This window comes from Stegastes partitus, unplaced genomic scaffold (genome assembly GCF_000690725.1).
Source record: "Stegastes partitus isolate 25-593 unplaced genomic scaffold, Stegastes_partitus-1.0.2 Scaffold206, whole genome shotgun sequence".
Lineage (NCBI taxonomy): Eukaryota > Metazoa > Chordata > Actinopteri > Pomacentridae > Stegastes > Stegastes partitus.
In genome coordinates this window covers 1-215,443 of record NW_007577937.1, presented here as the reverse complement: position 1 = coordinate 215,443, position 215,443 = coordinate 1, and the positions used below count along the sequence as shown (strand labels likewise).

The following is a 215,443-nucleotide window of genomic DNA, read 5'->3' as shown; positions in this document are numbered from 1 at the left end:
CATCCTCAGATCTTCATTACTGAGAAATTCTGATCTTCAGCTGCAGGCAAAAAAACAGATGCATTGTAAAAGACTGGTGTTGTAATGGCAAACATATGTAAGAAAAGCATCTGGGGGAGAAACAGTGAAATATTTATCAACCCAGTTTCTCTCTTTGCATGTTTGATGTTGCTGAAAAGCATTAGCATCCTTCCGGTAGACCAGCAACTGAACTGACCGAGTCTTGCCCTATATTTCAATTAATGTCCTCCAGAAGTGCGTCCACCAGGCCAGCTCCAAGAAAGCAGGACAATTAAATTTACAGTAAGGGACACACCATGAATCTTTCATGAGAGCTGAAATGCACTTTAAATTACCTGAGTCTCTGATAAAAGTCTATTTTGATTCAATATCCATCTGAGAGCCTCTCCTGGCACTCTATCATAACAGATTGTTCGAGCAGACCTGTACGTGTTAATTTGATGGGTTTCAGCCGGTTTGCGGTTCACTGGGGCATGTCTGTGTAGACCCCTCCAAAATGTCCTCTTAAGTTGGCCAAAATACATTGCAGAGTCACTCCTTTTGTGGTGGAATGAATCAAGATAATGGGGAACTGCAGATCCAGGCTGTCAACTCCGTGGCCATATTTATGGCTTAAGAGCCATTAGACATTGGTTTGGTGTCAGTCCTGCCTGACAGACTGCCACCCCGGGGTCACAGGAGAAGGACATTCTTAGCTTCCCAAAAAAAAAAAAAGGAAAAAAAAGGGATCTTCAAAGAGACAACAAGGAGAACAGAATTTCCATAAATGACTTATCGCCACTAGCTTTGTAACCCCGGGCCCTGTAAATTCGTTGAATCTGCTTCGCTATTTTAATCTCCGTAAGCATTGTAGTAAATGAGGGCAGACGTCAGTGTGGATTGCCTCTCTAACAGTGCCGAGCTGATAGCTGCTGGTGTGGGTCATTTGGATGTGAAGTCATGCCCTTCATCATGCCTGAGTGCCAACCCATCATGCCCCTCTGTGATTACTGCTACTGCTGTTTGCCTGGGGTTCCTGGAGGGAGACAGTTGTCAACACTTTCTCTGTTTGTCATTGTCTGTAAAACACAGTACCTCAGTTTTTAGTGCGCTCATCCACATTGTTGGATTGGCTCAATTCCTGTGCTGAAAGTTTCCTTTTCTTGTCGATAAGGTGCTGGTATTTGCTGCCATCGGGGTCTGAGCATTCACTGCTCACTGACAGTTGTCTGGCAGAAAATGTAGAAGAGAATCTGAGCTTTTGCAGTGAGCTGTTCCTTAGTGTCGTCCATTTTGCAGGCTAAGGTAAAAAAAAAATTGTAGATTCAAAATGATAATAATGGATATTTTATTTTTTTTTTATAATTGTTGATAAAATTATGTCATAATGTGTAAGCTTGTGCATCAAGAAAAGCTTACACTGTAATTTTTTAAAGTTTTATTTAAGATTTTTGGGGGGTGTTTTTGAAATACAGGAAAATATTGATAAAAAACAAAACAAAATATATTGTAAATTTACATGTCTAATATAAAAAAACAAACAAAAAAACATCAACAACCTGTAACTACAAATACCCATGAAGTTTTGATCTTTTTGTTTTTTTTTTTTTTTTTACAAAAATGACTTTTTTCACATTTTGTAATTTGATAAATATTTCCTGTTTATTAAAATTGTTTGGTTAATGACACACACACACACAAGTACTGGTTCCATCGTTTTATATAATTTTTTTTGTGTATAATTAGAGACGTGAAGCTCAGTAAATATGTTTTCATCAGTGTTTAAAATCAATATGCACTGGTAATTGTAAAAAAGAACAGTTTTTATCCTAAACAGTAATGGTTACTGTAGCAGCTGAGGGAACAAAATCTCTAAAAACATTCACACAACGAGACAGAAAATAGTAGGAACCAAGTAATCACATTTAGCAGCTAAAGAGGTTGATGCTCAACAAAAAATGGAGGCCTACGGCACACCTTATAGACTATATTCACCAAGTAAAAGCTAATGATGTTTCTTAGTTCTCTAGCTGCTCAACCTTGTCTCCCAAAAATGACACTCCTATACAGCTAAAATGCATGCTTAGTCACATTTTGAACAAAGCATATTTTCTCCCCAAAAGGTGACAACATGATGAAGTAGGAAACGTTTCCAGTATTAAAGCGCCACAATGTCCTCGTTAAGCGGTTTGGATCCTGTGTGGAACAATTTTTCTTCGACTTTCATTTTCGCTCACTGTTTCCTTTTGTTTTCACTCACTGTTTGGCCAGGATTCTTGGTTAAGTTTCAGAAAATCTCCCGCTTTGGGGTGAAATTGACACTTGGAGCCTGCAGTGTTTTGCTATAGAGGACCAGAGCCATGCCACAACCAAACACCTTCTAATCCATCAGTAGCCTTGGTAAAGCACAGAGCTCTGGAACGGCCAAACTATGCTCGGGCGAATGAGATTTTAATTGTAAATTATTGCGACCACAAATCAGAGCTGATGTTTGTGCTTTTGTCCTTCTGTATTCTTGCCCCAGTACTGTAGTGAAAATACATCACAGCCAACACTCCTTAGACGCACAGGCTTATTGACAGCTAAAGCCAGTAAATAACTACCTGCGTTGATTGATTACCATTGTATCTCATCCATCTCTGCCAAGGGCCTATTGAGAAGAGATCGATACAGTTTTCAACATACATCACTCATATGCTATAATTATTAACTAGTCCAGTTACGGGAACAAAACAACAGATCTATCACCATGCAAAGTCATTTTCCTTGTTTCTTTTCCCCTTACTTATCCATTGTTTTTTTTTTAAATTCTCTTATTTGACCCTGGGTTCCCTTCCCCTTCAGCCAGCTCGAGGTCCGTGAACCCTCAGGACGAGAAGCAGTTTGAATTTGCAGTCCAGCGAGACAGTGCCAGGCAGCGTCCTGGGGTTAATGCACTGTGATGGCTCTGGGTGCATGGCATCGGCACGGCTGAGCGAACATCACGTTAAAACACAGTGATGCTAAACTCTGCCTCTCCGACGCACAGCCCACAGATTGGCCTTCTCGCATGATAACACAAAGGAAGATACAATCGGGAGTAAACAATGCAAAAAGACAGACGCGGAGATAAGCTATTATTGTTTCCGTTGCTCAGAACCACCTTCAAGCCTCGCGACTGCTACCTGAGCAAAGCGAACTCGTTTCTTCTTCAAGGGTAGTAAAGAGACGGAGAGTAGTTGGATGGTGAAAACGTCAGAGGGTGGTGGGTGTTAGCTGGCAGGAAACCTCCTGCAACAGAACTCTCCGTTTGATCCCTGTGGCTCAGCTCCATCTGGCTATACGCTGACCATGTTAGTGGACAACTGCCACTGCCTCATGGCAACACAACACTGGCTCATGTATGATAGCAGAGGATGTCTTATCCGTCCGTGAATCAGCTCTGTCTTATTAAACACATTGTGCATGATCATAACAGGAATAGCCTGCCAGGAGGGCATTAGCTGTTTAGCTCCACATACTCCACAGCAGATTAGGATTATTTAAAAGCCAAAAACAGCATGTGTACTTGAGTCATTGTGTTATAAAGATAATCAATGCAGTATGTGGAGATCAGAATGGTAACCTTCTGGATAATTTCCTAGTTTGCTGTTTCAGTGAGAGTTATTCGATGTCTAGTATCGGAGCATTAAATCTACTGTTATTGTTCACGAGGGACATTTATGGGATAAGAACTCAGTAATGTCAGCTACACAACACAATCAATTAGTTCAACCAAGCCATCATCTGGTCAAATCAGATGAAGTAAGATTGTATAGAAAAGAGCAAGGATACTTTTTATTATGAGTGAGTTTTTATTTGTAATATATTGTGTGGTAAAAGTCCGGGGTAGATTTTCTTGATGGTTACAATCGGATCAGTCAAATATGAGGCAGAGTCTTTAGTTTGCTGTTGAGGGTTATTGCGGCATACGCAGGGAGCACAACAAAACCGAGCTGTTCCCAGGAGCACCTGACAAAAAGCGTTTCATACACACATTATCTTCTCCTCATTGGTGTGAACAATCCCCTCGCATCGCACAGCAGCTGCTTTCCCACACCAGATGTTAGGCAGCTAATCTTTTCTGAATTCCTGTTATTTTCTTGCCCTGTACCCCGAAAGCAGAAAGGTTAGGTCGAGCTGACCCAGCCCGATCACCAGCCCGGTGTTTTTGGGACATCTGCTTGCCTCTCTTGGGAAGAGATATCCTCTGTTATGAACTCTTCCCATGCTGTTTATCAGACTTTGTGGCACCAAAATTCTCCATCTACTGTGGTCAGCAAATCTTATGTTCTGTTTTGGAGCTGCAGAGTTCCATCCAAAAACCCTCAGGGACGCTCGGTTACCCTTCCCTGTCTTCCAATATGTGTTTTCCTACTGTCACATAGAGCTACGGCTAACTGTGCTTTTCATTCAGCCTGTGTAATATCGTTAAATCAGCTATACAGATTAAATGGCAGTCAATATTATTTGCTGGGAAATTCTCCCTCAACTCTTGAGTGGATCTTTGTTTAAGGTGTCCTTTGAGATGATTTTAATGGACACTTTCCAGTCATTTAATGTGCCCATGGCACATACTGTAAATTTAGCTATTCCCCTCTGTAACTGTATTTGTACCCAACTTAAAGTGCCTGTATTATATTATCCAAGTGTACTTAAATCCTCGTTTGGTTTTTGTGTGTGCTTGGAGAAGACCATATGTTAACAAACCCTTGTTCCTGAACAAAAGTTATACAGTTGCTAAAGCTGTTAAGCGATCTTCTGTGCTGGAGGTATGCAACCTCCTGCATCCGTCCTGTTACAAATGGTGACGTGCCACGCTGATAGCCTTAATGAGCAGCGCCGTGTGCTCCCAGCCATCCCATAATGAAATTTGCTCAAGGCGGAACAGACCGGAGAGGCTTGGCAGAACGTTGAGGCATATGGCGGAAACAGCCGTGATTTCCATGGCAGGTGGCTTGATACTGCAAAAAGGTAAAAGGCTCAGTCACCCAGAGCTATGGCCCTGATGGAGAGTGCTGGAGAAACAATCTCCAGAAAGCAGCACAAAACATGATCTTTTCGCTGCTGTTTGTGCCAGAAAGCTGACTTATTTGCACTCTGCACGTTTGTTAGTATCACCAGGCGTTTATGTGGCGTAATGATACAGCGGAGCGGGCTGAATTACATGTCATCCTCTTTTTCATTTATGAGGAAAGTTGAATAGGCTTAACACTCGCAGTGATTCATTTGGACCACAGTGACTGTGTTTTATATGAAGCGGGGGAGTAACACAGTTTAAAAAGGGGAACTAAAATGATTAACAGTCTACGGTGTCCCTTGTCCCTCTTTGTCTCGTATGTATTTCTTAAAGAAGCATAAAGAAGCGCATGCAGGCTGGGGCCCTTGTTAAGGCTGTTTCACCAGTCTCTGGAGCACACTTCAGAGGAAGACAAAAAAGCAACCCTGTTCTTTTAATTAATTTGTAAATTTCCAGGCTTTTATTGTGCACTGCTGTGGAAATGGAGTCCTTCCCTCATGAGAAGTATCAGTAAAGGCGTGGGATCACACACGCAAATGTGCAGATTTTGAATTTTGTGCATTTTGTAGAGTGTGTATTTGGCATACTGTATGCATGTCAGCTTTTGTGTGTTTATTTGTTACAGAGGAAGGAATAAAATGGAATTAGGCTATGTATGTACGGAATCATTCCTTTGTCTTTAAACTGCTGAAACAAGGAAATCCCATTAAGTCCTGAGTCTCTTCCAGGATAACACTGTATGAGCACAAAGCAGACAAGTAAACAGAAAATACACATGCACAGACTGGAAACCGGGTATTCCTGTGACTTACGGTTTTTGGCTTGGATCAGCTGAAGATTTCTGAAGCATCCCCGACAGTCTTCCACCTTAACACAATAAATCACATGCAGAAATTATTTGTAACGGTTAAATGAAGCACAGGACTAATAGTACAAATGATTTAAATTATTTTTCCTTAAATCTACGCGGCCTGAATTCTATAGCTTACACCCACAACTAATACCCACAGTTATGCAAACCATTCTTTGAGGAATCAAAAAGCTAAACCGCAGACTTTTAATGAGTGGATTTAACACAATCATTATCTTTACATAAGCAGGAATGAGTTTTTCTTCAGAAACCGCACTACAACTTGGTGAAATCCTTAAATATATGTCTTCGCCGTACCTCTCATTATACTATAATGCAATGTTACACAAAGGAATCCTACAGTTTGCTGCCATTAAGCTTTTATCCGTGTACTTATTTGACTCATTACATAAAATCCCTTGAAAGCAATCTCTATGCTACCAAGCAAATTACTACTTGCTTGTTGAAGTTGCTGCCGTTATACTGCTGTATTTATGATGATGTGGACTGTTTAATAACTTTTGAAATACTGGAGTTATTTTAAGTTTTCATTTATTACCATTTAATTGGATTTTTTACGCCGTTTAATTTTTTATTTTTCTATGAGGAGCATCAAAGGAATTTATTAGCCATGGTAGCTCATGATATTTATAATACGATTTTAAAATAATAATAACGTTCGTGCAAATATGCTTTACGACTAAATACTGATACCGTTGTACTGCTGATATCATAGAAACAAGACAAAAGCAAAATCAGGTTAGAAATTCAAAGCAACAAAATAGAAATTCTGATATAAATTTTAATTAAAAATGGTTTGTTTATGTGTCTTTAAAAAAGCAAATGATGACTGTGATTTAGCCTTATATTCCCTGATAAGATGTTTCAACAGGCTGCAGTATGCAATTCAGGGTCAGACACAGGCACTGGCTGTAAAATCAAGTAAGCAACATACGGATAAAGATGTTAAAGATACGAGGGGGAAAAAAAAAAAAAAGAGTGAGAGGACTTACTTGAAAATAGGAAACAAACTGATAAAACTACAAACTCCTGTCTGCTTCAGTCCAGGGGATAGGACAAATTGGATTCTGAAACATCATATCTATGTTGGTTGAGTCACTCTGATGGATGTGAACCCCCGCTGATCAATTCTTAAGACTGACAGGATTGACAGCCACCAGAGAAAAGAGCGGTAATACAGTCAATACTTCTCAGGGTATTGCCGCATTGTGATGCCGGCTTTCGCAGATCACGTGAATTTATTCCTGTGACACGGCTATCGCGGTTTCTGGCACAATGCAAAATGGAACGGCGATGCAGACAACGAGCTAGCGAGCGGATCTATTTGTCACCGCTTCAAAGGCTCAGGGGGCGAAATGCAGGATCATCTTTTTTCTATCCCTCTTTCTTTGCTGTTTTCACTCCTGATGGAGGCTGATCTTTATCAAGCTCCCGTAGCCTTGACTCGTGTCACACCGTAACTGGCCACGCTCTCCTTCATCACTCAGGCCTGTTGACAGTGGAGTGGCAGCTGGACAACCCATTATGAAATGACCTTGGCCCGGTGTCAGTGGGGCCGTGGCGCTGCTGAAACAGTAACACCCCAAAGTGAGTAATTTCCCCTCCGTAGGTCAGCAACTTTGTCGGTGGATAATCTCCTCGTGTAGATAAAGGTGGGGAGGGGGTACTGCCACAAGCAACAGCTAAGGTGATGGAAAGGAGACGAAGAAGTGGCTGCATAGGACGACCTGCTGTGAGCAAACCTTAGCCGGGACATCGGCGTCAATGCAATTACAGAAATGGACCGATCTGATTAACTCCAGAACTGAGGAATAGATTAACAATAGCGCTATTGCAGTTTGCTTTGCAATCCCTTGCAGAGCTGTTTAATTAATCTATATATTTATTCATCCTCTTACCAGGCTGGATTTCATTAAAGCCTCGAGAGTGCTATTTGTTTGGAAGCTGAGCAGTAAAGAGGGACTGTGATTCCTGCTCACCTGTGAAGTGAAAGCAGCGTGCCATAGCCTTTGTTTTCGGTGCACCTTTAGTGAGGTGTTTTAGCTTTTGAAGTGGTGGGACAGTGTGAATGCTTCTCTCCTGGAATCAGGTATTCTGCCTTTTTTTTTTTTTTTTTTACCTGTGTTTCATCTCCACTGCCATGGAGTGTTTGGCTCAGTACAAACACTTGTGCCTCTGGTTCTCCACCACTAAGGATACCTCAGTGTGATCTTACTGTTAGCTGGGAGGCTCTATGTGGGACACAAAGAGGAATGTCTCGTCTTTCCTTGCTCAAATAGCCTTCAGTACAATGCTGGCATTGCAACAGGCAGCTTGGGAGAGAATATGTTGATGGTAATGCATACAGTAGGTCCTGAGGAAATTCCTCTGTGTATGCCTAAATGAAGCATCCCGCAAAACCTACGAAGCATCTGCATGGTGACTTTAAAACGGCTGTTACAGTACTGCAAGAATAATTGGGCAGCTGTTATTTTTTTTTCATCAGCTAGTTCATGTGACTGCATTAGATAACAAAGACAACTGAAAATGCTATAAATACAACAGTGGAAGTTGAAAACTGCCATTCTTCAACCGAGAACAAAAAAAATCCACACTGGTGTTGGTGACCTTGCCCAGCAGCTCGATGAGGTGATGCTGGGATTCTGTCAAGCTTCACTGTCCTGCAGCGATTTGTTCACTGGAGCACATTTTTAAACAGGCAATGATGCTGCTCGGCGTGCTGCGCCGTGTTCTTTCACCACCAGGGAGTTAGCACGCGGTATCGGCAAACCTCTGTGGAGTGACCGCTAAAAATCTGACCACAAAACACAATTAAACAAAAGCAAACAAATAAAAATAAAAAAACAAAAAAACCCCCACCTGTGCACAAAACCCAACTGCAGCGTTCTTTGTTCCCCTGTTATTGTCTGAGTAAGAAAGAGTGGAGGTGATGTAGCTGAGAAGATTTGGTTTAGATTCAGGATACATTTATCTCAAGTTCACCTCACTGAACCTGAAAGAACTGACAGACAGGCCACTTCGCCGGTGTCAGACTATGAAAGGCATGAATGAACAATCTGATCTCATTGTGTTGACTTTGGAGCTGAAAGAACAAAAGTATATACTGTGTGCCACTGGATGACATGATGCTTGGAAGTTGCTACCACAGAGACATCAAAGAAAAATGCACTTTCTTTAGATGTTGGGTCTCATTTTTACTTTGTCAGTAAAAATGTGAGTTAATTTCACATTTATTTCTAAGGAACACCCTTGCTGTCAATTATAAAAGTGCAAAGATAGTAATGACCTACTGCATTTACCACAGTTTTGGAATAAAATCAGTTGTGCTCAACTTAATTTGAACCTACATCCTAGTATTACTTTAATAATTGAGTCTAGTTGCAAGATATGTTCCTTTGAGGTGGTAATTGATTTGCTTACATTCATAATTTTTTTGCAAACATTTCAGTAATTGGCACTGCCTTTGGACCTCTCTAGCCATCCTCTTATTTTGTGAAAAATGAAGGTTATATCAGTGACCCAGATGATGACTTTCCAAATTATATGGTTTAATTATTTTTGGCAGCTCATGAAATTCACCAGTAAGTGTTTCTGCCAAGGCTGATTAAGTAGTTTTACTTTTATTGAGGTCTAAGTGCAACTGACATGTGATGCAGCACTAAATCTTTGGTATAAAACTTAACTCACTTTTGCATTTGCAGCAGAGCAGACGCCTTGGAGTTTGAGTCGAAGTCGTGGATCGTCTCAAACCCGTGTGAGGTTTCAGTTCTTTAAAGTGTAGACATAATTATTCCATGACGCAAACATTTGTTTTAATGCTGTTTTTTACATTTGCATCCGCACTCTCTGGCTTTGCCTTGTTTTCAAATATAATTAAATTGGTGAAAAACAATTAGAATATCCAAATAGCAGATAATGACATTGTAATTTCTTGCCTGTGTAGTAAACATCCCATTCAAGGACATACTGAAGCTTTGTAGCTTAACGCTTAAGTTGATGTGTGCATTGTCCTGGCAATGAGGGATGAGCACTGAGGATAAGGATAAGAGAGTGTCTTTGCTGATGTGTCTGGGTGTCTGCTCACTATCAAGGATTCATGGTGTGTCAGACAGAGAGTGGATCTCGGTGGTGAGAGCCGGCAAGACAAGAGCAGCTCTGTACAGAAATCATCCCGAGACTCGCTGGCGATGTAATTAGCACATGAATTATTTCTGTGCAATGACATGCTTCAGCGCCTCTTGACTTTGCTCTTGTCTGAGGAATGTCTCCATGTATATGGCCCAAATTAGACATCTGCCAAATGACAGTCCTTTACAGTCAGACCCTTCTTTCCCAGCTCCAGTAATCAAAAGTGGACAGTAACCTCTGCCGCACTCTCACAGCATGTGCTTTTGGTCTGTGCTGGCAACCTTGACAAGGTTACCATCCAAATTGAGCAGCTTGTTAAGGTGCGCAAGGCGGAGATTTATTGCCGCAAGCACATTTCAGCGATGGCCCATTCAGACAGAAATCTGCTATTAAATGTTACTACACACCTGTCCATGCAATTCATTGGTTTTTGCTAGTAAATAATCATTCAGATATATCACCGGGCATGGTAAAACATTGCTAATGGGTTCATTGCATTTCTTAAAAGGTAAAAATGTTTGTCGTCTCCTGGCTTTTAAATATATGTACAGTTAAATGAATTTCTAACTATACATTAATATCAAAATTCCTCCCTTTTGATGAGGATATTGATCCCCTCATCTCGCCGAGGCTTACATTATTATCCTGTGGATTTACACTGTAGAAATGGATTGGGCTTTGCAGCTTAGTATTCAGTGCGTTGCACTCCTTCTTCACTGTAATGCTGTTGTGATTCTGTAATGGGCCGAGAGCAAATGAGAGCCTTGCAGCTGGAAGTGTGCGGCTCGGTATGTGCGTCCGTCGAGTGTTTGTTTGCCGGAGCGCGCGGGTTTTCACATCGTGCGGGGCTGTCTGGGAGTGTTTGTGTTTCTCGCATATTTTAACGTCCTGTTGGATTTAGTTGCCTGTTGTTGGGTTTTGCTTTTTCTAAAGTTGAAAAATTGGAGAACCTTAGACTCTTTTGCCCTCTCCTTGCTCTTTGCACCGGACAAAAAAAAGGGACTCTATATATCGTCAAGAGATAGACTACCTCGTCTCCTGCCAGCACCATTAAGTCCTCAAGATGCTGCTTTTGGGGAAGTTATTTGTTAAACCCACTCAACAGAAATGTTCTTGTTGGTGGGAGAGTGCACCAGAAGATCTAGTTTAATGGTCCAGCTGCCACCTATAAATGTCTACCCATTTTTATCTCAGACATATATTTAATCCTGAGGATCTCCTGTAGCTTTAAATAAGAAGCCTTCTTCACTTCCCTTCGAAACCCTCTATTGAAGCTCTCTGAGCCTTTTCATCTAAGTATCCAAAGCCTGTATGCTTTCATGTCATCATTTATTCTATTTTGCTGAAAGAAAATATAGATTTGTGCTGCATATACTTGCATTTTTGTGTCTTAAAGGCATCATGAGGAAGAAAATGAGATGTAGCAGAGTGGTCAGTCTTAAATAAAATGAAATATCTTCTGACTCTGTCTGTCTGACATTCTGCCGTGAGGAAATTGCAGTTTGTTATGTGGGAGTTGCAGGAGTCAGTGTTATTAGAATTTAATACAATTTATGTGCCAAAGTTATTGAGGAGATAATTATTTCTGGGTGAAGTGTGTGTGTGTGTGGCTGCATCACTTCCACTGTCTATTGTATGTTTGTTTTCATGCCCGCATGAATGTGTGCACAGGTGTATGCATCACCAAAGCTGCAATGCCAAGCTTGTGGATGAGGTGGCTTTGTGTCCTCGTGGGAGCTGATCCCAGAGGAGGGCTGCCTGTGCACCTGACTGAGACACTGCCAATTAGAGTGAACAGACAGGGACTGTGTGTGATTTGGCTGACACGCACGAAAATGACTGCTTGAATCTTTGTTAGTGCTAAATTTTATTAGATTTAACCAGCTGATTCCCACTGCTTCCAACATCCACCAGTCCCTCATTTTAGAAAATGATAGCACACATCAGCATGAAGTCGTATTCTCTCTCCAGCGCTGTATGCATCCCGTTGTCGTGCTTTATTAGAGAGGCATGTTGATAAAGATAGGGGCTATAAATAACAGTGTAGCTTTGCCCTTCATTCTAGCTCCATGCCAGCAGTTGCTGTAAACACAATTCTGTTTGCTGTAAAGAACAGTTTAGCAAGCTAATGTTGAGCTCTGAGCTGCCCTCCTTGGCAAAATTTCAACAGTGATGTATTAATCATACCCAGTGTAAATGTCTCCAAAGACATTTGAAGAGACGTGAGCTATTTGTAATGTGATAATTAAGTCCACCTATTGTAAATTGTGTAGTGCAGTCGTGACTCGATGATCCGACCCTCAACAATCCCAAAACTTTGCTGTCCGACAGGCTTTTATGAAAAATGAACGGAACCCATTAAAAATAGCTGTAACATACCTGAGCTTAACAGCCTTGGATTCCGGCTCCGACATGACATTTTATGTCACAAATAAGGATAACGGCGTCTTATCTGACTTAACAATCCGACAGATTGGCTACATTCAGACTGCAGGACTTAATGCTCAATTCGGATTTTTTTCTGAAATCCGATTTTTTTTGTGAGTTTGTTCACATTTCCAGTTAAATACGACTTGTATGTGATCTGCTGTGTGAACTTCATGCGGTCCAAAAGAGTCTCGCATGCGCAGTAAAGGACACAATGACATCACACGCAGCGAGCGTGCTCAGTGTAAACACGTAACGGTGGAGCATATCTGCCACTCCCCCGCCGCCGCCACCGAAGGTGGAAACAGAGCTGTGACCGCTAACTAAGCTGGTATCAGCAGCCAAATACTGTCTGTGTGTTCCGGCCACTTCCACCCTGGGGGTGTGCTCTAACGGCGTGGAATTGGCTGGAACATGCACAATCACACCGGTCAGTTAGACTTAGACATGAAACCCAGTGATTCGTAGTGTTCTAACAATACACTAGTTATTATGACAACTATAAACAATAAATATTAACAACAAATTACCCTTTAAGCATCAAGCCCTCCTTGTATCTCGTCCAATGTCTTGATAGTCCGACAGCCTTGCTGTCCGACATAAAAGAAGGTTTTACATTTAGTGTCGGATTATCGAGTCACAACTGTATTTATGTAATTGCATATTTTGTATAAATGCAGCCAATAAGTTTGTCACTAATGACAATGCAGGTCCATTCAAGGACATGCTACTCTGGTATATCCAGACCTTTTTAAGGACATAGTGAAGCTCTGTATATCAACCCTTTGAACCCCAAACAGTTTCTGGGCATTTTTTTGCTGTCACATTTTTACTGTGTGCTCATTTTTCACTGCAATATATAATCTTGTACCTCAATGAAAACAGTACAGCCATGGGTACAGGTAGAAGGAGTTGAAACAAGTCTTTTGTTATAATGATTTTAATCATTTAAAGCAAAGACAATTAAAGTTGGATTCATGTAATTAGTATTTTATATAAATTGAAAAACCTGGATTCTTTTTTTCAGGTGTTACTGATACTATATAAATGTGATTTACATAGTATAAATATTTTGCTACTCATTTTTATTTTGTTTCCATACTTTTTTTTTTTCCAGAGTCTGGTAGAATCAATTTAATTTTAATTATTATTCTTTTTTAATGGAATATGTAGAATAACGTCATTTTGCCAAACTATCAAAATTGTTTCATCATATAAAAAATACAAAGAGAAACAAAGAAATAAAAATAAGAACAGTGTGCTTCAAAAATCCATCCTATCACACTAAGGAATATGTAATTGTCTCTATGCAAAGCTAATACATTTGGACCTGATTTCAAAGCTGATCATTATTGTGGCTCTCATGTTGAGAAGCTACAGTTTTAACTCTGAACCACCTGGACATTCAGAGGATGAACACAAATTTAATTTTTATGTCAGATAGGGACAGGCTAATGGACGAGCAACTGGCAGCTTTTCCCCTTTTCTTTTGTTTATTTGGGGGAATTATTCCAATAAATAATAAATATTTTTAAAAAATGAAATAAAACTCTGTCATTATTTGCGCTACTTGGGCCGTATCCACCTACAATGTTTGGCTCTATTTCAGAGGCTTTGAAACTGTGAGATAGTTGCAGAGGGACAGACATGAGGCATGCACGTAGGTGTTCTAATAACAGTGGAAGTTTATGAGGTAGTAATTTTTTTTCTTTCTTTTTCGTTTGTGAATGTAAAATACTAAACACGCTTTTCTGTTAAACAATTTAAAAAAAGAAAAAGAAGAAGAAAAAAAAGGCGTTGACCCCTGTGTATGCTTAAAAATGAAGAGATTGGGTGTTTTGGTAGCTCAGCCGGATAAGACGGCGTCCCATGAACAAGGGCTATAGTCCCCGATGTAGTTCAAATCCCGCTCATGGCACTTTGCTGCAGGTCCCTCCCCATTTTTCTCCCCTCCTTCCTGTCTCTCACCATTGCCCTACTAAAAATAATAAAGGCAAAAAGATTTAAAAGTAAACCAAGAAAGACCAAAAATCACACTTTAAGGTTCTGATTTCAAAAAATGTGAAAACTGTCTACAAAATCATATGATCAAATACTGACAAGCAGATTAATAGATAATGCAATCATTGGTTTCAGTATTAGAAAACAAAAAACAAACATATTTGACCGTCAGCCAAATGACGTACAGAATAAAAAGACTGAGCCAAAGCTAATGCCCTGATTCAGTCATAACGATAACACACTTAATTATCTATACATCCATCCATCCTTGAGAGCGCTGCAGGGGGCTACAGCTTATCCCAGCTGACACTGGGTGAGATGCGGCGTACATAGCTGTCCAGTCCGTTGCGGGGTTTGCACAAAGAGACGGGTAATCACACGTCCCCAGACCCCCTGCACTTAATTATGATTCATTCAAATGAAATATATTCAAGGAAGTTGCAGACAGTTAAAACTGTCCAAACAAGGAAAAATTCAAACTGGAAAGACTGACATCAGGGGAGAGGACTCTCTCTGAGCACAGCAGGATGTCCTTCATACTGTGAATCTAAATGGCACTAAACGTTAAGCTAGAACAGTGTGACGTCTGACTGAAATTAGTATGTGGAGGCTCGCAGACATCCACACAAGCTGCCTCTGTTGGTTTAATGCCTGGATACATTTAATTGAGCTAATTGAGGCTTTCTATCCTTTCCTGTCGACATGGACGCCAACAAAAACAGTCAGCTCCATCAAAATATAATCTTTATTTCTGATCAAAAATAAAAGAAAAGAAAAAAAAAGAAAAGACCAAGCAAGAACTCCCATGAAATACAAATATCAATGACTTGGGGATGCCTACCTTGCGAGCAGAGAGCAGTTTGAAACATTTTTATTAAGGCTTTTGAATGGTGTGTGGTAATCATGTAATAAAATATGTTCTCAAAGAATGTAGCACTTCAGAAAACTCTCCTCTCTGTCAGAACCTAAGAGGCTTAGGCCGGCTTCATGACGCTAACTTCCTATCATTTTAATGGGCTGCCAGACACTAACTTCTGTATCATTTTAATAAGCTGCCAATCAAACAAAGAAACAGCAAGAGAATGGGAGCAGAGTGAAATCCGGTGTCAGTCACCAAAGCTTTACCACAGACGATTAAACAACTTTGGTCTCCACGTTGCATGGCTTTGGCATCCAAATTTATTTATGGCTCAGCAAGAAGACCTTAAGAATCCACAGGTGCTTCTTCTGAAAGTGCACCTTTCTTTATTTTTTATATTTTTTTTCCCAAACCTGTGAACTTCCTTTGAACCTTAAAAATCTGAGCTTTGTACAACAAGCTCTATTTTTTATTTTTTTTTTTATTTTTACAACTACTGCTTGTTACTGGGAGCTGAAGAAGGGTATTTCTAGAGGTGCGAGGAAGGTGGGTGTTGGTGAAATCTCTGACAGGGAAGCAGTCATGTTGAGTCTCATGCTATAGTCACAGTTAATACAGGGGACTGTCATGAAGAAGACAACACCATTGGAGATGGGCAACATGATTACTGTCACCGCACGAAGCCAAAAAACACCCCCTGCTGCAGCGCCTTAAAGTTGCCACGGGTCCTGCTCGCTGTGTGTCAGCTTGCCTTCTGTTTTCTGCTGACTCTGGTGGATGATTTTAGACTTTTCATTTTTTAAAAAAATCATATTTTCTTTTAATGCAGTGAAGTGGTTTAAGCAACTTAAAACAGGAAAACAATATTGCATTTGAAGTGGTGGTGCATTTCTGCCGTAGCTTCACCTTTAGTGTAGTTTTTGACTAACTTTGACGGATTTATTACCCCCAGAATCAGGTCAAAAAAATGTCACAGATTGGAATAATGGCACTTAAAATCAAAGCTTCCCCTGACGTGCATTTCATCGGTAATTTTTTTCCTCATATCCTGCCAAGTCTGTTTCAAACTGTTGTGTCATGATTTGATGTTGACAGGCAGCGTGCTCCCTTGGGTGCAAGCTAATTTAAAAAGCAGCCATAGAGTAGCAGATGCCAGATTAGTGTCAGAGCAAAGTGACTGATGAGGAGCCTCCTGGTCGCTCGGTCACATGCTGGCTCTATTGTACATATGACGTGCTCCAGCTTGTAGCCCCTTGGTGCGTTGTAATGAATGAGTGACTTGTTCTTACATACTCAGCCTTCATTACCTGAGGGTTAAATGATACTTTAAAGCTGTTTATGCTGCCTCTACTGCTTTTTTTTTTTTTTTGCTATAAAGTATACCTAGCTGTTTGCTTCGTGCAGCGCTATACCTCTTTGACTCTTTGTGACACTAATTTAATTTGAGTGGCGAATAATTGTATTACTTCCATCAATATGGGTAGTTAGTTCTGCACCACCACCGCAAATGTGATGTGACCATAGAGAATGAGGTTCCTGCATGGCACAGTTAGATGCTGTGGAGTAACAATTATTTACAATGGAGAGGTTGGTCGTAAATTTGGAGTAAATGGGGAAAATGAGTGTGTCGGAGCACCGTTTTATTTGTCGTATCCCTTATGGATCTGAGAACACACGAGGCACATGGCATTTAAAGTATGTTCCGTTAATGGTAGATGTCACACTCTGTGAGTGCCCCGGTGTGAAGTGGGTTCTGACAAAGGCACAGATATGCCGTTGTTGCTCAAAAAGGGGTTGAATGACGCAGAACAACAGACTGTGACAAGTTTTTACCTGTGTGTCTATTTATGGCCTTTCCCTAGGAGCTACACTTTCACTCTGTTCTCCTCCGTGTCTCTGTCCTCTGTTCTGAAAAAAGACCAAAGGAGCTGGCTCTTATCCATGTTCTCATTCAGTGTCATGACTCAAGGGCATTAAGGTGCCAGCAGCTTGCTGTAGTTTGATTGACTGTAGACTGTAGGACAGGCCAGAGAGACAACTAGGACATGCCCAAATACCCAGGAGAGCACAATGACAAAATAGTACTCTTCTTCAAGATCAAGTAGCTTTTTTTTTTTTTCTCTCTCTGCAAGAAAATGACACATCTGAGTGACACATCGGCTGCTAAATATTAACACTGCAGGACAGATTACTTTGTCTGCTGTGATACCGTGTCTCTGACGGCGATGAGCACACAGATACTAGTTGCATTGCTTGAATATGGCCACTGATTGCACACATTGTTCAGTGTACTCTTTGCGTGTAATAGTAATGGGGTGAATTCAGTTGGAATGTATTATCCCTTTTGCTTATATGTGAAGGGGATAATCGTCAAAAGTGTCAAATTTTACTTTCAGAGTGTGCTTACTCCTCAGAGGGGTGGGATGTGTTTGACTCGTAGTCAGTACTTTACATGATCTTGCTTCAAAATATGGCATGTGTGTGTTTAGCCACACACCATGATGCAAACCAGCCTCGCCGTCTGTAGCTTGTTATTGCCGGTGTCTGTGTTTTGGTAGAGGGTGCTGCCAGTCACTGTCAGAAGTAATTTGAGTCAAAAAAAAAAAAAAGATGTTTCACTTTATACATGACATTAAAGCTGAAGTCTTAAAGTTTGAGAAGTATTTTACATATATATATATATTTAAATATAATATTTTACCTCTTCACTTTGCAGCTTACAGTTGCCTTTAGTTCACTCTTAACAAGCTCAGGCAGATTTGTGAACTACCAAACAGCTAAGAGCCAAAGCTACCGCGAAAGCAACATCTCAATCAGTGTTGTAAACTATTTGAACATCTCAGACACGTTTGACATGCGATTTTGAGGTGTTGTAACTTGGAAATGCAACCCGAGTAAAATTCGCATTTTTTCGAGCCAAACAATGAATACAAGTTTAATATTCACTCTGCTCTTAGCTGCATTTTTGTTTCCACCACCTCTCATTCGGCTCTGTAGCTGCTAGATGCTTCACTGTGTTTACCAGGTAGTTGCTAAATTTGTCTGTCCGCTGTTTGGCAGGTGCAACTTGAGAATTTGGTTTAAAAGGGCTTCCTGCTGAAAATTGCTGGTGTTATTGCTGGGAATGAAGTTGATGCATGCAGACAGATTGAAACAGTAGAATAAAAACATGTTTAATCTGACTCATCGGATGCAGAATGCAGGTATAAACCTGCCATTTGTTGCATTCGTCATTCTGATTCCCTTCCACTATCTGTGAGTTTGAGTTGTCAAAATCCCCTTTGCTATCAGACACAACAAGCATTTCCAAGCTGCTAAAAATTAAGAGTTTTGATTGAGACTTTGAGTGTGTCATAATGTAGGCCTGCTTCTTTCTTTTAGTGAATGATTGTAAAAATCTACAAAATAGGAGCTTAAAACATTTGCATCTAGCAGGTATGGTGATGGGGAAAGTGACATATTTCAAACATGTCCACCAAATTAAGTCCCTCCCAACACTCGGGTGCGAGGACACTTTCACTGTATCCTGGGCTCAGTGCTGCCCAGAACGATTATGAATGGCATAAGAAACACAAATGCTTCAATAAGGCTTGCAATTTGCTGGACTTGGTAAAAACCGATGCAGATTTTGTCTTCTGCTTTATTTTATTTTATTTTATTTTTTTACAATATAATTTTCATTTGGTAAAAAAAGAAAAAAAAAGTGACTTTGTATCCAAATAAAGAAAGCCAGTAATAAGGAGCTAGCTGTGTGCTTGTGAGCTGTCTACCATTAATGTCCAAATGGAAGCTTGAGTGGAACACTTAACTTGGCTGAGAGCTTAATGGTAAAATGCCTCCAAAAGCTAAAGGCTGATATATCAGGCTTTGGCAGAGCCAGTACCATTGTAAGAAATGTATTTATTGTGTTTTTAATATGGTTCTTTGTGAGTTAGGTATTGTAAAATTCTTAGCTACCTGTAGTTCTATTAGACCACTTATTTGATAGAGGCATAACAAAGTATTTTAGATTTTACACATTTTATTTTTAAAGCTCACTGCAGACTGATGCTCACATTTTTCTTCTTGATGTGAATCTAAATAAACAGTGAAACAGTTTTTGAATTATGGGAGATGTGCACCTCTCGGATCTGAAAATCTTTCTGGGCTGAGCCCCATATGGTCTAAGTTCCTAACAATGCTTCTGCTGTACACACACAATTCATTCTCCATTGGTTAGGGGAATTAACTGTGACTTGCAGGCATGGGGATGTGTGTAGAGAGAGATGAGAATGACCCTAAACTATTGGCTCTATTTGTTACGTGGTCACTGAGCTCGTGGACCAGGGATGGGTGGTTTTAGTGAAGAGGGTAGAGTTCTCTCATTTTCTCTGATAGGGGGCTCAGACATAGAGGGAATGACCAAAGAGTGGCGAGATCCAGTCAGCTTCAATTACAGGCCCCTTGTAGTTTTCCCAGAGGTGCACTATAGCACCTTTAAGGGGAAATCAATGAGGTGACAAATTGTTGTGGACAGCAACCCCTTTTATTTCTTACGTTGTTGTAGCCATGCCTGGATGCTACTCTGAGCATGTATGCCTGCATTCTTTTGTGTGTGTCTGTGTTTGTTTGGCAAGCATATATAAATGTGTAACCCCATTTATGATAATTGAATGCTTTGGTCCATTTGTGTTTTGGTGGTTTATTTTCTGCTAGTGGCTTTAATGGCTTGTTATCTGTCTAAACCTGTTTTTAAACGCTTTCTAATGGGTGTTCACATGCATCACCCACTGACGCTCAGTGCTGCTTTGTTTTGTCATAATAACAGTGTTGAGGCTTTTCTGAAGGTCGTTTGTGTTATGTCAAGTCACTGTCATATCTCAGAATGTCTAATGGCTGATGAGTGCTGACTTGCTCAAGTGTGCAGAGAAGCATATGTAGCTGAATTAAGTGTTTTTAGTGGTTCATATGAAGCTGTCACAGACAGGAATGCTTTCTGCTTGAATGGTTCAAATCTGGGAGCTGGTTGATCAGGAAACTGGAAAACTACTGGCGTTTGAAGAACGGAAGGGGTGGGCAGCACCATTTCTGGTATCGGGATGTCACATAAAATTAGATGCTGTAAATTGTTCTTAATAACTTGACAGTTGTTGACTTGTAAACATCTGTTTTTCAATCTGCACTCTACAATTCAAGCGCAGTAAAGTACAAATGCGGTTGGAACTTGGGGATATAAAATCAATGTGGGTGTAAACTGAATTCCCCTTAACTTGTTTATTTCTAATGTTTTCGATGCTACACATCAGATTTAATTCATTTTGCCAATATGCAGTCAACACCAGCATAAGTGTACCCTCTGATTATTATAGTGTTGCAAAGAAGACCAAAGCAGAAATAGATTTCAATTCGAGATGTATTGAACCTAACTGAGAAAATTTTAAAAGGTGTGTAGACTGTCTGCATGGAGAGGTTTGATATTGCTTGCCCGTGGTCATATTGCGGATTTTTTTTATTTTTTAAATTTCATTCCTCTGTTTTTTAGAAACCTGCATGCTTTTGCACATTTCTGTATGTGTATGGAGTCTTTAAGACCTGGTGACAATAATGCATTTGATATAATTGCTGTGGATGTTTACACAGCAGAATATATTTTTTATATAATATGATTTTAGAGTGCTTTCATGTCTTGTTGTTTTATACATGTGTGCCTATCCGTAGCTCTGTCAGCAGTCAGTATGAGACCATGTAAACAGTGTATGATTTATGTATGCACAAATGTCGTGTTGATGTAGCAGTGACAGGAGCTTTAGTCACCTGATCTTGATCACAGAGACACCATTGCTTTAGATAGAGACACAGTACATAATGAAGAACTCGTACTCTGTATGTCATGTGACGGCCAAAAATACCGCTTGCCTAGAAGTGTAATTACTCTACAAAGGTATGTGACAAGTGTGGCATACGTATAAGGTAAGACCTAATGCAGTACCTGAGCCTATGTGTCTGTGTTTCCCTGGCTAAGGTAGATACTAGCTGGCCACTGAAATGTAGCAAACATACCTTGTTGTTCAACTCCCTTTACATTTCAGCGCTCCAATTTCAGTGTGTTTATTATTAATCCAACATTTTGAGGTATTCTTTCTCTCTCTCTCTCTATCTCTTTTTTTTTTTTTTTCTGACAGCTTCCTCGCAGGCACCCAAGAGGCCATGATATTAATGCAACACATTTCTCTTTCTCTTGTCTCCGCAGGAAAAGAAGAGTATGTCGCAACCTTCAAAGGATCTGAGTTCTTCTGCTACGACTTGTCCTTGAACCCGATTCAAAGCAGCAGTGATGAAATCACATTGTCATTCAAAACCCTACAGAGGAATGGACTGATGCTGCACACGGGCAAATCAGCTGATTACGTCAACCTGGCACTGAAAAATGGGGCTGTCTCACTCGTCATTAATTTGGGGTCTGGAGCCTTTGAAGCTCTTGTGGAGCCAGTCAATGGGAAATTTAATGACAATGATTGGCATGATGTCAAAGTAACAAGGAATCTACGTCAGGTAACAGTACAGAGGGTGATGCGGAGACTCAGTAAATGAATTAAAACAAATGCACTTAAATCATTACCATCATACAATACATATTATTTCCAGACATTATGATTGGATTGCTAAATTGAATCATGGTGGTTTATGGTGGAGACTAAAACAGAACCACAAGCGAGCAGGGACATCTAGATTTGAATCAAGACCTCTATTAAGTTACAGTTTAAGGGAGAAAAGAAAGACAGCATTTTAAACAGCATTCAAAATGTTCAGGCTTGGTATTTATTTGTGTTTAATGGTTTCTTCCTTTCCCCAAGTTAACATATAGTGTATTACTATGACTTGTGTACCCTAACAAGCACTGTTTTTAGTACATTAGTACTCTTGATATTTCTATTAAGAATGATCCCACTGTTGAGGGGTTATTTCATGAGATAGTTCATTGGCTCTGGAGAATATAAAACTATTCAAATCAGCTAGAACGTTTTAACCTACACTGTTTTATAAATTGTCCAATTTTCAAACAAACTGAAAGAAAACATACTGGGTATGTAAAGCATGACTGAGTCTGAGGTTACGCTTTCATGCTTTTAAATTAAAGTTCTAGCACAGGCATATCTCTCCAACAGGATCTATAGACTCTAATGGACTCTCTCCCATGGCCTTGAAGACTCACCTCTACATTAATAACTCCTTGGAGAGAGTGTAGTGACAGTAAAAAGATTTTTTATTAATTAGACTTCTTCAGAAATCCCATTCAGCAGCTTGTGCTACTTACATTCCTTAACACCAGAGGGTGTTCTATCCACGGCATCCTACACTTATGCCATTTTCCAATGGCGATGATTTTCACAAATGGCAGATTGGTCGGGGTATTTGTCGACCTGGTTCTTGCCTAACTTTTATCAAAACCAGATGAGATGAAAGGAAGGTATAAAGCAGATCTTAGTAGATGTGTAGACCATCCATTTGCAAGAAAAGATCACCATGGAGGTTAGTGGATGCTTTTATGTTGTGTACAGATCTAACTACCACTGATTTGTACCAAAGCAGCATGGGGTCAGGATGCGTCCACTACTCTAAATGGCAGACCATCCTTGGATAGGATTGTAGTGCCAGTCAGTGACACTCGTGACAAATCTGAAGAGAGAGGCTTGTTGAGACACACATCATTGTATTGTGACTTGCAACGATTACAACTGGCTCCCACTATGTCAGCTGATGTACGCCACTACTGTTTCAGTTGTTGGTTGGAATTTTGCTTTCTGCACTACAGTTGCAAGACCTGATGACTACTTCCATGTGCAGTAGGTTGATATGTTATACCTAAGTCTACCCAGGGAGTCAATTACAGCAGAACCTGGGTTTTTTTTTTTTTCCAGGGCTGCAGGTCCTGATAGGATACAGGTGAAAGACTGAATTGGCAATGTGCTATTTGGGATCTAACCCAAGTGTACAAACTATTCCTACAAGTGTCTCATCAAGGAAACTCAAAGGAGCCAACGGGCTGAGCACTATCCTAGGGCAAAGGACCTGCATACCCATAAGCAATGACCTCTGACCCTCTAAATCCTAAATATTAATTTCCAGATTCGCTTTTCAGCTGGGTTCAGAAACTCTGCACCCAAAGTCCAGCTCCACTTCTGGGCACAGCACCTGTTTAACATGGGGGCAGGAACTTCTCTTTCAGGTGACTGAAGATTGTAATCTGATTAGGTGCTGACTCAACTGGATGATATGTAAACATTACCCACTCTGGAGACTAACCCCGGACATTATCTCGGTAGAAAAAATAGATATTTGCAGGAAATACTCCCAGCAAACAAAACTGGAGGAATTGTCTGTGTCAAGCAAAGATGAAAATATTGAATGGATCACTTAGGCTGAATAATAAACCGGTTGTATCACTTTACTTCAGCTATAACAGTTACAATTTGCAGTATGTATAGTATAGTATAAGTGGAATCCAAAAAAAGGTCTCATATTCCTGTATTGTTTCAGTATTCTGAATTATATATAAAGGGCTGCTTTGTTTGGCTTTCAGTAGCCTAGTGTGTAGACATAAGATTTCCAAGCCAATACTGGCCTTTGTCTCTTCCAGGCCAATACTGGCTAAGAAAAACCCATGTGCCTGCAAGTAGTTGAGGCCCACAGATTTTTTGCACTGTCTGGAGAACCACCCAGAAATGTGGCCTGTTTGTGGGAATAGCAGTACCAGACGAAAACTATGGCCGTCATTGGTGCCAACGCGGAGGTCCTTGAAACCATTCTGAGAGAAATTCCACTGCTACTGCTGCTACACAAAACTCTGTAGTAAAAAGGCAGTTTGGGTGCTCTTAGACACTACAGATTGTATGTTGATATGCATTTGCTGCAGATTACTTGCCAATGTAGTAAAGCTGCGAGATGTGCAGGAAGGGTCTTGATGTATAGAACCAAGGAAACCTGATGAAGACATCTGGGATATAAAGGTGATGTCAAGTAGCATCTTTGAGGCCTGCAATAACTTATAGCGTGTACAAGTTTCATGGCAAGTATATAGATCCTGTTAGACTGTTTACCCTGTGTGAAATAATATGCCGCAGACTTTATAAAGATGAAATTACAGTATCAAACAGGATATTGCTGGTTATTTTTAACCTCATACGATCTTTAGAAAAGTCTACAAGCACATCATTAAGTCAAAAATCTCTAGATGTGTTCCTGCTCATTTGGTGGGAAATGTTTTTCTTCACCTCAGTACCAAAGCTGCTTCTTTTGCATAATCAGCAAATTGATTATTGGCAAACCTAAGGATTTGGCCAGCTTGAACATTCACTGCATTCAAAGTGTGAACGAAAACCAAGCATATTGAGTGCATGCTCTGCGGGGGAATCAAAATTGCCATCCTCCTCATTCTGTGTCAGGGTCTTCTTTGCTTTGTCTCATTGCAGTAAAGTGATCCTAAAGTTCATCAATAAGACCAAACGGAGGTAAAGTATTGTATGAGCGTCGGGAAGTCTGATACCCTGGATTGGTCTCAAGCATTAAAACCAAGTACAAAAGAAGGCAAATATTAGTACCAATAAAAAAACAAAAAAATAAATAAAGCTTCAAAATGGTCTTGAACTTGGGACTTTGTTACGAGGGTCAACTGATGTGCTTTAGGCATTATTTCTTATGAACCATTTGATGTCTGTCAGTCATAACCTTTTGTCAGGACTTGGGTAAGGAAGTTATTTTCTGCTACTCAATGGTCTGGTCACATACAGAAAATGGTGCAAAAACGCCATGAGGAACTCAGGGAGTCACTGGTTGAGCTCTAGCACCTCTTGTGGAGCATTCTTGTTATTTCCTTGGTCTGCTTTTTTCTTGTTAAACTTATTTTGCCCTTTTTTCTCTATGTTACTAACATGCTTTGGAAACAAACTAACATCATTCATGGAATGTGTCATTCTACTAACCAGTATGGGTTTTGCCGTTTAACAATGTACTAACAGTATTGACCATCATATTATTTGAGTAACAATCGTTATTCTGTTCACAGTTTTTAATTTCCTTTCTCCCCCCTTTTCCACAAAGCACTCAGGCATTGGACACGCTATGGTAAACAAACTACATTGTTCGGTAGATATCATTCTAATTGTTTCTTAGTTTGGGTTTGCCGTGTGTTTCTTTTCTTTCTTTTTTTACTGTAGACGTCATTTACAAAAAAAGGGAAATTGCGGTTGGTACTCTTCTGCTTACTTTTCGAATCCTTTTTAATTTCTTGATTCATTCATTGGTTTCGCCCTCTTTATTTCACTTGTTTCCTGTCCAATTCTGTTTGATCCACCTTTTTAGGAGCATCATTTTGAGCCTTTTGCATCAAGCTGTGGTTAATAATGAGGACTCCTCTCCTGTCTGGCTGGCCTGATGCTCTTTGGCTCAGCCAGTTGTATCCCCATTCACTTTGCATGGCATGCACTTTGACTATGTGTTGCAAATGTCACACTGCCCATTTGTCAACATGGATGTGACAGTTGAGCTGTGTTTGTCATTTCTTCTCTGGTGCTTTCTTTTTTCTCTTTGTGGTTTTGCAGTGTCTTTGCGCTTTTGCATGCATCTGAGATCGTGGCAAGTGTCAAGTTACTGATTCTGGATCCCAGTTCAAAATCTGGGAAAGTTTTCTTTTTGTATGCTCGAAAACAAAAAGAAAAGACAAATGCATGCATGCTGTTGTTTCTCTAATACCCTCAGTCATTGTCCTATACTAAAAGGTGATTGTGCTTTTCACAGCATGTGCTCCCTCTCTAACCTAGTGGCACGTTCTGATTTCTTTTGTAGAACTGCTGGACGTACTAATATGGAATAATAGTTAAACTAACCTAGATAACATTTTACTAACACCATTTTTGTGTCTGCTAAACTATTTTTAAGTTGCAGTAGGGGCAATACTAACACTGTAGTATGGGCAGTTCACTAACTCTCTAACTAGAATAGCATTCCTTTGAAGGCTTGCAGTCTTCCAACTAATCAAACTGGACAAAATAATAATACAAAACAAGAAAAAAGACAATGAAAACAGACATGAAAATGGGTTTCCAAAATAAATAAACATATAGGGAAGTCTGTCATAGACGACAAAAAAAGAAAGGCAACAGCATTACAGTGTATAGGCTGTCTGAGTATAGCGTGTCCTTTCCCTGTGCTTTGTTGTCTAGGTTACAATATCCGTGGATGGGATTCTGACCACCACCGGATATACACAAGAAGACTACACCATGCTAGGCTCTGACGACTTTTTCTATGTTGGGGGCAGTCCTAGCACAGCGGACCTGCCTGGATCTCCAGTTAGCAACAACTTCATGGGCTGCCTCAAGGAGGTAAACAGCACTTCTGTGTGAACTCTGAGGCTGGTGGGTGTACAGGATATGACTGACTTCACCTTAGGACTCCAAAACAGACCCTTCCACCCACATGCTGACCGAGTCTCATCCTTAACACTTCGTCTAGTTTGTTTCTCCTCTTTTGCTCGCACACTCTGACACAAACTTTTTCTGACACAAATTTTTGCCTCGACTCCACATACAATGTTGTACACACATGCGCGCACACATGACTGGTGTGCCACACACCCACACATATAGAGCTCTGTCTTGGAGTGGAATTTACCACAGGCTTCATACAGCTCTGTCAGGTGCACTTCAAAGAGAAGCAGCGATCCTGAGATCAGGCAGTTGAATTTTCATGAGCAGTCAAGGCAACTGACACACTTCACCTCATCATTGTTGAGGAGTTTGCTATACCACACTGATATTACAATTGACCACTTGTCCAATGACTAACCTTATTGCTGCATGCCAGTAGTATGTGTGTTTGCACAATGGTAAAGTACTAGAAATGTGCAGTGTGAGGCATATGGGCCACGAGCCTCCCCTTGAAAGTTCAGAGCACAACGAGGTGAAGACATGCACATCAGTCTAAAAGACATGCTCTCAGATGATGTATTAAATTAAGTACATTCTGTATCCCAATGCTTCACAGTTTAATGAGCCATTTGAATCTGGCTCATGACTTCCAGTACATGTCATTTGTCACTAGCCCATTTACTTAAGTGTTGTAGCATTCAAGAAGTATGCATATAGTGTGAACTTTATCCCTAGAGAAGCAGAGGAAGAGGTAATTTCTCCACCAGAGGGTTCATAAGTTATACCTTTCACTGTAATCTGTACAGTAGTGATTTTTTTTCTGTTTAATAGGTGAATTCTGACCTAAAGCATTTGCTTCAGGAACCACCGGGGTTATACAAAGACATCTACCAGGCAAATCTGCAAAGTACTGTAAAACGATCCATTAATTTATCTTTTAATTTCAAAAGCCCCATTTTTCTCATTGCTCTCCCTTTTCTTTTTCTTTCTTTTTTTTGTGTGGAGCTTCTCTTGCTCCTTTAGTGTCCTACATATTGTATCTTACCTCAAGCACAGGCTGTCATCCTCCGTGAACCTCTTGGAGGGGTCTGAGGCAGCTCTGTTTAATGAGCAGACAGGGTGTGGACCACATGTCCACATGCCATGTACAGCTCATTAGAGGTCTGGTTGTTAAGGGGACTGTCTCGGTTAACTGCATGTCTCCGGGGTGTTGCAGATGTGGTGACAACAGGAATGGAATTGGTGCACCCCGAGCACGGTCATCCGCCCCACCGAGCTACCCTCTCGGCTCCTGGCCAGCCGCACTATAGCGGTTGCTCTCACTGTCCTGAGATCAATGTATTGAACTCCTCAAGAACTTTTAAATATGGTACAGAGCTGTGATAGCTCCCAGGGGAAGAGAGACAAACTTCATTCCTCTTTCGTTTATTTGCTCATGGGGTCATTTAATATTCTTTATTTAGTTTTACCAGACAAATGCAGATGTCAATAACAAATAAAAGAGACTAAGCCCATATACTGTAAAATCTATTGTTGGTTCAATCTACTTGATCCTTTAATTTATGCCTGGGAATTTTAAGACATTGACAAACACTATGCATCATTTCATTCAGCTCGCTGAATTAAACAGAAGTGCTGTCTGAGGTCACCTTCTAAATATGGTGTGATAGCATAGGAACGGTGGGTTAACAGCATGTGCTGTAGGCTCTGATTGATGGTACATTCCCAAGGGGCCTGTTGCAGTATTTGTGTGCAGATTCCAGTCTGTGTTGCCACGCCTGCCTGTTGGTTCTGATGGCAAAACAAACGGTGGTGCAGTAATAGCTCAGTTGTCAAAGCCCTAGTTTGATGACAAATTAGTGCAGCACTACTAGTGCAGCACCAGTCGTAGCTCAGACCAAAGCGCCTTTGACTCTGAAAGGTGCCCTTTGTCTTGACCATAAAAAATTGATTTGGGTTTATTGGCTGTATCTGTTGCACCTTTGTCTGCATGACTCAAGTCCAGCAAGCACAGATATCATCATTTATACCTTTACTACTTTTTAGATTCTTTCTTCAGACAGAACATTCTTGTTAAATTACATCTTCTATTCCACTTCCTATTTCTATAATCTCTAAAACATTCCATTTGGCTCTGTGTCATACTCAGGAATGTGCTGTACTGTACGTTTTCTTATGAAGCGAAGATAAAGATGCGGGAATAAAAGCTTGGCATTATCGGTTTCTTGATTTCTTTGCAGTTAAATGCAGCCTGATACAGTCAGTCACAAAGCATTTATAAGAAAGTAAGCCTGAGCTTACCTGATTCTGATGCACCGCTATGTGCTTCATCTACCTGAACAGTTAGACACAGTAGATCTGATTCAGTGATAAACATAATTCTCCATGCAAATGCAATCCCATCGGATGTGTCCCGGTTTTCAGGTGAACGCTAAGCATGACAGCAAATAAAAAACATAGCTTGTGTTTTCCACAGCTGTAACTCATTTGATTTGGCCCAATGAAAGCAATATAGAAATGCCATTACAAGTCTTTTGTTATGTTAATACAGCCGCATGCTGGAGTCATAATAGGGCTATCCATCACTTGATAACCTTATCTCCAATTAGTGGCACATGAAGCAGTGTGGAAGGGATCCTTGACTGTGCTTGTGCCCCCTGGGGGGAGTTGTTAAATATTAGTTACTCCTTTATCCCTTTGGCTGCCACACTATTGACATCTTTTTTGTTGTCTTTATAATATTTGCTTTAGCAAACCGATTGGCACCTCATATTTGAACACATCACAAGTGTATGTGATGAAAACGTGATGCCAGCAGTGATGTTCAAATAAAGAATTCTGACAATCACAAAAGTATTAATTAGCTGTTTGTAATGAAGGAAGTAAGTAGATAGAGGGATCCATGCTGTTTCAGCTGCACTACTAGATACTCTTTCATTAAGGAGATTGGATAATGACAGGGTTAAGAATGTCTCAATTTCTTATTTATTTATTTCTTTTTATACAAGACTGTTGCCAATTACAATAGCACGTCTGTTTGCTTCTAAACAATGTTCCATTCAGTGCCCACTTAAATAAACTGTAGCTGTGGCTTGGTCTGTAGAGGTGTATTGTGATCGATATTTTAGAGATTTATTTCATGACAACCCCTTCCTCTGTAGTTACAACAGAACTCAATATTCTTCTTGTGCTGCCTTTTTGAAACAGGAGATTGAAGATGAGCGTCATGTGCATGGATTTGACCAGTGAGACAGCAGTAAATTAAAAAAAAAAATTACCAAGTTAGTAGATTGGTCAGTTCATATGTGTGCTATACATGTGATAATGATCCTCATCTATATTCAATTGGTATTTTAATGACATGGTTCTTTTTTTTTTTTTGTAATGAGCTGCTGCTTCACACTTCTGAACATAATCTTTACAGCATCTCAAAGGTCACAGCACAAATGTTAAGCCCTGTTTGGTTGACAGTGTCTGAGAATATAAACTGCTATTGAGGTTTTCTGCATTCAAAAGATGTGGATTTTTGCATTTCATCATTTTTTTTAAATGATGTGCAGCATACTGAATGGTGCAGTGTGTATGTGTCAGCTCATGCACTAATTTTTCTTGCCTTCCTTTAGATAGGCATATCCATCATCTGCCTGCTTTTATTCCAATCACAGACTCCAACTGGGGCCTTAATCAGCATTTTACATCACACCTGCAATCAAGGCACTAGTTTAGATTTATCACCCCCCATCTCACTTTTCACGTAGAATCCCATGAGAATCTAACTGATGAAATTGTTTTCCGCAAACTGTTATCACAATTACTTTTTCGAAATCCAGGCTGTCTCTTTGTTTACTTGACACTGAAATCAAAATGCGTGTCTCACTTATTTACACTTCGCCCAGCCAGAGTACACGTTGGCTTGTTGTGAAGGCTTCAGATGGGGAGCAAAGAAAGCAGGGCGATGTGACTGACATTTGGTGCCACGTAGACACAGTTCCTCTCAGCATAGGTGCAGTGTGACAAAGATGACCAATGGTTGAGGCATGCAAACCCTGCTTATGACACACTGTCCTCAAGGATAAAATGCCACAGGGACAACTGCTGTTTATTTTTACAATATTAGATTCCCTTTAACATTTACAGCTTTTACTTTGCAGATGAAATATGCAACTGTATGTACGACTGACGGATAAACCTTCTTTCTCTACTCCCAATTCAGGTTGTGTACAAAAACAACGATGTCAGACTTGAGTTGTCTAGGCTGGCCAAGCAGGGTGATCCCAAGATGAAGATCCACGGTACTGTGGCCTTCAAGTGTGAGAATGTGGCCACCCTAGACCCCATCACATTTGAGACGCCCGAGTCTTTCATCATCCTCAACAAGTGGAACGCTAAGAAGACAGGCTCCATCTCCTTTGACTTCCGCACCACCGAGCCCAACGGCCTTCTCCTCTTCAGCCACGGCAAGCCCAAGCAGCAGCCAAAGGATTCCAAGAGTCCCCAAACGCTCAAGGTGGACTTTTTTGCCATTGAGATGCTGGATGGTCATCTGTACTTGCTGCTGGACATGGGCTCAGGAACCACAAAGACCAAGGCTGTCAATAAGAAAGTCAATGATGGCGAGTGGTACCATGTTGACTTCCAGCGAGATGGAAGATCAGGTAATTTTAAAGATCACTAACAATATCTTTAGAAGAAGAACATGCAGCAGGAACTTGTTGGCCCCTGTTGCTACATTTACAGTGGCCTTGAGACCTCATTACATCTAGGCGTAAAGAAAAAAAAACACATGCAAACTGACAAAACACAAGAAAAGGAAGAAAACGTCTTATCATTCTGGCAACATATATGCAGTATATCTGCATGTGTTTTCTTTAGTTGCAGCGTGTTAGTCTCCCAAGGCCTCTCCATACATGCATGTTTGCTTGTGTATGTAAGATCACAAAGTACTCTGTATTTAACTGCCTCGTACAGGCTCCTACATATAATACAGCATTCTGCAGAAACCTAGAGTGGGAGCTCTGCTGTGCACTATCGAGATAAATTATTTAACTGCAACAAAAGTACTAGTGTGGCATCACATTTATATTTTCTGTGAAAGAAAATATCAATTACTACACCAAGGATGATGTTACACCAACCTCTGGAAACTTCCAAATTTGGGCACACTGAATGCTTGTGCTACACATTGAATGTAAAAAGGTTTTGATAGCTGTGACCTATCTTCAGATAGCGGCCGTATGTCGTGCTTCCAGACACATATTTGCCACAAAATAACTTTGCCTCCTCTCACAATGTGTCCTCTAAGCCCCGGGTTGCCCTGCTCTGGTCCCTGTTGATTTGCTTATCTAAGCAGCAATTTGTTAGTGTGAGCTTAGAGCCAAGGCATTGCAATGTCATGCTGCAAATTAGATATACCCCTTGACCATGTTTTCCACTCCATCTCAAGAGGTGGAAATTAGATTAACTGTTTCATTACCCCCCAAGCAATACTGTGTTGCAGCTTTAAATTGAGCTGGGTACAGTGTTAAAATAGTGATAGGACCCATTCATTTTTACAATTCCATATTCAGCGTCAATAACCAGTGAGAGATTTCTTTCTTTTTTTTTTTTTGGTAAGATTAGGGAAACATTCAGGTCTAATACTCTGCTTGAGGTGACAGAATACAGTCGTATACAGTACTGAGCGGCTCTGATTGAACTCAAACAAGAAAGAAAACTGCGGTGACTTCTCAAAATGACATGTACCTCAAACATTTAGTTATGGTAGACCAAACTATAAGACACACTGTCTTGCTAAATTAGATTGTATTCATTATCCGTCTAGTAACCTCCTATCATCCACCCCCACATACTTACATACAGTACACACATGCACACACACTAACACATGCACACACAACCTCAAGCTCACTCGTCAAGCTCTCTCTACTCACTGTTCTTTCTGTCTACCCTGCCTAAGTTTCCATGGAAACAGGAGGTGGTCTCTCCCAGGACTGAGACAGTTACTGCACAGTGCTGTGCTGAGCTGTGCACTAATGACATTTCAGAATAACTTTTCTTCCTATCCTCAAGTCAAAGGCGTCAACACTTACGTAGTGGAGTGTAAAGGAGACATAAAAAGGTCCCTGCAATACGATGACTTCCAGAAAAGAACAAAATTAGAACAGCTAGACGCTGCTCTCACATGCAGTGCTTCAAATTACAAAGCAATTTTCAAATTTAGGCAGTGCCATTCTGTTTTGGCCGCCCCTTCCATTTAACTCAATTATACAGTCCTCTGAAATCTAAAATCTTGCATCTCTATATTCCTATGAACATTACAAAGCACTGTTGTTTACAGTGTGTAATGATGTGTGCCCTGCACCTCAAATGGAAGCACTGGAATTTTTGCACTTCCGTTGTACTGAATAGGCCTCGTGCGATTTCCATTCCCCCAGGATACATGTAACTTTAATGGTGCATTAAATAGCAGATTGTGCAAATAGAGTGACATAAAAACTTTCATAATAGCTTTTCTGAATGGAGATTTTTCCTGTGTATTTTTTTCCCCCATTAATTATTGACACATTGATATATGAATAAAAGCAGAACAGGAAGCCTCAATGAACATAACAAATCCCTGACAACATATTATGCAGCTCTAAAAGTCCACATGTGAAGCTCAATGTAAGTCCAGTCCCTCCTACGACATAATGCGAGCCTTTCTCTCCACACCCCAGTGCCCTTTTGTTATACTTGTTAATATTTGATAGAATTAAGGTAATTTTAAAGCATAAGTAAAGAATTCACTAGTCTCCTGAGAGCGGGAGTCACGAAACATATGGTACTCTCAGCTTTTCATCTGTGTGTCAGATGTTTTATTAATACACACCACCAAGCACATCACTCATAACAAAAGTGCAACACAACAGCCAGACATAATTATCTGCAGCCCGGTCCTCCATGTGCAACACTTCCTGCAGCCGTGACAATGGCAGATAATGATCCCTGCCCTATTTAGTTTAGGCGGCTCTTCCTGCAGGAAACAAGCCTGCAAATGGACTCTCGCTCTCAGACAGCATCTTTTAACCTCAATGCATTAGAGACGCTAAGAGACACTCTGCTTTTAAGTGAGGGCTTCTGGGCTGGGAGTGCTTTGGGTCACTCATCAGAGACATTACACGGACATTGCTGTGTTGCAGCCCCACTTCCTGCGAGGGCACACGCACCGCTACTTCGCACACAAGCAGCGAGCAAACAGACGCGCGCACACACATATAGACAACACACTCCCCATCCTCGCGGCCCCCCTTGCAAGCTTCTCTCTCTCTACAGAGAATCCAATCACATAGAGAGATTTGGCCGTATCGCGCTAACTGGATTGTGGTAATCCCCTGTCTAACATGTTTTGGGGATGTGTGAGTGGGGTTAGGGGACATCATGCCAAGTTGAGCCTCGCTGCTGATGTAGAAAGTGTGAGAGAGATCTGAGCTGTCATTTGGACCCCTACCTTCAGGTTTGATGATGGAGTACCACTTACAGCTCAGCCCGTAGAGAAGAGCAGAGGGAGAGACAGAAATGTGGTCACTGTTTCAAAGTTGGCTGCAAGTGCTGATCTTTGCCGTCGTCCTCATTTATTGCCCACATCATCATTTTGATCAACTTTCCTTTACTGTACATTTTGTACTTGCTTCTCAAAGATATTATTTGCTGCTGTGTTCTCTCATCTGATTTCTTATCTGTTATCATATACCCCTCCCTCATCTTCTTTCCAGACATCTTTATCTCCATGTTCTCATCTTGTTCAATATCTCCTCCTCTTTTATGCTCGGTAGCATTTGTGGAGACACATCCCCTGCCCCTTCTGGCTATGAATAATGTTCCAAGCATCGGTAGTCCTGCAATGCTCGTGTATGTATTGTGCTTCCCATGCTATAGGCATGGTGATGGCACATGTCCCCATGGGATTTTATATTGCCTTCTGACTTAACATAGCTTGACTATGTTTACACACATCCTTACAGGACTTTGACAAGTGAGCAGAGCGCTCTGAGCAGATGCCTGAGAGATGCTGACATCATTCTCTTGTCTCCCACTTGCATGAATGTAGACAGACATGCTTACTGCAGACTTGCAGCGACCTTGTTTGCTGTTTACGACTGTAATAACACTTAAGTATAGATACTTTAAGATTTAAAGAGGCCATCAGCTTGATGATGACTCCTTCAGTATTTACTTTGTGAATGCATTATTCACAAAGTAATTTTGCACACCGCCCGTGATAGAGGGGGATCTGACAAAATTTGAGTGCAGATACGTCCCTTACAGTTCACGCTGACCACGCTCGTGTTCATTCTTCAGCCGGGCACCTGCTCTACTCCGAGAAAAGTTTTCCTGCTAATGAGTTTGATGTAGTGAGCTCGTTAGCTATAACCTGAAGGGAGCTGTTCTGGCTGCGTGATGGGTGGTTCATGCCAAGTGTGCAAAGCTTGGAAGTCTCAACAGCTGTGGCTGGAGAGAGCAGGGGCAGTGGGTGGCGGCAGGAAAGTGCTGGAACAGATGCCTGGGGCCAAGGCCCTGAGAAAAGAGCTGGAACATGTTAGTGGGACCAGGTTAATCATTGTGCACTAGGTCCTTAGCTGTCTCTTTCAAGCATTTCTGCAAAAGGCCAGCTCACCTTGACCATAAAAAAAACATACATAACCAAGATCATTATTAGCATTTGGAGTGATTTCATCTTTATTTTTCGTTTTGCAGCAGCCTTTCTTTACATTGAATTATCAACAATAACAAAAAGTGCAACCCAAACAAAATGCATTTTAATTAAAAAATGAAATGCATATATTTATTATGTGAATAATTAATTGTGATATGTACATTCATGCATGCTAATGGTGGCAATAATGAAATGTGAAATGCCCCATTTAATGTCTAATGTGACTCTAAAATGTGCCAGGCAGTCCTGCTGAAAATTCATGTGTGGCTTAGGGCTTGTTTCCCATCATAAACACTTTGACTAGAAAAGTAACTTAAAAGCTATGCTCCCACATACAAGCAGTTAGGACTCTGCCATTTAGCCCAAGGCAATCAACTAATAGCTCCTTCATATCTGCCATGGCATGCATCTGCCACTCAAAATGCAAATTATGACTTTATGGCAATTTTATTTTTGAGCATCCTTAGCTCGCTATTTCTCTGCCACTCTCCCCAGGCAGTGGCCTGTGTAGATCCTCAGCAGCACGGTATATAGATTACTGGACGAGGATGCGGGCAGTGGAGGCAGCCGCCATTAATTAAAGTCCACAATGGCTCCTGCACTCAGAGTAACAGATCCATATACAAATTAATCACCCGGTCTGAGTCCCACAGTAAGGCCTTCCTTTTCCACAGCTTTACAGTCCAGTCATGTCCGCTGTTGTTTACCGTGCTCCAGATCGAGAATTAAACCTGAATGAGAGTGATAAATCATGGTGGGGAAACACACAAACTCTCATTGCAGGTTTATGTGTTGAAGAGGCAAACAGAAGGAGAGACAGGGTGAAAAAAAACAGCCTGCAGTCTGTTAATCAAGTTCAAAAAGATGGCTTCGATGTTTTTTCCTCTTTTTTTTTTTTGGGTGGCTAAAATGATAGAGGGTGCAACAATTTTTCTTCTCCTCTCTTTTCTTTTTTTTTTTATGACCACTGCTTTATAGATAAAGGAGATTTATTATGGGAAATCCAAGGAAAATGGAGAGGATACTCTTCGGGATCCCAGATTAGGCTACTAATAGACTAGCTGCCCTGTGATTAATGTGTCTTATCAACACTCATCAGTCATTCTAAATGAAGAAAATCCTGACTCTGTCCAGATGGATAACACTAATTAGGCTAATTTCTTCATCAAACCATATTTAAATGGGTCCTCTTTGTATGTTTGTTTCTGCAGGGCACGTAGTGTCTTCTGGCATCTATATTCATCAATAGGTGTCATATCTATCCATCTGGTAAATAACCTCAAAGTAGGTCAAAAAAAAAAAAAACTTATCCACTGTCTCTCTCTTTTTTTTTTTTTAGGTACCATATCTATCAATACCCTTCGTACTGCTTACACAGCCCCTGGAGAAAGTGAAATCCTGGACTTGGATGACAATCTGTACCTCGGGGGTCTGCCAGAGAACAAAATGGGGCTGGTGTTCCCCACTGAGGTGTGGACAGCACTGCTCAACTATGGCTACGTGGGCTGCATCAGAGATTTATTTATTGACGGACAGAGTAAGGATGTCCGACGCCTGGCCGAGATCCAGAAGGCTGCTGGGGTCAAACCGTCCTGCTCTAAAGAGCCTCCCAAACAGTGCTTGAGCAATCCATGCCAAAACAACGGGATCTGCAGAGAGGGCTGGAACCGCTACGTGTGCGACTGCTCTGGGACTGGATACCTGGGACGATCCTGCGAAAGAGGTAGAACTTTGTTTTTTGACACATTTTGTCTACCTAGCTGCTGATTTTTTGATGATGATTGATTGATGATGCCACATAGTGACACACTTCTTCCTCATTGTGTGCTGTCTTTAGAGGTAGGCATTACATTGTGAAAGTGTGAATATAATCAACATTCCAAAAAAAAAAAAAAAGTTAATCGTGTCTGCTATAGATATAGTATTCTGTGTCTGCAAGGGGCCTCCAGTTGGAACAGTGTCACCAGACAAAGCCTGCAGGTGGTCTTTTTATCTTGGCTGACGGTTGAACATCAGCAACTCTCAAACAGCAGACTGAAAGTAATACAAGGCTGAAAGAAAGAGTGCATGTGGAGATAGACAGCCACAGAGAGGCAGACAGAATGAGTCAGGATACGGCGGGCTGATGTTAGACTATGTTGAGTGGCAGGTGACTGATGCACCACTGAGACACTGCTGGTCACGTCCACCATGCACACTAGCCTGTAAATTGGCTGTCTTCTGCTAACCATTTGCCTCATCAAACCACTCGCTCATGACCAGACCTGGTGCAGAATACTTATTCGGGTCTCTCCTCCAGAGAAGAGAAATAGGAGAAGTGAGTGTCACACTGTGAAATCTTAGAGCTCAATGGCTCGGCTGTAGCAGCCTTTCCCCTGACTCTGCAGTAAATTTCAACATGGGAAGCACACATTTCATAGGTTCGCTTGTTAAAAATAAAACAATGATCCCGTATTGGTGGTGGTATGACTCATGGCATTATAGTCAATATTTGTTCATGTGTTTGCTGCTTTAGTTCACTCTCTTCAAAGTCATTTTTAGCCACACACCTGTCTGAGTTGTGTGCACTGTAGAGTGGGGAGACGTCTCTGGACACAGCAGCCTTCATGTCAGGCATTTAGGCAACCAGTAAACTGTAGTGTCCATCAATAAACATATATATTCAGCAACGCAAGGCATTTTGGGGTACAATTTTATTTATATTTCGCCTGGAGGTTTTGCACTGAAATCAGTTAAAGGGAACCTTATTTTAAGGACTTAAATAATAGACATGCAAAGATTTGTGCATTAGTAGGAATGTAGCTCAGCGGTGGAAGCATTGCTCTCTTTATTCCAATGTGGAAATGTAATGGTTTTGTCAAATCAGTGAATAATTCTGATAAGTGAATGTGATCTCAGGATAATGATGATTATCATTTTGGGCATAATCATGCGGTCTGTGTTTGTCCAGAGTAATAGCAGCTTTTGCTTGAAGTTAGCCCTGAGACCATCTTGATAAACTGGCCTCAACATTCCACTGCAGATCTTTTTTGCTGCATTTCTGTTTTGATGTTACCCTATCAGTAATCTAGCTGAAAGCAAGGAACAAAAAGGAATTTTCTGTCCTCATTAAATTAGACAGATTTATATGCCGGCTAAACTCAGCAGGGTTCTGCATTTCTGCATATTCAGCTTTAGCTTATGGGCCTTTTTGACCAGCGGATTGCCCTTTGACTTGTTTGATTGAAACCTAGTTCGATTACAACAACAACCAGCTGTGTGTGGAATGCAAATCCATTCGCCTGCTAATATGGTCTGCTTTCAGGCAATTATTCTAAAATACGAATTTCAGGCTTATTTACATAATCGGACTGAGTGAACAAATATGTTGGATGTATAGGTCATTCACTGAAGAGAACTGCAATATTAACTTGTATTAATAGCCTCCCATTTGGGAGTAATGAAAATCAACTGACTCCAAGAATAATATTTAACAGTATTTTTGTTCAACCATAGATGAGTGGCTCAGTGATATGCTTATTCTGTTTTCATGAATTAATGATGCCCATGTTCATCAGCCAAAGTGGATATTTTCTGTCTGTAAAACTACTATATATAGTGAATGTATAAGAATCTTCATATGGGCGTCACAAATTTTACCCTGGACCGATACAAAGCCAGCAGTATTTCCTCATATATACAGTACAGCACTCAGGCGGTAAACCTTTTATCTTTCAGCAGTATGTGCAGCATTCATCATGAAATCTCAACAGAGCAATAGTAGCAAATGAGCGGAAACAGTTAACATATGCACAATCAAGGCAAATGTCAAAAAGAGCCCAAGCATGTGACACCGTTATCACAGCGTGATACATCTGCGCAGGGACAACAGCAGGAACACACTCTCTCATCTGAAAAATTTAACTCCAGTTGGAATGTGTCACATCCCACGCAGTTACATGTGTCAGCTCTACATGTGCTCGTGCTATCCCTCCATGCTTTCACTTAAAAAAAAAATGTGTACTGCCTAAATACCTTGTATTTGGGATATAGGATATGTCTGCCTGAGATGCTAGTGTTCGACTGGATAGAAATCCACTGAATCAAATGAAAACAAGATTACACAAATGCACATGATGCTAGACAGATGATGCATTTCATTTTTAAATTTTTTTTTCTTAGGAATGCAGTTTATTCAGTCATGACAAGTTCTGTGAATGCAGACATGTAGTAAAATAGGACAAATGTGTGAACGAAAGAAAAAGAATTTCCATATGTGATGAATACGTCAGCTGGGGTTGTCTCTGTGCTGCTCTGATTTTTCCACATGTGTACTACCATTCTAACTAATGAGTTGACAGGAATTAGGGCATAGTACATGAGGGAGGTGGAGTGGGCAAGGGATACAGATCGTTTCTCTTCAGGAAGATAATTACTTATCCAGAGCGTGTTCTTGGATTCAGAAATATATAATCCACTCTGACTTCCATCTGAAAACAAAAAGCAGTTCTGTGTTTGCATCGGCTTCACGCGGAGAGCTGCTTGTTGGGAGGATTTCTTCGACCGCGACCTCCTGTCCTCCCTCCGAACTCTCAAGCGTCTTCTGGCGTCTCGACTCTGCTGTCGAAAGTTCCCTTGTTTTCTGACTGTCTCTGCTCTCGTGTGTGAGACTGGCATTAGCGGGAGTGTGAGTGGGAGCAGTGGTACGGACGATGGGCCTTGGCGTGCTGCCAGCTGTTTTGATGGCTCCAGATTGCCTCTGCACTGGTAGGATGAAGCAGGCACCAGCAGGCTGAGGAGCTGTCAAAAGAATTACCCCAGCTCTCACTTATCCATGCATGGTGTACCACCCGGTGGCAAAATACAGCTACTGCATATGGCAGAGGAGGAGGAGGACGACGGCGAGTGGAAGGAACAGGAGGTGGAGCTTCGGAACAGAACCATGGCGCTATTCGCCCTATTTTGAGACATTTTAATTAAGCAGACAAAGCAATTTTCCCCCTTGCATCCCAAATGTCTTCCCCTTCATTGTTCCTCCAGTTGCTAATTAGCCCAAATATTAGTCTTCCAGTGTGAGGCTAAAGCAGCCTCCCCAGATGGTGGAGAAGGTGCGTTGCTTCACATGCACATATTCCCTAATGAGATGTGACATGCTGAATTCTAACACTGACAGCATCTGCGTTATTTCACGTGGACAGGGCCTGCAGATGAGCACTTACTGACACACACCTCCAATGAATAAAGAAAGATGTTGAAGATCAATATACAGATCGATACGCAAGTATGCTCACTGTACAATACGCGCAGCAGACATTCAATGTGCTGACATATGCACATGTAAGCAGAGGCTTTGCACAGCGCTTTCACCTCCTCAGCAGTGATATTATTCGTTTAAAATCTCTGGCTTTACGTCGCTGTTGAAGAATATATCATTGAGTGGAGGCGTGAGCCCATAAAATTGCAATATTTTATCGCCATATGTACAATAGGTGTAGAGTGTCTGGCTTCAAAACAAAGCGTACGACAATAGAACACATGCAATCATTATGTAAATCGGTGTAGCTATAGAAAAACTGGTTCTTTGAGCACATTTATTGCTTTTCAGAGCATAAAGCCATTTGCCATTGGTCCGAAGCAAAAGCCAAGAGGTGCAGAATGTTATTGTATAATTGTGAAATGCCCTCAAAGGGGAATATGGCTGCGTTTTAGCATTAAAACACGTTTTAGCCATGCCCTTTGACAGCATACTGTGTGTTAGTCACTATTCACCACACTTGAATATAGTCACAAATTAGAGAGAACTGGTTGTCCCATGCCCTTAAGCGATGTACACAGATGCGTAGAAAATCGGTTGAAAAACATGGAAAATGTGACTGGGGGTTGATTTTATGGGGATATAAGCAAGTGTAGTGGAGTCGAGGTTTGGCTCTGGAAATGTATAAACAGTTAAATTTGTTTGAGTTGGAAAACCTGAAGGAAGCATTCAATTAGCGTCAAACTGGTTGTCGAGGTCTGTGTTTAAGCTGTGCATTAGGGCTTTGGATGTCTGATTTCTCCAGCTTCTGATAATAGGTCCTGCTGAAAAACCCTGACATCAAAGACCAAAGACTGAAGCTTAACTTGTAAATCATTAAACTAAGGGGTAATTCTTCTTTAATATCTTAAATGGGTTGAAAAACCTAATTCATGCATACTAAATACTCTGTATCTTGGCTGTTGCGTGCATTCCTGACAGCACTAGCTGAAGAGGCATATTCCGCCACTCTGAGCTGATCTATTTTCTATGTCTGCTCTCATTTTGTAGCTCTAATAAAGTTGCAGTTTGGTCACAGAGCAGCAGATGTGATGTTGGCCCATGATGCTGCTACCTCTTTCTGCATAGAGAAAAAATAGTCTCCCTGTCTCTAGAAATCCACTCAGCTGGCAGGTTGTCTTCACACTTTTAATAGCCAGTGAGTGTATTTCCTGGATTGTGTATCCTAAGATTCTCAAAGAAGGCTGCAGTGAAGAAGACATGAGCTGCCTTGAATTATTTATGATATCTCTAAGCCATTTCTTCCTGTTTATTATGGATGTTGAACATACATTTTCCAAAAGCCGTTGGCAGTTGTTTTCCGGCAAATTTTGAATTGGGTTGAGCCCGGTGCCCTGATACTGTGGGACATCACAATCCTGTGACATGCAGCTGACAGCTCTCCCTTCTTGCAGAGCCTGTTCTCCTTAGGGGAGAATGGAGGAAGAACTGTGTGCCTGTCTGCCATTGCTCCCCACCTCTCCACATCCGCCCTTGTTAGTAGCACAGCTTTATTTGTTACTTCTCTAAAAGTGCCCGCCCCCCCTCCATCGCGCCCCACAAATCGCTCCTTGTTTTCTTGTGAAAATCAGAAAACAATGTTGCATTGTGCTTTACAAGACAGAAAATGAATGCTTGGTTTAGTGTGGTATGCTCCATCTCCCCTCTGACAGCCTCCTGGTGGGTTGGCACAGACAGAAGCTCCGGCTTCAGTCCTCTCAATTTATTTTGATATTAAACATGGGAATGCCATTAAAAATGACTGGGCTGCCAGGATTGGATTTTTGACAGGTGCTCACTTTGCATTAGGTAATGATTCCCTCACATGTCATTCTCCATATTTTCATATCTGTATTCTGGAGATTTCATATTTATGGCATTTTAGACAATCTCATATGCATCTCAGCTGAGGTGACATTTTGGATGAAATGCAATATTTGCTCCAGTTGTGATTAATTTTATCCTTATATATTATTTATAAGAGGCGCTGCATCATATTGGTACTTTTTCTTTCACCTTAATGTAGGCGTTTGTTTCTCTATTCATGTCAGGCCTCTAAGCAAACTTGATGGAGTTTATTGTATACAGCTGGCAGGTAACAAACCGATGCTGGCACAATGCTATACCATTTCAAAGCATAGATGAACACATTTTCAGCAATATCAGTGCATGTGTTTTTCTCTTTCTTTTGGTTCCATTTTTAGCTAGAGCCTTTTTCTTTTTTTTTTGCAGCTGAAACAGATCTTGTTTCAGCCCGAGACACTTTAAAAGGTGTTAATGCTTGAGCAGGAGTTCTGTACAGAGAGGCACTTAGATCTGTCACTTATTGTTTGACAGAAATAATTCTCACATCCCGTCTTTACCATCAGAAACATAAACCTGAACAACAGACAGTTACGGTTTGTTTGCATTCAGTGTGACGCACAGTTACCTATTGACAATAACTAATATCTGCTCTTACTGGATATAGGTGCTAGCTAATAATACCGCGACAAACATTTTTCATGTATTAGGAGCTTGAACAGTTGCTCCATTTTTTCCTGGCATCTGCTAACAGTTTCCAAATGCAGCTCTTTGCTTTTGCTGCCTGGCAGGAAGCAGACAGTTTAGCAGTGAGAACTCGTTTGTCACACGCCCCTGTCATCTGCAGCATACCCCAGGAGGGCGTGGAGAAATTGGATTTGGGTGAGGAATGTGACGGAGTCATCCCAGGGGATGGATGTGACATTGGCTCTGTGTGACGAGGAAGTGGTGATGAGGTGGTGTGTGTACATTGGTACCCTATCACCCCCACCACTCTCCATCTCCCATCCCTCCAACTCGCCTTCTATCTGTCTCAGCACTGCAGCTGCAGTAATGGCTTTGTTATTGGGTTATGGTTTAGTTACACTACCGGAAATGTTGTTACAACCTCCTGCCAGCGTTAAACAATCTCCCCAGCATTTCTCCAGACGGGTGCTTAATGCTTTGAGTAAATGCAGTCACCCTGAGCAGAAGCTCAATATTCAAGGTCCACAGACTATTACAATTCTGTCACCGTTTGTATTTTTTTTTTCCTTCAGTCAATACCAATTTGTCCTTTTGTAGTTGTAGCTACTATGATATTGCAGGTATAAAAAATGTGGATTGAGTGGAGCCACTTGTTCTGTAGGAGGACATTAAATCTGTTGTCATGATGTGTTCATTGCCTTCAGAATGTTTTTTTTTTTTTTTCCTAACTACTGTTCCAGCATGTACCTGCTTTTCTGCTCTGTGTTGTCACAGAAGGAGTCCACCACCTAATTTGGCACAGAGAAGACAGGACTCAGACTTTGGAGGGAGTTTGGGTAGCTGTCAGCTGTAGTACACAGTGTAATGCGATGCCCGACTTGTGACAAGTCTTTACACACTGCTTTTGGATGACATATTTGGGTACATGCCATTTAGCGGCTGCTTACTCAGTGAGTTTTGAATTGACCCACTGCATTTGTATTGTATTTGTAATTCTAGTAGGCTAGCTGTAGGATTCATCAGCAGTCATAATGACTCGAGGTGTCATTCGAGTCATTTGGACGCAACATCCTGTCTTAAAAAAACACACATGCAAAGCACTTGTCTGGTGAACACATCCAGAGATGCTCCCTGAAGACTGTAGCTGCCCCTGTGTTCCTACTCTTTAAGGGTTTACTATTTCCTCTATCTTTCATCAAGATTTAAAAGAGTGAAAGTCACAACATTAAATTATATCCACAAACAGGACGTTATTTTCAGTAGAGCTGACAGCCCAGGTCATTGGCTTACCATAAAACTGCTACAGTCCATTTTGCCAATCCCTCATCTTGTTTTCTTCCCTATTCTCTCTGCAGAGGCGACTGTCCTCAGCTATGACGGCAGTAAGTTTATGAAGGTCCAGCTACCCGTGGTGATGCACACAGAGGCTGAGGATGTGTCTCTGCGGTTCCGCTCCCAGCGAGCCTATGGCATCCTAATAGCCACCACGTCTCGGGACTCTGCTGATACCCTGCGTCTGGAGCTGGAGAGTGGCCGCGTCCGCCTCACTGTCAATTTAGGTAACGCCTCGGATGTACACAGACTGCAGCAGCAAAGTCAAATTAAGCTTGATAACATATGCACTCTGTCTCCCACACACACATGCACAGACACCAATTATCCTTATTTTTTTTCTTTATACATATATTTTGAATAGACAGAGATGGTGTAAAGACTTTCAATGGCAAGAGTCTGCGGCTCTCTGCTCACTGCCAGTTGAGCACACAGCTACTGTTGCCCAGCAGGGAATGCTCGCTGCCCACTCCATCAGCGAACTCAGATCAGCAGCTATAGATGTGCACTGCTCTAAAGGGAATTGTTGGTAAAGCGCACACAATGCTGTAATCTTTCTAGCTGCTGTTTCATTTCAAAAACACACCAAGTTATCATTCGTATGAGAAAGGTAATAGTTCTTCTATAGATGGAATGTGTTTGTAATATTGCAATTACTCTCAGCTAGCTGTTACCTAATAAGATGAATCCCTTAGTTGTGCCCAATCAACGCTCTGCACACATGTTTCTAATAATTTTATCCACCTATGCACCATAATCATTGTAGGAGGAATGCATGATTGCACATAAATCAGCAACTGCGTCTTAAATGAGCACGTGGAAAGACATGCTTCCTTTGCCTACAGCAAAAAAAAAAAACTGAATATGGAGGATGAAATGAAAGACACACAGACATTCTTGTGTATGTGTGCTTATTTGCTCAGGAAAGAATCCAATGATGGCTGTGAAAAGGTTGATATCTCTCAAACAGAGCAATGCCACACAAATCATAGCCATCTATTTCGTCTTTCCACTGGCTAAACAGAAATGGGCTCCCTAAGCGGAGCCGTTTAGTGGTGCATGCAAAGTAGACAGTCTGTGTCTGCTGTCAACCACAAGGAATCATGTGTCCCACCACGGAAGACAACAGCGCCACACACTGACAGAGCTGACAAGTCAGATCATTGGGACCACAAAAAAAGATGCCCTCTGATGAAAACAACAGTGTTTTTGCTTTCTTTTGAATTGTCTTTGACACATTTTAGAGCTTTTTGTTTTTTTTCTTGTTTGAGTTTGTCTTTGGCCATCAGCCCTTGAAGAATGTCTTCCTTCACAAAGCAGAGCATTCCCTGTAAGGGTAGGCTAGTGTTGGTCTCTGGCTGTTTGCGACCACTTTTCTGCTGTGGTTGACAACACATGACAAGCGGGGCCAAATGGGAAGGAAGGGGGAGGGAGTTCGATCTGGGTCACCTTTCTCAGAGCACGACATGAGCTCAGCCTCAGGAAACGGAGAGGTGAAGTAAGATACAGAAATAGTATAGCTTGGATTAGCTGTAGTAGAAATCAAGTAGAATCAACACAATCGTTAGCTTTTTTCCAGGAAAAAAAATACAAAGTGTAGTGCCACATGTGCTGGTCGTCAGTAGTTAAACTTAGCAAAGCCACAGTTTAGTATAATAGATTACAAATCCTTCACATACAGTAGTTTAAATTAAAAATCAGTCAGGGGTAGTGGTGGAACAAAAATACTGCATATAGGCAGGTAAGATTTTATAAGTGAAAGTAAAAAGTGAATGTACTTATTATGCATATTGGCTTCTACCGAATTATTTTTTTGTAATCTATTATCACAGCTGCAATAGCATGCGCCATTATAATGCTGACTTGGATGAAGCTAATTTGACCTATTTTTAGATGGTAGTGCAATCTATAATAGTATCACGTTTCATAAGTGAATCATAGGTGTTGCCTGTACAGTTGTAACTTAGTAACAAGTTGTCAGAACAGGTAGTAGAGTAAAAGGTACATCATTTAGAAATGGTTGAAGAAGCATAAAATGTAAACACACAAATAAAATATAGTACATGTGGCAAAATGTGTTTCTTAAGTACAGTACTGGGTTTAACTGAATTAATTATCTTTGAGGGGTTTTTTTTGCTACGACTACATTTGTACAAATAGTGCTTTATTTCAATGCAAATTACAATTTGCATTACACTCTGAACATTTTGGTTTTAGTGAGGCTGTAACGTCGTTTAGTAACAGTGACAGAGATGGAAAAGTATCATGACAATATGTTTGTCGCCCTGCAAGTGCAGATAGATGGACATATAGTTAGATGTACAGAAAGAGGATAACAGAGGGGGGGAGTTGAACTACCTTCCAGTTGGCCCTGTCTGACCCTGACCAAAATCTGATGCTCTCATTATGAAGATATCTTCCTTAAAACATTAATCCTTCAGCTTACAATATGTGGAAAAAATGGCCCCATGAAAAAAACAGAAACAAAGCAATGCAAACAACATCATGTAACTAATCCTCAGCTCTTCAGTGTACATTTCTGTAACATGTATTCCAATAAGCTTCTCTGGCATGACTACGCTGCATTGCTTTTAGCAGCTCACTGCAGCTCGGGGCCATGGGTGAAAGCATCAGAGGACGGACAGTGTCCGTGTGTGTGTCCCCAGAGGGGTGGACTGTATGCTTTAATGATGTCTGCAGCTGTAACGTTGAAAGATGAATTTATCTCTCATCTATTCTTCCCCATCTAGATTGTATCAGGATTAACTGTACCTCCAGTAAGTCACTGTTCACCTTTCTTCTTCTTCTACCTCTTCTTCTTCTTCTTCTGCTTCTTCTTCTCTAAGTCTTGTTGCTTTTTAGTCGCTAGAAGTGTTGTTTCATAGCCATGTTTGCTTTTTATTTTCTTGTTATTATATGACCCTGAGATGAAAATATTCTCAAGCCATGTTAAATGGAGTTCAGTCAATGCACTGAAATATATCTGACATGCCCTTTGCTTTGACATTGACATTACATGTTGTCACACCAAATTCTAACAGCGACAAGAACATGAGGAATTCCTGGTGATGTCCAGGAGAGTAATAATCAGAGGGGAGGAAATGGAGGGAGGCTTTAATTAATGACGAACCCAAACTTGGCAGTCAGCTGTGATTTCACACACGTAGTTGTTTTTAATTAATGAACCTTTTCACTCATGAATTCAGGCTGATGTAAAACGCATGCTATAGAAGCGCCGGTATTTTAGGCATGCATGATTTCTCTGTCCTTCCCCTTGCTTTCTTTTTTGTTTAGTTTTTTTGTGTTTTTTTGTTTCCTTTCTTCTTCAGTATTTCACGCCGTTTGTAAATTGATGAGGCCATTCAAAGCACAGAGGAAATACAGAGTGTGATTTTATTATTCTCATTAACCTGTCTCACAGAGCGGAAAGAAAGGGATGAAGAGGGAGGGAGAAAGAATAGATCTTGTTGTGGGATTCACAGTGGACGCGCGTGTTTGTGTGTGTGTGCGTTTGAACAAAGAGGTTACATTGCAGTATTTTGGAAGGTAAATATCCTTGACATTTATTATTCAGGAACAGTGATGAATTAATAATTACTTTGGAATCATAACACATGAGCCTTTTCCCCCTGTTTAAAGATTCTGAGGAGACAGACACTCTCAGTATCAGTAAGTACCGACAGAAATGAGACAGTTTACGCTGCGTAATCGTGCGCCAGACTGTGTCACATACTGTATATAAGGACAAACTGTTGTCTGAAAACACAAGTGTTGGATGTCTTTGTGTGTAAAGCGTTACAGTACTTGAAGGTCACTGCCTGATGAGATGTGGAAACTTACACAACAGAACGCCCCCGTACAGAATCACATGATGTGACCTCTAGACTTGCTCCTCTGAGCCAGCCCTTCTTAACACCTTTCTAAATGCTAAATAGCATTGTTCATGCATCTTGGATTGCATCCCTTGTTTGTGTATGCAAATAAAAAGCTCTAAGCTCTAATTCCCCTCCATTCCACTGCTTTAAAAGGTCATTCTTGGTTTATGAGGATAGTGTGAAGGCATAATCTGTGCACACATAGACATCAGTAGTTGTTATACTAATATTTGCTATTCTGATTACTCTATTTCTACAGTCTTTCATTCTGCAAATACTCTCCAAATCTGCCTCGTTTTACACAGCACTTTGCTGATGTAGGTGCAGGCAGGTAGTCCGGTTTTTAATGTAGAACTGGTGGAATAGGTGCTGAAAGAAGCTCTGCAGAATAAGCAGATCATTTAGCCACTATGGTTAAATGATGTGATGTAAAGCATTATGTGGATTTTCACTTAGATGTAGGAATAATGCAAACCAAAAAAAAAAAAAAAGATCATTCAGCACTGTTCTGTTTTTGTGTTGAAGTAATATACAAACATGGTAAACTGTATGTGTCTGGATCCTGTCCCTTTCTTTTGTTGTTTTTTGATTCTCCAGAACAACACTGCTTTCAAATGACTATTTATCATATTTGCAGAATCAACTGATGTTTGATTCATATCTGCATGTTCTATAGATGTTTAACCACGCAGTGTATTTCAGAGAGAATTGTTTAGATTCTGTCCACGTTTAAAGCAAATGTATAAGTAAAATAGAGAGCAAGACTGGAATCAGCAGGTATTCCTTTAATAGATCCAGACCTAATTGTGTCACAGGAAAATGTTTAATTGAAGTTCTTGGAAAGAACTGTGTTAAGCCAGTGCATTTCCACTTATGAGGAGTTAGCGTTTAATTCCTCCCCCCCCCCTCTCCTTTTTTTTTTTCTAGGTTATTTTTGTCCTCTTTTTTTCTATGTTAATTAATGTGTCTTGTCAGGCGCTGCAGCTCCGGTCAGCTTGGTGGATGAAGAATTTTAGCACCGACTCAAAGAACACATCACTGTCAATTAGGTACCTAGGCTCCCTGGGGCTGCCCAGAGCTGTCTGAAGAAAACACTGCCACTTCGACTTAAATATTGTTAACATGCACTGAGTGACAACAAACCGAAAGTATGAACTAAAAATATCTTGTGACAGATTGCCTTTTTTTCTGCAGTTCTGGTCCTCTATTATTCATTAACTTGAACTGCAGGATAATCACAATTTACAGTGTAGCCGTGATGCAGTGATGAAGCCAGCTTAATGTGATTATTCCCTCCATGACCTTCTTGAGCAGCATCTGAAGGTGTTTTTTTTTTTTCCTCTCTCTGTATCTCTCTCTTGTAGCAAATCTTATCTGAACATCAATCTTTAGTTTTTTGACTTATTTAGAGTGAAAGAGCTGCAGGAGATTTTTTTTGTTTGTTTTTTTTGCATGGATGTTACACCTGTGTGCATGTCAGGAATGATAGATCAGAGAGCGATTTAAGGGGAGTATGCATAAGGAGGTGCATGTTGTCTTGTCAGGCAAAACACTTGAATGTGTTTACTTGGAAATTTTGTGATTTAAACATGTGACAAATATATATATTTGGGCACTACTGTGTTTGTGATTTTAAACATTTGAGCTAAGTAGTTCAAATCATGCGACAATATATACATTCAGAATAGCACTGCCTCATTAAAAACACTAAACATCCTCGGCTTTGGTATAATACAGTTTCGTAGTAGTCAGATTTAAGCTTGGAAATGTAAAAGTTAAACTATGTGGACAGATCGATGCCTTAAAAAGGAGCAAAAAGACTTAAAATAAATGAAATGATCTTCTCTCCTGACAACGTAAAGCATCGTCAAAGAACTGTACAAAAATTACTGGAGGGTAGAGGGATGTCAAACTTTATGTGTTCTCAAAAGTAAGATGGTCTGTATGGTTGTTATTATCGCCCTTACTCCTAAAACCTCCACAATAATTGTGTATTTAATGTTTCTATTTTATATAGGAAATTTTACAAGGGGTATCTGAAATACGCTATAAATATGGGACCAGAAGAGCATAAAATATCCTCCCTGCAGCAAAATAACATTAACCATAAGCCTTTTTTTTATCTTTCTGTACCTCTGCACCACTGACCTGTTTTAAAATAAGCAGCAATTATGGTGATGTTCTTTTACGGCTGCAACGGCTTCATAAAGAGGCTAACAGGTTGGCTCAGGGTTCCCTTTAATATTAGCTGCTTAAAACACGTGAATAAATGCTAGCAATCACCCAAAGTTACAACATAATCAGGGACTTTCCTGTCATGCCAGCAGGTAGTTAACGCGGTATGATTATGCTGTTGTGTTAACAATTCAGCCCTTTGATCACGCCGGCTTTGAGTGCGTTCACTGTTGAGCAGTCTAGAACAAGCAAACATGAATGCAAATAGCTATAAACAGCAGATAAGTATTGATTGTCATAACTTATTGTATTTAACCTCTGCTTGTGCAAACATTTTAACAATAGCTTTTTTTTTTCTCTTAGCAAGGCATTGGTTAGACAAGCAGGTACCGTAGCGTGGCAGCCTGCTAAAGCTTCCCTTTCTGTGTTGCTCTGGCTTTGATGTCTGTGTTGACGGTAATCCAGTGCAGTGGCCTGCTGCTTGGTCAGTGTGTTCCTGTTCCCTCCACCTGTGTGAGTCACAGTGTCAGGGCAGGCGGCACCAGTATCTGACATGTCATCCAGCCAGCCAGAGCTGATTGACTGGATAATCACATCTTCTCATGCGGCCCCGTGCCACACTTCTCCACCGTTCCCTTGGGCCCGGAGTCGGCGAGGCAGGGAGAGCTCACTGTAGATCCATCACAGCAGATAGATCACCATCAGTGAGGGCACTAGAGAGGCTTGGACACAACAGGCAGTGGACTAAAGGGCCTTAATGTCTCGCCAGCAGCTGGTTGTTTTGGATCGCAGACTGCACTACAGGCATAAAAACCGGGACACACAGAAGTGGATGTTGTGCAGGAATGTGCTTCTTCATACAATTGACCTCTTTTTCCCTTTCCCTTTCTTCCCTCCTTGGAGAGCAACAAGGACAGAATGATGGAAGGCAAAGATCAAGCATGCTTTCAAGTCCAACTCCATCCCATTATTTCATATCTCTCCTCCTTAATCCCTCGCCAGTCGTCTGGTTTCAATCCTGCCCCGGTGTTTAGTGCTTACAAAGCAGAACTGTGCCTCTGAGATTGAGTGTGTCCCAGTACTTTGGCACCCTCAGATTTGCATACACATTGCACCGGAGCTTTGAAGATTGCAGAAAAGCAGGAAATAAATAGCCATAAATGGGTTCGGGCGAATGAACCTGGCACCCATCTGAAATGCTCCCCACAGTGGGCAAGGTATCCAGAGCCTGGGGATTTTAATACTGTCACAGTGGCACATCCTCATTGGCCTGTTTGCTTATGTGTACCCAGTAGGTAGGGAAACATCAGAGTTATAGGGCAATTTAAAGAGGCTCTTAGATGGAGGCTGTGCAAAAAATAAAAAATAAAATAAAATAATGTATTACCACGGTTGGACCAATGTGGAATTTGTTAGTGGAGAAATGTATCCTGGAGAGATTTTTTTTTTTTTTCCCTGCTCATGAGATCACAGAGATTTGGTGCAATTTGTCCGATTTATCAAGGATTCTAAATCTCTCCTTGAGGTTTTTTGGCACAGTGATTCTGTGTGACATCTCCATTAGAGCCTGCCAGCAGTGACACACTTCATACAATATTAATACACCGGTTTCAGTATTCAGTGAAGGAATGATTAAGAGATTGTTTTGTTATTAGTTAAAGGTTATTCAATTGAAAAGCAATTTGGTGCAATTTGTGGTTTTCATGAAGGTGCGTCAAACCTAATGAAAAAAATCAGTGCAGTTTCAACTAAATACTGCTGTTTCCAAAGCAGCCATTCATTTTCACGGGTGCTGATAAAGATCACATTCTGTATTTTCTGTTATTTTGTATGACTGGATTTCCAGGAACAATGGCTTGCTTGTTCTTTTTTTTTTCCTTATTTGTCTCCCACCACCGACCACACTGTTTTTATTATGCAAGTGTTTCTTTCTGCATCACTATTTCATTTCATGTGGTGGACATGAGAGAAATCATACACTGGGTTGCTCTGTCATAGGTAAACAAGATGGAGAGTGATGCTCAGTGGTTGCTCAGTCGTAGCCTTTTGGTAGTTGTTTGCTGCCACCATGTGGCCTGATAGGAATGTAAAAACCTAACTCAAAAAAGGAGATCAGCTCAACGGAAAAGTCTAATTTGTCTTTGTTTCTTAATTGAACTAAAAGTGCGGGCATTAATACATTTACAGAGAAACAGTTAGTTTGAATATTGTCTTATTGCCTCCCTCCTCCTGGTTCAAAGAAAATGGTGTTCAGTGAGAATTCAGAAATTTGATGCCCTATCTAATGGTGCGAACAGTACTGCAAATGCAAGTCAGAATGATGTGTTTTTATGGACCATTAACTATGTTTACCTTAATGTTTTCTGCTTCTGTCCAACTACTTCACTCATTCACTCTGTCCTCTTTCGATCTCCCCCCTCTCTGATTCTCTTTATATCTGCTGTTTTTATTTTTTTTTTACCTCTCTGTTATGAGTGTGTGTATGCATGTTAACCGTTGTTTGGACTGTCCTGCAGGCAAAGGTCCAGAGACTATTTTTGCGGGTCAGAACCTGAACGATAATGAGTGGCACACAGTTCGTGTGTTCAGGAGGGGCAAGAGTTTGAAACTGACTGTAGATGATCTCCTGCCTGTGGAAGGTACTTCTCACCCTCTTTTTTTCTGATAAGTAAACAAGCCATAACATTTGTTGGGCTGTAAGAATCTAGGTTAGATGGATGTTGTTACAAAATAAAGGACACCTTCAAGTGTATTCTTATGTACTGTAGAGTGTTCTGACAGACTCCTCAAGACTAAAATTAAAATTCAATAATAGGACCCAGTGTGCGGAATATTTCCTTGTAGGGAAATGTTACCCAGTTAAGCTACTGGTACTCTTTATTAAAAGACAAAACTGTTTATGTAGATAGACTGTCTGTGGGACTTTGTTGGCATTTAGTAGTGGGAAGTGTAACAAAAAATTGTAATTTTGAACTTATATATTGTACTTTTGTAAAGAGAAAACAAAAATGCTGTAATGTGTTTTCTAATGCACAAGTTCTGGAGATTTCATGACTGCTAGTCTACATTAAAAATCTTGTTTTTTTTTTATTTTTTTATTTTTTTTTAAATAGATTTGTACCATCCATGTGTTAACTGTTGCAATATGCTTGTACAGCTTAAAGGGAATCATTCTAAAGTGCTACTTTAATTTATTTTCAATCTGGAAATCAGATTAATGTCATGATGTTAATGTCATAACTGAGAAGATCTGCAGTGGATCCTTTATTTGCAAAGCAATGTCCCCTTTAACTGTCTTATACCCCCAATAACATCCTCTCTCCCTCTACTAATCAAAGGTCAAATGGCGGGTGACCACACCCAACTGGAGTTCCATAACATTGAGACGGGCATTGTGACAGAGAAGCGCTTCATGTCCATGGTGCCGTCCAACTTCATTGGCCACCTCCAGAGCCTCTCCTTCAATGGCATGGCCTACATAGACCTCTGTAAAAACGGTGACATTGATTACTGTGAGCTCAATGCAATGATTGGCTTCAAGAACATCATTGCAGACCCTGTCACCTTCAAGTCGCGCTCCAGCTATGTGACTCTCACTACTCTGCAGGCATACTACTCCATGCACCTTTTTTTTCAGTTCAAAACCACCTCCTCCGACGGCCTCATCCTGTATAACAGCGGGGATGGAAATGACTTCATTGTGGTGGAGCTGGTCAAAGGGTGAGTGGATGCTTTCCTGAGAGCAAGTGCAGAAACTTTGAATCTGATTTTTTTTTTTTTTTTTTTCTGACATGGATCTGATAGTTTTCAATTTTGTTACACCACCAAGCACCAAAAGATCTGTGACAAGCAGGATATGTTGTTCTCTTTGGAGTGTATTTAACTTTTCTGTGGTGTTTTTGCATTGCTTTGCTCAAATTTTGTAATATACCAAATAACCAATATGCAGACGTGCACTTGACCACTAAAACTGTAATAGCTGTAGTTGACCCTCAAGTTTTTGTTGTGCCGTTTTAGCTGGCAGTGCCACAGTGTCCTCTTTACACACATTACCAACTAGGGGAGACCTACTCACCGCCAGAAGTCCAGCAAATACCAAAAGCAAAAAAAAAAAAAAAAGGGTTTAAACTGTGCAGAATTACACTTATACTTAGTGTAGGTGATGTTTATTTATGTAAGAATCTCCATATAAATGGATTATGATTTTACAAATGCTGCTCTTCATAGTTTCCAAACATAATAGAATTTTTGACAGTTTTTTGTGTCACTGTGGGACTTCAAATTCTTTTCTTATCACCTCCATGCCAGAATATTTACTGAAAGAGCTGTCGGCTATTACTGTTCTTTTTCATCTTCATGAAGGCACAGCAAATACCCGACATAAAAGGGAATCAACTACACAAGGGTGTTTTTCTCATTGCTGAAATGCAGCTATAGAATAACCTTCTTTTAAGTAATGCCTGAAGTTAGGGTATTCAATGTGCTGAACATTGAAGTTGCACAGTTTAATTAAAATGAGCATGCAAATCATAAATTGCCTGTAAACCAAAGAATTTAAGGCCGATTCGTTCAGCGTAGCCCAGAGCCCTTTGTTAATTCTGCTACCTGCCAATTATTTGTCTTTTCAGACAGCTGCACTTTGTGATAGTCTTATATCTGCACATTTAAACACAGAAACACACTAGCACACACACACACACACATACACTTTTGCTCCAGTTTTCAGATATTTATTATACTTTTTCTACTTATTTATGTTAGTGTTTGCATTATATTCTAATACATTTTGTCGGCTAAGGTCAAAGACAATGTTTGTGAAGAATGCTGTAAATCAGGGGTCTCGAACTCCGGTCCTCGAGGGCCGCAATCCTGCAAGTTTTAGATGTTTCCTTCTTCCAACACACCTGATTCACATGATCAGGATCGTTATCAGGCTTCTGCAGAGCTTGATGATGAGCTGATCATTTGTGAAATCGTATTTTTTTCAGTCTTTCTGATAAGAAACTGCTGGTAAGTACTTTCATGATGCTAACTATCTGCTTCCAGTTACCTGCACTATGTGTCCGACCTTGGGAATGGAGCCCACTTGATCAAAGGCAACTCAAACAAACCCCTGAACGACAACCACTGGCACAATGTCATAATCTCCAGGGACACCAACAACCTCCACACCGTCAAGATCGACACCAAGATCACCACGCAGACAACCACGGGAGCCAAAAACCTGGACCTGAAGGGTGCGTATGCAGAATTTATAGATTTAGTTTTTTTTAAAGATTTCAGTAAATTGAGGCAGTGGCCTAGAGATGGAGAAGTTCTCTGATTAAAAGGTTCCACCAGAAGGACAACTTAGAGCTAAAAAGTAACAATGCTTCACTCCACTCATTACCAGCAGTTAAGTACCTGTGAGCCAGACTACAACATTCATCTGCTCCGTGGCCACCACTAGCAATGTCCAACGTAGCAGAGTGTTCGTGGAAAAGGGCTATTTGTGCTCAGCGGGCCGACCTTGAATTAAATTTCTTTGAAAGAATTATCAGCTAACACTATAAAAAACCTTTGCAACTGGAAGGATACCGGCATAATTACTGTTCTACCTTGAAGAATGTTGTAATTGTTCTTATCAGAAATTACTAATGAAACAGTAAAGGCAAATGTCTGTCAATGAGCGAAAGAAAAAAAGAAAGAGGTTCCTCGAGCAAGACTGACAATAATGAACCTCCTGCACTCGTCCACTCGCATAAAAAAACTTCAAATGCCTGTTTGACTTTTGGTCTTTAAATGCCGTTTGTACTGTTGTGCTTCGGATGTGCTTGTTACTTTACTGCCACGAGCATGATAAGGTGAGCTTGGTGCTGAGTTTTATTTCCACTAGGGGTCAGTGTTGCCATATTTCTTCTTCTTCTCTCTACAGGTAACCTTTATGTCGGCGGGGTGGCGAAGGAGATGTACAAGGAGCTGCCCAAACTGGTGCACGCTAAGGAGGGCTTTCAAGGTTGTCTGGCATCAGTGGATCTGAACGGGCGGCTCCCAGACTTGATGTCAGACGCTGTTGACTGTGTGGGACAGATAGAGAGGGGATGTGAAGGTGAGTCAGCCCAGTGAGGAAACTCTCAGCCCAGAAAGGATACTTTTGTTGGCGATAAGTTGCTGCCAACTTTTTTTTTTTGTCTGTGGAGTTTAGAACAAGTTTTAACTGAAGTTTGCATTTTATTCGTTTACGTCATTCACAAAAATGTTCAATTTAAATCTAATTTCACTGATTAAAAACAAAAGATGTCTTTATTTGGTTATTTTGTTTTTCCTTCATTTTCACAAAACTTTCTTAAGGGGTCATTGCCACACCGTGCAATTCAGCTCAGCTCTCCCATTCGTACGCTTGTCCGACAAGGACACAAACACACACACACACTGTGAAGCACACCCACCCAGGCACCCACACTGACAACCTGTGGCTCGTAGTTTAACATCCATAAAGTGTGTTAGTATTCTGTTAGAATGCATCAAGCTCTGACACTCCTCCACAGGCAATCATTTCTGTTTCACTTGGCCATAATCTGATTATTCTCTCTGCCATATTTGTACTGCCAGTGTTATTTCCCATTTTATCCCCATTCTGTTTTGCTCTATGCATGCTTGCTGGATCTGAGAGTTTGCCAGAAGCAATCCTTTTGAATTATGTATGAAGCCTTTGTTGCATGCATGAATATCATTTGCCCAGTCTAATGTGTGCACCATATCCAGAGACAATATTTGATTTATTTTTCAGCGTCAGTCACTTAGTTTAATTTCACAATTCATCCACTCTTTTTCTATTGAGTACGCAACTTCTGATCTTTTCATGTTCCCACATTACAAATGTAATCAAATTCGGCGCCCTGTGCAGGTCTGTCAAAGTTGCTGTTTTCATTTTTGCGCCACACAGACTCAACGGTGGCTCTCAACGGAATTGATAACACATTTATTGGATTGTGATGACTGACTGGCTAAGTAGCGTATAGTTGCTAATGGTATGTGAATAAAGCAGGGGCAGCAGATTTTCTATTTCTCTAAATGTAGCTTAACACAAAAAAGCAAAGCATATTCATTTCTATTATTCATGGCAATTGTTCGGTTTTGTATCGTAATGCTTCTGCCATTTTGAGACTCGCTGCTGTTGAAGTTTGGCTTAACCCAGCCTCCATTATACAATATAATTTCACCCCCTCTGGTTCTTTTCGGAGGACAAACATCCCTCCCTCCTGTCTCTCCTGCTTCGATAGTTTGTGTTTCTGTTACTCCATCTCTGACGTCTTGGTGCTTTTACTAACAGCTGGTATACTTTGCCTTTTCCTTTCCTATTATTTTGCTGACAAAAGTTGCATTGATGAAAGCTGACTTGCAAGGTAGATAGCTTTGTCTGTTTGATACAGAGTCTGATGTCCCTCCTCCACCTCCTCCCCCCCCGTTTGCATCTGCAATACCTCTGCCCTCCACGTCTCCAGTCTCTACCTCCACAATTTCCACATGTCCCCGAACAGGATGACTGCCTAATTTGCTATTCACCCACCAGCCATAAGGAATGGGCTTCGGTCCCATAGGAATACAAGTTCCATTACCATCTTGTATCACAGTCTATGGGGCTCAAATTTTGATTTGCGCTCACATATTGTATGTTGTTTTAATTTAACCTAACTGTGGCTATTATTTTCTTTTATTTTTGTCCACATACTGTATGTGTAAGAGTTTTTTCTGCATGCCTTATAATAGTGATAACACCAAAGTTTTATCCCGCATGGACCTCCTATGAAGCATACTCAGGTATTAACTCAAACATCAGTCGATTTTTCTGTTGTACATCATATTAATCATTCTAGGAGCACAATGCGTACCAATTACATGTTCCAGTTGTCATCTTTGGTGCCACTTTGTACATAGAAGGTAGGCTATTTCGAGCACCACTGGCCAGTAACTATAAAGTCAGTTCAAATGCATTTTGATATAGATTGCTACATTATTTGCAATGAGCATAATTTAAAATTTAATTATCTTTCTCTTAGTGTCTTGCATATAAATCAGAATAATAATAAAATCAATTAAATGTTGAAATATATGTATGGCTCGAAATCTTCATTGTTAAAATGATTATATATATATACATATTTATAACTATGCTGCTGTACATTTGTTATTTAAACGTTTATTTGAATCAGTCATAAGTCAGTTACTTAATATGATCCATCATATTTGTGCCACAACATACAAGATTTAGCAAGCAGTAGAATAATTTAGATATCCTGTAGTTGGATAAAATTGTGTCTTTTACATTTCCAGTTTTGTGTGGGCTACAGCCAATGCTTAAACTATGATCCAGTTACCATAGCTACTCTCATGTCTGAGCAGCAGCTACTGTGACTCCACTTTACTCAGACATATAGAGAATACATAAGGATTTGATTGTAATGTTATTGATTTTTTTCTGCATTTACCAGCTGAGCTACTGCTTTTAAGATCTTGTGAGAATACGAACATACACAATAGAAGGAATAAACACTGCCATCATGTGCTCCACGTGGGTTATTATGACTGTAAAGGGGAATCCTTTATGTAGTGCTATTTGTGCCTATTTTTTTTTTTTTGTCATAATATACTATAGATTCACATGGAGATAATAATAAATAATGACTGACAATGAACAGTGGTCATTATATAGTCAGCAGACCAGTTTCTTAGTAATTACAAAATTGATATATCTCATAAACTCATAAACATTAAAATAAATATCATCCGTTCACAACAATCCTTGTCATTCCACTAACATTTCCCCATTAACTGAACTCTGAGTGACACAAACAGACGATAGCAAGACGATCGTTTGTGTGGGTATTGCATATTGAGGCAGACTGACACAATGACTAAGTGCCTCCTAGAAGGATGGAAAAGACAGATGAACAAAAATGAAGATTAAACACTTTGACTGGAGGCAACATTACATTGATTTTTTAAAAGTAATGTGATAATTCAGACCCCTAATGATTATTGTTGTCCTACGACTGCATTCACATCTGCCAATATCATATATTTTCCGTGATCAGATTGCGATCCGACCGTGTTTAATCGAGTTGTGAAAGATACACTAAAGGATTGTTGTCTAGATTTAGGTTGTCATCTGATTCATCAGACATATTGTCACACGTGGGCAGGGACACGTGATAATCTGGGCAAAGAAAGGATTACAGTTAACACTGTCAACATGTTGTAGTCGTTGGTGTAAATATGGAAACATTACAGGAAATCAGTGTTTTCTGCAACCTTAAATTAGTGCACATTTTTGCATTTTAATGTTATGTATTGTCCTATTTGAATGTAAAAAGATTAAATTAATTTATATATGTTTTAAAATTAACAAGTTCATCTAAGCATTACCACTATATGGACGTATAAATATACCTTAAATCTTTTTTTAGGTGGGTTTTTTTAATCTATGAGGTCTCAGGTGTGTCTTTCTACTGACTGTATTTAAATTAATTGAGGGTTCAGGCAGGCACTTGGCTACAATTGGGAAATTTGTGACAGCATCTGTAGGAAGAGAGAAAAAAGGACATGAGTAAATACACAGCTAGTACTGTATGTTTGTTCTGTGTGTGCTTCCATTTGCAGAAGCCTATTGTCTGTATGTTTAACATGATATTTAATTTCACCATGAAGTCAAGCTGTAGACTGTGCTGCCTGGTGTTAGAAAAGTCTGCTCACCAAGTTGCTATTTGTCTCCGTATGCAGGCCCCAGCACTACGTGCCAAGAGGACTCGTGTGCCAACCAGGGTGTGTGTCTGCAGCAGTGGGAGGGCTTCAGCTGTGACTGCAGCATGACGACATTTGGAGGACCGCTGTGCAATGACGGTAGGATTTCCCTTACTGTCGTTTTTAAGTATCCAAAGTCCAAATAGTTCTTCTATTTGTTTTAGTTTTTTGAGCCACGTCATTTTTTGCATATATTTTCTGGGCCATCTTTTTTTATTTCAATGAAGAACTAATAAATCACACAGAATAACGTACCTTGCACATATCTCTCAGGATTAGATGCAGAGTTCATTCCTTTAGACAAGCTAAAAAGGCTGGCAGGAAAATCTTGGTATCATATATTTAAAGGTGGGAGTTATCACCAACAGCAGGACATCTTTTTTTTAATCTCTTGCTTTCACACTGCATTCAGTTTCAAGCTCATTATTGTTTCCTGTCTGTGTACTATTTTTGGTTTCCTCGTGACGCACAAAAGTTGCTAGAAATGCACTTGCATAGCAAACTCATCCACTCAATTTAAGCAAAGGTCCAAACTGTTGTTGCACAGGATAACTATGTTACAACTTGGTTAATTAGACTGAATCTTGACACAGTTTTTATGTTGGTAGTTTTGCTATGAATATATTGTCTCTCCACTGAGGGAGATGAAGCAGAACCCTCTGGGGTAGAAACTTTGACATATGTGACAATTCAGAGAAAGCTCATTAAAAAGGACTTGAGCCACTAGAGGGAGCAACACACATTGTGATCTGCTAAATAAAACATCAACAGCATGTCAAACAAACAAACAAATAAATCATTTTGACCAAAAAGTGCTCTTTATTTTTAGTGGAGTTTTACCAGAATGAATCCATACATCAGTATAGAATTACAACACACACACACAGATTACAACTTTTTTTTCTTGCCGCATAATGTAATTTAAAAGTTTGGTGATATTAATCTCTCTTAAAGACAGTTAAATAGGCGTTTTGTTTGATGGACTGTGTGCTCGTTAATGTTAAGCTTTGAGAGAACTAGGGCAATGTCTGCTCCACCTTTAGAAAATGGGCTACTTCCTTATGCAAAACATGCATAGGGGATTTTGTTTGGTCATTATTTTCTTCTGCAGCAGTTCACACAGTAAGGGGTGAATGGGCAAAGTGCTGAACTGCATTAAGGAGAAAGGAACAGAGTGGGCACTCCGGAGATGACACAAAAGCAGAGGAGAGAGCACCATAAATGTTAATGCATTCTGTGTCACTTCTACCAGCTTGATAAGACCCCATCTTTTGTTATCAACGGAAAGTGTTAATAGATTCTTGTGCAGCCTCGTAGCCTGAACATATCTGCAGCCAATGATAACGCTAAAAGGATTCTTCTGTCCGTGATATGTGAGCTTGAGTGTAGCCCGTCCCGATGCCGGCCCTCCTTTTGCTCGTTCTGCTCTACCTTTCATTCCTTAGACTTGTGTTTGGATCAGCAGAGGAGTGGGGCTGAGGCGGGGTNTCGCCTTTGTGGGGGCCATTGAGTTGTACGGCTGACTGAAACTTCCCAACCTCACAGCGCGCTGGCCGCTGAATGGGGCTCAGCGTGGGGCGGCTTCAGTCATGAGGAGGTGGGCAGGCCAGATGATACATGCTTGTTAGCAGAGTAAAGCATCTCAACTGTAATTTTTCCGGGGGGGGGGGTGGGGTGGGGGGGGATATTTTTGTAGGCGAACTCACCATGAACCTTCCTCGTGTGTTAAAGGGAGAAGAAATACAGTTTGGAACTTGTTTCTTCCCTTCTGTCATACATATTCATCCTATTCAGACCCATAGAGCTCATTGACAGCATTGGGAACAGAAAGGCTCACAGGGCATGTATGCATACATTATGTCTGAACAAAAGTGCTCTACCTGCTGAGTCTAGTTACTCTATCTAGTCTCATTATTCTGGCTGACCTGACAAAACAATAGCATAGATCAATGTGCAAGGCCAAAGAATGCAATATGTAACCAAAAAGAAAAACACAACACAAAACATACTTCCCGAGAAATCTGTTTCACTATAGATGAACTGAACTGCTTCTCAGAATAGTGATGCAAGACAGCCTGATGCTGCCAAGGAAAATCTGCAAGTAGGAAAAATGAAGCTGGAGATGGTTGGGCTTTATCTGTGTTGATGGATTGTCATGGGGATAGAAGGGGGGGAGAAGATGAGGGGGTAAAGAAGGAGAGGAGCATCGCTGAAGAAAATACCACTTTTTACCAGATGTATTTGCATAAGCTGAAATGCAGGCAATTTACAACAGAGCAATGGGTCTCTGAGAAAGCAACTTACATGGGAAGCTCAATGCATTTCCAGATATTTCTCCAGTGGGTAGTCTTGGCACCCTGCCTTATCACAAGGAGAAAAAATCCATTTCACAGCCCCTGGCCTCATAACATTTAGCCAGGATGAATTGTACAGCTGTCAGTCACAAATCATAAGGGAGCTAATATTATGTCTGATACTACAATGCTATTGCAGTGTTCGGCTTGTGTAAATTTCAAAATGTACATCATTTTGATCGCTGTGTACTGATACTCGTGTGCTGTTGCTGCAAATCAAGCCTTACTTTCTTCAAAGCTGAAATGTGGCGCACTTAGCGGTATGTGACAGTAGTTGACAGTGACCTACAATTAAATTAATTGCTTTACAGTCTCAGTTATTATACGAGAAAACGCTCGTCTTGTTTGTATTATTAAAATGATCTAGACTACAGAGTCTCTTGCACATGCTCAGTTCCTTGTGGAGAGGTGAGTAAATATCCATAGGAGAACAGAGAACTCCCACATGCTGTCCTTTTGTTAGGGATACAACAATTCAGTTCTTCATCAGGTAAAGCTGTGAGACAAAGAACACGCCAGGCAGATATACGCAACACTTCCTCAGGTGAAGACAATAAGTGTGATGAGCTGTCAGGTTTTCGGTCCCTCAGGCTGTATGCATTTAGTCATTTAAAAGGCACAATCCAACATCAACTATGGACACAAACTGAAACTACACCACTCTATCTGTTCCCTGGAAATAATAACATTTATCAACTTATCCAAAATCATATCTTCCAAAATGATAGTTGTATGGTAAATCTTGTGTGTGATATTGTCACTATGTTGAATAGGTTGCCATATTACAAAATCCCTGCATTCAGTCACAAAACAGTAGAAATAGGGGGAAAAATTTATTCGAAAAGAATTCATAGACTTCCCCAGCAGAAGTACATAAACACTGGGATGATTAAAAAAATGTATAAAACCATACAGACACCAATGTTTTCATCTATAACCAAACAGCCAACTACCCATTAACTCCAGCCAGCTGCTTGATTCTAATAACATAGTTAAGACAACAAGATTTGATTCATTTTGTGTGTATATGTATGACCATTAGCCTCAGCAAGCATTATGATTATGATCTTTCCTAAACTGTGTTCTCCATGACATTTCGAAGGACACTTACTTTCTTCCAGATTACTATCTAACCTAACCTTCTAAAATGTAGTTAACATTGTAAAATGTTCAATTTTTACCCAAAGCCAGATGTGTTTCCTAAGCCTCACCAAACAGTGAGTGAAAACAAAAGCAAAACTAATGTCTTCAAATCGCGTTTCCTACTATGTCATCGTCTCACCTTGCAGGGAGAAAACATGTTTCTATCAAAATGTATATGGTAATGCAGCTCCATTGTACAGGAATGTCATTTTTGTGAGACTGGGTCGACGTGTGTGTGATGAAAAGTTTGTCCTGCTGAGCATAGAGCGCAGATTTGATTTGGCGTTTTGATAAATATCAGCAAAATACCTGATGACAAAGCATATTAGGAACTGCGCTGATTGAACAGACAGGGTGCATCCTCTAGATAAGAGGCGGGATTAAAAACATGTTCACCCTTAAAACAACCTTGTTTTTACTGAATATGTTTGTTGTAAAGCAATACATTAACCTTCATGTGAGTTGCCTCGATAAACCTGCAAGTGTCAATAAATAGGAAATAGCTTATACCATAAGGTGTAATAATTCTTAATTACATAGGTTTTGGTCAGAAATAGCTGTTTACAGACTGTGTGGGCTACAACGCACGAGAAGCCTAATAACTCACTACATGTTTATAATCAGGAAGGCCAACTCAGGAGGCGATAATTACAATCAGTACGCATGATGGAAGAGAATGTGTCAGAGGGCCCCAAATGTGGGTTTTCACAGCCAATTTTTTTTTTTTTCTCCAGGAGTGCACGGCCCCAGGCTCCCACAGCTGGCTTTTTTCTTTTTTTTTCTTTCCTATTTGCTGGCTGCTCTGTATGCTTGTGGAGAGCCCTGAAACAAGGCTTAGATACATCTAAAGAAGCCACAGGTTACAGATTGTAGAGTTGTAGATTGGTGGATTTCCATTTTTTATGTTGGTGGTGCCTTCTAATTGGCTAATCCTTCTAATCCATCTGGCATGTTGTTTGTCAATCAGTTTTACCTGATGAAGGTCTAAAGGCTAAAACATTGGATTTCCAGTGAATTTTTTCCAAGTAAAAGTGGCACTGTGTAGGAGTTCTCTCTTCTTTTAATAATGGATGCAGTCAAATTAAAGTCAAATAGAAGTAGTAAGGACATGGTATCAGATCTATTGTGTAAATTATCCTCAGAGACAATAGGCCTTCTAAAAATGTACCCAAACTTTGCTTTTGGCTTTCTGAAAATCTCCTTTCCTCTGAGCTCTGCAACTGTACAGCAAGAATGGAGTATCAGTAACATGCCATCACTTTTATATAAAAAAAAGTGAAATAAATGTCTTATCTTAAGTTCCCATATCTAAAGGGTATCTATAGTAAAACACAGGGTGACATTGCGTTTTCAATTAGTGCGTAATTGATAAGAATCTCACCATCTAAACACCTTTACACAGGACTGCATGTGTTGCATGTATCCACATACACTGTCCTGCATTTAATTTTTCAGAGCCTTCCCTCGTTTCTTAGCTGTGCTTTGAATGTGTTATGATAAAAGTCTTTCAGATTCTCAGAACAGCGCTGCACCTTTCACTTCAGAATGATTGGCAAGATGATGACATAGATAAAAAATTAAAAAAAAAAGCTTCAGATCTTCTCTTCATCATCTCCCAAACACTTGTCTTCATCCCAGTTCCAGTGTTTTGCTTTTTATTTTTTTTGAATGAACCGTGGACATGGTCTCTTAAAGTTATATTTATAGAACCAATTATCCCTACTGGATACCTGCAGTCAGTCTGACCGAAAAATAAATAAATAAATAAACAAAATAGTCGTGCTGGCCAAGATGAAACAGATTTCTCTCGGATAATCATGCATATAAAATGAATGTAGATGGTTGTGAATGGTGTTAAGCTCGCGTTTAGTCTCATCACTACTGTACAAGCTGTTTTTGATGCCAGCAGGAATAAAACTGCATATGGAACACATTTTAGTTAGTGACCCTGACAGGAGAGGCAGACTGGATGTATCTGTGTGCGGTGAAGTCATCAGCGCTGTTCTGCAAGTACAAACTGATGCTGGTAATCAGCCAAAAGCAAAATACTGTGAGCGTCCTCCTCGAAGCGTGAGTTAATATTGCCATGTTGCATTTTGTCTTCTCTGTAAAGTCCACTGGGGTTTTTAAAAAGTGTTCCAGTTTTGTGTCAGGGGATGGCTTAGTCTGGTGAGTGTGTGTGTTGGTAGGACTTTAACTCCAGTGTAGACATCCTGAGGGACTTTGCCTGCAGTGGTCAAGCATCTGAGGGTAATGTACAGAGACAAACAGAATGGTGTTTGTGTTGAGTCGAAGTGGGTCGTGGAGAGGGGTGTGCCTGGCCTTCACGCAATTTTTGTCTCGCTCGATTGCTCCTCGGCCCCGTCTTATAGCTGGAGCTATTAGTGCCGTGTCAATATTGTATCAACAATGGAGGTTGTGTGCGGGTCTGGTCTCCATTGTCTCTGCCTTGGGGGCAAAGACGAGCCCCTCTCACTTTATTTCTAATGTGTCTAAGTCAATGCTCATTCTCGTGTCTTTGTACCTTGAGAATAGTCCGTCTCGGCCCCCAGGCTCAGGAGCTGCCGCGCTGTCTGCAGTAGACATGATTCTGATTTCGCTTAAGCACACGCAGAAGAAAAAGGATCCTCTTTTTGTTACGTGGATCCTTTTCATGTCGTCTAAAGGCAGCTACTGTGTAACACACATACTGACACTGATTTGTTGCATCAGTCTAAAAAAGTAAGATTTCTTTTGAAAAAAAAAAAGACTGGAAGCGTAGAATCTAAGAAATGTAAGAAAGTTCACGAGATGGAGACAAGTTATCTACAGAGTGCTGGATTTCACTGACACTTTTCATTTTACAATGCATCTGTTCCAGTTTTGCTCGGATTCTCCAGCATCTAAACATTTTTGTTGCCAGATTAATCAATAACAGCACGACGAATTGACATGAGCGATTATTTACCCCAGTTTAACCTCTTGTATATCTTCAGGAATGTTCCTAGAATTTCCTTTTCTTGTAACAAAAATAGGGCACTTTTGTTTCAGAACAGTTGTGTCTTTTCTTCAGATTTTACACACACACACACACACACACACAGCAGCAGTAAGGCGGTACTCGAGACAGTTTTGTCCCATTCCTCTGTGGTGGCATGCAAAGATTAGACCACTTAGTTTAGTTTCGATCGATACAAGGGGACACCCAGTCCAGTAGTGAGGCCAAGGGGATATGAGGCACTGGAGTAAACAGCCTGCTGTCACATGGAAGTAATGTTAACTTTGCCCTGGATGTGGCCCTCTTTTAATGCAGCTCAGTGAAACAAATCTATGGGTCTGAAAATATTTGGGCTTCGTGTGTATTGAACGCTTGGCCTAGCTTTGAACAGCCATTGTGCCCCGAGATATGAGAGAAGCAGTCTTAAGTGCTTCTGTGTATTCACTTCAGTAGCCTTTCCTGCAAATGTGCACGCATGCTTGCAAAGAATTAAAGCGCATCCAACATATAGTTTAACTGACCGGTTGTAAAGCAGCAGAAGTATTTCCAAATGTAATATGAAATGAGTATTCTGTGCTATCAATGGATAAAATGTTCCTTTTTTTACACACAGCCATCATTTTATAATCACGATAAATCAGAGTAGTTGTGGATGTACAGTAGTGTGCTCATATTAACTTGTTGTTTCCATATTATCCTTACTGTCAGACCGTAACAATACTGCCTAATATCCTACTAACACGAGCATCTGTGCAACCCAAAGCTTGATATAGCTTTTCCTCTGTGCCACAGCCTCCATTGTATAAAAACCTATTAAAACACATCACTGAGCCTCACTGCTGTACTGGGTGATATTTCTTCATTACACGAACACAGGCGCTGTAGTTTATCACTGCAGTCAATCTCAGACACACAATACTCGCTGGAGCACTAATGTTAATCCACAGCTGAAAATGCACTGTTTGCCACAACTAAGCCTTTTCTTTCCTCTACAGTACATATATTTGTGACCTGTTTTTTTGAAGATTTACATCGTCAGACTTACGGAACGGCACAGCTTTGCTCCTCTCTCCCACACAAGGCAGGAATTTAACTGAAAGCGGCCATTTATTTGAAGTTATGCTGCGTCTGGATCCGCTTTTGCAGTTATCAAACAGTATGTTTTAGTGCCTGCAGCTGTATAGTAGGTTGTGGATCTAAACCTACTTCTAAACATATCTGCTGTTTCCAGATGGATACTGAGGTGGTCTGCTACTCAAAATTGCTATCAGCAGCTGGGTGACATAAGGAGGCTTGATTGTTTTGTCCTATTTTTGTGCCTTTCTTTCTTTATTTTATTTTCACTCGTTCCCCACCTCCAGCTCAACATGAGTGGTCACTCTCTGGCCTAATTATTTTCAGTAATTTTCTATGCTGATTGAGTATCTGAATTTAAATGGGTTTCTGTGCCAGGAAGCAGTGGCCATATGTGGGTGAAGCCTGTTGGCATGGAAACGGGGTCTCTTTTCCTCTCACCCTGGATGCTGTAACACGTCTGTAACTTTGCCCGAGCAATGAGATCCCTGCAGGAAGTAGTGCAGAAGAATCGTTTAGCCGGCTTTGTAGAAAATTTCTATATTTTTTTTCCCACACATGTGCAAGACTTGATAGCTCACATGACTGATGCTAAAACATAGAATACAGCTGTGAGGACGCATGGCATTTAGTTATTATGGGATGTAGCTTCATGCTGGCACCGTGGCATTAGTATGGAGGAACAGCGGCGTCTGACACGTACGTCGGCCTGCTTCATAAGCTCACGCTGCTGTTCACGTGGTGTGACGGAGCTGTGGTGTGTGCGCTGGAGAGAACGCGTCTTGTGGCTGTCTATTACAAGAGTTCTTGAGCATTATTTTTGTGTCAGTGAACAGTATGTGGTCACATTATACTTGAGCACAAAGCATTGCACATTTCCAGTCGTCTTCATTGTAATCTCTGCCATAATCAGAATCTCATCGAGAACTCATTGCAGTTCACTGGTGAGAACCTAATCTTTGAGGTGTTTTTTATTAATTGGTAGCCCGGAGGGGCATGTTGACAGGAAATAAGAAGCCGTTGTTTCTCGACAACACAATACTAATTAAAGTGTTGATATAGAGTACTCGCTAAACTATCCTGCTGGGTGATACATTGACAATGTGAATATTCCCCTCTCTCATAAACTCAGGTTATTGAACATGATGCTTAGGAGGACTGTGGGAAGAATCTAAAAAAAAGTTTCCTCGCTTCTACTTAACTATTTAAAACTTTTGTTGGCTTCTGTTGGTATTTTGTAAATGATCTCACTGTCAGATGTTATTTGTTTGAAGGGGAGCGTGATCTCCAGTTGCAAACTAAGATGCTGATGGACATTTGCACACATGTATTTAAAAATTTACCTGATGGAGAAATATTTTTCCCGTGATATGAATTACCGTTTCACTCAAGCATTCTAACTTAAAAACATAGATTAATATTCATGCATATTAACTTTAATGTGAAATGAGCCAAAGTGCTCCTGGCTTCCTATCATTATTGGCTTAGTGGCAAACCGATTATGTCCTCAGCAACCTGTGGAGCAAGTGGTTGTGCATTAGAGAGCTCCAACTGTGACCACAGATCAAGAGTCAATAAGGAGAGGCACTGAGAACCTACCATATGATGAATTAATTGTTCAATTTCCTAAACTTGGTCAGCCTCTGTCTTGCGTGCTAAACGGCAGGAAGATGTGTATGTGGTTAGAAGTGAACCTCCATGTGTCAGGAGCGGATATTTCGTTTTGCTGCTTTTGATTTTTGATTTGCCATGACGAGCATTAAAAATATTGTCACCGCAGCAAGCGTCTTTTCAGGTTTAACTGTCGTTCTGCAGGGGATCATGTTGCAAACGCTCATCCAGTTTCCGGAAGGTAATGTAAAAATCTACAAAATTCCAATCTAAGTACAGACCCAGAGAAGAAAACAGGCTTCATTCAAATATATTCAGTACATGTATGCATAGTTATGAGCTATATGTAATATCAACTATATGCACAAAAGTGTTAGACAGAGCAGAAGCTTCTCTTTTTCTCTAGGGGGTGGTCAAAGGAACCAACTCATCTGAACTGTCCTTGAACTCAACTAACTTCCAAGGTTTAATGCATTAAGGACAGATTTTATGTGTGGCACTAATCAAATCCTGTCTTATCTGTAGACAGCAAGGGTGGAGAGCGCACACACACATCAGTCACTGCCTTAGCCAAAGTGAATACCAGCGATAGAGCTGTCTTGACTGAATGGTTTAGAGAGGAAACCTGCTTAATGGGCTTCAAATATATTTTAGACAGGATATTTGGTTGTGGGTGCTGCCGCCTCACTAGAAATGAGACACTCTAGTAAAGGTTGGTCAAAAATAATGGATTACAAGAGATCTTTGAGTGCTTTAGACTTTCTTGTAGCTTGTATATTTGTCTATTATTGTGAACTAGTTGTAGCTGATCCAGTACTAGTAGTATTTGCAATGTAGTGGACCATTTGCACTCCAGGTATTATGTGTACTCAGATTTAGAGGTGGCATGAGGCCAATTCTAAATCTCCATTTTTGTTGTAGGTACAAGGAAATAAATGAAGCCTGCAGTGCTACTGTATGCAGACACAAATGGAGTCACAGCCTCACACATTCTGTATGTGATGCTTTTTTTTCCCACGAATAAACATTGCATGCTCTGCTTTAAGCCATCGGCTATTCATACACCAATTCTTCGCTCAGACATGAATGGCTCTGCGTACCCTGGAAAGGTCAGCACTGGCTTCGCTTCCCACTGGATTTGTTGCTTGCATTTGGTGGCAAGCGTGCCCTGTCATTACAGCTTCTCTTGACTCAAGCTATGTATTTTTGCAAAATAATTAAAATTTAAATTATGTTACGAATGCTTACCAGACTTTTCTGGGTGAAGCAATGCATTTGGGTTTAATTTGGGCAACTACACTACTACAAGTTCAACTGCCATATAAAAGCTTTTCATCTAAAAACTGCATGCATTTACCTGCTCTGTCAACATGTGGAAATACGTCTCAGCTTGGGTGCCTGACATCTCTCTCACTAACACTGAAAATCATATCAGTTTATCATGGGAATTAAAGGATAGAGCAAAATGCTGAAGACCTCAGCTGTGTGGGAACACTTTAAATTAAGTGATGGCAAGACAAAAGCAATGTGCCCAATATGAAGTTTGAAACCAGCTTAACGTGGTGCCACAACAAGCGAAAACAAAAAGAAACTAACCTAAATGGTGTAAGTAGTAAAATATGTCTTGACATACTGACCATAGTAGCTGGCAAACTTAACTACTGTCTGTTGTTCAGTTGATGTGATGAAGCTACTTTTACTTGCCATTTAAACAGTAATGTTAAATTTATCTGAATAGTTCAATTTTTTTTTAAAAAAAGGGAGTAATATAACAACAGTCATTGGTATCTTTAACCACAACTACACAGCAGATCTGACAGTTTCGAAACTAATCGCAGTGAAAGAAAGACAGATAATAGATCGCACAGTTCATCTCTACAGACCTTTAAAAGGGCTGTATTATGCAAAATCCAGTTTCTGATAGTTTGTGAACATATTTTTGTTTCCCCAAGGTATTTAGAGTGTGTCCACAAATTTTCAGACCATCTCCTCATTTTTTTCTACCTTTCTCAATAGATCAGAAAGTGTGTCTCTGAACAACCTGTTCAGGTTGGCACCTTTTTGTGATGTCACAGCGGGATAAGCACTGCCCCTACTTGGCTCCACCTACTTTGTTTTAAACAGGGCTCAAGCCAGGAGCAGCACTAGAAATCTGTGCAGTATTTTGAGCTGAAACTTGAAAGACACGTTTAAGTACACGTGAGATTTACAATAACATGTTGAAGTTGGTATAATAGGGGACCTTTAAAGCCAACATCCCTGTACAGCCTGCTGCACATGCCTAATAGTTACAATAAGTCAATACACAATACGGCTTCTGGACTTTAAGCCTCTACTGACTGTTATGTCTCACATTCAGCTGCTCCTTTAAACTTTTCTCAGAAAGCTGTCTCAAGTATCAACCATTTTGAAACCTCCTCAGCTTTGTTTCTTCCATTTGAGTTTTACTGGAGTTGTTTCCTCAACTTCACCTTTAGTTTCAACACAGCAGCCCGATATTTCCTCAATCTCCATGGCCTACATTTCTAACAGAAGAGCTCTGAGCGTGGAGTTTGTGTGAAGTACACCTTCTGCACTGTGCGTGTCATAAAGGTGACTGCCACAAGAGACCATCCAGCTCCCCTTATTTGTCTTTAAGGGTTCATTTTATTCATGTGATTCATGTTTCTTATTTCATGTATTTTTAATAATTCAAAACCAAAGTGAAAAACACACATACAGCAGATACTTGAAATTCCTCATATGACCTTATATGTCATATTGTTGAAGTTCAATAGAGTTTAAAGAGCGATTTGAATAAAGAATACTGAAAAAGAACTGCAGCGCTAGTGGCGCTCATTTATTAAACTTTGTTTATGAAGGAGATGCTTTTAGAAAGCAGACATTCTCACTTGAGCTGCAGAATGCTTTTGTATTAAAGAGTATTTCTGATGATGCTGTCAAAACCACAACAGAAATCCATGCACTGCAGTATTCGACAAAGTGAGTAGGTCTTTGTTTCCTATATTGAGGTTTTACGATCAAAAAAAAAAAAAAAAAGTCATTCAAAAAAAAGGGCACATGCCATATGAGAAGAGCAGAAACAGTTGGTTTATAAATACTTTCATACTCAGGTAAATACATTTTGCCCACTTTCTTGGCCTAGTTAGCTGGCACACAGCTGAGTGGTTCATTAACAAAGAAGCTGTGGACTCTTGAAGGGAGACAAAGTCCGTCCTTGACCTGTTCAGAATGAAGCACTCTGAGAAGGGAACTGATCTACTTGGGACGGATTTCAGGGGAGACAGACAGACAGAGACAGACACAGTGCCCCGGTGGCCCACTGCATCTTGGGAACTGTCAGAGGAGATAGAAAGAAAGCCTCCGGAAAGCTGCCGACCTGTGACCCCTATCTCTCTCACTGACAGTTAGGATTTGGTTTATGCATTCTCAGACACATCATCATCACACATACACACACCCACTCACTGGCATGAGTGTGTACATACACACACACATGCACACACGCAACCTTTATTTGCACTTACGTACAAGGATTTTTGAATGTTATTTCCTCCGCGCTTGATCTTAATGTGTATTTAAATGGATTTATGGAAATGAATAACTCTGTTGTGGCATCGTTTATGCATTAGGAGGAAAAAAAAATGCCAGTTGGTCACATCAGGCAGATTCCAGAGCATCCCTTTGCCAACAGAATCCAATGAGTGAAAGGAGAAAAAGGAGGCTATTGGCTATACAAACAGCTCAGTGTGCAATGAAAAACAAAATTCCATCTGTTTATCTCTCATATATGTAGTTTGGGCCTGCTCCAGTTGTGGTAATGGAAAGGACACTCTGTGCAGTGGGTGCATGTGTGTATGGTGGTATCCGCTCCGTGTATATTTATATGTGTGTATTCTTAACAAGCGGAGAAAAAACTGTATCATTATTTGACTATAACCATGCCACTGTGCATTTATGATGATAAATTGTGGTGCAGAGCAATTTCTGCATTAGGTTGAATGTGCTTGAGCTACATATTTACTTGTACACCTCAAGATAGCGCAGCCGCCTTCGACCGACACATCCACACAAATATGCTGCAGTATGTAAACACAAAAAAATCAAGCCAAATAGCTTTCACTATTAGCGCTATCAAAAAGGGTTTTTAAATGAGCTATTTTAACTTCATTTAGTGGTTCCATTAAATTAATTATAACGTCTAAGTCAATTGAGACAGAATTAGTGTAAGGATGAATGAGAATTGATGCAGAGTTTTGTTTCTTTGTTTTGCTCTAAGTGAAAATGAAGTCATTCCATTACACCACCATGCACTGCCATTTGCAGATTTGATTTTACAACACTAAATGTGCATTATTTCCTATTAAGGGGCTGTTTTATCAGCTTGAGTGCTGTTATTTATGTTGCCTTCACAGCTTGCATAATGAACAGGGTTTTTTGCGGCGCATATCGCTATGCAGTGCATAAGTGCTGCTGCATTTTGCATAAACCTTGACATTTGCAGATTTCTCTGAGCTTACATATGCTCTATTTCTTTAATATAATAATCACAGAGTGTGCAACAACAGCACATGCATGAGAGATAGCTATTCATAGAAAGAGCTAATCACTTAATGATGAATAGTCATGGCCACAGTCATCGTTTAAACCTGACAGGGCTTTGCGGCACAGCAAGAGATGATGAGGTGCAGACGGATCGGAAACCAGCGAGTTGACGACTTTTCGGCCCGCGGAGGTCAGAGTTTATGTCACTCACGCTAACTGATATAGCAGAGTAATCTAAAAGACAGGCACCCTGATGCAACATCCTTTGCTAACACAAACAGTATTGACACTGTGGCCTCCCTCTGTGTTGAAACACTGTACAGCTTGTGTGTTTGTATTGAGTGTTTACTCCCTGTATCTGTCTGTTCTTATCATGTCACATCTCGGGATGACTAAGGCGGCACTGTTTTTCTATTTCCGTACACTTGCACGCATTATCGTCAGTGCATTGTGTGCTCCTCTGTCTTTCTCTCTGCAGTGTTTGTGATGCCTGTTTGGATGAGTAATGACACGTTTGATATTCACAGAAAAACCCTCAGTTGTGTAAAGAGCTCAGGTTTAATATTGCATGTCAGTGTTTGACGGGGAATATTAGTGCTGAATACCTATGTCTTTGTGAAGCAGGGATGATGTAGCTTTAACAGCTGTCTGCTACATCGGTTGTTCACTTGTATGCATCAAACTCGAAATCTGAATTGTAACCAAGTGTAATTGGTTGCTCTTATGGTAACTGCTGCTTTATATCACTGAGGTGATTGACTCCTGACTTTTACATTCCTCAGTTGATCAGATAAACACACCAGTTTTTTTTTTGTTTTGTTTTGTTTTTTTCACAGCCGTTAATACACTGTTCTCAATACATCCTCCATACCAGTGTACAGTATTCCCCAGAGATGCAGGCCTCCAAATGCTCTCATTCATAGGGACGCATATGCTGCTGAGCCTGACACAGATGTGTCACTCCAGCACACAACAGGTATACCTGGTTCACGCTCGACTTGGTCTGCATGCTTGATCTGCTCTGAGCCAACAATAGCATCTGAAGTGCACCTGTTTAGAAAACAGCAGCTCAGGTGTTGTGATCCTGCACCTTTAAATATTACACTGAATGTGGTAATTAGAATAATACACAGTTAGATTTAGGCTGGTTTCCTATATTGGCAACAGTAAACACAACAGTGGCACTTGAAGAGAGAAGCATCGCTGTCAAAGTGGCTCGAAGTGTCTGCCCCTCTCTAAAGAGTCTCTCCATGTGTGATAAAGTGTCGCCTGATGGCTCTTTAACTGATTTAAAGACCTTGCTCCAGTCGGGTCAGGTGCTCTTAGACCACCATCTGCTGTTCTCCCTCCAGTTTTCCACCAGTCCTCCAAAAATCATCTCATCAGCTCAGTCCACTGTGGTTGCAATCTTAAGTGAGTAACAGAAACTAGTCTTGTCCTTTTATAATTTTTTTTTTTTGCTCTCCAGATTATTACATCCGAGATAAATTTCTCATCCGCTCACTGATCACTCAGTTCCGGGGCAGAAAAAAGTCGGCCACACTTTCCAAAAGATTTCTCGAGATTTTTATTTATTTAATTTTTCCTGTTTGCTTTTTAGATAACTCTCTATGCCTTAAAAATAAACAAAGAAAACGAGAGAGATGTAGATCCAAAAGGGGAAATGTGCTCAAAGCATCACATGCATCAGAGACACAATCCTTTGGGTCTTAAATGGAAACAAAGACAAGCTGTTTTTGGCTCTCTGTCAAGAAGACATCTCACTAACAGGAACTGGAGTCACAACACAATGGGAAATCAACAAACGCTCTTTAATGGGGAAAGTTTACTTGTAGAAAAGGATTTTCTCATTTTGCGGCCAACGCTCTACAATCATCTGGTTAAAGCAGCTGAGATCTCTAACTGTGCTGAAATTAGTTTATATCGTGGTCCCAGGTGTTTGCTTTTGTGCAGGCAGAAGGAATTTAGTTGTGAATGTTTTCCCTGAAGCGATATGCACGGCCTCAGTTTCTCCCCCTTCTTATAGTTCAGTTATTCAATTTTTCAGGAAAACAATTAGAGCAAAGGGCATCATCCTAAATCTGTAGTGGTATCCTGTTTGACGTTATCTTATAGGAATCGATCAGACAAATTGCAGCACATTGTCTTCTTTTACAGCTTGAATATCTGGAATGATGATGCACTCATAAGGCTTTTAGCAACAGTTCTAATATTTAATCATGCTGAATACTAACATTCTTCTTCTGTCCTGGATATGCAAGGCATAAGCTGGTGGCTTTTTGATAAATGTGAACACCTTCTATGCACTTTAGATTTCTGCCACTTGGGGGCACAAATGAACAAGTAAGTAATGGTAAACCAGATAAAAGTATCACCTCACTGCTGATGTCATTAACTTTAGGTGTTGCAGTACGAACCACTAAACAACCAGTGAAAACTTTAAGAGAGCGTGATCACATGCACACGTTTATGTTTGCTGAAATGTAGCTTTGTCAATTAAAGTCCCCTTTGTCTGTAAAACTTTACAGTTGAGGACATACTAAGTCAGGTTGTTGTCCTTGGCAAGCAGCCCTGATAGATTGCCTTATTAGGTGTAATTATGCAGATTGCACTGCTGATAATTATAAAAGTGTAAACACATTCAACAGGAACATTCCTTTTCACCATTGCAAATGAGAACAGAGCAGTGGTTCCATGCTGCTGACTTTTTAGCACCAGGTGGCTGCACCAAATTATTGAGATTCTACAAGGTGAGAACAACACAGTTGCCTAATGTCTGCAGCATCTGGTTTGTACTTGCTTTTTACTGCAATATAGGAGCACAGTCCCACATACAAGAGAGAAATAATAGGCATCCTCATCTGTACTCCTGCCAGATGGCAGATTATAGTCATCTTACTGGTTATGTTCATTTTATAACAATAAAGTGTCAGCTCTCATCTTTCTTCCTACATTCAAATTCAGATTACAGCAAGCGTGCCTTTAGAACTGAGCTTTCAATTCTCTATTGGTATTTGTACTCAAAATAAATCATTTGAAATGTTCATCATTACTGTTCATTTGTTTGGTTCATGCTTTTCCTTGAGGCTTCTGTGAACAGTCAACTGAGAAAGAAAATGGAGAAGGACATATTATCCTCTGTGTCACGCCGGCTAAGTTGGCTTTCTTTGGGCATGAAATGCCTGTGTATTCCCTGTAAACCGTAAAGATCAGCTCAGCAGTGCTTACAGTTTTTTTTTTTTTTATTCCCTTCAGCTTAGAACACAGCGTTTCGAGGGGAGGATGTTGAATGGCCAGTGTGCAAACAGAAGCAGGCACACTGCAGCTGAGCCTTGTGCTCTCCAGTCCTGAACTCTGAACACTGAGCACACTTCCCAGCTGAACCGGATTGTGTTTATCAGCAGGGCTTTTATGTCCACATGTTCTCTACATTCCTGTAACCCCGCTGCACACTGAGTCTGCGATCAGCCTTCCCTCTCTTGTGAGAAATGGTCTTTTATTAGCAGGCGAGGCAGACTTGCCCAGATTCAGCACCCTCTCTGTGGACAGTTCTCAACTGCCAGCTCTGGCACTGTGCGTGCTTTGTTTACATATGTGTGTGTGTGTGTGTGTGTGTGTGTGTGTGTGTGTGTGCACATATACATGTGTGTGTTCATATGTTTGCGACAGAGAGAGCGAGCGAGTGAGAGAGTTGCCTACAGTATATGAGCTGCAGCATCATCACTCTTGTAAAATCTTGCTAACGATAGACTGCAGAGTCCAGGAGGTTGAGAACATAGAGGAAACAGTTCTGCCGGGCGATGGAGAGGCGAGGATTAAGTTGGACTGCTTGGCTTCAATTTTTCACATCCACAAGACTGTTATCAGTCAACTTCCCTAAAATTAAAGACAGTGAAAGAAAAGGAGGAAGACACAAAAGAAAGACAGGGAGAAGAGTGAGAGGAGGAATGCTGACAGATGAGATGATAAAAGTAGAAACGGGAATGAATCGAGCCTGTCCTTCAGTCTCGTCTCGTTTTTTTTTTTTTTTTTTTTTTTGTCTCTCTCTCCCTATCTCTCTCTGTCTCTCTCTTGCTCTCTCCTCTTTTCACTACTGAAGAATGTCCACACAGGAGAGTGGATTGAAAAAGACTGAACAGGGAGAGCAGAGAGAGACTGTGAAAGGAATCAGGGCTGGGGGACATAGCTTCAATTCCTGCTATTCTGCCTAAATAGGCTCTTCCTCTGCAATGCACTCAGGCTCCAGTGATTCGCTATGTGAATGCTGCCCATTTGCATAGCAGCTCTCCCTCCTGCTTCCTGGCTGGCTGTTGAGGCTCCCCCTCCCTCCGTCCTCCTCCTCCTCCTCCTTCTCCTCCTCCTCCTCCTCTCTCCCTTCTTCCTCTTGCGCACATCTTCTGGAACGGCGCTGTCGATGCTGCCTGTGTGTGAGTGTGTGTTTCTGCCCAGGGCTGCTCTCTCAGGTACTGTCGTTGCTATCGCTTGGTCTCACTGAGAGCAGATATCTCTAGATGGGGAACGGGTGCGCTACTTGGCACAACTTACAGGTGCAATCTCGCAGTCTACCGCACGCCGCTGCAGCTGTCCGACACATGCAAATGAGACTCGGATTTAACTATGGTCCCATTCCTCTGGACATCCTTTGAGACCACAGGAGGGGGAAAAGGAGGGAAACTCAGAATGTCTGGGTTGATTTTCTGAAGAAATCCACTTTGCAAAGGTGCTCTCAGTCTCTCCTTAAGTAGGCTTTCTTCTTTTCCTGGCAATTGAATTTTTTATTTTTTTGGAATACTAACAGTTTTTTTTTTATGGTGGGAAGATGTTTCTAATTTTGTGAGAGCTTAACAGAAGGATAAAGAGAGAAACAGAGAGAACAAGGGAACTAAGGGGAATTGGAGCAAGCTGGGATTTCTCCATTGCTGCTTGAGGTTGCCCTAATTTTCTTGAGTGAATGTTTTTGATTGTTTTCGTATGATGATTTATGATACTCCTTCATCTACCTGGGTGCTGCTACGGATTTCTTAACTCAGTGGAGAATAGCAAGAGGCTTTTTTTTTTTTTTTTCTCCCACAACCGACATTTTGTGTGGTGTCCCTTTTGCTTCTTCTTCTTTTTCTTTTCTGTTTTTTTTTATTTTTTTTAAACACTCTTCTTTCTCTGTGGATCTGTGCAAGTGTCTCTGGCCGCAGTGAGATTTGGCAAGGTGAGAAGTATGGGGCTGTAAGGCTCACTGAAGTTCCACCTTGATCTGAAGCCTCATCTGGCCACTCAGGGAAGATGTTCAGAGGCTGGAGGACACAGTTTGCTCCCCTGAGGCCCGTTGCAGAGCCCCTAAACCGGAATTCAGCTTCAATCACCCATCTGGCCTTGTGGATCATTGCCCTGGGCTTTGTGGCAGGGTCAGAACCAGGTGCTGTGGAGAGCCTCCACCACATTCACCTCTCCCATGGAAACAAGCGTCACCATATTGTGCCTATTGCTATCCACAGATCGCCTGCATCTCTAAGAGCAGGGCACAGTAAGTATTTTCTTGCGCTACTTTCGCTGTGACTTCTTAATCTTCTTGAGGTGTTAACTTTTGGTAATCTTTGTTCACTCTTTGATAACTTTTGATTCAAGCCTGAAATATTACTGAGCATCGTCTGTTTTTTTTTTTTGCGCTTAAGAATCCCCCAAGATCCACACACAGCTCTGTAAGACAGGGCGAGTCTAGCTTAGACCCATCCCCTTTTTTTTTCTGTCTCAGCAAAGTGCCCTCCATGTCTGAGATTAGCCATATCCCTATCTCCAGATGCTCCACTGTGTACAGATTAGACAGGATTAGAACGTTGTGGCGCTCCAAGTTGCCCCTGGGTGTTTGGAATAGACAAAGATGTGTTGCCTCCAGCTCTGCAGGGTATCGAGCCACTCCTGGCCCCTGCCCAGCGTGGAGTGTAGACGAGGCCCCTTTACCCTGTGTGGCAAGAGGGTTCATGACACAAGCATTAAGAGTGAAGAGGGAACAGAAATGAGAAAGAATCTATGAGGAATTATATAACTCTCACCCAAAGTATCTGTGGCAGACTGCAGTGTGCTTGCTTCAATACAGAATGTGTGATAATGGTTTTAGAAATACTGCAGGTTTTTTTTTCTTTTCTTTTTTTTTTTCCACTTCTTTGCTGTACTTGTCTGCGCTTGGACCGACTGTGTGGATTTCACCCAAAGTTCTGAGTGACGCTAATGCTTGAGGTTTAGTCACTTTGAAGACTAAAATACTCCTTTTCTGCTTTTATATACTGCCCAGGCATTTTTGAGTGACGTAATCACTGTCGGTGTAACACTGACGTAATGCTGAGATACTCTGGGTTTCACTGAGTAGACAGTGTTTAACAATGTACAACAAAGCTCAGCCGTAATGCTCCGGACTGTCTTATAATAAAGTTTAACGGTACAACGCATTAAAATTGCGAGTGACAACTACATTACAAGAGCAGCACTGGCATTTTCAGGATGTTTTTATTGGACGCGGGAGCAACTGGGAAACAAGGCTGGAGTCTGGATCAGCGAGCAGAGTTAAACCTGTTTGAACGAGGGAGTCGGTGCTTCTCAGTGATGATGAGGGAGATGGGAGGTTTGCCAGCCTACTGAGACAACAAGAGAGGCAATTAGGCCACTCTGCTGTGACCTGTCTGGGGCAGACAACACTGTGTTTGCCTCCTGCTCTCCCCGAGGACCTTGGGGGCATGTGGTGCTTTCAGGCAGATTCTATGACTTAATATCATAGCTGTTGTAGCTGCACCTTTGTGCTATGATTACGAGTGAGAGCTTGCGGGGGCCTGAAGTAAAAGCTTTCTCTGTAACGTGATTAAATTTTGGTTGATCAGCGCAGAGGGTGCAGAAATGCAAACTGGGAGACACGCTGTTCAACATGGTACCTGGCTCCAGGACAAAGCCTGCTGTTGTAAAGCCCCAGCATTGTTGTCTTAGCTGTGTTGCAATTGGTTTCATTTCCATGGGGCTTGTTCTTTACGAGGGCTGTCCATTCACTGCTGCAATTAAACATGCCAGGCTCAAGTTTTTCAGTCCAATTTGTGAATTCAAGACCCGATGGCCCTTTAGGTTTGATTTAGCACTCGAGCTGTATTGTTGTCAAGCTTTATATTTTTAAAACCTAAACATTAAAACAACAAAAAACTGGCCTGGTGTTGTCGTCGGTTCCTCTCTTTATCTCGGCCTCCACCCTCCTGTGTCTCTCATAGCTTCGGTGTCATCATCAATGTTAAAATCTAATCCTATTTGCAATACTTATGTAACTGTACCTGCCTTTCACTGTTATTGTCACAGTGCATTTAACATTGTCTCAAGTGATTAGACCAAACAAAGCTAATAGAGTGCTGACAGTTAGTTCTATATGCAAATTGTCTCTGTTTCCACTTCATGAAAATGCTCTTTTTCACTTAGTATGTAGCTAAATTTAGCATCTGGCCTGTGGTGGGCTGATCTACGGTGGGCTATCCATCCATTTCTCCCAAACCTTGTCAGGGTGTACACATTCTTGTAAGTGATTTCAGGATGTATACACACACGCATATATATGTCAGCATACTGTAAGAGAAAACATTCTTTGTTTCCTTCGTATTGAACTTGAATGTCTGTCTATGATTTATGTGGAAAGAAAAAGAAAATTACCATGGTCAGGATGTATGAAATTGAGTTGGAGTGTGATGCATTGTTTGTTTAGGGCTAGCAGTAATGAGGTTCAGACAATATCAACTCTGAGTAGCAGACCTACCATTCATCATAGATAGACTCCCAGAGGTGATACTCTTCTTTCTTTCAGAGATAGATACGGTACTCAATACACTGGATAACTAGGTTATCATATTTTCTTCTGTACCTGCTGTTCTTATTTATTGGGAGTGGATAGATGAAATGATCTGATCAATAGGATTTTTTTTATTTTTTTTTATATATAGCCTAAACTATGAATCAGTGGTTAATGAGAAAATTGATTCTCGAGGTATTTCTGTTTCTAACTTGTATTGGCAAATGCAGAAGTCAGTGATACAAAGTGATGTGACAATTTCTGCCGTGTGAGTAAAAACATACCAGCCACGTTCTCACTTGCTGCCGATGCTGCACACGTGTGAGAGCACCATCCTCTCAGAAATACCGCCCATATGTTTAACAGTCAACCTCCAGATATGTGATCATTATGCAATGCACTTCTGAGGGAAGACCCCCACATCGCACCTGCTCTGTCAACTTCTGCACAAATGCCTTTTGTATTTTAAAACTCGGCGGTTTTTGATCAAAGTCGGTGAAGCAATTTAAGTGATTATGATCAATTTGAATGCTCTCCAGCTTCAGAGCTAATGGTTGAACGGATTAGAGATGGTGAACGTTGGTGCTGGCGCTGCTGCAGAGAACAGATGAGTGGGGGAAGATAGGGGGAAGAAACAAAAGGAGATAGCGAGCGAAGACCAACAGAGACGAAGAGTGAAGAAAGAAAAGAAGAAGGGAAAGAAAGAAGAAGAAAAAAAAAGAGTGAGAAAGTTGATGGTCTCTGGTGTTGCCTTGCTGCCGGTGTGTTTTGGGCTTGTATAATATAATTACTCCCATGTCTCTGAGCTGATGTCATTCCGCGATAGTGTGGGGATGACAGTATCTTTGCTTCTGTGAGGCAGCGGAGATGATAGCTGCCCCGATACGGATCTGAGTACATGTTCCTCTGCTCTAGAGGGAGCATAGGCAGTTATTGACCCACGAATGAGAGAGTGAAGATTGCAGTCGTTTCATTCTCCTCTTCCTCTGATCTACGAGAACACCCCCTTTTTTATTTGCTTCAGGTCTTTAACCTACTTGCATCTCATGATACTTTCTCGTTCTTTTCCTCCACGATTTCCTTCCTTCCTTCCTTCCTACTTCCCTGCATTTCATCCCATCTTGACCACTCCGCCTAACCCACCCCCAGCTACCTCGCTGGTCCACAGAGCCCATCCAAGCAGACAGAGTGGGCAGCCTTTTGTGCCTGCAGTGGTCTGTGTGGTTTCAGTGGTGACCAGGCTATGGTTGGCATGAAGGGAAATGAGACCTGACTGTGCGTGCGGTGGGCAGGGAGAGGTCGGCTGAGTAATGTGTCTGGTTTCGGATTAGAGACTCAGAAGATGGGAAGGGAGAGAGAGAAAAAGTGCCCCCCTCCTTTGACTCAAGGGGATGTCTGGTCCCCTCACATGCATAGGTCCTGGATGAGTTTGAGTCAGGGAGCTCTTTACCCATGAGGCACTTAGTGATTCATCATTAACAGCATCTTCTTTCATCACATACCTCTTTTTCTTGTTCATCCTGTCTGTTTACTCCTCTGGCTTTCTTGCTCTGAAGGTATTTTTACAAAAAAATATATATACTTCAAATGAGTAGTTGTCTGGTTACTTGCTAGTGTTTAAAACATGTGGCATCTGCAAGTGTGATGCAGGAAACCAATCAGTTTTGCATTGAAATGAAAAGGACAAAGTATCTTTGTGCAGTGAAATCTTAAATATTCCAGAGTGCAGTGTTAATTTCACACTTCTGTTAATGCTGCAATCCGTAATGCTATGTCGCTGTAACACTGACAGGCTGCACCACATGCAGAAAAACGTGGGTATCGTTAGATGAACTGAAAAATGAGGGACTCTCATGGATAGATTTAAGGGCTGTGGAAGAATGATGCAGCCGTAGTGGAGGTCAAGTTGTTAAAGACGCTAATGAAACAACTTCTCCACTGTCCATTCTGATTCCCTCTATAAAGGGGAGTGACAAAAGAAAGGAATAAATAAATAAATAAATATAGATGAACTGAAATAAATAAAGTGAATATCAAGAATGAAAAAGCCCTTTTTTTTCTTTTTTCTTTTTTTATCCAATCTGAATTGAGTTCAGTCACCCCAGAGACGCCTCATTCTCTGTCATCATAATGAGGCAGCAGCCATCTCCATGCCAGTCAAACCTGTATGTACATCTCATGCGTGCTCAGTAAGAAACACACACAAGTTTTCTGCACACACAAAGAGACAAGACTCCACCAGATCGTCTTTGATCACTTTGAATCACCGTCAAATACCAAGTGTGAATGCGGGAACTGTAAGCGATATGCAGATCTGCACGTTGGGGAAGGTTTCATTGATATAGGATAACATATCATTGGTTCGAATTTAAAAGGGGTCATGGAGATAAGTGTGCACTTGGAAGGTATAAAAATGGAGTAAAGTACAGTAGTTTCAGCTGTACAGTGAAAACGCATGTAATAATGGGCTAATTGGTTCTGGGAAAGGTCATAGGAAGAAAAAAAAAAAAAAAAACACAGGATGAGGGTGGAATCTGTCAACCTGATAACCTCAACCACAGGGGAGGCCACAGAGTATGGGTTTCTGTGAAAGCCAGCTTGCAAAAGACGAAAATGTATGATTGCCATTGATCATCCGATCGATAACAAGCCTCTGCTTAAATTTCACACAACTGTTTTGGGAGGGAAAAAGGAAAAAAAAACTTCCATCCTCATCTTTCTGTGTGGGTGGTTTGATTGACAGCTTTATAATTATTCTTAGCTTACAAATCATTACCTAACAACTTTATTATCATGTATGTTGGCTTAATGATAGCCTCAAAAAATAAAAGGTTTAGAAAGAGAATGGCTGCCCTGTGTCACAATAGGAGGCCCCTGTAAGAACCAGCCATGTCATAACTATTCTTTCTTTGCAATTTACAATTGCTCACCTGCAGCAGAGTGGCAACAGAAAAAAAAAGCTGCCCCCTAATCCACTCTAATAGGATTGTGTGGGATTTCACCTTCCTCATTGCTCCTTCCATCTCTTAGAGCCTCAGGCCTGCTGGCAGGGGCTGATAAAAACACGCCTGCCTAACACCTAAGTGCAAGCTAATATTAGCATATATTTTGCAACACAGTGTGGAAATACAATGCATACCCACGCACATTCCTTTTTTTTCTGTGTTTATATATTTATTTGTTTGTAGATACGTGGTATTGGTGTGAGATAGAGGACAGCACAGCTCTCTTATGGTCTTCCTACATTGCCTGTTGATAAGGGGGAGGCAGAGCTGTATATAAATTGCAAAGGCAGTAGCTTTGCTGCACGACAAAAACTCCCTCTCACCTCGACAACACATGCAGTGTGTTTATTTCTGGGGATCTTTTTTTTTTTTCTTTTTTCTCCTCTTGATCTTCTCCAGATGAATTTTATTGTACAGTATCATTTCCATAAGATATGCAGCTAATTAAATAATATCTCACCACTTAGCGAGCTTACTTACAAAGTGAGGCTACTCAGCAATAGGCAAAGCAGATGTTTAATCCTGCAATTAAGGCCAAGGCCTGCCGTCTTGTTGTCTCGCGGGTACGGCTTACAAAAAGAATAAACAGTAAAAAAAAATGAAGCAGTGTCGTACAGAGACAACATGAAAATTAGCCTGTGTAATAGACATGTTTTGTCGTGTAATATAAGAGGTACAGGGCACATTTTATTTGCATTTGTTTTCTAATATATGTGATGTTATATTTTTCCTTTGCAAGATTTTGCCAGTGCAGTTTGTGCATCAACCTAAATGTGTTAAACAGTGACTGCTAGATTTAAAGTGTTGTTTGTGCTCTATTTTTAAGGGATCCACTGCACATTCACGCCACCTGAAGCAGTGACTTGAGAAATAAAAAGGACATTACAGAGTGCTTTAACGTGATATTTCCCCTTCAATGTATAGAGATGCAAAGTCTTAAATCTTTTTTTCTTTTTTCTTTTTTTAGATGCGACCTTGCAAGCATTTTATAAGTATTCAGCTAAAATACAGACTACTATATCATTTGCTTTTGCAAATAATGCTAATGTTGAATTGTGCTCAATAAAACACAGTATCTCTGTCTGTTCTTAAAGCAGGTTCTTTGTGAGAGCAGTATTTGTGCTGATGCAGTTTGGGCTGCATATGGTGATGGGCAGCGCGAGTTGTCTCTAGTCTCAGATCAGAGCTTTGGCCCCGGACTCTGTTTTCTGCCTCACTTCCACTGTGTAATTATCCCCCACACTTGTCTTTTTCAGTAATTAGAACTGCAGTCATACTCCACATCTGTTGGCTCTCTAATAGAGAAGACAACAGCTTCTAGAGACCATTTGGAGGCTGTGATGTTCGGCACATGCTAGCGCGCAGACACGCTGAAACTAAATAATGCACTGATGTCAGGATGGCATGTAATCAGTCAAACAGGCTTTTAATGAAAACACAGAGAATTGACTGATGCTTGATTTTTCCTTAAGTCTAACTTTGATACGTCGGTTGGCTGGCACGCAAATTAAACACTGGATGCAGAAAAAAAAATCTAATCAACAAATTGCTGGCAAACAAAATGGCTGACCTGAACCGAGAGAAAGAGAGCATTGTGTCTGAGGAGCAAATGAGGCAAGTGATGATGAGAGAGTAAATTAGAAGCTGTCGATACTGTGAGACACTTCTATGAGAGCCAAGGCTGTTGGCGGGGGAGGCAGATATGCAGCTGGTCAGGGTAACAAAGGGCCCGTTTGGTGTATTGCTCCATTAAGACACTGGGTCTTGTCAGCTCTGCCTGGATGGGCCATTCTGCTCCACAAGGCAGGGGCTCATGTATCACTTAGGACTTAGGGGAAGTGAGCGGGGCCGAGGAGGGGGCAAGAAGGGTGTGAGTGACACTGGTCGACTGAGCATTCATGGCATAATGTTACCAGCCCAGGGGGTAGAACTTTACCTCAACCATGAATTGATGGTCCCCTGCCATGAAGAGCGAGGGTGGTTGGTTTGGCTACCCCGGGGCGCCGTCATGATGAGGTGAAGGCTTATCTCTTCAGAGCAGTGTGAGGATGAAATATGGCGGAGTGCTGCAACAGTCTGTTACAGGAGGTAGATTTCTTGATTCGTAATTTCTGTCAGACTATGGATACTGTAGGGCTACTCAAGAGACGGGTCTTAATGCGTCATAGCGTATGCGTGTCGAAAGAGGTCTTGAAGCCTGTAAACAATATTCAGGAAGTTGAGTTAAAGCTAATATGAGGCTAGAATGAGTAAAGGAATCAAATCAAGTGAATATCTTGTAAAGTGTCAGTCTTTTTGTGTTGGATTCCCTTTTTTTGTTTGGTTTTTTTTTGCTTAATCAGAGCAAAGAGAAAAGTAAATGCTGAATTCTCACATCAGATCCAATAACCTCATAGAATTTCAGCCATAATGTCACATCGGATATTTTTTTTATGTACACTACCAAATTGTGCTCCAAGTATTGCCAGATGAGGTGTTGGCGCTCCACAGATAGACCCAGTTACCCTATAGCTATTATTGGGTTTCAATTTTGATTAACAGCATGAAAATTGAAATTGAAATTAACACGCACACAGCCTATAAAAAGCCCATAACACACAGTGTAGGATGAAAACATTTGCAGGCACAATGTAGCTGAAATTCCTAATCAGGTCACAGAATTTGCTGAAACACTTGCTAATTTAGATTGCAGATTATTAGCTTATTAGCTCACATATGGCATTTTAGTATTGTATTAGGAATAATTTGAACAAATCGAAGCCTTTAAATCTACCGTAAAGCTGGATACATTATTACATTTGTTTTTTCAGTTGTACCTTGCAGAAAGAAAAAAATATACATGAAACTGCTCCAATCAATGCGTCTTCTTTTTTTTTTTCTATTCCTCTGTTTCTCTCCCTCCTTCAGTCTTTGGTGCGGTCATTTTGTACTGTACTCGCCTTGAGGTCTGACTTAAGTGCTACTATGTTTTCCTCTCTCTCCCTGTGTTTATTAGGTTTCGTTGCTCCTATAATTTTGGAGCCTGTATCTTATACCCTCTAATAAGGATGACCAATCATGGGGGCAAGCAGCAATGCCCCACTTTTAGTCTCCACTTAATTTAATTACATCAAATTAGCAAAGCAGGGAGAGAAAGGGGGGAGAGAGGGAGAGGATTAATCCTTTGCAGCTTATGAAGGCAGGTTGGACACTGTCAGCTGTCCTATGCGGAATTGCTGCTTTGGGATTGTCTTCATTAGAAGGAGCTTAAGGCTTATAGGTCACTGGATATTGTTAAAACAATACTGTGGAAAGGGGCTAATTAGAATATTTGCCTAGTCCAGCCGAAAGAGTAAGGGTGACTGCATAAGGACTTTAAATTCTTTTTTCATATGCAGCTGTTTATTATTCATGTTTTCCTTAGGGTTATTCATTATTCTGCAAATCAGTTTTTATATAATTGCAGTTGTAATTGTCAGTCAAACATATTTCTTTTTGCTGTTGAAATACTCTTGCGCATCAAGGTAAAGTATGTTGTATTAGCATAGGTTTATATTATATCTCTATTCCAAACTGTAGATATAAGCGATCCACTATTGGCCAGTGGTGAAGATTAGTCTCCGAGCAATGAACTGTAAAAGTTTGTATCGACTGTGCTGTATATATGCCAATATGCCCAGACTTATTAAGCCAACACAAAATAAGCAGGCAGTCTGCACTCGGGGTTGATTTAGCACCTCTGTCCACTCTGCTTTCTGCTGACTGCAAAGAGAATAGCTTAGCTCGAGCCTTCTGATAAAGACTGAAGGGAGGATTTATCACTTAAAAAAGAGAGGGGGGGAAAAAAATGAGAGAGAAACGTGGCAAGAAGCGAAGCAGAATGTGGCAGTGTGCAGTAGTATGCAGTATTTTATGTTATGAGTTAGGTTCACGACAGAACTGCAGCAGTTATAGACTGGCTGGCAAAATTGCTTCGAGTTCCTACCCCATGCTCGCAACAATAAATGTTTTGGCTCTGCACTGTAGCAGAACTGAAATAATGTATAAAATGGACGGGATTCTCACACGATCCTGTGTTTTCATCTCTTTGAGGGAATCCTAGCTCCTCATGTTTAATTTAAATGATCACATCAAAAGTTAGTTCTGCTGTCATTTGAGTTGTGCGTTGCACAGGATTGTTCCAGCTTCAACCTGTGATGAAACCTTTTTCCATGCCTGCTGGTTCTGTTCTGACTGTCTATCCTATTATAAGGGAGGCAGTTGTTTGTGCTGAGAGAGGATTAAGACAAGTCAACAATCCATAGTCTTTTTAGTCTCCCAAAGGGCTGCTCACACACCAGTGAAGATGGAGAATGGCTTTTTTTTTTTTTTTCCAGGATCAACGTTTGAGAATGAGGTTTAAATTGTTGAAAGGACCTCGCTATACTGCAATGGAACAATGGACAGATATAGAAATAAAGATTGGGTTTGAGGGCAGGCCACAGGGATCGAGCTGCATCCACTGTACCTCGCTTTCCAGTTCTCATTGTCCAGCAGAATTTCTTTCATTCGTACCCGCAAGACGGACAACCAGAAGCTGTGCTGTAAAAGGCGACTCCTAACAACTAACAAGAACAACTGCTCTCATATTTTCAGAGCTGCTGTTGTTCTCTGTACTTAATTAATCCAACATACAGAGGCTGCCAGTCAAAGGTGACAGGCAATTAATCACCCAACACGTCAAAGCATTTGGTTATGTCAAACACAACTGTGGCACCTGACAGCAAGATCTGTTTGCCCTTTTTTCTGCAGGCATTGTTTTTGTTTTGTTTTTTTTCTTCTTTTAAAAAAGAACAATCTAATGCTATAATTACTAAAATGATTGTAATAAATTGCTTTCAAATAATTATTGTTGCTCCTTTTTAATTGTTTAGTGAAGACAAGGCAGTGAGTACAAGAGTAAACATGTTTTGTGAATTCTTGTAACTCCATTCAGATACTACAAATATACCGCAACAGTCACCTTCACACTGTGAAACCCTTTTCTAAGAGCAGCACAAACCCACCATGAAAGCTAAACATTAAAATAAAGGCAGGAGTCAACTAAGGACAAAAACTAGACTAAAAAGGGTATTTTAGTGTTCCAGATAAAGGTTAAGCAAAAGCTATAACAAGCCTGCATAAGTTACAAGCTTGAGACCAGACTGCATTTAACATTGCCATCTTGGAGCAACCACAGCATGCTCCCTTGACTTAAAAGTAATCATTTTTGACATTTTCATTTAAATAATTTGAATATTTTTCATCCTGAGTTGACCTCTTTAACCCAGTAGTCCTGTCCCAAATACTGAGGGCTCTATTTTCGTACATCACTGGACAAACAAAAGCTGTGGCAGAGGGCGTAGAAACTGACTTCTGTCATGACCAGACATTCACAGTGCACATGTGGCACTCTTGGCAAGAGGTCAGACTAATTTTTTCCATAGATGTGTTTTTCAGTGCCGGTCAAGTCGGTGTGCTCTGTGCTACAAAGCTCAGGCAAATCTGATGCACAGTACAAAAGGGATCTACCATGAAAAAAAAAATAAAAAAGCTCTCTCAAGAGGAAACCCGTGTCCTTGTGCAAAAGGTGCAAAATTGCCACAAGCGAATTTATGGCACTAAATTTAATTAGCTTGGGAGGAGATAACATATTAGGGCACTGAGCTGCTCTGGTGCTAAGAGCTTCATTGCGAAATGAAAGAAATGGTTCATTGACATTAGGTGAAGAGCCAAATGGAACCAGCAGCCAGCTCCAGGGACAGTGTGGCTTTGGGAAAGGTGCATCCACCAGCCTGTTCCTTATTCAGAGTACAGCCACATGTGGATTTGCTTGGAGTGAAAAAATTAAGCTATTTTTTACTGCTTGAGGGAATTACATCAAAGTCAAATTGGCCTACATATCCACAAAAGGACTTGGTAAGTCTATGAGTAGTATCCGTACATGCACACATGATTTGATAAAGTAGCACAGAAATGTGACTGCAGTGCAGCACACCGCGTTCAACGTGGATTCAGATGGTGAGCGAGACAAGCCAAAGCAGTTAATACAATGGCTCCTCTCCTCCTACTTTGGAGCAGTAAAGTTCACAGCATGTCGCCAGAACACCAAACAAGAAAAGCCTTGACAGAAATGTCACCTCGCCAACACAAAGCCTCACCATGCACCGACAGGAAAGTACAGTGCTTACAATGTAGGACTATCCAGGGACGCGTCCTCTGGTTTACAGAACAGATGTTTCACATTTACAATAGCAGCAGCGAACAAAAAAATTGGCAGAAGTGAAAAGAGACAAGATTGATGGGAAAGTCACTTTTGTGGCTGAACAGACACAGAAAATATCAATGCAGACATTTAAGTTTAACAGAAAATGTCACATTGTAGCTGTTACAGTAATGTAATTTTGTAAGACAACACCTTTGCTGTCACACAAAACTCGCAAACAAGAGTCTTACCGATTAGAAGTTGTTCACGTTTACTCTTGAGGTTGTACAAGATTTGAGAAAATCCCAAATAGACTTCCTTTCTCTGGTGAATTAAAACAAAATAGTGGTACATATTTAAGTCTCTTCTTCACTTAGACTCATTTCTGACTGCAGTATAAAGTCCTGAGCCTTTATGAAAACAGCACAGCTACAGCTTGAGACAGAGGAACTCAAAAATGTCCTTTGTGTAGGTATACATTGAATTTTTATATTTATTTTCCACGACAATCCACATGCACAACATTTTTCCAACTGTCCAAAGATGTTACCAATACTCAAAAATGGTGACTGTACAAACTATAGATATTATATTACTCATATGTTTCATTTGTTTCCTATCTGCTTTGTCTTAACACATCCTGCAGTTCAGCCCATTTCAGCTAATAAGTCCTTGAATTGTTGTCACTTCTGGCTGCCTAGTTGTCCATACGTGCACAGTTTGTTTCTTTTTTTCATTTTTTTGTTCAATTTTTATCAAATCTGACACTAAGGGGACTTGTAGAATAAAGTAATTTAAAGTATATATCACAAATTCAGGCTTTAATTCAATTCAGAACAGAATGGCATGTCACAGCGAAGTACTTCTCTCAGTTTTTCTATTCATGAAAGAATATATGCAATACTAATATTTCTAAAACTACAACTTATTTATAGATATTTTGGTTTATTTTTCAAATTTCCCCACTGTGGGATTAATATAGGCTTATTTTATCTTATCTTAAGTAGTTCAGGGGGTGTCAGAAAGTTAAAAAAAAAAAAAAAAAAGTCAGACAATTGTTTCTTTTTCTGCATTTTCTGGCTTTGATCAATTTTTGCAATTTTTTAATGATTGCATACCTTTAAAACCCACCGGTGAGTTTTGTGGGTTTAGGGACTGAGCTACAGTTTCTACAGTAAACAACTGTATTAATGATACTGTGCAAAGTTAATGACAATTTTACAGAATTTAGCGAGATGCTTCCAAACTAACCAACACACTTTGTTCTTGGTTGCGAAATGCGCAAAAAAAAATTGATCTGTGTGTATCATGAATCCACCTTTATTTAAAACAGCAAAAAGTTGTAGACATTTCCTTTTATAACCTCCACAGTCGGTCACAAACACAGGTAAAATACAAATGTGAAAGGTCCTTGACATCAATGCGCCGAGTTCCTGTCTCATGTATATTTCTGTCCTGCTCAAATAGCTACAAGACTGGCTAACGGGAAAACTATCATTGTAGCTCAGACGCATCATCCATTGACATTTAAATAATCAAATCATGTCTTTTTTTTCTTTCTTCCTGTTATTGCGGGTTCATGTCACAGAAGGTCTGAATAATATTTGATGCGTTTTGTCTGCCAGGAGAAGAATGATAATGTGAACCACATAAGAATTCCTGGTTCTTCTATTGTAGATTGATTGATATTAGTTTATTGGCATCATTATTTTGGATCACAGGGTGTGATGTACTGTTTAATTATACTTTGACGCTATACGAATGGTGCCCCTACTTGACTGTCTGTAATTCACAGCCTGGCAGTCGCTGCCAAGTTAGAACATGCAGCTCAAAAGACATTTAATTAGCTATGTGTTTGAATGGTTTAGCTCATAACCCCACATTCTATTTACCACTTCATCTCCTCAACTACTAGACCATTTAATTGTTCCAAAAGGTAAAATACAGTGCGAGAAAGGTAGTTCGGAGAGAGGTGGGGGGGGGGATTGATCATGTTGACTCACAATTTTCCCTCACGGCTCTAAATCTTGAGAAACATTGATTGGCGATAGCTTCTTTACCAGATACCGATAGTGTTGGATTGGACAATAGTGTCCTCATAAATCGTGGTAATGATTTCTCTGAAAACTGAAATGGTAATCCAATAGACATCATTAAGCTTCTTTTAATTGTACTCCTCCCAGGAGGACGCACAGACCCAAGACAAACCCAAATGATGATGCTTAATATAGTTTTGCCCTTTTACACGGTTTTGGGGATGTACAGCGTTATATCTGTTTATTTATAACTCTTACATACTTTTTTTTCCGCAGCAGTCGGATACAAGTGAGAATGTTTTAGTTCATTTCCATTCTAAAGATGTTCAATATTGGTTACATGTAATGCTAAAAAACTATTCGCTTTCAACATGAAAGAATTTGGGGGGAAAGGGAGGATCCTAATTTGAAATTCCATTGAAGACATTCATCGAAATGATCAAAAATGAATTTTAAAAAGCTATACTATACGCCGCAGCTCTGGTAATCTATTTTTGCACTCCAGTCATTACGGGAATCCATGGCAGCAAATAGAGAGAGAAACGCAAGTGCTAGGTGCTGACAGAAAGCAGATCTATAATGTCATCTCTCCTTTTCATATTTCCATCACAACTATGTAATTATGATTGGATTCCTCCCCAGTTTCTCGGCAGAGGTGGTAATACGAGGAGTGTTATGATGGCGGTGTTGGAGGTTAGAGGAAAGACAGTCTTCAGACCTGACCTTAGCTGAGGAGTATTGTCGAACGCCGTGCATGGTTTGTGTATCCTTTTCCTCCCACCACTGCTACACGGAGGCACCGAGCCAGTACGCTTCCCCTCGCTCACACCTGTCTGTTTCTTTATATGACACTGCATCATTTACTAAACATAGGCTTGTAAGCGCAGGCAAAGTGCTTGTAGGGTCAGTTTGCTATATGCTGCAGCTTCATTACAGCGGGAACAGATAGACACATTGAGAAGACAATGCCAAGAGGCCTCTAATGCACAGGCCATGTTTTCTATTCTGCAGTCTACTATCCCACACACCTCTTTGGCCAAATGCAGGAGAACTCCTGGGATGGTGCTACATTTTTAATGAAAGCAGAGTGTTTGATCTGCCAATGTTTATCTTCTTTGATGTTAACTGACACAGCAGAGAGCAGCCAGCTCTCAATGTAGTCCAACATGAGGACAGATTAATTCATTATCCTTTAACAGGGGAGGCTTGTGGTTGAGGAGTTCATCCTGGAGGTCTGCTCCAGGACCTGCAGTATTGTTGAATAAAAACACTTCCTACTCTTGATATTCTACACTGTGACCTCTCTGGGGAAAGTACACGTGAATGTGCTGCGATGCATGCACAAGTGCAGGTGTGAATACGTGAAGAAAGAAAACCTTAATTACATTGTGTGTCACAGGTCTTGTATTGTGTAGAGCCACACTTCCCGGCACTTTGTAACCCAAACCCCCCCCATTTTATTTATTTATTTATTTATTTTTATTAGATAGTGGGCGAATAGGGAATAAACTGAAACTCTTGTCAAATTAAGGAGACAACAAACAGGCAAGAATTTCCAGGACACTACTGTATCTAATGACTACAACAGATCCATATCAGACTCTGCGTCCCAGGAGGGAACATAAATAACAAATATGGAGCCAGTGCATAATTACTCTCCGGCACTGGAGTTACACGGGCACGTGTCTGCTGATTTCATGCCACTGCACAACTGTGTAGGTGTGCATTAGGCATGTTTCTCCGTGTATCTTAATCCTCAAACAGTCCCTCAAGGAGTTTTTTTTTTTTCCCACTAGTCTTACATGCTTGTATGGATTTCAGGCTGCTTTGCCACATATCGGCAACCTTATTATCTGCACTTGCTGAATCTGTTTTGGAACCAGTCGGTCTTGTTGACCGACCTTTGGTGCCTTGACACGAGTGTCTCGCTGTGTATCCATTTGGCTAAGAGTGTTATAGAGCTCTGAAATGAGCAATCTTTTTTATTAAAGGGTCTTTTTTTTAAATTATTTTTTTATTTTGGAGGTCACCAACAGTAAATAAGCTGTCAGTGGGATAACGTGGGTGTCAAATCGTATGAATAGACCGAAGAGGGGGGGAATAGACGCTTAAGGGCCCAGTGAGTTCCAGCACTGACATGGTTTAGAAGCACTTAATTATAATAAGCCAGAGCATGGAGCAAGTGTTAGGTGGCTTGGGGGGAAACTTAGAGACAGTGACAACAGTCCAGCGTGAGCTACATGAATTGGAGATCGCTCTGTGTCAGGGCAAGCATCAGATATGCATTAGTGAAATAAGAAGAGTTTTCAGTAGCCGCCAGACTTCATGAAAAAGAAATGATGCCTGCCTCGCAAATATATTACGCATAATGTCTTTTCCTTTGTAGAAGTCATCAAGCTTCATAACGTTTTATCCATTAGGAGAACAAAAATGCTTACAGTGTTACATCATTACAAATGCGAGTTATGGTTTATGAAAACAATAAATCCCGCCATAGATCGGGATGTCGCGACCTCATTTGTTAATCACATTATCGTTAATTAATGATGCAATTCTTTTTGGCTAATGGTTGACAGTCCGTATTGACTCGAACGAGGGAGCGAAATTGGAAAAGGAACTTGAGAGTGGAGGGACACACTTTAATCAACGCGCTATGAAAGGAAAGCCAGAGGGAAGAAAACAAGGGAATTATATAAATAAATGCAAAATTTATCGATAGTTTTATATCCTCGTGAACTGGTTTACAAGAAAATATCGGAATTACAGTCAGAATGATTTATAATCTATTGTTCAAGCTAAGGCTGTTTAACTCCCTGCCCCTATGAATATTAACGCACTCTGTCTCCCTCACACTCTCTCGCTGTTTCTCCTTCTCGCTCGCACTCACACATGTAAATGCATAACATACTAGCAGAGCTCCTTGTCTAATTTTTCATGAAGATAGCTGTTTTTATGCTAATCTGACAGCTGCATTCATTCTCAGCCTTTTCTCGCTGGCGTTTATTTCCCAATCACATGCTCATTCGTTCATAATTGTTAAGAGATATACACACACTCTGTTTTTTCTGTTATACTTTTTACGAAAATGGATTAAAACACTACAAAACACATGAGACATGAGACCGACTTTAAACATGTGCAGACTCCCACTTTTAATAGACCACTTCCATCATTAGCCAAGGAGGACTTATTTCCAGGCATCAATTTGACTAGGTCACTGACATAATGCTGCAAGGCTCCTTCTCGCTGAATAGCTAGGTAATTAGAACCACTCTCCCATCTAGCAGGCCGTGTTTGAGCCTTTCATACCGCTGCTAAAGACAACGAGGTAGCGCAGCAAGACAGGAAATAGCTGGTTTGGAGGTCACAAGAAGGGCATAATTGGACCAGTCAGTCAATAATGCTGCCGGCTGCGTCTGCCTTCGGGGCTGCTAATGAAGCACGAGCGATGAGGAGGTGCCCGATTGGCATGCTGGTTACCTGGGCGCTGGGGACATGACTGCAAATTCACTTGTATCTGTTCCTTCTGGAGGTGAAACAGGCCGCGGCAGTAAAACTGAGTAATTGTGCAGCATTATGAGCGAAGCGGCGCCAGTACCTGCCTCACTCATTTTCGCAGAATTTTCTCCTACTCATGAATTGACACGAGTGTGCTTAAACTCTCAGACGGGGCTGAGAGCTGTTCAAGAGTGATATGTTGCTCACTGCTTTGCAAAGTCATTACTCAGCACAATAAAACACTCCAGACTGACGGTGCTCTGTACACGCGGCATTGATGCCAGCTTTGCTGTGTTAATAATGTTTTTCTGTTGACAGTCAGTGATTCACGCCTGGTACACGGCTGCAAGGGGGAATACACTATTAACGTCTTCTATTTGTGCTTCTCTTTTCCCTTTTTTTTGTTTCCTCCCCTCTAGCTGGAACAACGTACATATTTGGACGAGATGGTGGACTGATCACATACACGTGGCCACCAAATGACCGTCCCAGCACGAGGGCAGACCGACTAGCCATCGGCTTCAGCACGCACCTGAAGGATGCTGTCCTGGTGAGGGTGGATAGCACCTCTGGTCTTGGAGACTTCTTGAAGCTCCACATTGTAAGTCCAATAAATTAATTTGCTCACTTTCAAACACAGCGGGACAAATTATATAGTACACGCGCAGGATATTAGCTTAAACCTAGTAACACATAATTTTTCAATCAGCTTCTTGAAGAGATGGGATGCTACATAAACATACTATAATTTACCAAAGTTAGAAGAGATATTGAGCTTTATTTTGTTTTCATTCTGCACAAGTGGGTGGGGCTCAGTTGATAAAAGATGATATCTCATATTTCCCTACAGCCTTCATAATCAACATTTGAATCACAGTGTGATGACAGTTGGTGTGTTGTTTGCTTGCTGTCAGTCAAATTTGATCAAACCGCACCAACACAGTTCTGATGAAGGAGCTGTCGAGTTTATAAATGCTGCATTTTGTAACTGTGGTTGTTGCTCATTTAGTCATGAATATTTCATATAATAGGGAAATACATATAATGTGAGGGCAAGTTTTGATTAAATCACCAATGCAACATGTACGACTAACAGCACTCTAATGAATATGGTAAGAGGGAGTCCATGTTTGCCCACCTCGTCTTGCCTGCGTGTTTTTGCTGTTTTGTGAATATAACAGGGACAGAGGGAAATGGTGCGGTAATAAGGGTTTGTTCCATACAGTGCATCTCTGACCTGGACATAATTCTGCTGGCTACCACATGACCTTCCTTTCGCAAGCACCCACTTACTGACAGCAACGCTGATGCTGGCCAGGAGCATACAGGAACTTTTCACAAATATACACACAGGGGAAAGCTACAGACTAGAACACGCACAAACATGAAATTGGTCTTGAAGTTTGCCTCAACCCCAGCTGCCCACACACTGAGATTTACACATACAGTAAGCACGCAGTGACATAAGCAGGCCTGTCCTGAGGACACAGAGCAGCTGTGATGTTGTTCTTATGAGACACCTCTGTATTCGCTTTGCGTGGAAGAGCTTTTTTTTTTTCCCCCAAATGTTTCTCCCCACGCCTGAGGGCCAAGTGATTTTTTAGCCCCTAGTTTTAATCCACGAGTAGCTGGCTAATCTAAAAGGATACAGTCTATTTCATGCAGTCCATTCATCACTAAATGCCACTGAGGGACACAAACAAGATGTTCAAAAGAACATAAATTGGAATATGTTGTGAAAGCACAGATGTGCTCACTCAGATGTGCAAATGCTCCACTACGATCATCATGCATTCTGCAGCTTTCTGGACTCCTTTCCACCTGCAGAAAAGCACCTGAACAGGGATAAAACAGGAGAGCTTCCCTTCACTGGTTTCATGTGAGTGAAACGTGCCTCGTCCAATGATTTACATAGACAAGGCTCCTTTTTAAATGAAATGGCACAACAGGGCTTTGCTCAGTAGCTGATCCCATTGCAGTATTGAATGAATATACATAAAAATGCCTTCACTTGTTTGTACAACACGCACTCTTGCTAACTTGTTTCTTAACAGCTCACACACTTTTGCAACTAATTTAAATATTAAGTAGTTAATTACCATTCAGGCCCTTGTGAGTACAGGTAAAGGTGAATTCTTTGAGATACTGCAGCTGGTGTTCCGCACACTTACTAGAAGCCTGTTGCATGTGAACACCTTGTAGCAGTTGTGTGTTACACTGCACCGTACAACATTTCTTCACCTTGTACTAGAGACAACACACAAAGAGGCATTTTCTGGGGAAGGACAAAGGTCATATCTTAGTGGAAACACAAGAAGACAGTCTCAGCCTGTGTGCCAGGTTTTGGATTCGCTGTGTGCTGGTGATGAATGCTGGAGGTTAGAGACCTGAGCCTTACAGACAAGAGAGGTGAGAGAGGGGAGTCTCGCTTGGTGTAACAAGACAGAGAGATCATGCGGCTTACAGCAGATGTATGCGTAGCCTCGTCGATGAAACGTGCAGCATTCCATTGACATTTTACAGGGAGAAAATGTTGATAAGGCATGTTCTTACAGCAGGGGCAGTGGGTTGTGAGAATCCCCTCTCCTCTCGCATCAGCAGTCACTCTGAATGCTCCCGCTTATTTATTTATTTCTGCACATTAATCTGGAGGCTTTGTGAAATGTTGCATTTCATTAGAAAATGAGAGACGCAAGCGGGAGAAAGCGTTTTAAAGCGAGGAAGGAGGCATGAACGGGGGCATGAAAGTCATGCTCTTGGTTTTTGTTCATCTAGTTATTTAAGATGAGCAACAAGGCTGTTAAATATGTACATAAATAACTCACGGTGTTAGCACATCACAAGTTTTGATATCACGCATTATAAAGTTGCAACAGGGTTTTGTCGAACGTTGGGTATAAATGGAGAAGAATTGGAAGAGTCTATAAAATAATGTTTTTAAAATGTCAGTTTAACCTACAAATTGGACATTAAATGGGTTTTCAAAGATTTGTTAAAATGTAATTGTTGAATGGGTATTGTGCTGCAGCCAAATGGAAGAATAGCATAAAATTAAATCACAATATATTATGAAAATGGAATACTTATGATACAAACCCTCTAGATATGTGTTCCGCGCTTCTGTCATCTCCTCATTAATTACACTGGAAAGGACGTGTTTTACAGCACTCCATTAAACACAATGAGCTGTGCAAAATTGCCACTTTGATGCGTTTTTTATGCAAGAATAGCTGCACTGAGCAAGTCACCTGCAAAAAAACCACGTCTAGTTGAACTGTAGCCTCGGTGAAAGAGGCTGTAGTGTAAAATGGTATTACAATATACTGACTGTGTGGCCTGGTTATTTGTGGCACTGCACTGGGAACTAGTTAATATCCCTCTGCTTGACCAAACTGTGTGTTTTTTTTTACTATATGCATTGAATAATTCTGAGATATGCTTGATTTTTACTACTGAATGTGTAAAAAACAAACCATTTCTGGAGTTATTAGTTCATTCATAGATACGCACTGGGCTGATTCCCAACGGTATTCCCCTCATTCCTTTCAGTTACCTCAGCTCTGAGCAGAAATGTCTTAGGAGGAGTGTATCTTCAGCTGTATGAGATGGGATTAGACCAGATTTCAGTATTTACCCCCCTCCTGCTCCATCCTCTACATCCCTCTCCCCCCTAATCTCCTGCTCCCATTTCATGATGACAGGAAACCCAGCGGGGCTTGAAGGACGCCATCTCAGCTCACATTCTCAAGAGGGAATTTTCTTAGTAATATGTGGAGACTATGATTTAAATGCACCTCAAAGGAGTTGTGATCCTTCCCCCGCCTCCCCTTTCCATTGCAGATAAAGACAATGACTGTGAAGTCAGCCAACCATCAAATGTACGACAATCACTTTCCTCAGGCTCATTACTGTAGTGCACATGGAAGAAGGACTAGACTCATAATAATGTTCTTGCCGTTTCTCCAATTATGATGATTCCCCACAAACCCTTTTACATTTTCTAAGGTGACACATATTCATGAGGCTACTAGAACATGTATCCCGTGTGTTTATAAGACTTGTCTGTACATGATAGTGTGCCCTGGCGAAGAATGTACATATATAATTAATTGCACTGTAGCTGAAAGTCAAATCCAGGGAAATATTCACAATGACATTATGCAAAACAGGGAATTATGGATGTAATGATCCTTGGTGGGTCTATGCAGCAGGGTAATCTGTACAAAAGAAGAATTGGAACAAAGTTTAGAAGATGTGGGTGTGCAGTACCTTCTCTGTTAAACATGCTAATACAGCTTACTGTGTAATGTCTGTAAAATTTCAGCAGAATATTAGAGGTAGATTTTACTTTTATGCTGTTAAGGCTTTTTATCCCCCACAAAGGAACTATCATTTATTTTTCCTCACAAACAAGGGAAGATGTCTGTTATTGGAAATCCATCTGTACATTTTTAGGAAGCCATTTACTCGGTGAAATGGAAGCTTTGCAGTTGTTTTCTTTCTTTTTTGTTGTCAATGAGCAGCGGTGACACTGACTATCAGAGGCTCTCCTCAGTCTCAGGCAGGGCCCCCAGGGGCCCACTGAGCTTGTTTTGTGCTGGCACTCGATCTCTGTGTGGGGGCTGGGTACTATTCCAAGCACTTTCTTCTTTCCCTTCTTCTAATTGCATGCATCCCTTTAAAAAAACAAGCAATGAAGGCACTCTAGCTAAGACAGCAACACTGTGAAGTTAATGTATTCCATAGAGCAGAGACGATGGTGGAGAAATAATGACTTCTCTGGTGGAGCATTGCTCCCCTCGGTCCTCCTTTAGCTGACTACCAGAAAGTGGGTTCTCCTTCTGATGGAAGACACCTTTAATTGCAGTTTCAACTCCTGCTCTCTACCCTATTAATCATGTAAAATGGCTTGAGAAAACAGACTACCAGCCCACTGTCTGAGTATCTCCATTTTCATGTGAGAAAAATGTCATCTTTTATGTTTTTGCAGTTCACCTTAGGTATAGAGTTCTGATTATTCACAATTGCATGCTTCATTAAGCGAATACAGAACAGTATGATTTGATGGTGCAGATGAGATTGTTACCTGGGATGGGAGAGGTTGCTGCAGGTCTCAGGAGAGAACCAGTATCACGCTATCCCCTATACTCCTATTAAAACACCTGCCCAGGGAAAGGGATCTTATTCTCATCCACTATACCTGTTAAGGCCTTAGACCCAGTAATTACCGCTCATGCTCGCTCTGCACAAAGACACTGAGCAGACCTGCATGCAATACCCCCAGGATTCGCTGGTATACAGCTTTCCTGTGTTGCTCGCTCAGTCAAGGCACATCAGTCAATTTTTAGCACACCTCTTGAGCAACTGACACGTAGACCACAATCTTAATACAATGCGGCATGCTCATCAACCAACGCAGCTAAAAACGTGATGATGTTAAATTGTGTGTGGGCACAGAATATGTGTTTGACTCCATCTCTACCTGAACGTTTGTTAAGTATTGCTGCGTCTGAACAGTTATCATCTCACTGTTTAGAAACTTTTTCTCAGCATTACTTTAACTACTGTTCCCATGGTAACCGTCCCGGTATAGGACTGGACTTTGTGCCTTGGTGATGATATGCATCTTAAACAGATTCAGAATTAAAGAGAGCACATTTTTAAAAAATTGCTGTATCGCCTCACTATTAAGTTTGTGCAGACTAGTAGGAGAAAATAGGAGGGAAATCGTGGTGGGATTCCTGTAAACATCACATACTGGAAAGATCAAACTAAGAAATGTTGCCTGTTTTTTTGAAAGTGCTGCAGGCCACTCGCACACTGCTTCTTTGCAACTTTATATAAAATATGAACAAATGAAGCTGTAAGGGAGTATTTTGGTATAGAAATAGTGTCCAAACATGGATTTGTTCCCCATGACATTATTCATCATCAGACTGTCACGCTCTAATGAACAAAGGGTAAGAGTAAACACATCCATCTCACAAGTGATTTGACTTTCCATGGTTTGTGCTGACACAAGTCACTCTTACTTCTGCAGTTTTCTTGCCTCTCTGGGACAATTTCTTAAGACAGCCAGAGCTGCCAACTGTCTCCACTTTCGTCAAAAAAAAAGAAAAAGGTCTGAACGCAACAGTGCATGTAATTTGAGGATCATCAGTAAAATACCATAGAGGAGCCAAAGTTCTATTTTTCTTCTGCTTTTGGCCACTTTGTTTTTCTAGTTCAGCCTTTCTGAAGAATTGTAGTGCTCTCTTTTCCCTGGACTCCTTTTCCGGGACCAGTTAATCAAAGACAGAGTCCTAGTATTGCCACAGAAACATTTGTGTCAAAGATAGATGCATATTAACAACCCCCTGCTGTTATAGCCAGCTCGGCTACATTTAAATTCACAACCAGATGCCTTTCCCTTTTTTCTCTGCTTTTCCCCCTTGTGTGTACGTGAGTGTCAGTGAATCCAGAACTGCCATTTGCTAGTCAGTATGTTTGGCAGTTTGCAATGCTGTTTGTGGCAAAGCTAGGCTAATGGCACTGTAATGGTGAGTTAATTGCTGACCATGATGAGGAGACAGCTCTGAAAGGAATGGATGGAGCTTCATTGACCTCATTTAGTCCCTCTATGTAGATCTCACAAACATGAATGGGGCGGAAACAGCAACGAGACAGGGTAGTACTTACGTCCACATGCTCCCCCCCGAATGGGAAACATACAGAATTCAAAGCTGTAATTGTTTAAGTGGTGATGAATAGTGGCGATAGTATGGTAATGTTGCAGGTAAATATAGCATTGATTTCATGTCGGCTGTGAGTTATTGTGGCAAAAGCCAGTATGTGAGAGCGAATGGCCTCCTATCTCTTTTAGTCACAGACGGGGCAGCCACTCTGCTCGGATGATGTACCTGACCTCAAAGAATCAAATCTCATCATCTCCATATTGAGAAGGGACAGCGCTAGAATCACCATTACTCATCTTTCAATTCCAATCATTTCTCAATTTGTTCAAGCTCTTTGCCACTACAAAGCCAAGTGGTCCATGAAGAGGGATGAGTGTGTGTGTGTGTGTGTGAGAGAGAGAGAGAGAGAGAGAGAGAATGGGAGAGAGGAAGATGTGTGTGTATGTGTATTTGAGAGGGCAGGACAATAATGTGTCTTCACTTTTATTAGTGTAACAAATCACAGTGAGTACAGCTTGTCATTCTCAAAGCTGTACATCAATACGTTATGGGCTTGCCTCATACAGAGCAATATTGCCATGGCTAACATGGGGTAAATTTGATTTCGTCGGCAATGTTACACTGCCAGACATGTTGGTTTTTTGGTGGGTTATAAGGTTAAGAGCATTCTATTTGTTGTTATCACAGTTGTATAGGTTATTTTATCTTGTGTCGTCTTGGCCATCCTCCAACATGCTAATTGGGCACGTTGCTGTGGACCATTCAGCCTGTTTTACTTCATTCACTATTTTAAGCTTTCGTTCAATCTTACGTGACGTAAAATTACTTTCAGATTCTAGTCAAATCTCCGTCCGTGGATGTGTAGTTATGTATGCGGCAGAAAGACTGTGTGCATTTGGGACTGGAGTGCCGCAGCATGGAGTCACCATAGTTGTTGACTTTTGACACAGCTGCCCCTGGCCTCAGGGTGGGATAAAAATAGTCTCACTTTTTCTCGCTCCAGTACAGTGAGCTGAAGTACAGCATCCCCCCAACTATCACATATGGAGCAATATATATATATATTCTGTATTTTTTTCTTGCCTCATTTAGAAAAAAAGGCATGACAGATAATAATCCAATCAGAAGTACAAAAAAACAAACCTGTTTAAAGAAATCGTGAGTGATAGTTTTGACTTGTGACAGTGATACATTAGTGTTAGTGCCCATTTCTGCAAGTTTTTCTATTTTCTTACACAAAACTAACATTAAATACATTTTAAGTAAAGGTGTGTTTCCTGTATTTGCTGAACAAGTACCCAGATGTTTGTACTTTCACACATGTCATCGTGTTTACACTGTAGGTTTGCTTGTTGCAGGGTGGAGCAAAGCACAAAGCCAGTCTGAACTGGACCGTGTCTCAAATTACTGGCACATTTACCTACACGCATCTTCCAGGTTGCTCCTCAGCTAAGTTTTGCATAAATGTTGATGCCCTGTTGTTACTGGTTTCCACAGTGCTTTGTGTGGGGCTGCATGAAATATTTAACAGAAGACTCCCCTTGTTTTCGTCAACTTAATTACCTTTTTCACTGCTGCACTGCTCTCATCTCCAGCCCCTTGTGCTTTCCGAACCCACAAGCAAGTATAATACACACATAAGCATGCTGTTTTAAAAATGTGTGCTGCTTTGGAAACTTTTTTTTTTCTTCTTCTTCTTCTTTTTGGTGTGTACTGTTGTGGGTCGAATTCAAATAAGGCATCGTATTCCATTTTCGTTCTTATTCATTTTATTTAGTTTTATTGCTCCGAAGACACTCTATTTTCATGCCTTCCAGGAACAAGAGAACGATGCTCCTTTGTTACAGTTTGCGCTCACCAATAAACCGCACGGACTCATAAAACATTAAGAGTAAATGAGCGGCAGGAAGCTGGAGATTGAGAGGCAAGACATATCATATGGACATATGGAAATCAGCTCAACTGAAACCAATCTTGACTGGGGTTGGTGAGGTGGGGAACTGTATCCGCTTTTAAAATGTCTTGGGCTTCTGAGAGAGCAACCACATTGTCAGCAGAAACACTCATCCTCCTCTTGTCCCCCGTTTTCATTTATGAATAATGGATTTAGTGGCCCTCCCTATATCCTGCATAGCTACCGGTCAATATTACTAAGGACAGAATGAGAAACACAGAGATTTTAACTCCAATTATATGCTGAGCAGCACTTGACATTCAAGTTAAATATTGCAGGACTGATATGTATTTTCTTCATTGTTATTGCTCTTAGGGCTAGACTGTCTGGCCAGTGTCTTGTCTTTCAGCTATAAGCGAGCTACACTGCAGCCAAGCACTCTGAGTGAGCCTCTGGTCATAGATAGTTTATTCCACAGCCTCATCAAAAGAAAAACCTGTGTGTGTGTGTATGAAAAGCACGTGTGCATGAAAATATTCCTCTGCCTCCCCTGCTATAATAAGAGCTATGCAGTCAAGGCCAGCAGTGCTGCCTGTGCAAGAGCAAACAATCCATGACGTGTCAGCAGCCTACATGTGCAGCGCGCTTCTTACGGGGAGATCAAACAGACAGGCACATGTTGTTCCTTTGTCCTCTTCCATCCCTAAGGTAAGCACATGAGGTGAGAAGGGCACCCCTGGATCTGCGGCCTCATTCTGCTCAGTTTATCAACCATGCAGCACGCCTTATCTCGGGAGAGAAGAGAGATGTTGCAGGGAGAAGGTTGAGTTTTGTTTATGTTGCAGTAAATGTAGCACCATAGAAGAGGCGTTAAACTTTATGGCTCATTCTGCGGGTCTTCTAAGTAGTTGGTATGAGTGATGATTGGGTTTGCTTTTCCCAGAAGGGCGAAGCAAACACCTTGACAACAGTAATTAAAAGTGCATGTGAGGCCGAATTCATTTTCTTCTCTTCGTCTCCTCCCTTCACTTGGCCTAATAAATCAGATATGCTTGAAGTATCTTCTTCTCCTTAACTCTTTGATTCACCAGTGCATTTGCGAAATAGCCTTGTGTCTGACAAGGAGCCGCTATAAAAGATGTAGAAAATTGTTGTGGGAATTCGCTGTCTCTGCTGGATCCAGACTGAGCTTAACACTTGGAGCCAGAGTTTTAATCTGCCTTTAGCACTGAAGCATTATAATGTCTGATCAGGTACAAAGCCAAAACATCCATAGTGTACTGTACACTTGAAAGCTAAGAGCTACTGCGGGTTATGCAGGTGTTGCACATTACTGCTCTACTGTATGGCTGAAAATCTGATGAGAAAAAAATTAAGAGACATTTTCAGATGAGTTTAAACCAAATGGGCTTGAGATGCCGACCTCTCTTTGCCCACTCTTTCATCCATGTGCTCATATCTGAGGCAATTACAGGCCAGAACAGTACTGTTATTTATATGAAAATGTAACTGCTATCGAGTGCCAGTGTCGCCCACCACCCTTCTTTAGTCAATAGCAGGACAAATCGATGGCCAGCCAGTCATCCAGTCTGTGTGTGTTTGTTTTTTAATCTATAAACATCCACTCAATAAACTCACAAACCCTAGTCGTCGCAGCCATTATTATGGTATTTCCAAGCTGGAAGTAATTATATAATCATTACCACTTCATGAAATCTTAATAGGTGCTGTAGATTAGAGACAAAGTAATGGCATGAGCCAGGAACTTGTGACTCCATCAGTATTAAACAGATGGCAGTGAAAAGTTTTTGTGTCCATCCGGAGCTCAGTTGTAGTCCCCTTTTTATTGTTTGCAGTCCTCCATTATGTCTGCGATGTTTGGTTTTATTTTAAGTGTGACTGCGGACATAACATTTTACATGGAAGTAATGACCATAGCCTTACAGTTTGTTTGATGAGAGGGTACACAACAGTGCAGTTTCAACAAATGTGGCAGCTAACAGTCCAGTAGTGGGCAGCTCTGCTCAAAATCTAATCATTATGAAAAATGTGGGTTGCAGAATTGAATAAATGAACGTGCAATTGTTTCAGAAGTGGAGACTCGATATTTTATCAAAGGTGGTACCTGACAGAAAGGTTTTGATATCTCTTGGCCCCACCGGGGACTTCCTCGCACGCCCTGGGAAGAGAAGGCAGCGGCGAGAGGAGAGAAGCAGCAGTGAACTAGTCACCCACAAGGCCTTATCAGCCTGTCATATTATTGCACCACAAAGAACCACAGAGGCCTTATCGCACGCCCATCTCCCTGATAAGGTCTGCTGCCACAAACAAAAATAAAAGACAAAAAAGGAGGGTGTGCGAGAGCAAAATAACAAAGCAGAGCAACGCTCCTTCGATGTGTTGGCCTTTTATTACCTTTCCCTGCAAGATGACTGATAAAAAGCCAAAGACAATGAAGGAGGGGAAAGACAGAAGATAAGTTGGAGGGAAGAGAAAGGATACAACTGAAAAGATAAAGAATAAGGACTGTGTAAGGATCCAAACATCCCATTAAAGGAAAGGCTGCTACGGAAGGGGATGAAGAGGATAAGATGAAATGAGGGAGGCGGCAGGATCGGGCCTGAAAATGGAGCCCGCATACACTACACTTCGACTCCATCGCATTCTACTCTTTCTGTGTTTTCTGAAAACTACTGACAGGTTGTCAGATAGCGGCTGGTCAAAACATATGTGATCATTTACTGCTGCCTCTGATATGCACCAGTATGCATGTAACAGTGTGCATGTTCTCCTCGCTGTTGGGAGTTATTTAAGATGTGTAACTGGATGATCTCTCTTTTTATGAGACAAGCAGGCATGCATGCAAGATCTAAGTCATGTGCAGACGCTCGCAACGGGAGGGAGATGAGGCATGTTGCTGGTCCACGGACATGACTTTTTCATAGCTCTTTATTAAACTAGATTATGTTGCAGTCGGCAGCATGAGTGATAAGATGATTTAAAAGGAAGTGCTCGGGAACGGAATGTTATACCTGCTTCCCGTTCCCTCCCTCTGCTCCACTAGGCGGAGTAGCAGGCCAGCTCGGACACAGAGATCCAGACAGTTCTAATGCACAGCATTTATCATCATGGCAGTAGTACTTGCCACCCTGGCCCGATCACTCCCCCTGTTATAAACCACAGCTCCGGAAGAATGCTGAGTCAGGAATGGCCTGAGATCGGATCAGTAATCTAGCATATGGCAAGAGCTATGTTGGCCCAATTGTTATGACACATTGTTGACCCATTTTGATTCACATTGTAGTATTGTGGACACAAACAATATGGTAAGATTTTACTATATTTTAGTGCCTGTTGTCCTTTTGTATGCCAAGCTAACTTTTGGATAATGGCGCACTTGTTCTCCCAACCTCAGAATTTTAGTGGCTCTTGCAACAAATATTGCAACATTTTTGGGTGGAAAATCACACCAAACATGATATTTGAACTGATAAAGTACACTGAGAACATTTTTCAAAGGAAGTCAGTGAACAAAAGTAGCATGCTGCATGAATGGCTGCATTTTTATGAATTATTTTTTTAGAAAAATGAGATACCCCATGTTGAAGGTAATTATTTTCTCAGCTCTCCCTGAACTAGAATTGAAATGAAAATGTACTAGTCATGCTTCCTGTTTCCTAGAAATTACAAAGATGTTTATATTTGTACCTGCTGCTGTGATTGATTTGATTCAGGGCTTCTCACAGCTTGTTCCTAAAACTATTAAATATGTGTTTGTGCAGTAAAACAATAGTAGCCCACTGACTATAGCACGCTGTATTTTCCAATAGCTATTTGACGTGGAGGCCTTAATTTGGAGTTTAAATTAAATCAGCTTGATTTATTCATGTGATGTGAATAAAATTCGGCCGGTAGAAATTGATGGGACACAACTGTGCTGACGGAACGACAGGTGACGACTTCTCACGGTTGAAACTGTGGCTGTGCAGAAACATCCATCCAATCTGGCTGTAACGCGTTGCTACAATTATACTTATTGTACGTCATAAACAGCGTCTGTCATCCAGACACTTGTGCCAGGTTGAAGCCTGTTTATTCGCTCAGCGTTAAAAGAGACAAAAGACACCTGACAAAAGCAATGTTTCATTGTGGCTTGTCATCAAGTTAAGTCACGGTGTAAATGTTAGTTCGTGACAGATGATACGACTTGCTGTTTGTCATTTTAACCTGCAACGGTGACAGACTGTACCAGCCAATTTGATGCACTTTTGCTAGGAAAGGTGTCAGAACTCGGTCGATCATACTGATGAGCTCTGGAATTACTATAGTTCATATGTAGTTCATTATTTATTTATTATGATTTATTTTAACTTGTTCTATGGCACTTATCCGTCCTGACTAGATCCTTGCTTCTGTTGTATCTACTCTCAGGTGTGTGTCGCTTTGGATAAAAGCGTCTGCAAAATGAAATTATAGAATTGTAAATTGTAGAATTTAACTAGGTGTAGTTTATTATTATTACTTTCATCTTTTTATATGGGGGGGATTTCTCAGGGGCTAGATTTAGGACGTTAAAAATAGGTATTACATGACAAAAAACAGCACTTGGTGTAGCCAGTTTACTCAAAGTCATGTAGAAATCTCAGTACCAATAAAACTCATGTTTACAAATGTAATGTTTTGGATTGTTGGGTGTTTCTGTTTCTGCCTTTGTGAAGCGCTATGAGATGACTTGTTGTTGTAAATATGCGCTATACAAATAAAATTGAATTGAATTGAATTAATGAAATTGACAAATACTGCAACTAAAGACACTTTATGTATATTTTTATTAAGCTTTAGTTGCATAGACTATAGTAATTTCAGTAAACTAAACTTTTTAGCCACAGTTGTAGTACTTGGTTTACTTGTAGTTAACAATAATAACTTTGGACCCACATTCACGTGCTATAAGTTTCACTCGCCATAACTTTGTACATGACAGTTACCTCATAGCCATGCAGTGCAATTTTAGTCGTGCAGAAAAAAAAAAGTTTGTGCAACCAAAATGGTCTCCGTCTGAAGGGCTGCAATCCAGTCGCCATGAAATCTAGATTTATTTGTGGTGATACGTTAAGAATTGTGGTCAGCTGCTCTCATGATGCCCGCCAGCTCTTGAACACCATGAATTTTCAGTACACAGCCAGAAATCAGAGTTATAGTTGAGTGTGAAGGACAGATCTCATGGCAGTAGGTGCATGCATGTGTAGTGTTAACATGTGTGTGTGTGTGTGTGTGTGTGTGTGTGTGTGTGTGGGTGCGTCTGTCCTTGTGTGTGCCAGTGAGTGTGAATTGTTCAATAAACTCATCACAGGCCTCATAAAGAAAGCTGACATTTACAGCAAAGCGCAAAGGTCAAGGAGTTGGGCCTGATGAGATCATGATGGAAGGAAAGCTGTTTTCCTGCTGCCACCTCAAGAAATGAAGGGAAGGGCTTGAAGAGGAAAACACGGGAAGGGGGGAAATGAAAACAACAGAAAATAAGAAGCAGCGTTAGGAGATTAGCTGCAGGAAGAAATGACATTTCAGTTTTTCAAATGCATAAATAGTAGACTTTGGTAGATGAAATGCTTTTCAAGCAGAACGAATAGAATTCAGATCTTTAGTGACCACTTAGACTGATGATTTATAATGCATCCAAACAGTAGCTGATAGGGCCAATGTGGTCAGGCAGTCTGATAATGTGGATCTAATTAAAACTCCCAGAGTGGGACCGAAGCGTATGTCTCTGCCGACCCACACACACCGGGCACAGCCATGTCCTCATTAGCACCAACAATGTCACTGGGCCTGGTCAACACGCAGCCTTAAAATGTGGTGGAGAGCAAAAAGTGCCACTGCTCTCTGTGTATCCTGGTGTTCTAAAGCTACCCTGATTTCTAAAGCCCAGGCCTGACTTTTAACATGAGCTGTGTCTAGAAATGAAGTTAATGAAGACAGTAGCACAGAGAGGAGGGAGCCATCGCGCTCCAGTCTTTGAAAGAACCTCGCTTCTGTGTTCGGGGACTGACAGAGTTGCCAGATTGGCAGCTGAACCTTATGGGCCTCTCATACCTTTGATGAAACACTGGAACTGGTGAGGAAGAGCTGACAGACACACTCCCTTTGGCCAAGTTCTGTCTTTTTTCTGCGTCTCTGTTGTCTGACTTTGTCAGATCTGTGAATTTTTGTGTTTGTCTGTATAAGAATGAGAGAGAAAGCGAGTAAAAGATGGTGAAAGAAATAGAGAGGGGCCATGTGTGTCTATGTGGCTGCTCCTGTGTGTGTTCTGGGTGAGCAGTCATCTGATGAACTGCCTTACTGCGACCGAGGTTTGTGCTTGCCCCAGCCAGTGAGATGCGGCTGTTGTTGTTGTGTTGGTTAACAATGCTCTCCCCCAGCACCACAACTCACAGAGCAGCAGTAAGAGGTTGGCAGACCCTAATGGAAACGTCATCTTCAAGATAAAAGATGGTCCGACTTTGATGAGAGGGGGAGTTATGGGAGGTGTATAATAAAAGAACCATTTCCAATCGGTTCTGAAGCCAATTTAAGAGTGCTGAATGAAGACAGACGCTGTCATAGACAAACTGAAAAGCCGACAGTCACTCAAAGCTGTTCTGCTGTTTGTCAGGCAGAGGGACCTTTCAATACAGGCAAGCAATAACTCAAACACAAAGCTTGATTTTGGGAATTAAAAGTCGAGTGTGCACTTTCATCCTTTTTCCTCCAAGTTTTCACTCAAACTCAGCTGTGATTCTGCTGTCATGCTGAGAATGTTTTGTGTCTGATGCCGTGCTTATAGAAAATAATGCACTCTGTTTATAATGTTTTTCTAAGCCAGGTGGTACCACTTACTGTGAGAGTTAGTGATAATTGGTTGGGAAAGTGAGCAGTGCTCAGAATTACAAAAATTGCCGTAAATAGAAAAATGATTCCACTGCATCAGCTGTACCAGGGCCTGTCACTGGATTCATAACAGTGTGTGTTAATTGTGTGGCTGGTATGGCCAAAAAGGTCCTGCTGACAGTGGATGCATTCACCAAATACTGAATTATCCCCAAAAGCTCTGACGTTGAAAGGCAAAAACATGTCTCCTCTGCCACCCGAAAAACACTGTCTGACAGTGAGAAGAAATAGAAACACAAGGAAAGCATAATGTGGCAACCAATAGAGTGGTGCTGTATGACAAATCAGCAGACTTACTTCTGACTGCAAAGAATGAATGCAGCACAGTTTGATCTGCTGAATGCAGTGTTAGGACAGGGTGCACAAGCTGCCATGTTTAAGGCAACACGTGTGACACTTGCAAACAACAAAACACACTTACAAAATCCGCTGCCTGCCACGCTTGTTGTTATGCTGTGTGTTTATTGCTCGGAAACTCCTACATCTGGTTATGTAATTGCTCGACTCTCAAGCTTTGGCTCGAAAAATGGAGGCGGTTTGTATAAAAACTCTGCCCGACACCAGGCCACGCACTAACACCGGCACCATTCAGAAAATAGCTACCCCTTGGCTGCTCCAGACTTTAATCTCAACCTATCCCATGCCTCACTTTTTTTTTTTTTTTAGATCTCAGCTCACAGGAAGCCAGAGGAAGAGTGTGATATCGAATCAAAGTATTCTCTGTCACATCTCCAGAGTATAATAATGGGTGACATCCAACACAAGCTGCAGAAATGATTATGGTAATGTGAGCTGTATAAACAAGCATAATGCCTATTTTCCCTGTGGCCAATATAATCATATTTATTAATATAAGTGCTACCATGATCTGCGTGATATGCAAGTATGTTTACGAAGCACTTACTTTCCATATCCTGCCGTTCATATGCCTCGTCTTTGCCCACGTTCGCTCCATAATGTTGTGAAGGTGCTTATACTATGTATGCATATTTGCATATTTATTGCTCAAAGCCTTTGCATAAATGATATTCCCTCAAGTGTGCAAGATGGACAGGAAGCGCTGGTGAAACACACTTTCTTTGATGGTTGTGAAATGAGTTTGGAAGTTTTTTACAAAAAAAGAAAAAAGATTCATTGCATTGTCAGATCAGCCATTTTTATCTAAAAGGATTAAAACATAAACTTATTTTGTGACTTGTTGGCATATTGCTGTCCTGTTGTGAGAAAGTCAAAAGGCGTATTTGACTCCACTCAGGTAAATGCAAAGGATTTAACATTCATCATGGCCGTTGTGTTGCGCTGAGGTGGTGGCTCAATCTTCCAGCAAATTGCGAAATCGTCTTTCTTAGCATGCTCTCCTATTCTTTCAATTTGTCTTGCTTCTGAATCCCCCCTACGTCTCAAACATGACATGACATGTCCCCTTTTCAAACAGGAATTGGCAGTAACTTCTCTTTTATCTAGTATTCTGATCTTTATTTCCCATATTTATGGAATCCTTTTGATAGTTATTATCATCTTGTCAAGCAGTCTGAGTTTGTCAGAGAGAGATGAGCGAGACAGGAGAGCAGGAGATGATGCTGCAGCGAGGCAGCAATCTTCCAGAGGAGCCTTATACTTTCAAAGTCTAAATGTGTAAGAGTCACAACAAAGACAAAACGTAGCCATTTTCATCAGCTTTCCCCCGTTGCTTGTCTTCTTTTCACTTTCCACTCCGGAACGTACAGTGTAATGCAATAACTGAGTTCCAACTTTGTTTCTCTTCCCTTTTCCATCTCTGCTTCCACAGTATCTGTCTTTATCTCTCTCCGGAACTATTAGAAGATTAATCAGGCTGTCTTGGCTCTTCTTAGACGCACACTGCTGATGGGGCTCTTCTACAGGAGAGGCTGGTGGGTGGGTGGGTGGCAGCCATTAGAACATGGTAGCACTTTGATCTGCTGGGCGGATTTACAAAATTGCACTTCTCGCTGGTTGTCAAAGGGTGAAGGAGTGGAAATGTGAAAGAGAGAGCTGTTAGGTGATGGTTTTTACATCCACTTTCAATGTAAAACAAGGCCCTGCAGCTCCTTTTGTTTTTATTGAGGAATTATTTGGTGGAACCACATAATTTTGAGGCTGGCATGAGACCAGGCACCATCGCTGTTTTGCTGTATATTTCAACATTAATCCACGTCTGTCCTTCATCTTTTCATGAATTTTTAAGATTCCTCTGTGAGACACAAATAGGATAAGTGACTCCTGTATGCCCTCCACATTGTCAGTGTAATGGCTACGGGGCAATATATCATCTGTAACTACCACCCCACCACACACACGTTGCTATGTCAACTCAGCTTAATTAGCAGCAACGATAACGACCTGTAGTGAATTATTGTTTTTAATTATACAATTTTACCACTTCTACAAATAAGATCGGTGTTTATGGGCTGGATGAGGGGCAGCCAGGAAGGAACCATTTACCATCAATTTTCCCCTCCAAGCTCAAGAGAGCGGGAATCAACGTGCAGCCGCTGAAAAGTGAAAATTAAATCCAATTTCCATTACCATGATAAAGTGATTACATCACATCAGAAAGTGCCCTATAGCAAAGTATGGAAATCTGAGCACATGCATGTGCCTTCAGCACCCACTGACAGCGATGCATGTCTGTGTGAAAATCATACATGCCACACACATACTCTCCCATTTTCCCCCCTCTCTCATCCACACACACACACACACACACACAGACACATAAAGAGTCTATTGAGCCATCACATGGATTAATGTTTGGTAGAGTGAGCTTGGATTTGCTCTCACCATAACAAGGCTGCAGCGCTTCCTCTGCTTGGATATCCAGCCTCCGTAGCCAAGTTACACCTGGATGGCTCTGCTAATAGAAGCATTTTATTAGACTTGCATGCAGGAGGACTGGCACGACCATCCCTTTTTATTATTCATATAGCCCTGCTTCCAGATTCCATGCTCATTTTAGCCCTGTGACCCTTCCATCAGGGCAGCACACCAACTCCGCTGCACACACACCAATACAAACTCTTCTGCATGCTTGAAGATGCACTCAGTAGGACATTTATATGTGCACAAAATGGCAATGGGGATGCAGATGCAGTCAGCGGTGTTCATTGCTACTCATTCTTGACTATCATTTCAAGTGAAAGTCAATGTAAAGCTATTGATATTCTGAGGTCTGTAATAGGTCAGAAAATTGTGTCGAAGATGATGTGTCTTCTCCCGTTTAGGTTACATTTTTTTTTTAATGGTAAATCAATGAAGTCCCCATCAGGAACCTTAGTTATAATATCATATTTGTATCACTGCATTTGTTTAGATATAAAAGAAAAATTGCATCTGTGCAGGCGATTGATGCACCGTTCGCTTGAAAGGACCTTCTGCTGAAATACTTCTAATTTGCTCAATAATTTCCAGTGCACAAAATGGATGAAATGTAATTGTGTCTCATCCTCACAGAGAAAACGAGCCTTTTTCCCTGAACAATGTGGCGATTTGGAAATCTCTCATATGTACTTTACGATTTGAATCGGCATCCTTGAAGCCCATGTTTTCACGGTAAAAACAGATCATTCCCTAATAGCTTCTGGCAGAACAGCCCATTGCTGTGACTAGCGTTGAGAAACAATTCCTGGCTGCACGGTAAATATTGTGGGGGCCATTCAGCCACATGCAATATCACAGAGGAGAGCAACAATGGAAGTATTCATTTGAAGAATTGATACAGTGGGATATTGGAACACAACAGTTTTAACAGTGTGTGCTTTCATGTGTGCGTGTACGTTGGCAGCGGAACATAGGTGAGTGGGAGAGGTTATATCAGGCGCGGCACAGATCATTACACATTAAAATGTAGCAGCTGTAAGTCATCCTACTTAGCCTATCAAAGCTACTGTGGTGACTACACCAAGCCCTACCCCATCCTCTATGTGTTTGCGAGTGTGTGTGTGTGTGTGCGTCTGGAACAGCTGGATGAAACGTCTGATGCTCCATTGCCAAATGTCACAAGTGGTCCATCCTTCTGGGGAAATAAATTGGCTCTCTCTTAGGCAGCAAGTAGTCGACAGGAGCCGCAGCATATGGTGAGAATCGGACAACTGAAGACGACAGTTTCTTCTCCGTTTTGGCTTTTCTCATTATGATCTGGACAGCACCTTGATGATAAATGTGTCTTTGTGCAGGAATCTGTTTGTGGATAAGAGAACTGTGGGCAACTCATGAATCTTTAATGAGCACGCAGAGCATAATCCTTGACATGTTTTGTTTCTCTTCAGGTGCTGCTAAATGTCATTTACCTGAGACTTGTTAACCGGAACTCTCATAAGGATCAAACGGTTAAAGTTTGTTGTGGGCACTCAGTAGGTCAGGATAGTGGCAGGTTTACAAAACAGTGGATGGAGCTAAATGCTAACCAGCATGCTGTCATGCTCACAGTGGCAATACTGAAATGTTAGAACTTTTATCGGGTGTCATTTTTATCATGTTGACCGTGTAGGTTTAACTGGATGAAAAGTGAGGAATTCACCAAAGTTATTACAATTCATCCTGAATAGAACATTTAATTTAAAGTCATTGCTGAGACATTTCACTCAAAACCGCAAATGTCAGCCTAAGAGTTGTGCTGAATGAAAGGGCATCAAAATTCATGTACCTTTTGTCTGTCAGGCTCAGTATTTCAAAAATCCAGACAAATATGCAATTTTAAGCAGAGGAACAGCGCTTCTTCTCAGGTGTCCTGCAATGTCTGCTTGCTATTACCGTGCTATTTTCATACTGCAAAATAGTGGCCATATTTCGATTATAATGTCAGGGTGCTTTTGTTTACAGTTTAACTGGCTGCATCATGAATTGGCAAAATGACTATACACATAATATGTAACGTGAAAAATCATTTCAGGGTTTGCATACATCAAAATGTACACTGTGGTCTTCGAAATCAGCCGGTTAACTATGACACATAAAGCACCGACATGCTCATGATTATTTTTGCTATTACATTTCGTTGGTCAGCATGTACAGAGAAAAATAATATTAAAATGTCGACCTTATTTGCCAATTACATCCCTCCTGTTGTCGCTGCACAAATAACAAATCTGTCACACAGTCCAACAAACAACACATGGTTGTTTCTTTTTCTTTCTGGATCACATTTTGCATCACGTACAGCGGATTTCTAGTTGTCTTGCTATAGGTTTACAGTACTGAATAATTCAGCGCCATGGCTAAAAACAGTAAACATACCAAGAGCACAGGCTTTGCTAGATATCTTTTCATCTCATACACTATGCAGTAAACAACATAACTTAGGCATGAGCACCGTACATTTTCTTCACTCGTAAAACTTTAGAATAACACCTTGGCTGGTTTGTCTCCCATTATCTTACTCACATTCTATCTTTTCATGATCCAATATGGGTTGAAGTTCCTCCATCAAAGATTTTCACGCTGAGATGGCTTTTGTGCCGTCACCTTGCTCGTGAAACTGCGGTCGGGTCCATTGCATCCACTTTTTTCCACTTTTGCTTTTTTTCTTAGCGCACGTTGCAGCCACGGTCAGTAAGCTCTACTAAAGTCATCACAGTGTTGGCTTCAAGGGCATATTCCTTTTTCTCATGGCGGGGAAGACTGTGACCAGGAAATTTGCCTTTCTTGCAGTGTCTGGGATAGTGCTTACACAGCCTAAGGAAAGGGCAAAAAAGACAGCACTAAAAATAAACCGGGTCTCAAATCTGGTAACTGTGTGAAGTTGGGTCCCTTATTCTATGTAATTCCCGTAAAAAACACATTAGAACTCGAGTGCATGTTTTAGACTTTAACTTACCAATTGTTTCTGTTCACATAAGTGACCTCATCCATGAAAGGGACAGTTTTCTTTTGTGCTATTTCATGCAAACTAAATTATGCCATTTTCTATCTATCTGTGTGTATCTTTAGAGTTCATAGCTTTTTCTAAATATACATTGTCTCAAGGAAATTTAATACCAAATTGTTACATTTCCAATCATATAAACAGCTGTATAACTAATATATATATATAGAGAGAGAAATAATGCACTCCCTTAATTAATTGACCCCGTTTTTCAGCCACAGATGTGAAATTGAAAAAGGCACAAATTCCAGATAAGTCTGAGTGCATGGTCAAAAAATTCATTTACATTTTAAAAGACAGGAATAATGGCTTTGTTAGTTAGTTATTCAGTACTGTTGGAGTGCAGTCTTGTTCCAAACACTAAAAAACCATGGTGTTCTCCGGTTCCCCTCAGTTTGCATAAAAGTTAAGAAGCATCCCTGCATCTGTTTTCTCTGTTCAGCATATTTTGTGCGGGAGGCCAGCTGGGCATGAGACGGTGTCAAAGCTAGACACAGCTGGGGAACAACACTTTGCCCAACAGGAAGATAAAGACCTGCTCGGACTGAAAGAAATGTCTCCATTTACTCAGCCTTCCCCAGTGTTGAATCTGTATACATGTGATCCAATAACAGTGTGCGCTTGTGTACGTGCGCTTATGAGCATCATGGGGAACTGGGTGGAGAGAGGTGTGCTGTATGGATGGAAATAGAGAGAAAAAGACTGATGGCACAGGGAAAGATGTATGCTTGGCTGGAGAAGTTAATAAAATTGAAGCTGTGTTATGATGAATAAGGAAAGGGCCATAAAAGAGAATGTATGTAGTGAATCTCCCTGGCGAGCAGTGCTGAACAGCCTGGTGAGCGCACCCAGGGGAAGGCTTTTTAATCTGCAGCCCTCCCCAGCACTCTGCACTGCACAGGGAAATGGGCCCACATTCTGTTTGAGCTTCAGTAAGACAGAGATATAGAAACCATGAGCTGGACGGAGACAGAAAGGAAACGGTAAAGCCACGCTAAAAATGACAGAGAATTAATAAGGTGAAATGATTGTAATTGTACAAAGAAAAAGAAGTGGTGTGTTGCTGCCTTGTGAAATAAACATTTCTCATTAACAGTGTTAAGTAACCATATGGGAATGCTAATTATTGTCTTACAAGGGAGGTCAATGGAAGCACTAGTGACATACATACACCCTTCTCCCCTGTGGTAATAGAATAGGCTTCTGGTTACTAACACCTGATTGATTACGAGAACACACATCTCCAGGGCGAAAGATCCAAGAGCAACCTCAGTGCAGGAGGCGCAGTGTGCCGTGTAAGTACAATACTATACATGCAGCTCTTATGATAATGAAAACCGCATCGAGAGAAAATTGCACTTAAGCACAGACTGCTGAAAGAAAACAGCATGACAATGAGAAGGGAAGAATGTCCCTATTTGTCATCTTAAAACCAGGAGAAATGGCTCAAACATTATCCAGTAAAAGTACAAATGCATCATAATGTTGGTGTTTTATATGCTGTTTATATATTTTGCTTTTTTCAACTATTTTAGCAGTTTTAGGGACATTGCAAAAAACTGTGGTGTGCATTACTCTTTCTGTTATGCTGCACACAGTCACTACACTGCAGACACTCCACATCCACTCAGAAAAGAAAGGGATTCGTAGACTGTTTCATATTATTTTTTCATCAAGCACTTGATTAATGTTTCTCCATCTGTATCTTTCCGATACTAAACTTTCATCTCCTGGAGTTTCTACTTCAATACATGTTTGCATTTAAAAGCTTGCTAGAAAGACTCTGCAGTACATTACTACAAAGAGTAGTACAGTCAGTTCTATCAACAGTCTAAGTAATTGGTGCCATATCATGGGTCGTGCATATCTTGAAGTGTATAGACATTAGATTAATCAGTAGAGGTCATTCAGCCTATTTGGCAGCATTTTCAGTTTTTATGTTTAAAACATTCTGTCAAAGGGACTGTAGGAATCATTGGTTTTAAATGCTTCTGTTTTGTTTCCTTCTTGCATCCAGTATGTACTTTAGAGGCCCTCAATTCCAATGTGCCATTTCTAGCCAGAAAATAGGACTATTTGTGAGTAGTTATGAATTTGAATGACAATGTGTCTGACTTGTTTCCTGTTGCTGGAAACTGAGGCCAGTGAAAGGCAGAAAGAATGGTGGGGTCTTTGTGAGTGCAGCCGTGGCAGCTGTTCATTTTTCGCCTGAGTTGCTTTCAGAGAAGCCAGTTACCTTGCTGATGATAAATGCCTCTGTACGCTGAGCTGTCTCAGAACTCCAGCAGCCTTTAAACCCTGACAGCCGGCACAGCCTCAACCCCACAACCTCAGGCTTCCAACCTCAGCCTGTCCTTCAGTGCAACAAATCAATGGCAGTCTTTACTCACGCTGGCCGGTGGATACTTCGGCCACAGCTGCCTACGCAAAAAGCCTACTTAGTGCTATGGGAGGCAATGCTCATGTGCGCTGACAGGTTAGACCTCCATGACAGCGTGATGTCCCAGGGATCATCACCAAGGCAACATGCGTCGCATGTGGCTGAGAGATAGAGTAATGGGTTGTGATGGGGGAGGTATTGGAATGACTGTGATTGCTATCTGTGTGTGGACAACCAGACATGTGGACACGATGTAATCTTTGATGGAGTGATGAGGCCGACTTTATACCTTCAGTCCAGCCGGTTCCTTTCAGACCAGCTCCTGCTGTTTGCCTTAATGCCTTGAATTCCTGTCCTCTTTAGCTACCAACTCTATACTTTTCCACCTCTCTCCTCAGTAATCGAGTTTTTCATCTTTCTGGCCTTGCTTTGATGTGCCTTCCTCTTTTACTCTCTAATTCACTCCTCTCATTCACCCCAGTTTCTCCTTCCTGCTCTATCTTCTGCTTCTCCTCCTCTCCATCGCCAGTCGCTCCCTGTGGGTCAGGCACTGGGGCAGGAGATTAATGATGGCCAAGAAGCTTTGGCAGTGTCTGATTTTCTATTATCAAAACTGAACTGTCTCAGCCTGGCTGTATTTTCTCTTTGGGTGTGGTAGCAATGGCATTTGGAACAATTGTCATTGGATGGAATGTGTTTATTCAGCAAATACAAACAATAAAAACATAAAGAGCCCATAGAAACATTGTTTTTGTTTGCAGCTCGTGCATCTAAAGTCACAGGTACGCATTTTTATGCACTGATTCTTAAAAGTGGTGAACTCATATTCATTTGGGAAAGGATATCTCTTAGCTGTTCGTTTCTATTTATTCCTGCAAGATAGCAGTATATATTTATTTATATGTTTAAAAACATAAGCCTGGTGACGTCACCAGAGTTGTTTTTCTTGGACCTGGCCTTGGAGACAACATATTTTTAACAGAAAGCCTCTGTTACAAAACTGTAGATTGTGTAGACATTTACCGATGGCAATGCTAGAGAGATACTTGTTTTTTTTTTTTTCATTGATTTGCATTATGGGAGTGCATTGCTTTTGAACCTTGAGCCATCCTGGGGACTAAAAGTCTGCATATCTCTTGACCCTGTTGCTTCAGTTTAGACTATGTTCAATGGCAAGGGCCCCTAGCTTTATGAAAGTACCGTACTATAAAATGCGTTTCCTTGGTGTAAACAAAAAGAACTACTTCATCTGTCATGGTAATACATCAACTCAGGCGAAAAAGTGTCCATGAAAGGAGGGAAATTGTAGGTAGACGAAAATGCTATAGCCAGCTTATTTATGACCTTGTCTTTTTGCATATTTATCAAGGTACACCACCTCTACGACATTCTTGCACAGAGTTGCACAGGTCATCTATTTGAGCAGATGAATTATGGAAGAGGGTGTTAAACAGGTGATATCAATATATTGCCATGGTAACTATTCATTGTAAAGTTTTTGCTTTTTCCGCCGCTGCACGAAATGTGTGTTCACGCATGTTAGCATGGTCGTCTTATTAGTGTTACAACTCTGGCATGATTACAGAGCCTTTTCTGTCCTTCAACAGACAACCAAGGCTTGCAAAGTTGTGTAGGTGGCTGCTTCAACATGAGAAGTGTGCGTCACATGTCTATCCCTCTCTGTTTTTGAAGTTCCAGATACCTTCAAGGTAAAGGAGACTGACAAGGAAAGGATAAGAAACATGGAAAATGAGATTGAAAAAGGGAGAGGGGACTTGAGTAGGAGGAAAAAAATCAGGAGAAAGCAAAGCGAGGAGTGGAAGAAATAGGACACAGTGAAAATCGAAGCAAAGTGATACAGCAAAGCACAGGGAAAAGAGTAAGAGCCTCAGGCTGAGAGGCACCAGCCCAAGTATCATAGTCAATTAACATCCCAGCCCAGCACTAATTCTCAGTCTATTTCAGACCATTAATTATGTGCACCATCAGTTCCAGCTCACTTGGCCTGACACAAGTCTTCATCACATTGCCTTGGCCCCTACGGATCATGTTTTACTAGAGAAATAGCTGCAGTTTACATATTCATGATGAAATGGAGATGAAAATTGTATGGATCAAGGCCCCTCTTATGACTCTCAGTTGAAAAGAGAAGTGATGATTTTACAAGACTCTCTATGTAAATGCTAGGAACTAACCACTATATTATAGGAGATGTTTGTACTTGGAATGTCAATATTGCTTAATACACACTCTGTCCCCAATTACCACGGAGCTCCGAGTGAGTTATTTTAAAGGTATCAGAGGTCTGATTAGTTTGCTTACATCAGCAAGGCTACAGTAGTTATTACCCAGATGTCTGTGTGGTACCTTGAAGTTAGAGGTGTCAGCAAGTCCAGAGAGGAGTCAAATCAAGCATGTTCTGTCAGCAGGCTGAACTGTGTTTCTCTCTCTTTGGACAGGCAATTTCTGTATTCAGTAATTAGGTTAACTGTGGATAACAAAAGGGTATCAGCAAATTACCTTTGCTTCATATCTCGGCTTCAACTTGCGGAGAGGCCAAATCAAAAGTGCCAGCCTTTCTGTCTGACAGGTTTTAAGGTGCACTGTAGTAACACATGACTGCCCTGTTCTAATTTCAACACCAGCAGGAGCAGCGCCTTTATGTGCCATTACCGGCAGCACAGAAAACAATCGACCACAGTCCAGAAAACAGGCCACCGATTGTAGTAACACTAGAAGGTGTGTGTCGAGTTGTAAATGGAAAAGAAAAGCTGATAACAAAACTAGAGGAGCCTGCAAAATGGCCCTTTCCAGTATTATACTGTTTGATTACATTGATGAGCCAGAAAATTAAAACTGCCTGCCTGCCTGTTGTGTAGGTCCCCCTTGTGCCACCAAAATCGCTTTGACCTGTCGAGGCATGGAGACAGGAACTCTTACAGTGTCCTGTGGTGTCTGACATCGGGATCCTGTGGGTTGGAGGGTGGAGCCTAGATGGATGATTAATTGGATTGGGATCTGGGGAGTTTGGAGGCCGAGTCAATGCCTTTGGCTATTGGTTATGTTCCTCAAGCTCTTCTTGAGCAGTTTTTGCAGTGTGGGAGGGCGTATTGTCCTGCTCGGGGCCGTGTGAGAGAGCTGTTGCCCTGGGGGGGGTGTTCTTGGTCTGCAACGATGTTTAAGAAGGTGGTACATGTCAAACTAACATCCACACGTTTCATCCATGGTTTCCCAGTCGAACATACATTGCTCAGAGGTGATCAATGATGTTAACCTCACATGTCAGTGGTTTTAAGGTTGTGGCTGTTTATTGTATACCTGCATGCATAGACAGTCCAGATAGGGGTTGCAAATGTAAGTAAATATCTCAGAAGTCACTTACAGAATTAAAAAACAACAAAGCCAGTGGTGAGGTGACATTGTCTCATTAGAAGATGCAAAAAAATCTAAAACAAAAACAGAGAAGCACACACTTTTCTTCCAACAGTTTCTTGTTGAAGCCACCCTCCAGCCTGCCTTAATCAATTTTCACTCATTTGAGCAAATGTAATTGGCTTCCTCATAGTACAACAATTAAAATGCGTCAATACCTCGTCTAGTTAACCATTCAATCACTACACAGTGCAGAGTTACAAAGCCCGGTCTCTCTATTGATAATCAATTGATGAATATCAAATGACCAACATGGACCGTGTGAAGACGAATGAGGCAGTTGCACCTACAGCCGCTTCCCAGGGGAGCAAGTTAGCCGTTCAGGGCCATTGTGTTGCCACCAGTAGCTCCCCTCTGTATACAGCATCAATTGATCATAGCTACAGATAATTTCACACAGACACAAGAGAAACAGTGAAAAGGTGATCATTTTGAACCCTTGTCCGCGCTGCACTCCAGACCTGTATATTTTACATGCTGTAGCATCTTAGTATGAGATGGGAAGGGAAGGGAAGCGGAGACAAAGCTGCATCAAAACACAGCGAACTAAGATGAAAGCGCCTGGTCAGCTCCGCAGAGATGACAAACATCCCAATATCTGTCACTTGGTCTCTACTTGTCATCACCTTCCTGAGTGGCTGTCAGCACCACTGTCACTGTGTTCATTGGCAGATTTTCACCACACACTATTTATCCCTGAGCAGGTGCTCCTTACGGCACTCAAAGTAAATGACAAGTGAGAATAATTGTACGCAATCCTGAAATTGAGTGGGCTGAATGAGTTTTTTTTTTTTTTGTGCCTCTTTCAATCTTTAGATGAAATTATATACAGTTTTGTCATCTTATTGTTGATTTACATGATTGAGATCAATTTAAATCAACGCTGATTGCAATGGGAGTGTGTTAATTGGGAGAAAAGAAAGCAAGAGGAAAGCACTGCCATTTTATGAAAATGTATTTGGGTTCAAAACTGGCTCCGTGTATAATGACGGCTCCTGGCTAGACTTGTCACCTTGCTCCGTGGCCCTAACAGGCATTTTCTTCGACACCATAATGTCAGTCTGCCATAGGACAGAGGAGGGAGATGAATTTTAAATCCTTGCAGTGTGTGCAGAGGAAGCTGGCAGGTGTTGACAGCTGTTCACTCAGCATGTGAAAACAAGAAAGCATCCAAAGTGAGACTGACTTACTTGGTTTTACTACCTATGAATATTAAAAATAATGAGGATTTTCATCTGAAAATACGTTGCATTTTGCGCTATCAATCCAGATCTAAGTGTACTGTACGTTTGTGTTAGTATTTTTTGGGGTTGAAGCTCAGTGATTACTGTCTGGCCTAGTAGATAAATCCCCATCTATAACAGCTTGTTAAAAGTATTGAACTAAAGTCCAGTGGCTGTGATGACCGGCCAACTGCAGCAGATCATTAATGTATGGTAGAACCGAAGAAAACCGCAGCTGTCTTTAGTGGTTGCTCAGCTGTAAATTAGGGATCAGTGCAGAAAGGCAGCGCAAAAAAACACATCAAAAAAAAGACTAAGACCCAATATATTTTTATAATACTCCCGTTTCTAGTAAGGTGTATCATTCCTAGCAATCCTCTGCAGTATATCGAAGCATCCATCAGCACAAAGATACTGGGTCAGTTTCGCTCAAAAATAGCTGCTGGACTTGGGGATAAAGACAATGATCCAATATCTCTTTAGGGCGCTCCGTGTAAGTATCGGACTCCCTTGTGTTTTGAAAAGATATGGCCAGCAGCAGACAGACATTTGGGGACTGTCTGAGAAAAACAGCACAAAAACAACTATTCAGTAAATATCCCATTTGCTGCAGAAATCACACATTTCCACGGTTATCCCCCATGATAATTTGACTGTGTTTTCTTTTTGGGTTGTATCAAATCCTTCTTTTTTTTCCCTAAATGTGAAGTAGGACAGCGCTGTTGTGTGCATCTCACTACTGCTGTTAATATTTATTTTTATTTATTTTTTTACTGTGGCCAAATAGTAAAAATGAGAGAGTATGGATTAGTGTTTTTGTGCTGTAATTTGGAATCAATATTAACATATTTTTCCCCGAGTCAAACGTTGCCTTTTGTGATTGTTCCGTCAAAGATACACTTTCTGCTCTCCTGCTACCAATTCATATCGTATCTGTTCATGTGCTCAGTTCTGATTGAACGGGATAAAATGATTAGATCTCACCTCACCTATTTGCTGTAAGGGATGCCCAGCTCGCAGGCAAAGAGGCTTGATTTTGCGTCATAAATACAACAACTGAATCTTCTGCCCTCACCCTCAAGCTTTCTCCTGATCAGCCAGCTATTGTTCAAAATGAAAACGGGGCCAGAGAGTCACTTTTTTTTTCCTTTCTTTTTTTTTTTTTTCAAAATGTTGTGAAAGCAGCCATAGCCCTCCATTATCTGAAATATCTAGGACGAGGTTCATTCCACAGAGGTTTAAGTAAAGCGTACTGCTTGTCATAAGTTAACACTTCTTGTTGCAGATGTTTTAATGCATTTCTCTTCTGAGATGAACTTGGCTTCAGAGTGGGAATAAAGGAAAATCAGTGTGAGCAATGTTAACATTAAAGAACCGAGGAGCCACTGGACATTAATAAGTGAGGGAGCACTGTGAGACTTTTTATCTGTGCAGTTAGAATCAAAGAGAAACAGGGGTGGGTTTGAGGGGGGGTAAAAAAAAAAAAAAAAAAGAATGCCACAATAATACATGGAGCTGATGGGGAATAATGTTGGAGAAGTTGAAAAAAGTCATCCATGAAATTGCTTGTTGCATCCTTTAAAACCTCTTGATTGATGGTGGCAATTTTAAAGCCTGGCAGTTTCCCAGTTCTGTGGAAGTATTAGAAACAAGTACTCCAGGGTTCTGTTAAAGGAAAAATGCGCCCTAAAACACTTTAACCCAGTTAAATAACAGCTATTGGCAATATACATTCCTGCTTCAACTTTAGTGTTTGGCAGTGTGTTTTTCTTATTGCCGCTGACAACTGGCCAGACATTGCAATTGCCCACTACGGCTGTGGGCAGTTTAAAAGGAAATAGTTTGATATTGGAAATTGCATATTGACTGAGCAGTTGATATTTATTCTCTGCCCACAACAAACCTCAGTATCCAAGAGAATATAAACCACAGCTGCATCTGTACCTTCCTTGCCATCACTATAGCAACAAGCTTAATGACCTCTTGCTTCTATACTGATCATTTTTGGAGCATTTTCAGATAGTTTACGAATATTTGTGCTGCACACATATTTGGAAATTTGCACATTGGGTGACTGCAACCCCTCCTCCTTACCTTTCATAGGCAATGTATTAACATTTAAGAAGAGGTTCAGAATTTGTAGGCTGAGTGTTGCATTTAAGTAGTTGGAACAGCATGTTCACGGACAAGTGGAGGCTGGTGTGTAAATGGATAATGACTCCTAATGTAGCAAAAATATAGTTGTGAAGTTGTAATGGAGGAGGTTCTAATTGTTGACAAGTTATGAATGATGCTGTTTTATAAATCATTTATTAGCACCATTTTAAGGTGCATTCTCATTGCAGCAACAATTGGCATTTGTGAATTAGGGGGAGGGTTTCAGAATCTTTTTAAAGAAAGTGACCTAAAACATTGATGTTAGGCCTAAATATCGAAGAAAAAAGGTTTACTATGCAGAATATCAACATTAATGTGGACAAGGCTAACTGTGTATAGTATATACTGCTTATAAAGGCTAATTATGGAGGATTTAAACAGGAAAATAAAAGATTACAAATTGCCCTTTCTAATTGTTTTAACAATTCCATGTTATGGCCCTCATAGGCAATAAGCATAAACAATTTAAACATTATTACAAAAGCAACAACCATAAAAACTTTTAAAACATTGGATTATTACGTGCATTCATCACAATAGTATTACAAAACAGTACATTCATGATAACAGCACCTCGTTTTTATCAATGTGGCCACCACTCAGTCTCAGCTCGCTTCTGTTTCTGATGTACTTTTCTAAAAGCAGTATGCTCGAAGATTAATTCGTGCTGTAGATGTAACAGGCAAGAGTTTCTAGCTCCCGGTGCCAAATGTAAGATAGCTTCAATGTACCAGTTAATGGTGGCGCCGAAGATTATTGGACTACATCCATTGCTCTAAATCCAACAACACGATAGTCTTATTTAGAAGTGTCTATAGTGGAAGGCAGCTCTGCAGTATGGAGGCTGTGGGTTTACTTCACAGGTCACAGTCTGTGCATCATTTATTTTTAGCTTACAGACCCTCGATTCAAAAATCTTTTCTTTTTTTTCTCCTTCACAAAAGCACAAGTGGCTATATTATTAACAGGGTTCTTCAAGAAATAAAATGAAGGATCTGAAGGACGCATCACTGTTGAAAAGACAAAACAAATGAAACTGTGGTTTTATAACTAAAATGAGTCAATTTGTATGAAATGCAAGTTAGGAATTAAATGTTTAAAGAACTTTTTTTTGTTGTTGTCCACTTCTCACGAGATATGGTGTCATCCTGAAGTTTTTTTGTTTTGTTTTCTTTTTTTTTATTTCTACTTCACTAACAGTGAATTGTTGCCATGCAATGTACTAAATTCAAGATTCTTCCTCAGGTCAGAGGCTCAAATCAATAGGCTATACAGTTTTCGATAATTAAATTCATTAATTACCATATGAAAGACAGAGCTTAAGAATAAATCATTGGACATTTTTAGATTTGGAGTTGGAGTTCCAAAAGGTCAGTTTTACAAAAGGCCAATCATTGTGCCAAATGTTCCTTCACAAGAAATGTTTTGAGCATGTCTTTATCTGGATGATTTGCAAGAATGCAAAACAGGCGATCAGGAAAGAAACACATCATAACCATTTGATTATAATTGCTTTTTTGTGTGTGTGTTATGCGTGCTGTTTGGAAAATGTGGTGCATTATCGCTTTCCCTGCTCTGCCTGTGGTAGAAACGCTACGAGGAATATACAGTTTATTGTATTTTTATATTGTTTTGCCATGTAAATGTCTCACAGTAACCACATCCAAGCAATATCTAAATTTCAAACTTCTGCTTTCAATTTTCTTTGCACTGTTGAAACCGTAACTAGGCCAGTTTCCCTTACGCAGTATTTTAAATGGATCCATCAACAACAACACGTGCAATATAGATTTAGGTCCGCACGTTTGTGTTCAGCATGTTAGCATTCCAGGCTAACTGAAATTCGCATGCATATGCAGTGAGTCTGAATATGCATAAGCCCTCCAGCTGCCTGTCTGATGAAAGCAAGGTGTAAGGGAAGAGCATGCAGGAGGTGCATGGATTTGTTTGAGTTCACGTGGAGTGTTAGCATATTGATCCCTTAATATTTAAATCTAAATTCTGACATTTTTCTGCATTTGATAGTGTCAGAACATATTGCCAGCAGAACAGCCCAACCGCACACAGCACTGAATATGTTCACTATCCTATTTGCTGGAAGTGTTCTCAGCTGTAACAACTAATAACTACTAACTTAAAGCAGAAAAAGTAAATATCATTTCAGCTTTCTACATTAGCTACAAAGTCAATTTTCTCTTTTTTTTGTGAGATGCAGCACAAGGGGGAAAAAAAGAGTCATTTTCAATAATGATATGATTTGTTTTGTTTTGTTTTTTTAATAAGATCACTTCTCAGTAAGAGAGAGTTCATGGAGGTGAGATACATTTTCAGATTTATGCATGTTCTTATTTGTAAGTAAGGAAAATTTAGAGGAAATGTGCCTCTCTTCTAAAGCCTTATTCTTCCCTTTAGCTGTGTAAAATTCAGCTTCTGTCATTTAGATGGGACAAGACACATAGTGACACAGTGGCCATAATTTGTTGTTCTTTTTTTTTTTTATCTACATTTGTATTACAGCCATGTTGTGTATGATTTTTGTGTTTTATAAACAACATGAGCTGTGAACAGTGGTCTACTGCGTTTGAATACTTTCTCACCACCATATATTTATATTTTACAATGATTGCAAGCTAATGTGCCCCTGATTGCAACCTCGTTAGTTCATACTGGGAGTCAAGTTATTTTAGTTCACCAGTAGGGGCCATTATAAGGAAAGACCCAAGCTGCTTGTATTAGTTCCACTTGGGTTTTCTGTCTCTAACTGAGCCAAAAGTAGAACTATGAGAAAACTGAGAGCCATTCTGAGAGTTTTATGGCAATTTATAGTCAGACTGAATGTCTCCTTTCCTGGAAAATAAATCACTGGCTGCTCCCCGTTGCAGCCTGTTATGCCACATACACAAATTTATGACCTCATATCTATGCATGTAAATCGTTTTTCTTTTCTTTTTTTTTTTCTTTTTTTGTCCGTCAAAGTGACACATGTGCTGTTAATAATTTCATGTCACATCAAGCGCCCAGATAATTATACAATTATAAACTGAAAACACAATGGCATAATTATGGAAATGTGGCATGATTTAGCTGAACTGTGTTGAGACTATGATTCTGGATTACTGAGGTGAAATGACACCTTTTTTGCAAGATTAGCAGACCTGTTACATAATTACAGGAAGAGCCCATACAGTGAGGAAAAAAACACAGTGGAATGGATTTCAGTAGGACAAGAGGTATTCCAGGTTTTGGAAATTTGTTCTCAATATTACAAAAAACACCCTTAAAAATAAAAAATGCACAAATGAATTAAACTTAAAAATAAAATACAAGCCACATGTTTGAAATTAGGCTGCAGTTGGTAGTACTGTTGCCTCGCAGCTAGAAGGTCGCTGGTTCGAGTCCTGTTGGGGACACCGGGATCTTTCTGCGTGGAGTTTGCATGTTCTCCCCGTGCAGCGTGGGTTCTCTCCAGATTCTCCAGCTTCCTCCCACACAGTCCAAAAACACGCTGAGGTTAATTGGTGATTCTAAATTGTCCGTAGTTGTGAATGTGAGTGTGCTTGGTTGTCTGTCTCTAAGTGTGGCCCTCTGATAGACTGGTGACCTGTCCAGGGTGTCCCCTGTCTTCACCCTAAGTCAGCTGGGATAGGCTCCAGCCCCCCACGACCCTAGTGAGGATTAAGCGGTGTATAGATAATGGATGGATGGATGGATGGATGTTTGAAATTCAGACATTACATGCAAACAGTTTAAATTCTGTGCATGACTTTCTCACTAGTTTTTTTTACATAGCGATAATATAGTATAGTAGCAGGTGAGACACACAAAATGTTTTTCATGATGGATATGTTTATCAGTACCTCAGATTTTGTTGTGGGGGTTAGTGGGCAATCATAACATATGTTCCCTTCCTTAAGACGTGTGTCCCCAGGTCTAGCTGAGCTCACTATTTTATTTTCTTTGCTAAGGATGCCCGTTCTCGACCAAATGTGCACTCGATTATATTAGATCTCGTTTAGCCAGAAAGCCGAGCAGTACGAATCGTATAGATGAAGTGAGCTGGACTCTGACTATGCTCAGGGGACACAGGAAGTCCTGACGGAGAGGACGGAGATGAAGGTCGTCTCACCCTGACTGCGCGCCAGCTGTCACAAGTGGACGGACAGGAGAATCACCTGAAACCTGAATTGATTTCTTTGAGTGAGAGAGAACGAAATTTCAGATATCTGTTGACCTCCCTTGATGGAATGTGTCACAGGCGGGCCAAAGATGGAGCAAGAGAAACAGTACAGACAGACAGCAAATGTCATTTCAGGGAAAAGACAAGCAGTGCCTTTTCAAAAGTGCCGCTGGCCGGCTCCCATTACCAACACTCCTGTCACTCCTGACTGAATGTAAATGTCTGAACTCCACCTCTGATGAGGAGAAAATGTATATTTTCATAGATATAATTACCCCACTTAAAACCTCCTGCATGCATGTTTTTTTTCAAGGACGCGCTGTTGGATTATACACAAGAATGAAGGAATGTTTCATATTATGTCCTTTTTAATGCTACAATAGCCTCATGTCTCCTGTTATTCTCTTAACGGCCTTCTTCAAACAACTACTGTGGCTGGCTTGATGATTTATTAACTTGGTTTTTGATGAAGCTCTCCTACAGAAAGCCACTTGATAGAGTCTCCTAGCAATGGAAACAATTTCAAGCCAACTTCACAGATAATTAGGCACTTTAGCCGGCGGACTTGATTTCGAAATAAGCAGAGCTCCCAGCAAATGCACTTATACCTCACCACACTGGAAATGCTTCAAGGCGGTGGTGAAGTGAAGGGGGGGGGGAGGGGGATCTGACAGAACAACTTTGTTTCATGTTTTCCAACATATTCCAGCGACTGACTTACATGTAACGTAGACTTTGCAGACGTAAGCTTCTAACTGCTGTCTCCTAGCTGTGTGTCCTCGGTTAATAAAGGCAGTAAATAGGGTGCATTTCTTCATCACCATCATATTTATAGAAGCAGTGCCATTATAAATATCTACTGTATATTGGTACGCCTGTGAGACAATGCAGGCCAGATGGGGTGCTGACTCTTTTCATTAGTTATGATCTTAGGCAGGGTGGTATACGATCTCCTTTTTGTTTAAAGAGTCTGCGCCTTCTCCAGGCAGTTAAATCTTTATAAAATAAGATTGTGCTGTTAGTAATCTCCAGATGAATCACGTTGTATAGACGCGGTTGATTTACTGGCATCAGATTACATAATACAATGTTAATTAGATGTAAGGAGGACAGCAAACTAATAAGAATCCTGCTTAGGGTTAGAAGCTCTCAAAGTAAACACTGACGTCAAACATCTTGGACACGTTTTTTGCAAATGCTTTAATGCGTGATGAAGGTGTATGATGCAAACGTTGAGAAGTGAGCACACGCCACACGCTCCTATATCAATTTGATGTTGTCAGTTGATGTCTAGAATTCACTGTTATAGGGGTTTATTGCTCTCCTGAGGGTACAATGCAATAAGAGCAACGTGATGAGACTTACAGTTATGTCAATATGCAGGCTAAGGTTGACGGGGTTAGTCGTATTTTCATCTGTTTGTTCAGATGGAAATGTATAAAGAATGACACATTGATGCATTATTAAGTTGCACACTATATATATATATAGTAATCATACATTTGATAGTTGACATTTGAGCTTTCATCTTTTACTACTGTCGGCCACGATGTAAAATAAAATTGAATATGCAGGCCCCACTGGTTTCAAACCCATAGAGACAATTGGTTTGCCGCAGTCCATAACATCATTAAATTGTTTTGGGGATATTAGGAAGTTAATGTATCATATGATGCTATGAGGCTAAAATTTCATTTTCTGCAGCACTATGGTTTGTGCTTTTACCCAGCCTTCAATTTATTATGACTTAACAATCCTCTAAATACGATGGCTGCGATTACACATGTTTGTCTGCGTGCGTTTGTACGTATACCCGTAATCGCAATTGTATAAATGAATTATCAACATAATGTACACTATATGGACCGCATGCTATAAAGGGGGGAGGGGGGTCAGAATCTATTTTTCCTCTCATAATTATTCCATTACTTCTGTAATTTCATTAACCAAGCTTTGCTAAAAAAAAAAAAATGGGGGGGGGGAGGCAGAAGACTGTCAGAGGTAATTAAATGATAAGGTGAACAGTACAGTCTGCCCGAGCTGCATTAAGATATTTAGCTTCTACAGTGAGAGCATAATATCTTCTCAACATGCGCACACACAGGGACACACACACACACACACACACACACACACAGAACGCAGCGAGGGGATGACGGAGGTGCTCTCCCACCTGCCAACAGACCCCTCACAGACATGTGCACTGGAGGGAGATGTGTTGCAGTCCCGTGGCGTCAGACTGGTGAGATATGAAATGTGACGGGTGCACAATGGTTGTCAACATGAATGACTCATAAACAAGCAAAACATTAGGACAGCCTACACCGTGGTGTTCATTTTTACAGAGATTGGAGAGGAGGCCCGACACCATCTCAAATACCACTTCTCACTTCCTTTCTTTTTTATGTTGCATTACGTGGGCTGGGTAAATAAGCTCGCTCCAGTAAACCATTACAAACGTCAATGGATCTCTCTGACTCGGTGTGCTTCTGTTTTTGTACTCGGTTTGTTTGAGCCTCAGGCAAATTGTGAACAACATGCTGAATCATTTTAGCAAAATCATTAATATAAAGATATTATATGTTTATTGATTCATTATTTATGGCTAATACCGTTAAGCAAGTTTCATCTAAGCTTGTCATTAAGGAGCATAAAACATTTAATGTGCGTTTGTTCAAATATGGTTCTGTTGACTTGATGGGGAGAAAAAAATGATCCTAATAATTTCGGAAAAACACTAGGTCTGCAGAGGCTGTTTTGCAGCTTTATTGCTACTAAAACAAGTGTCTCTATGGTTGTATAATGAGTGCAGATGGGGAGTTTTAACGAGAAACTGACACCCTGAGTATTGCTGCAGCTACTCCACCCTCCAGCTGCAAGGATGAGAAGCATAAAAAAAAGAGCAGATTAGAGGAGAATGGTGGATCAACTTCATCAGTTAATTAAACTCTATTGCAGCTTGATGAGCAATTAATCAAGGCAGCGTGCAGCGTGTCAGGCAGGACCGAGTTCTTCGGGTGCGGTATGTGCGCACCGTACAGTATGTTCCCAGGGGGAGCAGCCCTGTGGGGAGCAGCACTTACCAAGTGTGCAGCCCTAAAATTGTACAGGGTGTAATGGGCTGGGTTTATGTAAGCAGCTATCAATCACTCTCTGACATAAGCCTGCACCCTATTAGAGCTCCAGGATTAGGCTCCTCTCAGTGCCGAACTAACTGAGAAACTACTTGTCTAAGTCTATCAAATTTCAGGAAATGCCGAAATGTATTGGATTATCATTCAGAAAAAAAAAAATAATATTGGTGTTTAAAGTAAATGCCGGCTCAGAAGGCAGAGGCGATAACAGTGGAAGTTAATCACATTAAAATGGAAGAAATATGGGCTCTAAACATGTCAGAAACGAGACTGAAGATTTAGTGCTTATCTTTCATCTGACATCTGACTCCCTAAATCTGATAGTTTGGCTTCGGTCCTTTGTCTGTTACCCTCTTTCATCTACCTCTTCGTCTCTTCGTCAGTTAACTGGGCTTTTTTTTTTTTTTATGCTATGGAAATTCAACTTGGCAGTTTGTGACTAAATGCTGTAAATTTATTAACAAGACCATGGGGAACATTAAAAGTCAATTGAAGGAGGCTATTAAAAGCAGGATTTTAATTGGGTTGGTCCCTCCACTAAAAGTTTTTTTTTTTTCTTTTTTTTTCTTTCTCTCTTTTTCTAAGAGCAATGGCACTAAAAAAAAGTTCTGAATTAATGCGTTCCGTGTGAGGTAGCCCTTGAAAGAAAGTTCGCTTTTGAAATTACTAATGTTTCATGTAAAAAAAATGTGACTGTATATTTGAGTGCTTAAAATACAGAAAATTGCATGACAATCAGCCTCGGTGCAAGGTCTGATGACGGCAGATGCTCACGGTGTCTGCTCTCGCTCGCTGCGTTCAGTCCTGCTGAGGAGCTGCTGTCTCAGTATAGCTCTTGCTGAAGGGTTTCGAGAGGGGCAAATCTCTTGAAATGACACAGATTACAACTAACGCGTGATTTTACTACAACACAAGCATCTACAGATCATCCCCTCGCTCGTTCTACTCCGAAAAGTCCCTGACACGAGCCGCTTTCGCTGCAGCCATCTGCTTTTCAGTTTTCGTTGATTGGTGTTTAGGCCTGCGAGCAGTCAGCAAATTGTGTTTGTACTGTAGCTTTAATGCATCAGATTATATAATCTGTTGAAATTACATTACAAAGCATACAATTGTCCTAGTTTTGGTAATGTGGTGTGACACATTACAAATGGTTTTAATTGCACTTTAGCTTCTGGCTCTTGAGACAAGCGCGACTCATTCTGCACTTTAAGGGGACTGAGAGTTTGTGTATATTTAGTCGGGGGGGGGGGGGGGGGCTTGGAAAAGAGTCAGTTTATGCATATGGGAGAGAGGGAGGGAGACAGAGATGGAGATGCAGTGTAGTATTGGCTGTGCTGACTGGATAATGACATGCAGAGTGCTGCGCTGCTACCGAAGGTTGAGCTTCCAACCAGATGCTCCTTTCACTGCAGCTCATGAGCAGAGAGAGAGAGAGAGGCTGCACCAACATACGCACTCATCTTAGCTGGATTAAGAAGTAGGATTCAGGGACTTCGATCATGTACTGTAAGAGGAGCTTATTAGAGCAGATACCAATCATGTGGATCTGAGGAGACGGTGGCTAAGCTGGGTGCAAACTTCCTTTGAGACTTTTTTGCTTCATTTTTCCAAGCCTGTGTTTTTTGTTTTTGTTTTTTTTTTCCTCTGCTGTCCACGTAATGATGGCTGACGTTCACTGCAATTTGAAGATTCAGTCTGCCAAGCTGCTGAGATCAGTCTTATCTTATTCAGTCAGGGCCTCAGAGGAGTGGGTGTCCATGTGCTTGTGTGATAGATGAATGGCTAAAGCAGAACATTTTTTTACATTTATTTTTGTAAATGACATATATATAAATTTATGTATCTGTGTGTGTGTTCATGTGAATCCACAGAACCACGTGGCTAATGTTACATTCAGAATTTGGGGCACAGTGCACAGCGTGCATATTTGTGCTGTTAAAAGTTTTTTATGAAGACCACAAAACTTCCAGGATCAATGCCACATTTAAAAACAACACATATGCCGCTTTAATATGGCTGCCAGAGCAATAATCCATACAGTAATCTGCCTTATGCTCCTCCCAGCAGGTCTTGCAGTTTAATAAATAGACACTTAGAGTAACACTGCACAGTGTATATGCACAGCAAACAAAAGTTGTGGTAAACACTCCTCCAGGAGAGCGCATGCTGCTCTGTTTGATACTCTAGAAATCGAGGCAGGTAAACACAACCAAAAAAAAGGGGGTGTGCCAATGAATAAATGAGTAATTTCCATGTGTGTTCTCATTTCTTAATGATACAATGAAAATGTCCAATGCAAAAGCTTTTTCTGTATGTGTTTCTGGTTGGAATTATGAATGATTTTTTATTTGATAATAACAAAACAACTACCTGTTACAATGCAAATGCTGGTTCCCCTTTGCAATCACCTCTTTGACTGGAAAAGAATGATATGTTTAAAATGGCTTAGGGCCTAAAAGCAATGGCCACAAAATTCCTTTCATTAAGCCAGCGGCCCACTTATCATTCAATTATGGCTTTTCTATTAGGTCATCGATGCACTTATAGTGTTGTAACTCACCGTTGCCCTTTAAGCACTAAGTTGAGTGACTTGTCTTCCTGAAGTTACTGCGAATCAAAGTAAATGTTAAACCAGGGACACAGGAAACGCAAAGTGACTGTTAAATATATGTTTGCCCTATTTATATGTGAGTCTATAATTTCTGTAGGGACGCACTGTTTACACATTTACGACAACATTTAACCTTTCCAACACGTCACATTAAATAAATATTAATGTGTGGCTGTATGCAGGAACTATGAGGACAGCACTATGTTTCTCTTCATTTTGTACCAACACTGTACATAGCAATGCTTCTTGATTACTAAATCCTTCTTTGTTTTCTGTGCTCTTCTCTTTGCAGGAGAAAGGAAACATTGCCGTTGTATTTAATGTCGGAACAGATGACATTAACATTGAGGAGACGTCAAAGTTTGTAAATGACGGAAAGTACCATATAGTGAAGTTTACGAGGAGTGGGGGTAATGCCACTCTGCAGGTGGATGACCTGCCAGTCATTGAGCGCTACCCCACAGGTGAGTCACCCACTTCACCTTTAATTACATCTGCTGCTGCTTAAAGGCAATGTAATGAACAAGATATTATCAAGCCAACTATCAAAGCCTTATCTGTTAGGATGTTTTTATGTTGACTTGGCATGTGCTTTAATTGCTTTTTTATGTTTCTGTTTCCAGCAGCTGTTAAGAATAACACCAGTGTTGCTGAGTTTTTCATCCTCAAATGTCTGCTTTACATTAATCTATTAATGTAATGCTGTTAAACAGCTATCTATATTAATAGGCTGCACTTAAAGTGGCACAGATTAAAATACAAACCGTCGACGAAGGCAACACCCACCCTGTTTACAAGTCTGCATTTTACTCCCCATATACATAAATAATACACCTACAGTTTATGGTCACAGTAACCCAGATCAATAGGCTATTTACAGACAAATTACCTCTTTTATTGAGGCAAGTAATTGTGTGCCATTTCAATATTTATTTCTCTGCCAATACAGTAGATTGATTGAATTAAGGCGATTTGGTTGACAAACCTGTAATAACACAGTCAAAGTAAATCTGTTGCTTGCTCAGAATTAAACACCAGATGATCAGCTACATCACAGCAGCTAGTGTAACCATAAAATGCACTTTCATATTAATCATCTTCGCAGCTAACACCACAATTACTCATAGACAAAAATCGAGCTGTGTTCATTTTCTTCATCATTAGTGTTACTAATAATTTCATTTGTGTAGCACTTTTCATAAACACAGTTTACATGACAGGGGAAGATGAATTCACTAATTACTGCCCTGTGTAAAGAGTATTAAGTAATTGAAAAAGAATAGCATATGTTATACGTTCTTCATTATCGGACTGGAATGGTTAAAGTGGAAGTTTATTTTAAAATGTAGTCGTTAGTAATAACTTCCAAAAATCTACCTTCAGAGAACTTGTGATGGGGAAGATGTGATATTTGTGAGGGGAAATATGCAGCAAATCTATTGGAAACAGACCACAACTCAGCAACACTGGTGTGTTTCTGTAGAATGTCAAAATGTTCAAATGTTAGTAGTATGAATTTAAATGCTACTGCTTGTGTTGTTGAAATTGTGAACTTTTTTAACTGCTTAAGGGCTTTGACAAAAGCTAGGGAGGATTAAAGGAGTGTGGAAATGACTGTTGAAAATGCAAACACCAAAAATGACTGCGGGAACAAGTGTAGCATTTATTCCACGAGAGAAAAAGCTGCAGCGACCAAATCACAAACATTTGTTAGATTGTGAGCATGCATAAAATGAGTGGGCCCACAAAACAAACAGAAGACAAATTGAACCTGTCTCTCCCCTTTTTTGCATAATGTTTGGTGACCTTTTTAGCTATGACCAGCGCATTCATCCAAATGAAAGAGGGTTTTATGACGGGGACTCAATCCTCGCTTCTTGCCTCAGGTGGAAACTGGAAACTAATGGCTTTTGACATGTTGTTGACAGGGCAGTATGTACAGCAGGGTTAAATGCCTTCATGCAACGACGAACACCCCCAGACCCCCAAATGACTGATGATACATGCGCGGCGCATAAACTGGAAGGAAGTTGATGAAAGCAACTTGTTGTTGTTGTTGTTGTTGTTCTAATACACAAATGTGCAACAGCAAAGACGGTGGTATATTTAAACTTTTAATCCCGCGGAGTGAAATATGACGGCGTTAGCTTTGGCTCAGTGTGAAACGAACCATCTGGTAAAATGCTATCACTCAAGATTGCTGACATACAGCTGCTTGTTAATCACTTATTGGACTGTGTATTGTCCAACAGGGGAAAGTGTTGCATGATATATTTAACACCGGTTGTTACCATATTGTAGGCGGTAATAAATTTGGAATATTTTAAAATTTCGGTATTGTAAAATGTAGAAAAGCTTTGTCATAATACGAGAATAAATCCTCCCATGGTAAGTGCTGAGTTATAAATGCTGCGGGGAAATGTGACCGATCTCATCCCCACCAATCATGCGTCAGTGACAATGCCAAGTCCAGCTACCTTATTAGGCTCGTTGCAGACTAATTACATCTAATCACAATTACTGCGCAGTTCCTCCCCTCACCCCCAGCACACAAAGCCATTATTCTCTCAGCTCGCCTGTAGTTTGATTAGTATCCATGTATGCCTCTAACGCACTCATAATAGCAGCCCTCAGCCACTCTTAGGCCACTCACAGATCAACAGTGATTATAATAAGAGGAGACAGCAAAGATAAAAATGATGGCTGGAGAGTGAGGAAGACAGAGAGGAGGAGTTTATATGGGAGGCAGCGATCGTTCTCAAAGCAAGGAAATAATTGCTTCACCAGAGCCTCTATTGCTGCCCTCGTAATCTCATTAAAAAAAAGTCTCGTACTGCATACTTATGGGCCATTAAAAGTCTTTAGTACAATTATTAGAATCTAAAAATCCAAAACGCACACACAGACACATAACTAGACTTCTACTTGTTGTAGTTTCTTTCCTTTATTCTTGCCCTGCTTTCATTTTTGCACACTAACACAAAAGGCTGGGCAGCAAGAAAAAAAAAAAGCAGCCCCTTCTCCTGAGTCTTGGCCATGGAAGTAATACCATCACAATGGTGCTGCCAGGCCCGCAGGGTACAGTGCAGTATCCTATCGGAGCACCGAATGAACACGCGCTGCACACAAAGATAATGGAGAAGTCCCTGGCCTTATTCTTTTACTGTTATCAGAGCGTGGTGCACTTACAGAGCTCTCTGTCTCTCACTCCACTCTTTTCAGCTCTCTGTTCCCTCTTTTCTGTCCTTTTTACCTCTATCCGTCCACCCCTGCCCCCGTGTCGATCTCACCCTCCGTCCTGTTTTTCCACCTTGCCATGTGGAGTCTGATTTGTGGGATACGAGAGGAGGAGGGTTAGCTTTATCCATCAAAGCTACCATCCTATCTGCTCTGTTTTCTTCCCCCCCCTCTGTTCTATCCATGAGCCTATTCAGCCTATTGTGCAAGCAGTCATCACTGAGCATGCTTAAAAAAAAAAAAAAAATGGTGCAATGACTGCCACGGTGAGAGCAGGGGGAAAGGGAAGCAGAATAATCAAAATAATAGTGAGATTTGTGTAGGTTCCTCCTTTTTTTAATTCCCCCGGCTCCATGAACAGAAGAAGCATTTGCATATTTGTTCATTTAATGTGGCGAGTGTCCTAGGGCTTGTAATGAGATAAAGCTCCCACCTTATCTGACCACTTTATTAACAAAAAAGAAAACAAGTGAGTGAGGGCAAAGCGGGTCGGTTGGGACGGCTCAGCTGAATCGCTGCTGTCTGGCGGAGGAGATAAGCCAGGCTGTCCCATACCAAACCAAATCACCACTCAGCAGCAGTCACAGGCTCCGCTTGCAGGCAGGATGAATGGGCTCTGCTGCTGCATCAAAGCCCAGGGGATAGCATTGTTTAACACTCCGGTGTCCCACAGTGGGGATCAATACACGATCAGACCTTGATTATATCCACACTTAATTAACCTCAGTATAAGGATATAGTGAGCGTGCCACCGAGTGCCAAGCCAAATAGATAAAGCGCTATACTGTCTTTGAAAATGGAGCATGGTTTTGCACAAATGTAGAGGATTTTGGCACAGTGGCCTGCTGTGTGTGAGGATAAGTGTGCTGTACATGTCTGCGCCTGTGCTCGCACTCGCACTCCTCTTCATCGTCCTCTTCGTTTTCTTGCCTTCTTCATTAACAAGTCGCGATGCTTGTGGCAAAAAATTTAGTGCTGGCGCGATGCAAATAAAAACAGAAGCTGTAATGTTAACAAGAAAAATACAAGACATCCAAAACATGTTAAACAGAACACTAAGCAAGCATGCATATGAAGGAATTCTTATTATTTTCATATTGAATGTATTAAGGGAAAAGCCATACTAATGAGCGGCACTCTTTTTTGAGTTTAAACTCATGTGTCCTCGCTGTCCTCTTAACTGCTGTAGGCTAACTGTTCTCCAGAGCCCAGTTTGATGCTGACCTCCCCTCAGATGAGGTGTCACAGTAGCAGGAAATGGAGAGGTGACATAACTAACACCCCATGACTGACAAATGGAGGTGACAGGAATTAACAAAGACCGCAAATGTTCCGTTACAACAGCAATCAAGGATTATTCATTAATTTATCCCATTCGAGGGATAAAGAAGCACAGCTGTGTTTGTTTGAGCCCCCAAGAAGTACACTATTTACTCCTGTTAGTGTGACATATTCTTTAGAGGGGCTCATTATGCCTTTTTAAAAACGTGAAAGAAGTCGAGCAGTTGCTGTCGAGTTTTACGTATAATTTGGAAATGTCAAGTTGAAAATTACACGCATGTGCAGGTTTGAAAGCCGAGCATGAATTGTGTTTAGCAAAACGGGGCCCCATTTAAAGTGAAGCATGAAAAACACAACAGATATGCATCCTTTACCAAAAAGATGTAATTTCCTGAGTGTGCACTGGCATTGTTTAAAAAAGGCTGCTGTCACAATAACCAATCAAATCAAGTATTACACATTATGTTCCTGTGCGGTTTTGTTGTAATGCCGAATGCATCGTCCTGCATCAGCGTTGAGAGAGAAGTGTTCCACTGAACCTCCGTCACAAGCCTTTGTGCTCCAACCTGGCACAATCAGCTGCAGCCAAATTCCACGAGCTATATAGACACAATTTAAACCCTTTTTTGTGTGCGTAGCTGATCCTCGACAGTAATTCAAGGTGATGCGATTAAAGAATGTCTTTTTATGCGTCTTCTTACCTCTAAGACCTTTCATCAGACCAACTGTGCATCTGTTACAAGGTTACCTCGTTTCCTTCGCGTCTTTGCGATCCTTTTCCACTCGGAAGCCATTCTCCACCGAATCATTGTTAGCTACCGGATCTTTTATCTGCCAGAACTGAATTAATATAGTTGATGGGACAAACATTGTCAATCTGCCGGAAGAATGGAGCTGACTGAATTCAATCTCAGCAGACAATACCGGGGGGAAAGCACTCAGAGACAGTGCCACTTTGCTGAAAGTCTTCTGTTCTGGAGAGGTTATTGGCCTTGACAAAAGGGTGATGCAGAGTTTGCCCTCATTAATGCCAAAGTGCCCCTCCAACCTTGGAGTGGAGTTTTTCTGAAGCTGCTCTTTCTCTCTCCTGTCACTTATTTGGCTTTTTTTTTTTTTTCCTCCTGGAAAACCGCCTTTCCATCAACTCTGACGTCATCAAAATGTACATTGTGCAATGGCCAAAACTCATGACTCGTCCTCCTCTATGACTCGTAGCTTTTGTCAAAGCTGTTTTATTAAAGGTTTTACAATGTATGTACCTACTTTGACATTGTCTTCTGACTTTTCTCTGACTAGATGCTCTGATTGTATATTGTGTTAACTGTTATATGGCAAATAGCTTATCATTTCTTGTCAATTAGGCTGTTTATAAATGGGGTGGGCTTTTGTAATATGTTAAAGTTAAATTGTTTTATTCTTTAAACCATAAAAGGTGGATTTAATAATAAATTTAAATGATGTTCTTTTTGAAAATGTATATAACTAGTTTAAAAGCCAGTTAAAAAAAGATATCGAGGGGAAATGGGATGGAACTATTTGGGTAAAGATTTTGTAATGGAAATGTATAAATTTGTGATTTTGGTTGGTTTATAACGTAGCTTTATTAACCTAGATGAAACATTTACATGCTAATTCAGCTATTAATATAGGCCTAATTTGTTGGATAAAATAAAATAAAATGAGTGACGTTTGTTCAAATAATGTTTTAGTAAATATTGTTTTTTTTAAATATACAAAACGTTTTAAATATAAAAACCTTGTGCAGTTGTATAGCTTCAGCATTAAGTATGAATATTTAACCTTTGACCTTACAGATTGTAACCAATGAAATGTCTCTTTAAACTTTAAAGGCAACATTGATAACGAACGCCTGGCGATTGCTAGACAGCGAATCCCATACCGACTTGGTCGAGTAGTTGACGAATGGCTACTCGACAAAGGTAAAATCACTGATTAAAACTTCAAATAAAATAATTTGATCATAACCAAGTTGTAGCAGCATTTTGTAAATAATAAACCTAAAAAAAATAAATGTTCAGTAAAACTTTAAAAAAATTAAAATGATTTGAACAGTTAAATTTAGTGTTTGACACTTTTCATAATAATGTATTTATTTTATAGATGTCGACTGTTTTAATACGTGTTTATTGTCAACTAATGGTTAAAGGGACTGTAAATATGAATATAAATCCACTTACTGAAGTAATATCAGCATTGTTAAAATGTCTATAAATTACTGTAGCATTTTGTTGTAAACGTATAAATGATAATTTTAAAAGTTCCAATTTAGTCATTCATAAGTTGGTAAGTGTTGTTTGAGACACTTTCGAAACATACACAGTACATATACAGTACAGTACATTACGTAGCTCCATTTGAGCTCTTCTGATTAAACTGCTAGCAATGATAAATAGTGTGCAATATGAATTGGCATAAGAATTTTGAGTCCCTTTAACAGACATTGTAAATATGTATAGGGCATTAGATAAAGGAACTGTAATATAAAACAAACTGAGTGCATGCTTTGTTTTTTTATAGTTCAATAACTAATTCATAGTCTTCACTTAAAATGTGAAATTAGCCCTATCATTTTTATGTTTTGTTGTTGTTGTTGTTGTTGTTTCTGTTTTGCATCATGAAAAATGCTGTCATAAAATGTTTGTTTTATTCATTTATTTGTTTAGTTTTGGTTTTTCGTGTGCCCAACCATATCTGTTCTACGTTTAATTTTCCTTGGTTGATTTTGCTAAAAGGACGAATAGTTAATAGTAATTCCTGTTTCCTGTAGAAGTCCAGTTCTCGCAGCCTTTGGCCACTTTAGAAAGTTTTGTTTATTTATTTTTTATTGCTTGCTGCCTTTCAGGTTTTTAAATGCTAAAGTCTAAAGGGAACATTGCAAGATAGCAGAAGCAATGTACAATAAAAACATATGCTTTTAGTTTTGTTACATAAATGTTTTATATGTTTGTTTTATTTCCCAGGCAATTTAATGCCAACAGTTTGTCCATTTATATTGCTTTCAAGATTATGTTATCGTTTCAAGTGTAGTTAAATCTACTGCATTCCCATAACATTGCTACTTCTTCTTAATCATCTTTTCTTGCTGTTTTAGATGAGACTGCCCTTTTAGCAAAGCTGCATTGATTTTCCAAATCCTGTGTTTTTATTTTATATGTGTTTCTTTTTCGAAGGCATCTCATCATTATAACTGCAATAAATTACCAGGGTTTGTCTCTACAACCCGTAATTTATTGGTCTCATTAGCTACTGGGCAAATAATCTGTCTTTCTGTCCTTTTATTTCCTGTTCAGTAACAGTAGCCCAGTCCACAATTCAACATTCTTGTATATATGTAACGTTGTTTTTCCACAGGGCGACAGCTCACAATCTTCAACAGCCAAACCACTATACAGATTGGGGGCTGGGAGAGAGATCGGAGTCGATCCTTTCAGGGCCAGCTTTCGGGCCTCTACTATAATGGCTTGAAGGTGTTCAACATGGCTGCAGAGGGGGATCCCAACATAAGGATCCAGGGCAGCGTGCGGCTGGTGGGGGAGTCACCCTCCTCTATCACGCCGCAGTCGAGCACCACAGCCAATCGCTCGGAGACGTCCACGTCCATCATGGAGATCACCACCACCACAGCGTCCAGCAGGAGAGTCAAGCAGACGACGCCGCGAGAACCTCTGCAGGTAGGATCATCTTTAAATGATCCTGTCTGTCTGTCTTGACTTGATCCATTCTGTAATGCTCACTAGGTACAACATGAAGTTCAGCACAGTCTGGATCAATATAATAGAACTCAGTGTTAGGCCCTTACAGTATATGAAGAATACATGCAGGGTTTTATTGTGTGTGTCACGTCTTCCTTCTCCTTGACTCCTCTGACCTAAAAACTGAAGGAAAATAAGTCCATTGTTTCACAACTGGGAGCAGCACCACAGACACACCGCTGAGCATTTCTCCCATTTGCAATCAGATATGGCGCCACGAGGTGTGTGTGTTCGGGTGATAACCATCGTAGAGGTCCTCCATCATCTTTATCTGTCCTGCATGAGCGGTGCAGCATCTGCAGGAGCATATTACTTCTCAAATGTCACAATGTGTGACTAAACAATGCAACACAAAATGTGTGTCCTATCCAATGAAATGGCGATCAGACCATTGTTCCACAGTCTCTGCCAAGAATGGAAGACATTTTCCATTAAACTACTTTCAATACATCAGCAGCCTTGGATTTTAAATGAATAGCCCGTATCTTATTTTGAATACCTGCTTTATTTGTTTCACACACTGTACATAAGGATTTAATAGTTGCAGAGGTTTTCAAAATGTAAATGTGAATTAGCTTGCAACAAGCAGTTTAGAAATACCTGTGTTCTTAACAGAAGGTAGTATTGACTCATTTAGGTCAGTAAGGAGAATAGTTTTAGTGGAAGGGAACAATTTTTCCTCACAACACAGACAGAAACAGAAAATAGCACAAATATAGGAAATGCTTTGATGTGCGTTTCTATAAAACTAAACCAGAAGCATCATGAGACACAATCACAAAGTGACCCCACTGCCTAAACATGTGCTTTAATTGTCACTGTGCTAATCTGGGATAGCATTCAAAAGTAGTCAAAAGTGAGTTTATTTATTCCAACTAATGGGGATTCTACATTATATGAATCACTCAAGCAAGATCTGAAAGGAGGCGAGTCAGATGTAATTGTGTAGCTACACAGAAACCATCACACAGCAGGGGAACACTTGCGAAGTTAAAAATGTGTGTCAGAATTTCAAATAACCTGTGAGTCAGTTGCAGGGAAAGCATGCATCGGAGCTAAATTAAACACATCTGCAGACTAAAATGACCCTTTAATCAGGGCTTAATCAGCTTTTACAAATATAGTTTAAAATCATTTTGGATTTAGCTCATTTTGGATTAATCGGATTGAGTAACGGAAGATTATGGCATCTTAAGGAAGGGTGGGTTTAACTTCACATTGAAAAATATATACCCAATCAAAATTGTTTGATTTTAATTCCCCTTTGACAGATTGTGTAACGTTAGAGTTTGAGACAACAGTCATATATACATGTCTCAATCTGCTTTAGCCAGTTTAAAAAATATATTTCAGAGCTTTCTTAGTGTTGTGCTGATTTGCTTCATTGTCCACAACAAACTAATGCAATCTTATTAACGCACTTTTCATTTATTTCCACTTTTAGACCTATTGTTGCCGTCATCTTATCTGAAAGTGTCAAACAAAAAGTCTGAACCTTGGAAGTTGATGTTATCAATGTAGCCAAACTTAAGTTTTAACCGCAAAATGATCAACTATATTCAAAGTGAAAGAAAATGTCTCGCTTCTCTTTGCCAGACTGTTCAACCCACAGCTCGTGTTATGAAATGACAAACTCCCACAGATAATTTGCTCCTAGTTTCCAGCTCAGCAGCAGTAAAGACCACACATTACTGGCCGTCCCCCTAACTCTCTCTCTCTGCGACCCGAGACCATCATAACCGTTTGCGTAAGGGTCTGCAGATGCTGATAAATAATACAATCATAAATATTGATCCAGCGGAATGGCTTTCTCTCAGACTCAGCATGGTTCCTGAACCGTAGCAAGAGCATGTAATGCAGGTGAAATATCAGACAATAGACTATAATTATATCCCAGCTCCATGCAGTGTTATAAATTGCTACCAAGGAACAGCGAGATTGGCAGAAAGGAACAGGGCTTGATAAGATGGATGCCCGTCTTTTGCAGACCTTTTCATCTGGAGGGGAATAAAGTGATATAAATGACCATGACAATTCATAAATGTAGTTTATTACAGAGATGGGCATTTTATGCAGGGCATCTGTATATTTGGATATCTGACATTATGCCATTATGGTAATCAGATTCTGCACCAATGTTATAATCAATAACAATTTACCTTGAGGCAGTCACATGGACAGTTATTGTTTTTTGATGTAAGCGGTGTACAGTTCAAACTTGAAGGTCTTTTGGGAACTGAAAGTCTTCTCGTTGTTTTAAATGTATGCACTGTATCAGTAAGGTTTAACGTGGGTTCATGGCAATGGCTTTTTATCTAATTAATTTAGAGATAGGCGTTGCAGCGGCGCGTCATGTTGCACCTTTAAAGTGGCGTATAAAGGATTGAAAGCAGAATAGTCAAGGCTAACTGTGTTGGTTTAGGTTTTATCAAATGCATTCATACAGAAAAAAAGGTCACGGGATTAAAGAGTTGCTCAGTGATGTAGGTGGAGAGATGAATGAGGCATGCAAAAACGTGCGCGTTGGGAGATGTCAATGTGTTCAGTTTGATTCAACGTGACGACCTTCCCGTGGCGAGCTCCTGCGGTAGGACAAAATTGTCTCAGGACACTACACTTAGAAAGACATCATGTCTGGCCTCAGTAAAAAGAGATGGTGCATTCACTGTCCTTTCTCTTGAATAGTCAGCATTTTAATCATTGTCCAGCTGTTCCATCTCTCCTCTGATGGCGAACGCAATTCACTGGATGCTTTTATATCCTAAGAGCCTTACATTACTGGGACACATAAATTTTTAGTATGGCTGGCCCCAGTGGAAATAAAATGGCGAGCACAGGCAGCAGCAGTATCAGGCTCTAACCACTGAAGCTTAGTGGAAGAAAAAAAGGGCTCCGGAAAATGTCGATCAGACTGTCAAAGAGGGCAGCAGGATCCAAAATAATAAGAAAAACAGGTCTGAGAGAGCAGATAGATAGATAGATAGATAGATAGATAGATAGATAGATAGATAGATAGATAGATAGATAGATAGATAGATAGATACTGCTCCCATTTTAGCACCACGGAAGAGGTTTGATCAAATATGATTTTATACAACCTGAGGGGTTACCTAGTCTCTCCACATCACATTTGATCAGACAAATTAATGTGTGCACAACCCCAAGTTCATGTTGAGTCCTTAATTTTTTTTTTTTTTTTGTGTAATACATAAACAGAAAAGGCAGGAGTTTTGATATAAAAAGAAAACTACTCAGACATGGCAGATGCAAAGCGCCCAACACAAAGTGAAGAACTTCAAAGATTGTCTATTTATTTGAATAAACTGATGAACGCAATAGTGAAAGATGACTGAATGAGCCAGAGCACGATTTTAATAATCTCACTAATCAGTTCGGTTGCAAGCACACACAATCTCTAGCCTCTTGTAACCACTCACTCTTGATATATCCTATATACAGTACAAGAGAAGTTTTACATGTGGTCAACACTCCTGCCTTGCTGTGCAGACACTGTAAAAAAAAAAAGAATCCAGCAGACTGAAATCCTTCAGTGACACTGGCTAGGCAGACTTAAGGGTGTGTCTGCTTGCGTTGGCCCAGTTATCTCCGAGGGTGAAGCCATTGCTAATCATCATTAGACTAATGACTTTAAAGGGTCTGCCTTCTCAGGTGCCCCATGAAAAAGTTCTCTAAATGCTTAACTGGGGTTAGACTGTTGTTGAATACTGTGGGCCTTGGCTTATGGGTAACATTACATTAATGTCATTCTCCTCAAGCCACTGGGTGTCCACTCATGCTTTATTAACAGGAATATTATCATCTTAGAGCACGCTGGCATAATCAGCAAAGAAATGCACCATGGGAAAAAAGCTGATGACTCAGAATATTTTAATTGTGATTTGGATTTTACATTTGCTTAAGGGATAATTGGATTGATTCAATTCCAGGACTTAAAACCCACTCCAGTACAGAGATAGTGAATAACAGTGAGACCTAGCCTTGATGTTACCTTCTCTTTTTTTTTTTTTTTGAATATGTCTCGAGGCTTCTTGACGACGAGGTTTTAAACTTGGGTGTCACATATTCTCTGTAGTGGCTTTTTATGCTGTGTGCTTCCTGCCCTATGCGGGGGAGGTATCTTATTGTATGGGCTGGACTGTCATGTCTTAATGAAGTGTTTGCTCCCTGCAGCGGTGCCTGGTCACATCCAATTAAACCATAATACACTTGTGTATGCATTTGCAAACAATGAACCAGCCACCGTACACATATACACACCAAGAAATGCTGCTCCCTTCTCTTGTAGGATTTGGAATATTCCTGCCTCATTTATTTATTGTTACAGATAATTAGCAAGTTCTTGTCCTCATTGCACCTAAAAAAGTTCAACTTTGCTGGAGACAAATTTAAGATTTTGAGTGCAGTATCTGCTGGTGTCAATTTGGAGCCCATTCTGCCAACCTACATTGGTCTAATAGCAGCACTAGCTGCCAGTGGTCAGGCACTGTCAGTGTTGTGGTGACCTAGCTCCGGGCTCCGTGGTCCTCAGCAAAACTTTTTAATCTGTTTAATTTATTGAGTTCAATTTTTTAAAATGTGGAACTTCTTTCTAGAACGTTACGATTTGATAACAATTCTGCAAATGTGTAAGTCTGGGATACGATTGTAATGTCCGATGCACAAAATGAAGGTAAATGTCAAGCTTCAGAAAGATAATATTTAATACCAGAAGATGTTTAATCAAAAACCACTAAAGGATAAAAGATAGTACCCTATGTAGCTGTTACCCTCCCAGCAAAAAAGGGAAAAAAAAAAAGACAAATGTCTGCTATCTAGAAGAGCCATTGAGAGCTCTTGACAGTGATGGATCCTCGCGGGCATTGCTCTGTATTATCAACCCTGGCCAGCACACATACAGTATATAAATCTCACAAGTGTTCCTAATGTGAGGCTGCCATCCACAACCAGTGTTGTCTGCAGGAATATCCTCTAAAGTTGCTTTAGACTTCAGAATCACAAAGAGACGCAAAGAAAGAATAGTCAAAGAGGACACGCAGTAATGTTACACAACTGTGCCATTATTTTTTTGCATTTGTAGTATGTAGAACACAAACTTTGATGTGTGTATTATGTTATTATGCAATTTGGTATCAAGCAGTCAATCTCAAATTCTTCTCATTGGTTTTGAAAGTGCTTGTCCTTTTACACATCTTTTAAAATGGAGAAAAAGCAAAGTGAAGCTCGGATGCAGCGACTGGCAACCATGAATGTCATTCCAAAATTTGTAACAGTCCATCTAGTAGATGAGGTCAGCAGATAGCAGGAGTCATTAGAATTTCTGCTCCACTGACCTTGAATATCAAATATAAGACAGTCCTCACTTAAGCACAATGGTCATTTTTGACCTCATCCGACGTTTTCACGCTTGCCATGTTTCCTTTATAACCTTTGTGCTTTGGGCAATCCCAGTTTTATAGTTTGTGGCTGGTGAAAAATCAAGAAATGCTGATTATAGCTTGTTCCAAGGGAGAGCGATTGGCCACTATGTCACATCATCGCCAACAAATAGCCAATTGCCTCCACTACTTCTGAATTAACCCTGGGTTGAGGTGGATGTAACGGCCATTCAGGGGAAGTGAGGAACATTCAAAACACATTGTGTGGGCCATTTCATTTGCACTCACAGCACATGGTTCAGTTCCAGCTGAACTGGCTCGTAGTGGCTCTGTTTGTCTTGGCCCCTGAGACGAGGGGCAGAAACGTGACCCCTCTATAATTCACAGGGATAATCAAAGATTTGACATGCTGCTCTGCTACACCTTCGGCGTAGCGTTTGGGTACCTTCTAGCCTCCCTCGCTGACTCTTACAAACACTACAATAAACTTAGTGTCACAGTAATCTCGCGGTGAAAAATCTTGTGCAACTGCAGCTTCTCTCCTTTTTTAATCTTCCATGCACTATGTCTCTTTATTATGTTTAGATCTACCTTAAGGCATTGTTGTGGTCGTCCTAATACTAGTAGGGATTATTGTTTTACAAATTGAGGCCGCAATAAAGCTGCACAGCCCAGATTTAATACTAATCCTGCATGCATCAATATTCAGACCTGAGTCTTATCTTAGGAGTGCAGCTTCTTTAATTGCGCACCATGAAGTGATACTCAGTCTTGAGCTTAAGGATGATTCAGTCTTCATTTAGTTTCATGATATCAACATCTACATTTTGACATTGCTCTTTGATATTTAGGATAGATATAAATAGGAAGCTGAATTTTAAACTCATGTAGTTGTCTGATAAACACCTATGAAAAACAAATTTTAACTACTTAGCTTTTTTTTTTTTTCCACACTGAAAGTGAGGTCTGTGACAGCGGCTCCACCTTAACTTAAAGACTGTTAACGCTCTGTTGTAGAAAAGGCATAATCAATGTGCCAGCTGCCTAACCTGTTACACAATTGGCTTTTTTTTTGTTCTTATACTGTGTCTTTCTTCTCCTAACAGTGAATTAGACATTAGTTTCCTCAAATATAGATTTGCCAAGTTACTAAGCAACTGGCTGCTCATAATACCAAGGCTAAGGTGAGTTGACTTTTGACTGACATATATGAAATTACCCAAAATACGCTTCAGCTAATGGGGGAGGGGGGAGGAAGGCAAACATTTAACAAGAAAGAAAAGTGCATACTGTATTCTGAATAGCAATCAGTTAAAACTGATGTCCCTACTCAATTTTATTGCAGAATATAAAGCAAAGTCAAACTTTATTTGTCTGTTTCATTGCACTAGGAGTTGTAACCACCTGTGTTTGACACGTGATCACCACGAAACACAAGCATCACTGCTGAATTTCAAGATTATTTTTATTTATTTACTTGTTTTTAAGCTTTCATGCTCTATATCTTTACTGCAAAGAGAAGAATCAGGGAAAAGATGGGACAGCGTGCCACAGTAGCTCGCCAGGATTTTGCAGTCTGTCAGCCGGTGAACTCACATGACAGTTAAATGAAATATAGAGTCTCATTTGTAGCAGATGTATGGATGGCACCCATGTAGCTTCACTTCACATTAGCATGAAATTGCCATGTATAAGTGAGGTTGCAGTTTTTAAAAAAAAATGAATTTCTAATGTCATCCCGTTCCTCATCTTGCCTGTCATTGTAGGTAAGATTTGAAACTCATTTTCTTCTTTTTATTTAAATTTCCTTTGTTGTGACAAATCAAAGACAAATAATTGGATATCAGTCACTTCATTTGTCTACATGGAACTGCTGTCTTCCCACGCATGTAATAACATGATCAAATAGACATTCATATATATATGTAGCGCGCATTTTGTCAAAAATATGAAAGTTGTGTTGAAGCTGTTCAAAAAGAAGCTGTTTATTTTGTCTTCACAGAATATAATCAGAGCCTGTTTTGTAATGTTAATATCGCTGGACTTCGTAGAGAAAAATGGGAAATTACTGATTTGTAAAATGATTGTCTGTTTTTTTCTTCTTTTTTTTTATATCCAGTCTTCTTTTCATATTTGTATCAGGAATTGCTTGTCACATTGCTAACCAAGTGGAACTGTTTTCTTCAACTCATCTAGAAGCAGATCTCATTGTAAAATGAAAACCAACCACCCTTCTTTTTAAGTTCTACCTCTCTCTGCTCACCAATTTAAAAAAAAAATAACAGACACATGCACGGCAAACTGAGAGGTTACTAAGGAAACACACAATGTTCCTCATTAAAAGGGTAAGGGATTAATCAGCGAGGGTTCAATCACGTTGAATGAGTCTGATTTCACTCCAAATATTAAGCCCAACTGTCTCGTGGACTTAGAAACATACTGCAGTGTTTAGTCTGAGTGTCAGTGCCCTATAAGGTTGTGGTGCCTTCAATTATTCAGAGAAAGAAAACATCCTTGGGATAAGATTTCCCCTGCAATGCAGATGTATGGGATTGACCATAATGCTACTGAGATACTGTAAGCTTGAGAAAAAAGAGCAATAGCTATCGAACATCTCGCTTCACTGACAGGTGCACTATTGATTTTTCTGGGTTTATTATATTTATTATCTTTTTTTTTTTTGCCCTTATAAAAAAAATACCTGATACCCACCGAAGCAGAAGAAACAGAAAAGCCACAGTGGATAATCCAATAGACACACGTGTAACAACAGCAATCATTTTTGTGAGAGAAGAAGCAGGTTGAATAGATGGACAGCTCTCCTCTGCAGCACTTGTCTGTCTCGCTGACCTCCCCACCTTGTCCCTAAACGTGAGGCGGTGTGTCGTTTTCGGTGGTCCTGGAGTGTGCTGCCCCGGACCCAGCCACGGTTTGTGCCCACCCAGTGCTGACAGATGGCAAAAGAGGTAACGCTGTAGACCTGCGGTGGCCCCGGGCCCGCGGCGTTCACTCTCAGCGACAGGCCATATCCATCATCTCAGCCTCACCAGGGGCCATTATGGAAACTGCCCTTCAACACTGTGTTGTACACATAGAGTCCATGTGACTCACTGATCCAATCCACCTTGGCAGGGGTGAACACATACATGCCAGTGAGCGTTTGCTTGATTTGATGAATGTTTGCGTCTTTTGACGGTTGACAGAGGCGACAGGCTCGTCCGCAGCAGGTAGATGATCGTCACATTAGCCAGCTGAGGCGACTGAGTGCCTCATCTTCCTTTGGTGATTTATTTCGCTTGTTTTAAAGTTTTTCTAAAACTGTTTTGGCCAAGTTCATCACAGAAACTGCCATTATTAAAATAGACAACAAAGACGCTTTTTTTTTTTTTTTGCTTTTTGCTTTTGCAGGTTCCACACTACTGGCATCGTTACAGAGGACTGCAGATTGTCCCACTAAGTCTGTTTGGATGACAAGAATGAAACCTACGCAGTGTCTCTGTTGTTTTATAAAGTGTTGGTTTGTGCGTGGAGGAGATACTGACACTGACAGCTTTACAGCATGTTTTATAGACCATATTGTTGTCTCTCAAGACATTTGCTGTTATGATTTATTGAAGCAGAATATAGTCCTAAGCCAACTGTTAAACATAAGATACAATTTGTCCTACAGTGTGTTGCCCCCACCTGCAAGACACTGCGATCAGCTGGTTAATACATTGCATTCATGAACATGAGCACTGTGCCAACTGTTCACTGAGCCGTGCTGAGCTCTCTGCATTTTTAAAAATATTTTTCTCAAACTCTTGATAGAAGGTGGAAGGCACAAACCGGCGTACGTATCCAAAAGCTCCCTTAGTGATGAACAGTGAGAGTCATGTTTGACATTTTAATTTCAAACCAGAACTCACATTTTTCTTCCATCCTTGGATAAAGCCCATAATTTGTCCTTTAAATTATACAACCCAAATGGAACATATGTGAATGCGGAGAACAAAACTTTCCAACATGTGTGTGCAGTTTCCCACCAGCACAGCGATCGAGTCTCCATCCGCCTCAGATTACGATCGTACCGTACACGTGCCAACATGGCTGGTTGTCTTCGGGGAGCAGCCGTCCTGACACCAGACCAAGTACCATAAAGGGACATTTAGGGACGGATGGGAAGATAACGTGAAGTAATGTCATTACCAGATTAAATTAAGATACAACAAATTCCAGGTGGTACAGAAATGAAATGAGGCATCAGCATGCCAGCAAAACAAAGCTAGTTATGTTGTCAGACAAGTGCTCATGAGCAAAAGAGTAATAGAGAAGTGGCTTTGGAAAAGGAGTGAAATTATTTAAAAGAATAATTTCATATTTTGTTTAGCTTTCTTTTGCAGAAGCATGGATAAGACGATTGATAGCATCCTTACATCTGTAAACTGAATAGAGGGAAAGATCTGACTTATGTCATGTGTTTTTTCTCTTGTTAGTTTCATCTGTGCTAAAAACAAAGCTTACAAACAACACTGTGCGGTTTTACTAGAGGTTATGTGCTGGAATCGTTCATGGCTTGGTGCAATGGCTACCAGGAGTTGTGTCATCACTGCTGGTTGGCTCACATTTAATTTCATACATTTTGCTTGCTTTAGATTAGTCTTACTCACTGGATGTAGGACGCTAGGACTCATTTCAGGCTGCTTTGTCCTCTATCTGTGTGTTACTGTTTTCTTCACGATGGGAATAAACAACAGCCAACGTACTGTGCTGAAAATGCCGAATTTTCCAAGGATTTGGATGGTGCAATAAGGCAGCCCTGCTAGGTTGTTGTTTTTCAGTGTATTATTCATTTTAATCACAGTGTTTGTTCTCCTTGCATGCAAACGTTCCACCACAACAGTTCCACAGATCACTATTTTGTGAGAAGCTTTTGTTTTGCCCCGCCCACAACAACTGCGATTAGTTTAAAGATATACCAACAAATCAGACCATTTTTCCTCTATAGCAGATTGATGGTGTGATGCAGCCAGACCATTATGTACTACACGATGGGTTGGCAATGCGAGACTAGGCCCTACGTCCAGTCTTTGTGCTCAGCTTTGCCAGTACGCGAGTAGTAACAATCTTTTTTGTCTCACTGGCGAGAAAGTAATGAAGCATATTTATCAAAATTTTCCAAGTCATGACAAGTCAAATGAAAGAAATTGAAATAAAACGAGTCTATATAATTATTTAAGGGCAAATGAACTGCAGTCCTGAACTCTGGCATTACAGCACTCCACAAGGATGGATTAGTGAGGAAAAATCAATTTTACTTGAGAGATTCCATAAATGGTGCCCAAGTTAAGCTTTTCATTATTTTATTTTTTATTTTTTTATTTTTTCATGATTCCCACACTCATTTTTATTTCAGTGTGTTTTGTTTCCTTTCTACTGAACGAGAGCATCGCTCATTAGTTTATGGCGTTCGCACTCCCTTTGTGAATGACAAACCCCGACCTGGAGGACAGGAATCTGATTATGATGATGCTCTGTGGGAGCTACAGGCGACCTGGTCTGCTGTTGTAGGGCAAATCTGCTCTTCCTCTTTCCTCATGTCATGTTTTTGCAAACGTTACACATGGGAATTAGGCCTGAGTACATTCATCTCAGCAATGATGGCATCTATATTAGGATGACAAATTTGTTCCTGTCACCTCATGAGGGACTGGGACTGCATGTCAAGACGCAGGTAAAGTCAGGAAGACAGTGATTTGTGGCCAAGCTGCATATCTCTTCCTCTTCTGCGCTCTCTCTCTCTCAAAACACACACAGACACATGCTTAGATTTGTCATTTATTTTTAGATTTTGAGGGGAAAGAACATGAAAATGAAGAATTACATAGTCCCTTTGGCTTGAACCAAGTTATTTCCCCAAAATGACAAGTGTTTGTATGTTAGCATTTAGATAGAAAGCGGCATGATTACAAGCCATTCTCTGGTAATTGTTATGCCTCCCCCGTTCCCCAGCTTATCCTTAGTGTATGATATTCCTCCTGGGCAGTTCTCTGCTCTCAGGCCAGATCACTACCAAGACGAGCCACAGACACGCACAGAGCTCCAGATTCGATTTCAGATAACGAAAATATCAGGGCATCCAGAGGGGAAAATGCTTCAATGCTGACAGATTTCATTTATCTGAAAAGTGTGAAAGCAAGGATAAGGGGGAGGGACAAAGTCGACCATGTAATATACTTCTATGGAGCAATGTTTATGCATAAGCAAGAGAGGGAAGAAATGAGAGAACACGAGGAGGGAGCGTAGGAGGTAGATGGAAGCAGATAGTGTCTTATGAATATCATATTAAGATTTTATCATTTAGAGCATGTAGCTAACAGAAGGCATCCAGCCTTCCTCCGTGTAATCTGCTAGAAGCTGTATACTACATGGCAGCCGCTCAATATGCGCTCTTTCTGCACTGTGAGGTGACTCCAGGCACTCGTCCATATTGTGTGCACATTATTTATATGTCCTCGGTAATAAATAATACACGTCATACTTAATTAGAAATCAAAATATCAACTGTTTATCATACGTCACGCAGAATGTCTTAACTTGTCCCGAGAGGATGAATTCGGCACCAGTCACACATGGTTCACTGTGAGTCACTGACTGACATGGTGATAGTGTGACGCAGACACTGACTGGGAAATGGACTTTGTGCTTCCTCCCACGCAGCCAGACAACTTTCCTGGTTACTTTGGTGCCTGAGCCATATCATACGCTGTGCTAAGTCTTGAATTTGCATTAAGGCCATGCGGATGACTGTTCCTGGAAAATAAGCCGAACGGGGTCCTGAGGGGGACTTGAGGAACATCTACAAAGCAGTGCCTTGAAGCAGCCACATTAAAAGGAGTCCTCACACAGCAGTGTTCTCAGGTCCCCAAGAGAGAGTATGTTTCACGAGGGCACAGGCATGTGTACATTTTGAAGCAGCTCTGTAATTACCTCATATCTACATCCTTTTGTACAGTACACCTTTACACTCCTACATCAGCCCCCACCTGTCCCTTTGTATCGCTCTCTTAAATGCAGCCTTTCATTTTTACACAGCCGAAGATTTTTCTGAGTGTCTGCGCCAAACTAACAATTGACCTGTCACCGCTCACTCATTCCCGTCTTATTGTTTTACTGGAAGCTAAATCTATTAATTCCCTTGACTTTCCTTCCACAATGAGAGATTTATCAACACACTGTTACATTACCAGCAACCTTTAAACACATCAGTAACAATAAAAGAGTGATCTTTCAGAGACATCCATGCAATTGTTTTGATTCAGTCTGAAACAGAAATAGTCAGGCCTAAATTATGTTTTATAATCCATGGTCTTTGTTCATTTAAGTCATAACAGGGGCTGCGTGTGCTTCTGTGAGAGACTATACTTTTGTGTTCGCACACTTCATGCCGTGGGTGTACCAGGTGTGTGAAGCTGCCTCCCAGCACCTTGTTAGACTGTCTGGGGTGCAGTGACTTAAGCCTTGAGGAAGATGTATGGCAAGACAGGGACATGTGGGTACCAGGGGAGGAGATGGAGAGCCTCCGACCATTCTTTTTTTTCTTTTTTTTTTAATGACACTCTGATACTCAGCCTGAGGTCCAGTTGCAGCAACAGCTGCTTCATTTTAAATAAAGCAAAGCCTTTCTCCCAAAAGGGATGGTGTCTCATAACTGAGCAAGTGAAAACAGCTGTCTGCCATGGCCAGTTTTACATTATGGCGTGCACAAGCAGTCAAAACAGAAAGAAGAACATACCAATTATTCAGAGTTAATTGCCTTTGAGAAATGTCAGCATCTTTTTTTCAAGAATTCTCTGGTGCTCTGAAAAATCACACTACCTACACAATATACTCTATGGCCTTCACATATTTAAAATATTACAATGCATAATAAAATACCTCTGGTAGTCACTGACAGCTTTGAGAAATAACATTTATGTGGCCTCATTATTTGATGTTCCTTAAGTTGGAGTTGTTGGAGACAGAAAAGCAAGGATTGTTGTTTTGGGAATAGTTTTGTTTATCAGGAACTATAGTTTCAAAATTCATCTTTCTCTATTTTGCTCTCAAACTATATACTGTTCGTAATTTGTTTTTGTATAAATCGTTTTCATGTAGTAATAAGACTGCAGCATGCTAACATTCAAAGAGGTCAGACTGTGTTATAGCTAGATTTGTTTCTAATCTGTTAATTGCAAATGTATTTCTTGATGCAAGACCTTGCTGTTGTGACAGAACTATATCTGTGAGTGAAAGTGCAGATACACCGATAATAGTAACAAGCCCTGCTCAGTGGAACATTTCTTTTGCAGTTTACAATTTTTCTGTTACATTTCAACAATTTGCTTCCTGGGAGAAAAAAAAAATAATGATGCACTTGGTCTTGTTTGTAGCTCTTTTGCATATATTTTGGGTTTATTTATTGACTGATGTTTCTGGTTGTGCCTGTTTTGAGGCTTTGTTGATCCATTTGCTAAAAATGCACAATCTGATGTAAATCCTCCTCAGCGAGGATGTAGTAGAGAATAGCTCCATTTTTATCCAGCTGGCTATTCCTTATTGTTCATCACTGTATTCTGAGTCGCAGTGGCAATCTGTTGTGGCACCATGAAGCTTTACGTCAGAGCTTTTCTTAACTAGCTGTAAAAGACAGAGCTCAGAGAATCAGATGTTTTGGACATATGTATGTTATATACCGTGTGTGTATATACACATGTATATAAATCCGTCAGCGTTTCTTGCACAACTAGCTGTTACAGTGTTAATGCCATTCCATTGTCTTTCAGCCTTGCAAGTCTGTATCTGTGTGAGTCCACGACGTTGACAGCTTGGCAGGCCAGCAGTAGGAAGAGTGTGGGCGAAGGCCAGGCAATACACAGAGCTGAACTCACAGTCTGAGAGGCCCACACGCCTTCATTATTCAGTTGGAATCTATTGAGCATCTGGGACTAAATTATTCATCAACATCGACCTAGTTCCAGGGTGCTAAGTTAGATACTTGGATGTCATCAGGCGTTCTGATAAGAGCTGCTGCTGCAGTGTGATATCTGCTATGGGTAAATAGAGAGTATGAGCCTGGATCATAAAGAGTACTAGCCACCATTTTCACTGTTATAGACTGTACTTTTGTATCGCAGCGCCTTTAGGTATGTGGAGCTCAGTGTAAGAATAGGGAGGCATTCTTCATACCGTGTCTAACCATGAGCCCTTTCTATCTGCCATCCCACCGCCTCCCCCCCTCTCACTGGCTCAATAATGATGTGTTGCTGCAAGACTGGAGCTTAGGACAACAAACTCCTCCCAATTAGTCTGTGCACACTGCAACTCTGGTCAGATACGCACCCTAGCAGGCCACTATCAGCGTAAATCAGTGCCAGCATGAGAAATAATGGCACATGTTCTGAGCAGGAACGTACAGCGAGTACTGATTCTTCTACTTTCAGGCTTATTGGCGTTTACAGACAAGACATAGGTGGAGTTTTTAGCTTTACTATTGGCTTAAAATGGAGACTTGTGTGTACCCTTGATAGGATTATTTTGAGATAACAGATCTGAAAGAAATATGAGGATAAGTACTATATGAACAACTTTAAAGCAGTTGAAGTTATAAAGAATAATTATATTTATAAAAGCCAAGGATATTTTCTGTTAAAGCAGTCCTCCGTTTTCTTTAAAAGATACAATATCTATTTTTATGTTTAAAAAAGAAACAGGCTCTCTTTTATAAAATACAAAACCTTTATCTTCAATTGATCTTCTGAGCATTGTATACCCTCAGTACTTTCAAATAAAATAATTAAGGATAAATTATTGATTTCCTTGATATTCCAGCAACTCCTCAACTAACTCCACTGTGCTGTAACTATAATGCAAATTCCACATTATACATATGTTTTCTCAGCATGAAACTGCTTTTATACACTGATTAGTACTAAAATCTGCTCTGCAGGAATAAAAGATGCGATTAGAATCAAAGATCTTTGTTTAAAGCAAAACAAAAGATAACATTTTAGCTGTAAAATTAGAAGAAGTAGTTTCGGGTAGAGAGATGACCACACAGTTCACCTCTGCTGCAGGACGCTTACATCTAATGGACTGTATCTAATGTGAGCATGAAGAGACAGTGAAGTCACACAAAGTTATGAAGTAAAATTATGCAGGTGTGTGTGCAGTTTAGCAAACAGCAAGGCTTTTTTCTCTCTCTCTGTGTGTGATGATTATGTGTTACTAAGCCATTTTGTCTGTGATTTTTCAATCAACCCAAATTGTTCTGGCTGATAATAGCACAGCATTTTTGGCATTCCGAAAAAGTATTGGGATTTACACCAGATCTTAATAAGCAACAGATTATGGACACTGAGTAAAAAATATCAATTTTATTATAGTCATTGATAGCAATACAACAAGGGAGAGAGCTTTGCAAAATAAGAGCTTATGTTTGGAGAAAAAAAAAAAAAAAAGAGGGTTTACTAAAGGGGGGGAGAAAAACAGAAAGGCAAAAGAAAACAGCAAGCATCCTCAGTGGAATACATTACCAGGACAGCAGAGGCATGCTTTGGATAAACCCTTCAGATGCCTTCAGTGTCCTCCTGACTTTCAGCTCGTCTCCAAAGAGACATGTTGTGTGCCAGAGAGCATTCATCAAATTAGACCAGAGAGAAAACAATGTGAAAACCCACGGCTCTCCATAGAGACATGCCGACAGGTTATCACAGAGAAGGTGTCTCTTGCTCTCGAGCACCGGGGCAGCAGCACACAGCATTCTCCCTGAAGAGCAGCCCTCCCCTCCCCTCTCCTCCCTCTCCCTCGCCCTGCACAGGCTAGAATTAGGAGGGGAAAACATGTATTCAGGGGAGAAGTGTACAAATGTAGTGCATTACAGTTAAAACCACCCACTTCATATAGCGGTTATTAGAGAGTGGCACCGGCCACCGCAATGTAGTTGAGTATTAGTGAGGAGCAGATAAGTGTTTGTAGGGCTGTAGATAACCTGGTGTCCAGCAGAATGAGACTGCTGACTAAGCTGTAGCAAGCACATGCAGAGCACGGCTTGGCCTGGACATCTCATTAAGGAGGACCATTATCAATCCTCTCAGATCGAAAACCAGCATGACAGTGCTAAAGAAAGCACCGGGGCTCCTTTGGCTGAGTCAGGCTGGAATTTCCTTTCCTCACATCTTCTTTGATGGTTCAATCAGTGCATGAGCCAAGGTCAGTCGATAGATTTACTTCTCTAAAAGGTTTACTAAGATTTATTTGTCTTTGTATATAAAACTCCTGCCAGGCACCTAAAGTACTGTATTTGAAGTGACACTGTACTTAGAAACTATAAACATTTTAATACACTTTGTACGGACACTACAAGCAGCTTTCTCTTGACAGCATTTCTTTTTCTTCTACATTTTGTGCATTTCATACTCCCAACTGTCTCCCCAGGTTTTCTTAGTGCATCTTATAGGAGTGTGCTCTCTGCTGCTCAGAGCACCGGCAGATAAATGAGCTGTGCTGTAGGTTCACCGTGGCTTCAGCACTTTACCGCTAGATTAATGATGCTTTGCAAGCCCCAAGCCTTTGCTTTTAGCATTTTAGAAGTACCTTCATAAAATGAACTACAGGTACATCTTGTTTATACGCTTATCTATTGGGGCATCTTTCCTGTGGGCATGATGCGGTTTGCATCAGTAAATCTGACTCTTCCGAGCTAATGAACCCTCCCCAAAGCCTACAGTATTTCTGGAAAACTTTAGAAAAAGATGCCATTTAAATGAGAACACCTACAGTTGTTTTGTTTTGTAGTTTTTTTTTTTTAAACTCAAAATAACTGCAGTGTCAAAATATCACATGAATATCCAGTGTTATTTAGGACATCTCCTTTAAAAAAAAAACAAAAAAACAATCTCCTAAGATTTCAGTGTCCTTTTCTGGCATCTCAGCTAAGCTACCTGTCAGTTTTCATCATAGTGGCTAAATTGCATGGTAAGCTCCTCACATACTCCACATTGAATTGTCACGGGTGAAAAAGAAGCCAAGCATTGGAGGAGGACACCATGAATTGGTAATGTTATTGGATTTCAACCAGGTCATGACCACATCAAAATGTTGACCTACACACTAATCCTAGATGGCAGACTGATGCCCAGTAACGTGATATTATTTTAGTGTTGATTCAGAAGCTTACGGCCGCTACACACACAAGATTAATTTGAAAGTGTGGCATACGGTTCAAATCATGATAGAATAAAAGAACTGGACTTAGACGTGGCCTGCACATCCTCCAAACTGCCCTTGGAAGGTGAAATGACTTTATTTTATGATATTCAATCTGACATCTTGTCCATTGCACACCGGTTATTGGTTCGTCGATGTATTTCCAGCCTTTACAAGCAAAACAGAAGAAGAATGAATGTATCTGCATCTCATCCAAAACTGGATTCATTGTCTATACCTTTAATTACAAAATCGAACATTGTCTTGTAAAGAGATAAACAAATATCCATATGCATTATTGGATTTCACTGTGGTGAAGGAGTTGAAGGCCTCATCATGGCGTTGTGACCTGAATGAGAGACAGAAACATATAAATATGAACGGGCATACACCTCCGCTTAGGTTATTCTATGGGGAGTTAACCTACATCTAGTACACCCACATCACATTGCTTCCTCTTCTCTGCTTGCAAATAAATCTGAAGGACAGAGTTGAAGGGAGAGAGAATGGAGAAGAAAGATGTGAGAGGTAGAGAGAGAGAGAGGATGAGAGTGGTAAGGTGGGAAGAAGAGAGAGGCAGTATTGATTCCTTGATTCCCGTACCTCTGCCAGTGAGTGCAGAGTGTCAAGATCTCCCGCCAGGAAAAACAAATCACAAGGCTGAAGTGATGGATGTGGCACTCCAGGATCCGGCGGTTTTGCCATCTGGATGGCCGACACTGTATATCAGCCTCATGCACAGCAAATTAAATTTACATTTGGACGGCTTCCCCAGGCCTCACCCGGCACAGATGCACCAAAAACAGCCCTCCACCACAACTCCCTTAATGGGTTTGATGTATCATTTCCAGGTCTATTATGTAAAGATGATGTTGGTTCATGTTCAGAATGTCAAAATGATGTTTCAGTCACAATAAAATTACATTATGCGCAGCCAAATGGATGTTAAGCAAAATGACATCACCTTTAATTTCCTTAAGATGAGTCAATACTAATCCAACTTGCAGATATATTTTGATGCACAGTAAAACATCAGTGAAAAAAAGAGCACAAATTAAATAAAAGCCAAAGTCCATCTTCATTTTTTAGGACGTGATATATTCCTTAACCCGCTTTTTAAATTTATTTTGTGGCAGCAATGAAAAAAAAAAACAAGTACATTAAGTATTGTCGAGCATGCATTTGAGGATTTAAAATTATTAGCACAAAAAGGATAAGTAGAGATGCAAGGCTAAATATATAGCAGCGGGTTATTCTGCTTAGTAGCACTGTGTAACAGAAAATCTAACCTGGCCCTGAAGAGGCTGCCATGCTTAAATGAAATGACCTTTAACGCAGAGCTGATCAAATGGCCTGAAGCAAGACTATTAAAGAACATTGCAGTATAATGTTTTACAGTGTACTTTTTTCTGGTCTTTTGTTTGCCCTTTCCCATTTCCCAAGATGGTAAAATGTATCGCGTTTGGCAGGTGAGGAAACCAATCTAAAATGGATTTGGTATTAGAGTAAATGTGGCAGCAGAATAATGAAGTACCAATATATATGCAATGATTTTGGTTTATTTTGGGTTGTTATTTTGTAAAAGAGATACTGAATCACATTGAAAGAAAAGGGGGGGTGAAAAAAAGTAGGGATTTAAACCTTTGCTGCTCTGCCCTTTGCTTTCAATCTCTTTTTCAAGCTTTCATGGCTGGTTGTCCTCTAAATGTCAGAGGTGTTTTGTGATGGCTCCTAACAATCCCTTAAAGGGCTATGCAAAGCCGCACAGCTGAAACACACAAATTGAGCATGCGAGTTGACAATTGTGCTGTGAACTCCAGCCTCCACTGTTCCTCAATAATCAGATCTCATTTCTGTAAGGGTAGTGTTGCTTGGAGAGCAGCGTAGCAGCTGCTACAGCGCCAGGCAGCATGTGACCGTGTTGACAGATGAATCCAGCAGCCAAACAGTGTAGCTGTCTGGATTCACATCTCATCTGCCCCTCTCTGCTTAACCTAACCCTCCAGTAACACAGCTATTGGTAGTTTGGAGTGGGATTCATTTTTACCCCATTGATGCAGCCAAGTGTTTCATGCCCTCACCACTGTGTGCCTCTCTCTTTTCAGACTACTGACGACTTGCTGGTGGCATCAGCCGAGTGCCCGAGCGATGATGAGGACATTGATCCCTGTGAGCCGAGCTCAGGTGGGTTAGGTTAGTCATCTCTTTTTATTCTACTTCTCTCTGGGTGTGTCAGTGTGTCTTTGTGTGTCATGGTCCACCCCCACCAAGAGACTCCAGGCTAGTGCACAGCGTGTAAATGAGCAGATTGGAGTTTTAGTTAAAGCTTGAACACTTCTCAGAGGCAGAGTTGTTCTTCTGGCTACCACTGAATGTATGATACAGCAAGCTGCAGGCTATCCATGAGGTCAGTCTGGGCAGCTTTCTTTCAGTCAGATTTTAGTGGTTCTAACAGTTCAGCGTCTAGAAATGTAAAATCTAAATGGAGTAAAAAAAAGAAAAAAAGCTTTTTAAAACAAGAAATTACACCAATTTATGATGATGGTCAAGCATCTTGGCCAACTGGTAGGTAGAAGTAGGTTCAAACAACAGTTCACCATTTTTAAGAAGCATTTCTTGCTTAGAATTAGATTGGATCGGTACCACTTTCACATCTGCTTGCAATTCAGTGTTGTACAATAAATATGGAAATAGAATCCATCTTCCAGCATTCCCAAAACTCACTAATTTACATGTTTATTCATTAACATGTCACAACATAACACAGGGTGTGGCGGATATTATTCAGACTGATGGGTTTCATAGCTTTCACTTCCTGTTCTGTTTTGATTGATAAGCCTAGAACCATTGTTCTCTTTCTTCCACCCATCACGATCTAGCTCGCCCAAACCCCAGAGTTTGTTTTTTTTTTTTCAGAACAATACTCTCCCTGAGAATTGCATGCATAACTAAAACTTCCCACTGCTTAAGGTGTTTTGTATGCATCAAAGCAGCTGTTATTACTGTGTTTTAATTGTGCACCTATTTGTCTTCATCAGCTCTTGGCATTTGTTAATTCACAACCAGGGGAGTTCTCAGAAAGACAGAAAAACACACAGTTGTAATTATCGGGCCCACATGACGCCAGCACATGATATGAAAGAGGGTAACTCTGGAGAGGAGCGTGTGAAGGCTGATTTTTACGGGTGTATAGAGGGTCCCCACTGTTGTTAATTAACTTCTGCGGCGGACAGTGGGAGTTCATCATGTTGTTTCTCATGTACAATTGTGCACAACAGCTGCACGGAGCGTCCCTTTGAGTGAGGCACATATCAGGTGTTTCTCATCATAAAACACATTTTGGTGTATATCATACCAACCGGAGCCCTGGTAAATTTAAAATTAAAATAACCACTTGTTGTTCTCCCAAACGTGTTTGAAAAATACTGCTTCCTGGCTTCACTCTGACAAATTGGGATAGTAAATCTGTTTGTTCGCTGCAGTGCCGCCAAACTTTTAATCTCTTACCTTGCCACACATGGAGGGCAATTAAGTCTAACCCTAGCGTCTGCCTATGAATAGAAGGATTTCCAAATGCATTCTGAAGTGATGAGAAGCACAGAGAACAATTAAGTCCAGACCCAAGGCCCCCCACTCCATCTAAATGTGCTATCGATCAGTATGTGGTCATAAAACCTCCACTAAATTAATGTCTGCCCCACAGCAAAGACTATCAACTTTCTAAGTCTGTCTGTCTTCCTGTTCCTCTAGCCTTCCACTTGCAAGATTAGCTTCTGCCACACTTACTCTTTTCCTATAACTCTCATACTGCACATTAAAGTGATATTCCCATTGGGCAGCATCACAATCGGAACCTCCAATATACATCTGCTACCTCTGACAAATACCGTACACAGGAGATTGGGCTGCGTACTGATTCGCGCTAGCAGCTTGCATTATGATATTTTTTGACAAGGGCATCTGCCAAAACATCAGTCGCGAACTGTGTGATGCTCAGGGACGCGCACTCCCAGCGCAGAGTATCCCTCTCCTTCTGTGATCACTGAAGGGGATTTGACACCAGAGCTGTGGGCTCCCAGGGTGGCAGCTGTCTAACACCGTATCCTGATTAATATCTACATTCACAACGATTCACACGCTCTGCCAAGCACTCACCACATCTCAGACAGGGTTGCTGTGCATAAAGAACAGGATACACCATCGCTGATAAAGTACTACTTTCTCATATTACTGTTCAGCCGACTCCTTTTAATGACACCAATAATATATCATTTTTCATGAAACACCTTGACAGACTGTTCTGTCTGGAAACTCAAAAGCAAAGGCCAGATGCTTGCACTTCTGATAGCTCTCACTCTCTCTCTCTCCGTCAACCTTGTGCTCAGGCGTCGCAGCACATGTACATATACAGTAGGATAATGTTGGTGCATAAGTGATCCCAAGAGGTGAGCTTTGAAACAGACTATTATAGCCGCGGTCCAAGGTCAGCTCTAGATCACTGTGTATCTCACTGGAGTCTTGTCCCACAGCCGTCGCTATCGGCTGTTGAATGACATGAATCAGAGGAAACTTACTTATTGCCGAGCTTTATTACTCTTACTTCCGGAAACCGTGGAAAGCCAGCGGTACAAGCAGAGCTTATCACCCGGCAGGGCTCAGATTAGATCATACTGCACCAAATTGAATCCTCCTCCCCTGGTTCAGGAAACCACAGAGGAATACACAGGCCCATGATGCTGCAACACATCTGATCTGCAATAGGAGGACGGCTCGGTGTTGTGCATATACTCGGCAGCCAGGCTCTGACAGCTGAATGCTACGATTACAGGCGCACACAATGTACCTATCTTTGTAACGCCTATGGTGACAATTGTTAAGTGAGCTAAAGTGTGCTAAGGCCTTTAGCTTCCATGTATCACCTTACCTAAGAGAGAAAAAGTATCAAAATACATGCAAATATTCTGCGTAATGACCTAACATGCCTCCGAGGGCAATTGTGTTTTTATAGAAATGTTGTATAAATTCTGACATTTAGCTCAATCGAGTCGTGCTTTTTCTGCAAGAAGAGATTGCTCACTTAAAGGCCACTATGAGATGTTGGCCAATCATCTGGAGAAAAAAAAATAAGAGTGGGCTTGGTTGGGTGAAAATAGCCTGGTGAACAGTGTGTTGAGATCACAGCTGCTGGCGCTGATTTTCCAGCTCTAGCATCAGTTTTCATGGTGAAAGTTAATGGGAAAGGTTGTTGCCGAGCTGCATGGGGTCAGATGGAACGAATGTCTCTTACCTACCTGCTTCATTTCATTGGCGTCATGCGGGCTGTTGATGGAGGGCAGCTGCTGCACAGCGACCCATATCCAAGGTTACATGGTTACATCCTACCACTGCCTTTGTTCCACATAATTTGCTCTTCTCTGAGCTAGTCCCCCATATTTGTTCGAATTGGCCAAAATGTAGTCACCAAAGTTGGTTGAGTCTTGCATATTTTACTCATAACATATTAAATGGATCACAGTAAAGTTGAGAAAAACATATACCTTGTATTATATAAAGTAATTTAAAATGTGTTAGTCATATAGCCTTTGACATGTGATAGTTTATTTTTCACAGCATTAAGCCTCCAAATTTATATTTAGACGAAACAAAATTATTTAGCTAAAATTTAATTCAAATATAATATCAAAGCGATATTTGGCATTTTGGGAACTAAATTTATTTGTGTTTAAGCAGAGAGTCAGTTAAGAATATTGGTCCCTTTTGTTGTCCCTTATGTCTGCATGGTAAATGTGAGGATGCAGCCAGGTAGAATAGAATAGAATAGAATAGAACAGAATAGAATAGAATAGAATAGAATAGAATAGAATAGAATAGAATAGAATAGAACTGTATTGATCCCTTTGGTGCAAACCTCAGGGAAATTATTGAGATAAGGTATCAATTGAATTTCCCTTCTGGGATAAATAAAGTATTTTTCATTTCATTAATTTCATTCATTTCATTTCATTTCATTCATTAAGGTAGTGTACCTTAATGCAAAAACTGAAAACAGGTTAAAACAGCTGGTTACACTAACCTCCAGCACTAACAAAATCCATCTAGCATCTTCACTAAAGCTTACTAATTAACACATTATATGTTTGTTTCACCTGTGTCATGTAACAGAAAGCTTATTTTCCAAAATAATTATTTGTGGCTCAGGTGATAGAGCGAGTCGGTCAATGATCGGAAGGTCGGTGGTTAGATTCCGCCCTGTAACCTGTGTCATGGTCGTTGTGTCCTTGTGCAAGACACTTCACCCACCGTGCCTGGTGTGAAGGCATTTGAATGGATTGTTTGAGGTGGTGGTCGGAGGGGCAGAATGACAGCTACACCTCTGTCAGTCTGCTCCAGGGCAGCTGTGGCTACAATTGTTGCTTTCCACCACTGGAATGAACGTGTGTGAATGAATAATTGACAGTGTAAAGCCACTTTGAGTGTCTAGAAAAGCACTATATAAATCGGATCTATTATTATTATTATTATTATTATTATTATTATTATTATTATTATTATTTATAGCCCATAGAGATCAACAGTGAACTATGAAAACAATAATGAAGTGATAGTACATTTTAAATACAGACTGATTTTCATAGTTCATAACTGGTGTAATACATTATTTTCACATATTTCACATATTTATTGCGCCATGCCACTACGACACTCCCTTAATTGTTACTTGATAACAATCTACATATTTTATGCTGGAAAAAAAATGATGAAGGAAAGCATAAGAAAGTTTGTCTTGTTGCTGACAGAATACACAATGTGTCTCCTCTGAACTTAGAATTCTCTGATCCCAGCCGCTCATGTGTTTTTTTCTTTGCACAAAGTACACAGAAGCAGAATGATATGTCCTATCACAACACTGATGCATCAGCTCGATGTTCTTTGCATCTTTTATATGTTTGCACCTTTGTTTTTCTACCATTCTACCATCATTAATTATGCAACGCGCAGTCATGTGAAATGTGATTTGTGTGAAATAAATAGGCACCCTGACAAATATAAGCTCCTACCGGCAGCCTCGGCGAGAGTTTCAATATACGCCTCATTCTACATTTCACAAATAATCTTGCGGTGCCTTTATTCTCAGCTCCAATAGCCCTTCACCGTGGATTGCCCATAGGCAGGTTAAGGTTAATCATCTCTAGTTTCCTCTTCTCTCTATGCTCTCTCATCCTTTTCTATCCTCAAGCATTCCGCCGTGACATTAGCAGCTACTAATGTGTTTGACATTTGTTTTAATAGATTTAATTTATGGGTATGGAAACAATACATTGAGTAAACCAATAAATCATACGCCAAATGAATATTCTCTTTAACCCGACGGCAATGGCTGGAATGCACCCAGCCAGGAGGAGGAGAGAAAAAAAAATCGAGTAAATTATTGTTTTAAAAGTAGCTGTGAGATTAATGAAACATTAACAGCACTGCGCTGGCTTAAGAGGTCACTGCCCACATTTAATAGGTTATTCAATCATACCCAGCTGGAACCCTGTGTGTGTTCATTTCCTTCTTTGCTCAATACACTGTCATGCGCCTTGCATGCCAACAGACTGCCACTAGCGGGGATGGTTTAACTAATGAAAAAGCCTTTTCAAAACTGGACGTGATCACAGCTCACAGCAATCAAACACAGACGACCTTCAAGCATCATGTATGTTCTTGTGCAAGCACGCTGCTCTTATTATTCTGTGCTTTTCTCCATTTATGCAGACCATCTTATGGAATTTTGCCATTTTTGTTTTTCTGCACTCTTTCACTGAGGATTATGCCATCCAAGTCTTCTTTCTACATCCTATTTTAAATGAAGTGTGTTCTGAGAGAAAACAGGATTTCACACTTACTGTCAGTCTTTCTCTTTACTGATCCCACCATATTTATATTTTCAATTATTTTTATTTTTCTACCACATATCTTTTTGCTGTGCTGACATTGATGCTAACACAATGTGTCTGTTTATAAGTCTAAGTAGGCCATGAAAGACTTTGCTTACCCAAGTAAAGAAAAGCAGCCCAGCCAAGGGTCAGTTATGGTAGTGGTAGAAGTATAGTTACGTATTCTCGGCCTTGGAAATTTTTCCCAGTAATACACTGTTGTCTAATCAGTAAAATGCTCTCTAAAATACTGCAATTTTATCGACTTTTTCATTTAGCAACGACCTTTGAGCAGTGTATATACTGTTACCTTCTCTGAGCCTGGGCAAAAAGTAATTATCACATAATTTTAGTCATTATTTTGTTGTGAGAATGTGAAATAATCTGTAGTAAAAGAAAAACAATTTTTCTTACAGAACAAATTACTTATTGTATATATGGGCAATCCATGTTCCATATCTCCTGGGTTACTGGGTTATACTGTATTATGTATTTCCAAGCACAATGAACACAAAAACCTATAAAAACCTCACTATTTCTTGGATCAAGCCATTAATTTGATTCACAAATTAGATCTTTTTTGGATTTCATATGGAGAGATATTGGAATGAATAAGAAAAAGTGTGCTTTTGCATTTAGTAGACATAGCAGTTTGTCAAAATGTCTAAAATAACAGCTATTACTGGAGTTTGAATCTGATTACTTTCTTGCAGCAGAAGACTCTAAAGGTTTTGTGTAATCTTACCACACAATGACAAAATACACAGCGTGTGTGTGCGTGTATATATATATATATATATATATGTAGCTAATATAGAGCCTAAGAACATGTAGCCTGATGCTTTAGGAATCTAATCAAGAGATGAACTCCAGACTTGTGGCGTTCAAGTCGAGTAAGCTTAGTCCTCGTCTTTCATCTTGCCTTTTTTAGTGGAACCCCTCTGGGCAAAGGCTTAAACTGCACCGTACCTTTAACTCTTTTACTGGGCTAAATCAAACACCTTTTAATAATTCTGACTTCATTTCATGCTCACTCAGCTCTCAGTTCATCATCCACCATCAGCATGAGCAGAGCCACTTCAGACTCACACATGCAATGCTGTCATGAGGCACACTGCCAGCATGTCACAAGTACAGGATGGCTTGCATCACTTCTTGAGGACATTCAGATAATTAAAGAGGGAAGAGGGATTTAATAAATGTTTTGGCTCTGCTGCAGTTGATACAGTGACCTGTCTGCAGACTGATCCCCAACTATATGACGGCTCTGACAGCTTGTGATTATAGCTGGATATGTGAAGTAAGAAGATGGTATAACACTAATCTGGCTGAATAACAGCAATGTGTCGCAGAGCATGCCAACTAAGCCTGGGTTGCTCCGAAGGCAACGCACAACTACACCTCCTTATGCTCTCAAAGATACATGATGCACTGCTCATGTTTATCATCTGTTGTGGAAGGCCACACAAAATCCCCTTTCATTGCCTTCCCCGCTGAAAAATAGATTTATTCGTTGCATTAGTTTGGCTGATACATAAACATGGCAATAGCATAGTTCACCCACTCACGAAAAAAGCATTCTCTGCTCGACACAATTCTCTCGACCCATTAGCACCAACAGTTAATGAAAGGTCAAGCCCAGTCTGTCCATTCAATATATCCTGAGTAGTGCTGGTTGCTCCATTACCTCTCAACAAGCCTCACACACACACCTGATGTAACACCCTCCGCTGCTGTCCCCCGCCCGGCTCCACTCGCTGTTTTCCTTCATCCATGGCCCCCATCAACCTGCTCACCCTGTTACAAATTACCAAACAAATGAACCCTCCCGCTCCAGACAAATGAGGAAAAATTGTCTTTGAAGAGGACCATTTATTCAAATCCCGCCTGACAGTGTGGAATCTCTGATCCCATTTCTCTCCTTGAGAGCGCGTGGCAAAAAGAAGTCAGGCAAAAAGAAGGGGAATCACATTAGGCGTTTCACAGACTTTTAAATGACATGTTCAATTCCTCTATGTTAATATCTCTGAGGCGAGCTCATGTATCCATACTGAAGAATCCAGGTAGAATTAGGAGAAAAGATGCTATCAAATAAAGACTCTTGGTTTCAAGGCATCCGTGTCTCTGCGCTGTTCGGTGCCTCTCTGAATGCTGAATGCAATTCTTAACCTACCGGTTCTGTTTTTCGCTAACATTTATGACTCCTCAAGGCCATTTATAAGATCATCCTTGCCTCTTCGGTTAGAGTTTTCCTTGTGCATCTTTTCTTAAAGAATCCATGGCAAAAGCGAATGATTTGCGACTAAATAACTGAAACATTAACTGTTGTCCTTGTGAATAAAACAGCAAGGACTTTATGATGGTCTGGATGTGATGCTGAAATTTAAGTCTCGCTCTGGGATGAGATGGAGAGGAGAAAGTTATTCTGGCAGCTTTTTACACGACTGCCATCCTTCAAAAGTTAACCCCCCCTGAGTTTACCTCTATCGCTTCACAAGTGCACCCCTGCTATGCTGCCATGAAGCTAGGCGCCACTTTAAGGTCATTTTCCTCATGTCTAATTTTACCCTTGGGTACGCTCGAGTAGAGCGTATAAGAGCAGCCATCATTTTAAACACTTGTTTCAGGCGCTATTTCTTTCTCAGTTTATGTGCCTTCATTCTGCGGTGATGGAGTGCTAATGAACAGACAGGCAGATGCATTTTGACTGAGACCCTTATGAGGCTTCCTTGAAGGCCTTGTGTCAGGTGCATTACTTTGCTTGAACCCCAACTTAAGGCAAAACGGGCCAGGGTGCACAACTAGGCACACGGATAACGGATGAGCTACATCATCAAGTAATCTAGGAGACTATGGAAGAGCCCATCAGGTGACTGTTTGATGGACACTGCTGAGACTAAATGTGAGCTAATGAGTTGTAATGAATGCTAATCGCTTGAGACAAAACAGGCTCGTGTCAATGCGGTGCTAAATGCAGTGTTAATCCTTTAAGCAGTGGTCACTATTCAGCCTTCTTAGTCAAGATAGGAAATTGGATTCTGCAGGAAATTATTCAATCTTTTATTAATTTATTTTTGGCAATCTGTCTGTAAATATAATATATATATATATATATAAATGGACCACATAGTTTACTTACTTGACTTTCCAGTAATGAGAGAAAAATTGTGGTCAGTTGATTAAGGGGTCTGCGATGTTAAGATCTCTGTGTGAATGCAGTCTGTGGGACGCCAATCAACAGATCCAAGCAGGAGGAAATAACAACGCCTGGAGCTGGAGGTGTTAGATCACACAATGACAAACAGTGTACCATGGTACTTTTTTTTCACATGGCTCACTCCTGATATTGCAGGCTGAGGCTGCCTGCCTCCTGAACCTTTCAAACGCTGCCACCTCACTGTCGGAGCCTGCCGAGGTCTCATATAAAACCCTCGAGTACCACATCGAGAGCTCTATCCTCCATCAACCTGCTATGTTATCTACACTTTCAACTTTTTGACCCCGAACAAAGGATAGATAGCAAATATGAAAGTAACTCACCGTTAATGCCTGCACAATGGCTTGCTGGGGACGAGCCGTGTCAACCAGTGGCTTTTGCCCACAAGGCGAGAGCATTCTTCACACCTGTCTGCAAGGATAAGTGGGCTTGTCACAAGCAGAGCTAATCTGTTGCAACGCTCAGTCACACTCAATCCCCCAGTGGTGCTCTCCGCTTGTCCTTGAATGTCTGCTGGCATTGGAAGCATACTTGGGCCGCTGATCAGTCTAACCATGGTGGAAAACATGTCAATGGACAGCAGCAGCAGCATCTCCTCCCCTGACAGCCTAGAGAACATCTACACTTTACAGTTAACAATTTTTTAAGCCCTTTGGTCTGGCATGAACAAGATCTTCTTCAACCAGACATGTGAGTCATTAGCTCATATTACACCATTCAAAGTAACGTTTGTCTGAACGTCGCATTGTCACTCAAGAAGAGCGCTGAATGGAATCCAAAGGCGCTTTATCTCCAAAGCCATCAACACTTAGTGAGATGCAAGAGAGGGAACAATGAAGAGAGCTATCAGAGATAGAAGGAGGGCTGTATTATAACTTGGACAATATTCAGAATATGAAGTGGATATGCTGATGTGCAATCCCTCCTCTCATCACTTGTGAAAATTATTCCTAAGTGCAGCATGCTCTCAGAATAATCGAACATTTAAAGTTCATTGTGGTGTAAATGATCTATATTAACAATACTTAGAGCAATTATTGTGAAATAGATAGGGGGGGAATTGTTTGAAAGTTGCATGGTAAGTTAAAAATGCATTTGAAAAATCTAAAGCAAATGAACATGGCTTGCATGGTTAAGGTTGGCATAAAGTGTGGTTCTATACCTTTAGTATGGTTCTTTGAATTGGAAAAGCAGTTGTTGCTTACGTTCACGATAATGTGCAGGACCGGCATACCTTCACACCATCAAAAATAGCCCAAACGAAATGTATTTCCAGCTTGTTCCACACTGAGAAATTGCCACAATGGTAGTTTGTAGGAGATTGGATGTGCAGTATCATCTTATTAATCCTGGCTGCCCTTCACAGATCAGGAAGAAACTTTTTTTTTCCCTTTATCATTAAAACGAGAACTACCCTCTCTGCTCATGCTCAAAGAACTTAGTTTGTCATTAAATAAGGATGTGATAAGATGAGACAAGGTGATTATGACGAACTTAAATAGCAGCAAAGTTTTGTTTTCCATGTCTTTTTTCTTTTTGATGTAAGACGGTGTTCTGTACAGTGGATACTGTATGCTCTCATAGGAAGAGAGTTACTCATGTGGAAATATTACTCTGACTGGCCAAGATCAAAGCATTGAAATAATGAAGAGACAATGTCGTGGTTTCTGTTTTAGAGTGAAATTTCTTTTTAAAGCTGGTTCGATATCAAAGCTGAAAAATGCAATTATTTTTCTAAAACCAAAATACTCTGGAAAAAATAAGTGAGAAAAGTAGGACAGCAAAATGGGACATGAAGGACAGCAAATGTAAAAGGAATTTTAGCAAATATCAGATACATATTTCATTGTAACATCAGCATTTTGATAAATATTGTTGTTGCTATAAATGTATATTCCATTAGAGCATCCCCAGCTGTGCGATGGTCTAACTCAGCTGATGGTGACAGTGCAGTGCAAGAACATGAATAAATAGTCACAAATTCAACTTAATAAAATGCAGCGGCAAGCAGAAAAGTCTTAAGCCCTGATTTGAAAGAACTGCGAGCTGGAGCAGACCTTTCTGAGAGTTTGTTCCAGATATGTGGAGCATAAAAGCTGAATTTTGCTTCCCTGCACTTAGTTTTGACTCTGGGGGAAAGCAAGCAGACCTTTCCCAGATGACCCCAGATGTCTGGAAGGTTCACAACGGAGCAGCAGATCAGAAATGTATTGTGGTCCCACACAGTTCAGTCAACCATCAGCAGACTTTTGTACAGATCGGAGAACTGGCTTGATCCACCTTCTGGTCTTAGGGAGGACTATGCCAGCCTCATTCTAAATCAGCCACAGCTGGAAGGGATGCTTTGACTGTACTTTCTTCATAATGACAGCAGAACCATCAGAAAGTACATACAAGAGGACTAAACATGAAAACAACTCATTGCAGCGTACTAGATCAACTTAAAGGTCGTCTACTTCAAAAAAAATTTTTTTTAAAGAAGCAGTTTTTACATATTGCTTCTTAATGTGAGATTTCCAGCATCACTCCATGAGATTTATTCAACGCAAAGATGAGGAAGATTAGCAGATAAAGGGAAAGCTGCAAATCTCTCTAAATAACGGTCTAATTAACACAGAGGAAATAATTCAACACAGCTATTCATGTTTCTGCTAGTTTGTCTAGTGTAAACATAAATGGAAGTCTAACATCTTAATGTCAACATGTCTGTGATCTAAACCCAGCTGTAAATCCCTCAAATATATATTTATACATACATATATATATAAACTTTATTTTGGTTTTTTGGTTTTTTTTTTTGATCCAATCCAGTGTAACCAGAGCGCTTTCATTTCCAAATGTTAGTGTTGAGTGTTTGGATTTCACAAATGTAACAAAGAGAGCTTAAGCAGAAATGATGACTGCTACAAAAAAGCACACAGAGAGATGTGCCAGGACGACTGAATAATATCAGGGGGCTGACGTGTTTTCAGAATATGCTCAATTGAATGGCACCATTTCAGAGCAGAAGTGGGGACAGCCTTTGGCAAAAATCTGCTGAGTCAATGGAAGAATTGTTTCTTTCTGAAAGATTTATTTTCAGAGACTATGCGATACAGTCATGCCGCTTGAATATATAGTGGATGCTGGAAATGCGGCCTGTTCATTCATGACTGTGCTATAAAACATGTAATGAGCTGTGAGCTTTTAATTGTGCGTCTCTATGAATCATTAACACATTAGTCTTCTTGTCAGCTCCGCTTCTGAATTTAGCAAATCTCTCTTTCCTACAGCGTTTCACTTTCTTAACGCTTCCATGTATTCAATTATATTTCGGTGACTATCATCAGAGTAATGTTCTGCAGGAATTTAAATGCCGGTAGCCAGTAGATTATGCAGGTAAAACAGTCTGTACTTAAGGCAACATCTACAAAACTGTCCAGCCCTCGAGATTTTTGACAGCCAGGGTGATGTAGGAATGGTTGAGGTATATTTTAGCACAATTTTAGGAGTAATTTTAGAATTTATGACTGTCAAAGCATCTAAATTATAGTCTCTGGGTATTTGTGTGTTCTTCCACTGTGGGAGCCATTCTTGACAGTTTTAGCTGTCACATCAATGCAGTCGTTAAATGCTGTAGGGTTCTAATCCTGATGTATTAATTCATTTAATTCAGAATGAAAGAATTTGACTGGGGCTCTCGCATCCTTACAATTCATTTGCCATCGCCGATGACAGACAGTGTGGTTTGTCGCTGCCCTCATCGTCTAACTGCATGCTATTCCATTTGGCGGGGAAGCCAGTCTTATAAGTCAACATCTACTTTTAACATCAGCAACCTTGAGGCATGATGTCTGTAGTATCATTAAGTTGGGATATTGATCTGCTAGAAGAATGCTTTCATTCACTACCATAAATCTGGTTATAGTAATAATGATAAAAAATGTGAACGATAGCAAGCTTAGTGCACTTGCAGTAATCATATCTCTCTCTCTCCGTTGCAGCCAATCCCACCGGTGCTGGAACGGGTTATCCCGGAACGTCAGAGGTCTTCCGGGAGTCCAGCAGCACTACGGGGATGGTGGTCGGCATTGTAGCAGCAGCGGCGTTGTGTATTCTCATCTTGCTTTACGCCATGTACAAATACCGAAACAGAGACGAAGGTTCATACCACGTAGACGAGAGTCGCAACTACATCAGCAACTCGGCACAATCCAACGGCACCGTAGTCAAAGAGAAACCAGTCAACACCGCAAAGACCTCAAGCAAGAACAAGAAGAACAAGGACAAGGAGTACTACGTGTGATTGTCAAAGCTTTGGTCTTTGCCAGACCAACTTAAACATTTATCGAAAAGACAAATCAGGACATCAACATGTGTACAGTATAATAACAAAGATGAACATTATTTAGTCATTTTTTCCTATAAGACAATGCGGTGAAAAGTAAAACGGAAAAGAAAAAAGAACTTTCTTTAGACACAAGCACTCAAGATGGAAAATATTTACTGTCAAGAAAGAGACTGATGGAAAAATGGCTCTGGCAAACAGTAAAAAATGAACTAAATGCATATCTAACATGTCAACCAAACAGCATTAACCCATCTGTGACTTGTTCCTTGGCCGGGATGACGTGATCTAACTCCCTTGTTTCTGGTAAACAGAGGAGCACAGATGCACTTTGCAAAATGGAGATTCAGCATTACAAACTTAACGTTTCCATTTACATTGCCTGTGTTTGTGTTGTTGAGACTTTTTCTAGAGAAGATGACACAATGCATAAATAAATACATACACCAAACATTTACCGTGGATGAAGATGGAAAAAAAAAAATTTAAAAATCAGGTGACGGCGAATCCGGACAGAGAAAAAAACACCTCGATGGATGTCAGAGGAGTCAGCCAAAGTACTCACCGAAGAGGCAGCGATGGCCAGCAAAGACTCATACCTGGTCGGCTGCAGAGCAAAGACGAGAATGAGCAGCAGACTGTGATTTAAAAGAATATGTCAATTGTGCCAGTAAGAAATGCGGAGGCCTTTCGTTTTCACAATGTGTGAACTCAAAGGAGAGAGTTTCCTCAGAGTCCTGGGGATGTTTTAAAAGTGATCAATCGGGAGCAATGCACGCAAAATTATCTTATTACAGTACATATGTTTATATACAGTACAACCACATCTATATGTGCTTTCTGGACTGTGACAAAGTGGTGTTTTATAGCCTGTTGTATAGATGATGCAAACTATAACTGCTCCTCAACCATTTTGGAATAAAACTTAAAAAAAGAAAAAACGGACAAAAAGAAGACATAAGTGTTATTAAGTGTTGCTAGACATAGAAGATTTTATGAGGACATCTGCATTTTTTTTTTTTTTCTGTTGGATTAATAATTTGAATCTCCCCTGTTTTTACATGTGTTCCTATATAGTTTTTTATACAAATGCCAACCTGAGATAGACGATCCCGGACCAGTAATAGCCTAACCGTTTCCCAAAAACTGCACAAGGCGTTGACGGCGGAGAGGCGAGACGTGACAACTTGTGTGGATACTGGTAGAATCACTGCCTTTCCTCCTCAATCCTGACTTACACGAGTGAGAATGAAGACCGAGAATACGCGTGGCGATGATGGATGACGACACTGATTAAGACAAATTAACTTGCCGTGTGTGTTTTTCAAGTGGTATTATAAGATTGTCCAATGTGTGCTTGGGCTGATGCAAAACCCGAGGAGAATAGCTCAAATAAGTCTCCATTACAACTGTTTCTGTGTTTGTTCTGTCATTCTGTCAGTCAATTCTGCTTTCCAGAGACCTGTACTTGGAATGAGTATGAGGAAAAATGACCATGAACTATAAATGATGATTATAAATTCTCTTTGTTTGCTCCTCTTTCATTTGCTCTTGAGTGTTTTATGTTCAATTGTATTTCTTCTTGTACTCCACGTAAAAAAATAATTATAAAAACTAGTTTTGAAAGATCAAATGAATAAAATATTACCTAAGTGAACTTAAACCAGTTTATTGACAAAATGCATCGGAGCAACATGCAGGTATTATGGCTTTTACTTTGTTATCGAGAAGACACGCTCACGTTTAAAAAGTAACATCAGACTCCTACGATATTGTCTGACTGATGATGGGCAGCTTTTCCATATGTTCTTCTTCCTTTTCAAATCCAAGAGGCCACATCACCCACAATGCACCTCGACCACCAACAGTGTGATCGGAGATTGGTGCGTGTTGTGCTGGTAGTCGTTTATGTAGCTGTGAGCATTGAGACCAAAGCGGCGATGATTAACAGGCCACCGAGATCCACTTCTGTCTGACTACACACCCCCAGATTTTTGTTTCATTTTCAAATATGTAGTCTTCAGCCCTGACTTAAGTGACATCACTTGACATTTATCAGCTACAAAAGCTTTAATACAACTTTTCTCGCACTCCGCTTGTCACATTTTGCAGTAGTACTCTGTAAGATCTGTGAAAGACTTTGATGTAAAATTGGTGGAGTTGCCCTTTAAGCTGTAGTCCTGACTTCTGTTTTCTTTTTTCCTTTTTTTTTTAGAGCTGGTTCATCTTTGATTCATGGTACATGCTTAAAAGGTGATGTAACGCATTCATGCTAGAAGGTTTAGACTTGACTGTTTGAAATCTACAGACAGAGACAGGCTATCAACTGTTTTGCTGTCTGAAAGTTTTAAATATTGCATTTATTTGCTTTTACGACTGACAAAATGAAGTAAAAAAAAATAACTGTCTGAGCTAAATTAAAAATGTAGGCCTGAACACAAGTTTAGAGCGTTTTGAAGCACAATATTTATTGCCTTTAAATGTATCTGAATTGAAGACACCTGTCTAGACGTCGTGTTAGTTTTTATCTCCAGATAAACTGTGTGCACCTCATCAGATAAGCTGCCACCTCAATTGCCTGGAGAAATTAACTCTGAGCAGCAAGCTGTTACTTGACTTTAAATTAAAGTCACAACCTCGCAGTGGAAAATCTCCCCCTAAGTCTAGTGATAGTTTGACCGAGGATCAGATGCAGTACTTGACACTGAAGCATTACTTGACACTTACATCTTCACACGGGTGAAAGACCAAGTGACAAAGACAGTAGAGACAAAGTGGTACTTGTGAGATTTCACAGCACAGTTTAACTAAAGCTTCATGTCCTACTTTAAAGGTGGTGTGTGTGATTCTGGAGAAAGATTGTTGATATTTAGCCAGTATGTTTGTTTGGATGGTTTGCAGATTTTCTATCCTTCTTGCTCCCACTGTCCATTAAATCCATTTTCACTGCCCTGTGTATGAGCAAAAACATGCTCACAACACGCTGGTGTTGAGTGAATCAGTCAGAGCCGTGCTGTTTGTTTCTCCTTTACAGAGCCAGGGCTGTCTACAAATACCAGATTTTTGGGTTATTTTCCGTGTGTGCAGATAACTCAGCTCGAGAACCATGAGGCGATAATTACAGAATTTGACAAAACATATTGGATTCCTGACTTTACATTTAGGGCTGCATCTGACATAAATCTGGAAAGAAAAGGAAAAAAAAAAGCTGGAATTTAAAAATATGCAGGTCTCCTGTCTTCCTTCTTCAAGCACAAGCTTCTAATGTGCAAAGACAGTCCAGCTAAAAGTCCAAAAACATTTATGACTTCATCCATGATTTGAGCCTATTTAACCCATTATCCCATCACATACTGTGATTTTGTTGCTATTTATACTGTCTCATCTGATTGTGAAAAGACCTGTGATTGGTTAAACTCATCCACCATGGGCTGCATTTTCAAAGGCCTGGAAATGGAGCCAGGAGGAGGTGCAGAACTCTGTCAGACCACTTGAATTACAATGTGCTGAAAAATGACTGTACAATTTTTGTCGAGGGCTGCTAAAAAAACCCCAAAAAAAACATACTACCGGGCCCAGTTTCAGAATTAAAAGCATAAAGGTGAGACTGGACGTAAACTATTGGCGCAAATAGATGTTTCCTCAGTTTTATGGCTCCTCATCGTCTGCTCAAGCAGCTTTCTTGCGTGTTAGTGCAAAACGAGTTTTATGTTACTGATTTCCAAATGGAAGCATTTGAATTGGTTGAGTCTTACTCAAGGACAATAAAGCGAGGCTAATATAACATTTTGCGGTGAAATCCCACTTCAAAATAACACTGCGCTGCAACACAGGAAGTCAAGTTCAAACTCATTCAAAGTGTTGTTTTTTAAAAAAAAGCATCACTTGCAATACATATTCACAACTACATTAGTGACATTCAAATTTTTAAATATCATTCATAAAAAGGATTTATTAAACATTTAACCTCCGTATCTGCTTTAAAATGACTGTCGGCATATAGTTTGATCAAATGTAATAAACAGAGTTAAGTGTTAAATTCTGATTGGTGCATGGGTGCACATGACATCAACTTTTTCTCTTAAGTGTCAGTAACAAGTGGATCTAGCTCACACTTCAGGGACAGTTTTACAAGGTTCACTGCAAAAACTGAAAGATTTAACGATGTCGGACAGGGAACTGGGAGATGAAGAGCTCAGGAGGCTGACGGCAGGCAGGGCAGAGCGAGCGGTCTTTGGAGAGAAAGGGAGAGATGATCCAGTGGCTGAGCTGGCAGGGGAGATGGGCAGGGAATGGCGGAGAGTGAGCAGGCAGGCAGGGGTTTCGGTGGAGAGCGTGGCCAGTGGAGTGGATGAACAGGGTGGCAGATGAGTTGGCAGCGCACGTGGCTGAAGGTGAGTATGGCAGGCAGGCAGATGGCTGTTGAGCTGAGCAGCAGGCTGGCAGAGAGAGAGGGTGAATCTGAGGCACAGGGAGAAGGAATGCTAGCACAGAGAAAAACCACGAGGAGCAGAACTTAGAGCTGAAGTTCGGCCTGAGACTGTTAACTACGGGACTGAGAGGATAAAAGCCGGGGTCGGTATACTGCTGAAGCTGGTGAGGGGATGACATGCAGGTGTGCCGGAAAACAGGAGCTGAGAGTCGAGAAGGAGGCGTCCATGGACACGCAAATGAACACAGAGTGATACTCAGGGGAGCCAGAGGACACAAGAGGGAAGGGTAGAACACAGAAACACAGGGGATAAACTGGAGCTGTGGCAGAGACCAGGACATGTTAAAGTTATTGGAAGAGTACACACAAAAATACAACAGTAGATATATCTAATGTCAAATAGGAAAACTAATTTTGGCACTCATCTGGAGCTTTGTTTCTTGTATTAAGAAGCTGACTGAGACAATATGCACAGCCCAGAACATGCACAGCCCCTTATGAAACAGGGGTCTCACTGTAATGAATGAAAAAGTCGTGGTTTTACAGTGAAGAAATAAAATGCAAAACAATGTCAATCCAGATTTGTACAATGGCATTCCAGTGTTAATTGTAACTGCATAGTAAAGTGCTGTGTAACCCCTGTGGCTCTGTTTTCACACTACTGAAAATATAATTCCAAGGTAAAACATACATATATATAATAAGGCCATAGGAATTCATGATGTGGTTAAAGGTCAGAATAAGATTAAGCCCAAGAAGATGAAGAACTGCTGCATAACTGTCTGTGAAAAATTACAAAAGTGGAATGGACATGTCATCACTCACACAGGAGGCTTTACCACCTCTACTGAATCCATTTAAACTGTGTAGGTTCTTTACGCCGTGATGCCACATGAGAGTCACTGAGGTCGCACACAAGCTGTCACATGTGGCGGCCGTCAGATTTACTTGAATGAAAATGTGGGATGCTGTCAGATCACATAGGAAAAGACACGGCAGTCTAAGCTATCGATAGCCGTATCGTACAACCAACACAACCCCACCTCCTTTTCCCCCACTGCTGCAAAGGGCTGTTGTTCCAGTTTCACATACATGCTGTCCTTCCCTTTCAAACCGTCTGTGGTCTGTGTTTGTTTTGATGTGTATCTGCCTTTATGTGCTTTGTCAGTCTGTAAAGCGTCAGAATGCTGTGCTGCATTTAGCTGACCACGTACGCAGCGGCTAAGTTATTCATGCCGCCTTCCGCGGAGAGTTCACATGTTCCATGAAGATTTGCCCTCCTGGGACTCACTCTCTACCTCAACGCAGGACGTCTTCAACAACAGCAGCTGCATCCTGGAGGCTGCAGGGACCGTTTTCTCATAGTCTGCTTCCTCAGCAGTTTACATGAAATGCATTACTTGTGACAGCGCCCACTACACAACATGACAGGACACCATGTTATCATCTGTGTCCAGCACTAACTCTCAGGGCCTTGCAACTCTATTGGAATTTTTCACCCACGAGTCGCTTTAGTTATAGTACAGTCTGCTTTGTTAAGCCTAACAGTGCTCTTTATCCGTCGGCAGAACGGCGATGTTCTTTTTTGCTGAAAGACTATGTTGCAAGGAGACAATTTTTCAGTGGAACAGGCTGCTGAGACTTTCGACCTGAGCTGTTCCTCCTCTGCTTCTGATACACTGCTGTTATGGTTAGCTGAGTCTGTAGCTCTGTTAAGGTTTGCCACTGGCACATTTAACTAGTCGGCTACCAGATCTCTCTCTGCCTGGGTAAACTTGCTGCCTGAGTGGTTCATTACCCACTTTTCTTGATATCCTGCAGTGTCACAGTGTTGTCCTTCCACCTCCAGGTATACTCTCTGCCCTTTCGGCGGCTCTGGCTCGTTACTGTAAAGTGCTGATCTTTGTTGTTTGTCTCTCCTTACTGATGCTCTTTTGAGCTACAAGTCTGTGCGAATGTTTGGTGGAGTCAGAGTGATCTCAGTGGGGAATCTTTTTGAGCAACATGTGAAGTATTTGGCCCTTCCTCTGCTTTAGGGTGATGTTGATAACGGTGATGTCGAACCTCTCTCATTCTGTTAGAAGTTCTTTCTGAGCATTCTGCGTCCCTTTGTAGTGCAACTGGGGAATACACTGTTTGAGGAGAGTCCATGATGTCACCATATCGGAGCTTTTAGTTAGTTCAACATGATGGATGGCGCATCAATTTTGTCAAGACCATCACAACAACTTCTGGAGTGATTACCATGAAATTTGTTTCAGACATCCACGTCCCCTGTTGAGATGATGAACATCCATCAACACATTACAATTTGAATTTGTACATACAGCATCTGCCTTCCTTACCTGCAAAGCTAATGGCATTTTCATGAACTCCTGCTGTGTTCGGTCCTAATTAAAATCTAAATAAATGTTTAATTAGCATGCTAACACACCATATTAGAATGTCGAGCAATATACCCTCTGAACATCAGCATGTTAACATGGTGGCAGTTGGCATTTAGCATAATTACAGCCTCACAGAAGCAACAGCGTGGCTGTAGACTCTAAAGCTGTTCCCAAAGTCAACTCATTCATTCTTTATTATTTACAGTCACTGAATTCAAGATCCCAACTTATAATCAATATGCATCACTGCTTAACTGGAGATGTCAAATCCATGAATGTGAAGCATTGCATTTTGGGATTGTTAGCAGAAAAAAGCGGACACATCATTGGAACTATTTTATTCGTTCCATTGTGGAATTATTGAGTGTTAAACTCTACTAAAAAACAGTTTCATAGAGGTAATCATAAATGATGCATGTTTCTTAAACCTTGGGTCACAGAGTAGTGTTACAGCAAATGTTGGAGTAACAGTTGGTTTCTTAAAGTGAATAAAATATCTGACAGCAGGAGAGAAAAAATACCGCTGTATACCCTCCTTGTGGTTAAACAGTGTTTTCACATACAGCGTTTGCACAAGAAACTAGCAAATCCATTCACAGTCAATAAATAGCATCATGTCATCCTTGTATAACTCACAGCAGCCTGAACCTTCAAGACAACACAGCTAGAATGTGTAACTCAGAGTGTTTCAAGGCCGGGCAGATCATACTTAATGTATGTTCTGCCTCTGGGATGTTGGGAGGGAGCATCTCCAGCCGTCAGCAGGGAAGAATCTCAAATAAAATGCTGAGAACCTGTGCATTTGTGGAACACTTTTTTTTTTTTTTGTACACTTGGGCAAATATAGTTTCTAAAAGTGTGGGAGAAGTTGAAAATTAAAGACCCTGTAGAATATGCGTAGTAAACAACTTGGTTTTGTTTACATTCAGAATTTCACCGAAATGAATCCTGAAGGCCTCACAAAAGGGTTGAAAGTATTTCCTAACTTATAATTGTTTATTTCTTTGGGTGCCTGCATTGTTTGCATTTACTTTAGGCTTTCTTTCTTCTTTTAACATTACCGCCACCAGCTGTTGATTTGTTTTGGCACAGTAATGTAAAATAGTGCAGGTACTGTAAGTGCCTGATATTGGTCTTTGCAAACAATACAAGCATCACAAGTGGTTAAATATCCACCGCAACATCAGGTTTAGGATTTCAGATAATGGAGCCAGACAGTTTTAATGTTATGATTGCATTAGAGATTCTTCATGATATAATTTTAATGTTGTTTTCCTTAATTTGCTCTCAGTAGCTCAATTGTGCACTTTTGTTCTTTTCCGGTAGCCAACAACTCACTCAAGCCTTTCCCCTCCTGGGATGAACTGTATATGCTGTACACAATAACACAGGGAATAATGAAATAACAATAACTAGCTCACGGCTTTATTTCGGCGTGCATCGTCTATGCCAATAGATGAAAAACTCATAGGGTGGGAGGGTATTTTTAGCAACATGCTTATCCTTTCCTCTCATCCTCCCTCCCCTGCATCTCTCACTCTCACACACAATGTCTTTGTCCCTGTCTTTTGCATTCATCTTATGCCATTTCCCCCCCTCTCACTCAGGCTCTTTGCTTCTATCTCAGCTGGATATACCAGACGTCCCTTTAATTCGACACACTAATGTAATTCGCCTTCTCTATAATCATCCATTTTCCCGTTTTCATGCCCTCTCCCCGAACTTGAGACACGTCTTGTGGATTCTATTTCACAGCAGTACACCAGACTACATCAGTTTCCATTTCATTTATTCAGTATTTGTTTAGAAACCCCATGCTGGTCTGCTATGAATCAACATCGCTTAATAGACGCAACTCTCGCTGACCAGGTTAAAGTAGATTTCTCATGGATCTAAAACTACAATTTATTATTAATGTTCAGAATCAAATGAAACTGAATGGGTTCATACGGCAAAAGAGTTTAGTATTACGAAATTACTGAGGAGCATACAGGCACACAAATCTACAAACTGTGTGCTCACTCAGAACGCTCGGCGCATCCGTAAACACCCATTAAGGAAGGCTGCCGAAACCACAAAACAATTTCTAGCTATCTGTAATGCTTGGTTTGAAACTACGTTCTTTTTTTGTTGTACAATGGAAAATATCATTGTGTTCGTAAACTTTCAGTTTTTAAATGCTGAATTCCAGTCGTTACCCATTCAGTCCCCAATTTAGAATACGCATTTAATGAATAGCTTCATAATAATTTCAGAATGATTCCCTGCATTGCCTGAAGCATGTAAATCACTTTTTATTAAGAGGCATCTCATAGTGTTTTGTCATCCATTTAGCATTGTAAATTTCCTTAAATAATTGCAGCTTGAATATTTTGACCTATTGTAAAGTTGGGAGTTAATGTTGTGCACAACCCTGCCAACTGTCTCGATTTGGTATGCAAGTTGGACTGACTGGGAATGTGACTGAAAGGCACGTCCCAATGTGACCCCAGAGAAACTTGGTCGGGTATCAGATGATTCTGGAGAAGAAAAAAAGAAGAGATCAGAGAAGCAGAGCGTTGACATAAGGCACAAACATTTGCTCCCAAAGGCACACATGAATATGAAACTGAACACGGTTTCGTTAAAAGTGTACAATGTTTACAGACAGACATTTCCGCTGTGATGCAATTTTGCAAAATGAATGAGACAGAGGGATGTCTTTAGGCTATGCTCAGAATATCTGGAATTATGACACACACACGCACACACACACACACACACACACACGTTTGTATGTACAGCCCTTTAAGTCTACAGCACAAAAATGGAAAAAGCACAAAATAAGCAATTCAATACATTTATTGTTCAGAATATGTGTTGCATTTTACACCATTTAGTCATAGAAATGGTGGCGCAAAAGCTTTTTATTCGGCAATTATGTCACACTAACAACTCAGATACTTATAAGACAGAATCTGTACTTGCATTCAAAGCCCATATAATGAAATATATGTAAATTCAGCCCAACTTTGGCAGTTGCATTAAATTATTATACATTAACATAGGCAGGTAGAAAACCACATCCAGCTGCTATATGCATATCTGGAAATCCCCGCACAAAAGTGACAAATGGAAATGAGAGATCGCTGATTTCTACAGGTAAAAATAAATGCCACAGAACAGAGTAAGTTACAAAGCAAGTCTTCCTTTTTATGATATGCAGCAATTTTCAAACATGGTTGTGCTGCATGTCTCCTTCTCTGAGGAACAAAGAACATCACACTCTTATTACATTTTAAAAGGGGCTCGGTTCCCTTCAAACGCCAGCGTCTCTAAGTGGAGCGTTCTGTGGCAGATTTGCTGGCATCTCAGCGCCGCCTCCGTCCTGTCAGTGTTGAGCCTCTCGTGGAGGGGTTAAGGTTGGAGCTCCAGGCCAAACCCAGCAGTCGAGAGCCCGCCCTCAGGAGAGGGAGTCAACATGGCAAGGGCACCGAACACATTCAGGATGCATAGGTGCCATTTATCATGGTTGACAACTGCACCTCTCAGTGCCATTTGGGTTTATTACCGGTACATTTCTCCCCACATAATGATGTTTTCCTTAGCACTTGTCCTCTGAGACTGACTTCAATGAAAAACTGCAGTGGAAACATCAAGGTGACAGTTTTTTCCCTCTTTTCCTCTTTCACATGAAGTTTGCTTTTGTATGACTTCTAATGACATGGAAATAAAACAAAAGAAGAAGTGCAGCTCCTTAATACAAGTTTGAGGACATTCAGTAACTGAGGATTTAGGCCTCATATCAGCATCCATGCAGCAGGAATTTAATGCCTGCGTATATTGATGTTTAGACATACGGATACGTGCCTAAAAATGTAATTTTGATCCACCACCATAACTGCTTTGGATAACTAATTTGAACAAGAATAGAAAAACTCTAAATTCCAAGTACTTATATCAACAAACATTGCAAAGTGCTGTAATTGACCTTGGAGCTGCATCCTCATTACTGATATGCGGACCCTCTACTTCATCTTCAGATAGGATGTCCTTCCCTGAAATAAGTATTTTGTTTAGCCTCTGATTGTATGTGACTGGATTAAATTATTATATTTATATTTTCTGGAAGATAAAAAAAATACTGGAAAAAAACACGTTTTGTCAGCAAGTCTGCTTATAACAATATTCACTTAAGTTCATCGGTTTGCTTTATGAGGTTTTCTGACATGAAAAGGAGGTCAATGGCGGTTGTGCCATTGACATCTTTTGCTGTTGATGTGGTATAATGAGGCTGGTGAAACTGGAATCTTGGTGCCAGAATGGGAGCCGCATTTGTTGAATGAGATCGACGAGACGTGAAGGGAAAAGGTTGTTGGGAAGCTTCAAGGGAAGACAGGTGAATTAGTATCCCATGGCCAGAAGTGGCTGATGTGGGGGAGCTGGGAACAGGTTGCAGTTGGGTAGGTTGCTGGTTGGTAGGATGAACCCTGCCTGGCAACCCAGGCTGAGTTACTGAGAGCAAGGTGATGTCATGGTCAGATGCCAACATGGCGTGTGATGGGGAGCGGATTGTTTTGGGCTACCATGTGTTGAAAGCTCTTGGAGTTTGTTAGATGTTAAAATAGTTTAACTTTGACATCAACGCAGTGGGAGGTGAAGACTTCCTCTTGAGCTCTGTGAAGACCAAGGGCGATCTGGTCAGAGATTTCCTGTAGAGAGACATCGTCAGGAGAACTGTCGGGAATGTGGGAGCACAATGAGTGTTTCTGGGTGCATTGAAGGAATAAGTCTGGATGCGGCGGCTTCTATGGACGCTCGTCTCCTTTGGACATCAGAGCTGGAGCGAGAAAAAGTTTACGAGGGAGAGATTATGTTTTTCCTGATAAGAGCTTCATTGGTTGTAGCTGGGATCGGATGAGAAGTCTGATGTGGCTGGAGGACGGAGAGAGGAGTTCTGGTTGGAGTCGTCTCTTCAGGACGAGCGATGCAGTTAGTGGCGTTTCTGGAGCGGTGCTGATCTCCTTGTTGTGAATTGGGCTGATCGTCGTGGAGGAGATCTGGAGATGGGTTGGACCCTCACATGTTCCCCTCACAGAGGGCTGATGGATTAGCGGTTCGTGGTGAGTCAGAGTTTTCTAAACTTTCAGACTGGCAGTGTGTGTTGCTGTGTGCACGAGAAGTGAGAATGAACCAGTGGGAAGGGCAGAGTGGTGTGTAGACGTAGGGCAGACAGGAAGTGGAGTGGTTGAGGTTCCTGCTTCTTAACCTCAGCTAAAGATTTTATCTCCATTTCAAAAATCGCCTCCAGTATCATGGTGCCACAGTTTGGAAACAGGAAATATCAACAAGTAAAATGAAAGATATTGAATTAAATGTTCTTGTTTTATTTAACCAAGTTTGTTCTAGCATTCAGAGTGACAAAAAAATCAATAAATTTTTGAAAATGTCAGCAAGGAACTCAGCTCCAAATTTCATTACAAAAATCTGAAGTACAAAAATTATTGCAACAAACTTGACACTGTTCACATTTTAAAGAAGGCATAGAAATACTATCATAAATTATCAGTAGTAACCTCAAGCTATTCTCATGGTTCACTGCCAAAAGCAGAGCAAAGCTGATATTGAAGAAATTTGTAATGCAGACATATTATACCACTGGACTAAAGTACTGCTGGTGAGAAAATGGTCAAACTGCATTTGTAAACCTGCAAAATTATTTTTGGTATATTAAAGATATAATAATAGATTTGTGTAGGGAGTACCATCCAAACAGTTGCACACGCTTGATTTTAAACTGAAAATGTCTTTATTTTAAACACTGTCAGTTTTTTTTTTTTTTTTTTTTTTTACAATTTCCTCATGTCAGAATAAAGGAAGCTGAAGACTCAGAGGCTGCATTTGTCCAAGTTAAATGGGAGTTTTCTTGAAGGGGCTCTGTAATGCAAAAAAAACCTCCTTTCCCAAAAAAGTTTCTAGAGAGACGCTGTTGAAGTCTTCCTTCATTTGGAGCTGACAGGAATTGTTTTAAATATTTGTGATGTTCCATGAAATTTTAGAGCTCTGCCAAGAAGAAGAGCAGCATAGGTCATGATGCAAATAGACTCACCCTGCATATCTATTGTCTTATCTGAAGAGCATGAGCACTTTATCTTTGTCAGCCAACTCCTAATCATAGCCTTAGAGGAAGGATCTCATTAGCACAAGCCACATTCCCTTTGCCTGTGAGATGGAGCCGATCATTATCTTTGTTGTGGTGGTGATGGCGGCGGTGGTGGTGCTGATGATGAAGATGAGGAACAACTGATTGATTTGTGCCAGCGGGTACGATCTTTGTTCTCAGAATTAAATATGTTCTTTCAAATGAAATTTATTTTCTGCTTCTGGGATCCATCATAATGCTGAAATCAATATTTAATATCCTTGGATCAATACTGTGAGAGGGGGGGTTATTTTTGCATTGGTTCTGTCAGAATTCCAGAGTAATAATGTGCAATAGTGAAAGATTAAGAAAAGTACCAATATGTGAACATGCGTCATTTGAGAGTATGTCTTTGATGTCTAATTTACAAGATTTTGCATCTTTAATAATGGATTTTAATAACGCCCTTTTGCACAGACGTATAATAATGGTGTGCTTGAGTAGAAGAACATAATATTCCTTTCCATTTTGAAAGGTGTGATGTGTCTGTTACTTTCGCAACTGACCATTTGATAAACCCGAGAGCTTAGCAACTGTGACTTGGCACAGCAGGCCTGTCAAGTGTTTTTTTCTTTTCTTTTTCTTTCCCATATGCCCAAATGATCATGGTTTTTAAATCACAGCAATACTGTGTGGTCTTTTTTCAACAAAACACAAACAAAACACAAAGATCCAGCAGAGATACATTCCAAAACAACGACAAGATCCAGAAAATAATCAAGATAAAGATAAATGAAGAATATAGAGATAATCTGGAAGATGAGTGGTTGTGAGCTAAATTTTCAAGTCAAGCGATGACCTCTGGGACAGAAAATAAATAAAGCCACTGTGGAAGTGTGGAAACTGCAGTTCCTTGAATAGCAACTTGAAGCTGACTCCAAAACTAGCTCAATCCCCATTGACCCCCATGTTAAAATGTTCAACTTTAAAGCACAAATAAGCATGTTTACGTCCTGGAACCAAAAAACGTTTTGATATCTGCAGCTAATTTCCACTTTCATGACAACTGTACAGGGGGTGAATTTATGTGTAACTTACCCATTTAATACATATTAAGGCTCAAAATTATGCATAATTACGGCCATGGCCACTTTGATTGACAAGTTGGTATCGTCACAGGATAGTCATGGCCAGAAAATGTTTTTATTGTACGCCTAAGCTCCACTCACGCTGCACCTCTTTGCTCATTTTTGGGTTAGATGGGAGTTAAGAGGAGTCAGGCACTGCCAAGATGCCGGAGCCACCACACTGAGATTCAAAACTGCTGTTCAGAAACCTATGGATGATATATTGCAGTGGTTGTCCATCTTTGTATAGCTTGACGAATCACTGATGTGGATTCAGATGAGTGAGGGGTGGGGAAGATCAGGCGATGTCGCAGGCAAGACAGCAGGGCAGGTGGAAGTGGCTGGCCTGAAGAGACAAGGATGATGGGAACACAAAACCAGGACTAAATGATATGACTGACTGAATGAATGAGTGATAAAACCACAAACCATGACATGCAGCTGATATGATCTGCTAGTAACAAAGACCACAGATGAAAGGCCTGCTTTTGACCTATTTGCAAAATCAAAGACTCCTTTAATATTATATTACAGTGAGTGGTAAATCTGCCTCAGCTATTATTGCAAACTGCAGTGTGGGCTGCGCAAGCTTGACAGGCACAACCGCAGCAGCAAAAGGGTACGGGGATCAATTAAACACGATATATTGCTAAATGTTCATATATAGGTGTTAAATTCCCTCCTCTGTACATAGCAGAAATTACTGTATTATATAATGCTGTGCAGCATGGGAGCATTGAAGGGGAAGACAAAGGGGGAGAAAAGGGAGTGGGCGGATGATCAGTAATGTTCCCACAAGTTCAAATGAAATCTAAACCCTTGCTTCCTGTGGTTTTTATTGTTCAGGACAAGGTCACAATTTATTATTTATCTTGTGAAGGAAATGTATTCTTGTGGTTGTTGCCTTTGTAATTGAGTCATCACTGCCTGAAAACATAAAGGCAAGGCCATTTTCTATCCGCGGTTTAATAGGATGCTCTGTTACTCTCTCCTCTGTCTTTAAAATAAGCAGCATAGCGCACAGACATGCTGTCAACATTGCACTGAGTCACCATAATTACAGCAAGGTCTCCCCCGTTCACAAGTACATCCTCGTGTGACTGCAGTCATCTTTGCCTCAGTCAGCTGCACAATATGTACAGAACCGCAGTTCAGTGAATGGCACACTGACTCTTTAACTTGCCTGATCTCAGTAAGGTGTTGTTTTATGAAAACAAGGTTCGCAGGTTATTGATTTTCAGCCCAGATACACCAGCCACATTTTCCACAATTATTCGGTTTAAATGGCAGGAAATATGAACAAATACAGAATCAGATTTGTTTCAAGAGCTCAGACGAAATGCTTGTCATAATCTACTTTCTCACATGCAAGAGCAAACCTTGCAATCAAGTTGTTTTAAAGTGATGCAAATGAGTTGGGAACTTTGTTGGCAGTTTTCTCAGCATTGTTTCATTTGAATTCTCTTGATTGCAAGTCAGTGTTTTAACTCTCTACCAAGGAAAGTGGGTCTATTATCTAGTGGCATTAGGCAGTTACATTTCTAATGAACTCTTTGCTTTCCACTTGCAAGTCACCGAAATCTATGTGTTCAAGCAGTCAGTTGGAACTGTATTTACCTGTATGTGGCATTACAGTGGTTCTATATGGCAGTGCATCAAGAAGGACATGACCTGAGCCAAGGAGCTTTATCAGGTATACTAGAGAGAGAGATATCTGTCTCTGTGTAAACACTTTTGATACATCACATTTATCTAAAGCTGTATGTAAAAAAATAAATAATCTGAAATTATTATTGAAAATGAAATTGACAATTATAGGTGATGAGGAGCCTTTTTCATTTCTAATTAAAATGTGTCATGCAGTTACTAATTTAGTTTTTGCTCAAGTAAACATTAGCTAAACCTAGATGTTTGATATGCTAGAGATAGGAGGTATGTACTTTTATTGATCTCATAGTTGTCTATGATGTTGGACACTGACATTAAAAAATGAGGAGCCGAAGTCTACCAACTTTTCACCACATGTCAGAGGAGCAATGGAGGGAAGGGTGTTGCCATTTAGACAAAAGTCTTAGCAAAGCTAAAATACTGACAGAAATTCCAGACAAATTAGTTCATACAATTGTGTGTTGCAGCATGAAGAAGTAATGAGCGAGGCTGGAGTATTTAACTGGATTAAATCAAGTTTGTATGCAGTGTCTTATGCAACAGAAGCAGTTTTTGAGAGTGGGATCTTGGCAAATTATTTCTTCATTACTGAACATTTATTTAATGAGACAGAATAATGAATGAAAAGACTACATAGGACTAACAAAAAAACACTTGTAGTTAGAAAATACCTTTAATGAATGAACTACAATGTATAAAATGTCCCAAATGAAAGGTCTCGTGTTTCCCTAACTTTGCTGGTGACATTAGCTCCCTTTTTAATGTGAATGTACCCATGAAGGAAGTTGAATTGCAATATCAAGTGCAGGGATGCCATAGCAACCCTGGTGCAAAGAAATAAAAAATAAACAAGCAAAATAATAAAAAGAAAGAAAAAGTAGCCCAGCTGAACTCATGGCAGACAGACAGTTCAAAAAAAGTGTAAAACCAGAGATGCTTTATGTTTTGTTGTAGACTCTGCTTCTTCCACACACAAGGTGGCTTTATGGATGCCGGTTACATTAGCCCGAGGCTAGAAGCTGTTTCATTGCAGACAGCCCATCAAGATGAGTGACAAGTGTGGGGGCGGGAACTTGACCAGCTGAGGAGGAGGAGGCCAGGACTAACAATACATTTTCTTCCTCAAAGTGAAAACTTGCATATTGTAGCTATAAGTTGGAAATCACTGTCACTGCAAAAGAAATCTCCTCCTGCCTGGCGAAGCCTCAAAATAGAAGAATGGGTACATCCTGGCACATCCTCTGCAGATATCAACTGGATTTAAATCAGTCAGTAGCTGTCATTAATGGCTCGGGTTAATGTACCATTTCACTCTCAATCGACGTATGTGGTGAGCACTTGAATTGGCTAACAGCTTAAAGAGAAAGCTGCAAATCAGAGGGAATCTGTGCCTGAGTCTGTCAGTGATCTCACCTGTGTTTTGAAGCTCAGTGAAGAGACAAGTTATTTGAAGAAAAGGCCAGTCGGTTGCTTTCCATGCTTTAGTTTTTGGAGATCAATACCTTTGCACCAAATTCTGTAAGACTCTGCTATTGATCCATTACCACCTCCTCCACTTGTACTCCTGAGCCGGTTGCTCTTGCTGAGAGTGTGGAAAAGCACAGTGTACCTTTGTTTTCAGCTCAAGGACATTTTCTTCATTTCCTTGTTTTACTGTATGAAAGTCGCATCTACAGTACAAAGACATCATTGCAACTCCAGTAAGGGCCTCGCATCCCTGTGATATGTACATGCAGTTTTCACTTGTCAGGGTTATTTGTGTTACTCCGGTACAACAGGGCACCAGTATCATCTGTTCTGAATGACTGCCAGAAAATGCAGGAGGAGCTGTTTCATAACTTCTACTGTTCTTCTGTGAAACATTTGCGTTCACGTGGCAAAGAAAAGCCTCGACACATCCTCTCTCTGCCTTTTTGTAACATCACTTGATCTGGATGAAACCTTATCAGCCTCACAGCCTCACCTTTGTACTCGCTGAGATCAACGAGGTACCTCTGATCTTGACCTACAGAGGTGGATAACTGCAGAGGAGCAACAATAAATTGCTTCCCACGTGTAGAACTAACTTGTTTATATCTGCTGGGCCTTCAGTTGCTGTTTGGGGACAAGACAGCTATGTGTGTTTGCATTTGTGTGTTGCAGGGCTGGGGTATTGGGGTCACTGTGCAATTTAGCGAGACGCCAACTGGAGCTAGCAAAAAAAAAAGAAAAAAACTGAGAGAGAGAGCGAGAGAAAACAAAATGAAGGCGGTAAAAGCTGTCTCAGCGTTTTCCCTTTGCTATGATTTACATTTTCGCCAAAACAGGAGAGCAGAGGATGTCAACAGCACTGACAACTGTTTGGCTGACAGATTCACTGGAGAAAAGTATAAAAGAAGGCGAGGTAGCTCCACATCTTATCATGCAGCATAACAGCCCTGTCACATTTACAATATAGCGGAGTCCACCATGTAATGGAGTGCTGTGTTTGCAAAGAGGACACAGTGGCACTCGCTTATTGCTTCTCATCATAGTGGTGCATTGCTGAGCAATTAAAAAGCCATCAACTGACTCCCAACTAATTACCTACAGTGTCATATAACCTTGTTGTTGATATTAAATAAAGTACTTGTCTGTAAAATGCGGTGAATGGAGCAAAAGCATATTCTCAATATGCTCAATGCCAGACACCGGACCAGGACCATATGCTGGTCTTTATTACGATGTAGCCATTATGTGATACAAATTAATGTTTGAACAAAGGCAGAGGAAATGACCGTATTTACCCACAGAACATATTAAATGGTCCTTTTCAGCGTGCAGAACACAGTGTTACCGGAAGGTAATGTTAGAGGAAATGCAGTGAGTCAGTGATGCATAGCTCAGGTCAGACAGTGCTCGAATGAGATATGTTGAAGCTACATTAACTCAGTTTATATATATTAAAAATATACAATACAGTTTTTTTTTTTTTCCTCCAACATGAAGGCTGTAGTTCGCCCAATTATTATTTCATTTGCAGCAATAAAACCGAGCAGTTAGATATTTGTAAGTTGTAATTGTCATCACGCTTTGTAATATAATATTGAAGTTGTTATCCAAACTTATATACCAGCCTGATCCCCAGAGTCATCGCACTCGTAATTAGTTATTTTGCTCTCAGTAGATTGAAATGGCTTAATTGAGAAAAGTCAGAAAACGTTTTTAGTAATTGGATCTGATCAAGGATGACAAAAACAAACTAGTTGCTAAAACTATGTAATCCTTCACTGAAGAGGGAGTTGAGTTATTTTAATATTTTATGCAGTAGTGCCTAAGGTGAAACATGAAGTTACATGAATAATGGCAAAAATCTGCTCCTTTTAAGAGCTATAAAAGAAAAAAATCTTTAAAAAAAGGACAGAATGAGTGAGTCCTACATTCGTGTAATACATGTCGTATCCATGGGAGTTTTTAGAACAGACCTGATCAAGCTTTGGATCAGCACATTTTGCCTGTTGAACTACTTTTGTAAAGCATGGCAGATCCACCGGCTGCTTACAGTGGCCCTGAAATTAATTTACTAAGAGTTGGACTGTAAAGATCTCCGACTGCAGACCGCAAAGCCGCACATGCTGCTCCTTCAGGGGTTTCTCTGTCATTGATAAATCCAATTTTTATGTAAAATTACACCACTTTTATCATCCGTGTGACAAGCCACTCTATTTTTTGCCTTAATAAAATTCTGGTATTGTGTATAGACTTCTGATTCACTTCATCAAATCTTCAGCCTGAAACACAAAATTGCAGCAAAAGAGCTCTCTGTTCGGTTAAAGCCTTGTGCTGTTCACCTCAACTAGCTACTGAGGTGACTTCAGTTTATGAGTAAGCAGTTGGCCCTAAACTCACTTTTCTTTACCCAGTTTTGTTGCATTCTTTGAGAATTTTTTTCCTCTCTCTCAGACAGTATTATTCCCCTTTGTGCCACCTCCTTTCAAAGCCCCAGCGCTCTTATCAGAGGCAGAGACTGCTGATGGAGCAGCCGGCCCTCCTCGCTGCTGTTGGGCAGCAGAATTAGTTTGGTTCCACTGAATAATGAAGTAGAATGTGTACCCAGTGTTCTAATTAAACCCCTGGTCATTCATCTATCTAATTGATACAATGCCTTCCAGTATAATTTTGTCCCAAATGTACCATTCCAGTCTGTGTTCTCTGCTCTACAAGCCTCTGCTGAGCAGTGCGGCTCTTTGCCAAACATACATGGGACGATGCAGGAACTTCTCATCACACTTTCTCTCAAACCCACTCGCCAGCATATGTGCGCTTACACACACGAAAACAAACACGAATCACAAAATCTGCTGCCGCTATTGCAGCTATTAGACACATAAAAATGTCAAGATGTAAAATTCACTAAGACCCTCCCCTAAAAAAAAAGCAACGACAGCTTAGCAATGATAATTAGGCAGAGCTTTGGATTTCTGCGCGAGCCTCAGATATGCATGGGGCACTAGAAATAGCAATATTTTGTATCTCAAGTGGTTTTTTAACCTTTTCAAAATTGAAAATACAAGCGCATTGGTGCAATGAATAGATCGCTGCTGTGTTTATTTTCTCTAATGGAAGCTGAAAGTGTTACAATGTCTGGCTAAAAAGCTTACTACTGTAAGCCTCTGAGCCAAAGAGCATATCATTAGCTGGTTTGTATTGTTTTGCAGACAGGTTGCCACAGAAGAAAAAGTACCTGCTCAGGAACATCAACTGTGTGATGATCAAGATGCTGCTATACCAGTTTCTATTCATGTTACACTGTCCTTACTTGATTTGGAGATATTTTCGCTCCAGCAACTCCAGCCAAAGTTATTGCCCAAGAAGGCATTACATTTGCCAAACTAATCCTCAAGGAAGGTCTCTTGCATTATCAGACTGAAGCACTGTTGGAAAATGTATCTAAAGCAGCACAAATTTAACCTTTGTGTTATCTCTCCAAGTTTATTCTCCTATAGCAAGAATCCAATTATCCAGTAATGTTGGAACACATGCAATTTTAATTACATTTTTATTTTTAATACTGTGCTGGAGTTAACAAGCTCCAGACTTCAACATGTTGCTTTTCTTTTATTTGTACCTTTTTCAAGCTCACCAGCTGGTAAGAATATTGACTTTTTGGCCTGAGACATTTATGATGTCTCCTTGCATATTTGAGACCCTTTCACGTGTTCTCATTTAAACACGTCACCCTGCAAAGCAAGTTCTCAATCTACAAAGCTAAGATTAATTAACTGCAAAGTTGTATGTGCTGCTGTAGCATCAGCGAATGAGGGGGTAGGAGGTGTTGAGGAAGGAAGGGGATAAACGAATCCTCAATTGGAGACATGCATCAATCATGCTAGATCGTTTCAACACGCCGCACAAGCAGCCAAGGTTGTGGTTCCCATTTATTATTAGACGCTAGTTTCCTCGTTTTCGTGGATTACAAATAGCCCTTTACAGTACATATTACAAAACAGAGAAACGAAACATCACCTACTGCTGCTCAGTCCTGTGCTCACAGCCCCAGAAAAATGGGAATAGTGACACATTTTCAGCAACGTGGTGACAAGCCTGATGCACCCCTTGGAGGGAGTCTAAAAATATCCCAATATATATATATATTAAAAAAAAGTCAGAGAAGTACTATGTTGAAATATCCAGTGGACACTAACATGTATGTGTAGCTACAATACATTACTGTCCACACTGTACGTACTGCGTATAGCTGCAGTGTGTCTTTATGAATTTATTATAAGCTATCTTGGACATCTTAACTGCCCTCTCTGAAGAAATGAGTCAGTCTGTATCCTTTTAATAAATTTAATGTTTTACATGAAAATTATGCATCTTTTATAACACATAATTGAGAGATAAAGAGATGGCGGAGTGTGTAAACGGCAGCAGAGTGGTCGGAATGAGCTGATGTCTTATTTTATGTATATGCTGTAATCAAGGATCCAGGATTATTCTGATGCCTTTCAATTTTGTTTTGCTCATTTTTGGTTGTGTTTTTTTTTCTTCTTCTTCTTCTTACTCAAGATTGCATTTCTCTCTTTACAGTAAATGGAGAGGAAATGTAGCAGCGACATTTTAAATGTTTCCTTTCTTGCACCAGTAAGCACAGTAACAGAAAGTGTTCAAATAATAAACCCCATGCAGTACACATCTTTGGTAATAGGAGAGAACAGCTAGGTTGAGCATGATGCTTAAATTAGATCGAATATATTTCTCTTGGGAAACTGAGATATATGATAATGTGGTTATGATGGATAATCATGTCATAGTAAGATGTATTATTTTAAATACTAGTTTGTCTGAGAAAATTAAAATGTCATTCCAACAATAGTAAAACATTTTCCTACAGGTTGATGTGAATGAATGAAACAAAGCCAGAAATGAGAGAACGTCACACTTGCTTTGGTTGTTATTGTAAGAACAACATTACAGATAACTGGACTTCTTTTTTTTTTTTTACAATATACCAAAACTCTGCTTTTGTTCTCTTTCTAGTACACTAAAAGTAGTTTCATACAAATTAAGATCTCCTCGGTCATTTGAGGCAACAATAACAAATGAATGTTATGTATGCCACACTTTATGCAAAATAGTAAAATAAAACACAAGTACATGCAATGGCAGCTGTTCGCCATTAAGTATCTATTTATGGCAAACCTTAGAGCTCCAGCAGGACTTATTTGCATGTATTTTCATTCACCAGACTGGAATAGGTCTCAGGGCTTATAATGAAGGGCCTGCTGTATATGAGCTCTAATAGATAAATTAGCACACATCTTGCTTAACCTGGTTACATTATGTCTCTGCGCACAGTATCTGGAGCACTTGTTCCACATTTAAAGCAATATAATGAGATGCAAGAACTGTAATAATGCAATTACCTGTCTGAGACAGCACTGCCTTTTATAGCTTGAAAATTGTGCAGGAAGCCATTCCAGCAAGTTGAAATGCCATCACGGAGACTTAATTATTGTCCCCAAGAGACTCCATGTGTCTGTTTTCTCAGCAGTGGAGCAACAAGAGCTTCAGCCTCTCCAATATTGCACTGGTAGGGGGGAATTTAAAATAAATAAATAAATAAATAAAATCTCACTTTGCCTATTGTACCTGCACAGTCAAGGCACTTGTAAAGGTTGATCTTGTGCTTACCATCTATTTCAAATATTTCAGCTGTGTAATGAACACGTCTGTGCACTATGAAAAATGCCAGATATGAGTTTCAAAAACTCTCACACACATTGGTGAAACAATAAACAAGACAGCCAACACATCTGACAATACAATCAGCTTTTTTTTCTTTAAATCTGACCTATTGCTACAACCAGTAAACAAAACTTTAGGGGAAATATTTATATTACAGTCCCATTGGAAACAAGCCATAATGCACCACTTTTGTATAAACTGACTTTTTTTGTGACTTTTCCTTTTTGTGCACTCATTGAGCTCATTGTCCTGATTAAAAATGGATCTTTATACTGAAAAATATCATGCATTCATTGATTTGCAAAGGAGATATGAACTAAAGGGTCAAAACATGATTGCTAATTCACATTTGCCTAAATGTCGGACTCCATTAACGAAATCAATATTACTTTAGATTCCTTTCAGTGGCTCATTTGTTCACAATCTATATAAACATTCTAAAACCCAGCTTACACATAGGATAATTTACATCATGTTACAAACATGACACACTGTGCTGACATACAGCGTGTCTTCTATTAGCAAACAAAGAGGAGGAGCTCCTGTCAGAGTTAATTCACCCTGGAGGCTTTTTCTGTCAGTTTCATTCATTTCAGTTTTATTTATATAGCGCCAATTTACAACATATGTCATCTCAAGGCTCTTCATATAATGTAGTGAGGCCCATTTAAATTATGGAGAGAAACGAAACCGAACAATTCCCTTTGAATAGTTTTTGGCAACGTTAGGAAGAAAAAAAACTCCCCTTTAACAGGAAGAAACCTCTGGCAGAACCAGGTTCAGGGAGGGCAGCTACCTGACTCGACTGGTTTGGGTAATGGTTAAGGGAAGAGAGAACAGGATAGCAGACAAAGCAGACAATAAAGAAGAGCACATAAAACTTTAGAGGTCAATACATTGGTGAATGGAGGAATAGTGATAGTGCTAACACGAAAAAACAACCAAAAGATACGAAGAAAGTAAGTGGTGCATGAATGTCTAACGAATGTTGTCATAACGTTTGATCCACTGGTTAGTCATACTGCAGTTATGAGGAGCCTTTTTAATTTTTATGAGAGTTTTCTGGATTGGATTAAAGCTTCATTGCTTTTGCTTATTTCACTCATCATTATGGCCGACATAACCAGCAGCCTGTGCGGTCAATAAGATATACTTGGTGGGCATCAGCTAGGCCAATTTATTCGATGTTTGTATCAAACAGGGCAGCTGCTAGTTGGATGGATTTAAAACATCACTTGGAATTCCAGCAATCCTGTTGAAAATATTGACGCGCAGGCATGTGAAAAGAAAATCTTCAGCATATTGAAAGTAACATCTGTCAGTCATTTCAGGCTTTCGGGCTTTTGCCAGCGTCTCGCCTACAGATATCTCCTGGTAAGCAGTCTATGTTTAATTCCACTGTACAAATACTCAAATGTGTTCAATTACCCATGATGAATCTCGTCTCTTTCATCGTTTAAATGTCACTGTATTATAAGCAATGCTCATGTTGATGTGTACTCATAAATCACTTGTAGCCAGAGGTGGCTTAAAGCTACCATGCTGCTTTGGGGTTAGGTAGAAACTCATCCATAATTTCCCATGATGCAGGGTGAGGAGTGTGGGCAAGGAAGGTTGCTCCTGCTAAAATACCCCACGCTACAGGGGGCACATGTTTACTGACAGCCCCACAGAGGCTTCGAACAATCACCTGCTACCACACGTTCCTTTAGGGGCCGTGCTGTTACATTAATGCATGGGGCTTCATCTCATTATTCATAGCTGCTTGACTCCAGGGGGAAACTGTTGGGATGGAGCCACTACAGTAGCAAATGGATACTGGGTCATCTTTAGCATTCCAGGTGGTATAAAGCCAAAGGGAACATGGCCCACAGAGAGAGCGCTGTAGCTTTGTGTCATGTAAAATGAAAAGCATGCTTAAATATAGCCTAAAATGCACTGGTTACAACATAATGAATATGCTCGGGTTTCATGCGCTTACCTTGTCCGTTTGCCTTTATTAGCACTATTAAACTGACTGTGGAAATAGCAGAATCGAACACAGTCATCCGTGGCAGCAAATTTATTCTGAATAAAGACGTTATAAATCAATAAATAAATTCAGCTCAAGATCAGAAAGATTCAGGACACAAAACCATAGCAGGTCAGTAAATATTCATTCTTAGAAGTTTTGAAATGCAAAAATAAAAATATTGATACATGACACCAGCACCTCCATACATACTAATGAAGCATTTTGATTCTGATTCTGTCCTTCTACTTTAAGATACTCAATTTTGCTGGCTTATAAACACTGCTGGGAAATGTGAGCTTCTGTTACTACAGTTTCAAATGTACCAATCCATTCCTATTTCTACTTCCAGCAATGCTTCTTTGCATTTGTGGACATCTTGTTCAGTATATTCCTGGGGCTTAGATCCAGAGCTGATACAATTTTTGTGTCTGTGTTCATTTGACAGACTGGCCTGGGACGTATTAGCTTTACCCAACGGCTATAGGTGCAGTAAAGCAGTTACCCTGCCCAGAGGTCCATTTTTCCCACTATTATGTGAATAATGCTAAAGGATGGTTCTTCTGTAGTGCTGTGTGCTGTTACTGTGCTGTTAATAAAATAGAATCTCATGACATTCTCTTTTATTGTAAATACCACCAATTTGCACTTTATTGTAAATGCTAGCGATTTTTGCACATTTCTCTAAATGCCAGCATTTTTATTGCTGTTTCTTTGACCAGCACGATTTGCACGGCCTTTTGTATGTTTTTTTTTTCTATCTGTTGTCTGTAATGTGTGAGCTACCTTGAATTCCCCTAAGGGGATGAATAAAGTATCCATCTATCTGTCTTACTGTGGCTAATGTTAACTAAAGTGTTGGTGGTTAGAAACACCTCAGGCAAAAGAAAAAAAGGGGAGAACCAGATATTACCTGCTGCACAACTGTGATGGACAAACTTATCAAGATACTAAACTTGGGAGGAGGATGAACTCTCAAGCAAGACTATAGGAAACAATAGAAGTAGCTCCAACAGGAGACGAGAGGACTAAAAAAGCAAATACCTCATAAGATTGCCGCTTGTTGAACTAGAATTTGCCATTATCTATTGTCGTAAAGGTGTGATAACGTGAGGAATTGCTCCTGAGTAGTTGTTTTTTCAAGTTATTTGCCCAGTGCTTCTAATAAACATCACAGACATTCTGTACGAGGTGTATCAGAAAAGTTTCAGGACTGATGTCACAAAACATACATATATTTCAAACCCAAACTACAAACTACCAGTTTTCCCCTTCAGACCATCAACCAGCATGTCTACAAAGAGATCCTACAATGTTTGCTTCATTCAGTGCACAAGAAGAGGCGAGAGTTGTGGCAGAACAAGTCGTGGCTGCTTCACCATGACAACGCGCCTGCACACAAAGCCCTGAGCATCCAACAGTTCCGAGCTGAGCAACCTCCCTACTCACACGACCTGGCTCCGTGGGAATTTTTCCTCTTCCCCAAGCTCAAGGGGGTCGTCAAGGGAACCCGTTTTGAAGACGTGGACAACATCAAGATGGCTGTGACGACAGAGCTGCGGAGAATCCTTCCAGGAGTGCATGGCGGTGTGGCAGAGAAGGCTGGGGAAGTGTGTTAGACTCCAGGAGGATTACTTGGAAGGGGAAAACTTGTAGTTTGTAGTTTTGATTTAAAATATATCTTTTGTGACACCAGTCCTGAAACTTTTCTGACACACCTCGTACAGTACTTTGCTTGCATGATTGGACGCTGCATCCCCCTTGTGCGTCCTGAAAGAGTTCCCTCTTTGCAACATCAAAGTAGAAACTATGTAAAATAAGCTTATTGAATGAATAAGGGAACACAGTTGGAGAGAGTTAGGTTGACTATAACATCCATACCCTCTAACTCCTGCCTCGTTGATATTATATGAGTGGAGTGAGGACTTCAAAGGGATGCTGCATCCGATTGATGGTGCAGATTCCAGGGTATTATGTTGACTCTTGCAGCTGGTATCAACAACTTAAAAGAGGAAAGGAATGATCATTCCTTCACTGCCCCTCCTACATACAGAGTATCAGACTTTCATTGCCCACTTCTTGCTTTAACCTGCCTTCTCAAACTTCTTTATCTTTTATCTGAGGTGGTCATACGGTGTCAGTGGAACCTAATTATTCACTAGATTCATATAGACCGGTGGAGCCACTGTTGTTATTCTAAACCAGTCGAAAATGAGCCCTAAGCACTATGCAAACACAGAGGTGGATTCTTGCTCCTTTGTGGTGGAATTTAAAATATTCATAACTTATACACAGTACTTTTAGCTCTGCAAGGGGAAGGCATGGAAAGTGCATAACAGTCTCTAGCTTCCTGAAAAGGCGGTGTGAAATAGAAAAGCGACTCCACATCCTAAAATGATATTTATAAATCACAGCAGCATGTTAGCAGAAAATTCCACGAATGGATTGAATCAGTCCACAAGCTCTGCAAACGAAACATCCCTTGCACAAAGTACATGTTTGAGGTAGTCATCAGTGAGATACGATGTGAATTTCTTTGAGAAAATTTCTGTTTATTTTAATTTACCTGCTCGCTTCATCACAAACACATTTTTATTTTTTTTTTTTTTTGGACTTTAGAATTTGACACACGTTAGTACACCAAAGTAATTCCCCTGATTTTTATTGAAAAAATAATCTCTTTTATGTGTTTTTATATCAGGCTCTCCCTTACAGTTTTCATTCTTAAGACGTTGTTTTGTGCCACTTGAAGTGTAAGCACAAGCAAACAAATGCGTCTGCTCTTACAGGAGGTTACAAATACTGTGTTTTCCTACTTCACAAAGAAACACTCAAGGACACACGGCACTTACAAGCCAGTGAGGAAATCCCAATGCAGCTTCAAGGGAAAAGTTTCTGACAGGTTTATTGGGGGACCTGGATGTGAGCCCAAGGGTTCCTAAGAACTGCTTAATACAAGATTGTTAGAGAATGCGGATGAACTCTCTGACGCAGAGTCTGGAGCCAAGAAAAGCCAGGCCCTCGGAGATAAGAACCGAACCGTGTTACAGTGGTGAATATTTTAGCACATCACATCAAGATAAATCTTTTTATCTGTCTCTCTCTTGTACCTGTGGAAAGAATGCATTTAGGAGGTATGCCCCTATCTTCTTGATGACATCAAAGTCAAAGTTTAGGTTAGCGGTTAAGCTCGGCACAAAGTGCATTTCCCTGCTGGGAATTTTGCTCATTCGTCTGTGTTTTGTATGCTTGCTCCATGTCTAATGGTCTGAGAACATTGGCTTTTGTCCTTTGGATTTATAAATGGGCCCTTTCAATTCAGGTGCGATTTTAAAGCACTTAAGCAATTAAAGATACGAGAGCAGAGCATATATTTACCTTAAAAATAGAATGTGCTTAACATGTATAATTGGCCCTGTGCAAGGTTTGCTGCTTAAATATGCAATGGTTATACTAATGAGTATCACCACAAGAGAATCACAGTGTGAGGTGTAACAAAAAGCCTCCAGCAGTCTGTTCATCCTCTTCCTAACATCTGTGATCAGGGTATCGGGCTAAATATGGATCTAATTTATTCTCCAAAAAAAACCTCAACACCTTAAAAATGGTATTAAACATGTCATTTGGTTTATGGGAACTCTGCAGAGTTTTAAGCAGCTTTGTTCTGATGTTGTTGCTGCTTAGAGGATTTAAAGAGATCATTTATTTATCATTTATCTGAATTAAAGCAGACATATGGTATAAATAATAAAAGACAAACTGATATGCGAGAATGTAAAAACTAGAATGTAAAAGGGTGCTGCAAATGAGGATATGAGATGTTTTAGACAGAGGCACTATTTAGATTTCTTCATTGGTGAAGTATATTGTAAGTATATTTACTAAAGTTCTGTACAGTTCTGAGTTGCTTCCACATTATTAGGGTATTTCTTATGCTACTTTATGTTGTGCATTACTTCACTACATTACGCTTCCCCACCTCCTTAATCATCTCACATCCCCTCAGATTTGTCTCGTGGATTATTTGTAAGGAGCCTAATCCTGGTTGGAAAAATCTGGAGCTTGCTGTAAATAAAGTGGTTAAAAGTGGTTAAAAACTAGCTCCAACAGAAAAATTTACACAATGATAATACCGAATTATAATGTATTTTTGCAGGACGAGAACTTTTAGTACTTCAGGTGTATGTTTTTCTGAAAATATGTGTAATTTTAGAGCATAAATGCAAATGGTATACTTCTTAGTAGTAGTTTCATTATGTTATGTCTTAACCACTGTGGACATTTTTAGTATATTGTATTATAGTACTCTGAATATGACATATTATTATAAGCTAAATATTCCTGCAAATGTAGCCAACCACCATGCACTCTGTGTAGTGATGTAAATGACTGCACTGAATGTGAAAATGTAAAAAAGACTAACTACAATAAAAATCAGTGAGACTGAAAAGTCATTCAATTTCCTGAGTTAAATTTGGATCTTATTAAATCATTCAGATTGTGACAAAATGAACAAAGACTCCAAATCTAGTCCTTGTTTGGCTATTTTAGGGCCCCTTGGTGGGTGTGGGGCTCTGTGAACCTCTTGTTTATGCCTTGAGGCACTTTGGAAATAAAATAAGCCAGGATTGTATCTCTGCTCAATTTAAGGAGATGTGAAAGGACAGCAGTCTCGCGGAAGGTTGCGTGGAAGGCTGCCGTTCATTGTTTATTTAGAATCCTCCATCACAGAGATGGATATACAGATTTAAATTTTACAGATGGCAGCTTTGAGGAAGGTGCAGCACACAATGTCATCAGTCAGTAAGCGATCATTTCAGTGTGAGCTGTAGAAAGTGAGCCAGCTTGGCAGATCAATACTACATTTCCTCTGTGCAGGGACTCACAAATATTCCCAAAGGATCACGGAGGGACACTTGTACATGGGCTTGATACAGTGCAGGCGCTTTGTCTGTCAGTGAAGGTGGGCACGTATATCCGCAGTACGACCATATAACTTCTGATGACATGTCTCCAGAAGTCAGTTTGTTCAGTATAATGCTGCATGAGCAAAGGCTGGTGGAGACATGAATAGCAGTCAAGTGTAGCCTGCCTTTCAGACATGAAATGCCGCTGTACCGCCGCTGCATGAGCAAGTAGTGAGTGTCTTGCGCTTTAATCTACTTCCACAGAGTGGAGAAAGACTTATGAACGGGCAGGTAATGGCTTTGGATTACTGAGCAGAATGTGGTAAGCTATTTAAAAATATAAACTATCCCTTTAAAGAGGAAAGCACACGCACTCGCACACAACCAATGAGCAGAGCGCCGGTCTATTTTTATCATATTATCATAAAAGTAGGAGGGTAAAGATTAATGTCTATTCAAGGTGGAAGAAACACGTGCTTTAAAAACGGATATATATCGGATACAAAGAAGAGAGGCCATCAAATATTCAGGTGTGATAATCTTTCAGGAAGCTGTTCAAATTACATCTTCCAATTTATCTGTCTCTTTCTTCACGTTTTGTGAGTTATAAGTATCACAATTGTTAATCAGGTCACGTTTTCCCTTTTTCCCTGCTCAGCCAGTTACGAAAGAAATGTGATCCAATATCTGAAAATGCGATTTAATGAACCTTTTCTGTGCTCAGTCCAGAAGACCGGGATGTAGATTACTGTAATGAATAAGAAGATAGAGCTTACTTTGAGAGAACGTCACCAAAATGCAGATGATGGCTTGAAAGCTGTTAAAGTGAGTTTAATTTATCACGCTCTATTACGGCATGTACAAGCTTTCATGATCAAGGCAATGACCCGTTTTTCCAAACAACTACACAGCATGTGGTTTGAACACACTGTGGGAGTGAAAATGTATTGGGCTTGATTTATCAAGCAGTGTAGAAAATCCTGCAGTGAGCTGTGCTGTAATAACATGCAATCTACAATCTGATCGTCTCTGCATGATTTGAGCTTTTGCTCAGTTTTAGTTTTCCCTTTCAGTATTAATTTTACATATAGCGTACAAGATATTCCTCATGCACTCATATTTTCGATGTTAAATCAGAAAGACACTTATTTAACACAGCTTATTTAGAGATTATGAGGGGAATCAGGGGATATGAACTCCGTGTTCCTGTTGAAGATATGGCCCGATCGTAGTCAAACCCCTCTTGTCCTCCTTCTTTTGCTCGTAGTGGGAGTCGTTAGAGGTGGAGGTTTCCTTTCTCCGAGAAATATCAGAGTCTCTATTATCCAGAGCTCCTGTTTCTGTAGTCTGTTCAAAACACTGTGGTTTCTGTTAAGAACAGAATTTCATCTTCTTGCCTTGCAGGTTATAAACAGTGCCATTTTAGCAGTCCTTGGTGTCTCTGTCAAATTTCTTCAGCTTGTATGCCTTCAAGTCTTTAAGAAGTTCCTCGATAGTCAAAGAAAATTTCATATGTGATAGTAGTCATTGTCTCCAGGTTCATTTTTTTTTCATTTTCCTCTCCACTTGCTGTATTTCTTGTGAAATTTCTCCTCATCAGCTTCAGTATTTGTAGTCAGACATTGGAACAAGTAGACTACCCAATCCCTTTTTCTCACTTTAGGAACAAGAAGAAGAAATGATTTACTTCAACAAGCACATTAACCTCTATAACAACCTTTTTACAGCTCTTGAGACCCTTGTCTACACTAAAGTTTGTTTTCATATGACTTATTTAAAATTAATTTCAAAATTAACAAGCAAAGTCAATCAAAACATGCATAAATAGGCCCTCGTGAATCAAACAGGGGTTGCACTCATGATACAGTCAACGCCAGAAAAAGAACTGTTATGCCAGACAACACACTGATGTATGAGCAGTGTAAAAACCACAGGTGGTGCCGCCCTCAAACACACAAAACGGAGTCTGCTCATTTGTCTCTGTGCACTGTAATGCACACATACGATGCCGCATTGCTAAGCAACGCAGTGATTGCTGACGTCCTCTTCTGGAGAGTTGGTTGCAGCCCATCAGTGACTAATGGCACTGTGGTGCTGTACTCACCTATTTGAGCTTCATGCTGGGAGTTATTAGCTCCGCAAAGTCCCCCACAATCTGCCCCAGATACAGCCTCTTCGCTCAATTGTCCTCAGCACATAAAATGACGTAATGTGATTCGTTCAGCCTCTCTTGTCCCGCCTCACTCCTCAGTTCTTTTAAACTTGGAGAATGAACAGTGACAAACCCGACAGGATTGTTAGAGAAAATTTAGGTCCAAAAAATTTCACCAGCAATTTATATACATGCAACACAGCCAAGCTGACAGTCAAATCTTAGATGCTTTTCATAAAAAAGTTCATATTCTTCTTACATTACAAATCCATGCCATTTTCTTCAGAGATATAATAAGTCTTTTTCAGATTATGTGCTTGATGCACTGACAAAAAAAGTATATCAAACAGGTCATGATGTGGTCAAAACACGACTGAATTTAACACAGTAATGTGTTTGACATGGATTAGATTCTTCTTCTTTCATGTCTTCTTTTATATTTTTGTTATTGATGACATGATGCTAAATACTCCGAGCTGGAGTCAAGGATCTTTCCCTACTGGCCAATTTTCTTTGTATCACTATCTCCTTTTTATCTGAGAGGGGACTCACACGTCGTGGAAACCGACATAATACATGTTTTATGAAAGCTGCCATGTGTGAGGTTTTTCTCCTCTGTGCTGTAATATGCCGTGAAAGGCAGAATTTTCTCTTTAGATGCCGTTTTAAAGCCCCCTGGAGTAAAATTGAGCGAGAAGAGTAGCACCTTGGAGTTTGTCAAGGAATTTTACTCAAACGTTCTTACTCATGCGGTGCCTGTGATTTTTTTATATCTCTATACTGGAAGTCAGCGGTAGCAATGACTCGCCATAAAATGGTTGCCAACTGTTTCTGAACACGGCCCTGCTTGGAAGACGAACATTTTTTTATTTTTTTTTTTACACGTTTATAGCGCGGTGCACATCCAGGCACCTGTCCAGATCTGGAATAAGGTTGATCCAAAGGAGACTCTGTGTGTCCCATCAGCGTCATAGCTGTTTCTGATGGCTCTGCAGAAAGGTTATTTCTACTCATGCAGCCGTAGCACATTCTATTTGCCTTTTTCACCTCCTCACAATTGCTGGAATATTAGCAAAATGTCTACACTAGCTGCAAGCAAAGGGCAGGCTATTATAGCTCACGATAGCCTAGCAACCTCTTCAAGTAAACAAAGTCAAAGCCCTCACTGTGTAAGGGTGCAAGTAATTTCCATCAGACAGGCCGCTGCATGCATGTATGTTTATGTTATATGACTCATTGTGATTGGTTTAAGTTGGTTTGCATAATGCAAGGCAGCAAAGCCTGCAGGGTTGTTTGGAGTCGGGATGACAAGGTAATGTGAAGGGATGCTAAAATGGCTTGCAAGAGGCAGAAGATTATATATCAAAACAATGTTGTTGGTAGAAGAAAATAAGATGTATTACTGACTAAATATCACATCAACTCTATTCGCATCTCCAGTGAAAAAGCTTTATGAGTTTCATATCTGCTTCACAAAGAGCTGCACTATTTTTAGACTCAAGGGCTGCAGCTGATATTATCTGATCATTCGTGTCTCTTCCATCTCGACTCATCAAAATGATTGTAATAATATTTGGTATTGACATTCATTGTCTCCTGCAGATGAATCCTGATGACCCTCTGACCTTTTCACTGGTGTTACGCTGTCAGAACTTTCCTTCAGGCTGATAATCTGAATGACCAAGTTTTTTATCTCTGTTGAGCTAAAGTTAGCATTCTGAAATACAAACATGTGAAATGGAACCTTGTCTCCAAATCAAACTGCGTTCTCAATTGTGTTTTAAGGGAAATGTGTTTTCTTTGTTTGTGATGTACCTAATCAACATATTTTTGGTGTGTTACTTCCCAGTTGTTTGTCCTTTTTAGCCAAGCAATCATATATCAGATGGGACTGGACTCATCACCCTGGTAACCCAGAAAATAAAGAAGGAAGTTTCAGACATGTTGTGAAAAAGGTGGATTTGAAATAACCCAAACTATGATGTTTGACCTAAACCTAATTAAGTAATTGTAATGTAACCAAGCTTCTAACATGTAGATAATGTTGTGAAAGGGTGACTTTAAATCCTAAGCATGGTATTTTTGTGAATATAAATAAATAGATTTGGCACCTAAAATTTACCAGACAGTGAGTCAAAATACAAGCAAACAACAAGTGAAAATCACTCCAAAGTCGAATGACCAAATACAAACTCCATTCTCCTGGATGAAAGTTCTGTTTCATACCCCTCAAGCATCCCAATGTGAACCTTGTAGCTTTGACAGTGGAAATGTTTTCTACAACATTATACAATTACAGAGAAAAAATATGTTTCTTTCAAAACATCACTGAGAACACAGTTTAGTTGTACAGGGACATCATTTTGTGCAGACAAGGCAGGTGAAATGTTATGTTAGGATACAGACAGTTAGCATAGGAACTAAGCATGCATGCGTGCCTGACGAGATGCAGCAGATCAAAGCTGAGCCTAAGCTCTCATCTGTCCATCATCTATACAAAAATGTTGTCTCCTGGTGTGTAACGAGCACTGCAGGCCTCATGAAGCCGCTCAGCTATTGATGTTAACCGGTAATTACAAATATATATATATATAATTTTTTTTTTTTCTTCCTCACAATGTATTCACTCACCTATTTAATGATTTCTCAAATTCTTTGTGAATGGCTGGGCTGCACTTAGTTCTAATCATGCACAATGATCCTTGCTAAAAGATTTGATTACTTTCACATCAGATAAACAGCTGTACAGTTGTTTACCCGTGAAGCTGCTCACCATGTGCAAAAGATGAGCGTTGGGATAACGGTGATGTTGTGAAATTCTAATCATACAATTCAAAAGAACCTCTTTTCACTTCCTCACTTTACCTTCGAACTAGACTTACATACAGATTTCTCTTTATAAAGATAACCAAGTGCACTTGCACTGCTGCAGTGGAAACATTTCCCACTGAAGGAGACAGATGTATCACTGCCCAACTCCAGTGGCCTTGTGAGATCAAGATATTCACTTCAGTCCACTCCACTCTGTTTAAAACTTCCTTGATGCAAAGTCATAGTTATATGTAATTATTTTTGCAATATGTCTAAAAAGTTAATAGCGTGATACAAGATTTGTCATCCTGTGTCTTCCTGCATGTTTATTTGTGCCTTAAACCAACCATTTTCTGTAATTTTGTCCTTGTTTTAATGCTCTCCTGTTCACCTTTGACCCTGGGAGCAGCACACCAGAACCCAAGGTGCACAATTTCAGCAAGGTCAGTCTTATTTTTCCAGCTATTGATCACTCTGTAGATCTGTGCCAGCGACCAATAAAATGTAAAGTAAAGGACTACTAAATCCAATCACTGGAAGCCAATTGGAGTATATCTTTCCCCGCATTGAAAGACTTTATGATTTGGAACCAATTGATTTAGTTGCGATGCTGTAAAACAAGGTGGATTGCTCACGTATATTCAGCATGCAGGCCTTTGTGATTGCGATGTGAGATTCAGCCATACAGCAACACTAGATTGTGATTACTGCATCAGAAACAGAATGCAAATTTACATAAATAAAGGAAATCCTGATTTCCTCCTAAACAGCTTTCTAGTTGAAAGATACAATTGCGGGCCATAACTTTGAATGCAAAACAAGCAAATAAAATCAAACCTGTAAGACAGAATTTACTGCACCCGCTGGGTCATAAAAAGAATATTAAAGCTCGGGTCATTAATTAACTTTTCAATTAAATGTTTAATGTGTGAATTTATACATGTCAAAACAGCTAAAGAAAACACCTGGATGATTTCCTGAAATGTTTGCAGGCAGATGCAGAGACAAAGACGAGAAACACTTGTGTTAAAATATGAAAGTAGTGAGTTCAGGAACTTATTTCCCAGGCAGCACTGTGTCTGAGTTGCCGGTTACCCGTTGCACTGTGGAACAGTCTTTGTAAATTGTTTCTCAGTCTTTGGTGACTTGACAGCTGATCTCTTCTGGTTTGACAGCCTCCCCATAGTGCTGGACATGACTTGATTTTTCACTTCAGGTCTGACACTGTTGTGACTGCAGCAAGTGTGTAGCTATAAACCTTTTATTGGGGGGGAATATTCTGTTACTTTATATTTAGTTTATATTCTGTTTGGTTCAGTTTCAGTGTTATTGCTTAAAATGGAAATGTTTTTAGTCAAACCAGCCTATAAAACTAGATGAATACACTCCCATCACTCTCAGTTGTACTTTGTGTGCACATTAGCACCTGTTAGCATGCTTAGCTTAAGTGGTTAACAAGATAAACATTATACTTAAAACATAAAATACAAATAATAAAAGCTGTTTTTAGGAGCATACAAGAATGCTAATGTCAAGAAGAATGAAGCCAGTGTTGCTGTAAAGACTCAGAAGAACAAGAGACACGTGCATTATCCTCGGTGGTGATCGCATGTGCTAACCTTCTACTCACACCAGACAGAAAACCGAAATTAACTACTTTTGTTGGTTTATTTATTTGTAGCACTTTAAGTTAAATCAGTTACAAGCACAATTAGCAAAATCTAGTGTAATTTTGCTAATATAAAATTTCATTTCTATCTAACTGCCAGCTGTGGAGCATTGTCTTCAAGTATTGTTTCTCGATCATATACATATGGTTGATTGACACTGTTTTCCCACAATGCAATGCACAAGGTGCAAATGGTGAAAAATGGAGAAGCAGCTCCAGAAGAATCTACGAAAACATAGAAAAACAGTAACTATTAAATTTTAGGGGGAAAGTTTTGATGTTATTCCAAAGTCAGAGTATGAGTGGCGCCCATTGTTGTATATATTGTGTAGCTTCCTGTTTGTAAAGTGTGTGTTGAACAATTATACTTCACAGGTATCTCAGACGCTATGTATGAACATACATATTTTGACGTAATTTCGCTTTCTGTCATATTGTTATCTCCTTTTCGGTGACATGCTCTCGTTTTGACATGAGGAGCACAAAACAC

The 215,443-nt window shown here is 40.5% G+C and overlaps 1 protein-coding gene across 2 annotated transcripts; it reads left to right on the top strand.

Annotated features, from left to right (window-relative positions):
- The first annotated feature begins 26,582 nt into the window (after positions 1-26,582).
- On the top strand, positions 26,583-179,982 carry LOC103356500 (neurexin-1a-like). 2 transcript variants are annotated; one of them, XM_008280659.1, is made up of 15 exons: positions 26,583-26,684; positions 30,943-31,384; positions 36,761-37,144; positions 44,539-44,742; positions 47,266-47,292; positions 53,082-53,204; positions 53,904-54,285; positions 55,612-55,802; positions 56,480-56,653; positions 60,325-60,444; positions 97,014-97,195; positions 137,377-137,548; positions 144,975-145,294; positions 165,102-165,180; positions 178,116-179,982. In XM_008280659.1, exons 1-15 carry the CDS (start codon positions 26,583-26,585, stop codon positions 178,415-178,417), a joined length of 3,204 nt encoding a protein of 1,067 aa, XP_008278881.1. In that variant the 3' UTR covers positions 178,418-179,982. The 2 variants fall into 2 exon arrangements, with proteins under 2 accessions (XP_008278881.1, XP_008278882.1); XM_008280660.1 differs by lacking the exons at positions 26,583-26,684; positions 30,943-31,384; positions 36,761-37,144; ... (5 more) ...; positions 56,480-56,653; positions 60,325-60,444 and adding an exon at positions 79,220-79,567 and having other exon boundaries at positions 165,102-165,189.
- Positions 179,983-215,443: the final 35,461 nt, after the last annotated feature.

Excerpts from the sequence above, each read along its gene's own strand:
- LOC103356500 (XM_008280659.1), top strand. The coding sequence starts at position 26,583 with ATGCTAGGCTCTGACGACTTTTTCTATGTTGGGGGCAGTCCTAGCACA. Across the intron at positions 53,205-53,903 it reads TGATCTCCTGCCTGTGGAAG|GTCAAATGGCGGGTGACCAC; the intron begins GTACTTCTCACC and ends TACTAATCAAAG. Across the intron at positions 55,803-56,479 it reads CAAAAACCTGGACCTGAAGG|GTAACCTTTATGTCGGCGGG; the intron begins GTGCGTATGCAG and ends TTCTCTCTACAG.